A 288,358-nucleotide genomic window follows, 5' to 3' on the forward strand; every position below is an offset into this window, starting at 1 on the left:
CCCTCATCATTCTACAGACAGCATTAACTGATTTGTTTCCACGCACACGCACACTGTCTGCATTAAAGCTGCACTATCTCTGTGTCTATTGTAACATGGCCTTAAATGTCATTATTGTTGCAGTGCCGCGCGAGGCCGACAGGGGGCGTGTTTTCAGTCAGTTTTTCGGTCTATAGAGTCTTTGAAGTTGGACATTTTGCAGCCAAGGCCATAGCTTCACTTTATAAGGGCTGTGCATGAGGCCAGTGAAGACAAGAGAACAGGAGTGAAGGAGAGGGAGGAGAAGAGGAGGAGAGGAGGAGGAGAGGAGGAGGAGGAGGAGGAGAGGAGGAGGGCGGCGCGCGGGCAGAGGGAGGGGGAGCACAGACCCTGGCGGACAGCGGCGCAGAGAGAAAGCTTGGACCGGGGAACAATAGAGAGGAACCAAACCAGCCCCGAAACACCAAACAAACCGAAGAGAGCGGCTGAAAGACGCGCGGAGCGGCCCGGGGGAGCGGCCCGGGGGAGCGGAGGAGGGCTGGACACGGACCAGAGGACACAAACATGTAACGCACACGGACACGAGCGGGACCGGCGCCTTGTTTCTGTCTTTCTTTGTCGGTGGATTGTATCAGAAGCGGAATGAACCCTGCAGAAGCGGCCGAGGAGGCGCCCAGCAGCGACCCAGACACTGATGCCTTCTACAAAACAGGTACAGGACATGCACACACTGACCGCACACTGACCACACACTGACCACACACTGACCACACCGTCTCTGTGCGGGCAGAGGGCAGATTGTGCGGGGAGAGGGCAGATTTTGCGCTGTGGATGTGCGCTCTGCTCGTGTGCAGTGACAGTGAGCTCCACAAAAGAAAGAATGGAGAAAGAATGGAGTCATGGAGGATCTGCCTGGAGATCAGTAAATGTGTTCAAGATGCTCATGACGCGGCGCACCGGGTTTGTGTGTGTGCTGGTCAGGTGTGTTCTAGTTAGGTGTGTTCTAGTCAGGTGTGTTCTAGTTAGGTGTGTTCTGGTTAGGTGTGTTCTAGTTAGTGTGTTCTGGTTAGGTGTGTTTTGGTCAGGTGTGTTCTAGTCAGGTGTATTCTAGTTAGGTGTGTTCTAGTTAGGTGTGTTCTAGTTAGGTGTGTTCTAGTTAGGTGTGTTCTAGTTAGGTGTGTTCTAGTCAGGTTTGTTCTAGTTAATGTGTTCTAGTCAGGTTTGCCCTGGTCAGGTGTGTTCTAGTCAGGTGTGTTCTAGTCAGGTGTGTTCTAGTCAGGTGTGTTCTAGTCAGGTGTGTTCTAGTCAGCTGTGTTTTTGTCAGGTGTGTTCTTAAGTGTGTTCTAGTTAAATGTGTTCTAGTCAGGTGTGTTCTAGTCAGGTGTGTTTTTGTCAGGTGTGTTCTTAAGTGTGTTCTTAAGTGTGTTCTGGTTAGGTGTGTTCTGGTTAGGTGTGTTCTAGTCAGGTGTGTTTTAGTTAGTGTGTTCTTGTTAGGTGTGTTCTGGTTAGGTGTGTTCTGGATAGGTGTGTTCTAGTCAGGTGTGTTCTAGTCAGGTGTGTTCTGGATAGGTGTGTTCTAGTTAGTGTGTTCTAGTTAGGTGTGTTCTAGTCAGGTGTGTTCTAGTCAGGTGTTTTCTAGTCAGGTGTGTTCTAGTTAGGTGTGTTCTGGTTAGGTGTGTTCTAGTTAAGTGTGTTCTGGTGAGGTGTGTTCTAGTTAGTGTGTTCTGGTTAGGTGTGTTCTAGTTAGGTGTGTTCTTAAGTGTGTTCTGGTTAGGTGTGTTCTGGTTAGGTGTGTTCTGGTTAGGTGTGCTCTAGTTAGGTGTGTTCTAGTTAGTGTGTTCTGGTTAGGTGTGTTCTAGTTAGTGTGTTCTGGTTAGGTGTGTTCTGGTTAGGTGTGTTATGGTTAGGTGTGTTATGGTTAGGTGTATTCTAGTTAGGTGTATTCTAGTTAGGTGTGTTCTAGTTAGTGTGTTCTGGTTAGGTGTATTCTAGTTAGGTGTGTTCTAGTTAGGTGTGTTCTAGTTAGTGTGTTCTTAAGTGTGTTCTAGTTAGTGTGTTCTAGTTAGTGTGTTTTAGTCAGGTGTGTTCTAGTTAGGTGTGTTTTAGTTAGTGTGTTCTGGTTAGGTGTGTTCTAGTTAGGTGTGTTTTAGTTAGTGTGTTCTAGTTAGTGTGTTCTGGTTAGGTGTATTCTAGTTAGGTGTGTTCTAGTTAGTGTGTTCTTAAGTGTGTTCTAGTTAGTGTGTTTTAGTCAGGTGTGTTCTAGTCAGGTGTGTTCTAGTCAGGTGTGTTTTAGTTAGTGTGTTCTGGTTAGGTGTGTTCTGGTTAGGTGTGTTCTGGTTAGGTGTGTTCTAGTTAGGTGTGTTCTAGTTAGTGTGTTCTGGTTAGGTGTGTTCTGGTTAGTGTGTTCTTAAGTGTGTTCTAGTTAGTGTGTTTTAGTCAGGTGTGTTCTAGTTAGGTGTGTTCTAGTTAGTGTGTTTTAGTCAGGTGTGTTCTAGTTAGGTGTGTTTTAGTTAGTGTGTTCTAGTTAGTGTGTTCTGGTTAGGTGTGTTCTGGTTAGGTGTGTTTTAGTTAGTGTGTTCTAGTTAGTGTGTTCTGGTTAGGTGTGTTCTGGTTAGGTGTGTTCTGGTTAGGTGTGTTTTAGTCAGGTGTGTTTTAGTCAGGTGTGTTCTAGTTAGGTGTGTTCTAGTCAGTTGTGTTTTAGTCAGGTGTGTTCTAGTTAGGTGTGTTCTGGTTAGGTGTGTTCTGGTTAGGTGTGTTCTGGTTAGGTGTGTTCTAGTTAGGTGTGTTCTTAAGTGTGTTCTAGTTAGGTGTGTTTTTGTCAGGTGTGTTTTAGTTAGTGTGTTCTTAAGTGTGTTCTAGTCAGGTGTGTTCTAGTTAGTGTGTTCTAGTTAGGTGTGTTCTGGTTAGGTGTGTTTTAGCCAGGTGTGTTCTAGTTAGTGTGTTTTAGTCAGGTGTGTTCTAGTTAGTGTGTTCTGGTTAGGTGTGTTTTAGCCAAGTGTGTTCTAGTTAGTGTGTTTTAGTCAGGTGTGTTCTAGTTAGGTGTGTTCTGGTTAGGTGTGTTTTAGTCAGGTGTGTTCTAGTTGGTGTGTTTTAGTCAGGTGTGTTCTAGTTAGTGTGTTCTAGTTATGTGTGTTCTAGTTAGTGTGTTCTTAAGTGTGTTCTAGTCAGGTGTGTTCTAGTCAGGTGTGTTCTAGTCAGGTGTGTTCTAGTTAGGTGTGTTTTAGTCAGGTGTGTTCTAGTTAGTGTGTTTTAGTCAGGTGTGTTCTAGTTAGTGTGTTCTAGTTAGTGTGTTCTAGTTAGGTGTGTTCTAGTCAGGTGTGTTCTAGTAGGTGTGTTCTAGTAGGTGTGTTCTAGTTAGTGTGTTCTAGTTAGTGTGTTTTAGTCAGGTGTGTTCTAGTTAGTGTGTTCTAGTTAGGTGTGCTCTAGTTAGGTGTGTTTTAGTCAGGTGTGTTCTTAAGTGTGTTCTAGTTAGTGTGTTTTAGTCAGGTGTGTTCTAGTTAGTGTGTTCTAGTTAGGTGTGTTTTAGTCAGGTGTGTTCTTAAGTGTGTTCTAGTTAGTGTGTTTTAGTCAGGTGTGTTCTAGTTAGTGTGTTCTAGTTAGGTGTGCTCTTAAGTGTGTTCTCGTTAGGTAAAGTGTTCAAATTACTCTGACATGATGTGTTTCTGCTGCACACCGTGTGCGTTTAACGAGTGTGAGTGGGCGTTTAAATGCTCGAGTGGGCGTTTAAACGCTCCTTTATGAGTTTAAGAAGTGACACAAATAAAAGTGGTAATGGGGCTGGAAGTGTCTCCACCGCAGAATCCCCAAAACTACAGACGGATTTCTTTTGTTTCACTAATTAAGCCAATTAACACTCAGAGCGTAAAACACATGGATCCTTATGTCCCCACTTCACATGGGACTACTTCTGTTTCAGCCACACCGCGTTTATCGTGAGTAATTCATCATTTCACATCTCAGAACGGCCGGTTCAATTCAGTTTAATTTTTAAAGCACATTTAACTTCAGCCGTCAACAAAGTCAACAAAGTCAACAAAAATAAATACACAGTTAACTTAGACTATCGTGCGGTTTATGAGGGAAAAGTATCATTTTGGACTCAGCATTTATCGTGTTTCTTTTTCTTTGCTCTACTTGGACATTTTTGATTGTTTTGTGTCTATATGATCAAATTTAAGCCGTAAAAGTTTTTAAAAATAACTTGTCTGACTCAAACTAACGACTAAAGTGTTTCGTTCTGCTGTTTATTTCTTGCAGCTCATGATTTTGAAGAATATTGTAGATTTATAATAGTTTTTGTGGTTGGGTTTTTGGGAGTTTCAATATTATCGTGTATTGTCTGTATTTACTTCAGAACTTCAAATATGTTGTACACAGGAAAAGAACAATAAAGCTGGTCTCGTGTTAAATGCCAGGGCGGAGAGGTGTGTTTTCAGTCTGATCTAAAACTGTTAAAGACGGAGAAGGTCTGACAGGTAAAAAGAGGCTGAAACGACCTTCATTTGCACAAAAATACAAACATGATCTGTGGCTGTTTTCTTTCTGAGGGATGAGGCCAAACAGAAACACGTCACTAAAGTTTAAGCTCCATCATAAATTCTTTAATGACAGTGAAAAGCTGTTGTTTTTACATCGAGAGTGACAGAGAGTGACGCTCTGAGTGTGAACAGAACACACCCATGTCCCATCTGTGTGTCTCTGTGTCAGTTTGGTCAAGTTGATGAAGCCCCATCGCTCCATCGGTCCTGAAGCTCCATCAGTCCTGAAGCTCCATCAGTCCTGAAGCTCCATCAGTCCTGAAGCTCCATCAGTCCTGAAGCTCCATCAGTCCTGAAGCTCCATCAGTCCTGAAGCTGCGTGGGCCTCATTTTTAATATGGCCCCAACACTGTCACGATAAAACATTGTCCCTTTGTCATCTCCATAGAAACAAGAAGCTCTAACACGGCAACGAGAAGCGTCGAAGTACAACACCATTCAACTTTTATGATACGATCTAGATTCAGATGTTCTGGGCTCCAAAAGCCTCTGTCCAGGTCCACACTCACCTGCTCCATCTCCACCCACACTGTGGTCATCACACCATGTCTGACCTGTTTGATTTAAAATACTCCCCAAACATCTGTAACACCTGTGGGATTATTCACACTCTTTAATCCTTTAATCACACTGAATGTTTTAAATACAGTTTTCTTTACATTTTCAGGAGTGTTTGAGGTTTTAGAAAACATGCGTCTGCAGAGGGGAGTTTATCGTCTGCAGAGGGGAGTTTATCGTCTGCAGAGGGGAGTTTATCGTCTGCAGAGGGGAGTTTATCGTCTGCAGAGGGGAGTTTATCGTCTGCAGAGGGGAGTTTATCGTCTGCAGAGGGGAGTTTATCCTCGTCTTTACTCAGGCGTCTGCAGAGGGGACTTTATCGTCTGCAGGGGGGAGTTTATCGTCTGCAGGGGGGAGTTTATCGTCTGCAGGGGGGAGTTTATCGTCTGCAGGGGGGAGTTTATCGTCTGCAGGGGGGAGTTTATCGTCTGCAGGGGGGAGTTTATCGTCTGCAGGGGGGAGTTTATCGTCTGCAGAGGGGAGTTTATCGTCTGCAGGGGGGAGTTTATCGTCTGCAGGGGGGAGTTTATCGTCTGCAGAGGGGAGTTTATCGTCTGCAGAGGGGAGTTTATCGTCTGCAGAGGGGAGTTTATCGTCTGCAGGGGGGAGTTTATCGTCTGCAGAGGGGAGTTTATCATCTGCAGAGGGGAGTTTATCCTCGTCTTTACTCAGGCGTCTGCAGAGGGGACTTTATCGTCTGCAGGGGGGAGTTTATCGTCTGCAGGGGGGAGTTTATCGTCTGCAGGGGGGAGTTTATCGTCTGCAGAGGGGAGTTTATCGTCTGCAGGGGGGAGTTTATCGTCTGCAGGGGGGAGTTTATCGTCTGCAGGGGGGAGTTTATCATCTGCAGGGGGGAGTTTATCGTCTGCAGAGGGGAGTTTATCGTCTGCAGGGGGGAGTTTATCGTCTGCAGGGGGGAGTTTATCGTCTGCAGGGGGGAGTTTATCGTCTGCAGAGGGGAGTTTATCGTCTGCAGAGGGGAGTTTATCGTCTGCAGAGGGGAGTTTATCGTCTGCAGGGGGGAGTTTATCGTCTGCAGAGGGGAGTTTATCCTCGTCTTTACTCAGGCGTCTGCAGAGGGGAGTTTGTCTGCAGGGGGGAGTTTATCGTCTGCAGGGGGGAGTTTATCGTCTGCAGGGGGGAGTTTATCGTCTGCAGGGGGGAGTTTATCGTCTGCAGGGGGGAGTTTATCGTCTGCAGGGGGGAGTTTATCATCTGCAGGGGGGAGTTTATCGTCTGCAGAGGGGAGTTTATCCTCGTCTTTACTCAGGCGTCTGCAGAGGGGAGTTTGTCTGCAGGGGGGAGTTTATCGTCTGCAGGGGGGAGTTTATCGTCTGCAGGGGGGAGTTTATCGTCTGCAGGGGGGAGTTTATCGTCTGCAGGGGGGAGTTTATCGTCTGCAGGGGGGAGTTTATCGTCTGCAGAGGGGAGTTTATCGTCTGCAGGGGGGAGTTTATCGTCTGCAGGGGGGAGTTTATCGTCTGCAGGGGGGAGTTTATCATCTGCAGGGGGGAGTTTATCGTCTGCAGAGGGGAGTTTATCCGCGTCTTTACTCAGGCGTCTGCAGAGGGGAGTTTGATGAATGCAAACGATTACACGCACAACTTGGCCTCAGATGTTGTGTCTTTGCAGTGATTTCTCTTTTGATGAAACGGAGCTCTGAGCTGATCTGACAGTCCCACAGAAATAGTCGGCCAAGTGCCAGCGTTTTAATTAACAACATCCAGACTCCACAGGGCAGAGCGCAGACACTCGTTTGCAACAAGTTAATCTACAGGGTTTTTCAAAAATGACCATGAACTAAACCAGGTCTGCCTGTTTGCCAACAATAATCTACAATAATCTACAGTTTGATTCTGTCTGTTGACCACAGTAGAAATAACTGGACTGAAACACACAAGTTAAAGTTAAAAAGCTTCTCTAAAGTCCTGATCTCCTCAAACGCACAGATTCTTTACTCTGTTTTCAGTTGGGAAAGGTCAAACAGCGATGGGCCGCTCGAGGTGACCCCACGCTCGGATCAATAAATCCATCTACAACATACCGATCACTGCCCCCTTGTGGTTAGCCGAAGAAAAGACCTTTAACAGACCTGTCACTACAGAGGGAGTCACTTAAAGCTGCACTGTGTAACTTTTCTGGTGGGGGACCTGCCTCTTGTTTTATTGCTTTGCTTGTGATTTTCTCTTTCGCATCATTAAACCAAACATGTATCAAAACTGTGTGAGGGGGGTCACCTGTGCCCAGATCTGACCTGTCACTTGGCCTGGTGGAATGGCCTTCTTGTCTCCATGGAGATAGATGTGTTTAATGCCATAGTGAGGTGACGTAGTGCTGCTTTATCTGTGCGTGCTGTGGTATTGGGTCTGTCTGTCGTGTTTCCTCTGAGTCTAATATGGACACGATGTGGCTGATCCTCCAGACCATGGACCATAATCCTCTCTCAACATCTACAGACGGGTTTATGGTTTTATGGGTCAAAGGATGGGTTAAAGGATGGGTCAAAGGATGGGTCAAATGGTAGGAAAGTATAACCTCCACTAACTTCCACATGGCGTCAAAGTCTTCCTATAAAGACCTTGAAAGTGACACGTGGCCCCTGATTCTGAGGGGTCTGACTAATGTAAAGTGACTTGGAGCCAGAGTCGATGGAGCCGGATGTGCGTCCATGATCACTTCCTGTTTAGAACACAGCAGCAGCAGGTTCCCTATGTCCATTTATAAATATATGTCGAGTCCATGCAGTTCCTCTGGGCAGCTGAACCTGATCCTTTGCCCCATTTCCTCTGTAGGGGCTCGACTTGGAGGATGACCCCTGTGGTTTTAGGACACAGCTGTAAACAGACTCATGTTGTATTGTAATAAAATAAATGTTTATAGTAGAAATACGACAGAATGAGCTCGTGTGTTGAAAAGGTGCTGCTGAAACCTTTGCTACAAACCTGTATGTGTGATCCATCAGGGCTTTGTGGCTCCATCGTGAGCTCCACGAGGGAGACGATGCAGTTTGGTCCGTATCATACCCATGTTTTGGCAGAAGTGATAATGACGTAGCTCTGGGTGTAACGGTAATATGTAAACTTCTGTTCAACGCTTTATTTTATGGTGTAAGTTGAGACAAGGAGAATAAAACATCCCCATAACCTTAACCCAACCTACAGTAAATTATAACCCTGTTTCTAAAAATCATCAACAGTATATTTGGGAAAAGTCACGTCCTGGACTCATCTTTGGGTCTTTCTGTCATTTCTTTGCTGTAGCTCAGACTTTTAATGATGCTGTATTTTAAAAAATGGTTCATTAGAATTATCCTGTTTTATTTGAATTGTTTCAGTGACTTAAAGTAGCTTCAATACTATCGTTTATCGTGATTATATAAGGAAGTGACTAAGGCCTGTGGAAATGCTCTTACTTTCACTACACAGCCCTGAGTTCTACCGTTTTTTTTCTTCTATTTGATTTCACCAAAAGTGTCGCCGATCGCGATCACTCAGGACTTTTTTCTGGCCACAATTTTATTACTTTCTGCAGTTTCCTTAGATCTGTCGTTCACTTCTTCAACAGTTTGTCCCGTTGACAGATTTAAACTTCGTCTTTTGCTCTGGACGACCTGGACATTGCACCAGTTGGGATTAAATAACTTGTTGCAGAAATGACCCAACAGGAGGCTCGTATTTTGCGTAGTTAAATCCAGGTGTCGACTTTTTTTTTGTCCAGGCCGTGCTTTTATCGCTCTTGTGTGTTCTCATGACAGGTCGACTTCACCCTTTGACCTTTTGTGTGAAAATGCTAATGGGGTCAACAGGATGAAAATGCTCCAGGTCTTACACAGAACGTAGGTCTCTGTAAATCTGCACAATCATCATGAAAAGGTCGTCAGACGCTTTAACCACCTGCCACAGGCGCCATGGCAACAGGTAATGAACAGACCCACATAATGGAGCTTTTCACACGGTGAAAGTGACAATTTGAGTTCATCAGAAAACCTCTTTTTATTCAAACCTGATTCAAGAGCTTTGAGCGTTTTGTAATTGTTTAGCTTCTCGTTTTATACTTAAATCGTGTTTGTAGTGATTCATGTTTGTGTAATCTTTATTCTCCGGCGTCCAAGATCATCGCTCAGACGACCCCCGTTTTCTCCAGTCCACACATAGCGCCCCCTGTGATGTAATTCATTCTCTCATTAGATTTTCACTTGGACACTGCTCAATCTGTGTATCACCGTTTGACCGTTTGAGGTCCAGAGGGAGGTCCAGAGGGAGGTCCAGAGGGAGGTCCAGAGGGAGGTCCAGAGGGAGGTCCAGAGGGAGGTCCAGAGGGAGGTCCAGGACAGGTCCAGGACAGGTCCAGAGGGAGGTCCAGAGGGAGGTCCAGAGGGAGGTCCAGAGGGAGGTCCAGAGGGAGGTCCAGGACAGGTCCAGGACAGGTCCAGAGGGAGGTCCAGAGGGAGGTCCATGACGTTTATGGTGACATAACGTAAAGGGGCAGGTGGGAATCAGTGCTGCAGTTTTCAACTAGAAGAATCAACACTGCAATTTAAAACATTCAAAATATAACAGATAAAAGTAAAATGTTTTTATAGAAAGAACTATTTTTATTTATTTACAATAGGAAGAGGTCGGCCTGTCACCAGAACACTTTCTGAAGTTTGATATATCGCTGAAGTAAACACAGACGATAATCGATAAAACTGACATGATACAGTGATTATCGATACAGTGATTATCGATACAGTGATTATCGATACAGTGATTATCGATACAGTGATTATAGATACAGTGATTATAGATACAGTGATTATCGATACAGTGATTATAGATACAGTGATTATCGATACAGTGATTATCGATACAGTGATTATAGATACAGTGATTATCGATACAGTGATTATAGATACAGTGATTATCGATACAGTGATTATCGATACAGTGATTATCGATACAATGATGATCGATACAGTGATTATAGTGACTGGTTGGTTTAAATACAAACAGATGCAGCTGTAAAAAGAAACATAAATGAGTCAAACGTCTCAAACCCAGTGACAGGAAAAAGCTCTTCTGCTCGATGCTATGCTAATCAGCCGGTTATAAATAGGATATTCTAAATTATCGGCGGAAACAGGAAGTAACGCACATTGAGACCTCCACTCCGCAATCAGAGCCAGTGTCTGAGAGGCAGCTGACGCCGCCCGTCTGTCTGTACTGCAGCTATACAGACACGGCTCTGTCTATAGCGCCGCCGTTGCCGTGCTACCGTTGCTTTCAGACGTACTAATAAAACCTATTAGACGTCGTTTTGAGGGATGGTGTGTAGGAACAGGTGAGACGCAGCTGGGGACGCTGGAAATGGCACAAAACCACACAGATAAACAGAGTCTGCTGGTCTATTCGTAGGAGATGTTTACGAGATCTGCTCCAAAACCTCAATGCCATTAGAAGAAGAGCGGCTCGGAAAGTGGAAAGTGTCTGAACTTGTAATTAGACCAAATTCTGCAGCTAATCTGCTAAAAGCTTCAGGACTAATGTGTGAAAGCACATGGATTTATATAAAACGGATTTATATAAAAAGAAAAAGCCCAAACTTCCACTGCTGAACAGATACTCTGGGAGACGTCCGACTGTGACGTCTGTGGGGTTATCAGCTGCTTTTCCTGAACATTCTACAACAATAATGTGAACGCACTCCAGGCTGTTACTTAAAAACACAGAAGGATTAAAGTTATAATTTAGTAAATATCACTATTTGCCTCAGAGCCGAAGAAGTTCTTGCACTTTGCATCATGGAAAAATGGAGGGATCTCGTCACGCCGTTACAAACGCCAAACTCTGAGTGTAAAAGTGTAAAAGTGTAAAAGTACTATTGTTCCTGTTAGATCAGACTTCTGATGTCGGAGCGATGAAGACGAACTGGAGACTGGACCAACGGTTTGAGCGAAGAGTGACGTGGAAAAAGTTTTTTTAGTGTAATCACATAAAAAAGGCAGTTTTACTAAAATACGAGGTTTGTTTTGAAACCACAGACTGTGTAAAGAAGAGACTGAGTGAGACGTCACCACAGCTTCAGCTCCAAATGAAGCTCATCGATCCCAGAGCAGGTGTAGAGGCGAATCTGGAGCTGTTACATATGACTGTGAGTATCATAGCAACCAAAGAGCCAATCAGGAGTGAGGCTGTTGAAGGTTCTTCCCACCCAAACCATTGGTTTAGCAGGGGGCGGGCGCTTAGCAACACTGTCAAACAAACCTGTTGCTAACGCTAGCGGGGAAAGAAGGACCTGATGTGTCTGTTATTAATGTTCATATCTTGAGTGTACCTGACAGTCCACTCGGCTCGACACTCGGCTCTGGTTTTGCCGAATGTCTCTTCCTAAATAAAACCTCGGACAGAAAATCTTGTGTGCATCATTTTCTGCTTTGAAGCTAATTTTAGCAACAACAAAAAAAAAAAAGATCTGTAAGACCTGCTCTTACAGATTGTTTATCAATCAATACTATGATCAATAAACAGTTAATCCATAAAACCCGGTCACTGTCCCTGTGTTACGTTCAGTGAAGTGTGAGTCTGTTTCACCAAGACTCAGGAGAAATGAGACCACATCCCCCCTGCTCCACGTGGATCCACAGACTGTTTACATAAACGGACGTAGCTAACCTGCTAGCCACTGCGCTACAAACAGGAAGTGATGTAAAAACTGTCCCCTCTCTCTGTCTCTGCTGCTTCAGACTCATTCTGGTCTTAAATGTTCGTATTAACCCTCTACATGATCCTGGGGTTTTTATTTCACTATTGTGTCTGTAAATCAAGATATGAACATTAATAACAGACAAATCAGGTCCTTCTTCAACATCCTCGCTCCTGATTGGCTCTTTGGTTGCTATGATACACGTCACACTCAGTCACTTCTTTTTCTGTGGCGTCTCTAGTGGAAGTTCAAATGGCCTCTGTTCCAACACTAAATATTCGAGGGAAAAACATTCAAATCTTTGGGGTGAAATGAGTTGAATCTCGTAAACGGCGACATAGACGTGAAGCTCGTGGACGCAGCTGACGACATCTGTGGTCACTTGTGTCGAGGTCGATCGAGGTAAAAACAGAAGAGCCGCCAAAAGAACGTCCAGGCCGAGTCTCTCCACACTGTTCAGAAAGATTAGATTATAATCAGATCATGGTGAATATTACAGCACATTTGAGTGATTTCAGTTCAACCTGGAGCGTCACTTTCAGATCAGTTTCTTCTGAGATGGTGATGATCAGGGATGTGTTTTATGATTTTAAACTAAAGCCACATAAAAAACAAACTGACCCAAGTCCTTCTGTGTGGACCTGTGTCAAAGGTCACGACATCGACTCGTGCAGGTCACACAGATGGAACAGTAAATTTAGGCTCAATATTTAATCTGGGGACTTTTCTTTGCAAAAATGGGGAGTTTTTTTTTTTTTTTGTTGAAATATGATCAGATCTGAACTTCAGAGGTATGAATAAGTCTGTTTAGTCCTGGTTTAGTCCTGGTTTATTCCTGGTTTGGTCCAGGTTTAGTCCTGGTTTAGTCCTGGTATAGACCTGGTTTAATCCTGGTTTAGTCCTGGTTTAGTCCTGGTTTGGTCCAGGTTTAGTCCTGGTTTAGTCCTGGTATAGACCTGGTTTAGTCCTGGTTTAGTCCAGGTTTGGTCCAGGTTTAGTCCTGGTTTAGTCCTGGTTTAGTCCTGGTTTAGTCCAGGTTTAGTCCTGGTTTAGTCCTGGTTTAGTCCTGCTTTAGTCCTGGTTTAGTCCAGGTTTGGTCCAAGTTTAGTCCTGGTTTAGTCCTGGTTTAGTCCTGGTTTAGTCCTGGTTTAGTCCTGGTTTGGTCCTGGTTTAGTCCTGGTTTGGTCCTGGTTTAGTCCTGGTTTAGTCCTGGTTTATTCCTGGTTTGGTCCAGGTTTAGTCCTGGTTTAGTCCTGGTATAGACCTGGTTTAGTCCTGGTTTGGTCCAGGTTTAGTCCTGGTATAGACCTGGTTTAGTCCAGGTTTAGTCCTGGTTTAGTCCTGGTTTAGTCCTGGTTTAGTCCAGATTTGGTCCAGGTTTAGTCCTGGTTTAGTCCAGATTTGGTCCTGGTTTAGTCCAGGTTTGGTCCAGGTTTAGTCCAGGTTTGGTCCTGGTTTAGTCCTGGTTTGTTTCTCTGGGATTCTCCTGCTTACCTCGGTCGGTTTCTTAAAGTAGTTTCAGTTTTGAGGAGGGTTGAATAAATAACTACGACTGGTTTTAGACACAAACTCAGGACGTCCCACCAGCTGCAGCCCACGTGCCCAGAATGACCCCCTCACCACAGGTTGAGAAACACTGAAGCTTTTTTTCTTGTGAGGGGCTGTAGGGAGAATGAACCTGGACTTTGTCTAAACTCTGGATCCAAATATGAGACAAAACACAAGGCACCAGTGAAGATCAGACTGAAGCGACGTCACCACAGCTTCAGCTCCAGGTGAAGCTCATCGACCTGGAGCAGGTACAGGGACGATGTGGAGCGTGTATCTGGAATTCTGACCACGAGTATCATAGCAACCAAAGAGCCAATCAGATGAAGGTAACACTGAGATATCAAAGACAGAAGGACCTGATTTGTCTGTTATTAATGTTCAGATCTTGATTTACAGACACAATAGTGAAATAAAAACCCCAGGATCATGTAGAGGGTTAATACGAACATTTAAGAGCAAAAAGGCGAGTCTGACACCCAGAATCAGAGGTTTTAAAGCTCTGCCCTGTGACCTCTTCTCTGTATAAATGTGTGTGATTCTGAGGACCTTTAATCCGCTCGTTCAAACACAGACCTGCTCCAGACTCTGGGATTAAGCGAGTCCACCCAGTACCACGGCTGGATTTACTATTGTGAGTGAATCCTCCTCCACACGAGCGTCTAATCACACGAGTAACACCCAAAGTCTAAAGATTAGGATTTGTAGATGATACTGATCCTCCTCTGGTCATGTGACCTCATGAATATTTGAATATGAGCCTCACCTGTGGAGAGAGATTTGATTTTCAGTCGTCTGAGTTAAAGGCAGTGTTTTAACTTTAAGACGGTGTCATGTGGTCAACGCTGGAGTAAATGTGCTGAATCCTCCAGAATATAACAGCTTTAAAGGATTTTCAAATTGTAAAAATGTGTTTTTCGTTACACATTGTGAGTGTGGAAGAGCCTATAGGGCGACGGTGGCTCAGTTGGTAGAGTGTTTGCCGTCGACATAAACTGTATAAAATGGACTTTTGTCAGTTTGAATTTAGTTGAGATTTCAGCACTGGATTCATTCGGATTATTTTAAGTGTTTGAGTTTGTATAAAGTCTCTCCTGAGTCTTTAGCCCTGATCAGAGTCTGCTCTGTGCGGACTAGGGGCAGGACGATACACGCTAATGTCGTTAATCGCGGTACAAAAGGTCTGTAATTAATTGTTCGTGGCATTTTTTAATAATCGTGACCATTGCACTCAATTATAATCATCTTTACGGCACCAGATGTTTAGATTAAAACAGTCGTGTTTGTCCACAAGGGGGCGCTCTGTCATAGCAGTGACACTTGTTATCTGTCTGTTCTGATTTGTGGATGGTTCTTCACCTCAGTCACGTCGTGGCTCGTGGATCCCAGTGACTCCACACATTTATATCCTCCATTCAAGAAGGTGAAGTCTGATGTGTGGAATTATTATGGATTTGAAAAATAAGACCAACAAGATGAGCCACCGAACTGCAGAGCCTGAAGGAGAAAAGATACGGCTCCGAGGACAAACACGAGCGACTCACGCACATTTACGACACACATCCTGCACCTTTTGACAAACTTGAGCTGAAAATATCAGTAACACCACGAGAAATAAACTAGTGAATGTAGTTTGTGTTAGTTTGGATTTGTATGGATCTGTGTTTGTGTCTTTGCTATCACTAGGTTAGCACTAGCAGAACAGCATTTTGCACAGCTGAGTGCACAGATTATTCACAGGTTTTACAACAATAATGAATGAATCTGAACCTATAACCTCCAAGGACCTGGTGTCACATGTGAGGACGTTAAACTGCCTCAGTTTAATATTTATTGTGATATCGCTGATCTTGATTATTTTGGTCACAATAATCGTGAGTCTAAATGTTAAAATCGTCCCATCTCTACACTGATGACATATGTTAAAGCCGTGACCGCACACACCGACTGTGATGTTTACTTTACTTATCGTTTCTGCTCTGTAACTCGCCTCAGTCCACTCAGAGCGCCCCCTAGTGTTATCTGGTAATATCATGTTATTAAAAGCTTAGATACGGTGCAGACGCCCGTTTCTGTCCAGTCCTGTATCTTGCTGCAGCTGGACCGGCCTCAAACCCGCGGGGCTGTGCGGCTTCAGCGTCTCAGATTAAATGATTCATAATTGTTAATAGTTTAAGTGCAGCCGCTTCAGATGTGGAGCCGGTGAGTCGTTTTTGTTCCAGTCCAGTTTGTGTTTTTGGTTAGTGTTGTGGGAGTTTGGGGACACATTCGGAGACGCTGGAGACTTGAGTGCGCTGTGGTGAAGAGAGACGGGAAGTGGCATCTGCTGAAGCCACATTTACTGGGAAATACATTTGTAACATTAGAGGCGTCTGTTGTTCTAATCTAGCTCCAGTTTTCATGTTCATTACGGCGCGTTTAGCCTCTTCATTACGGCTCATAACTGTAACGAGGTGCCGGATTCTTCCATAGAAACAGGTAAACGATGAAGCCGTGATGTTGTGCGTCCTGTTTCCTGAGACTAAAGCTGATGGAGTTTGGATCTGCGGCACGTTTAAGATTCAGATTTTGTGTAGTAAACTAAAAATAGGTCAGATGTGTGGAGTTTGTTCCACGACATTGTTCTGAGTGTGACCCAGCAGCACCAGTCCACTCCCCGTGTGTGACCTACATAGCTGCTGCCTTCTGCCAGGTGTGCTTTGCATTCTGGGATATGAGCAGAATACAGAGCAGTCGACGAGTCGGGTTGAATGCAGACGATGCAGCACTTCAGAAAATCTGCAGTTTTGGGCATTTTGGGACAGAGGTTTGGAGCAAATGAACAAACTCTCCCAACGATCGAAACTTTCAGAGCCAAACATGAACATTCCACACATTGCACAGTTCCATTATTGCACGTTCCATTCATTGCACACTCCATGTTTTCAGTCAGTTTTTACACATTTTACACACACCCCCTTCATATTTGTACATGCAAATATGTGTCTGTAGAAAAGTTAAACTCACATAGCAGTAGCTAAATCTGGTGCAAATCATCTTTTCCTTGTAAGATTAATGAATTTGTACATGGTCCCTGTCAAATAAAGAATAAAGAAAGAAAGACATTTCCACTGTAGATGAAGCGTGTTTTCATTTGAGCTTCAAAAGAACTGTACGGGACATTCTCTCAGGGTTACCAGAAGACTATTCCACAGTTTTCCATCTTGGACAGACAAAACATTCTGACCAAACTCACATTTAAACTTTTAAACTTTTAAACTTTTAAAGCTCAGTATTCTGTATATACTTATGTAATGGTCTTAGTTTGTGTTATTGTGTATTTTAGTGTTGAGAGATCAGCCTGGTGGGTCCACAAACGCATGTGTCACGCCCGTGTGTGTATATGTGTGTGTGTGTGTGTATATGTGTGTCTGTGTGTGTGTGCAGACTCCTGAACACAGCACACACTTTTATGACTCTCCATCACATTGTCCTGTTCCTTTAGCTCAGACCTGAGTCACTGTGAGGAGCAGCTCCATGAGTGTTATTGATGAGTGTGTGTGTGTGTGTGTGTGTATATATGTAGGGGGGGGTGTGTGTGTGTGAGTGAGAGCGCCCCTCCTCACACACACACACACACATACACAAAGACACGCACAATAAGGCGCTGCTGGAGGATAGAGACAGGGATTCCCTCTGCACACACACATGCACACCCCCACGCGCGCACCCCCACACGCACACACCCCCACGCGCGCACCCCCACACGCACACACACACACACACACTCACACTCCCCCGCCTTTGTGCTGCGTTGCCAGATGGGAGAGTAGAAGAAGAAAATGTGTTGGATGTGGAGGTGACAGTGAGAAACACAGAGGCTTAAGTGGATTAGAGCTCATTACTCTCCAGGGGACAGAGCGAGGCCTCAGGAGGGACACAACACACACAACGCACAACACACACAACACACATGAACACACACATGAACACACACAACGCACAACACACACACAACGCACAACACACACAAAGTACACAAAGAATAAGACCTCTGCCAAGGCACTAGTCTGAGGGATTTACTGCCCAGACACTAGTGATGATAAATAAATGGAATATCGTGGAAATATCGTCGTCAAAAGTCCCACAATAAGATCATTTTAAATCTCGACATGTCACTACAGAGAAATACTGTGATAAACCATAATATTAAAACGACTTTAAGACACTGACACAACAATATAACACACTGAACGATTAATCGATAAAGTGATTTATGAGACAGTATTGATTATCGAGATCTGCGTGTCACTCCGACCACACGTGTCGTTGCACTCCGACCACACGTATCGTTACACTCCCACCACACAACCCCTTCAAATAGTTGACCTTCTGTTCAGGTTCATGATGTTTTTGTTGAGCCATTGACCCTAAATATCTCAAATATAATGAATCCGTTTGTTCGTGAGGCGAGTGTCATGATAATAAAACTTGTGATGATAAAATGTTTTTTACTGAGTGATCCTCATAACACGGGTCTGTTCTGATCCTGTCGTGTTTTTGTGCGTCGTATTTCATGTTTGTCTCTATAATGTTGTAGAGAAAGGCGTTTGCTTCACTTCCTGTCTCGTCTCCCTCCTTAAAAGCCTCTTCGTCTTGAGACTCTGGGTTCTCTGGCGTTCGTTTGGACTGTAATGGATCACTCAGGCCTTTCGCCGCCGCCGTCTGCGAGGGCGGGGCGTGGTCACAGCTGATTCGATGATGGAGCGTGATGTCATGACGTCCCCAGAGCAGGTGTCTGACTGAGGCTTTTATTCTGATTGATGAGAAAAGGAGCAGTGGAGGTTTATTTCATTTACATACTGCCTGTTTTAGCCACGATGACACTTAAAGAAGTTTAATTTATGGATGAAGAAAATGTAGACGATAAACGATAAACGATAATCTGGACACTGACAAAAACATTCTACATGTGTAACACGGTTTAAAACACAAACTGCACTAAACAAACAGCAGAAAGACTTTAGTTTGTGTCCATAATGAGTCACATTAATCATAAATCATCTGAACACCTGAAAGTCCCCACAAGTGCAAAGAGAAAGTCCCCACAAGTGCAAAGAGAAAGTCCCCACAAAACACTGACCCCAAAAATGATTGTTCCCTCTGTCCCTGAAAAGTCGATGACTGGATTACATTTACACAAATAATCATTTAAAAACAAACCTTTTTAGGCTTTTACCATCAGGACCTGTAACACGACACCTGTTCACACGATGATGTAATCTCTCTCTCTCCAAAACAACTCGGTTTAAAATAAATCCTGTTTGTTTTCTACATACTTTTTACTGTAGTTACAGGAGAGATCGTGGCTCAGTTGGTAGAGCGTTTGTGCACTGATCTGAAGGTTGGAGGTTGTGTGTGAATGTGTGAGTGGGTCCTTGATGTGAAGACGTTTGAGCCTTAAAGGTGTAAGTGAGTTACAGTCGTCCTTTGCTGCATTTCACTTCACCTTTTGCTGTTTCATTGATTTTTTTTTTGTTCAATTTTACATGTTTATTTTTACACTGTATGAACGTGCATTGTGTCATGCGTCCTGATTGGCTGTTGGACTGTAGACCATTGTGTCGTGCGTCCTGATTGGCTGTTGGACTGTAGACCATTGTGTCGTGCGTCCTGATTGGCTGTTGGACTGTAGACCATTGTGTTCTGCGTCCTGATTGGCTGTTGGACTGTAGACCATTGTGTCGTGCGTCCTGATTGGCTGTTGGACTGTAGACCATTGTGTTCTGCGTCCTGATTGGCTGTTGGACTGTAGACCATTGTGTCGTGCGTCCTGATTGGCTGTTGGACTGTAGACCATTGTGTTCTGTGTCCTGATTGGCTAAGGGACTGTAGACCATTGTGTCGTGCGTCCTGATTGGCTGTTGGACTGTAGACCACTGTCTTCTGCGTCCTGATTGGCCGTGCCTGTGTGAGAAAAGTGTTTAAAGTATGAGGGGTTTTACAGCCAAAAAACATAGAGAACAATTGTAAAAAAAAATAAAGCTGATACTTCAGATTTTACTTATTGCGGGTTATTTTTAGAACATGACCCGTGAGATAAACCAGGGACCAGTGTAATTCATTTCTGTCGTGCCGTTAAAGCTCTAGTCCTTCATAATAAAAGTCTCACAGCCGTTTCCTGAACAGACTTAGAGATTATACGTTATAGTGTTCTGCTAAAACGAGACTAAAATGATCTGTTTACCCCGTCGTCCAGTCACATGGACACTTCTCTGTGGGTGAAGGACCCGGCGCTCCCCACTCTGCTAATGGACCCTCCTCAGAGATCAGCAGCGCTTGACCCGGGTAATTACTCAGCTCCCATCACTGGTGTTTGTGGAGCCGGAGACAAAGATGGCTCCCCTCGGCCCGCGGAGCTGTCAGCTGCAGATAAGGAGTTCTGAGCTGCACTGGGAGCTGCTGCTGTGGTATTGATTCTCTTGTCTCGCCCTTAAAGCCCAAACCGTTTCCGATCGATTCCGTTTCTATGCGCCCGCGTTTCGCTGCCTTTTGTAGATCATTTATTATGTGGAATGAACCTGACAAATCAGATCATGAAGCTACGATCAAGGCTCTTGTTTTGGTTTTGGCTTTTTCAATTTGCCTTAGTAATGTTCCGTGTTGGTTTCTCCGTAGACGGTGATAAACGCTGCGTCTGATTGCTCTGTGCACTTTTCTTGTTAGCGAAGCCTTCAGACTTGTACAACAATAAACAGCGAGTTTCCAGCTGTTCCTCTCAAAGCCTTTAACGCTCCATCGCTCGGCCAATTATGTTACAGCAGATGTTCTACTTGAGAAGAACTTTGAATTTGAGGAACTTTGAGGCTTTTGTTTCTACATATTTTGCTTTTTTTGGTGTAATTCTGCATCTAGATTCTAGTTTTCCAGATTAGAAAGAACATGTCATTGATATTATGAAGCAGTAGGTCTGAAAAAGCGTTTTAGAAACCACAGACTGAGTGATTCTGACGTCACCCACAGGCTCCAAATGAAGCTCATCGAGGCTACAGCAGTTACACCGGTGAATCTGGAGCAGTTTGGTATTTGAAATTCTGACCACAACCAAAGAACCAATCAGGAGAGAGGCTGTTGAAGGTAACGCCCCTTAGCAACGCTGTCAATCAAACCTGTTGCTAACGCTAACAGGAGCGACCTCGGGGAAAGAAGGACCTGATTTGTCTGTTATTTATGTTCAAATCTTGATTTACAGACACAATAGTGAAATAAAAACCCCAGGATCATGTAGAGGGTTAATACGAACATTTAAGACCAAAATGAGTCTGAAGCAGCAGAGACAGAGAAAGGACAGAGAGAGGACAGAGAGGACAGAGAGGACAGAGGAGAGGACAGAGGAGAGGACAGAGGAGAGGACAGAGGAGAGGACAGAGGAGAGGACAGAGGAGAGGACAGAGGAGAGGACAGAGGAGAGGACAGAGAGAGGACAGAGGGGACAGAGAGAGGACTGTGGGGTGTGGGGACTCACGCAAAAACATTATTTACTTTTTAATATTTAGTTGCATTTTTCTATGATTAGTATATGGTATATTTTGTTGAGGGGACCTTCAGATGCAGTAGTTTTTGCTCAAATTCTTGTGAAGAGAACTGTTTGGGACGCGGCGGCGGCGGCGGCTAGCAGATTAGCCACGTCCATTTATATAAACAGTCTATGTGTTTAATGCAGTTTAAGACTAGACTGAAACCCTCTTCTCCCTGGTATTTAACACAGTACAGGTGTTTGTTCTGCTCCTGTGTGTGCTGTTATCTGTTTTGTGACTGATGTGAAGCACTTTGCTCAGATGGAGTCGTTTTAAATGTGCTACAGAAAAAAGACTTGAACTTGACTCGACACTGAAGAGTTTTTGTTGGACTTATAAAACTAACGAAGGCGTTTGGAGGACCTGAACATAATGAGCGCTCACGCAAACAGACACATGACCAAACCCACATATGAGGACGTGTTTTCAGTGTGTGATCCATGGACAGTGAGGACGTCCTGTGATGTCTGAGGGGTCGATGTTTGACCTTTTGGAGTTCATTTTGTGGATTGATCTGAACACAGCTCTTCTGATTTGCACAGTTAACACGTCTCCAAAATACTCTTTAGTTCAAATGCGCCGCTCTAATCCCACTTTGTCCAGGCCTTTTTCAGTGTTTTCCCACATTTCTGATAAATCCAGTGCAAAACGCCCACTAGTACCCAAATATTTATATAACTTTCATGTACTTTATTCTTACAAAATGAGTGTTTTGGTGACGTTGAAGCCTCTATGCCCTTACATGTGTGTTCTCCTGTTGTCCGGGGGATAGTAAACATTATAGACAGAGTCAACAAGGAGCTTCTGTTTGAGGAAGAAACGGGTCAAATTATGTCCAGTCAAAGCCCCGTGTGTCTGTGCAGTCAGGTGCTTTTCAAACTCATCCTGTACCTTATGTCACGGGTTAAACTCGGCGGGGGGAGTGACGACATTGAACTCTGCAGTAATTTTATTCTGGAGAAATGGTTTAAGTGACACTTTATTTCAAACTGTATTTTAATCCTGTGTAAACATTCTAAAAAAGCTGTGTGTTCTTTTATGTAAAGGTAAAAGGTACGTACAGTATTAAGACGTATAAAAACACATCAGTTGTTTTCATCCAGATGCCCTCCCTGAGCTCAGTCTGGCCCGTCCGGCTCACGGCCCCGTCTTTATTGTCTTGTTTGACTTTTGTTGAGGGTAAATCCCTGAATTCTCCCCGATGTCAGAGGCTCACAGAGATCGCAGCAGACTCCAGATTTATGGCACATTTCCTCCTGAACGTTCAGCAGATCTGGAGGATTTAGAGAGAATTCATCACAAATGCTGTTTTTATTAAGGAGCGTATCAGTCTCACGTTTGTCTTAAAGTCATAAAACAACGTGAAATAAAACAATAAAAGTCTTTAAAGTGACACACAGCTGCAGTCGTGGTTCACACAGACACACTGATGTTTGCAGATTATTTCATATTTTAAACATTATCACAGGATTAAATCCACATTTTATCTCCAGAGACATGATGTGGGTTTAAACCTGCAGAGTGACAAAGGAAACACACTATCTGTACTTTACTCAAGTACATTTTACAGTGTGTACTTTTTACTTTTACTTGAGCACATTTGAGAGCAGTATTTGTACTTTTACTTCACTACATTTTTGAACTGGACTGAAAAGTAAAAGTATTTTTCTGATTGTGTGAGACCTGCTGAAAAGGCTGAGGTTTATTTTTTACACGTTCATAGTTTAAACAAAAATACACAGATAAAAACAGAAAAACAAAATTCTGCTCAAATGTTTGTCTAAAGTAGTGCCTCTAGTTAGCATTGGCCCTAGAGATGTGGATGTGTGTGTGCGTGTGTCTGTAGTGTGTGTGTGTGTGTGTGTGTCTGGGGTGTGTGTGGGGGTGTGTCTGGTGTGCGTGTGTGTGTCTGTAGTGTGTGTGTGTCTCTATAGTGTGTGTGTGTGTGTGTGTATGCGGGTGTGTGTGTGTGTGGACATACAGTACAGTCTTTATTTTTCTCATTTCCACTGCAGATTTTAATTGGATGATTTTTTTTTTAAGCCTGTGATTTTGGTGCAGATGTTTTGGTAGATTTAGTAAATAAATGCTGAAAATGCTCCGGATCATTCAGGAGCTCAAACTCCTGCTCCACATGGAGGTGGAGGCTCAAGGAGGGACCTGGGAGCTGTCGGGGGCTTCATGGCCCCGGTAGGGTCCAGAGGGACGGGTCAAAACCAGAGCGATTCAAAAGCCTTTCACGAGGAATAACAAGGTCAAATACGTCTCCTGGACCAGCACTGGGGCCCCACCTGGAGTCAACAGTTCAACAGCAAACGCCTGGTGGCCACGCCTGTCCCCACAGGGCCCGGTTCAGGCAGGCCCTGGAGGAGGACTATCGGACGGCCTCAAAGAGATTCTGGCAAACCGTCCGACGCCTCAGGAGGGGGAAGCAGTGCTTCACCAACACTGTTTACAGAGCGGGTGGAGCTGCTGACTTCGACTGGGGATGTTGTCGGGCGGTGGAAGGAATACTTTGAGGATCTCCTCAATCCCACTGTCACGTCTTCCGAGGAGGAAGCAGAAACTGGGGACCCAGAGGCGGACTCGCCCATCACCCTGGCTGAAGTCACTGAGGTGGTTAAAGCTCCTCGGTGGCTCCAGGGATGGACGAGATCCGTCCCGAGTACCTCAAGTCTCTGGATGTTGTGGGTCTTGGCTGACACGTCTCTGCAACATCGCGTGGCGGTCGGGGACAGTACCTGTGGAATGGCAGACCGGGGTGGTCCCTCTGTATAAGAAGGGGGACCGGAGGGTGTGTTCCAATTACAGGGGAATCACACTCCTCAGCCTTCCCGGTAAGGTCTATTCCACACACACACACACTCCTCACACACTCTTACACACACATTCCAGGCGTGACCGCTCGCTGCTCGTCTCACTTTTTCACACACACACTCCTTACACACTCCTCACACACTCTTACACACACATTCCAGGCGTGACCGCTCACTGCTCGTCTCACTTTTTCACACACACACTCCTCACACACTCTTACACACACATTCCAGGCGTGACCGCTCGCTGCTCGTCTCACTTTTTCACACACACACTCCTCACACATTCCTCACACACTCTTACACACACATTCCAGGCGTGACCGCTCACTGCTCGTCTCACTTTTTCACACACACACTCCTCACACACTCCTCACACACTCTTACACACACATTCCAGGCGTGACCGCTCGCTGCTCGTCTCACTTTTTCACACACACACTCCTCACACATTCCTCACACACTCTTACACACACATTCCAGGCGTGACCGCTCACTGCTCGTCTCACTTTTTCACACACACACTCCTCACACACTCCTCACACACTCTTACACACACATTCCACGCGTGACCGCTCGCTGCTCGTCTCACTTTTTCACACACACACTCTTACACACTCTTACACACACATTCCACGCGTGACCGCTCGCTGCTCGTCTCACTTTTTCACACACACACTCCTCACACACTCCTCACACACTCTTACACACACATTCCAGGCGTGACCGCTCACTGCTCGTCTCACTTTTTCACACACACACTCCTTACACACTCTTACACACACATTCCAGGCGTGACCGCTCGCTGCTCGTCTCACTTTTTCACACACACACTCCTTACACACTCTTACACACACATTCCAGGCGTGACCGCTCACTGCTCGTCTCACTTTTTCACACACACACACCTCACACACTCTTACACACACATTCCAGGCGTGACCGCTCGCTGCTCGTCTCACTTTTTCACACACACACACCTCACACACTCTTACACACACATTCCAGGCGTGACCGCTCGCTGCTCGTCTCACTTTTTCACACACACACTCCTTACACACTCTTACACACACATTCCAGGCGTGACCGCTCGCTGCTCGTCTCACTTTTTCACACACACACTCCTTACACACTCTTACACACACATTCCAGGCGTGACCGCTCGCTGCTCGTCTCACTTTTTCACACACACACTCCTCACACACTCCTCACACACTCTTACACACACATTCCAGGCGTGACCGCTCACTGCTCGTCTCACTTTTTCACACACACACACCTCACACACTCTTACACACACATTCCAGGCGTGACCGCTCGCTGCTCGTCTCACTTTTTCACACACACACTCCTTACACACTCTTACACACACATTCCAGGCGTGACCGCTCGCTGCTCGTCTCACTTTTTCACACACACACTCCTTACACACTCTTACACACACATTCCAGGCGTGACCGCTCGCTGCTCGTCTCACTTTTTCCTCTGTGCAGCTGCCGTCTGGAGACTGAAAGTTGATCCAGTCTCACTCAGAGCGTTTTATCTGATAGCTCCACACGTGTTCCATGTTTGAACATTTGCTTCCTCTGCTCTGTCTTTTCTTGAGCGAGGCAGCTCCAGCGTCCTCGTGACCTTTGACCCGGCGCCTGGTCATGTTCAAGTGTGAGAGGGGGACTCGCTGGGGAAATTAGGTCAAGGATTTGTGCTTCAGAGCTGAGAGATAGAAGCGCTTTATGATCCAAAGACCACACAGTTCCTCTGTTTATCGTCACATATGAACATCGTCTTTGGCCGTGTCGACCGTCCACAATCCACTTTACAGATGTAGTTTGTAAAAAAGACGTTTATCGAGCGTTTCCTTGGCGCGGATATGGACTGTAAAAGGTTGTAGGTGTTTTTGAGCCGTATTTCAAAGTGAAAACAGTATTCCAGTGCAGTCCAGGTCATAATTCTTCCTGTAGTTACGGCTCTGGGTTCTGTCGTGTTGTGGAGTCGCCGTTTGAGACACTTTCAAAATGTACGAGGCTGAAAAAGGCAGAAATGACACTTTAAACATTAGTTTGAGAACAGTGTTGTGTAGTTGTTTTAGTCGTTCTTTTGCCAGTTGCTGTTGCGTTAAACACATCTGGTGCTTTTATCTGAACTGTTCTTCCTCCATGTGCACAAGTTTAACTGAACCAACTGAGGACGCACCGATATCACACTGGGATCTGGGACCTGATATCGGCGCAGATACTGAAATATACTCAAATATGGGTTCAGTCGATATCCGGGTCGATGTTTCACTGGTCGTAGTCGGTCCTGAAAGTCTCATAATGTTTGAACTTTTATTAATACAAAGTTGTTCTATTGTTACTTTATTAACATTTAGATCAGTTATGTCTTTTTTTATTTTGTTTTAAAGAAATAAATGTTATCAGTCTCTGGTATCATCAGATAGTTAAAGCTAAAATATTGGATCGGGGCTGAAAAAGCTGCACACTTCCATGTTTCGAATTCGACCGTGAGTATCATAGCAACCAAAGAGCCAATCAGGAGCGAGGCTGTTGAAGGTAACGCCTCTTCCCACCCGCACCGCTGTTTAGCACCTGTCAATCAAACCTGTTGCTAACGCTAGCAGAAGTGACCTCGGGGAAAGAAGGACCTGATTTGTCTGTTATTAATGTTCATATGTTGCGTTACTTTAAGTGCGCCCATGATCACTTCCTGTTTGTAACGCGGCGCTAGCAGGTTAGCTTTGTCCATTTCTATAAACATCTACAGTTATTGACCCTGTGGGACACTTTGGACTCTATTTGCTTAGAGTTAATCACATTTTTTTCCTTTTCCCTGTAACGACTGAACACGATTTTGTGTCATTAAACAAATAAAAACATATTTTAATACTGAACACAAACACAGACCTGTTGTCCAAACCCTGTGCGTTTGGCTGAACCTCAGACCGTTCCTCGTTCACGCCCCTGAATCTGTTTGGTGTGGGCTTGTTCCTCGGAGCCGGTCCCGTGCCAGCGTGCCCCCGCGTGCCCGCTCTGCTGAGTCAGCGTCCTCCAGATGGCATCTCTCCACGCGGCTGGAACGCCACGAGGATGATGTCAGCACCCTAAAATGAAGCCGCGATGTGATTGGCTGGTGTTGAATGATGATGTCAACGGGTGATGGATGGACTCTGTTTGGCTGCTCAGGGTCAGTGTGTGTGTGTGTGAGTGAGTGTGTATATATATATATGTGTGTGTGTGTGTGAGGCCTTGACGTTCCACAGGAGGAAAAGCTCATTGTTCCGCTGGACCTTGGGGTTTTTTGTTAGTTTCTCTGTGACGCTGGACTCTGGTCTGACTCTGGTCTGACTCTGGTCTGACTCTGGTCTGACTCTGGTCTGACTCTGGTCTGACTCTGGTCTGACTCTGGTCTGACTCTGGTCTCACCTGGAGCAGTCCTGGGACTCATTGCTCATCGGCCAGGGGCTTTTGGGTCGTTCTGTCTCGATATATGTAAACGTCTCCGTTATGAGGTCGCGTCGCTCTAGAGCCGTCAGAATAATGACAGAGTAAACAGATAATGATTGATATTAATATTCCTGATTGGCTGTTGGACTGTAGACCATTGTGTCGTGCGTCCTGATTGGCTGTTGGACTGTAGACCATTGTGTCGTGCGTCCTGATTGGCTGTTGGACTGTAGACCATTGTGTCGTGCGTCCTGATTGGCTGTTGGACTGTAGACCATTGTGTCGTGCGTCCTGATTGGCTGTTGGACTGTAGACCATTGTGTCGTGCGTCCTGATTGGCTGTTGGACTGTAGACCATTGTGTCGTGCGTCCTGATTGGCTGTTGGACTGTAGACCATTGTGTCGTGCGTCCTGATTGGCTGTTGGACTGTAGACCATTGTGTCGTGCGTCCTGATTGGCTGTTGGACTGTAGACCATTGTGTCGTGCGTCCTGATTGGCTGTTGGACTGTAGACCATTGTTTGTTAGTGGATGAAACTATGGGACTTTAACAGTGTTGGTTCATATTTGTCTATGGTGAATCCTTCAGCGCTCGTTTATATGGAGCATTTTTATTTGTGTGAAAATCGAGCTGAAATGTGAGGATCAGGATGACGATACTCTGCCGTAAACCAGAACGTTTAGAAAGTCTGGACCTGAGACTGAAGCAGAGCGCTGACTCAAAAACACTGAACGAGTGATTATTTTGACCTGTCAAATGTCCATAGTTTCATTCGTATGTTTCATTCATGCACTTTTATACTTTTATACTGTTTTGGAGACGGAGTGAGTGTCTGTGAGCATCTCGAGTCTGACGTCGGCTCTTAACGTTACAAGCTCCACTTTAGTGTGAGAGGAGGAGCAGAGTGATGGATGTGGTTTGCTCTGCAGGGAAACCGAAGCAGGGGCCATTAAACTCTTTGAAATCAGAAGCATGTTTCCTCCGGAGCGTTCCAGGAGCTGCTTGAAAACAGAGTGACGTTCCCTCGTACCCGCGCGCTCCCTGATCCTGGAGCTGGACTTGACGCTCTGGACCTGAGCTCTGGGCTCAGCTGATCCAGTTTGATCCAGAAGTTTTGAGTGAAGCCACATAATAGTTTGACGGTGGAAGTTCAGTGTTTTGAGTCTCAAACCCTTTTCAAATGTGTCTGTAATGTTAGTTTTATGAAGTTTTCTTATTGTTCTTATCGTTTCCTCTTTTATTCCTCTGAGGTTTTAAATCGAGATCGTGTTTGTTTTAGAAACTTAAACCTCTGTGTCATTTGCTCGTTTCCTGGAGCAGCTGAGTCTGACGGAGGCTGTTCTTGTTTCTTCGTTTCGTTCGTGTTGGGCTCAGGTCACAGCAGCTGTTTGACCACATCACCTGCTGCTTTGTGTCTGAATGGAACAGACTGACCACACGGCACACGCATCAAGAAGACTGACCTCCACACACGGCACACGTGTGAAGAAGACTGACCTCCACACACTGCACACGCGTGAAGAACACTGACCTCCACACACTGCACACGCATGAAGAAGACTGACCTCCACACACGGCACACGCGTGAAGAAGACTGACCTCCACACACGGCACAAGTGTGAAGCTAAACATGAAGCTAAAACTACACATGAAGTCGCACATGCAGAGGCTGTTGAAGGTAACGCCTCTTTCCGCCCACACCACTGGTTTAACAGGGAGCGAGCGCTTAGCAACGCTGTCAATCAAACCTGTTGCTAACACTAGTGGAGGCAAACTCAGGGGAAGAAGGACCTGATTCATCTGTTATTAATGTTCATATCTGGATAAATCTTCACACTGTAGTGAAATAAGTGCAGGGTCCAGCGTCTCCCTCATGTTTTGGTTTTGGCCGTAGCTTTTCTTATCAGTAAAAAGGCCACAGCAGCCTCACTCCAGCCGTGATTTTATACAGCTGTACTGGGTCTGCTGACCCCGCTGACGTCTTCTGACCCCGCTGACGTCTTCTGACCCCGCTGACGTCTTCTGACCCCGCTGACGTCTTCTGACCCCGCTGACGTCTGCTGACGTCCGTTGGCGTCTGCTCTTCCTCAGTGTCACCTTCACTAACTTATGGCCAGTGTTTTTTAAAGCTGAACTTATTGCTTTGGCTGTAAAGTTCCACAGTATATCATTAAATGTGAGTCTTGTCGCGATGCCAACAGCTTCTTCTCAAATGCAGTTATTTGCACTTTGATCCAGCACTTTAATATTTTAGCTTTAATCTCTGTATCGTGTTTATGTCAGAGTCGTCTGGTTTGTCTGTTTGTTTATGGGTTTAATGTTTTTAAAGTCTCATGCTGCACTTTAAGCGCCGTACACATGTTTGCTAACGTGTTTGCTAACGTGTTTGCTAACATGTTTGCTAACATGTTTGCTAACCCAACCCATCCTTAAATTGGTTCAGTTACAGATGTTTGCTCACAGTGACAGTGTGTCTTTCTCAGGTCTTTTTTGAGCAGTGATCTGCTTGACTTCAGAGATCAGTTTAATGCCATACTTCAGGACATTCCAGGCAAAAGCAGGTGGCAGACCACACAGCGTAAAAGTTACTTAATAACCTTTAAACATGGACAGAACTTAAACATGGAGGCATTTCAACGACAGGTTTTATTGGTCCAACACATTTGGAATCTCTTCACAAACAGATACATGAAAATGTGCAACTCTTCACACGTCCAGTGGGGGGCGGCGCGGAGGAGGAAGTGGTAACGGTCACTTGGCGGCAGGTTTTGGCTCTTATGGACTCACTGCTGACTTCAACTTACTTCTTTGTCAGAAGAAAAGGCAGCTGTAAAATCAATCTCACACAATCATGCACGCACCACATGCGTACATGATTTAAACACACTACACGCTAGCACACCACACGCTAGCACACCACACGCTAACACACACCACGCTAGCTCACCACACGCTAGCACACCACACGCTAACACACCACACACTAACACACCACACGCTAACACACACCCCGCTACCACAACACACACTAACACACATCACACTAACACACCACACGCTACCACACCACACGCTAGCACACCACACGCTAACACACCACACGCTAACACACCACATGCTAACACACCTCAATAATAATAATGCATTTTATTTATAACTTTACATTTGAAAACAAATCTTAAAGTTCTTGAAAAGTCTGTGTCCAGATTTATTTGCTCATATTTAAATATTACACTGCGGCTTCTTCAGGCATAAAAAGGTCCATTATGTAACTTTTCTGGTGGTCCATGTGCTTGTGTCCATGTAGATTCCATCCTCTGACCGACATCGAGAGCCAAGTTACAAATATTTGTATTACTTTGAAATATCCTGAAAAACGTGTCTTCTTACTGTGAGCGGTTCTGCCTCTCCACAGATCTGACTTCACCTGTTTGTCTCCTTGGAGATGGACACGGCTCAATGCCATACTGTGTAACATTCAGTATTTAGCATATCGCTTGTACAAAAGTTTCCATCGAGTGTATCATATTGTATCATAATTGTACATCCTGGTCTCACTGTTCCAGAGCTGGTCGTCTGGTTTGAGCGCCCCCTGGAGACACACTTTAGAATGAAAACATGTGGGTCTGCTCAACGCGCTAAACCAACAACTCATTTGAGCCACATTTTGCTCCATTTGTCGTAGATCAAACTTGACAGTGGCTCGTTCTGTCTTTTTATGTTTGACGTTAGAACACAAAAGGACATGCTCGATCGGTTAAGTCTGGTCTGGAGGATTCCTGACATTTATCTCAAACTCGATGTGGACGTGTCCTGGAGGTTCTGATCATCACACGAGTCGCAGGTTTGTCTGGAGACGCGTTGTGTTTTTGCGTGTAAATGGATCCAGAGGAGGAGCGTTTGGTGCAGTGGCTCGTTCATGGTTATTAGCCGTTTATTGTGTTTGGGTCTAAAACGCCGCTGCAGTAACTCGCCGCTGTTTCTGTAGTTGCCTGGAGACTCCTTTTCTTTCGCCTCCATTAGCAACTGTTTCCTTTGTGTTTCCTCTTCATTTATTCGAGTTACACCAGAAGAAGAAACTCATTTCCCCACAATTAAACTTACAAGAAAAAGTAAAGAAAACGAGTTTGTGGTGAGTTTACGCTGTAGTGTTCAAACCATAGACTGTTTTTATAAATGGACGTAGCTAACCTGCTACGCCGCGTTCCAGAAAACTGTGTCCTCTCTCTGTGTCCCCTCTGTCCTCTCTCTGTCCTCTCTGTCCTCTCTCTGTATCCCCTCTGTCCTCTCTGTCCTCTCTCTGTCTCTGCTGCTTCAGACTCATTCTGGTCTTAAATGTTCGTATTAACCCTCTACATGATCCTGGGGTTTTTATTTCACTATTGTGTCTGTAAATCAAGATCTGAACATTAATAACAGACAAATCAGGTCCTTCTTTCCTCGAAGTCGCTCCTGTTAGCGTTAGCAACAGGTTTGATTGACAGCGTTGCTAAACCAGCAGTGCGGGCAGGAACAGGCGTTACATTCAACACCCTCGCTCTGGATTGGCTCTTTGGTTGCTATGATACTAGAGCAGATTTAAACCACAAAAACTATTATAAATCTACAATATTGTTCAAACTCATGAGCTGCAAGAAATAAGCAGCAGAATGAAACACTTTAGTCGTAAGTTTGAGTCTGGAATGAGTCAGACAAGTTATTTATTCAGACTGTTACATCTTAAATGTCCCAGTAAAGCAAAGAAAAAAGTAACATGATGAATATTGACCACAAAAAATATATATAGTTTGATCTTTCAGAGACAAATCAGGACCTGCTTTCCTCGAGGTCGCTCCTGCTAGCGTTAGCAACAGGTTTAACTGACCGCTAAACCAGCGGTGCAGGCGGAAAGGGGCGTTACCCTCAACAGCCTCACTCCTGATTGGCTCTTTGGTTGCTATGATATTAATAACATGAATATGAAACTTGGCTTCAGATTAGCCGCTATAACGGTTAGCCTCAGTAAGCTTCATTTGGAGCTGAAGCTGTGGTGACGTCTCACTCACTCAGTCACAAACCCAAAGAAACACAGAGACTTTCTCCCTGACGTGGACCTGAGTGTGAAGTTTATGTCCCCGTGTTGTTTGGTCTGGTGCGTTTCACAGTCGCGCTGCCGTTTCGCTGCCGTTTCGCTGCCGTTTCGCTGCTGTTCTGCTTCTGTTCTGCTTCTGTTTTGCTGCTGTAGAGTCTGAGGGTGATGGGAGGAACACATGCTGCCGGGTCAAAAGCTGTGCCCTGTAAAAGTGAGCGTCGGTGATAAGCACAGCTGTGGATGAGACCAGAGTTTAAAACAGGAAAACCAGCTCCAGTGTTTAAGACGTTTGAGTGAAACTGGAGATTTGAGGGTTGGCGTTTGCTCAAAGTCGTTCTGGTTTATGGAACGAGCTTATAAAGTCATTGTGGTGAATAATTAGGATGTTCAGATGTTTGTTTAAGGTGACGACTTTGGACCAAACTGTGAAAAATCAGGTCCAGAAACTTTTAACAGTTCTGTCATTTTATGTTTTATTATTAGTTAATTGATGTGTTTTCCAGTGTAATAATAGAATATAAGTATTAAACCTGTCAGGCCGCGCAGCGATAACAGAATATTGTGTAATGTTTGAGCTCTGATCTTAAAATGGCGGGAGATGCGTCCGCTCCACAGACTCGACCACTGAGGCTCCATGTGTGAAGTTTACAGCTTGGCCCTCCTCAGGTTTTTAAGGGGAATATTTTTAAACGTGTTAAATTCATGTGATGGACTATGCAGAAGTCTGAAAGTCTGAAAGTGTGACCTTCAGCATCCTCGCTCCTGATTGGCTCTTTGGTTGCTATGATACTTGAGCAGATTTAAACCACAGAAACTTCCATAAATCTACAATATCGTTAAAAAAAACAGTAAATAAACAGCAGAATGAAACACTTCAGTCGTTAGTTCGGTCTGTAATGAGTCAGACAAGTTATTTATTCAAACTTTTAAAGCTTAAATCTGATCAAATAGACACAAAATAATCAAAAATGTCCCAGTCGAGCAAACTAATATTGTCCACATAAACCTATAGTTCCATCTTCAATAAACTAAACAATGGGTCAGTATAAGATTTAGTGAAAAGATCATGTTTAGTTTTTTTGTTTTTTTTGGTATATCACTTCAGCATTTTCAAAACATAATTAAAAAATCCTCCATTAACAAAGATTTATGCAAAAACAAAAACATAAAAACGTGTTCTCCCTTAAAAAGCGTCGGACCGCAGCTCTTCAGGTTTGTCTTCCTGTTACACCGGGCCTGTTTTGTCCGTTAGCTCTCTGCGTAGCGCCTTTACTGCTAATAAGAATTTACAGGCTCCAAAACGAGCGTGAAGGTGCTCTAGCCGCCCGTGTAAGTGAAATCGTATAACATTTGGTTTTACAGCAGTCAAAATAAGTACCTTGGCTCATGTGCGGGTTCCTAAACATTAAACCACATATGGACTACACGTACCGCTGCATTCTGGGAAACCGAGCGCTCTGACTGACAGTTTCCTGCGTTGGCTGTAATGACGACGCTCTTTTCAGCCGACGTTAATGGACAAATCTCTCCCAAACTTCTTCACACTTCTGTCAGAGCAAAGACACAAGATGATGACTTTGGCAGCAGACGACTCCCTTCAATTCTTACAACTCCCACAACAACAAATCGGCCGTTTTCTATGCAAAGAAACACATTTCCAGACAGATATTTAATCCCCGAACTGTTCAGAAACGGCCCGGTCTCCTTCTCCTGTTCCATCTCGGCCTCACAATACTCTCATTTATAAAACATATAAATATATCGCTGTGGGGTGTTGATTTCTCTCAGATTGAGCTGTTGAAGTGGACGGTGTTCACAGCAGGAGCTAAGGTCAGTTTAGTGCCTTTGTTGAGGCCTGTGGGACGTTTGAGTGACACAGGGTCACTGCATCAGACGTGTCCCGGGATGGCCCTGGACCGCCGCGGACGACCGCCGCGGACGACCGCCGCGGACGACCGCCGCGGACGACCGCCGCGGACGACCGCCGCGGACGACCGCCGCGGACGACCGCCGCGGACGACCGCCGCTCTGTCCAGAAGAGTTTTAAATGAGTTTGGAAATGAGGAAACAGCTGATTTAAATGAGACGTTTTACAGTTTCAATCTTTGGCACAAGCAACAATGAAAGATAAAGAAACTTAAAATAACTTGAAGATCTATTTTTACTTCAAAATGTGTCGAAAAGAACACAGTCTGTTAGCATACTGTTAGTTAGCACACTGTCGTTAGCACACAATCTGTTAGCACACTGTCGTTAGCACACAATCTGTTAGCACACTGTTAGTTAGCACACTGTTAATTAGCACAGTGTTGTTAGCACACTGTCATTAGCACAGTGTTGTTAGCACACTGTCGTTAGCACACTGTTAGTTAGCACACTGCCGTTAGCACACTGTCATTAGCACACTGCCATTAGCACACTGTTAGATAGCACTGTCATTAGCACATTGTTAGCACTCTGTCATTAGCACACTGCCGTTAGCACTCTGTCGTTAGCACACTGTCATTAGTACACTGTTAGCACACTGTCATTAGCACAGTGTTGTTAGCACACTGTCATTAGCACACTGCCGTTAGCACACTGTCGTTAGCACTCTGTCATTAGCACACTGCCGTTAGCACTCTGTCGTTAGCACACTGTCATTAGTACACTGTTAGCACACTGTCATTAGCACAGTGTTGTTAGCACACTGTCATTAGCACACTGCCGTTAGCACACTGTCGTTAGCACTCTGTCATTAGCACACTGCCGTTAGCACACTGTCGTTAGCACACTGTCATTAGTACACTGTTAGCACACTGTCGTTAGCACACTGTCATTAGTACACTGTTAGCACACTGCCGTTAGCACATTGTTAGTTAGCACACTGTCGTTAGCTTTATGACTCTCATTGTATCTGTAGAACACGTCCAGTCGTCTGGAGCGTCTGTCTAAACCGTTTGTCGTTCAGTTCTGTTTATTCTAATCGTTGGATGTTAGAGATATATTTGTATATTTGTATATATTTGTATATTTGTATATATTTGTTTTGCAGTGTGGTTTACTGAAACACTTTTATTGAAGTATTTGTTGCGAGCTTCGAAAGTCAAAATGAAATCTGGAGACAATCTGGACCGCAGCGTTTGGCAGAGCGATTCCTCTGAGTCATTTCTGTCTGAGCTGAGCCAAGAGCAAAGTAAAAGAGCTCGGTATATTCTCCTGTCGGGGATGTGCTGCTCTTCATCAGACTGTTCACGTCCGACTGTTCACGTCCGTCTGTTCACGTCAGACTGTTCACGTCCATCTGTTCACGTCCGACTGTTTACCTCTGATTGTTCATCACAGATATAGGTCGTGTCGTACGATCAGATCGTTTTGCATCATTTACTTGTCCAGTGAAACGTTCTTGGTTCTTTTTCGTTCTTTGTGCAGCTCATGATTCTCAGATGTTTTTTTTTTACATGTTTGACTTTTTTATTTCTTGTAGATATGTGTATTTGTATATTTTTATTTTTACAACATGACTTCACTTTACTATTACAGTTTCTCCTTTGTTTTTTATTTATTTATTTCATAAATATTGACCTGTCTAAATGTCGTTTGCAGACGGAGCTTTCACCTTTAGTGTCATGTATTTTTATGGGTCAGTTGTTGCATGAATATGAAACGCACAGTTTATTCTGCTGTAGATTCTTGTTGACGTTGCATTTTGCCTGTGGGGCGTCTTGTTGTTGTGGACGCTCACACGGCGGGAGACGGGCCGTTGGGCCGTTGGGCCGTTGGGCCGTTGGGCCGTTGGGCGTCTGGTTCATGAATATTGGTGAGATGGAGATTTGGAACAGAAGGACAGCAGCAGATGAACTGCAGGAGGGGGCAAACTGTGGCTTTAGTTTAAAGGGATTTCATCACATAAATGTACCGATTTATGACGTTTATGCCCAGCTCAAATATTATTTTTGTACATTTCTTCAAAACATGATCCTAAATGTTTCCAAAAGTCACATTTCTCCGGTCGAATGGTCTGATAATGAAACACTCCTGAAACAAACTGTTCTGTGTTTTTCCAGGTTCTCTCCGGACCGAAACCCTAAAGGCGTCTGATGTTCTGCCCATCCTGAAGGAAAAAGTGGCCTTTGTCTCAGGTGAGTGCATTTGGTCAGAGGTTTTAATGGGGTCAGGAGGTCAGGGGTCAAATGTGGTCAGGAGGACAGGTCCCATTCAAAGAGACCACAGTGGGACAGACTCTGGGTCTGTAGTACAAACACTGACCTCAAACACCTGAAGTAGAGTTTGGGCCCTTTGTGTGAGACTAAACGCGCTCGTTCACAGGTTTATTTTTAGAGTTTATATTTAGAGTTTTGTCTTTTTGCTCGTGGGAAAGTTATCGTCAGAAAAAAGTTAGTTTGTCCTTGGAATAAAGTGACCTGAGAAAACTACAATCTACTGCAACTACTACATCTACTGTACCTCCAGAGACGAGGATTTTACGACGACTTCCCCAAAATGAAGAGTCTTTGTTAAGATGTCCATCAGCAAAGACAAATAAAAGGCGCATTGTGTAACTTTTCTGTTGTCTGCTGTTTCCTCCTCAAACACTGACCTGAGTAATGTTTGACCTTTTGAAACTCTTTATTATTATTTGTAAAATGCTCTGTTCCACCTTGTGATGTCATCAAGTGGTACTTTTCAAGTGAACAGCTCCTTTTACCTTTAGTTCAGTCGAGATAAGTCGAGGACTAAAATGATCCAAATGATTCTAGTGAAGGTGTGTGGAGTTTAAAAACACACTGGAGCACTTCCTGTATCACCACATGATGACATCACAAGGTGGAACAGAGTGTTTTCATTTTGAGAGAAGAACTCAGCCTAAATCTGCAGGTTTGTGTGTTAAACATGTGAATGAAACAAAACAACTCTAGGTCTGTGTGTGACGAGATAACGACACTAGGCCAAGTTACAAGTCAGATCTGTGGAGAGGCGACCCCACTCTGAATAAATGCAAGATAGATACATTTAATGCCACACTGTGGAACATTCAGGGCATGGCTCTAAAATACACAGAGACAATCAGGTGACAAACTCTCCTCTTTTATGTCTCTCTCATAAAAGTAAGTTCTTAGACTTGAACTGTGCGCCTTCTGGTTGTAGAATAAACACATGCGTTTGCCTCACAGCTTCATGTACTTCTCTTTTAAAGTATTTCATGTACATTTGAACAGATCCATGACCCTGGACGTTCAAACATCTGGACAAAGCCCCGTGTCTCCGGTTTACACAGCTCAGCATCTTGTACTTCCATTTTCATAAAGTGCCACTGCAAAAGAGATTAGTGCAGTGTAAAGGGCCACCCCGAGGAGCCCCGAGGAGACCCCGAGGAGCCCAGAGGAGCCCCGAGGAGCCCTGAGGAGGCCCGAGGAGCCCGAGCCCCGAGGAGCCCCGAGGAGACCCCGAGGAGCCCAGAGGAGCCCCGAGGAGACCCGAGGAGACCCCGAGGAGCCCCGAGGAGCCCGAGCCCAGAGGAGCCCGAGCCCCAAGGAGCCCGAGCCCCGAGGAGGCCCGAGGAGCCCGAGCCCCGAGGAGCCCCAAGGAGGCCCGAGGAGCCCGAGCCCCGAGGAGCCCGAGCCCCGAGGAGCCCCGAGGAGCCCCGAGGAGCCCCGAGGAGCCGGAGCCCCGAGGAGCCGGAGCCCCGAGGAGCCGGAGCCCCGAGGAGGCCCGAGGAGCCCGAGCCCCGAGGAGCCCGAGCCCCGAGGAGCCCCGAGGAGCCCCGAGGAGCCCCGAGGAGCCGGAGCCCCGAGGAGCCGGAGCCCCGAGGAGGCCCGAGGAGCCCGAGCCCCGAGGAGCCCCGAGGAGCCCCGAGGAGGCCTGAGGAGCCCCGAGGAGCCCGAGCCCCGAGTTCCAAACCAGGTCTAGATGAGAAATCACTGCGACGCCATTGGTCGATTTATCAAAGGAAGAAAAATCTGATGGACAAACGTCCCAGAGCTGAACTGGGATCAGTGTTTACGTCTGTGCTCAGTTTAAAACTGTGTGTCCTCCATGATCAGAATCTTTAACATGTCACGTGTTTTTGTCTTTTTAGGCTTAAATATATTTAAAAAATCTTATATAAAATAGATCTGCTCTGTCTTTTATTCACAACTGAAGATAAATAAGTACTCGCGCCGAGCTTTGAGTGAATGTGTGTGTGTGTGTGTTTGCGTGTGTGGGGTGTGTGTGTGTGTGTATATGTGTGAATGTGTGTGTATAAACTGTGCTCTTTTACTGTTGTTATTTGTGTACGTACATTTGTGTATTTCTGTTCTGAGCTCAAACTAAACACACTGTGTCCAGGTGGTCGGGATAAAAGAGGTGGACCAATCCTGACGTTTCCTGCCAGAAGTAACCACGACCGAATAAAACACGACGACCTGAGGCGTCTGGTCACCTACCTGTCCACTGTGCCCAGGTACACGCCGCAGTCATATGACGCACGTACATTAACCCCTTGTACACGCCGCAGTCACATGACGCACGTACATTAACCCCTTGTACACGCCGCAGTCACATGACGCACATATATTAACCCCTCGTGTGTCTGATGACCACACTCTTTGTGAATGACACTCGTGCGGGCGCGGAGCGTGTGGAGTGCTGCAGGGCTGTCCACATGGTGAAATCAAACGCCTCGTTCTGCTCCGGCGCCGCAGCAGAGGGGCGCAGCGTTTCATTAGCATCAGCATGAAAGGTGCAGTGTGTGCAGTGGACAGCGGCGAGTCTGTTTACGTCAGTGTTAAAAGCCTCTGTCCGCCGCCTCACACTGATGGATCGGTGTGAGACGCTGTGAGGACGCTCCACACCAGCTCCACAAAACATTTTATTTCACTCTGAAATCCTAACAAACTGCAATCTGTGAAATAAAAGTGGTTTAAAGCGATGCCTCAGAATCACTTTTTCATCAGTGCTTTGTTGCATGGAGCCAGTAGGGGGCGCTGTGTCAAGCTCAGAGTGGCACTGTTCATTTTAAACATGTTTAAATCAGTGAAACGTGGACTCGCATATCGGCCGTTTCATGATTCAGTTACATGTTTGTGTTTATTGTCCTTTAAGACGTCACTAAAGCTGCTGACAGGGCACACTTGACTGTGATTGGACAGATCCACGTGTCACTCAAACCTCAGCAGACGATGAGAAACAGAAGTGAAACAAGTTTGTGTTTGAGCAAACACATTAAACAGAAAAACACTGAATCACAGAAGGAACAAAAACATCAGAGGATCAGAGCAGAAAGTGTAAGCCTGAACCCCTCATCCTCACACTCACCCTCATCCTCACCCTCATCCTTACACTCACCCTCATCCTCACCCTCATCCTCATACTCATCCTCACACTCATCCTCACTCATCCTCACACTCACCCTCATCCTCACCCTCATCCTCACCCTCACACTCACCCTCATCCTTACACTCACCCTCATCCTCACACTCATCCTCACACTCATCCTCACACTCATCCTCACACTCACCCTCATCCTCACACTCACCCTCATCCTCACACTCACCCTCATCCTCACACTCACCCTCATCCTCACACTCCTCCTCACACTCACCCTCCTCCTCACCCTCATCCTCACACTCACCCTCATCCTCACACTCATCCTCACACTCACCCTTACCCTCACCTTCGCCCTCACACTCATCCTCACCCTCATCCTCACACTCACCCTCATCCTCACACTCACCCTCGCCCTCACCCTCATCCTCGCCCTCATCCTCACACTCGCCCTCACCCTCATCCTCGCCCTCACTCTCATTCTCACCCTCCTCCTCACACTCACCCTCATCCTCACACTTACCCTCACACTCACCCTCCTCCTCACACTCATCCTCACCCTCACCCTTACACTCACCCTCACCCTCACACTCACCCTCATCCTCACCCTCATCCTCACACTCATCCTCACACTCATCCTCACACTCACCCTCATCCTCACCCTCATCCTCACACTCACCCTCATCCTCACCCTCATCCTCACACTCACCCTCATCCTCACACTCACCCTCATCCTCACACTCCTCCTCACACTCACCCTCCTCCTCACCCTCATCCTCACACTCACCCTCATCCTCACACTCACCCTCATCCTCACACTCACCCTCACCCTCATCCTCACACTCCTCCTCACACTCACCCTCACCCTCATCCTCACACTCACCCTCATCCTCACACTCATCCTCACACTCACCCTTACCCTCACCTTCGCCCTCACACTCATCCTCACCCTCATCCTCACACTCACCCTCATCCTCACACTCACCCTCGCCCTCACCCTCATCCTCACACTCGCCCTCACCCTCATCCTCGCCCTCACTCTCATTCTCACCCTCCTCCTCACACTCACCCTCATCCTCACACTTACCCTCACACTCACCCTCCTCCTCACACTCATCCTCACCCTCACCCTTACACTCACCCTCACCCTCACACTCACCCTCATCCTCACCCTCATCCTCACCCTCATCCTCACACTCATCCTCACACTCACACTCACCCTCATCCTCACCCTCATCCTCACACTCACCCTCATCCTCACCCTCATCCTCACACTCACCCTCATCCTCACACTCACCCTCATCCTCACACTCCTCCTCACACTCACCCTCCTCCTCACCCTCATCCTCACACTCACCCTCATCCTCACACTCACCCTCATCCTCACACTCACCCTCACCCTCATCCTCACACTCCTCCTCACACTCACCCTCCTCCTCACCCTCATCCTCACACTCACCCTCATCCTCACACTCACCCTTACCCTCACCTTCGCCCTCACACTCATCCTCACCCTCATCCTCACACTCACCCTCATCCTCACACTCACCCTCGCCCTCACCCTCATCCTCGCCCTCATCCTCACACTCGCCCTCACCCTCATCCTCGCCCTCACTCTCATTCTCACCCTCCTCCTCACACTCACCCTCATCCTCACACTTACCCTCACACTCACCCTCCTCCTCACACTCATCCTCACCCTCACCCTTACACTCACCCTCACCCTCACACTCACCCTCATCCTCACCCTCATCCTCACCCTCATCCTCACACTCATCCTCACACTCACCCTCATCCTCACCCTCATCCTCACACTCACCCTCATCCTCACCCTCATCCTCACACTCACCCTCATCCTCACACTCACCCTCATCCTCACACTCCTCCTCACACTCACCCTCCTCCTCACCCTCATCCTCACACTCACCCTCATCCTCACACTCACCCTCATCCTCACACTCACCCTCACCCTCATCCTCACACTCCTCCTCACACTCACCCTCCTCCTCACCCTCATCCTCACACTCACCCTCATCCTCACCCTCATCCTCACCCTCACCTTCGCCCTCACACTCATCCTCACCCTCATCCTCACACTCACCCTCGCCCTCACCCTCATCCTCGCCCTCATCCTCACACTCGCCCTCACCCTCATCCTCGCCCTCACTCTCATTCTCACCCTCCTCCTCACACTCACCCTCATCCTCACACTTACCCTCACACTCACCCTCCTCCTCACACTCATCCTCACCCTCACCCTTACACTCACCCTCACCCTCGCCCTCACCCTCACACTCACCCTCACACTCACCCTCATCCTCACCCTCATCCTCACCCTCATCCTCACCCTCATCCTCACACTCATCCTCACACTCATCCTCACCCTCATCCTCACACTCACCCTCATCCTCACCCTCATCCTCATCCTCACACTCATCCTCACCCTTACACTCATCCTCACACTCACCCTCGCCCTCATCCTCACCCTCACACTCACCCTCGCCCTCATCCTTGCCCTCGCCCTCAGCCTCACCCTCACCCTCGCCCTCACCCTCGCCCTCACCCTCACCCTCGCCCTCGCCCTCACCCTGAGCGTCCTAAACACATCCTGAGTCTCTGAAAGTCTCACATTGTTTCCTTTTCATTTTTAAATGCTCGTCTTCACACACAGACTCTTTATAGATTTACCTGAGTCTCAGTCTGATGAAGGAACCAGGCCCAAAATCAGGTCCATTATCCAGACGGCCTCGGTCCTGCTCCGGTGCCTCCCGCTAATCGAACTGCTGTTTCCATGGAGACGTTTGCTCTTCCCAGCGGCAGGTTATAATGAGTGTGCCAATGTTCCGTTTATATTAATAGAATCCGGGAGGGTGCAGGTAATTACAGAGCGTTTTTCTGCTCTGGGATCAGCTGCAGCTGGACACGCGGCCTCTCCAAAGGCCTTTGTGTCGTTTCGTTATCTTTATGCCCTGGTGCATCATGGGAGCTGGTGGGGGACATGTTCCAGTGGGAGGTTTGTGCAGCTGTGCCAACAGCAGGCGGCATTTCAACTCATTTGATTTCAGTTCAGTCGAATCGTGTCTTCAGTGACTTTAATCAGTTTTGTTACAAAAAGAGAAAAATCATTATGATCATTGAGGCCTACAGTTAATCCAGGATCAATACAGTGATGTACACGACATTATGACCATAAAGAGGATTTATCTGAGTACAACATACAACTTAAACAAAGGTGTTCTGTTACTTTTTGATAAAGTTCAAACATTCTGAGTCTTTCTGGGCCGATTATGAGCAGTAAATACATTTGTATGTAAATAAATATATATGTCCAGTACATAGATGTACATGTCCAAAGAGGGTATCTGCTGCACTGATATTTGGAGCTGGAGTATCTTGGCGCGTCCGTACGTACGTTATACTCTGTTTCTGTGGTGTTTTGCAGTGAGGACGTGTGTAAACGTGGCTTCACTGTGATCATCGACATGCGCGGCTCTAAGTGGGAGCTGATCAAGCCTCTGCTGAAGACGCTGCAGGAGGCGTTTCCTGCAGAGATCTGCGTCGCCCTCATCATCAAACCTGACACCTTCTGGCAGAAGCAGAAGACCAACTTTGGGAGCGCCAAGTTCTCTTTTGAGGTTTGTGGCCTTTAGTAATAGTTCTGATTTTAAATAAATACATAAAAATAATAATTAAATTAAATAAACTAGCTCTGGAGACAGCTGGAGTAATGATTAGTGTTACCTTGAGTCTAAATCACCTAAATCATAAACATGACGTCTTCAAACAGAATCCTGTATTTAGACCTGGCTCAATATTTAAATGTGAAAATAAAAGTCTTTATAATCTCAGGAGTTACTTATTCAGCCCCAAACAGCTCAAATCTGACCACAAACTACAACAAAAATAATCTGACCACAAACTACGAAAAAAATAATCTGACCGTAAACTACGACAAAAATAATCTGACCGCAAACTACGACAAAAATAATCTGACCGCAAACTACGACAAAAATAATCTGACCGCAAACTACGACAAAAATAATATGACCACAAACTACGACAAAAATAATGACCACAAACTACGACAAAATAATCTGACCACAAACAAACTACGACAAAAATAATCGGACCGCAAACTACGACAAAAATAATCGGACCGCAAACTACGACAAAAATAATCGGACCGCAAACTACGACAAAAATAATCCGACCGCAAACTACGACAAAATAATCCGACCGCAAACTACGACAAAAATAATCTGACCGCAAACTACGACAAAATAATCCGACCGCAAACTACGACAAAATAATCCGACCGCAAACTACGACAAAAATAATCTGACCGCAAACTACGACAAAAATAATCTGACCGCAAACTACGACAAAAATAATCTGACCGCAAACTACGACAAAAATAATCTGACCGCAAACTACGACAAAAATAAAAGAGAGAAGCTCCACATGATGAGTATTTTTGTTCCAGTATCTCAGTATTGAGATTAAGGTGATCACCTGAGTCACATTTTCATATTCAACTTGTGTGTGTTTCATGAAGCTGATGTTTGTTTCATGAAGCTGATGTTTGTTTCATGAAGCTGATGGTTTGTTTCATGAAGCTGATGGTTTGTTTCATGAAGCTGATGGTTTGTTTCATGAAGCTGATGGTTTGTTTCATGAAGCTGATGGTTTGTTTCATGAAGCTGATGTTTGTTTCATGAAGCTGATGTTTGTTTCAGTTGTGTTTTTCCGTGTTTGGACTCTGTAAATAGCACACACATGTTTAAATGTCCCGTGTTTCCGTCCCTCAGACCAGTCTGGTGTCCGTGGAGGGTTTGGCTAAATTGGTCGACCCGTCTCAGCTGACCGACGACTTCGAAGGTTCTCTGGACTATAACCACGACGAGTGGATCGACCTCAGGCTGTCTCTAGAAGAGTTTATGTCCAACGCAGTTCATCTTCTGTCACGCCTCGAGGATCTGCAGGTGAGGAGCTGTGAGGAGCCACGAGGAGCCGCGAGGAGCCACAAGGAGCCGTTTAACCTGTATGTGGACTAACCTAACTCTGTATTTCAGGAGCTTCAGTCAAAGAAGGAGTTTCCATCAGATGTGGAGGGATCTCGACGGCTCATAGAAGAACACACACAACTCAAGAAGAAGGTGAGATGCTTCAGCTTTAAATAAAGAGTCCTGTGTTTCTCAAACTGTGGCACTCGTACCACTGGAGGCACACAGCCTGTCCCATTTTAGACCTCATTTAGTCCCATTTTAGACCTTGTTTAGTCCCATTTTAGACCTCGTTTAGTCCTTTTAGACCTTGTTTAGTCCTTTTTAGACCTCGTTTAGTCCTTTTAGACCTTGTTTAGTCCTTTTTAGACCTCGTTTAGTCCTTTTTAGACCTCGTTTAGTCTTTTAGACCTTGTTTAGTCCCATTTTAGACCTCGTTTAGTCCTTTTTAGACCTCATTTAGTCCCTTTTTAGACCTTATTCAGTCCCATTTTAGACCTCATTTAGTCCCATTTTAGACCTTGTTTAGTCCCATTTTAGACCTCGTTTAGTCCTTTTAGACCTTGTTTAGTCCCATTTTAGACCTCGTTTAGTCCTTTTAGACCTTGTTTAGTCCTTTTTAGACCTCGTTTAGTCCTTTTTAGACCTCGTTTAGTCTTTTAGACCTTGTTTAGTCCCATTTTAGACCTCGTTTAGTCCTTTTTAGACCTCATTTAGTCCCTTTTTAGACCTCATTTAGTCCCATTTTAGACCTTGTTTAGTCCCATTTTAGACCTCGTTTAGTCCTTTTAGACCTTGTTTAGTCCTTTTTAGACCTCGTTTAGTCCTTTTTAGACCTCGTTTAGTCTTTTAGACCTTGTTTAGTCCCATTTTAGACCTCGTTTAGTCCTTTTAGACCTTGTTTAGTCCTTTTTAGACCTCGTTTAGTCCTTTTTAGACCTCGTTTAGTCTTTTAGACCTTGTTTAGTCCCATTTTAGACCTCGTTTAGTCCTTTTTAGACCTCATTTAGTCCCTTTTTAGACCTCATTTAGTCCCATTTTAGACCTTGTTTAGTCCCATTTTAGACCTCGTTTAGTCCTTTTAGACCTTGTTTAGTCCCATTTTAGACCTCGTTTAGTCCTTTTTAGACCTCATTTAGTCCCTTTTTAGACCTTATTCAGTCCCATTTTAGACCTCATTTAGTCCCATTTTAGACCTTGTTTAGTCCCATTTTAGACCTCGTTTAGTCCTTTTAGACCTTGTTTAGTCCCATTTTAGACCTCGTTTAGTCCTTTTAGACCTCGTTTAGTCTTTTAGACCTTGTTTAGTCCCATTTTAGACCTCGTTTAGTCCTTTTTAGACCTCATTCAGTCTCTTTTTAGACCTCGTTTAGTCCTTTTAGACCTTGTTTAGTCCTTTTTAGACCTCGTTTAGTCCTTTTTAGGCCTCGTTTAGTCTTTTAGACCTTGTTTAGTCCCATTTTAGACCTCGTTTAGTCCTTTTTAGACCTCATTTAGTCCCTTTTTAGACCTCATTTAGTCCCATTTTAGACCTTGTTTAGTCCCATTTTAGACCTCGTTTAGTCCTTTTAGACCTTGTTTAGTCCTTTTTAGACCTCGTTTAGTCCTTTTTAGTCCTCATTTAGTCCCTTTTTAGACCTTATTCAGTCTCTTTTTAGACCTCGTTTAGTCCTTTTAGACCTTGTTTAGTCCTTTTTAGACCTCGTTTAGTCCTTTTTAGACCTCATTTAGTCCCTTTTTAGACCTTATTTTTCAGTCTCTTTTTAGACCTTTAGTCCTTTTAGACCTTGTTTAGTCCCATTTTAGACCTCGTTTAGTCCTTTTAGACCTTGTTTAGTCCCCTTTTAGACCTTGTTTAGTCCCATTTTAGACCTTGTTTAGTCCTTTTAGACCTCGTTTAGTCTCATTTTAGACCTCGTTTTAGACCTTGTTTAGTCCTTTTAGACCTCGTTTAGTCCTTTTAGACCTCATATAGTCCTTTTAGACCTTGTTTAGTCCTTTTAGACCTCGTTTAGTCTCATTTTAGACCTCGTTTTAGACCTCGTTTAGTCCTTTTAGACCTCGTTTAGTCTCATTTTAGACCTCGTTTTAGACCTCGTTTAGTCCTTTTAGACCTCGTTTAGTCTCTTTTTAGACCTCATTTAGTCCTTTTAGACCTCGTTTAGTCCTTTTAGACCTCGTTTAGTCTCATTTTAGACCTTGTTTAGTCCTTTGTTGTGGGGCGTTTGAGAAGCACTGACTCATCATGTCACTCATGTGACTCATGTCACAATCATGTCTCGTCTATTTATCTACAGACATTCTGAGGTTTTATATGCGACATCTTAGATTCAAACATTAAAAGTGTCCTCCACACTCAGGTCAGTCCCATGTCCAGGTTTGACCGGTGTTTTGTTTTCGTTCAGGTGCTGAAGGCTCCAGTGGAGGAGCTGGACCGTGAAGGCCAGAGACTACTGCAGTGCATTCGATCCAGTGATGGGTTCTCAGGGAGAAACTGTATCTCTGGCTCTGCTGACTTCCAGAGTCTGGTTCCTAAGGTCATTACACTAAAATAAAATAAATGTTACGCCTTCACATAGAGCAGGAAATGAACTGAAAATCCAAACTTAGAGCTGTTTAATTAGTCGGGAGCCGCAGATTGGCACCTGGCACCAGGCTCTTTTTGGGTGTATTTTAATGGGATTCCCACTGAGTCTGGATAATCTTCATGGTTAAGTTTATAGAGAAACCAGGCACCAAAATGTGACGATGAAAAGGTGAACGATGGGAACGTCTGGTGCAAGACTCGATAAACTCACATTCTGTAGAAGAACACATTGAATATAAGAACATTTTGAGTGCCACGGTTAGCTCAGTGCTGCTGTTAGCTCAGCGCTGCTGTTAGCTCAGTGCTGCTGTTAGCTCAGCGCTGCAGTTAGCTCAGTGCTGCTGTTAGCTCAGTGCTGCTGTTAGCTCAGTGTGGTTACACCATATGTAGCCCTTGACATTTAGCGTTAGCTTACATATTAGCACATGTAGTGAGCAGTCCAGTTGTTGTTCACCTTGCTCTGGCCCACAGCATGTTAGCGTCGCTCATTAGCACTAATGAGAAGCACTCTCTGCATGTTAGCTTGTCAGCGCCTCCGTGGGGTGCAGTCGTCCTCAAGAGCCGCACATTACACTGCGGCAAAACATCTCTACGACGCAGAGCCAACGGCAGAGGATTTAAATAATCCTGAAATAAATAAAAACCTTTTTATTAGAGCAGCACCAGTCCAGCTTTTTCGGTCCGATACAAACTCTGATACTTCAAGTATCTGCTGATCCTCAATATCGAACGGTCCAAAGACTGTAAAGGAAATTAATGCTGTTTTAACAAAAATAGAATAAAAACTGATCCAAATGTAACATGGAGCTGATATTTACAGAACAACTGTGTAAATAAACGTTCAAACATTATGAGACTTTCTGGACCAGTTTGTGCTGTTAGTTTGAACACACATTATGACGTTGTAAATGGTTGTCGTTGTGTTCTCAGGTGCTGTTTGAACACACATTATGACGTTGTAAATGGTTGTCGTTGTGTTCTCAGGTGGCCAGTCTCCTCGATAAGCTCCACTCGACGAGGCAGCACCTTCACCAAATGTGGCACGGCCGTAAACTGAAGCTGGACCAGTGCTTCCAGCTCCGCCTCTTTGAACAAGACGCAGAGAAGGTGAGTGTGGAGAGAGCGCTCCACGTGACCCGCACAGATCGAGAGAAGCACATGGCGGCGGCCTGTTGTGATGGCATTATAAAGTCCGATGATTGTTTTCAATTATTCAGATGCCCTGTAGCTCTGAGCTTCACCGTGAGAGAGAAGCGGAGTCTGCTGAGATCACGTTGGCCGTTTTATAACTGTAATAAATACAAGACATCTGCAGCTCGTGTTTGTGTTTCGCAGCTGATTATTGTTTATCTGGCAACGTGGGGCCTGAAATGATCATCACACACAAATATACACAAAACACACACAAAACACACACAAAACACACGCTGCGATAAGTCGCAAGAGACTTCAGATTTATCTCTGCAGCAAAACACATGAACCCTATAAATATCTAAACATGAAGAAACAAAATACATGAAGAAAACATGAAGAAACAAAATACATGAAGAACAAAACATGAAGAACAAAACATGAACAAAACATGAAGAACAAAACATGAAGAAAAAAAACATGAACAAAACATGAAGAAAAAAACATGAAGAAAAAAAACATGAAGAACAAAACATGAAGAAACAAAAACATGAAGAACAAAACATGAAGAACAAAACATGAACAAAACATGAAGAACAAAACATGAAGAAAAAAAACATGAAGAACAAAACATGAAGAAACAAAAACATGAAGAACAAAACATGAACAAAACATGAACAAAACATGACAAACTAAACATGTGAACAACAAAATATGAAGACCAAACACGAACAAAACATATGAAGAAACAAAATATATAAACTACAAAACATATAAAGAACAAAACATATGAAGTACAAAACAAACAACCATGATCACTTCCTGTTTATAGCGAGGCGGTAGCAGGTTAGCTATGTGCATTTATATAAAGTCAGTTTAATGCAATACTGTGGAACATTCAGGCAGTGTAATAACTTACTAATAAGTTCATTATGTAAACAAATGACATTAATAATGATTATAATCAAGTAAATCATTGTGAATTGTTGAGGAGTAAATATAAATGTATTTTTTAAAGTTTGGTCTGATTTTCTGTGGATCAGATGAGTTCTTGGCAGTGACGGTGCCTCTTTTGTATAAACAGAAAAACCGTAAACGTTTTGGCCGAGGGAAAAACACAAAACTGAAGTGATCTGCTGTGGTTGTGAGTAAATGTTTGAATTCCTTTCACAGTTATCACATCAGCATCTAAAAAAGCACAGAGCATGTGGCTTCATCCTGGTTTGAATTAAAATACTACAGCGACTCTGCAGAGCATGTGACCGGATTCTGTTTACTGTTTTATCTAAAGAAAAAACTAACTGAAAACATGTTCTTCATAAAATCAAGTTTGCCAATAGTCGCGCTGCTGTCGACCTTATTATTATTTCAGTTTAAAAATCCACATGGAGCTCTAAATATTTACAGGAGTGTAATCTGAAGAGTTCATGAGACGGCGTCACGGCGGGAAACGCTGAGTGTGCAGATGATGTAACAGTGGAATAGTCACAGGCCAAACTAATGATGAGCTTTGACAATGTTTAAGTTTAATTTCTCATATAAATGTTTTACTCTCGTCACATTCACATGATCTGAGCCTCATGGGACACGCCTGTGTTCTACTGCGGCGTTTTTCTGCAGCGCTGAGTCGAAGATCAGGTTCTTCCTCAGTAACATAGACTTTATATGTAAATGGACAGAGCTAACCCGCTAGCGCCGCCGAGCTCCAAAGCTCCATGTTGTGTTGTTAACTGTCATGTTTTGAAGGTGAGTTTAAAGACGTTCTGCTTGGTTCTGTTTCAGATGTTTGACTGGATCAGCCACAATAAGGAGGTGTTTCTCCAGAGTCACACAGAGATCGGTCGTGGTTATCAGCACGCCGTGGAGCTGCAAACACAACACAACCACTTCGCAATGAACTCCATGGTAACGACAATCTGTGTCTCTGGTTTAATCAGCCGCCATTTTGTGTCTATTGATCAAGTAAATGAGCTGATTAACATGAGAAAGTTAAGAATATAGACTTGTATATAGAGCAGAATATTAAAACAGCACATTTACAAACTCTGAACGGCAGATGAAACAGAAACAATAACTTTACATCATTTGATTTGAACATGAATCATTTTTGTGTCTGTCTTCTGTTTGTGCAAATACAATATTCACTCATTTCTGTGTCGTAGAACGCTTACGTAAACATCAACAGGATCATGTCAGTGGCCAGTCGTTTGGCCGAGGCCGGTCACTACGCCTCCGCTCAGATCAAACAGATCTCAGGTCAGCTGGACCAGGACTGGAAGAGCTTCGCCGCTGCTCTGGACGAGCGCTGCACCATCCTCGCCATGTCCTCCGTCTTTCACCAAAAGGCCGAGCAGGTCAGAATGCTTTTTTAATCCTTTCATCACCATGAGACTGATCTGACCTGGTCTGAATGTCTCCACACCTTTACCCCTGTGCCATTCTGACTCTCTGATCATTAGTTAATTCTGTTCATAAATAATGAGCATAATCGGTATTTAAAATGGGTCATTTGAAACCAGATTTGTTCCTCCTCATCAAACAGCGCTGGACGCTGGGGTACAGTCCACTGGGGTACGATCCACTGGGGTACGGTCCCCTGGGGTACAGTCCACTGGGGTACGGTCCCCTGGGGTACGGTCCACTGGGCGTACGGTCCACTGGGGTACGGTCCCCTGGGGTACAGTCCACTGGGGTACGGTCCCCTGGGGTACGGTCCACTGGGGTACGGTCCACTGGGGTACGGTCCCCTGGGGTACAGTCCACTGGGGTACGGTCCCCTGGGGTACGGTCCACTGGGGTATAGTCCACTGGGGTACGGTCCACTGGGGTACAGTCCACTGGGGTACAGTCCACTGCGAGCTGCAGATGCTGGACATTTTAGTCTGTAATTTTATTTGATCAAGCGGCTCCACTTCTTGGACGGTTGACATGGAAACAGATGGAGTCGGTTTGATTCCTGCTGAGCTCTCGACATTAACCACACGTGTAAAGAGCCAGAGAACAACATGAGAATTATTCATGTTTAATGTTTGGTTGTTTTTAGAATCATAAAGTGCATCATTTCTCTGTTTATCTTCCATTTCTTCAGTTCCTGTCTGAGGTTGAAGCCTGGTGCAAAGTCTGCAGTGAAGGAGGTCTGCCCTCGGAGATGCAGGAGCTGGAAGTCGCCATCCACCGGCACCAAAGCCTCTATGAGCAGGTCACCCAGGCCTACACCGAGGTACTCCATATATCACACGTGTATGAGTACAGAGTGATGTAAACACTAACTGTAGTCTCCAGATATACACCACATGTGTGAGAATGGGATGAGCTAAACCCGATAAGTCTCCATGAATCAAACATTCTTTGGCTCTAAATGTTTACATTAATCTCATGGCTCCAGGTCGTTCACTTTCACACTCGCGGCTTTGGGGCTCAATAGTAGCATCACTTTCTGATGTGAAAAATTCCATCACTTTTGTTTATGATGAGAACAGAACTTTGTGAACAGAGATATTACCCAGGACAATGATCTGCAGACGGGTAAACGGCAAATTCTCCCAGAGTATTCTGAGTCTGTTCAAGAGGACACACTACAGGAACATTTTTTTCCCGTTTTTTTGGTCAGTTTGGTCTCTTAGCAACAAGCTTTCATGAGGAAACAACTAAATGATCCTCTCTGCACTGAAGCATGTTTTAATACTTAATTTGATGACGCTGCCTCCGTAGAGTTCTATGGGACAGTGTGACTTCAGAGTTTTCTCTGAATGTATTTCCCCCATAGAGACATAAGGACCAGCCGTTAAGGAGCACAAACACCAAACAGTCTGACAGTTGATAAGATGTATATTTCCCTACATTAGTGTGAATAAACTACAGCAGACATTACACATTTATCCTTAAACTCCAGGGATCTAAAACACTGATCTGAAACAAAACTATTTTACATTTACAGTATTTCTGCTGTTTGGTTCCTGTGTCAGTGTCTTAAATTAGTTTGACTTTTATCGTCACTTTGTTTTAATATTTGCAGATGTGTGGCAGGTGCAGTAAACACAGGAGCAGCACGTTTTCATTCTCGTCTGTTTCATACTGAAACATATGGAAATGTCTCAGTTTGAGGCTGAGTTTGGCAGTGAAATGCTTTTAAATGTGCTCTGGATTTGAAATGGTGTCGTTATGTGGTGAGAATATTTTACAGAATCCAGTCCTTGAGCCTTTTCCTCTCTGTATTTTAGTGTTTAAGACAATGATATGTTCAGATCACTGTATTGAACAGACGTATGTGATGTGGGGCGAGGTTTGCAAACACAGCGTCCTCGTTTGGGTGTTTTCCTGTTTTAACCTGTTTATTTATGTAGGTGAGTCAGGACGGCAAAGCTCTGCTGGACGTGCTCCAAAGGCCCCTGAGTCCCGGCAACTCCGAGTCGCTAACGGCAACGGCAAATTACTCCAAAGCGGTGAGACGAACTCTTTATCCCAAATAAAAAAGGTATTTAGAGAAACACAAGATTAGGCTTAAAGAGGGGTATTTATGTCTATGGTGTATTAAAGAGGGGTATTTATGTGTATGGGGTATTAAAGAGGGGGTATTTATGTGTATGGGGTATTAAAGAGGGGTATTTATGTGTATGGGGTATTAAAGAGGGGTATTTATGTCTATGGTGTATTAAAGAGGGGTATTTATGTGTATGGGGTATTAAAGAGGGGGTATTTATGTCTATGGGGTATTAAAGAGGAGGTATTTACTTCTATGGGGTATTAAAGAGGAGGTATTTATGTCTATGGGGTATTAAAGAGGGGGTATTTACTTCTACGGGTATTAAAGAGGAGGTATTTACTTCTACGGGGTATTAAAGAGGGGGTATTTACTTCTACGGGTATTAAAGAGGAGGTATTTACTTCTACGGGGTATTAAAGAGGAGGTATTTACTTCTATGGGGTATTAAAGAGGGGGTATTTACTTCTATGGGGTATTAAAGAGGAGGTATTTACTTCTACGGGTATTAAAGAGGGGGTATTTACTTCTACGGGTATTAAAGAGGAGGTATTTACTTCTACGGGGTATTAAAGAGGAGGTATTTACTTCTATGGGGTATTAAAGAGGGGGTATTTATGTCTATGGGGTATTAAAGAGGAGGTATTTATGTCTATGGGGTATTAAAGAGGGGGTATTTATGTCTATGGGGTATTAAAGAGGAGGTATTTACTTCTACGGGGTATTAAAGAGGGGGTATTTACTTCTACGGGTATTAAAGAGGAGGTATTTACTTCTACGGGGTATTAAAGAGGGGGTATTTACTTCTACGGGTATTAAAGAGGAGGTATTTACTTCTACGGGGTATTAAAGAGGAGGTATTTACTTCTATGGGGTATTAAAGAGGGGGTATTTACTTCTATGGGGTATTAAAGAGGAGGTATTTACTTCTATGGGGTATTAAAGAGGAGGTATTCTACGGGTATTAAAGAGGAGGTATTTACTTCTATGGGGTATTAAAGAGGAGGTATTTACTTCTATGGGGTATTAAAGAGGAGGTATTTACTTCTATGGGGTATTAAAGAGGAGGTATTTACTTCTATGGGGTATTAAAGAGGAGGTATTCTACGGGTATTAAAGAGGAGGTATTTACTTCTATGGGGTATTAAAGAGGAGGTATTTACTTCTATGGGGTATTAAAGAGGAGGTATTTACTTCTATGGGGTATTAAAGAGGAGGTATTTACTTCTATGGGGTATTAAAGAGGAGGTATTTACTTCTATGGGGTATTAAAGAGGAGGTATTTACTTCTACGGGTATTAAAGAGGGGGTATTTACTTCTACGGGTATTAAAGAGGAGGTATTTACTTCTATGGGGTATTAAAGAGGGGGTATTTACTTCTACGGGTATTAAAGAGGAGGTATTTACTTCTATGGGGTATTAAAGAGGAGGTATTTACTTCTACGGGTATTAAAGAGGAGGTATTTACTTCTATGGGGTATTAAAGAGGAGGTATTTACTTCTACGGGTATTAAAGAAGGGATATTTACTTCTATGGGTTTCTTTGTTTTTGACGAGGAAACAGCGTTACAACATGTTATAATATTTTATTTTTATTTTAATGGATTCTGAGACTTTGGACTGCTCACTAGCGCCTCACAGTGGTCACGTGATGCTGCAGATTTAAACAGGTTTTAGGGCTGTCTTCCTGTGCTTGTTTAAAATTGTGAATCGCTATGGTAACGGTCCTCATTTGTCATGGTTCAGGATTAGAGCAGAGTTTGACGTTTCCCCGACGTGTCCCTCTGCAGGTTCACTGTATCCTGGACGTGGTTCATGAGGTACTCCATCATCAGCGACGTCTGGAGAACATCTGGCAACACCGCAAAGTACGACTGCACCAGAGACTTCAGCTGTGTGTGTTTCAGCAGGACGTCCAACAGGTACTCACCACTGTTTAGGTACTCACCTCTGTTTAGACTGTTTAGACCAGAGCACGCTCCCCCTGGTGGACGGGGGTGGACGCACAGATCAGTGTGTTATTGTTTTAGTTGTGGAGATCCTTGTGTTTTTGTCTTTAAAAAGTCAAACAGATTCGGGCCCTATCGGGTCAGTCGTCGTTTTCCCACAAGTCTCAGATTCTCTGTAAACCACAGCAGAGCGTGTAATCTTTTACACAAGCGTGTAATCAAGTCAGGAGACAACTATGTGCGATAAACAAGGAAAATCAGATGTTTGTTCTGAAAACAAAAGGGTAAAGTGTAAGACTTTACGCCATCATTCTGAAGTTATTTTTTGGAGAATTTACAGCATTTTCTGAAGCGTGTCACATTTACTTTGATAGAAGTATAAGTATAAACCTGTAGAGTAACTAAACAGGTTGGTAAATGAAAAGGCTGACCACTGACCAACGTGCCAACTCTGATGTAGTATTATCTGTAGTATTGTATTGTTGTAGTATTGTGTTTTAGTAGTATTGTTTTGTAGTAGTATTGTTTTGTAGTAGTATTGTATTGTAGTAGTATTGTGTTGTTGTAGTATTGTTTTGTAGTAGTATTGTATTGTAGTAGTATTGTGTTGTTGTAGTATTGTTTTGTAGTAGTATTGTATTGTAGTAGTATTGTTTTGTAGTAGTATTGTATTGTAGTAGTATTGTGTTGTTGTAGTATTGTTTTGTAGTAGTATTGTATTGTTATAGTAGTTTTGTATTGTTGTAGTAGTTTTGTATTGTAGTAGTATTGTGTTGTAGGAGTATTGTGTTTTTGTAGTATTGTATTGTAGTAGTATTGTGTTGTAGTAGTATTGTATTGTAGTAGTATTGTATTGTAGTAGTATTGTGTTTTTGTAGTATTGTTTTGTAGTAGTATTGTATTGTTGTAGTATTGTGTTGTTGTAGTATTGTTTTGTAGTAGTATTGTATTGTAGTAGTATTGTATTGTAGTAGTATTGTGTTGTTGTAGTATTGTTTTGTAGTAGTATTGTACTGTAGTAGTATTGTATTGTTGTAGTATTGTTTTGTAGTAGTATTGTAGTGTAGTAGTATTGTATTGTAGTAGTATTGTGTTGTTGTAGTATTGTTTTGTAGTAGTATTGTATTGTAGTAGTATTGTATTGTTGTAGTATTGTTTTGTAGTAGTATTGTAGTGTAGTAGTATTGTATTGTTGTAGTAGTATTGTGTTGTTGTAGTATTGTTTTGTAGTAGTATTGTATTGTAGTAGTATTGTGTTGTTGTAGTATTGTTTTGTAGTAGTATTGTATTGTTGTAGTATTGTGTTGTTGTAGTATTGTTTTGTAGTAGTATTGTATTGTTGTAGTATTGTATTGTAGTAGTATTGTGTTGTTGTAGTATTGTGTTGTTGTAGTATTGTTTTGTAGTAGTATTGTATTGTAGTAGTATTGTATTGTAGTAGTATTGTGTTGTTGTAGTATTGTTTTGTAGTAGTATTGTATTGTAGTAGTATTGTGTTGTTGTAGTATTGTTTTGTAGTAGTATTGTATTGTAGTAGTATTGTGTTGTTGTAGTATTGTTTTGTAGTAGTATTGTATTGTAGTAGTATTGTGTTGTTGTAGTATTGTTTTGTAGTAGTATTGTATTGTTATAGTAGTTTTGTATTGTTGTAGTAGTTTTGTATTGTAGTAGTATTGTGTTGTAGGAGTATTGTGTTTTTGTAGTATTGTATTGTAGTAGTATTGTGTTGTAGTAGTATTGTATTGTAGTAGTATTGTATTGTAGTAGTATTGTATTGTAGTAGTATTGTGTTTTTGTAGTATTGTTTTGTAGTAGTATTGTATTGTTGTAGTATTGTGTTGTTGTAGTATTGTTTTGTAGTAGTATTGTATTGTAGTAGTATTGTATTGTAGTAGTATTGTGTTGTTGTAGTATTGTTTTGTAGTAGTATTGTACTGTAGTAGTATTGTATTGTTGTAGTATTGTTTTGTAGTAGTATTGTAGTGTAGTAGTATTGTATTGTAGTAGTATTGTGTTGTTGTAGTATTGTTTTGTAGTAGTATTGTATTGTAGTAGTATTGTATTGTTGTAGTATTGTTTTGTAGTAGTATTGTAGTGTAGTAGTATTGTATTGTTGTAGTAGTATTGTGTTGTTGTAGTATTGTTTTGTAGTAGTATTGTATTGTAGTAGTATTGTGTTGTTGTAGTATTGTTTTGTAGTAGTATTGTATTGTTGTAGTATTGTGTTGTTGTAGTATTGTTTTGTAGTAGTATTGTATTGTTGTAGTATTGTTTTGTAGTAGTATTGTATTGTAGTAGTATTGTGTTGTAGTATTTTGTAGTAGTATTGTACTGTAGTAGTATTGTATTGTAGTAGTATTGTGTTGTTGTAGTATTTTGTAGTAGTATTGTACTGTAGTTTTGTATTGTTGTAGTAGTTTTGTATTGTTGTAGTAGTTTTGTATTGTTGTAGTAGTTTTGTATTGTTGTAGTAATTTTGTATTGTTGTAGTATTGTATTGTTGTAGTATTGTATTGTTGTAGTAGTTTTGTATTGTTGTAGTAGTTTTGTATTGTTGCAGTAGTTTTGTATTGTTGTAGTAGTTTTGTATTGTTGTAGTAGTTTTGTATTGTTGTAGTAGTTTTGTATTGTAGTTTTGTATTGTTGTTGTAGTATTGTATTGTTGTAGTAGTTTTGTATTGTTGTAGTTTTGTATTGTTGTAGTAGTTTTGTATTGCTGTAGTAATTTTGTATTGTTGCAGTAGTTTTGTATTGTTGCAGTAGTTTTGTATTGTTGTAGTTTTGTATTGTTGTAGTAGTTTTGTATTGTTGTAGTATTGTATTGTTGTAGTATTGTATTGTTGTAGTAGTTTTGTATTGTTGTAGTAGTTTTGTATTGTTGCAGTAGTTTTGTATTGTTGCAGTAGTTTTGTATTGTTGTAGTAGTTTTGTATTGTTGCAGTAGTTTTGTATTGTTGCAGTAGTTTTGTATTGTTGTAGTAGTTTTGTATTGTTGTAGTAGTATTGTATTGTTGCAGTAGTTTTGTATTGTTGCAGTAGTTTTGTATTGTTGTAGTAGTTTTGTATTGTTGCAGTAGTTTTGTATTGTTGTAGTAGTATTGTATTGTTGCAGTAGTTTTGTATTGTTGTAGTAGTTTTGTATTGTTGTAGTAGTTTTGTATTGTTGTAGTAGTTTTGTATTGTTGTAGTAGTTTTGTATTGTTGTAGTAGTATTGTATTGTTGTAGTAGTTTTGTATTGTTGTAGTATTGTATTGTTGTAGTATTGTATTGTTGTAGTAGTTTTGTATTGTTGTAGTAGTTTTGTATTGTTGTAGTAGTTTTGTATTGTTGCAGTAGTTTTGTATTGTTGCAGTAGTATTGTATTGTTGCAGTAGTTTTGTATTGTTGTAGTAGTTTTGTATTGTTGTAGTAGTTTTGTATTGTTGTAGTAGTTTTGTATTGTTGTAGTAGTTTTGTATTGTTGTAGTAGTATTGTATTGTTGTAGTAGTTTTGTATTGTTGTAGTATTGTATTGTTGTAGTATTGTATTGTTGTAGTAGTTTTGTATTGTTGTAGTAGTTTTGTATTGTTGTAGTTTTGTATTGTAGTAGTTTTGTATTGTTGTAGTAGTTTTGTATTGTTGTAGTAGTTTTGTATTGTTGTAGTAGTTTTGTATTGTTGTAGTAGTTTTGTATTGTTGTAGTAGTATTGTATTGTTGTAGTAGTTTTGTATTGTTGTAGTATTGTATTGTTGTAGTAGTTTTGTATTGTTGTAGTAGTATTGTATTGTTGTAGTAGTTTTGTATTGTTGTAGTATTGTATTGTTGTAGTATTGTATTGTTGTAGTAGTTTTGTATTGTTGCAGTAGTTTTGTATTGTTGCAGTAGTATTGTATTGTTGCAGTAGTTTTGTATTGTTGTAGTAGTTTTGTATTGTTGTAGTAGTTTTGTATTGTTGTAGTAGTTTTGTATTGTTGTAGTAGTTTTGTATTGTTGTAGTAGTATTGTATTGTTGTAGTAGTTTTGTATTGTTGTAGTATTGTATTGTTGTAGTATTGTATTGTTGTAGTAGTTTTGTATTGTTGTAGTAGTTTTGTATTGTTGTAGTTTTGTATTGTAGTAGTTTTGTATTGTTGTAGTATTGTATTGTACTTTTTTTTCCTTTTACACAAATGAAATAGTTTTGAAGGCGTCAGTCCAGATTCCTGAAAGTCCAACTGAAGATGTAATATTTCAGTTATATTTTATTATTTTATGAAAGTTATTTTTAGCGTCAGTGAAGCAGAGAGCAGTGTTCTGTTATTACACTTGTCTTAATGTGATTGTGAGACTGTGAGTAATGCAGCAGAGTGAAATGTGACGCTCTGGTGTCCTGGAAACACACACTGGAAACACACACTGGAAACACACACTGGAAACACACACAAAACACACTGGGGACACACTGGAAACACACTGGGGACACACACTGGAAACACACTTGAAACACACTGGGGACACACTGGAAACACACTGGGGACACACACTGGAAACACACACTGGGGACACACACTGGGGACACAGTTGAACTGTGTGTTATTCTTTCATATGCTGCAGGTCAGAGGGTTGGGGTTTGGTCGTGGGTTTCAGGGTGGTAATTCCTTCCTGTTGTGAAAGATTTTGTGAGGACCTTTCCCCATTCCAAAGATATGATATTTTGATTTTAATTGCTTAATTGATATGGTGACAGAGGGTTGTTGCCATAGAGACAAAGACCAAAATTGGTTCTTTTTTATGGGTTGCTGGAGCCCATAAAAAGGAACCAATTTTGGTCTTTGTCTCTGCTGTGACTCAGCCTTGACACACGGTTATGATCAGTGTCCCATTTCCAAAAAATTAAATATAAAAACTCTCTTGTGACTCATTGGAGTTTTAGTGAAATCTTTGCATGTTCGGACTCGGCCGTAAAGTTTATATCTGTGTAGACCCTCAATTGTCCAGGTCTGATCCATAGCAAACGACGAAGTCGTGTGGTTAGCCCCTCCCCTCAGATAGATTTAAGGCAGTGGCACCAGCATTCTGACTAGAACTGAAGAAGTGGCTTGGATGAGCAGCCAAACGTCTTCACTCCTACAAGATTTGTCCAGTTGACAGATTTAACTTCGTTTGTCTACAAGTTCATAGTTTGAATTGACAGTAATAAAACTGTCTCATGGCTGCTGCTGCTGCACAAGCCCAAACAAACCCTGTTCTGAAGTCCTCTCAGTTCAATTTAATTCAGTTTATATTTGTCAAGCCCAAAATCAAAACAGCAGTCGCCTCTTGGGGTTGAACATGAGAATTAATTTAACCAGCAGAAAGTTAGAAATCAACAAAGAAAGAGAAACAGACAAGCAAATTAATCAACAGAAAACGAGCAAATAGAGAACTGTCCCAGAACATCCTGTCCTTAGACCATCCTTCAAAAAAAAAGGTTATGTGTTCTGAAGTCCTCTCCTGTGTTCTGAAGTCCTCTTGTCTGTTCTGAAGTCCTCACCTGTGTTCTGAAGTCCTCACCTGTGTTCTGAAGTCCTCACCTGTGTTCTGAAGTCCTCACCTGTGTTCTGAAGTCCTCACCTGTGTTCTGAAGTCCTCTCCTGTGTTCTGAAGTCCTCTCCTGTGTTCAGAAGTCCTCACCTGTGTTCTGAAGTCCTCACCTGTGTTCTGAAGTCCTCACCTGTGTTCTGAAGTCCTCACCTGTGTTCTGAAATCCTCTCCTGTGTTCTGAAGTCCTCTCCTGTGTTCAGAAGTCCTCTCCTGTGTTCAGAAGTCCTCACCTGTGTTCTGAAGTCCTCACCTGTGTTCTGAAGTCCTCACCTGTGTTCTGAAGTCCTCACCTGTGTTCTGAAGTCCTCTCCTGTGTTCTGAAGTCCTCTCCTGTGTTCTGAAGTCCTCTCCTGTGTTCTGAAGTCCTCTCCTGTGTTCTGAAGTCCTCTCCTGTGTTCTGAAGTCCTCACCTGTGTTCCGAAGTCCTCACCTGTGTTCCGAAGTCCTCACCTGTGTTCCGAAGTCCTCACCTGTGTTCCGAAGTCCTCACCTGTGTTCCGAAGTCCTCACCTGTGTTCCGAAGTCCTCACCTGTGTTCCGAAGTCCTCACCTGTGTTCCGAAGTCCTCTCCTGTGTTCCGAAGTCCTCTCCTGTGTTCCGAAGTCCTCTCCTGTGTTCTGAAGTCCTCTTGTCTGTTCTGAAGTCCTCTTGTCTGTTCTGAAGTCCTCACCTGTGTTCTGAAGTCCTCACCTGTGTTCTGAAGTCCTCACCTGTGTTCTGAAGTCCTCTCCTGTGTTCTGAAGTCCTCTCCTGTGTTCTGAAGTCCTCTCCTGTGTTCTGAAGTCCTCTCCTGTGTTCTGAAGTCCTCTCCTGTGTTCTGAAGTCCTCTCCTGTGTTCTGAAGTCCTCTCCTGTGTTCTGAAGTCCTCTTGTCTGTTCTGAAGTCCTCTCCTGTGTTCTGAAGTCCTCACCTGTGTTCTGAAGTCCTCACCTGTGTTCTGAAGTCCTCTCCTGTGTTTTGAAGTCCTCTCCTGTGTTCTGAAGTCCTCACCTGTGTTCTGAAGTCCTCACCTGTGTTCTGAAGTCCTCACCTGTGTTCTGAAGTCCTCTCCTGTGTTCTGAAGTCCTCTCCTGTGTTCTGAAGTCCTCTTGTCTGTTCTGAAGTCCTCTCCTGTGTTCTGAAGTCCTCTTGTCTGTTCTGAAGTCCTCTCCTGTGTTCTGAAGTCCTCTCCTGTGTTCCGAAGTCCTCACCTGTGTTCCGAAGTCCTCTCCTGTGTTCCGAAGTCCTCACCTGTGTTCCGAAGTCCTCACCTGTGTTCCGAAGTCCTCACCTGTGTTCCGAAGTCCTCACCTGTGTTCCGAAGTCCTCACCTGTGTTCCGAAGTCCTCACCTGTGTTCCGAAGTCCTCACCTGTGTTCCGAAGTCCTCACCTGTGTTCCGAAGTCCTCTCCTGTGTTCCGAAGTCCTCTCCTGTGTTCTGAAGTCCTCTTGTCTGTTCTGAAGTCCTCTTGTCTGTTCTGAAGTCCTCTTGTCTGTTCTGAAGTCCTCTTGTCTGTTCTGAAGTCCTCTCCTGTGTTCTGAAGTCCTCTCCTGTGTTCTGAAGTCCTCTCCTGTGTTCTGAAGTCCTCTCCTGTGTTCTGAAGTCCTCTTGTCTGTTCTGAAGTCCTCTCCTGTGTTCTGAAGTCCTCACCTGTGTTCTGAAGTCCTCACCTGTGTTCTGAAGTCCTCACCTGTGTTCTGAAGTCCTCTCCTGTGTTCTGAAGTCCTCTCCTGTGTTCTGAAGTCCTCACCTGTGTTCTGAAGTCCTCACCTGTGTTCTGAAGTCCTCACCTGTGTTCTGAAGTCCTCTCCTGTGTTCTGAAGTCCTCTTGTCTGTTCTGAAGTCCTCTCCTGTGTTCTGAAGTCCTCTTGTCTGTTCTGAAGTCCTCTCCTGTGTTCTGAAGTCCTCTCCTGTGTTCTGAAGTCCTCTCCTGTGTTCTGAAGTCCTCTTGTCTGTTCTGAAGTCCTCTCCTGTGTTCTGAAGTCCTCACCTGTGTTCTGAAGTCCTCACCTGTGTTCTGAAGTCCTCACCTGTGTTCTGAAGTCCTCACCTGTGTTCTGAAGTCCTCACCTGTGTTCTGAAGTCCTCTCCTGTGTTCTGAAGTCCTCTTGTCTGTTCTGAAGTCCTCTCCTGTGTTCTGAAGTCCTATCCTGTGTTCTGAAGTCCTCTTGTCTGTTCTGAAGTCCTCACCTGTGTTCTGAAGTCCTCACCTGTGTTCTGAAGTCCTCTCCTGTGTTCTGAAGTCCTCTCCTGTGTTCTGAAGTCCTCTCCCGTGTTCTGAAGTCCTCTTGTCTGTTCTGAAGTCCTCTCCTGTGTTCTGAAGTCCTATCCTGTGTTCTGAAGTCCTATCCTGTGTTCTGAAGTCCTCTTGTCTGTTCTGAAGTCCTCACCTGTGTTCTGAAGTCCTCTCCTGTGTTCTGAAGTCCTCTCCTGTGTTCTGAAGTCCTCACCTGTGTTCTGAAGTTCTCCTTTTTAGTCAGGAGTCTCCCAGCAGCACAGAACTCACTTTGTAACGGTCCATTGTAATTCAAATCTGTTTGGATGTTTTGTGTAAAGATGTTCCAGAGGACGACAAATCTTCAGATGAATATATAAGTCTGAGCGTCATGAAAACATTTATATGAGCCCCACGAGGGAGAGAGGGAGAAAGATGGAGAGAAGGAGGGAGAGAAGGAGAAAGAGAAGGAGAGCGTGAAACAACTGCAAACACAGGGAATAAGAATCATATCAGTAGGTTATAAATTCATCTGAAAAGAGCTTTGCCAAGTGCAGTCGTCACGCATCAGTTTGTATGAGACTCCTGAGACACCTGAGCCGCTCGTACGCTGAAGGTTAAGAGACGTAGAGTGAAAGTGAGAATAACGATCAGGAGAGAGAGCTCGAAGTCCATAAATCAGAGCAAACAAGACTGTTCCAGGCACAGGCAGCGCTTTAAACGACCCCAGAGGAGAGACGGCCCGGCTCGGACGGGAGCGTTTTAGCTGTGGCGTTTTCTTTGGCAGATGGTCCAGCGGCAGTCATGCTACAGGCCGCCCTAACCTCACGATGACCTCATGCTGACCTCACGCTGACCTCGCGCTGACCTCGCGCTGACCTCTCTGCTCACTCCGTAGCAACAGCAGCTTTGACTTCACAGCTCTGAGGTCATAGATTACAACACGTTTAAAGACAGAAGATTTTTACTTAAAGCCCAAACGTCTGGACAGGAGTTACTGGAGCTTTTAAGAACATGCACAGCTCTGAGGAACTATTAGTGACATAATTTAGACTAAATGCTTCAGACCAAATCAGCCCGAGGTTAAATTCAGTGGGCTTCATGATTCACGATTCAGCCAAAACATGAAAACAGATTTGAATCACAGACGAGCCACAGCATTATGACGTCTGATGATGATGACTGTGGTCAGTGGGACAGGTCCATCAGCTGCTGAGGCTGATGAAGGTTTCACAGTGACTTTTGTCCATCGTGGTCCTTGTGGATGTAAAAAGGTTCCCTTTTTTGCCTGAAATGTTCCATGATATAGCATTAAACTTGTCCATTAGATTTTATTGTAGTATTTATAGTTATATTGCTGAATAATAGTTCTTTTGAGTGTGCGCGCCTCTCCACAGACCTGATCCCTATAAGGAACCAAGGGCTGGGTTGGTCACTTCTTTTGGGGGCTCAGGTTCTCCTCATGTTCTCCTCATGTTCTCCTCATGTTGTTCTTATGTTCTCCGCATGTTCCTTATGGAGATAATAAACTCCATACAAACTGCAGTTGTCACTTATCAAGCCCAGTGTGTGGTTTAGGTTCAGTTTAGACTTTAGGTTCAGTTTAAACAGGTTTGAAAGTGTAACGTGTGTATTAAATGTGTAATAAATGTGTAATAAATGTGTGATCAACAAAAGGCTTAGACTTTGTCCTGGACTCTTCACGTCTTCAGTTTCTCTGACGTTTAATATCGTCTTAATCTTCTGAGCAGCTGTGACCTCATTTATCAGGCCTGATCATGAAGGTTTCATCTGCCCCATTTTTAATTCATCAGGAGAGAATTTTGTACATCTGTGTGGAACTGTCAGGAGCAGAGGACACAGGACACGGGCAGAGGACAGGAGCAGAAGATAGAAGCAGAGGACAGTAGCAGACGACAGGCGTGTGTGAGCTGTCAGGGGCAGAGGACAGAGGACAGGAGCAGAGGACAGAGGACAGGAGCAGAGGACAGGGGCAGAGGACAGGAGCAGAGGACAGAGGACAGGAGCAGAGGACACGGGCAGAGGACACGGGCAGAAGATAGAAGCAGAGGACAGGAGCAGAAGATAGAAGCAGAGGACAGGGGCAGAGGACAGGGGCAGAGGACAGGGGCAGAGGACAGGGGCAGAGGACAGGAGCAGACGACAGGAGCAGACGACAGGAGCAGACGACAGGCGTGTGTGAGCTGTCAGGGGCAGAGCACATGGACAGAGGACAGGTGCCTAGGACAGGGGCAAAGGGCAGAGGACGGGCGTGTGAAGTGACAGGTGCAGAGGACAGGTGAGGAGGACAGGTGCAGAGGACAGGGGCGTGGACGTGGGTGCTCATCAGTCTCTTTTCTTGTTCAGGTGATGGACTGGATCGAAAACCACGGGGAGGCCTTCCTCAGCAAACACACTGGCGTCGGCAAATCCCTCCACCGAGCGCGCGCCCTGCAGAAGAGACACGACGACTTTGAAGATGTGGCTCAGGTGAGTCACTGATCGTAGACGCGGGCGAGTCCATGATCGTAGACGCGGGCGAGTCTCTGATCGTAGACGCGGGCGAGTCTCTGATCGTAGACGCGGGCGAGTCACTGATCGTAGACGCGGGCGAGTCCATGATCGTAGACGCGGGCGAGTCCATGATCGTAGACGCGGGCGAGTCTCTGATCGTAGACGCGGGCACACAGTGAGTCCTGATCATAGACACAGGTAATTCTAGATGTAGGCGAGTCCCTGATCATAGATGCCTTGAGTCTTGATCGTAGACACGGGGGAATCCCAGATCGTAGATGCGGGTGATCGTAGATGCGGGTGATCGTAGATGCGGGTGATCGTAGATGCGGGTGCGTCCCTGATCGTAGATACGGACATGCAGTGAGTCCATGATCGTCTCAACTTCAAACTAATTTTCCCTGGACTAAATATGTCTTTGTAATTGAAGCAGTGGGAGGCTGAGGCCCAGTTCAGTGTGAACATCTAATTTTAGTGTCTCTGTTTTTTATTTAAATAAAGTTAATTTGTACAGTATTGTGTCAGCTGTGCAGCTAACAAACAGTACAAGAGGCAAACTGTTTAACATTTGGTTTCTGTCATTTTTACAAAATTGTTTTAGAAACGTCTGCTGTTTCATGAATTATTGTGTTGAGTCGAAAACAAAACGTTCTTCCAAACATGAAAATTGAAATTACTGTTGTATCTGTGACGCTGTGCCGGCCTCAAACACATCTGTTTGTAATCATCTTTGATTAATCCCAAATTTTCAAAGCGATCCCCCTGCCCGGTAGTGGCCGTCTCATTGGCTGAGGTCTGCCTCTGCATAACCATATATGGGCATAAGTCTTTCCTCATCTGCAGAAGATGTTATCTTTCCCACAAGCATCGACTTATTTGATATACCTTTTATAAAACTAAACCCTGAGTGAAACAAGATGATTTATGAGCAAAGATCTGAAAGCTCAAAACAACAGCCCGTGCATTCTCCACATGGAATGTGAAAGAATGTTCTTGTTTTGATATAATTTCTATTCAGGATTATTACTAGAACCTGTAAAAAGCTCCACAGAAACCACTATTATCACTTTTGTCACCAGGGTCCAGTGAGCAGAGCTCCACACAGTATCTACAGGCAGTAACTAGTGATAATCTCTGGTGGTTTTAATCTTATCTTCCTCCTAATCCTTTAAACCAACTGTAAATCTGCTCTGTGTAGTTTGTATTCTTGTATAAAATGATATAATTTTATACATGAATATAAACACAATATTCCTCTGTCACAAAAATCTGCCCAAAGAGGCAACGTCACACTGTAGAGATGTACACACTACAGTCTATGGTCCGTGCACATGTACACTCTACAGTCTATGTGCACATGTACACTCTACAGTCTATGGCCCGTGCACATGTACACTCTACAGTCTGTGGTCCGTGCACATGTACACTCTACAGTCTGTGGTCCGTGCACATGTACACTCTACAGTCTATGGTCTGTGCACATGTACACTCTACAGTCTGTGGTCCGTGCACATGTACACTCTACAGTCTGTGGTCCGTGCACATGTACACTCTACAGTCTGTGGTCCGTGCACATGTACACTCTACAGTCTGTGGTCCGTGCACATGTACACTCTACAGTCTGTGGTCCGTGCACATGTACACACTACAGTCTATGGTCTGTGCACATGTACACTCTACAGTCTGTGGTCCGTGCACATGTACACACTACAGTCTATGGTCTGTGCACACTCTGCAGTCTGTGGCCCGTGCACATGTACACTCTACAGTCTATGGTCTGTGCACACTCTGCAGTCTGTGGCCCGTGCACATGTACACTCTACAGTCTATGGTCTGTGCACACTCTACAGTCTGTGGCCTGTGCACATGTACACCCTACAGTCTATGGCCTGTGCACATGTACACTCTACAGTCTGTGGTCCGTGCACATGTACACTCTACAGTCTATGGCCTGTGCACATGTACCCTCTACAGTCTATGGCCCGTGCACATGTACACTCTACAGTCTATGGTCTGTGCACACTCTGCAGTCTGTGGCCCGTGCACATGTACACTCTACAGTCTATGGTCTGTGCACACTCTACAGTCTGTGGCCTGTGCACATGTACACCCTACAGTCTATGGCCTGTGCACATGTACACTCTACAGTCTGTGGTCCGTGCACATGTACACTCTACAGTCTATGGCCTGTGCACATGTACACTCTACAGTCTATGGTCCGTGCACATGTACACTCTACAGTCTATGTGCACATGTACACTCTACAGTCTGTGGTCCGTGCACATGTACACTCTACAGTTTATGTGCACATGTACACTCTACAGTCTATGTGCACATGTACACTCTACAGTCTATGTGCACATGTACACTCTACAGTCTATGTGCACATGTACACTCTACAGTCTGTGGTCCGTGCACATGTACACTCTACAGTTTATGTGCACATGTACACTCTACAGTCTATGGCCCGTGCACATGTACACACTACAGTCTATGGTCTGTGCACACTCTACAGTCTGTGGCCCGTGCACATGTACACTCTACAGTCTATGGTCTGTGCACACTCTACAGTCTATGGTCCGTGCACACTCTACAGTCTGTGGCCCGTGCACATGTACACTCTACAGTCTATGGTCTGTGCACACTCTACAGTCTGTGACCCGTGCACATGTACACTCTACAGTCTATGGTCTGTGCACACTCTACAGTCTGTGGCCTGTGCACATGTACACTCTACAGTCTATGGCCTGTGCACATGTACACTCTACAGTCTGTGGTCCGTGCACATGTACACTCTACAGTCTATGGCCTGTGCACATGTACACTCTACAGTCTGTGGCCCGTGCACATGTACCCTCTACAGTCTGTGGTCCGTGCACATGTACACTCTACAGTCTGTGGTCCGTGCACATGTACACTCTACAGTCTATGTGCACATGTACACTCTACAGTCTATGGTCCGTGCACATGTACCCTCTACAGTCTATGGCCCATGCACATGTACACTCTACAGTCTATGGCCTGTGCACATGTACACTCTACAGTCTATGTGCACATGTACACTCTACAGTCTATGGTCCGTGCACATGTACACTCTACAGTCTATGGTCCGTGCACATGTACACTCTACAGTCTATGGCCCGTGCACATGTACACTCTACAGTCTATGGTCTGTGCACACTCTACAGTCTGTGGCCTGTGCACATGTACACTCTACAGTCTATGGTCTGTGCACATGTACACTCTACAGTCTATGGCCCGTGCACATGTACACTCTACAGTCTATGGCCCGTGCACATGTACACTCTACAGTCTATGGTCCGTGCACGTGTACACTCTACAGTCTATGGTTTGTGCACACTCTACAGTCTGTGGCCCGTGCACATGTACACTCTACAGTCTATGGTCTGTGCACACTCTACAGTCTGTGGCCTGTGCACATGTACACTCTACAGTCTATGGTCTGTGCACATGTACACTCTACAGTCTATGGCCCGTGCACATGTACACTCTACAGTCTATGGCCCGTGCACATGTACACTTTACAGTCTATGGTCCGTGCACATGTACACTCTACAGTCTATGGCCCGTGCACATGTACACTCTACAGTCTATGGTCCGTGCACGTGTACACTCTACAGTCTATGGTTTGTGCACACTCTACAGTCTGTGGCCCGTGCACATGTACACTCTACAGTCTATGGTCTGTGCACACTCTACAGTCTGTGGCCTGTGCACATGTACACTCTACAGTCTATGGTCTGTGCACATGTACACTCTACAGTCTATGGCCCGTGCACATGTACACTCTACAGTCTATGGTCTGTGCACACTCTACAGTCTGTGGCCTGTGCACATGTACACTCTACAGTCTATGGTCTGTGCACATGTACACTCTACAGTCTATGGCCTGTGCACATGTACACTCTACAGTCTATGGCCCGTGCACATGTACACTCTACAGTCTATGGCCCGTGCACATGTACACTCTACAGTCTATGGCCCGTGCACATGTACACTCTACAGTCTATGGTTTGTGCACACTCTACAGTCTGTGGCCCGTGCACATGTACACTCTACAGTCTATGGTCCGTGCACATGTACACTCTACAGTCTATGGCCTGTGCACATGTACACTCTACAGTCTATGGCCCGTGCACATGTACCCTCTACAGTCTGTGGCCCGTGCACATGTACCCTCTACAGTCTGTGGTCCGTGCACATGTACACTCTACAGTCTATGGCCTGTGCACATGTACACTCTACAGTCTATGGTCCGTGCACATGTACACTCTACAGTCTATGGTCCGTGCACATGTACACTCTACAGTCTATGTGCACATGTACATTCTACAGTCTATGGCCCGTGCACATGTACCCTCTACAGTCTATGGCCCATGCACATGTACACTTTACAGTCTATGGCCTGTGCACATGTACACTCTACAGTCTATGTGCACATGTACACTCTACAGTCTATGGTCCGTGCACATGTACACTCTACAGTCTATGGTCCGTGCACATGTACACTCTACAGTCTATGGCCCGTGCACATGTACACTCTACAGTCTATGGTCTGTGCACACTCTACAGTCTGTGGCCTGTGCACATGTACACTCTACAGTCTATGGTCTGTGCACATGTACACTCTACAGTCTATGGCCCGTGCACATGTACACTCTACAGTCTATGGTCCGTGCACGTGTACACTCTACAGTCTATGGTTTGTGCACACTCTACAGTCTGTGGCCCGTGCACATGTACACTCTACAGTCTATGGTCTGTGCACACTCTACAGTCTGTGGCCTGTGCACATGTACACTCTACAGTCTATGGTCTGTGCACATGTACACTCTACAGTCTATGGCCCGTGCACATGTACACTCTACAGTCTATGGCCCGTGCACATGTACACTCTACAGTCTATGGTCCGTGCACATGTACACTCTACAGTCTATGGCCCGTGCACATGTACACTCTACAGTCTATGGTCTGTGCACACTCTACAGTCTGTGGCCTGTGCACATGTACACTCTACAGTCTATGGTCTGTGCACATGTACACTCTACAGTCTATGGCCCGTGCACATGTACACTCTACAGTCTATGGCCCGTGCACATGTACACTCTACAGTCTATGGCCCGTGCACATGTACACTCTACAGTCTATGGCCCGTGCACATGTACACTCTACAGTCTATGGTCTGTGCACATGTACACTCTACAGTCTATGGCCCGTGCACATGTACACTCTACAGTCTATGGCCCGTGCACATGTACACTCTACAGTCTATGGCCCGTGCACATGTACACTCTACAGTCTGTGGTCTGTGCACACTCTACAGTCTATGGCCTGTGCACATGTACACTCTACAGTCTATGTGCACATGTACACTCTACAGTCTATGGCCCGTGCACATGTACACTCTACAGTCTATGTGCACATGTACACTCTACAGTCTATGGTCCGTGCACATGTACACTCTACAGTCTATGGCCTGTGCACATGTACACTCTACAGTCTATAGCCCGTGCACATGTACACTCTACAGTCTATGGTCTGTGCACATGTACACTCTACAGTCTATGTGCACATGTACACTCTACAGTCTATGGCCCGTGCACATGTACACTCTACAGTCTGTGGTCTGTGCACATGTACACTCTACAGTCTATGGCCCGTGCACATGTACACTCTACAGTCTGTGGTCTGTGCACATGTACACTCTACAGTCTATGGTCTGTGCACATGTACACTCTACAGTCTATGGCCTGTGCACATGTACACTCTGCAGTCTGTGGCCTGTGCACATGTACACTCTACAGTCTATAGCCCGTGCACATGTACACACTACAGTCTATGGCCTGTGCACATGTACACTCTACAGTCTATGGTCTGTGCACATGTACACTCTACAGTCTATGGCCCGTGCACATGTACACTCTACAGTCTGTGGCCTGTGCACATGTACACTCTACAGTCTATAGCCCGTGCACATGTACACACTACAGTCTATGGCCTGTGCACATGTACACTCTACAGTCTATGGTCCGTGCACATGTACCCTCTACAGTCTATGGCCCATGCACATGTACACTCTACAGTCTATGGCCTGTGCACATGTACACTCTACAGTCTATGTGCACATGTACACTCTACAGTCTATGGTCTGTGCACATGTACACTCTACAGTCTATAGCCCGTGCACATGTACACTCTACAGTCTATGGTCTGTGCACATATACACTCTACAGTCTATAGCCCGTGCACATGTACACTCTACAGTCTATGTGCACATGTACACTCTACAGTCTATGGCCTGTGCACATGTACACTCTACAGTCTATGGTCTGTGCACATGTACACTCTACAGTCTATGGTCTGTGCACATGCACACTCTACAGTCTATGGCCTGTGCACATGTACACTCTACAGTCTATGGTCTGTGCACATGTACACTCTACAGTCTATGGTCTGTGCACACTCTACAGTCTGTGGTCTGTGCACATGTACACTCTACAGTCTATGGTCTGTGCACATGTACACTCTACAGTCTGTGGCCTGTGCACATGTACACTCTACAGTCTATGGTCTGTGCACATGTACACTCTACAGTCTGTGGCCTGTGCACATGTACACTCTACAGTCTATGGTCTGTGCACATGTACACTCTACAGTCTATGGTCTGTGCACATGTACACTCTACAGTCTGTGGCCTGTGCACATGTACACTCTACAGTCTGTGGTCTGTGCACATGTACACTCTACAGTCTATGGTCTGTGCACATGTGTATATATTTTTGTGTATATTCCACGTGTGTAGCTGTGATTGTCGTGTGATTGTGGTGTTTTCTTGTAGAACACGTACACAAACGCAGACAAACTGCTGGAGGCGGCGGAGCAGCTCGCTCAGACCGGAGAGTGTGACCCTGAGGAGATCTATAAGGCGGCACGACACCTCGAAGTCCGAATCCAGGACTTTGTCCGAAGAGTCGAGCACCGGAAACTCCTGCTCGATATGTCTGTGTCGTTCCACACACACACCAAAGAGGTGAGACGCACACAACACACACACACACCAAAGAGGTGAGACGCACACAACACACACACACACCAAAGTGGTGAGACGCACACAACACACACACACACACACACCAAAGAGGTGAGACGCACACAACACACACACACACCAAAGAGGTGAGACACACACTACACACACACCAAAGAGGTGAGACGCACACAACACACACACCAAAGAGGTGAGACGCACACAACACACACACCAAAGAGGTGAGACGCACACAACACACACACCAAAGAGGTGAGACGCACACAACATACACACACCAAAGAGGTGAGACGCACACAACACACACACCAAAGAGGTGAGACGCACACAACACACACACACCAAAGAGGTGAGACGCACACAACACACACACACCAAAGAGGTGAGACGCACACAACCCAATAGTGTGTTAATAGTGTGTTTTCTTTGTTTATTTGTTGTTTAATAGTGTGTTTTGTTTGTTTGTTTATTTGTTTGTTGTTTAATAGTGTGTTTTGTTTGTTTGTTTGTTTATTTGTTTGTTGTTTAATAGTGTGTTTTCTTTCTGTGCAGTTGTGGTCGTGGATGGAGGAGCTACAGAAGCAGCTCTTGGACGATGTGACCTGTGACTCTGTCGACTCGGTTCAGACTCTGATCCAACAGTTTCAGCAGCAGCAGACGGCCACGCTGGAGGCCACGCTCAATGTCATCAAAGAGGGGGAGGAGCTAATACAGCAGCTCAGGTAATGTCATCATCAAAGAGGGGGAGGAGCTAATACAGCAGCTCAGGTAATGTCATCATCAAAGAGGGGGAGGAGCTCAGGTGACATGGTCCAGATGATCAGATCTTTAATTCTGTTCTCTGTGGGACACAGGCTCCTTCAGGTGGTGCTCGTTTTCCTCTGAGTTTAGACTCAGGTTAATCCACATTTTGTCTCCGTTGGGTTGGCCCAGGTTTGGAGCAAGTAAAACAATTATGTAATCACATTTAACTGAACTTTAGACCTGGAATCATCCTGTTTTAAACCTGCTTTAGAACCTAAGAACCGCTTAGAAACTGTTTCAGATCCACTGGTCTATATTGTTTTAAGTGAAGTACAGTACAGTCTTAGACTCCTCTGTCTGATCAAACACCTCTGCAGGAGTGGGACCTGGTGTTATATCTCCCTCTGTGTCTTTCTGCACAGAGACGCCGCCATGTCCACCAACAAAACACCGCACTGCAGTTCCATTGCACACATCCAGGGGGTGCTGCAGCAGCTGGACGAGGCCCAGGGTCAGATGGAGGAGCTCTTCCACGAGCGCAAAATCAAACTGGACATCTTCCTACAACTGCGCATCTTTGAGCAGTACACTATAGAGGTGAGGACACTATAGAGGTGAGGACACTATAGAGGTGAGGACACTATAGAGGTGAGGACACTGTAGAGGTGAGGACACTGTAGACGTGAGGACACTGTAGACGTGAGGACACTGTAGACGTGAGGACACTAGACGTGAGGACGCTGTAGAGGTGAGGACGCTGTAGAGGTGAGGACGCTGTAGAGGTGAGGACGCTGTAGACGTGAGGACACTGTAGAGGTGAGGACACTGTAGAGGTGAGGACACTGTAGAGATGAGGACACTGTAGAGATGAGGACACTGTAGAGGTGAGGACACTGTAGAGGTGAGGACACTGTAGACGTGAGGACGCTGTAGAGGTGAGGACGCTGTAGAGGTGAGGACACTGTAGAGGTGAGGACACTGTAGAGGTGAGGACACTGTAGACGTGAGGACACTGTAGAGGTGAGGACACTGTAGAGGTGAGGACACTGTAGAGGTGAGCAGTGCACTGTAGAGGTGAGGACACTGTAGAGGTGAGGACACTGTAGAGGTGAGGACACTGTAGAGGTGAGGACACTGTAGACGTGAGGACACTGTAGAGATGAGGACACTGTAGACGTGAGGACACTGTAGAGGTGAGGACACTGTAGACGTGAGGACACTGTAGAGGTGAGGACACTGTAGACGTGAGGACACTGTAGAGGTGAGGACACTGTAGAGATGAGGACACTGTAGAGATGAGGACACTGTAGAGGTGAGGACACTGTAGACGTGAGGACGCTGTAGACGTGAGGACGCTGTAGAGGTGAGGACGCTGTAGAGGTGAGGACACTGTAGAGGTGAGGACACTGTAGACGTGAGGACACTGTAGAGGTGAGGACACTGTAGAGGTGAGGACACTGTAGACGTGAGGACACTGTAGAGGTGAGGACACTGTAGAGGTGAGGACACTGTAGAGGTGAGGACACTGTAGACGTGAGGACACTGTAGAGGTGAGGACACTGTAGACGTGAGGACACTGTAGAGGTGAGGACACTGTAGACGTGAGGACGTTGTAGAGGTGAGGACACTGTAGACGTGAGGACACTGTAGACGTGAGGACGTTGTAAACACAGAGCTTCATTCCGCTGAAGTTTACATCAGTGATGATCCTGAGAACTTTTCTGTCCGAGGTTTTACGTCCGTCGTCTGTAACGTCACATATTCAGATAAAAACATCACAGAAGTTACATTCAGAAAAAGTGAAAAAGGGCCTGGTCAAAAACATGACCGGTCAGACGTTTGGACTCACCCTCAGACATGTGTGTGAGAGTGCTTGTGTGTCCATGTGTCTGTGTGTTTCTGTGTGTGTGTGTATCTCTGTGTGTGTATCTCTGTGTGTGTGTGTATCTCTGAGTGTGTGTTGATCAGCTCTATATAAAAATGTGACCTTTGACCATTTTTCAGGTGACTTCGGAGCTGGACGCCTGGAACGAGGACCTGTCACGGCAGCTGAGTGACGGGGGTCGCTCCGGGGGGGGCAGTGGGAGCAGCAGTGGGGGGAGCAGCGCCTCCTCTGGCAGCTCGGAGGACATCGCTCTGGCCGAACAGAGGCTCAAACGACACGCGGAAAGAAAGACCGCGATGAACAACATGACGTACGAAGTGATGCAACAAGGCCAGGACCTGCACCAGTACATCATGGAGGTCCAGGCTTCAGGTGAAACACACGCCCTGCACATGTGATGTCATCGGCGTGTAATCATGGGGGTATTTTTAAGGCAAATCCAGCCAAACAAATGAACTGAAAAATATAACCTGGAGAAAGTAGATGTTTTCAGTGTTTTCCACAGACTGAGGCCCTCTAGGCTGTGGTTAGTCTGCCCCCTGCTGTGGAACTTCAGTATTGCTACAGTAGAAGTAAATGTTAAAATCTTGAAGGAAATTTATGTTTTATTCTCAGTGTTATTTTAATTGAAAACTTAAAAGCCGTTTACTTTTGTGCCTTTTTATGACAATGGCACAAGGACAAAGTTTCTGCACTCAAATGTCAGAGCAGCAGGAGAGTTTGACCTCTGATCTGAAGCTTGGCTTTTCGAATCCCGAGTTGGGGGTGTGATTCCAGCTCCCACAGATGAATGCTGTTGTTGTGTCCTTGAGCAAGACACTTCACCCCCTCGCCCCCAGTGTCTGTGTGCACTGGTGTGTGAATGTGTGAGTGATGTAAAGCGCTGTATAAACATGTGACCACTGACCATATAAACTTTGACCTCCACATCAGACAACATCACTGTACTATGTGTTTATCATCTCTTTGTTTTTTTCATTTATCATCTTGTTTCACGAGGGATGAAACATGTTTTTGTTTCAGGGATTGAGCTGACTGCAGAGAAGGACATGGACTTGGCTGCTCAGGTGCAGGAGCTGCTGGAGTTTCTTCATGAGAAACAGCAGGAGGTGGATCTCAGCGCTCAACACAGTCACACGAGGCTGGAGCAGAGCTTACAACTGCGCCACCTACAGGCCGAAGTCAAACAGGTACATTTGGAATTTGTATGTGCTGTTTAAAAAGCCCGTGAGTGAGGAAGAGGACATTAAACTCAGGGCATCGCATGATCTGGTTTTGAACCAGGAACCGGCTCCTTTCTAAAACTGATCAGTGACACATCTCGGCTGGACGTCAGTAGAAACAAAGAAAGTGGATTTTGGGGAGTCTCTCATGGAAGAATGTCAACACCCGCTCTGCTGACCTGGTCCTGCAGGTGTGGTCCTGCCAGTCTGGTTCTGCCTGTCTGGTTCTGATGGGGCAAATATGTGTTCTGCCTCTTTTTTAAGAAGCAGCTGTGAATATAAAAGTGCTGAGAGCTGAAACAGGAAGCAGACTCCAGCTTGAGATGGAGAAAACTAAATTATTAATGAGACCAACAGGGCCGCGCAGCCACACAGAATCAGAGCTTCAACCTTATGTTTTAGTCCAAATGCTGTTTGTTTTTTGTTTTTTGGACGTGGCAGTTCAACCATAGGGTTCATTATTACAGCATAACATTCTGTATTATTTAAATATTAAAATATTAACATAATCATTAAATTAATCTTTAAAGAAATCTTTAAAGACTGTTAATCGTTTTCCAGTATGACGTTGTTCTTTTACTCTGGCTCATTCGAGGTTTAGTCCAAGTTAAGTCCTAGTTTGGCTCTTCTGGTCTTTTTATTTATACAGTTTTATTTCTAGTCCTGGGCCTGGCCTGCAGATGATGGTGTTTGACTCTCTGTTCTCACTCTCTGGTCTCACTCTCTGGTCTCACTCTCTGGTCTCACTCTCTGGTCTCACTCTCTGGTCTCACTCTCTGGTCTCACTCTCTGTTTTCTCTCTCTGGTCTCTCTCTCTGGTCTCACTCTCTGTTCTCTCTCTCTGGTCTCTCTCTCTGGTCTCACTCTCTGGTCTCTGTCTCTGTTCTAACTCTCTGGTCTCACTCTCTTGTCTCACTCTCTGGTCTCACTCTCTGTTTTCTCTCTCTGGTCTCTCTCTCTGGTCTCACTCTCTGGTCTCTCTCTCTGGTCTCACTCTCTGGTCTCTCTCTCTGGTCTCTCTCTCTGGTCTCTCTGGTCTCACTCTCTGGTCTCTCTCTCTCTGGTCTCACTCTCTGGTCTCACTCTCTGGTCTCACTCTCACTTTCTTGTATGTTCCGTTGGATTAGGTGCTGGGCTGGATCCGTAATGGGGAGTCCATGCTGAATGCCAGTATGGTGAACGCCAGCTCGTTGTCTGAGGCGGAGCAGCTGCAGCGGGAGCACGAGCAGTTCCAGATGGCCATAGAGGTACATAAGGCCCAGTCCTGCTCCAAACACACTCCATTAATGATTTGAGTCTGAATAGCAGCAGATGGGTGTCGCACACGTCGCACTCTAGAGCACGTCCGTAATTATATCTCATTGTTTTGAGTTTGAAAAGATGCAGATGTAGCGTCATCTCTGTGGGTCACACACAGTCTGCACAAAAGTGGACTGTTTCGTTTTATGATCCTGTAAAAATCTGTAAACAACAAACTGGAAAACAAGATCCAAACCAGAACAAACTGGAAAACAGGATCCAGAGACAGTTGGTCTTTTAAATGTTCAGTGTGTGTAATCACTCGAGTAAATCTGATCAGTCATATTCTACCACACACACGCTTGGACCCAGCTCTGGTCACGGCTCTGGTCCCGGCTCTGGCTCTGGTCCCGGTCCCGGCTCTGGTCCCGGGTCTGGTCCTGGTCCTGGCTCTGGTCCTGGCTCTGGTCCTGGTCCCGGCTCTGGTCCCGGCTCTGGTCCCGACTCTGGTCCCGACTCTGGTTCCGGCTCTGGTCCCGGCTCCGGCCCTGCTCCCGGGTCTTGTCCTGACTCTGGTCCCGGTCCCGGCTCTGGTCCCAGCTCTGGTCCCGGCTCTGGTCCCGGGTCTGGTCCTGGTCCTGGCTCTGGTCCCGGTCCCGGCTCTGGTCCTGGCTCTGGCTCTGGCTCTGGTCCCGGTCCCGGCTCTGGTCCCGGCTCTGGTCCCGGCTCTGGCTCTGGTCCCGGCTCTGGTCCTGGCTCTGGTCCCGGCTCTGGTTCCGGCTCTGGTTCTGGTCCAGTTCACCTTGGCCTGAGTCCAGTCGAGTCGAATCGTGTCCAGCTAAGTCCAGTCGTGTGTCCTGTCTCAGACTCTTCAGACTTTAGCTCTGGACAAACATGAGTCTATTTATCCGACTGGCTCCACGTCACTGAGTTTTATCTGAAACAGTGAAACAAACTCTGACCCAAAAAGTGAAGAAATAAAGAAGTGAAACAGAATAAATAACCCCTGATGACCTGCACTTTAATTACAGTTTCACATAATAATAATAATAATAATAATAATAAAAATTATTATTATTATTATTATTTGTATAATCATTCATGTTCACTGTATTTGTCTGATTAAATGTGATGTTCATGCCATTTGTTTTTATGTTCTCATTTCTCCCTCAGTCTTTGTTTCACGCCAATTCTCTTCAAAAGACTCATCAAAGTGCCCTGCAGGTCCAGCAGAAAGCAGAGGTAAAGAACCTGCAGTGTGTTCTGTTGTGTGTTCTTTAGTGTTCTGTCGTGTGTTCTGTCGTGTGTTCTGTAGTGTGTTCTGTAGTTTGTTCTATAGTGTTCTGCGGCTCACCTTTTGTTGTTTTGTTGTGTGTTTTGTAGTCTGTTCTTTAGTGTTCTGCCGTGTGTTCTGTCGTGTTCTGCGGCTCACCTTTTTGTTGTTTTGTTGTCTGTTCTGTAGTCTGTTCTGCAGTGTGTTCTGTTGTGTGTTCTTTAGTGTTCTGTCGTGTGTTCTGTCGTGTTCTGTGGCTCACCTTTTTGTTGTTTTGTTGTCTGTTCTGTAGTCTGTTCTGCTGTGTTCAGTTGTCTGTTCTTTAGTGTTCTGTCATGTGTTCTGTAGTCTGTTCTGCTGTGTTCAGTTGTCTGTTCTTTAGTGTTCTGTTGTCTATTCTCTTGTGTGTTTTGTTGTCTGTTCTGTAGTCTGTTCTGCTGTGTTCTGTTGTCTGTTCTTTAGTGTTCTGTCATGTGTTCTATAGTGTTCTGCGGCTCACCTTTTCTTGTCCTGCAGATGATGCTCCAGGCCGGACACTACGATCCCGAGGGCATCAGAAACTGTGCAGAGAAAGTGGCGGTGCACTGGCAGCAGCTGATGCTGAAGATGGAGGACCGCCTCAAACTGGTCAATGCGTCTGTGGCGTTTTACAAGACGTCAGAGCAGGTTTGTCACGTTTAATGAGGACCCCTGACACCGAGGACGCCTTTGTGGTTCATTTTGGCCTGTCCACATGAAACAAAAACTGGTACAATGCTCAGACATAATAATAATAATAATAATAATAATAATAATAATCCACACAAGCAAAAAATACATGTAGTTCTACTTCAGTTTTCTTCACAAGAATCTGAGCAAAAACTACTGCATCTGACAGGTCCCCTCAACAAAATATACCATATACTAATCATAGAAAAATGCAACTAAATATTAAAAAGTAAATAATGTTTTTGCGTGAGTCTTGGTCACTTCTTTACAGTCTATGATCTTCACTCTTTTTTCCAAATTTACAGAAATACACTTTTCTTCTGCTCTAATATCCTGTAGAGTAACACAGGTTTCTGTCAAATTAAATTATAGCATAACTGAAGACTGTGATTCAACCTGTGAGCGTCTGACTCGTCTGTGTTCAGGTTTGCAGTGTGCTCGAAAGTTTGGAACAGGAATATCGTCGTGATGAGGACTGGTGTGCCACTCACGAGAAGATTGGAGCTACAGCAGAGACGGACCATCTCCTCCCCCTGATCAGCAAACACCTGGAGCAGAAAGAGGCGTTTCTCAAGGTGAGGTCACACCAGAGCACTCTGAAGAACACATCAGAGCACTCTGAAGAACACACCAGAACACTCTGAAGAACACACTGAAGAACACACCAGAACACTCTGAAGAACACACCAGAGCACTCTGAAGAACACACCAGAACACTCTGAAGAACACACGAGAACACTCTGAAGAACACACCAGAGCACTCTGAAGAACACATCAGAACAATCTGAAGAACACACTGAAGAACACACCAGAACACTCTGAAGAACACACCAGAGCACTCTGAAGAACACACCAGAACACTCTGAAGAACACACCAGAGCACACATCAGAACACATCAGAACACACTGAAAAACACACCAGAACACTCTGAAGAACACACCAGAACACTCTGAAGAACACACCAGAATACTCTGAAGAACACACCAGAACACACTGAAGAACACACCAGAACACTCTGAAGAACACACCAGAACACTATGAAGAATACACCAGAGCACTCTGAAGAACACACCAGAGCACTATGAAGAACACACCAGAGCACTCTGAAGAACACACCAGAGCACTCTGAAGAACACACCAGAACACTCTGAAGAACACACCAGAACACTCTGAAGAACACACCAGAACACATCAGAACACTCTGAAGAACACACCAGAACACTCTGAAGAACACACGAGAACACTCTGAAGAACACACGAGAACACTCTGAAGAACACACGAGAACACTCTGAAGAACACACCAGAATACTCTGAAGAACACACCAGAACACTCTGAAGAACACACCAGAACACTCTGAAGAACACACCAGAACACTCTGAAGAACACACCAGAACACTCTGAAGAACACACCAGAACACTCTGAAGAACACACCAGAGCACTCTGAAGAACACACCAGAGCACTCTGAAGAACACACCAGAGCACTCTGAAGAACACACCAGAGCACTCTGAAGAACACACCAGAGCACTCTGAAGAACACACCAGAATACTCTGAAGAACACACCAGAACACTATGAAGAACACACCAGAACACTATGAAGAACACACCAGAACACTATGAAGAACACACCAGAGCACTCTGAAGAACACACCAGAACACTCTGAAGAACACACCAGAACACTCTGAAGAACACACCAGAACACTCTGAAGAACACACCAGAACACACGAGAACACTCTGAAGAACACACCAGAGCACTCTGAAGAACACACCAGAGCACTCTGAAGAACACATCAGAACACTCCGAAGAACACACCAGAGCACTCTGAAGAACACACCAGAACACTATGAAGAACACACCAGAACACTATGAAGAACACACCAGAGCACTCTGAAGAACACACGAGAGCACTCTGAAGAACACACGAGAACACGCTGAAGAACACACGAGAACACACTGAAGAACACACCAGAACACTCTGAAGAACACACCAGAGCACTCTGAAGAACACACCAGAGCACTCTGAAGTGCATTAAAATGTAAAAACAACAACAACAAAAATTCTATATACAAAACAACACACAATAAAAACATTCATTAGCTGAAGGCAAACGTGAACAGATGAGTCTTTAGCTTTGACTTTAAACAGAGACAAAGTAGTGACTGAGCCTAACTCCAGGGGCAAAGAGTTCCAAAGTCTGGGACCAGCCACAGAAAATGAACGGTCACCCCACTGTTTCCTTTTGGCTCTGGGGACGTCCAGCAGGTGTTGACCTGCCGACCCCAGAGCTCTGTTGGGCGTATGAGCCGTTAACAGCTCGCAAAGATATGAAGGTGCAATACCATGAAGAGCTTTAAAAACAAACATTAAAAGTTTAAAATCAATCCTGAAACGTACTGAAAAACACACCAGAACACTCTGAAGAACACACCAGAACACTCTGAAGAACACACCAGAACACTCTGAAGAACACACCAGAACACATCAGAACACTCTGAAGAACACACCAGAACACTCTGAAGAACACACGAGAACACTCTGAAGAACACACGAGAACACTCTGAAGAACACACGAGAACACTCTGAAGAACACACCAGAATACTCTGAAGAACACACCAGAACACTCTGAAGAACACACCAGAGCACTCTGAAGAACACACCAGAGCACTCTGAAGAACACACCAGAGCACTCTGAAGAACACACCAGAGCACTCTGAAGAACACACCAGAGCACTCTGAAGAACACACCAGAATACTCTGAAGAACACACCAGAACACTATGAAGAACACACCAGAACACTATGAAGAACACACCAGAACACTATGAAGAACACACCAGAGCACTCTGAAGAACACACCAGAACACTCTGAAGAACACACCAGAACACTCTGAAGAACACACCAGAACACACGAGAACACTCTGAAGAACACACCAGAGCACTCTGAAGAACACACCAGAGCACTCTGAAGAACACATCAGAACACTCCGAAGAACACACCAGAGCACTCTGAAGAACACACCAGAACACTATGAAGAACACACCAGAGCACTCTGAAGAACACACGAGAGCACTCTGAAGAACACACGAGAACACGCTGAAGAACACACGAGAACACACTGAAGAACACACCAGAACACTCTGAAGAACACACCAGAGCACTCTGAAGAACACACCAGAGCACTCTGAAGTGCATTAAAATGTAAAAACAACAACAACAAAAATTCTATATACAAAACAACACACAATAAAAACATTCATTAGCTGAAGGCAAACGTGAACAGATGAGTCTTTAGCTTTGGCTTTAAACAGAGACAAAGTAGTGACTGAGCCTAACTCCAGGGGCAAAGAGTTCCAAAGTCTGGGACCAGCCACAGAAAATGAACGGTCACCCCACTGTTTCCTTTTGGCTCTGGGGACGTCCAGCAGGTGTTGACCTGCCGACCCCAGAGCTCTGTTGGGCGTATGAGCCGTTAACAGCTCGCAAAGATATGAAGGTGCAATACCATGAAGAGCTTTAAAAACAAACATTAAAAGTTTAAAATCAATCCTGAAACGTACTGAAAAACACACCAGAACACTCTGAAGATGGACCTGTGACCTCTGACCTCTGTGACCTCTGTGACCTGTGCGTTCTGTGTGTTCCAGGCGTGCACTCTGGCTCGGAGGAATGCGGAGGTGTTTCTGAAGTACATCCACAGGAACAATGTGAGCATGTCTGGAGCTGCGAGCCACGCCCGAGGGCCCGAGCAGCAGGTCAAAGGTGAGACGAGAACACAACACTTACTCTGTATAAGTACACATGAGTCACACACAGGACTCACCTGTTCTCCCAGTGTGCACCTGGGCTTTAATGTCCTCTCTGCAGAGTGGAAGTAACGGACTACATGTACTCAGAATACTCACTGAGTTACTTTCATTTGGAGGTATTCAGACACACCTTCATAAAGTCAAAGGAAGTTGATCACTCGGTTTAGACTCAAATTGCACAGAATCTGTGAGAAAAATATAAAACTCTGCTCTTTATGTGAGAGTTTAACTTCTCCAACTCGTGACATGAAACAAACATAAAGCTGTTTTTAATCCTACGTCCAATCCCCGCTCCACCAGAACATACTGTGTCCTTGGGCAAGACACTTATGCCAAAGTGTGTGTGTGTGTCTGTGTGCGTCTGTGTGTCTCTGTGTGTGTGCCTGAGTTCTGATGTGTGCAGAGCCCATTGCAGAAAAGCCTTAATGTGTTTAACCCTTTAAGGACTGAGCACACTATAGACCAGTATAACCAGTCCCTGTCAAATAAATATATAAATAAATAAAATAAATAAACTCGCCTAGACTTTTATTATTTTTTTAGCCATAAAAATCATGTTAAAGGAAGTAAAGGATGTTTACTGATTTTTTTCACACTACTTCTATTACATATCCACCCTTATTTTTTCTTTGACACATCAAATAAGTGACTGGGAAAATCCATGCAGCATCTTCTCTCTGATTCGTCGCCTTTGAGGAACGACGGAGGCAGATTATCATAATGACAGTAACATATTTAAAGAGCCTCGTGTCTCTGCTTTGAGACGCCCTTTGAATTTACATGAAGCACAAGTGATTGTGGATTTACGGCGATGGAAAGTCCACAACTGTGAGAGCATCTGACGCTACAGGGTTAATGTATATACATTAATCCTAATAATGTTATAAAGTGATTAACACCGTTTGAATGACTGCAGTACACAGTACACAGTATACACAGAGTACACAGTACACACAGTATACACACAGTACACACAGTACACACAGTATACACACAGTACACACAGTACACACAGAGTACACAGTACACACAGTGTACACACAGTACACACAGTGTACACACAGTACACACAGTATACACACAGTACACACAGTACACAGTACACACAGAGTACACAGTACACACAGTATACACACAGTACACACAGTATACACACAGTACACACAGTATACACACAGTACACAGTACACACAGTACACAGTACACACAGAGTACACAGTACACACAGAGTACACACAGTACACACAGTATACACATAGTACACACAGTACACAGTACACACAGAGTACACAGTACACACAGTATACACACAGTACACACAGTACACAGTATACACAGAGTACACAGTACACACAGTATACACACAGTACACACAGTATACACACAGTACACACAGTACACACAGTACACACAGTACACAGAGTACACAGTACACACAGTACACACACAGTACACACAGTATACACACAGTACACACAGTACACACAGAGTACACAGTACACACAGTATACACACAGTACACACAGTACAGAGTACACAGTACACACAGTATACACACAGTACACACAGAGTACACAGTACACACAGTATACACACAGTACACACAGTACACAGTACACACAGAGTACACAGTACACACAGTATACACACAGTACACACAGAGTACACAGTACACACAGAGTACACAGTACACACAGAGTACACAGTACACACAGTATACACACAGTACACACAGTACACAGTACACACAGAGTACACAGTACACACAGTATACACACAGTACACACAGAGTACACAGTACACACAGAGTACACAGTACACACAGTATACACACAGTACACACAGTATACACACAGTACACACAGAGTACACAGTACACACAGTATACACACAGTACACACAGAACAGATGTAGTTTTTAAGGATACTACACTTTTCGTTGACTCTTTTTGACTAAATCGCTCAGATTCTGTGACATATTTAACGTCCCTTTGTTGTTTTTTTCAGCCATTTTGAATGAGCTGCTGCAGAGAGAAAACAGAGTCCTTCACTTCTGGACTCTGAAGAAACGACGACTGGACCAGTGCCAACAGTTTGTGATGTTTGAACGCAGCGCCAAACAGGTGAGCGTGTGCCGCAGGTGAGCGTGTGCCACAGGTGAGCGTGTGCCGCAGGTGAGCGTGTGCCCGTGTGCCGCAGGTGAGCGTGTGCCGCAGCTGAACGTGTGCCGCAGGTGAACGTGTGCCGCAGGTGAGCGTGTGCCGCAGGTGAGCGTGTGCCCGTGTGCCACAGGTGAACGTGTGCCGCAGGTGAGCGTGTGGCCGTGTGCCGCAGGTGAGCGTGTGCCCGTGTGCCACAGGTGAACGTGTGCCCGTGTGCCACAGGTGAGCGTGTGCCCCAGGTGAGCGTGTGCCCGTGTGCCGCAGGTGAGCGTGTGCCCCAGGTGAGCGTGTGCCCGTGTGCCGCAGGTGAGCGTGTGCCACAGGTGAGCGTGTGCCCGTGTGCCACAGGTGAGCGTGTGCCACAGGTGAGCGTGTGCCCGTGTGCCGCAGGTGAGCGTGTGCCGCAGGTGAGCGTGTGCCCGTGTGCCACAGGTGAGCGTGTGCCGCAGGTGAGCGTGTGCCCGTGTGCCGCAGGTGAGCGTGTGCCGCAGGTGAGCGTGTGCCCGTGTGCCACAGGTGAGCGTGTGCCGCAGGTGAGCGTGTGGCCGTGTGCCGCAGGTGAGTGTGTGCCGCAGGTGAGCGTGTGCCGCAGGTGAGCGTGTGCCGCAGGTGAGCGTGTGCCCGTGTGCCACAGGTGAGCGTGTGCCCGTGTGCCGCAGGTGAGCGTGTGCCGCAGGTGAACGTGTGCCGCAGGTGAGCGTGTGCCCGTGTGCCACAGGTGAACGTGTGCCGCAGGTGAGCGTGTGGCCGTGTGCCGCAGGTGAGCGTGTGCCGAAGGTGAGCGTGTGCCGAAGGTGAGCGTGTGCCGAAGGTGAGCGTGTGCCGCAGGTGAGCGTGTGCCGCAGGTGAGCGTGTGCCGCAGGTGAGCGTGTGCCGCAGGTGAGCGTGTGCCGCAGGTGAGCGTGTGCCGTGTACATATTTTGGCTTTGCAGACCATGAGGAAAAGGGCGTTGCTATTGGAAACCATGTTGTTTGTGCAGGCTCTGGACTGGATTCAGGAAACAGGTGAAGTTTACCTGGCCTCACATACGTCACCTGGAGACAGCAGTGAAGAAACACAGCAGCTCCTCAGTGACTATCAGCACTTCAGACTGTCTGCCAAGGTACAGAGTCTTAGAATGAAAGACGCTGATGCAGATCGACTCAAGTCAGACGTTTATGATGATGTTTCTCATCAGTTTTGTTTTCATTTATAAAATTAAAGACATTTTACATTTTGGCATTTCACAGCCAAACAATTTGACCCTGTGCCCAGTTTTACTGAACACAGATTTCACTGAATGAAACCATCATGATTAAAGGAGCATTCACATCTGTCAAAATGAAGTAAGACTAGAATGTGACCAGATCCACACAGGACCATGTCCAGGACTGTCCACTGTCCTCTGCCCAACATAAGATGAGGACAGATGGAGTTAAGATGTATCTAATGTAAAGATTATTCATATTTAAAATCTAATTTACATCCCCCCAAATAAACAAACACAAAGACAGTTGGGGGCGACAGTGGCTCAGTTGGTAGAGCATTTATCCACTGATCTGAACCAATGATATTTACGTCGACTCCTGCTCTCGATGTAAACATCCTTGGTTGGTGGTGCTGTTAACATTGTGTCCTTGGGCAAGTGTGTATGAATGTGTGTGTGTGTGCGTGTGTGTGTGTGTGAGAACACACTCACTGATGTAAAATACTTTGAGCCTTAAAAGCATTTTATAAAAATGTGACAATTTACCAAAAAGAGGAGAAAATAATATTTAGTGTGTTTGTTATTTCAGCAAACCAAAGAGAAGGTGAAGCTGCTGATCCAGTTGGCAGATAACTTAGTGGAGAAGGGCCACGCTCATGTGTCCGAGCTGAAGAGGTGGGTCAGCACCGTGGACCGCCGCTACCGCGATTTCTCCGTGAGAATGGCCAAGTATCAGGAGAGCCTTGAGCGGAGTCTGGGGGTCAGCTCAGAGGTACGACCAAAGAAGAGTTATGGGATCAGACGTTAAATGACAGACAAGGCGGAGCTAGGACTTACGGAGTGTTGTTGTATTTTCTTTGACAGGACACTAAAGACTTGGAGCTGGACATCATTCCTGCTAGCCTCACGGACAACGCTGAGGTCAAACTCCGCGACCCCAACCACGAGGTCAACGAGGAGAAGAGGAAGTCGGCCAGAAAAAAAGAGTAAAGCCCAGGGTTTTGTTTGATTTAAGTGTAGACTGTTTATATAAATGGACATAGCTAACCTGCTAGCCGCCGCGTTCAAACAGGAAGTGATCATGGACGCACTTCCGGCTCTGTCAACTCCGGTCTTAAATGTCAAGAGTCTGGGTGTCATCCTCGGCTTTCCTTTCACTCACACATCAATAATGTCGCCCGGTCTGCATATTTCCACTTACATAATATCTCTGGTCTTGGCTCCTCCCTCTCTCCTCACTCCACTGCCGTTCTTGTCCACAGCCTTGTAACTTCCCACATTGATTATTGTAACTCCACAATAAATCCCTCCAGAAACTGCAGCTCGTTCAGACTCTGCAGCCCGGGTCATAACACGGACCCCCACTGTCCCCCCACTGTCCCCCCACTGTCCACCCACTGTCCACCCACTGTCCACCCACTGTCCACCCACTGTCCACCCACTGTCCACCACATCAGCCCCGTCCTACAACAACTGCACTGGCTCCCCACAAAACAGAGAATTCACTTCAAAATGACCACCTTCAAAGCAACACACAACCTTCATACACATGTGACCTCCTCCACACTGCTGCTCCTGCCTCTCCGCTCCTCCTCCTCTCTCCAGCTCACTGTCCCCTCTGCTCCTCCTCCTCTCTCCAGCTCACTGTCCCCTCTGCTCCTCCTCCTCTCTCCAGCTCACTGTCCCCTCTGCTCCTCCTCCTCTCTCCAGCTCACTGTCCCCTCTGCTCCTCCTCCTCTCTCCAGCTCACTGTCCCCTCTGCTCCTCCTCCTCTCTCCAGCTCACTGTCCCCTCTGCTCCTCCTCCTCTCTCCAGCTCACTGTCCCCTCTGCTCCTCCTCCTCTCTCCAGCTCACTGTCCCCTCTGCTCCTCCTCCTCTCTCCAGCTCACTGTCCCCTCTGCTCCTCCTCCTCTCTCCAGCTCACTGTCCCCTCTGCTCCTCCTCCTCTCTCCAGCTCACTGTCCCCTCTGCTCCTCCTCCTCTCTCCAGCTCACTGTCCCCTCTGCTCCTCCTCCTCTCTCCAGCTCACTGTCCCCTCTGCTCCTCCTCCTCCTCTCTCCAGCTCACTGTCCCCTCTGCTCCTCAGCTCTGGATCTCTCTCCTCCTGATCTCCTTAGACTCTTCACTCTTCAAATCCAGACTCAAACTCCCCTGTTCAGTCTGTCCTGTCTCTTGTAAAAATCACACGTCTTTTATCAATCAGTTTTTTGTCATGTTTTATTGTATTTGTATGTTTTTATCTCATTTTATCTTGTTCAGTCCTTGGGTGTTTTGAAAGGCGCTTATGAATAAAATGCATTAAACATGTTTTTTTATCCTTCACTGTTTCAGGTTCATCATGGCGGAGCTGCTGCAGACGGAGAAGTCCTACGTCAAAGACCTTCAGGACTGCTTGGAGGTAACTGCTCTTGTGAGTTTTGTGATCTTCACTCATGCTCATGTGTGTGGTGTCCTTCACAGACGTATCTGTGGGAGATGACCAGCGGAGTCGAGGAAATCCCTCCAGGCATCGCCAACAAGGACCACATTATATTTGGAAACATGCAGCAGATCTACGACTTCCACAGCAAGTGAGACGAATGCAACGCCATCTGTCACCAAGACGACTCAGTGAACTTTGACCTCCTCTGTTGACTGTGTCCACTGTAGTACTCGGTGAACTTTGACCTCGTCTGTTGACCTTGTCCACTGTAGTACTCGGTGAACTTTGACCTCGTCGGTTGACTGTCCACTGTAGTACTCGGTGAACTTTGACCTCGTCTGTTGACCTTGTCCACTGTAGTACTCGGTGAACTTTGACCTCGTCTGTTGACTGTGTCCACTGTAGTACTCGGTGAACTTTGACCTCGTCTGTTGACCTTGTCCACTGTAGTACTCGGTGAACTTTGACCTCGTCGGTTGACTGTCCACTGTAGTACTCGGTGAACTTTGACCTCGTCTGTTGACCTTGTCCACTGTAGTACTCGGTGAACTTTGACCTCGTCTGTTGACTGTGTCCACTGTAGTACTCGGTGAACTTTGACCTCGTCTGTTGACCGTGTCCACTGTAGTACTCGGTGAACTTTCACCTCGTCGGTTGACTGTCCACTGTAGTACTCGGTGAACTTTGACCTCGTCTGTTGACCTTGTCCACTGTAGTACTCGGTGAACTTTGACCTGGTCTGTTGACCGTGTCCGCTGTAGTACTCGGTGAACTTTGACCTGGTCTGTTGACCATGTCCACTGTAGTACTCGGCGAACTTTGACCTCGTCGGTTGACCATGTCCACTGTAGTACTCGGCGAACTTTGACCTCGTCGGTTGACCATGTCCACTGTAGTACTCGGTGAACTTTGACCTCGTCGGTTGACTGTGTCCACTGTAGTACTCGGCGAACTTTGACCTCGTCGGTTGACTGTGTCCACTGTAGTACTCGGCGAACTTTGACCTCGTCGGTTGACTGTGTCCACTGTAGTACTCGGTGAACTTTGACCTCGTCTGTTGACCGTGTCCACTGTAGTACTCGGTGAACTTTGACCTCGTCTGTTGACCGTGTCCACTGTAGTACTCGGTGAACTTTGACCTGGTCTGTTGACCATGTCCACTGTAGTACTCGGTGAACTTTGACCTCGTCGGTTGACCGTGTCCACTGTAGTACTCGGCGAACTTTGACCTCGTCTGTTGACCGTGTCCACTGTAGTACTCGGTGAACTTTGACCTCGTCTGTTGACTGTGTCCACTGTAGTACTCGGCGAACTTTGACCTCATCTGTTGACTGTGTCCACTGTAGTACTCGGCGAACTTTGACCTCGTCTGTTGACCGTGTCCACTGTAGTACTCGGTGAACTTTGACCTGGTCTGTTGACCATGTCCACTGTAGTACTCGGCGAACTTTGACCTCGTCTGTTGACTATGTCCACTGTAGTACTCGGTGAACTTTGACCTCGTCTGTTGACTGTGTCCACTGTAGTACTCGGTGAACTTTGACCTCGTCTGTTGACTGTGTCCACTGTAGTACTCGGCGAACTTTGACCTCGTCTGTTGACCATGTCCACTGTAGTACTCGGTGAACTTTGACCTCGTCGGTTGACCATGTCCACTGTAGTACTCTTGGGGCTATGACAGATATTACGAGTTTGATTGAACTTTAAATATTTGGATGTGTCAGATTGTTCCACAGTGTGAAGCTTGTGTTTGTGTTTTAGTATTTTCCTGAAGGAGCTGGTAAACTATGAACAGCTCCCAGAGGACGTGGGCCACTGCTTTGTGACCTGGGTAAGACGCTCATCATATTTGACAAATCAAAATAGTGCCCCTAGAGGTGAGGCTGGTGCACACATGCAGGCCAAACCATAAGGAGTTCAGTCCATCCTCTTTCTCACATTTCCTCTGCACTCTGTTCTCTATTAAAGTCTCTATAATAACTCTATTTTTATTTGTATCGTCACCATCTTGTTAAATTCTTTACAGGCTGATAAATTTCACATATATGTTGATTACTGTAAGAACAAACCAGACTCCAGTCAGCTGGTACTGGAGCACGCTGGCACCTTTTTTGATGTAAGTAGTGACTTTTGTGTAATGTCAGTGAGTGGTCAGTAGATGGAGCTGTTTATCTTTGCTTGTCTCTAAACCCTGAGTATTCTGTCTCTATTCTCTGAGCAGGAGATTCAGCAGAGACGTGGACTGGCTAACTCCATTAACTCCTACCTCATCAAACCAGTCCAAAGAATCACCAAGTACCAACTGCTGCTGAAGGAGCTGCTGTCGTGTTGTGAAGAGGGCAAAGGAGAGATCAAAGATGGTCTGGAGGTGATGCTGGGCGTGCCCAAGAGAGCCAACGATGCCATGCATCTGGCAATGCTGGAGGGTGAGTCCTGCACTGGCATCAGCTCTCAGGTGGACAGCAGAGAGACCTGTGTGTCCTCCTGAGGACAGACGGACCTGTGTGTCCTCCTGAGGACAGAGAGACCTGTGTGTCCTCCTGAGGACAGACAGACCTGTGTGTCCTCCTGAGGACAGACAGGCCTGTGTGTCCTCCTGAGGACTGACAGACCTGTGTGTTCTCCTGAGGACTGACAGACCTGTGTGTTCTCCTGAGGACAGACAGACCTGTGTGTCCTCCTGAGGACAGACAGACCTGTGTGTCCTCCTGAGGACAGACAGACCTGTGTGTCCTCCTGAGGACTGGCAGACCTGTGTGTTCTCCTGAGGACAGACAGACCTGTGTGTGTTCTCCTGAGGACAGACAGACCTGTGTGTGTTCTCCTGAGGACAGACAGACCTGTGTGTTCTCTTGAGGACAGAGAGGCCTGTGTGTTCTCCTGAGGACAGACAGACCTGTGTGTTCTCCTGAGGACAGACAGACCTGTGTGTTCTCTTGAGGACAGACAGACCTGTGTGTTCTCCTGAGGACAGACAGACCTGTGTGTGTTCTCCTGAGGACAGACATACCTGTGTGTGTTCTCCTGAGGACAGACAGACCTGTGTGTTCTCTTGAGGACAGAGAGGCCTGTGTGTTCTCCTGAGGACAGACAGAGACCTGTGTGTTCTCCTGAGGACAGACAGACCTGTGTGTGTTCTCCTGAGGACAGACAGACCTGTGTGTTCTCTTGAGGACAGAGAGGCCTGTGTGTTCTCCTCAGGGTTTAATGACAGTGATGACCTGTGTGTTCTTGTTAGGGTTCGAGGACAGTGTGGAGGCTCAGGGGGAGCTCATCCTTCAGGACAGTTTCCAGGTTTGGGATCCTCGCTCTCTGATCAGGAAGGGGCGAGATCGACATCTGTTTCTCTTTGAGTTTTCTCTGGTCTTCAGTAAAGAGATCAAGGACACAGCTGGACGCACCAAGTACCAGTACAAAAACAGACTGCTGGTGCGTCTGGTGCTTCAGTAAATATGTGTATAATATAATGTAATATTATGAATGTTATTAACCTTTACCTTCACGCTCTGTGTCTCCTTAGACTTCAGAGTTGGGGATAACTGAACACATTGAAGGGGACCCGTGTAAATTTGCTCTGTGGTCAGGAAGAACCCCGTCCTCTGATAACAAAACTGTGCTAAAGGTATGTTTCTATGAAGCAGGATCAAATGTTCACATTTCTAGAGATATGCAATAATGTATTTATGTGTCTGCAGGCCTCTACTATCGAAGCAAAGCAAGAGTGGATCAAGAACATCAGAGAGGTGATCCAGGAGAGGATGACCCTGAAGGGGGCGCTGAAGGAGCCTCTGCACCTGCCCAAAGCCCCAGCTCTGAGCAAACCCAGGAACAAGAGGTGACATTGTACTTTTTATAAATAGTTATAAAAAGTTTTCCTGCTCTCTTTAAAGTTAGAGTTTTCCAGCCTGTACATGGACCACAGTGAGTTCAAACTGTTCTCCATATGTTTGCGTTTGCTCTTTGATAACACGTGTGTCTGTGTGTCCAGGGAGGGACTGGAGGACGGGGACAGCCAAGGGGACGGCAGCAGTCAGCCGGACACCATCTCCATCGCCTCCAGGACGTCCCAAAACACAGTGGACAGTGACAAGGTAAAGCCGGGCACGCCCCCTCCGGGCACGCCCCCTCCGGGCATCCCCCTCCGGGCACGCCCCCTCCGGGCACGCCCCCTCCGGGCACGCCCCCTCCGGGCACGCCCCCTCCGCTCCAGCAGGGGTCAGGTGACCTCTGTGAGCCTGATGTGCTGATGAGCTGCAGCTGGGTGGGTGCTACAGGGTTTCCTCTGCAGGTTCAATGATCAGGGGCAGGGCCTTTCTACACTGTGTAAACCCCCTCACATGGAGCAGAGGCTTTTCTCTTTACATTTCTCATCAAACTACAGCGTCACCATAGAAAAAAGCCGAGATGAAAACCTTGTTGACGTTGTGCGCTGGTGTATGTCGAGACCCGTCCTACAGGAGCGCCAGTCACATCCAAGTAAGAGCGCGTTATTTCTGCTTTAGATTAAATGAAGAGGAATCGTGTTTACTTTTGTTTGTTAGCTTGTGGATGTGGGGCAGTTGATTTCTGATTTTTAATTCATGAATTCAAATCCTGTTTTGTTCTTTTTAAAAGCGTAGTTTGTGCATGATCAGTACTTCAGAGTGACGTCTCCAGTTCCTCCACCTCTTCAACACGACTGACCCTGTTCTGTTTTCAGTCACAGTTTGGAGCAGTGGAGTTTTGCTTTTCCTGGTCGAGCTTTTACATGTTATGAGTTTGAGCCGGTGTTGTGTCTAAGTGTGAGAAATCCTCCACACACTTGTGTCTGTGCCAGTCCAGTTTTACACAGTGTGGCCTTTTTCCTGCCCACACGCCCACACTGCCCAGTCTGCAAATGTCACCCAAGGAAACTCCGCCCCGCTGCAAATCAACAGGGCGAATTTGTCCATGTTGTAGTTTTGAAAGCTCCTAAAAACAAAATGACCGCCGTTAACGTTGTTTGGCCCGTGTTGTTGACCCGTGTTGTTGACCCGTGTTGTTGACCCGTGTTGTTGACCCGTGTTGTTGACCCGTGTTGTGGGCGTGGGGCAAACTCTGAGATTATTTCTGTTCACATTTTTAATGATGTCTGTATCGTGACGGTCAGTCCCGGTCCTCCTCGTGGTCAGATGAGTGTCTGTGTCGTGACGGTCAGTATTGATTGATGGATGTCGCCCTCACATTGATCTCGTTGGTTTGTTGTCTCCTCGTCTGTCACACGGCTCAGTGTCCACGCCCCTTTAATGCGCCTCATAACATTCCCTTTAATAGCGGTGCTGCAGACTCAGATGTTCCGCTGGTCTGTGGAGGTTTAGTGGAAAAGCTGCTGTTTTGGTGGTTTCTGGAGACATAAGTGTGAAGAGAACCTGCCTGGAGTGAAGCACTGGGTCTAGATGCACTAAGGCTGAAACAGATGAAGCCCTGAAGCAAATGTGATATATCCCTGAAGTACAGACGATAAACAATAACAATGAAACTAAACCATAAAGAAGAATAATGCACAAAAAGTGTCAAATGTACATCCAGTTCAATTTATTTTTGTCCTCCTCCAATTAAATACATACACACATGCACATATACACACGTATAGACACACATGTACACACACATACACACACACGCACACCCCCACACACGTACACCCCCACATACACACACACGTATACACACGTATAGACACACACGCACATATACACACACACATATACACACGTATAGACACACACGCACATATACACACACACATATACACACGTATAGACACACACGCACATATACACACACATGTACACACACACACGCACATATACACACATATAGACACACATGTACACACACACACATACACACGTATAGACACACACGCACATATGCACATGTACACACACACACGCACATATACACACGTATAGACACACATGTACACACACATACACACACATATACACACGTATAGACACACATGTACACACACACACGCACATACACACACACGTACACACCCACATACACACACGTATACACACGTATAGACACACACGCACATATACACACACACGTATAGACACACACGCACATGTACACACACACGCACATATACACACACATGTACACACGCACATATACACACGTATAGACACACATGTACACACACATACACACACACACATATACACACGTATAGACACACACGCACATATGCACATGTACACACACACACGCACACACCCACACGTATAGACACACATGTACATGCACACACACACACACACACCCCTACACACGTATAGACACACACACACATATGCACATATACACACACACATATGCACATATACACACACACATATGCACATATACACACACACATATGCACATATACACACACACATATGCACATATACACACACACATATGCACATACACACACACATATGCACATACACACACACATATACACACGTATAGACACACACACACATATACACACACATGTACACACACACGCACATATACACACACATGTACACACACACGCACATATACACACACATGTACACACACACGCACATATACACACACATGTACACACACACGCACATATACACACACATGTACACACACGCACATATACACACGTATAGACGCACATGTACACACACACGCACATATACACACGTATAGACACACACGCACATATGCACATATACACACATGTACACTCACCTGAAGGATTATTATGAACACCAGACTAATACGGTGTTTGACCTTTCACCTTCAGAACTGCCTTAATTCTACGTGGCTTTGATTCAAGGAGCTGATTCTTTACAAATGTTGGCCCATATTGAGGAGCATCTTGCAGTTGGAGATTTGTGGGATGCACATCCAGGGCTGAAGCTCCCGTTCCACCACATCCCAAAGATGCTCTATGGGGTTGAGATCTGGTGACTGTGGGGCCAGTGTAGTTCAGTGAACTCATCGTCATGTTCAAGAAACTAATTTGAAATGATTGGAGCTTTATGACATGGAGCTTTATCCTGCTGGACGTAGAGGAGGAGGACGGTACATGGTGGTCATGAAGGGATGGACATGGTCAGAAACAATGTTCAGGTCGCCCGTGGCATTTAAACGATGCCCAGTTGGCACTAAGGGACCTAAAGTGTGCCAAGAAAACATCCCCCACACCATTACACCACCACCACCACCTGCACAGTGGAACAAGGCATGATGGATCCATGTTCTCATTCTGTTTACGCCAAATTCTGACTCTACCATTTGAATGTCTCAACAGAAATCGAGAATCATCAGACCAGGCAACATTTTTCCAGTCTTCAACTGTCCAATTTTGTTGAGCTTGTGCAAATTGTAGCCTCTTTTTCCTATTTGTAGTGGAGATGAGTGGTATCTGGTGGGGTCTTCTGCTGTTGTAGCCCATCCGCCTCAAGGTTGTGCGTGTTGTGGCTTCACAAATGCTTTGCTGCATTCCTCAGTTGTAACGAGTGGTTATTTCGGTCAACGTTGCTCTTCTATCAGCTTGAATCACTCGGCCCATTCTCCTCTGACCTCCTCGCTCAGGACTGACACATACTGGATGTTTTTTCTCTTTTCACTCCATTCTTTGTAAACCCTAGACATGGTTGTGTGTGAAAATCCCAGTAACTGAGCAGATTGTGAAATACTCAGACCGGCCCGTCTGGCACCAACAGCCAGGCCACGCTCAAAATGTCTTAAATCACCTTTCTGTCCCATTCTGACATTCAGTTTGGAGTTTGGAGATTCACCAGGACCACACCCCTAAATGAAGCAACTGCCCTGTGATTGGTTGATTAAATAATTACATTAAGGAGAAATTGAACAGGTCCTAATAATCCTTTAGGTGAGTGTGTACACACACACATACACGTATACACACACGTATACACGTATACACACGCATATACACGTATACACACGCATATACACGTATACACACGCATATACACGTATACACACACGTATACACGTATACACACACGTATACACGTATACACACACATATACACGTATACACACACACATACACGTATACACACGCATATACACGTATACACACGCATATACACGTATACACACGCATATACACGTATACACACGCGTATACACGTATACACACACGTATACACGTATACACACACGTATACACGTATACACACACGTATACACGTATACACACACGTATACACGTATACACACACGTATACACACGTATACACACACGTATACACACGTATACATACACACGCACATATACACATATACACACGCATGCATACATATACACACACATACATATACACGCACACACATAAACACCCCTACATACACACATACATATACACACATACATACACACCCCTACACACATATACATATACATGCACACACACACATATGCACACACACACACACACACACCCACCCCCACACACACCCCTACATGCACACACACACATATACACACACACCCCTATATATACATATACACGCACACACACACCCCCACACACATATACACACACACACATATATATATACACACACACACCCCGTCCTGACTCAGTGCGGTGGTTGTGGTCCAGTTGTTTTGTACAGACAGATTCCAGTGGGTGACAAGTTGGCGGACATTTTGACTCCACCACATTAGTGGAGTTTTTTTAGTGGAGTTTTTTTTAGACCTTGTGCCAATGCAGAGAAAAGATGTTTTTACTGTGACAGACGCCATAAAATTTGGGAGTGTTTGTGTCGTGTTTGTGTCGTGTTTGTGTCGTGTTTGTGTCGTGTTTGTGTCGTGTTTGTGTCGTGTTTGTGTCGTGTTTGTGTCGTGTTTGTGTCGTGTTTGTGTCGTGTTTGTGTCGTGTTTGTGTCTGGATGTAAAGTTTTCTAAACGACTGCAGACAGAAGCAGACGGGACGAGCTTCAGCTCGATGTGTGTGTGCTGAGTGAAGCAGACGGGAGTGGCACTCACACACTCTGTGTGCAGCACACACACACACTCTGTGTGCAGCACACACACACACACACACACACTGTGTACGACACAAACTATTCTCATAAACAGACCCGTCAACAGAAACATGGGGCCCGGGGCAAGAGGCCTCACATGGGCCCCCTCTGATATAAATGAAGGGGAAGAGAGTTCAGGTCTGGGCCCCTACGACCCCGAGGCCCGGGACAACAGACCCCGAGGCCCGGGACAACAGACCCCGAGGCCCGGGACAACAGACCCCGAGGCCCGGGACAACAGACCCCGAGGCCCGGGACAACAGACCCCGAGGCCCGGGACAACAGACCCCGAGGCCCGGGACAACAGACCCCGAGGCCCGGGTCTGTTGTCCAGGTACACATGTATCTGTACTTGAGCCCATTTTAGTGTGTACTTTTTACTTTTACTTGAGCACATTTGAGAGCAGTATTTGTACTTTCACTCCTACATTTTTTAACTGGACTGAAAAGTAAAAGTATTTTTCTGATTGTGTGAGACCTGCTGAAAAGGCTGAGGTTTATTTTTAACACGTTTATAGTTTAAACAAAACAAAAATATACAAATAAAAACTGAAAAAAAATATTTGTTTCTGTTGAACAAAATTCAACTAAAATCTTTATGAAATACTTTTACTTTTTACTCTACAGTACATTTTTAAACAGATATTTAAATACTTTTACTTAAGTAGAATTTTTTATGTGGTAGTTTTTCTTGAGTAACATCATGAAGTAGTTCTTCCTCCACAGCTGATTGGACTCGTGCCTTATACACACACACACACACACCCCACACACACCACACACACCACACACACACACACACACACCACACACTACACACTAACTACTAAACACACTGTACCCATGCAACACAAAACTGAGGCTGTTTGTTCAGAGAGTGGAGAGAGTGAGGGCGTGTGTGTGTGTGCCTGTGTGTGTCTGTGTGTGCTCGTGTGTGCCTGTGTGTGCTTGTGTGTGCCTGTGTGTGCCTGTGTGTGCGTGCGTGTGTGCGTGTGTGTGACTGGCGCACACACCAGGGAGTTGTCAGTCGGAGGCAGAGACTGAGAGGGACACTGAGGATCAGACGACATGTCCAAGTGGATGAACTTTAAACTGTTCAAAGAGAGCAGCCGTGTGAGTACTCAGCATTAGCCACCAAGCTAACGCCTGCACTAGTAGTAGTAGTAGTAGTAGTATTTGCAGTAGTAGTGTTGACAGGGTGCTGACTTTAACTGTCTGCCTTTGTACCTTTGCTCTTTGCTTGTTTTGCTGAAGCGGTGCACGGCTCCTGGAGCAGTTTCCTTTTTATCTACAAGTTAAAGTACAAAATGCTGTGGCTTCTGATTGGACGAAAGTTGAGTCTTGATACTGAGAAACGTGTCGTGTGCCGTTCAGTGCGGCTCTGAATGCACGTCCTTGTTTCTTTGTTAACTTCGCTTCTATGAAACTTGATTAAAGTGTAACTCGGGCAGTGGTTTGAGCTGGTTCCATTTCGCAAAAGTGGTTTTGTTTATACAAGTGTTTAAGTGTTTGGACCGGCAGTTTTATTTCAGACTCTGTCCTCGTATATTTCAGTTTTAGTTTCAAAAACTTTGTCTTCGCCTGGTTCCATTTCTTCAGTCACTGACTCAGACGCAGCTCGTTTGTTTTGTGTTGACGTTCACTCAGCTCCTGTTAAGCTGCAGGAAGATTAATGGTTAAACAGTGAGAGAGACAGGCAGACAGAGAGAGAGACAGAAAGAGGGGGAGAGAGAGAGACAGAGGGAGAGAGAGAGAGACAGAGGGAGAGAGAGAGAGACAGAGGGAGAGAGAGAGAGAGTGAGAGAGAGAGAGAGAGTGAGAGAGAGAGAGAGTGAGAGAGAGAGAGAGAGTGAGAGAGAGAGAGAGAGTGAGAGAGAGAGAGAGAGTGAGAGAGAGAGAGAGAGTGAGAGAGAGAGAGAGAGTGAGAGAGAGAGAGAGAGTGAGAGAGAGAGAGAGAGTGAGAGAGAGAGAGAGAGTGAGAGAGAGAGAGAGAGTGAGAGAGAGAGAGAGAGTGAGAGAGAGAGAGAGAGTGAGAGAGAGAGAGAGAGTGAGAGAGAGAGAGAGAGTGAGAGAGAGAGAGAGAGTGAGAGAGAGAGAGAGAGTGAGAGAGAGAGAGAGAGTGAGAGAGAGAGAGAGAGAGAGAGGGGGAGAGAGGCAGACAGAGAGGGAGAGAGACAGAGAAAAATAGAGAGGGAGAGAGACAGAGAGAAAAACACAGAGGCAGACAGAGAGAGAGACAGAAAAACAGACAGAGAGAGAGACAGAAAAACAGACAGAGAGAGAGACAGAAAAACAGACAGAGAGAGAGACAGAGAAAAACAGAGGGAGAGAGACAGAGAGAAAAACAGAGGCAGACAGAGAGAAAAACAGAGGCAGACAGAGAGAAAAACAGAGAGGCAGACGGAGAGAAAAACAGAGAGGCAGACGGAGAGAAAAACAGAGAGGCAGACGGAGAGAAAAACAGAGGCAGACGGAGAGAAAAACAGAGAGGCAGACGGACGGAGAGAAAAACAGAGAGGCAGACGGACGGAGAGAAAAACAGAGAGGCAGACAGACAGAGAGAAAAACAGAGAGGCAGACAGACAGAGAGAAAAACAGAGAGGCAGACAGACAGAGAGAAAAACAGAGAGGCAGACAGAGAGAAAAACAGAGAGGCAGACAGAGAGAAAAACAGAGAGGCAGACAGACAGAGAGAAAAACAGAGAGGCAGACAGACAGAGAGAAAAACAGAGAGGCAGACAGACAGAGAGAAAAACAGAGAGGCAGACAGACAGAGAGAAAAACAGAGAGGCAGACAGACAGAGAGAAAAACAGAGAGACAGAGGCAGACAGAGAGAAAAACAGAGAGGCAGACAGACAGAGAGAAAAACAGAGAGACAGAGGCAGACAGAGAGAGAGAGAGAGAGGGAGAGAGACAGAGACAGAAAAACGGATAGAGAGGCAGACAGAGAGAGAAGGAGAGAGACAGAAAAACAGAGAGAAAAACAGACAGAGAGAGACAGAGAAAAACAGAGATGGAGAGACAGACAGAGAGAGAGGCAGACAGAGAGAGAGACAGAGAGAGAGAGAAAAACAGAGAGACAGACACGGGGCTACGTTTGGTTTGGGGTTGAAATCGAGACATTATTTGGAAATGTTTTGTGAGAAAATGTAAAACTAGGCCCCTCACCTCTCCAAATACTGACAGAACTGCCATCGACTCAGGAGTCTCGCTCTGTGCGGAGTCTCGCTCTGTGCGGAGTCTCGCTCTGTGCGGAGTCTCGCTCTGTGCCGGGTCTCGCTCTGTGCCGGGTCTCGCTCTGTGCCGGGTCTCGCTCTGTGCCGGGTCTCGCTCTGTGCCGGGTCTGTGCCGGGTCTGTGCCGAGTCGGTGCCGAGTCGGTGCCGAGTCTCGCTCTGCGGACTGTGTCGAGTCTCGCTCTGCGGACTGTGTCGAGTCTCGCTCTGCGGGACGGTGCCGAGTCTCGCTCTGCGGACTGTGTCGAGTCTGTCGAGGAGAAGATGAGATGCGGTTATGTAAAGCTACATATGTTCCTCACTACTCTTATTCCATTATTCAGGAGTGTTTTGATTTTGTGTCAAAAATGTTTATTTTTATTTTTTTCTGGATCAAAACTGGTCAGTGTTCGTTCGTGAAGTTTGTACGAGCTCCACATTTAAATGCACAAAGACGTTTTAACTGTAAAGACTCAGAACATCATGTGACACAGTTTTATTAAACCACAGCAAATGAATCTGAAATACACCATTTAAACACAGAGAGAGACACGGGGACAGGGGGGGACAGAGAGAGACACGGGGACAGGGGGGGACAGAGAGAGACACGGGGACGGGGGGGACAGAGAGAGACACGGGGACAGGGGGGGACATAATGTCTTACACTTGTAATTAGCTTTGTCAAAGCCTCTACACTAGAGTCATGATTCATTCATTTCACTTGGTGATGGTCAGATACTATTGTAGCCACAGCTGCCCTGGGGCAGACTGACGGAAGTGAGGCTGCCAATCTGCACCATCGGCCCCTCCGACCACCACCTATCGTTCGAGCACACACCACTTTCATACTACAATGTAGGTGAAGTGTCTTGCCTAAGGACACAACGACAGAACTTGGTCCGAGCGGGACTCGATCCTCTGACCTTCGGGTTGGGACAAACACTCAACCACTGAGCCACTGTCGCCCCCTGTCAACATGGGAGAGACGGGGAGACAGAGAGACACAGGGACACAGGGACAGGGGGAGACAGAGGGAGACAGAGACAGAGGGACAGGGGGAGACAGAGGGAGACAGAGACACAGGGACAGGGGGAGACAGAGGGAGACAGAGACACAGGGACAGGGGGAGATGGAGGGAGAGACAGAGGGACAGGGGGAGACAGAGGGAGACAGAGACACAGGGACAGGGGGAGATGGAGGGAGAGACAGGGGGAGACAGAGACATGGGAGAGACGGGGGGAGACGGGGGGAGACAGAGAGGCGGGGGGAGACAGAGAGGCGGGGGGAGACAGAGGCGGGGGGAGACAGGGAGACAGAGAGGCGGGGGGAGACAGGGAGACAGAGAGGCGGGGGGAGACAGGGAGACAGAGAGGCGGGGGGAGACAGAGAGGCGGGGGGAGACAGGGAGACAGAGAGGCGGGGGGAGACAGAGAGGCGGGGGGAGACAGGGAGACGGGGAGATGGGAAAACAGGGACATGCAGAGAGATATGGAGGCGGAGAGACAAAGACAAGAAGACACAGAGAAACAGGCACAGAGACACACACTGTAGCACTGTCACAAAATAATTTAGTAAAATTTACAAAAGTACGTATGTCGATATCGATACCGCAGACCCTGATATCGATACTGTGTCTAGTTCACTATATGGATCTTTTTGCTCAGTCCTTCTGGCTGAACGCTCCACGTTCAGGCCGGAGCCGCCGGAGCCGCACTGTGACCTAGAGGCTGCTTATATGAGCCGTAACAATTGCATATTTTCCATCGACGCTGAAGATAATTTCATTCATCACTAGAGTCATATGACGGGAGGAAATCATCATTCACTGAGCTCTCAGCTGATATGAAACTTTTAAAAAGTATTTTCAGTAAAAATAATGGGCCGATTCTGGAGTGTTTCAGATTTTTACCGGTGTGACTTTGTGTTGTACTTGTGTGTTTCACATATATATTTTTATGGTTAAACGTTTTGTTTTATCTACAGTGATCAGTGGCTCATTTCATTTGAGGTTCACTTGGTTCTTATGCAGCTTTGAAGCAAAATTCGAGATAAAAAATCCAGTGTTTTTAGGTCTAAACTCACACGTCCCACACAGTTAAGTTTTTTTTTTCTCAGTGTCGTCTGTGAAGTTGGTGTAAAAGGAGTTTGTCTAAAATGTTTTGTCTAAAAACTCTGTCCGATCAGATTCAGTAGAACAGCAGCGGCTCGAGTCACATGGGCCCCGCAGGTGAATGTGTAGAAAACAAACGTCTCCCATGGCGTCCACCCAGACGGAGGTCAAAGGTTGGATCTTTGAATCTGAGTTTTAGGATGTGCATCAGACACACCTGCAGGGGGCGGAGTTTGAGTTCCTTGGTGCTCCCTAAGTACTCCCCCAGTACTCCCTCAGTACTACTCCAGTACTACTCCCTTAGTTCTCCCTTAGTACTTCTCTTTGTGTGTGTGCGTGTATATTTGTGTGTTTGTGTTTGTGCGTTCTATGGTCATATGACCGGAGCAGACCACAGGACTGACCCGTGAGTTTTCTGAGGAGCAGCTCTCGCTCATAAAACTCAAACGTGATTTTCCCAAGAATGTTTCTGTAGCTGTTTTAGGAACAATTCAGCGCAACCTCATCTGGAAACGAACTTCAAACCCTCCTCATGGTCAAACCCTCCTCTGGTCAAACCCTCCTCATGGTCAAACCCTCCTCATGGTCAAACCCTCCTCTGGTCAAACCCTCCTCATGGTCAAACCCTCCTCATGGTCAAACCCTCCTCATGTTCAAACCCTCCTCATGTTCAAACCCTCCTCATGGTCAAACCCTCCTCATGGTCAAACCCTCCTCTGGTCAAACCCTCCTCATGGTCAAACCCTCCTCTGGTCAAACCCTCCTCTGGTCAGACCCTCCTCATGGTCAAACCCTCCTCTGGTCAAACCCTCCTCTGGTCAGACCCTCCTCTGGTCAAAAACTCCTCATGTTCAGACTTTGGTGTGCCGTGGCTCAGGTTCACGTTGAACTTTGACCTCACACTTTCTCTGTAGAACAGACATACTTTAGTTTGGCTTCACGTTGTTTGTGGCGTCTCTTTCTCTTTGATACAAAATGGACTTCAGAGCTTTAATCTTGTTTTTGTTGTTTCCTCACCGTTCACTCTTTGAAGGTGCATCTGGAGTGATTCATGTTTCAGTTTAATCTTCATCACTTATTTTCAAGTTTTCATTTTTGTGACTCCAGTCCACACGACACGAGCACGATAGGCCTGAGATACACACAAATGCACATAACCAACAATACTAAGAGTGTGTGTGTGTCTGTGTGTACATCTGTAGGGGTGTGTGTATGCGTGTGTATATGAGTGTGTGTCTGTGTGTACATCTGTATGTGTGTGTGTATATGAGTGTGTGTCTGTGTGTACATCTGTATATGTGTGTGTATGCGTGTGTGTACATCTGTATATGTGTGTGTATATGAGTGTGTGTCTGTGTGTACATCTGTATATGTGTGTGTATGTGTGCGTGTGTGTAGTTGTGGGTTTTCAGTCTAGTTTTAAACTGTTAAACACTGAGAGGATCTGACAGACAGAGGGCGCTGTTCCATGGTCTGGGCTCTGTCTCTGGTCTTGAGGCTTTGGGCACAGCAGCAGGAGCTGGTCAGCTGACCTCTGACCTCTGGGTGGAGTATAGGACTGCAGTGACTCCCTCAGATAAAGAGGACACATAGAGACTGGACACATACAGACTGGACACATAGAGACAGACTGGACATAGTGACCACATTAAAACACAATCAAGAACATTTTGAGTGGACCTCATGAAACAGGAGCCAGAGCTGCACAGACCTGATGTGTCTCATGTCTTAGTGTTTGACATTCAGTGTCCTGGACATTCAGTGTCCTGGACATTCAGTGACGCTGTGGGGACCCCTGGTCCAGCCCCACAAACTATTACAATAATCCAGACGTCGCATTACAAACACATGGATTAAAAGTGTGTGGAGGACCTCACACTGTCAGGCCCAAGAGGACAGAGGAGACAGTCCTGCTCTGACTGTAGGACAGTCTCAGGGATGTGACCACAGAGACTGACTGTGGTCACATCCACTGTTCCCTGCGCGCCGCACGTGCACAATTGCGCACTGCTGACACGGTCTCCGCGCACAGAAAATCTGTGCTGCGCACCAAAAAAATCAAACCAGAATTGAAAATAAAATACACAATAAAATACAAAATAAAACACAACAATTCATTCTGCGCTATTTTTCAGTGTGAGTCAGTGAGTGTGACCGGGGACGAGCTGCTCCAGACAATTATGTGATTCACATACGGATCTGCGGTTTATCCACGCCATTGACAGGCTCCTCATGCGCCGCTGCCAGAGTTTTAGCCGATGTGACCGATGTGGGGTGAAAACTCGTTAATGATGCTAAGTGTTTAACCCCTTAACGCTCCGACGGCCCGCCCTCGGGTGCACTGTTACGCACTGTTTTGTGGCAGTTTTGCGTTTTAAACATGACGAAACGGATAAAACAAAGGACGTACACGACCGAGGACACTGTGGATGTTTGTACAAGTTAAACTAGAGGCATCTGGACCCGGAGCGGTTCATGGAACTGAGTGAAGATCTCATGATGGACTCGGGAGCAGAGGACCTGATGTGCTGATGGACTGGATGTCCCTGGTCGGTAAGCAGCGTGGATTATTCTGCTATTGACTTAAGTGTGGGTCAAACATATCATGTGTAATCATTAGCATTAGCTAATGCCAATCTGTGCCCCCCCGACCACCACCAATCATCACGCACACACCACTTGGGTGAAGTGTCTTGCCTAAGGACACAATGACAGAAGTTGGTCCGAGCAGGACTCGATCCTCCAACTTCTAATCACTGAGCCACTGTAGCAGAATGAGTGTCTCACTGTACAATCATGGACAGTGTGTTCTTAGTTTCCAGTGTGTGTTTGTTTACATTTTGAAGTGTGTGTGTTTGTTCACTGTTTGCAGTGTGTGGTTTGTAAATATATATTTATTTTGACCCATACCACTCGTTTTGAATATATTTTATATACAAATACACATTATATATTGTGTTTTGATATATAAATGTACAGTAGTGTGTGTGTTGGTCGTTGACTGTCACTAGTTTATTGTTGTAAAAATCAAATGATCGTGTCATAAACTGAAAAAGAGTCTGGACTGTGTCCCAGACACAGTAGGACAATCTCACTCAGTCACAGCAAAAGCTTCACACAATGGATTATACTTATATATACTTATATACTTATACTTATACTCATGATACAAGTCAGAGCTTTATCATAAAAATGTTACGTGTGTTTTGAACATTGGAGTTTACAGTTGTCTTGGTTTGGTTGAAGTTCATGTTTTGCCATAGTTAAAATTAAATATTTATACTTCCAATAGCATTAACACACTACACAGGTCATGAGCAAGACTTTTGTCATTATCATTGTTTAAGTGGCTAAAGCACTTAATTAAAAATCTTATAACAGAAATGTAAATGTGGTAATTTGATTCTTTTAATAAACCATTTAACTTGGATGGATGTGATGCAGCATGACCACAGCGCGCACGTCTGATGACCACAGTGCGCACGTCTGATGACCACAGCGCGCACGTCTGATGACCACAGCGCGCACGTCTGATGACCACAGTGGTCCATGGGACCAGGGAGTTTGTGTGTTTGCTCAGACTCGTGAAAAATTAGAGGGAACATTGTAGGACAGTCTCAGGGACGTGACCAGAGACTGACTGTGGACACATCCCTGAGACTGTCCTGCTCTGACTGTGGACACATCCCTGAGACTGTCCTGCTCTGACTGTGGACACATCCCTGAGACTGTCCTGCTCTGACTGTGGACACACATATATTTGAATCTCATCTTGAAAACATTGAAATGCTACGTTGTGCTTTCTAAAGTGGTCCTAATGTAGACCCCTGGGGCACACCGTACTATAAGACACACACGAGCAGTACTGTCCCAGACTCACAGAAACACTCCAGTGTGACAGGATTGAAACCAACAGAGTGCAGTACCCTTAATGGCCACATGTGTCTCCAGGACAGAAGGATGATAAGCAGCAGATTAATCGAACGGCAAAAGAACGGCAGATTTCCTGGTCATTGAAAACTTTTGAAAGAGCTGTTTCAGTTCTGTGCTCGGAGTTAAAACCAGACTGAAAATTTTCACCAGTTTTGTTCAAAGGAGGATTTCTTTGTCATTAATTTGACTTAAGTCTGATCATTACTGTACAGTTCATCCTGGATCTGTTTGTTCAGTTTCTTTCCTCTCGAGTCTCTGCGTTTGTTCTTACACCCCTGAACACCCCTGAACACCCCTGAACACCCCTGAACACCCCTGAACACCCCTGAACACCCCTGAACACCCCTGAACACCCCTGAACACCCCTGAACACCCCTGAACACCCCTGAACACCCCTGAACACCCCTGAACACGCCTGAACACGCCTGAACACCCCTGAACACCCCTGAACACCCCTGAACACCCCTGAACACCCCTGAACACCCCTGAACACCCCTGAACACCCCTGAACACGCCTGAACACGCCTGAACACCCCAGTTTTAACTTCAGCTTTGTTTGCAGTGCAAATCTCAGAATGATCTTGGGACTGGTCCCTTGTTTCAGAGGGAGGCCTTATGTGTATATATGTGTGTGTGTGTGTGTGTGTGTGTGTGTGTGTGTGTGTGTGTGTGTGTGTATCTGTGTATGGGTAGGGGTGTGTGTGTGTGTGTATATGTGTATATATATATATATATATATATATATATATATATATATATATATATATATATATATATACACACACATGTGTGTGAGCGGTGGACCATGCGTCAGGTATAAAGTCACCTGGACGGTGCAGAAACAGGGTCTTTGTTGTGTGTGTAAATGTGTGTGTGCATGTATATGTGTGTATATATTTGTGTATGTGTGTATATACTTGTGCGTGTGCGAGCGGTCGACCATCTGTCAGGTATAAAGTCACCTGGACTGTGCAGAAACAGGGTCTTTGTTGCTAGGCGACCTTCAGCCGGTCTAAAAGTGTCTGCTTACGCACACTGACATTTTCCAAGAAGACGACTGGAAACACGGCTTTAAACGAGAGTTATTTTAGGAACTTTACTGTTTACACAACTTTGAGGTTTACACTTAAATTATAACATTGTTGTGGGCAACTTTAGCCCTTATAAAACTGTCGGAGTAAAGCTGCTCTACAGTAAACGCTGCTTTGACTGGAAAAGAGGAGAGGAGTTAGACAGGTGCGTTCTGTCAGACAGACAGACAGACAGGTGCGTTCTGTCAGACAGACAGACAGGTGCGTTCTGTCAGACAGACAGACAGGTGCGTTCTGTCAGACAGGTGCGTTCTGTGAGACAGACAGGTGCGTTCTGTCAGACAGGTGCGTTCTGTGAGACAGACAGGTGCGTTCTGTCAGACAGGTGCGTTCTGTGAGACAGACAGGTGCGTCCTGTCAGACAGGTGTGTGTGTTTTGACAATAAACAGGTTTCAGGAACCTTTGTGTTTTCTGTTCACATCTTGTGACCTCTGTGACCTCTGTGACCTCTGACCTCTGTCTACACATTTTTAAATGTTTTAATATTTGTGTTTTTAAAGGGGCAGTGTCCAGTTTAAAGTCTGAACATGACGTTAAAGACGTGTTTTAAATCAGGGTCCAGACTCTGGACACAGTGTCGCCCTCGTGTGGCTGTTTTAAAAATGACAAATACTACTCCTCCTGCTCCTTCTCCTCTTGCTGCTCCTCCTGCTCCTCCTCCTCCTGTTCCTCCTCCTCCTTCCTTCAGTGTTTCTGTAGTAACACATTTGAACATGGCAGTGTAAAATGATTTTAAATGCTGTGTGTTGCAGCTCTCTGGAGGCTGTGAGTTGACAGTGGTTCTTCAGGACTTTACGGCCGGATGCAGCTCAGAGATGTCTGTGAGCACAGGTAGGTCCACCTCCTCCCTCTCACCTGTCCTCCCTCTCACCTGTCCTCCCTCTCACCTGTCCTCCCTCTCACCTGTCCTCCCTCTCACCTGTCCTCCCTCTCACCTGTCACCTGTCCTCCCTCTCACCTGTCCTCCCTCTCACCTGTCCTCCCTCTCACCTGTCCTCCCTCTCACCTGTCCTCCCTCTCACCTGTCCTCCCTCTCACCTGTCCTCCCTCTCACCTGTCCTCCCTCTCACCTGTCACCTGTCCTCCCTCTCACCTGTCCTCCCTCTCACCTGTCCTCCCTCTCACCTGTCACCTGTCCTCCCTCTCACCTGTCCTCCCTCACCTGTCCTCCCTCTCACCTGTCACCTGTCCTCCCTCTCACCTGTCCTCCCTCTCACCTGTCCTCCCTCACCTGTCCTCCCTCTCACCTGTCACCTGTCCTCCCTCTCACCTGTCACCTGTCCTCCCTCTCACCTGTCCTCCCTCTCACCTGTCACCTGTCCTCCCTCTCACCTGTCCTCTCTCACCTGTCCTCCCTCACCTGTCCTCCCTCTCACTTGTCCTCCCTCTCACCTGTCCTCCCTCTCACCTGTCCTCCCTCTCACCTGTCCTCCCTCTCACCTGTCCTCCCTCTCACCTGTCCTCCCTCTCACCTGTCACCTGTCCTCCCTCTCACCTGTCCTCCCTCTCACCTGTCACCTGTCCTCCCTCTCACCTGTCCTCCCTCTCACTTGTCCCCCCTCTCACTTGTCCTCCCTCTCACCTGTGCATGTTCACTGTATTAACCCCGTGTGTGCAGGTCAGACCGTGGAGCTGTTGGAGCGTCCCAGTGAGCGTCCAGGCTGGTGTTTGGTCAGGACGACGGAGCGCAGCCCGCCTCAGGAGGGACTGGTGCCGAGCTCCGCCCTCTGCGTGTCGCACTCGCGCTCCAGCGTGGAGATGGACTGCTTCTTCTCAGGGAAAGGTACGGCTCACTCCTGACAAGAGGCGTTTGGTCCAGAGCCAAGGTCGACTGTGTTTTCCACCTGTAGTGACCTCTGCTGGTGAGGTGTCGTCATTACAACGGAGTTTTACCTTTGTTCAGACTTATGCACACTGACACATACAGTCTCACACACACACACACGCTCACACACACACATATGCACACACACACGCTCACACACACACATATGCACACTCACACACACACATATGCACACTCACACGCTCACACACACACATATGCACACTCACACGCTCACACACACACATATGCACACTCACATGCTCACACACACACATATGCACACTCACATGCTCACACACACACATATGCACACTCACATGCTCACACACACACATATGCACACTCACATGCTCACACACACACACATGCACCCCCACATGCTCACACACACACACATGCACACTCTCACATGCTCACACACACACACATGCACACTCACACATGCACACACACACATGCACACTCACACCCTCACATGCTCACACTCACATGCACACTCACATGCTCACACACACACATATGCGTGGTTCAGTGTTGACTGAATGCCTCATGTCCCTGAGTCACGTTCTTTTTAACAGGTTGGCAGCAGCAAATAAAATTATAGAAAATGAAAAGTAAAAGAAAAAATCAAATCTGTCACTGGACAAAAATGTTTGAGTGAAGACGTTTGTCTGCTCGTCCAAGTCTCTTCAGTTCTGGTCAGATTCCTGCTGGACACTGCTTTATATCTGTGTGAAGGAGGAGCTAACGACGCTGAAGCCGACGACACTGAAGCCGACGACACTGAAGCTAACGACACTGAAGCTAACACACCTGTTTCTTTAGTTTCTGTTTGAAGCTTCGGTCTAATGAGCTACACTCAGTGTGAGCTGTGCCTGAGACAGACTCAGCAGAATCGGTCAGGCTCCTGAGTGATTATGATACAAGTGTCCAGCAGTGATCTGACCAGATCAGTGTCCAGCAGTGATCTGACCAGAACTGAAGAAACGTCTTGGATGAGCAGCCGTCTTCACTCTAAAAGCTTTTTTCAGCTTTGAATTTCTTTTACAATGGATCAGACTTGGATGACTGAGGGACACATAGGGGGAGCTAAAGTATTGTTTATTTTTTATGACACTTCTGATCCTTTTCATGAAGGAATACATTCTGAAAACATATACAAAATATAAAGTGCTTTAAATTGTCATATTAATGTACAAATTGAACCTTTTTATCAGCCCTCACTGCTTTGAGTTGAAATATCTTACATTTTCTTACATTTATTTATTGGGCATGAGTCCATGAGGAAAACCCTGCTCCCTCCACACGCACACGGATTAGACCTGAGACTGCTGCTGTGTGTGGGTGGAGCTGCTCCCTGTGTGGGTGGAGCTGCTCCCTGTGGGGGTGGAGCTGCTCCCTGTGTGGGTGGAGCTGCTCCCTGTGGGGGTGGAGCTGCTCCCTGTGGGGGTGGAGCTGCTCCCTGTGGGGGTGGAGCTGCTTCCTGTGGGGGTGGAGCTGCTCCCTGTGGGTGGAGCCACAGACTCTGCTGTACATCAGCTCATTTGTTTGCTGTGACTCTGTGTTTGTCAGATGCAAATTCTGCCTGAGCTTCACATGAGGCTGGAGCCTTTAGACTTTAAACAGAATAAAGATAAAAAGACCCAGATGGGCCTAAATACATAATAAATACACAATGATTAAAGATAATAAATACATACATGCCGGGTTTGCAGGCGGTTTGCAGCCGAGTGTGAAGCGGCAAGGATGAGAATCAGTTCCTCCAAATCCGAGGCCATGGTTCTCGACCGGAAAAAGGTGGTTTGCTCTCTCCGGGTGGGTGGTGAGTCTCTGCCTCAAGAGGAGGAGTTCAAGTATCTCGGGGTCTTGTTCACGAGTGAGGGAAGGATGGAGCGGGAGATTGACAGTCGGATCGGTGCAGTGATGCGGTCGCTGTATCGGTCCGTTGTGGTGAAGAAGGAGCTGAGTCCAAAGGCAAAGCTCTCGATTTACCTCAATCTACGTTCCTGCCCTCACCTATGGTCATGAGCTTTGGGTAATGACCGAAAGGACAAGGTCGCGGATACAAGCGGCTGAAATGGGCTTCCTCCGCAGAGTGGCCGGGCGCACCCTTAGGGATAGGGTGAGGAGCTCGGTCACACGGGAGGAGCTCGGAGTAGAGCCGCTGCTCCTACACGTCGAGAGGACCCAGTTGAGGTGGCATCTATTCCGGATGCCTCCTGGACGCCTCCCTAGGGAGGTGTTCTGGGCACATCCCACCGGGAGGAGGCCCCGGGGAAGACCCAGGACACGGTGGAGGGACTATGTCTCTCAGCTGGCCTGGGAACGGCTCTAGATTCTCCCTGAAGAGCTGGAGGAAGTGTGTGTGGAGAGGGAAGTTTGGGCTTCTTTGCTGAAACTGCTGCCTCCGCGACCCGGCCCTGTATAAAGCGGAAGAAAATGGATGGATGGACTAAATACATAATTATTAAAGATAATAAATACATAATTAACTCCCAGCTGGGTGTTTACACCAAACAGCCTCATTTTAATGTGACGTGAACGTGAACAACAAGAACAACGTGAACAACGTGAACGACAAGAAAAATGAGAACAAGAGCAGCGTGAACAACAAGAAGAACAAGAACAACGTGAACAATAAGAACAACGTGACCTGGGTTCATCTTCACTTGAGCCATTTGAGCTTCTTTAAGTGTTTGAATCCTTCACTGCAGCTTCTCCTGAGGGAGCCACAGACCTCAGCTCAGAGGGTCCAGGTCCTTGTCTTCTTGCTCCTCGTCTCCACGTCTCCTCGTCTCCTCGTCTCCTCGTCTCCTTGCTCCTCGTCTCCTCGTCTCCACGACTCCTCGCTCCTCGTCTCCACATCTCCTTGCTCCTCGTGTCCTCGGCTCCTCGTCTCCTCGCTCCTCGTCTCCATGTCTCCTTGCTCCATGTCTCCTCGTCTCCACGTCTCCTCGCTCCTCCTCTCCACGTCTCCTCGCTCCTCCTCTCCACGTCTCCTCGCTCCTCGTCTCCACGACTCCTCGCTCCTCGTCTCCACATCTCCTTGCTCCTCGTCTCCTCGTCTCGGCTCAGAGGGTCCTACACTGGACTGAGCTGCGTGTGACACAGGCGTCTTCTGGACCTGTTTTTACAGCTCTTCTTAAAACGCTCTGATTCACTTTGACCTTTGACCTTGATTTGTTTACTTGATTCTGGTTGTTGGATAAACATTTATGAACCAAAACGGAGGAACCAAGAAACATAAAGTTTTCCATTTGTGAAGATTGTGTTCACCTTCAGTCTTGTATCTCAGCAGTGATCTGGATTCACTTTTATTTTGTATGAACTTTTTTTTTTTTTTTTTTAGCTCTAAACACATTTATCGTTAATTTAACCCTGACATTTAAAATACAACACAATATTTGAACTCCATTTTGTATCTGGAGTTTTCTGAGCCGCCCCACATCGTCCTCGTCTCCCTCCTCTGCGTCTTGTGACTGTGAAAGTAGGTCTTCAGTATCTCTGCTGTCTGTTCAGTGTGTACATGTATACAGATATATACATATATGGAGTATATATATATATATATATATATATATATATCTCGTTTAAACGTTCCGTCACTAAAGCTTTGGTCTGAAGTTGTGCGATGGTGCAGTTTGTGTGAAAAGACCTTGGTAACAGTCTTGTTGTTCAGTTTGGTGTCATGTCTGGATAAATGGGACACTGCAGGAACGACAGGATAATCCGGATAATTTATATTTATAATTATCTGAATGACATTGGCCCAAATGGAGCTAACTGCAAATATGAATTATACTACACAATGTTTTTACTGTTTAGTGACAAATGTTTTCTAAGAACAACTACAAACTCATGACAGAATTCTTAAGATTTGAGATAATTTTGAGATAATGAGCTGAAGACCATAATCTAAACCACAAACGGAAAAAGGAACAAACACTGTCGGTGTCTGCAGAGGCGCACTACTTTAACACACTCTGTAAATAAATATTACCCTTGAGTCTGATTTTAATCCATTTGATTAAACTCTGAGGGCATCCTGACATATGACGATGATCATAACTGTGATGAACGATACAACAGTGAGGAGTCAAATGGCTGACAGTTTGAATGTGTTTTGCAGATTTAGTGATTGTAGTTTTAATATTCTGGAAGTGTTGATTCCATGTTTGAAAAGAGCATCATGGAGGTGGGTCCTTTCAGTATCATCCCATTCTGTCAGCAGTCCCTCTCTTTCTCTCCCTCTCCTCCTTCTCTCCTTTCTTCCCTCCTTCCCTCCTCCTCTCCTCTCCTTTCTTCCCTGCTCCTCTCCTCTCCTTTCTTCCCTCCTTCTCTCCTTTCTTCCCTCCTCCTCTCCTCTCACTCTGGGTCTGTGTTCTAGTTGGGACCCAGTTTCTGTTCAGGATCAGTGAACTTGTTTGTCTGAGAAAGTCAGAGCAGAGTACGAGGCTCCTCCCCCTCTGTCCTCTGTCCCTTCTGCACCACTCCTCTCTCTACACTCTGCTCTCACTCTGTTCCACTCAATCGATCATTTGTGTGGAACTGGAGCTTGTGTGCGTCCACATTTTTGTGTTTTGAGGAGTTTGTGTTGGAAATGGAGGTAAATGAGCTGTGTTTCTAAGACTGGACGAGATGAAGGGAAGTTGGCGTTGCAGAGACTGGATCCTGTCGCGCTGCTGCTGCTACAACAGCTCAGGTGGGACAAAAACTATAAGATCTGTGAGTGTTCTGATCTGTAGCTTGGGTTCTTTCTTTATTCTATATTTGTCAGGGACCATGTACAAATTCATTAATCTAACAAAAGATGAATTGTACCAGATTTAGCTGCTGCTCCTTTCCCTCTGCAGGCGACACACATTAAACACACACATTTTATTAGTTACATTATAAGACATGTTCATCATTCTGTGTGGCTCTGCTGTTTAAAGGCTTCAGTTGTGTGTCCTGTTGTGTAGCTCGTGTTGTGTGTGGTTCTTCTGTTTAAAGGCTTGTGTGCACACTTCAGTGACAGTCTGCAGGACGAGGGAAGTGCTGTAACTTGTTTATTTGTTTACAACGTTCAGTAGAAAGTGTTTAAAATGGAACAATGAACCGTGGCTGTAGAAGTCACACACACGAAGGACGCACACTTTGGATCTTTGTGTAAAGTCACACACACGGAGGACGCACACTTTGGATCTTTGTGTAAAGTCACACACACGGAGGACGCACACTTTGGATCTTTGTGTAAAGTCACACACACGGAGGACGCACACTTTGGATCTTTGTGTAAAGTCACACACACGGAGGACGCACACTTTGGATCTTTGTGTAAAATCCGATTCGTTTGGCTCATTCTTGTGGCGTTTGTGCAGTGAGCTGCTGTTTGTGTGTCTCTGTCTGTGTGTGTGTGTCTCTGTGTGGGTGTGTGTGTGTGTGTGTGTCTGTGTGTCTCTCTGTGTATGTGTGTGTCTGTGTGTATTTGTGTGTCTCTGTGTCTGTGTATGTGTATGTGTGGCTGTGTGTGACTGTGTATGTCTGTGTGTTTGTGTCTCTGTCTGTGTGTCTCTGTGTATGGGTGTGTGTGTGTGTATGTGTGTTTCTGTGTCTCTGTCTGTGTCTGTCTCTGCGTGTGTATGTGTGTATCTCTGTGTGCGTCTCTCTGTCTCTGTATGTGTGGCTGTGTGTGACTCTGTGTATTTATCTGTGTGTATGTCGGGGTGGGTTTGTGTGTGTATGTGTGTGTGTCTCTGTCTGTGTGTCGGTGTGTGTGTGTGTCTCTGTGTATGTGTGTTTCTGTGTCTCTGTCTGTCTGTGTGTGTATGTGTGTTTCTCTGTGTGCGTCTCTCTGTCTGTATGTGTGGCTGTGTGTGTCTCTGTATTTATCTGTGTGTGTATGTCTGTGTGTGTTTGTGTCTGTGTGTGTGTGTTTCTGTGTCTCTGTGTCTGTCTCTCCGTGTGTATGTGTGTATCTCTGTGTGCGTCTCTCTGTGTTTATCTGTGTGTGTATGTCTGCGTGGGTTGGTGTATGTGTGTATCTCTGTGTGCGTCTCTCTGTGTCTCTGTATGTGTGGCTGTGTGTGACTCTGTGTGTTTATCTGTGTGTGTATGTCTGCGTGGGTTGGTGTGTGTGTGTGTCTCTGTGTGTATGTGTGTTTCTCTGTCTCTGTCTGTCTGTGTGTGTATGTGTGTTTCTCTGTGTCTCTGTCTCTGTGTGTCTGTGTGTATGTGTGTGTGTTACTGGGTGTGTATTGGACACATGACTAACACTCTGAACATGTAGGTGTGACACAACTCAACACAACTCACAATAAAAGTCCAACCCTCCAAACTCTGCTGTTTATTATTAAACCTGTGTTTACTTTTGTTCATTTATTAAATTTGACCCATTTTAAATTAAAAGTGTAAAAAATAAAATTCAGTTTTACTTTGGTGAGAAAATAAAACCAGAGTCTGGACCTGAGCTCAGACCTGCGCCGTGTCACGGAGTACCACGATTTCTCTCAAAATCTACCACTGAACGACGCACAGAGTAACTAAAGGACGCGCAGAGTAACTAAAGGACGCGCAGAGTAACTGAACGACGCGCAGAGTAACTAAAGGACGCGCAGAGTAACTAAAGGACGCGCAGAGTAACTAAAGGACGCGCAGAGTAACTAAAGGACGCGCAGAGTAACTAAAGGACGCGCAGAGTAACTAAAGGACGCGCAGAGTAACTAAAGGACGCGCAGAGTAACTGAACGACGCGCAGAGTAACTGAACGACGCGCAGAGTAACTGAACGACGCGCAGAGTAACTGAACGACGCGCAGAGTAACTGAACGACGCGCAGAGTAACTGAACGACGCGCAGAGTAACTGAACGACGCGCAGAGTAACTGAACGACGCGCAGAGTAACTGAACGACGCGCAGAGTAACTGAACGACGCGCAGAGTAACTGAACGACGCGCAGAGTAACTGAACGACGCGCAGAGTAACTGAACGACGCGCAGAGTAACTGAACGACGCGCAGAGTAACTGAACGACGCGCAGAGTAACTGAACGACGCGCAGAGTAACTGAAGGACGCGCAGAGTAAGCGACGTACAGAGTAACCAAACGACGCGCAGAGTAACCAAACGACGCGCAGAGTAACTAAACAGACTAACTAATGTAAAGGTATTTTGAAGTAGTAGTTGTGTTCTATGATTGGCTGATGTGTTCTGTCTCCATTGTCTCTTTACTGTTATTACTGTTGTTACTGTTATTGTTTTTCTGTTGTTGTTACTGTTGTTCCTGTTGTTGTTTCTGTTATTACTGTTGTTGTTACTGTTGTTGTTTCTGTTATTACTGTTGTTACTGTTGTTGTTTCTGTTATTACTGTTGCTGTTGTTTTTACTGTTGTTTTTACTGTTGTTACTGTTGTTTCTGTTATTACTGTTGCTGTTACTGTTGTTGTTTTTACTGTTGCTGTTGTTTTTGTTGTTACTGTTGTTGCTGTTATTGGTACTGTTACTTTTGTTTTTGCAGTTTCTGTTGTTGTTACTGTTTCTGTTGTTGCTGTTTCTGTTGTTTTTGCTGTTTCTGTTGTTGTTGTTGTTGTTACTGTTGTTTTTGCTGTTTCTGTTGTTACTGTTGTTGTTTTTGCTGTTTCTGTTGTTACTGTTGTTGTTTTTGCTGTTTCTGTTTTTGCTGTTTCTGTTACTGTTGTTTCTGTTACTGTTTTTTGCTGTTTCTGTTGTTACTGTTGTTGTTTTTTGCTGTTTCTGTTGTTGTTGCTGTTGTTTTTGCTGTTTCTGTTGTTTCTGTTACTGTTTTTTGCTGTTTCTGTTGTTACTGTTGTTGTTTTTTGCTGTTTCTGTTGTTGTTGCTGTTGTTTTTTGCTGTTTCTGTTGTTACTGTTGTTGTTTTTTGCTGTTTCTGTTGTTGTTTCTGTTGTTACTGTTGTTGTTTTTTGCTGTTTCTGTTGTTGTTACTGTTGTTGTTACTGTTGTTGTTTTTTGCTGTTTCTGTTGTTACTGTTGTTGTTTTTTGCTGTTTCTGTTGTTGTTACTGTTGTTGTTTTTTGCTGTTTCTGTTGTTACTGTTGTTTTTGCTGTTTCTGTTTTTGCTGTTTCTGTTACTGTTGTTTCTGTTACTGTTTTTTGCTGTTTCTGTTGTTACTGTTGTTGTTTTTTGCTGTTTCTGTTGTTGTTGCTGTTGTTTTTTGCTGTTTCTGTTGTTGTTACTGTTGTTGTTTTTTGCTGTTTCTGTTGTTGTTTCTGTTGTTACTGTTGTTGTTTTTTGCTGTTTCTGTTGTTGTTACTGTTGTTGTTACTGTTGTTGTTTTTTGCTGTTTCTGTTGTTACTGTTGTTGTTTTTTGCTGTTTCTGTTGTTGTTACTGTTGTTGTTTTTTGCTGTTTCTGTTGTTACTGTTGCTGTTTCTGTTGTTGTTACTGTTGTTGTTTTTTGCTGTTTCTGTTGTTGTTGCTGTTTCTGTTGTTGTTGCTGTTGTTGTTTTTGCTGTTTCTGTTGTTCTTGCTGTTTCTGTTGTTACTGTTGTTGTTTTTGTTTGTACTGTTGTTGCTGTTCCTGCGTCTGTGTCACTTTTACATGTGGAATTTGTATGTGAAGTTGTAAAAATAGACTCTGACCCTTCGGTGTCGTTAATGTTCTTTCAGGAGAAACAGTTAGCGTTTTCAGTTGTTCATTTGCATGTGGGTGGACTGGTCCGACTGGTATTTAAATCTCACCTGATACCAACAGTTTCACAAAAGTTTGAATCATTTTGTATTTGCACTTTTCCATTTTCCATTAGTTTGAACAGTCCAACACTGTTTTCTTTACACTTTTCTTACATAATGTTTGAGTAAATAAACTTTGAATCATTAACCTGATAGTTTGTCTGAGTCTTTATGTTTTGTTTAAATTTAAGCAGAACATTGAGACTCACATTTCTTTAACAACAGAAGCTAACAGAGCTGGTCGTGATGCAATGATCAAACTGGTTTATCAGATTCTTTTGTTTATTTAAGGGTTGACAGGTCAGGACCTGAGTCAAACTGAGTCTTACGTTCATCGTGGCCCTGACGCTCAAACGCTCTCAGAATACTCTGTGAATGTTTCAGACGTCTGCAGAGTGTTTGTCTGTGGGGAGAGTAAAGTGATTCTGTGTCTCTTTAGACGATGGACAGGAAACTGCTCTGACCCGGTGCCAGCTCTTATAATGGAGGGAACCCTTAGTCCAATCTCTCTCATTAGCCCTGATGCCCTGGAACGACCCAGACTCAACTGTATAGAGACTGTTCTACCTTAAGGGGGCGCTAGTTGGAGTTGTTGTTTTGCCGTGAATGTTCCACACACGGCATAGTCTTAGTGTTAGTCCTCTCCATCATGACAAACGGGTAACTGCACCAAAATGATTTTCAGATAAAAAGTGCATCTGGTTCAGTGACAGGTGCATGAGCAGCTGTAAACAGGATAAATATACGACTAAGAGGCTTTTTCTAATGTCACTGTCCAGAAACACTGAGGTTTGGTTCTGTTTCCATCTGCGACACGTTCAGTGAGTGTGAGTTTGTAAAGTTTTAAAGACTCAGGAGTCAGAGTCAGAGCAGAATGTGACCGTCCCAGATTAATGTCAGGACGATAATACACAAAGAGAACGGAGCAGAGCCGTGGACGATTAGAGATTAGACTGAGTTTGAACTGAGGTAATGATCTACTAAAACACATGAGTGTGCTCACTGTTAATGTAAATGAATCTACTTAATATAAATGTATTTATTAGTACAAATGTATTTATTAATACAAATGTATGTTATATGTACTTATTAATATAAGTTTACTTATTTTTTATATAAATGTACACATTGTTAAAACAAATGTACTTATTTTTAATACAAATGTGCTTACTACTTAGTAATATAAATGTTCTGTGGTCATGTTGATGCATATTCAGGATCATGTTGATGGCGTGTCCAGGGTCACAGTGATGACGTGTTGATGGCGTGTCCAGGGTCACAGTGATGACGTGTTGATGGCGTGTCCAGGGTCACATGATGATGTGTTGATAGCATGTTCAGAGTCACAATGGCGTGTTCAGAGTCACAATGGCGTGTTGATGGCGTGTTCATGATCATGTTAATGCATGTTTGGGATCATGGTAGTTGGGGTATGTTCAGGGTCATGTTGATGCCATGTTCAGTGTCATGGTGTGCCATGTAGATGGTGTGTTCAGTGTCATGGTGTGTTGTGTAGATGGTGTGTTCAGGGTCATGGTGTGTTGTGTAGATGGTGTGTTCAGGGTCATGGTGTGTTGTGTAGATGGTGTGTTCAGGGTCATGGTGTGTTGTGTAGATGGTGTGTTCAGGGTCATGGTGTGTTGTGTAGATGGTGTGTTCAGGGTCATGGTGTGTTGTGTAGATGGTGTGTTCAGGGTCATGGTGTGTTGTGTAGATGGTGTGTTCAGGGTCATGGTATGGCGTGTAGGTGGCATGTTCAGGGTCATGGTGTGCCATGTAGATGGTGTGTTCAGGGTCATGGTGTGCCATGTAGATGGTGTGTTCAGGGTCATGGTGTGGTGTGTAGATGGCGTGTTCAGGGTCAGGTTGTCCTGTGCTGTCCTCGCAGATCCTCATGTTGTTGAATTTCTATAAGTCTCTGTGCGTGTTAGACCAAACATATCCTTGAACACCTTCCTCAGTGTCTTAGACTCCTCTTCCTCAGTGTCTTGGACTCCTCTTCCTCAGTGTCTTGGACTCCTCTTCCTCAGTGTCTTAGACTCCTCTTCCTCAGTGTCTTAGACTCCTCTTCCTCAGTGTCTTAGACTCCTCTTCCTCTCAAACCTGTTGTATTTTTGTGATGTTTATCCCTTTAACCTTTGAGCATATGTGGTACATTATTTCCTTATATTTGTGGAGCTGAACAAAGTGGGCAGTGTGTGTGTCGGTGTGTGTTGAATGCTCGTTGTTTCTTGTGTGTTGGTGTGTCGTTGAATGCTCGTTGTGTTTCTTGTGTGTCGGTGTGTGTTGAATGCTCGTTGTTTCTTGTGTGTCGGTGTGTGTTGAATGCTCGTTGTGTGTCGTGTGTGTCGGTGTGTGTTGAATGCTCGTTGTGTGTCATGTGTGTCGGTGTGTGGTGAATGCTCGTTGTTTCTTGCGTGTCGTGTGTGTCGGTGAATGCTCGTTGTGTGTCGTGTGTGTCGGTGTGTTGAATGCTCGTTGTTTCTTGTGTGTCGTGTGTGTCGGTGTAGTGCATACTCGTCACTTGAGTGTGTGATTAAAGATACTGAGTGATGTGGACTTGAACAGTGCACACTCTATCTTCAGAACAACAAAAGCTCCTTGTTGGGTCTCACCTGACTTCAGCGTCCTCAGACTGAAACTGGATTATAAAACACAGACTTATGTTACACATTAGACTTTCTCCAGCGCTTTCACAAAGAGTTGACATAACAGTAAAACTTCATGGTCTTTGCAGTGTATTTACAAAAGCTGTTTCATATTTTGAGTGTTCCTGTACAACTAAAATATGTATTTATTAATTATGTATTTATTTATCGTGGGCTTCCTCCTCAGTGTTTAACAGAGACCACTCTGAAACCCACCTCTTCTCTCTGGTACTTAACACTACACAGCACATACAGGTGTTTTATTGTTCTTTTATTGTGTTATCTTATGTTTGTTTTTTGACTTTTATATGAAGCTCTTTGGTTCATCTGAAGTTATAAATTGTGATACAGAAATAAACTTGAATTGAGCTGAATCTTAAGATAAGATTGGAATGTGCAATAGTTTTGTTGATTTGTAGCAATAATGAAAAACAAACCTCAGACGTAGAGGTACTTCCTGTTGTAATAGTAATAATAATAATACATTTTATTTGTATTGCACTTTACATTTCAGAGAAATCTCAGAGTGCTAATAGTGCTGACTGTGGCATCTCTTTTTTAAAGGGAAAAGATTCAGTATTTTTAAAGAATCGGCTCCAAACTCTCAGTTTTTATCGATTATCTATTGTATTGTATATATATTTTATATCAACAGGTTTACATTTTAATCAGTGCACATCATGTCACCCTCCCCGTATCAACAGGCCACATGTAACTGCCATGTGCACCTGCACTTTAGAGTTAAAGGTGTACTGTGCACCTGTACTTTAGAGTTAAAGGTGTACTGTGCACCTGTACTTAGAGTTAAAGGTGTACTGTGCACCTGTACTTTAGAGTTAAAGGTGTACTGTGCACCTGTACTTTAGAGTTAAAGGTGTACTGTGCACCTGTACTTTAGAGTTAAAGGTGTACTGTGCACCTGCACTTTAGAGTTAAAGGTGTACTGTGCACCTGTACTTTAGAGTTAAAGGTGTACTGTGCACCTGTACTTTAGAGTTAAAGGTGTACTGTGCACCTGTACTTAGAGTTAAAGGTGTACTGTGCACCTGTACTTTAGAGTTAAAGGTGTACTGTGCACCTGCACTTTAGAGTTAAAGGTGTACTGTGCACCTGCACTTTAGAGTTAAAGGTGTACTGTGCACCTGTACTTTAGAGTTAAAGGTGTACTGTGCACCTGTACTTTAGAGTTAAAGGTGTACTGTGCACCTGTACTTTAGAGTTAAAGGTGTACTGTGCACCTGTACTTTAGAGTTAAAGGTGTACTGTGCACCTGTACTTTAGAGTTAAAGGTGTACTGTGCACCTGTACTTAGAGTTAAAGGTGTACTGTGCACCTGCACTTTAGAGTTAAAGGTGTACTGTGCACCTGTACTTTAGAGTTAAAGGTGTACTGTGCACCTGTACTTTAGAGTTAAAGGTGTACTGTGCACCTGTACTTTAGAGTTAAAGGTGTACTGTGCACCTGTACTTTAGAGTTAAAGGTGTACTGTGCACCTGTACTTTAGAGTTAAAGGTGTACTGTGCACCTGTACTTTAGAGTTAAAGGTGTACTGTGCACCTGTACTTAGAGTTAAAGGTGTACTGTGCACCTGTACTTTAGAGTTAAATGTGTACTGTGCACCTGTACTTTAGAGTTAAAGGTGTACTGTGCACCTGTACTTTAGAGTTAAAGGTGTACTGTGCACCTGTACTTTAGAGTTAAAGGTGTACTGTGCACCTGTACTTAGAGTTAAAGGTGTACTGTGCACCTGTACTTTAGAGTTAAAGGTGTACTGTGCACCTGCACTTTAGAGTTAAAGGTGTACTGTGCACCTGCACTTTAGAGTTAAAGGTGTACTGTGCACCTGTACTTTAGAGTTAAAGGTGTACTGTGCACCTGTACTTTAGAGTTAAAGGTGTACTGTGCACCTGTACTTAGAGTTAAAGGTGTACTGTGCACCTGTACTTTAGAGTTAAAGGTGTACTGTGCACCTGCACTTTAGAGTTAAAGGTGTACTGTGCACCTGTACTTTAGAGTTAAAGGTGTACTGTGCACCTGTACTTAGAGTTAAAGGTGTACTGTGCACCTGTACTTAGAGTTAAAGGTGTACTGTGCACCTGTACTTAGAGTTAAAGGTGTACTGTGCACCTGTACTTTAGAGTTAAAGGTGTACTGTGTAAAAGTATTTCCTCTGATGTCACTGCTCCTTCTTCATGAGATGATGAGGTCACGTTGCAGCACCTCAAGGGGAGGACCTCCGAGCACCTGTCCCTCTCTGTAACCTTTGACCCCCTCACATATGAGGTCCATCTCTGTAACCTTTGACCTTTCGGCCTCACTGTTCATATGAGGACATTAGTTTCCTCAGAGTTGCACATGAGGCCAAACTCGCTGACCTCACAGATCACGTGAAACACTTTTTATACACATTTCACTCATTTCCACATCTGTTTGCTTTGACGCTGACCACTCATAAAAAATGTCTGACCAAAGACGTTTGGCCGATTACACGTTTGGTGTTTGTCGAGGCGTCATGTTTTTCAAATGGTTCGTCATGTTCTCATGATCACTGTTCTTCTGACTCCTCATATTTGTCATATTGTGTTTGAATTCTGTGTCATGAGACTGAAAAAGTTTGAAACCCAGCCCGTCCTTGGCTTGTGGTCAGGACTTATCTGTGCAGCTGATAAGAGCCACAGAACAAAAGTCACATGGTCCAAAGTGAATGACCTCGCATTTCATTTCAAAAACTATTATTCTGATGCTCAGAACCAAAACAGGACAAAAGCATTTACATTGTTGTCAGTGTGAAGCTGATTCGACTGGAGGTCTGCTGCCATTTTGTTTTTGCATTTGTGTCTTTTGTAATAATTGAAAAGGACGTCTTGAATGCAGCAGATGGGAGTAACCTTTCATCTTCTCTCCAGATAATGAGTTCTTTTATGGGAGACCATCTTGGCTCTTAAGATCAGTGATGACACATTAACTTACATTTGAGAGGCCTAATTATCACAGTCTGGACCTTCATAGTAATAAAAACATATTGAGAAAAGGGTTGTGGTGCACCCCTGCAGAGCCATTTGAACTTTGACCTTTGATTCCTCATCTAAAACACAAATTTAAAGCCACAGACGCCACGATGTGTAGCTCCCAGGTTCATCTGAGCGCAGCTGATGCACCACATGCCAACTCATGACTCCTGTTTGTCCTTTCACACACTAGGGCTGTTCAGATAAGACACACACTGATCTGTCAACAGAGGCAAATAATCATAAGAGAATAATACATTTCATTTTATTTTAAGCGCCTTTTTTAAACACCCAAAGACACTGTACAGTACAAGTTAAAAACAAAAAGCACAGACCGGTTGAACATATGAACACGCCCTTTGTATTGGACCAGTGGAATAAATATCTGCTGTTTGGCTTTTCAGGGTTTTATTTTTGTGCAGATTCACATTGTCCAGACTCAAGATAAAAAACAAACGTAAAGATTCCCATTAAAATAATTCTTAAATTACAAAAGTGTAAATGTTATAGTTTATGTAAAACACTGCAGTTTGATGAATAAAGGTGGATGGCGTGGTGGATGGCAGACGTTTCTTTGTGATTGTCGTGGGTTTGAGCTTCGGATTCAAACTGTAAATGTCAAGTGAGCGCTGAGGATAGTTGCATTAAAATGCCAATGTTGTTGTTCTATGACATGTAATAACTGAATATTTTTTCATATTAAAACCAGAAGAATAAAAAAAAACTTATTTGGTATTTACATTTCATCTTTCAGAAAACTATCCATCCGATGGGAAGTCAGAGTCTGTGGCCAACCTGCAGCCTCAGCCCTCCCTCAGCTCCCTGCACTCGGGTCTGCACTCGGGTCTACACTCCAGCAGCTCTCCGGCCGGACCGGGGCCCAAGCGCTCAGGAAACACTCTGAAGAAATGGCTGAGTCCAGTACGACGCCTCAGCAGCAGCTCTGTGAAGAAACTGCCCAACAACAAACAGAAGAAGACGGGTGAGGACTAACCCTAACACGGAGGACCATATTTTTCCGTCTGCTGCGTCACCCTAATGCACACTTTATGTTCTAGGCGCAGGCATCGGTAATGAGGGCTTCGAGCACAGACAGAATATCACTCTGCAGGATGACATCATCGATGAGGTAAGCAGACGCACTCGAGATGAATGAGAGCTTTCAAAAAATCAGCCTCAGGGAAAAAGGCCGTGTTTTCTTTGTTCAAAGCTTGAAGTAGTTAGAAGCAACTACTCAGAAAATCAAGGCTTCGATGATTTTCAAAACTTGTTAATGTTCAAATTTTTAAATGTATTTTTACGATCGAGAGCGAATTGACTCAGCATTAGCATACTTTTTACTCAGCCGTTATCAGTGAATCATTTGAAGTCTGATGACAGTTACGACCGAGGTAACACTGGGTTAATGATCATATGTTCAGCTAAAACACAGCTGAAGAATTCATTTACACATAGGACAAGTTCAAGAACATTACGCTCGCGTCATCGCTCGTTAGTGATTCAATCCGAAGTTTGTGTTGAGTTACTTTATTACATGAATTTAGACCCGTTTCATTCTGTGTATTATGGGTGAAAGTGGCTCAGTTGGTAGTGTTTGTCCATTGATCTAAAGGTTGCTGGTTCCTGCTCTCAGTATGAAAAAAACATCACCGGTTGCGCGGTCAGATCCATTGAGGCACATGTCGGCCGTGCGATTCCAGCTCCCACAGATAAATGCTCCATAGTGGACGTTTATGCTCGATTTGGGGGATAACTATAATTTATTTTTTCCTTTATACAAATGATTATTATTAACTTGTTCAACTCTTTCTAGTTGGAGTAATTCCTTCATGGTTGTGTCTTCTCTGTAGATGGCCAATAAGGAGGTCCATTTGTCGAAGTCGGGGATGCAGAGCGGAGGAGAGGAGGAACAGGATGAGGAGACGGCGACCCCACTGCCTCCACCCATGGAGATCATCAAAGATCCTTCTGCCCCAGACGACAAGGTAAGACAGGGCAAAACCTCCAGAACAATTCCTTCTACTAATATCTCCGTACAAGTCTGTCTCTTTCCCTTGCTACTAATCTTGTTTGTTTCGTTCCTTTTGGGTCTAACTGTCCCCTGTCTCAAACCTTCTCCTCTGCTCCACCTGTGCTCTCAGTCCTCCACCCTGCTCACCTCCATGCAGCCCTCCTCTGAGGTCCCCAGTGCTGCTGAACTCGTTAGCGCCATAGAAAAACTGGTTAAAACCAAAATGGTGAGTTCAGGTGTATTCACAGTTGGCCGTCCATTTTCAAAGGAGTTTTGTTTTTAAGACCATCACCTGTAAATAGTTCAAAGTTCACATACACTATATAAAAAGACACGTGCGCTTTTTTCCCCTCTCTGTCTGACATGAAAATCAGACTAAACCCTTCTTGTTTTAGGTCAATTAAGATTAACTAAATTATTATTATTATTTTTATTTTTTATTTTTTTTATGACTTTCCTCAAAGTCAGAAGTATACATACAGTTTTAAACTATTTGGGTAAACCCTGGCTTTGGAATCTTGTGATAAGTTTATTGAGAACATTTTGAGTTGATTAGAGAGACACCTGAGAACACCATCCAAACTGTGAAACACGGGGGTGTCTGCATCATGTCGTGGGGCTGTTTTGCTGCAGGAGGGACTGGTGCACTTCACAAAACAGATGCATCAGGAGGAAAGAACATGTGGAAAAACTGAAGCAACATCTCAACACATCAGCAGGAAGTTAAAGCTCGGAACAAATGGGTCTTCAAATGGACAATGACCTGAAGCATATGGCCAAACTGGTGACAAAGAGGCTTAAGGATAACAAAGAGGCTTAAGGATAACAAAGCCAATACTTTGGAGAGTCCACCATAAAGCCCTGAAAAAAATATTCATTATTCTGGCATTTAGCAAATAGAAATAATCATAATAATAATAAAACTTTAGTCCGATTTCATGTGAGACAGTGAGAAAAAATCACATATGTATGCATGTAAACTTCTGGTACTTCTGTTATTGAATTCACTAAGCAAGATTTTTGTTATTTAAATGTAATTCTCATGAATGTACACCTGATTATTATAATCCGTATCCAAACACATCCGTCTGTCCACAGCCCCTGGAGTCGGGATCATACCCAGCTTTCCCATCCCTGTCACCTCCAGAACAGACCACACCGGTCCAGCCTCGAAACCCTGAGCTGGAGCAGAGGGCCAAGGCCATGAGGGGGCGAATGTGAGCACAAACATGTTCAGAACACTGCGTTCTGCTTTGGGTTTCTAACAGTCTCTCTCATTCACACAGGTTTGTCTTGAATGAGCTGATTCAAACAGAAAAGGACTATGTCAAAGACCTTGGAACTGTAGTGGAGGTAATTCAGTGTCTGCACACCTGTCCCAAAGCCCGAAACGCAAAACAAAACCAAAAGACCTGTTATTAAACCTGATCATACTGTCCAAAATAAACATTTGCTAGCATAGCCGCCAGTACAAAGTGGATGTAGTGTTCCATTGCTGAGTTGGTACCAGTATTTCAAAAATAACTTCTTAGACGAGTGTTTGTCGTCAGTCTTAAACATAATGCCTTTTTCCTTGCGCCGCAGGGCTTCATGAAGAGGATAAAGGACAAAGGCGTCCCTGAAAACATGGAAGGAAAAGACAAGATTGTTTTTGGAAACATTCAACAAATCTATGAGTGGCACAGAGAGTAAGTCCTACCCCCAAGTCTGACTGCAAGAAACAAAGACGATTGTTGGCTGTTGGGTGAAAAGTCAGGTCAGATGTTGGGTCAGATGTTTGGTCAGATGTTGGGTAAAATGTTTGGTCAGATGTTTGGTCAGATGTATGGTCAGATGTTGGGTCAGATGTTTGGTCAGATGTTGGGTAAAATGTTTGGTCAGATGTTTGGTCAGATGTTGGGTCAGATGTTTGGTCAGATGTTTGGTCAGATGTTGCATCAGATGTTTGGTCAGATGTTTCTTTAAATGTTGGGTCAGATGTTGGGTTAGATGTTTCGTCAGATGTTGCGTCAGATGTTTCTTTAAATGTTGGGTCAGATGTTTCTTTAAATGTTGGGTCAGATGTTGGGTTAGATGTTTCGTCAGATGTTGCGTCAGATGTTTCTTTAAATGTTGGGTCAGATGTTTCTTTAAATGTTGGGTCAAATGCTAACCAGTATTTGTTTTTGTAGCTATTTTGTGGGGGAGTTGGAGAAATGTCTGGACGACCACGATCACCTCGCTGAGCTGTTTATCAAACACGTGAGCGTTTTGTGAATCTCAAATGGCGCCGAGTTTTACATAATAATGTTTATCGTGCTTTTTGTTTCCAGGAGAGACGACTTTACATGTACGTCGTCTACTGTCAGAATAAACCCAAGTCAGAGTACATCGTAGCAGAATATGATTCATATTTTGAAGTGAGTTAAGACTCTTCTAAAGTCTAATATTCTCTGGAGTCATGTTTGTTCATCATTGTGTTTGTCTTTAGGGAATCCAGCAGGACATCCAGTCGAGGCTGAGCATCAGTGATTTTCTCATTAAACCCATCCAAAGAATCACTAAATATCAGCTGCTGTTAAAGGTATGCTCTGGTCACCTATGTCCAGTTACCCATGTCACCCATGTCCAGTTACCCATGTCACCCATGTCCAGTTACCCATGTCACCCATGTCCAGTTACCCATTTTACCCATGTCCAGTTACCCATTTTACCCATGTCCAGTTACCCATTTTACCCATGTCCAGTTACCCATGTCACCCATGTCCAGTTACCCATGTTACTCATGTCCAGTTACCCATTTTACCCATGTCCAGTTACCCATGTTACTCATGTCCAGTTACCCATTTTACCCATGTCCAGTTACCCATGTTACTCATGTCCAGTTACCCATGTTACTCATGTCCAGTTACCCATGTTACCCATGTCCAGTTACCCATGTCACCCATGTTACCCATGTCCAGTTACCCATGTTATCCATGTTACCCATGTCACCCATGTCCAGTTACCCATGTCACCCATGTCCAGTTACCCATTTTACCCATGTCCAGTTACCCATTTTACCCATGTCCAGTTACCCATGTCACCCATGTCCAGTTACCCATGTTACTCATGTCCAGTTACCCATTTTACCCATGTCCAGTTACCCATGTTACTCATGTCCAGTTACCCATGTTACTCATGTCCAGTTACCCATTTTACCCATGTCCAGTTACCCATGTTACTCATGTCCAGTTACCCATGTTACTCATGTCCAGTTACCCATGTTACTCATGTCCAGTTACCCATGTTACCCATGTCCAGTTACCCATGTTACCCATGTCCAGTTACCCATGTCCAGTTACCCATGTCCAGTTACCCATGTTACCCATGTTACCCATGTTACCCATGTTACCCATGTCACCCATGTTACCCATGTCCAGTGAGCGGTGCAGGCTGTTTCTGGTCTAAAACACTCATTTCCTTGCAGGACTTTCTGAAGTACAGCTTAAAGGCTGGGATGGACTGTGAACAGATAGAGGTAAAATGTGACTGTTTTCTGTCCCTTTGTCAGTTTTTTTCTTTTTTTCTGACGTCTAATTCTCTGCAGAAAGCCGTGGACATAATGTCCCAGGTTCCTAAACTTTGCAATGACATGATGAATCTGGGGCGACTTCAGGGTTATGAGGTAAAACTGGTGAATTTAAAATAAAATAGAACAAAAAACAGTAGTTTGTTAATAAGTCCTGTCTCCTTTCAGGGCAAACTGACCAATCAGGGCAAACTACTGCAGCAGGAGACCTTCTTTGTGACGGAGCAGGACTCTGGGGTTTTGTCCCGCTCCAAAGAACGCCGCGTTTTTCTCTTTGAGCAGATCGTCATCTTCAGTGAGCTGCTCCGTAAAGGCTCGTCCACACCAGGATACCTCTTCAAAAAGAGCATAACGGTACATTCCAGTCCTGTTCATGATGGGTGCAGAGGTCAGACAGTGACGGGCCTCATGGAAGCACCTGCTCTGTGTTAAATGGACTTTTTGCTCCTCAGGTGTCGTATCTGGGTTTGGAGGAGAGTGTGGATAACGACCCCTGTAAGTTTGTGCTGTTGTGTCGACGCACGTCAGAGCGTTTCACTCTTCAAGCGGCCAACGTTGAAATCAAACAGATCTGGGTCCAGCACATAAAGGAGCGCTTGGAATATCGAAGCAACTTGTTAGATGGTAAATGTGTAAATATATATTTATGTATGTTTGTATAAAATGTAGTCTGTAGGTCAGAGAAGAGCATCTTTATCAGTGTCTGTCACAAACATAGGGTCATATAAAGGCACTGTGGGATTAAAGCACTTTATTAATAAGATTGTTTCCAAAATGCAGCAGAAATCTTTGCAATCTCTTTTTTTATACAGATTGATATCAGTCTGGTCCTCATGCCTTCTGCTGCGTCTCAAGCCCGGTCTAATGTGATCGTCCAATCAGATCAGCTTTTTCAGTGACGCTCATTAAAATAAAGGAGCTCATTGGTCACCTGTGATTTACAAATAAAATGACATTTTTCTCACCTCAGATTCACAGAGTTTAGGCTTAACTCTTTGATTCTGCAGAAATCCACCATGTTTTTCAGCCATGATATTTTTTCCTTTATTATTTCTGACCATGCCTGTCCCTGATTGGCTAATGGTCCCATCAGTCACGCCTATCTGAAAACGAGATTCACCGGAGACCAGACTCACATGTTTTGTGTTGGACTGTGTGTTCTGGATCCAGGCAGCAGACGTCAGGACTAACCACAGACAAAGAGCTCGGAGTTTAGAATCTACACATTGATAACTATTCTGTGTGTTTCACTGCAGCTCTACAGTTTCCCCAAATGCACCAGAACGACAAGAGCTCCTCACTGAACAGACAGCGCTCCACCTCCAGCAGCCAGCAGGGGGCCCACAGCCGCCCCTCGTCTGCAGTGGGCCTCAGCGAGAAGGACGTGGACAGGGGCAAGAGCCAGATCAAAGTGTCTACCTCCAACGGGGGCTCGTGTTTCAATCCCAGGGTAAGACGAGAGAGGCTTTTGGAGATGTTTGTGTTCTAGAAACTGTGAGGCTAACGTCACTTTGCCCTTAAAACAAGGGTAAGATCTGGGCCACTGCAGATAACTGCTGGAGCAGTTTTATATATATACTTTTTCTTAACTTTTTGACCTACTTCAGCTCAGCTGTTTTGGCAGTTCCACTTTTTGCCTTCTGCTCTACAACATCAAAATGAATGCAGTCTGTCAAGAGTTCAGCTCAAATAAAAATGCTGAACCAAACAAAGACGCGTTTCTGCAACGATAATGTGAAATATTCTTGGCTTAGTTTAGGTTTGGTGTTGTAAAGATTTAAACTATGTTAATTATTGTCCTTGCTGTGAGGGATTCAGTCTTAACCTGTCGTCTTGAACGGCAGGTTAAACTGGATTTTAAACACTTATATAACACAAAGGAATGTGCCTGTTGGCTGATGCCAGCACATATAGATACTTGGTTCAGATTCTAACTGCCCCTGTTGTCTCCTCTTTGGTCTCACCCTGATGTTCCTCAGGTTGGACCTGATGGACTCAGCAGGACTGTGGTCCAGCTCTCTGAATGCTCCTAACTTTGTCCACTCGTCTCTCCATCCTCTCCCCACGTTTTCCTCCTTGTGTTCTCTCTCTTCCCTCTTCCCCGTTCCACCTTCTCCGCTCTCAGGACAGCGATGGCGGCTGTAATGGCTTCTCGTCCACCATGTTGGTCACTCAGGACTATTCTGCTCTCAAGGAGAATGAGATCAATGTGACTCAAGGAGAGGTCGTCCAAATCCTGGCTACTAACCAGCAGAACATGTACCTGGTTTACCGTCCGGCCAACAGCCAGTCCCCGGCGGCAGAGGGCTGGGTCCCAGGTCATGTGCTCGGCCCGGTCACCAAACCCCTCAGAGACTCTTCTTCGGCCTGTTCCTTCTCCGCAGCCGTGGCCGACGCAAACAATATCAAGTAAGTCCCGCCCACCTCCACCAGCACTTCTGATTGGTTTTGAGCGCTCAGACTGGACAAACTGAGAGTGCTCAGATCCATTTTTAAAGACTATCCCAAAACCCTTATTTATGAACTGGACCTCACAGGGGACGTTTTGTTTTTATGTTTTTGATTTGTTTGAGGTACAAACCCTGTCGATCTGCTGCACAGACAGCGTCATTACTGAGCCAACACTTTGGATCCCCAGTAACACAAACACTGAGCTCTAGGTAAAAATATAAAAGTAAACCAGAAAACTCCAGTGTGGAGCTAAAACCGGACGTTTCAGTTTCTAACACCTGCCTTTTCTTCTTTTGTATTTGATTCCTTTTGAATGTTTTTTTGTAAAATGCTCTGTGCATCTGGGGCGTTGGCGTGGACACTTACACAGGTTTATGTTTGTTCTGTTACTTTTATTTTCCCTCTCGATGTTTGTTTTGTTTATATTCCTTCTCGATGTTGTTTTGTTTATATTTGAACAGTTTGTACAGTTTTGACTGAAGCTCTAGAACATTCCTGTTTAAAAGTCCATTTGCACTATTTAAGAAAAATATGAATGAAGTAAATCTGTGCAATATGTTTGATTCAAGCACAGAGGGTTTCCTGCTTAGCTAACCCGCTGTGTTACAATCGGAGGGTTAGCTAACCCGCTGTGTTTGAATCGGAGGGTTAGCTAACCCGCTGTTACAATCGGAGGGTTAGCTAGCCCGCTGTGTTAGAATCGGAGGGTTAGCTAGCCCGCTGCGTTAGAATCGGAGGGTTAGCTAGCCCGCCGCGTTTGAATCGGAGGGTTAGCTAGCCCGCCGCGTTTGAATCGGAGGGTTAGCTAGCCCGCCGCGTTTGAATCGGAGGGTTAGCTAGCCCGCCGCGTTTGAATCGGAGGGTTAGCTAGCCCGCCGCGTTTGAATCGGAGGGTTAGCTAGCCCGCCGCGTTTGAATCAGAGGGTTAGCTAGCCCACCGCGTTTGAATCAGAGGGTTAGCTAGCCCGCTGCGTTTGATTCAAGCTCAGAGGGTTTCCTGGTTAGCTAACCCGCTGTGCTGTTTCTAGTCTAATTTTAAATGTTAAATATGTAACATAAACCTTTTGGAGCATGGCTTTAGCAAAGCAACGTGAAGCTTCAGTCGTTCTGGGTTTGTAGTTTTAATATTTGTAAATAAACTACAGCAGTAAACATGAACGTGCTGTGTGCTAATTTACCTTAAATGTATTTGAATGGATTTTATCACAGTAGCAGTGACTTGCACTAATCTTTATATTTGGATACAGCCGTTTGCTCTATGCCCTTTATGTATTTTTATTATCTCTGTTAAACTTTGAGTTTGTTTAAGTTGTACTAACACTTCAGACTCCGTATGAACCTAAAACGTTTTATTGGTTTGATCAAACTGATGAAGAGACTCAGAGCCTGTGATGTTTGTGTGTTTTATTTGTGCGTTTGTCTCTCTCCTGTTTAAAAAGCACGGTTTAGGAAATCTTCAGTATCATTACTATTACATCTAAGTAAAAATGTCATTTTAGATGCACCGTACAGTTATATTTTAAATGTAAATGAATACATAAAGGCTATTATTATTATTCCATAATTACCCAGAGTGCATTGTGCTCTGCAGTCAGCTCTGCTCCTCAGTCTCTCATTGGTCAGTTGATGTTTGCTGTTCCTGTACTGCACAGAAAGTCATTATCGTGGAACACACTGCGCGCCAGGAAGCGCGCCGAAGCCAAAGATGTTCCTCTGGGGGTCAGAGGTCAAGAGAATGGGCTTGTCCGTAAGCCCAAAGAAACCACGCCCCCCTCGTCATTGGGGTCTCCCGGCGCCAAGGCCAAGGGCAAAGTGAGTAGAGTAGGTGGAGGACGTGTGGCCGCGCCCGGCTTCAGGCTGGGTTTATTTTTGTGTGCTAGTGGTTCTCAACCTGCAGCCAACTCATTTGGAACTGACACCAAAGCACATTCACAAACAGGTCTGAAGATCCACTGTCACTGCACTCTGAACACAGTCTCAATATTAAAGGGTTGAGAACCTGTTTTTGTTCCCTTGAGTCGTTTTTATTTTCACTAACGCTTTGATTTTGTGATGAAATGCTGATGTCCTTGGTTTATTTGTAGTGCATGGAAAGACACTAACCTGAAGTTAAACATTCAGCTGGTCAGTTGCTCGTTTCACATTCTTCGACCTCGTTGCTTTTGTTGGTTTTTGCTTCCCTCCTTTTTTTTCTTTTCATCACTTTCTTTCATACTCTTCATATTCTCCTCCGCTCCTCTGTCCATTTCCACCCTCCTCCTCCAGGATGTCCACACGTCCGACGAGTCCGACTGTGAAGATGACCTTGACCCGAAAACTGGGATGGAGGTAGGACCCGTTCCAAAATGTGACACCGTTTTCCCAGTTCAAGTTGGACTGAACAAACCTCGTGCTTATCTTTGTGTTTTTTTAGCTTCTTAACCCCAACTTCATTCAGGAAGGTGAGCGTGTGTTTGCTGTCACTTTATAAAGCAAGTTATTAAAAGGTACTGACTCAGACGTGTCCGCAGTGGCCCCTGAGTTCCTGGTGCCTTTGTCCGATGTGGTGTGTGCGTTTGGAGAGACTGTGGTCCTCTGCTGTAAAGTGTGTGGGCGTCCCAAACCCACCATCGCCCTGAAGGGCCCTGACCAGAGTCCAGTCACCAGCAACAGCCGCTTCTCCATTGAAATCAGGTGAGGAACATGTTTCCACCCACAAACCCTGGAGTTTAATGATACTTTTAAATGTATTTAATATCTATACGGTATATATTTGCTTTGTTCAGGGACACGGGGGACATCCTGTTAAAAGTGTGTAACCTGATGCCTCAAGACACGGGTATTTACACCTGTGTCGCCGTCAACGATCACGGCTCCGCCTCCTCCTCGGCTTCTATCAAAGTTCAAGGTATAATATATAAAGTGTTAACATGATGTGTAGAATAAACTGTGGTAATATTTATACTGCTGTTGAAGGTATCCCCGCAGCCCCGGGCAGACCCACGGCACAAGAGGCGAGCAGCACCTCCGTCATGGTGCACTGGCCTCCACCAGCTTCATCCGCCCAAAGCGCCGTGAGCAGCTACAGTGTGGAGTATCGTCAAGAGGGTACGTGTTTCATGTTTATTCATTACTTTGTTTGGCGTGATCATAGACTCTTTATATAAATGGACATAGCTAACCTGCTAGCCGCCACGTTCGAAACAGGAAGTGATCATGGGCGCACTTCCGGCTCCCTGGACTCAAAACTGTCCCCCCTCTGTATCTGCTGCTGTGAGCCTCGTCATTTTGGTTTTAAAATGTTCGTATTAACCCTCTACATGATCCCGGTGGTTTTATTTTGCTTTTTTTCTCAGTGAATCATGATATGCACATTGATAACAGACAAAGCCTTTCCCTGAGGTTTCACCCACTAGTGTTAGCAACAGGTTTGGACGGCATTGCTAAGCGCCCGCTCCAGGTTAAACCAGCGGGACGGGGTGTTACCTTCAACAGCCTCGCTCCTGATTGGCTCTTTGGTTGCTATGATACTCGTGGTCTCTGTACCTGCTGGAGCCTCGATGAGCTTCATTTGGATCTGAAGCTGTGGTGACGTCACACTCACTCAGTCACTTTTTTACAGTTTGTGGGCGGGTGCTTTTAGTTTTGCATCAGTCAAGGGTAGAATGGATCGAAAAGTTAAAAAAGGTGAAAAGTTGAAGAACGTGGAGATCTGTCTGTGTTTAAACATTTAAGAAAATAACATAAGTTCTTTTCATTAGAACAAAACTCCAGTGTGTCTAAGCACGTGCACTTTATGGACCCTTTTGTTCCTCTCCTTCAGACTCGTTTCTGTGGCAGCAGGTGTCCAGCAGTCGAGAGGAGTGTGTCCAGATCCACACTCTGATCCCGGGGGGACATTACCAGTTCAGAGTGCGTGCCTCAAACCGCTGGGGAGTCGGACCTCCATCTGAGCCGTCCAACATGATCACGTTACCCAGCGGCAGTAAGACTTTTATTTTGAAACTTTTATTCATCCTTAAACTGATTTTGTATTTTATTTATTTGCCCTAAATAAATGTTTCAGATGCTGGTTACGATGGAGCCACAGTTCAATGGAAAGAGAATTTTGAGACGTCTTTTTCAGAACTCTTAGAAATTGGCAGGTAAATTACACTGATTGAACATATTTGAGATGACAAACTATTATAATGTTTTTGTTTTTAGGGGAAGGTTTTCTGTGGTCAGAAAATGTCTGAACAAATCTACTAAGAAGGAGGTAAACAGCTGATCATGAGCTAAGCCTATTTTAAATACTTAAACGTTTATTTGAGTCTTTTTCCCAGGTCGCCGTTAAGTTCGTCAGTAAGAAGATGCTGAAAAAAGAGCAGGTAGCTCATGAAGCAGACATCCTGCGTCAGGTACAGAGTCAACAGGTGGTGGCGCTGTTGGATGCATATGAATCCCCCACATTTCTCATGCTGGTTTTGGAGTTGTAAGTCAAATTTAACTGTTAATTTATTTATATTTGTCTATTCACTTTTTGATCTCTCATCTAAAATAAAATACACTTATATATTTTATATATTTAGACTGGAGGACGGGCGTTTGTTGGACTATCTGGTGGCTCACGATGAGCTGATGGAGGAGAAGGTTGCGTTCTTCATCAAAGAAACACTGGAGGCTCTGCAGCACCTTCACACCTGCAGAGTGGCCCACCTCGACTTAAAGGTGAGCTCCACTTATCTCCACACAGAGTTAAGACTTTATACTAATCTGAATAATCCAGTTTAATTGGATGTCTTTGTGGGCTTTTGTTTGTGTAGTATAGTCTTCTCTAACAGTTTATGATGAATGATCTGTTAATCATCTCGCTCTCCTCTGGCCTTTAGCCTGAGAACATCATGGTGGACTTGCGCTCCCAGACTCCAGGTGTTAAGCTCGTAGACTTCGGTGATGCCGTGCAGCTGACCGCTCACCGGCGCTACGTTCACCTGCTGCTGGGGAATCCAGAGTTCGCTGCCCCAGAACTGATCCGAGGGACCCCGGTCTCTGTGTCCACTGATGTGTGGAGTGTGGGGGTCCTAGCCTACGTCCTGCTCAGCGGAGTCTCCCCTTTCCTGGACGAATCTCCAGAGGAAACCTGCGTCAACATCTGCCGCCTGGACTTCTGCTTCCCCGATGAGTACTTCCAGGGCGTGAGTCAAGCTGCAAAGGATTTTGTTACATCTGTGATCCAACAGGATCCCAGAAAGAGGCCCAGTGCCACGTCCTGTTTGCAGCACCCATGGGTGGGCCGAGGGGGGGTCCACGGTGGAGATTATTCGAAGACTCCTCTGGATACAACGCGCTTGTCCACTTTTATAGACCGAAGGAAGCAACTGCACGATGTCAGACCTGTCACCAATATTAAGGGTCTGGTCAGCAGCAGTATGGGCAACACACTGTGAAGGTCCAAACTTCTGAAGACATTTGTATTTCATTTATCTTAAATTATGTTTTCATATGTATCAGTTAAAAGAACTGGACAGTTCATGAGCCATCGTTTGAAACTGCTGACGTTAAAACTATGACTCTTTTACAAACGTGAACCTGTTCTTTCTGGAAGTTGAGGCTGTGCCTTGACAGTTGAAACTGTAATCCCCATCACTTTTATTTAGTCCAGTCAAACTCATGCCCCAGGACCATTAGATGTACATATATAAAGCTTGAATCTATAGGTAAAGCCATAGCAATGTTTCCTTAGATGCCTTTTGAAAATCTTGTATTTTCTGTGTTTCGTCGCATCTTGAAAACTAAAAAACACTGGATGTATTTAGCTGATAGAATGTTTACTGAACTGTGCTGGACTCACCCCTGAGATCAAAGTGGACTCACCCCTGAGATCAAACTGGACCCACCCCTGAGATCAAACTGGACCCACCCCTGAGATCAAACTGGACTCACCCCTGAGATCAAACTGGACCCACCCCTGAGATCAAACTGGACCCACCCCTGAGATCAAACTGGACCCACCCCTGAGATCAAAGTGGACTCACCCCTGAGATCAAACTGGACTCACCCCTGAGATCAAACTGGATTCACCCCTGAGATCAAACTGGACTCACCCCTGAGATCAAACTGGATTCACCCCTGAGATCAAACTGAACTCACCCCTGAGATCAAACTGGACAAACGAGAGAGCGCTGGAGAGATGCAAAAGAAGAAACAAGAACATGTTTGTTGTTTACAGTGCTTTGTACAATAGTCATTGTCATGTACAGTCGTCTAATCAGAAGGCCTGCGTGTGAACTCACCAGGAAAGTTTAGAAATCAGTTTCAAAAATAATGTTCTTGTTTGGAGCCAACACCTCCCCTACGGACTCATATGTGGACTTGAATGAAGATTCGTATGTGGACTTGTGGGGACTTGTGTACAGACTCGTATGTGGACTTGTGGGGACTTGTGTACGGACTAGTATGTGGACTTGTGGGGACTTGTGTACGGACTCGTATGTGGACTTGTATCAAGAGTCGTATTTGGACTCTTATGTGGACTTGTGGGGACTCGCATGCGGACTCGATTGTGGATTCTTGTGGGGACTTGTATTTGGACTTGTGTGGGGATTCGTATGTGGACTTGTGGGGACTACTGCAGTCTTATGGTGACTTGTATTTGGACTTGTGTGGGAACTTGTATTTGGTTTTGTGGGGACTCGCATGTGGACTTGTGGGGACTTGTATTGGACTTGTGTGGGAACTTGTATGTGGATTTGTGGGGACTCATATGTGGACTTGTGGGGACATGTAGGCAGACTCGTGTGTGGACATATGACGACTAGTGTGTGTGGACCCGTGGGGACTCATAGACGGACTCGCATGGACTTATGAGGACTCATGTGTGGACTTAAATGAGGACTTGTGGGGACTTGTGTGTGTGTACTTGTATGGGGACTTGTGTGGACTCTTATGGGGAATTGTGAGAACTCGTACGGGGACTTGTGAGGACTCATATGGGGACTTGTGGGGACTCGTAGGCGGACTTGTGTGTGTGGACTCATGGGGACTTGTGTGTGTGGACTCATGGGGACTTGTGTGTGTGTGCTAGTGTGGGGACTCGTATGGGCACTTGTGGGGACTCGTATGGGGACTTGTGGGGACTCGTATGCAGACTTTGTCTCGCTGGTACGTTAGTGGCTCCATTCATTCAGATGATGTAACTTTCACTGGGGAAGACACAAACATGCCTCTGTCTCACATGTTTTTACTGATGAATGCCTTTTGTAGTTTGTAGAATGAGTTTCCATCCAAAGTGCTGACTGCTCAGTACTTCTCACAGATCGACTCTTAGGCTGTTTTTGTGCTGCTTCAGACTGACATTTTGTGATGTACAATAGAAAGCATTTATGGAACTTGTGGCTTTGAAATGGACAATATTGAGCAAATCTCAAGAAGAACTGGATCTAAAGTCTAAAGTCTGGTTTAAATAACAGGGTGAAATCACTGCATGAATGAGTCAAAACTCTCAATATGCTAATCCATTTGTGTCCTTTATTATGTTAACCCCTCTGGAGATTAATCATGCAAGTTATGAAGTCTATTTTATGACAAAAATGCCAGACCTGGAGTGAGTTTTGGCTCCTAAAAGTTGCCTGCAAATATGTGAACTTAAAGACTACTACATAGAAAAGAGCAGTTATCAGACCTGACTGTCACAGCTGTCCTGTCCAGTCCATTCAAAAACTTGGACAAATGTGAAGCATAAATGCATTTTACAGTATTAAAGTGTTGAATTTCAAACACATGTTGTCATTGCATACTTTATTGTCTTATTCTGTTTCTGCTGTTCACGGGGCTCAGGACCTGCCTGTTTTTGTGGAGTCTCCACAATAACACTGTTTCATGCCCCTCAAAGATGTGATTCTCATAAACCCTTTAACACACTCAAACAACACTATTTTAAATGTAATTGTTTAGTTCCTTTTAATCTTTTATAGTTGAGCCCTGCTTCCATCACATTTCTGGGATGTGTGTACAGTATTTCAGAAATGTGGCCTGTCCAGAGTTTTTAGAAATAAAAGAGTCAAACAAAAGGCCTCAGGATGAATGTGGAAACGCTGATGCATCATTTTAACTCAAAGCTCAACATCTGTGTGGGTCAAAGGTCATGGGTCACTCACTGTTCTTATAACCAAATAGTTCTGGGCCAAATTTAAAGAATGCAGCTTTACAGAAGCACGTGACTAATTTAGAAACACACTGCAGTTTGACCCTGATCCTGCGGGAATGTGGATGGCTCAGGTTTTTAACAGAAGAGAGAAAAGAGAGCGGGATGGAGAGAAAAGAGAGCAGGATGGAGAGAAAAGAGAGGGATGGAGAGGCTGGTGTCGAGGTAAGTGCAGTTCCATTCTAAACTTTTTCAAAATAAACCTCAAACTGAACCAAATAACTGCCACTGCTCGACTGGACTTTGTCTTAGATTATCCAGGCCACACCACGGACTGTATATATATATATATATATATATATATATATATATATATAAAATCATAGACTGTGTGTATATATATCATACTGTATGTTTATAAGACATTTCCATTCAGAAGATCATATTTGGTTAAATGGTTAATTGCCGTCATTCTGACTGTAAAACCCTCGCTCGTTGGGCCACTCAGTTGTTGTAATTGTAGGTTAATTATTCATAAATTATTCAAATTGTCCGTGTGTCATTTAAACGTTGTCCCTGAGTGCAGGCTCCCCTCCCCTCACGGCAGGGCATCTGGAGTAAAGCGCGTCTGCTGCTGCCGTACGTCTGGCCCCGGGGCTCGGTGTGTCTGCAGAGCCTGGTGCTGCTGTGTGTGGGGCTGCTGTTGACCGAGCGCCTGGTGAACGTCCTGGTCCCCGTGTTCTCCAAACACATCAGTGAGTTTGAGCTGGAAACACTGCCCCGTGTTCAACACTAGATGGTGCTGTTCTCAAACGTTTGGAACTAAACTGAGCCCAAGTAGAAGGGTCTGGCTATAGACCTCCACCCAGCACACACACCTCCACCCAGAGGACCCAGCACACACACCTCCACCCAGAGGACCCAGCACACACACCTCCACCCAGAAGACCCAGCACACACACCTACACCCAGCACACACACCTCCACCCAGAAGACCCAGCACACACACCTCCACCCAGAGGACCCGACAACCAGACCTCCACCCAGAGGGTCCAACACACAGACCTCCACAGACCTCCAGAGAAACGGTCTGTGGAGATCAACTTATATACACGTCCCAGAGGATGTGTAAATAAGTTGTTTTTAAAGTAAATGCATGAAAAATGGTGAGAGCCTAGTGGATGGAGGTGCATCCTGGTGGAGGTTTGTGTGCTGGGTCCTCTGGGTGGAGGTCTGTGTGCTGGGTCCTTTGGGTGGAGGTCTGGGGGCTGGTGTTATAGATGGATGTTTAATGTGCTTTGTGCAAAGTAAAAGTAAATGTGATTCAAGTCATTGTTACACAAAGTGCTTCACATAAAACAGAACAGTGAAACAAAAACAGTGTAACTCTATGTAAAAGAGTTGATGCTCCACCCACTCGGTCGAAGCATAAACCACAGACTGTATGTGGGTCTAACCTGACGTAGCCCTTTGACAGAAGTCACAGTTCTTTAGTATTTGTTCTGCTGTTGGAGTGACATGAAAGTACAGGCCAGAGGAGTGAGGCCAAGTGCGTCTTTGGAGGGAGACACGGTGAAGAGTGTGTGTGTGTGGGGTGTGTGTGTGTGTGTGTGTGCTGTTTTCTATGGATGCTCACCTCTCCTGCCAGTCATGCTTAACGGGCATTAGTGGCCTATTGGTGGAGTTAACACAGCTCTACAACGAGCGTTTTGTCTCAGGGTCCGAGCCCCGCCCCCAAAACGCCTTTAGCCAAGTGTGTGCAGCTCCATTTTAATCTCACACTTCAAAAGGTTTGAAAATGCCACATTATGTTCACACTTTGTTTTAACAGCTGATAAGTGTTTGTCCATCACATTGCTCTGCACAAAATATTTGCATTTTTTATTTAAAAAAATAAATTTCTTTTGTAATTTCAGTAAATGATTTGTCTGTTGGAAGTAACTGGACTTCGCTTGTTCCTTCTGTGTGCATCTACACACTGCTAAAGTTTCTACAGGGAGGTGGCGCTGGTGAGTAATCACTCAAAACAAAAATATAATTTCAAAAATAAAAATGAAATTGATCTAAAACTCCTCGTTATCAGGTACATCTGGTTTTATTAGTAATCTGCGTCAGTTTTTGTGGATCAAAGTGCAGCAGTTCACCAGCAGAGGCGTCCAGGTACCAGCCCCAGAGTCTGAGGTGCACCTCGAGCCTCCTTAAACCCACTCCTCTCCTTAAACCCACTCCTCTCCTCTCCAGGTGGGCTTGTTTTCACACCTGCACGCTCTGTCTCTTCGGTGGCATCTGGATCGCAAAACCGGAGATGTTTTGAGGAGCATTGACCGGGGCACATCATCCATTAACAACCTGCTGAGGTGCGCCCGAGGCCGGAGAGAAGAAGAACCGTCCAGCCTCAGGAGCTAATGTTTGTTTTTGTCTTTAGCTACATCCTGTTCAGCATCCTCCCCACCATCTGTGACATCATCATCGCCATTGTTTACTTCAGCTCTTATTTCAGCCTCTGGTTCGGCCTCATAGTTCTGACCTGCATGGCTCTTTATCTCAGTATGTCAAAGGGTTTGTGTTTCCACACTGATCCATCTGAAACACACACACATGCACACACACAGATGCGCATGCACACACGCGCACACACACAGATGCACACACACACAGATGCGCATGCACACACGCGCACACACACAGATGCGCATGCACACACGCGCACACATACAGATGCACACACACACAGATGCGCATGCACACACGCGCACACACACAGATGCGCATGCACACACGCGCACACACACAGATGCACACACAGACAGATGCGCATGCACACACATGCACACACATGCCCCTATATATATATATATATATATATATATATATATATATATATATATATATATATATATATATATATATATCGGCCCCTATACCTGCTCCGGCCTCGATGAGCTTCATCTGGAACCTGCGGCTAGTCCATGTTTTTATACATATTTACCTTATGGGGACCTCACGTTTGTCCCCATGAGGTAATAAATACATTTGGAACATGAAGAGACTGATTACGTAGAAGGAACACAAAGTCCCTGTAAGTCGTGTATCTGTCTCATTGGTTTAGAGTTTAGCATTACTTCATTATGTCAAAATGAAAGGTTATTTCTAATAAACTCTTTTCTGCAGCTTCTGTGTGTCAAAGACAAAGTTTAAATCTGTCACTGCACAAACTGTTGTAGGAGTGAAGACGTTTCACTCCTCATCCAAGCTGCTTCTTCAGTTCAGTTCTTCACTTTCAGAACTGAAGAAGCGTCTTGAATGAGCAGCCAAACATCTTCACTCCTACAACAGTTTGTCCAGTGACAGATTTAAACTTTTTGTGCAGTGTGTACAGTCGTCATCACAGAGTGGAGAACCAAATACAGGAGGGAGATGAACGATCAGGACAACAAGGCCAAAACTCGAGCTGTGGACTCTCTGCTCAACTTTGAGACGGTAACATTTTAAAAGAACCAATAGACGATTTTACAGATTTTAAAGTCGGTTTAAATCCACAGGTCAAATATTTCAGTGCGGAAAAGTATGAGGTGCACTGTTTTGAAAAGGCTGTTCATAGATTCCAAGTGAGATTTTTTATTGTCGTATATTTTTGAACATAATCTTCTTTCCATGTTTGTGGTAAATTCTGGGTGTTTTTTGCAGCAGTGTGAGTGGAAGAGCTCGGCGTCTTTGGCTTTATTAAACCAAACCCAGAATGTGATCATAGGCTCCGGTCTGCTGGCCGGGTCACTGCTGTGCGCTCACCTCGTCTCAGAACGACAGTTTCAGGTAATATTTAGGATTATATTTATCATATTTTATCAAATATTTATTTTTAACTTTTATCTCTAAAGGTGGGAGACTTTGTTTTATTTGGGACGTATATTATCCAGCTCTATACTCCACTCAACTGGTTTGGGACTTACTACAGGTACACGCCATTTTATATGGTTTATATACAGGTACATGCCAGTTTATATAGTTTATATACAGGTGCACGCCAGTTTATATAGTTTATATACAGGTACACGCCAGTTTATATAGTTTATATACAGGTACACGCCATTTTATATAGTTTATATACAGGTACACGCCATTTTATATAGTTTAAATACAGGTACATGCCAGTTTATATAGTTTATATACAGGTACATGCCAGTTTATATAGTTTATATACAGGTACACGCCATTTTATATAGTTTATATACAGGTACACGCCAGTTTATATAGTTTATATACAGGTACACGCCAGTTTATATAGTTTATATACAGGTACACGCCAGTGTATAGCGTTTATATGCAGGTACACGCCAGTTTATATAGTTTATATACAGGTACACGCCAGTTTATATAGTTTATATACAGGTACACGCCATTTTATATAGTTTAAATACAGGTACATGCCAGTTTATATAGTTTATATACAGGTACATGCCAGTTTATATAGTTTAAATACAGGTACATGCCAGTTTATATAGTTTATATACAGGTACATGCCAGTTTATATAGTTTAAATACAGGTACATGCCAGTTTATATAGTTTATATACAGGTACACACCAGTTTATATAGTTTATATACAGGTACATGCCAGTTTATATAGTTTAAATACAGGTACATGCCAGTTTATATAGTTTATATACAGGTACACGCCAGTTTATATAGTTTAAATACAGGTACATGCCAGTTTATATAGTTTATATACAGGTACATGCCAGTTTATATAGTTTATATACAGGTACATGCCAGTTTATATAGTTTATATACAGGTACATGCCAGTTTATATAGTTTATATACAGGTACATGCCAGTTTATATAGTTTATATACAGGTACATGCCAGTTTATATAGTTTATATACAGGTACACGCCAGTTTATATAGTTTATATACAGGTACACGCCATTTTATATAGTTTATATACAGGTACACGCCATTTTATATAGTTTAAATACAGGTACATGCCAGTTTATATAGTTTATATACAGGTACATGCCAGTTTATATAGTTTATATACAGGTACACGCCATTTTATATAGTTTATATACAGGTACACGCCAGTTTATATAGTTTATATACAGGTACACGCCAGTTTATATAGTTTATATACAGGTACACGCCAGTGTATAGCGTTTATATGCAGGTACACGCCAGTTTATATAGTTTATATACAGGTACACGCCAGTTTATATAGTTTATATACAGGTACACGCCATTTTATATAGTTTAAATACAGGTACATGCCAGTTTATATAGTTTATATACAGGTACATGCCAGTTTATATAGTTTAAATACAGGTACATGCCAGTTTATATAGTTTATATACAGGTACACGCCAGTTTATATAGTTTATATACAGGTACATGCCAGTTTATATAGTTTAAATACAGGTACATGCCAGTTTATATAGTTTATATACAGGTACACGCCAGTTTATATAGTTTAAATACAGGTACATGCCAGTTTATATAGTTTATATACAGGTACATGCCAGTTTATATAGTTTATATACAGGTACATGCCAGTTTATATAGTTTATATACAGGTACATGCCAGTTTATATAGTTTATATACAGGTACATGCCAGTTTATATAGTTTATATACAGGTACATGCCAGTTTATATAGTTTAAATACAGGTACACGCCAGTTTATATAGTTTAAATACAGGTACACGCCAGTTTATATAGTTTAAATACAGGTACATGCCAGTTTATATAGTTTATATACAGGTACATGCCAGTTTATATAGTTTATATACAGGTACATGCCAGTTTATATAGTTTATATACAGGTACACGCCAGTTTATATAGTTTATATACAGGTACACGCCAGTTTATATAGTTTAAATACAGGTACATGCCAGTTTATATAGTTTATATACAGGTACATGCCAGTTTATATAGTTTAAATACAGGTACATGCCAGTTTATATAGTTTATATACAGGTACACGCCAGTTTATATAGTTTATATACAGGTACACGCCATTTTATATAGTTTAAATACAGGTACATGCCAGTTTATATAGTTTATATACAGGTACATGCCAGTTTATATAGTTTAAATACAGGTACATGCCAGTTTATATAGTTTATATACAGGTACATGCCAGTTTATATAGTTTATATACAGGTACATGCCAGTTTTAGGAGTAAAACAAACTGATTATGAAAGACACTATTTCTCTGTTTTCTCGTACAGACTGATTCAAAGTGCATTTGTTGACATGGAGAATATGCTGGATCTGCTGACGGAGCAGGTGGAGGTTTGTGATCTTTTATATTGATGCAGGTGGAGCAGTGTGGAGGTCTTTAGTCCTGGTTCAGTCCTGGTTCAGTCCTGGTTTAGTCCTGGTTCAGTCCTGATTTAGTCCTGATTTAGTCCTGGTTCAGTCCTGGTTCAGTCCTTGTTCAGTCCTTGTTCAGTCCTGATTTAGTCCTGGTTCAGTCCTGGTTCAGTCCTTGTTCAGTCCTTGTTCAGTCCTGGTTTAGTCCTGGTTCAGTCCTGGTTTAGTCCTGGTTCAGTCCTGGTTCAGTCCTGGTTCAGTCTGGTTTAGTCCTGGTTTAGACCTGGTTCAGTCTGGTTTAGTCCTGGTTTAGACCTGGTTCAGTCTGGTTTAGTCCTGGTTTAGACCTGGTTCAGTCTGGTTTAATCCTGGTTTAGACCTGGTTCAGTCTGGTTTAGTCCTGGTTTAGACCTGGTTCAGTCTGGTTTAGTCCTGGTTTAGACCTGGTTCAGTCTGGTTTAGTCCTGGTTTAGACCTGGTTCAGTCTGGTTTAATCCTGGTTTAGACCTGGTTCAGTCTGGTTTAGTCCTGGTTTAGACCTGGTTCAGTCTGGTTTAGTCCTGGTTTAGACCTGGTTCAGTCTGGTTTAGTCCTGGTTTAGACCTGGTTCAGTCTGGTTTAATCCTGGTTTAGACCTGGTTCAGTCTGGTTTAGTCCTGGTTTAGACCTGGTTCAGTCTGGTTTAGTCCTGGTTTAGACCTGGTTCAGTCTGGTTTAGTCCTGGTTTAGACCTGGTTCAGTCTGGTTTAGTCCTGGTTTAGACCTGGTTCAGTCTGGTTTAGTCCTGGTTTAGACCTGGTTCAGTCTGGTTTAGTCCTGGTTTAGACCTGGTTCAGTCTGGTTTAATCCTGGTTTAGACCTGGTTCAGTCTGGTTTAGTCCTGGTTTAGACCTGGTTCAGTCTGGTTTAGTCCTGGTTTAGACCTGGTTCAGTCTGGTTTAGTCCTGGTTTAGACCTGGTTCAGTCTGGTTTAATCCTGGTTTAGACCTGGTTCAGTCTGGTTTAGTCCTGGTTTAGACCTGGTTCAGTCTGGTTTAGTCCTGGTTTAGTCCTGGTTTAGACCTGGTTCAGTCTGGTTTAGTCCTGGTTTAGACCTGGTTCAGTCTGGTTTAGTCCTGGTTTAGACCTGGTTCAGTCTGGTTTAATCCTGGTTTAGACCTGGTTCAGTCTGGTTTAGTCCTGGTTTAGACCTGGTTCAGTCTGGTTTAGTCCTGGTTTAGACCTGGTTCAGTCTGGTTTAGTCCTGGTTTAGACCTGGTTCAGTCTGGTTTAATCCTGGTTTAGACCTGGTTCAGTCTGGTTTAGTCCTGGTTTAGACCTGGTTCAGTCTGGTTTAGTCCTGGTTTAGTCCTGGTTTAGACCTGGTTCAGTCTGGTTTAGTCCTGGTTTAGACCTGGTTCAGTCTGGTTTAGTCCTGGTTTAGACCTGGTTCAGTCTGGTTTAATCCTGGTTTAGACCTGGTTCAGTCTGGTTTAGTCCTGGTTTAGACCTGGTTCAGTCTGGTTTAGTCCTGGTTTAGACCTGGTTCAGTCTGGTTTAATCCTGGTTTAGACCTGGTTCAGTCTGGTTTAGTCCTGGTTTAGACCTGGTTCAGTCTGGTTTAGTCCTGGTTTAGACCTGGTTCAGTCTGGTTCAGTCCTGGTTTAGACCTGGTTCAGTCTGGTTTAGTCCTGGTTTAGACCTGGTTCAGTCTGGTTTAGTCCTGGTTTAGATCTCTGTTCCTGCCCTCACTTATGGTCATGAGCTCTTGGTAATGACTGAGAGGACAATATGGCAGATCCCAGTGGTCAGAATGAGTTTTCTCCACAGGGTGGCCAGGTGCTCCTTTAGAGATAGGGGGAGGAGCTCAGTCACATGGGAGGAGCTCAGATTAGAGCCACTGCTCCTCCACGTGGAGAGGAGCAGCTGAGGTGGCTCGGGCTTCTGGAACAGAGGCCCCGGGGAAGACCCAGGAGGGACTGTGTCTCTGGGCTGGGAACACCTTGAGGTCCCGTTGAAGGAGCTGGAGGAAGTGTCTGAGGTGAGGGACGTCTGTGAGTCTTACACTGCTGCGACTCGGCCCTGGATTGTGATGTGTTTAGTTGAACTGATACTAAAACCAAAGAGCTGAAACTTTTAAAAAAGTTTTAAAATCACATTAAAATATTCAGCAGCAGGAGTGAGTTTGTTCAGTCACTTTGTCACTTTGTCAGGTCAAGTCCAACACGCAGTCATGGCTCAACGGATTATGAGGTCAACAAGTGTTTGTGTGGTTGTGTCGGTGTGTGTGCGTGTTTGTGCATGTGTGTCAGTGCATGTGTGTTTTGGTGGGAAAAAGGCCTCCTCCGGCTGCCTCACTAAAGTCCTCTACAGTCACAGACCCTTGATATGGTAAACAGGCGCATGAATGTGGACAAAGGCATTAGGGCACCTTAAAAACACAGCACCCGTTTTTCTTTGGCTTGGGAAGAAGCAGATAGAGATGGAGAAGGAGGGTGGAGAGAGAGGGACAGAGGGAGGGAGGGTGAAGAGATGGGGAGGACGGAGAGGGAGATGGAGGGTCAAGGGAAAGATAATGGTAAATGTGGAGGTTCAATAAATATTGCACTAAAACTATTTTAAATCAGTTTCTTATGCTTCTGTTGGAGTTGCTCAGCTTCAGGTGGAGAATGTTTCTGTCACTCACTGTGGAGCACTGTAGGCATCAACATAAAAACAGGAGGGTAGCAGACCCGTCACCTTTAATGGTCTCTATCGTCTCTATTGTGTGCTGATGTGAAAGAACAAAAACACAGAGATTCATATCCAAATACACAGGTGTTGTTTTATAATCCCTCTCACTTGTAGGTCCAGGACGTGGCTGAAGCTCAGGATCTGAAGCTCACTTCAGGACGAGTGGAGTTTGACCAAGTCTGTTTCAGTTACGTCCCAGGGTAAAATCCAGGCCTATGTTTCTAAAGAAGTAACACATTCTGCTAAACTCTATGTCCAAATATACATTTAAAATGTTTCCTGTATAAATCACATATTTTCTTTGTCTTTAGGCAGGAAGTTTTAAAAGAAGTGACTTTTGCAGTTGAACCTGGACAGACAGTGGCTCTGGTATGTTTCGTGTGCCTGTTAGCATGTTAGCACATTAGCATACAGGACTGTGCTAGTCTCCAGTGATTTTTATAAAGATGTATTTAGTTTAGCGCATCTGTGCAGGTCGGGCCTTCAGGATCAGGGAAGAGCTCCATACTCCGTCTGCTGTGTAGACTGTATGATCTTCAGAGCGGCTGTATTCGTATCGATAATCAAGACATTTCCAAGGTACAACCTGCTGTTCTTATGTCATGATGTCACCTCAGCTGTTCTTACAGAGCCCGAGATACTTAAACTCCTCCACTTGAGGCAAGGACTTTCCACCACCCGGACAGGGCAAGCCACTTTTTTCCGGTCGAGAACCATGGCCTCGGATTTGGAGGAGCTGATTCTCATCCCAGCCGCTTCACACTCGGCTGCAAACCGCCCCAGTGCTGCAGGTCCTGGCTCGAAGAAGCATCAGGACAACATCATCTGCAAACAGCAGAGATGAAATACTGTGGTTCCCAAACCAGACCCCCTCCAGACCCTGAACCTGACCCCCTCTGGCCCCTGACTGCGCCTAGAAATTCTATCCATAAATACAATGAACAAAACCGGTGACAAAGGGCAGCCCTGAGTCCAACATGCACCGGGAACAGGTTTGACTTACTGCAATGAACACAGCTCCTGCTCTGGTCATACAGGGACTGGACAGCCCTTAACAAAAGGCTCCGGATCCCATACTCCCAGAGCACCCCCCCAAAGGACACCATGAGGGACACGGTCGAATGCCTTCTCCAAAGCCACAACTGGTTGAGCAAACTCCTATGAACCCTCGAGGACCCGATGGAGAGTATTGAGCTGGTCCGGTGTTCCACGACCAGGACGAAATCCACACTGCTCCTCCTGAATCTGAGGTTTGACTATTAGTTACCTTTCCGGTACCCTGGAATAGACCTTATCAGGAAGGCTACAGGATTCTCCTGTAATTGGAACACCCCCTCAGGTGCCCCTTCTTAAACAGAGGGACCACCGCTGCGGTCTGTCAGTCCAGAGATACTGTCCCCAACCGCCATGTGCTGTTGCAGAGACCCACAACATCCAGAGACTTAAGCTACTCAGGATGGATCTCATCCACCCCCGGAGTCTTGCCACCAAGGAGCTTGCCAGCCACCTCAGTGACTTCAGCCAGGGTGATGGACGAGTCTGCCTATGAGTCCGCAGTCTCTGCTTCCTCCTCGGAAGACGTGACGGTGGGATTGAGGAGATCCTCAAAGTATTCTCTTCACCATCCAACAACATCCCCAGTCGAGGGGAGCATTTTTCCACCCGCACTGTAAACAGTGTTGGTGAAGCACTGCTTCTCCCTCCTGAGGCATCAGATGGTTTGCCAGAATCTCTTTGAGGCCGTCCGATAGTCCTCTTCCATGACCTCCCTGAACTCCTCCCAACCCCAGGTTTTTGCCTCTGCAACAGCACGAGCTGTGGCACGCTTGCCCACCGGTACTCGTCAGCTGCCTCAGTCCCACAAGCCAACAAGGCTCAATAGGACTCCTTCTTCAACCCAACACCGCACCGCAGACCTTACGACCACAGCTACGAGCAGCCACGTTGACAATAAAGCTGGAGAACATGGCCCATTCGGAATCTCCCCCAGGATCAGGGAGAAGTTCTCCCTGGGGTGGGAGTTGAAACCCCCCCCCCCGATAGTGGGCTCTGTCAGACGTTCCGAACAGACCCTCATGATACGCTTGGATCTGCCAGGTCTGTCTGGCTTCCTCCTCCACCAGCAGATCCAAACTCATCACCAGGTGGTGATTGGTTGACAGCTCTGCCCCTCTCTTCACCCGAGTGTCAAAGACACGCAGTCGGAGGTCAGATGACAACAAAGTCGATCATAGACCTCTGACCTTGAGTCAGCACCTCAGGCTCATCAAATAGTTTCGGTCCTGATCTCTGTAGAACAGGGCAGAGCAAAGAGGTGATAAAAATCTAATTATGATCTTTTAAAAAATGTATTATTTCATATTAATCTCATCATATTATGATTCATTTCTCTACTTAAGGCTCTGCTCAAACACACTTTTTACCCTTGTGTCCTATTCACTTTGTTAAGGCTGAATTTTCAGACTTTCAAGTAGATTACTTTATAACGACAATAGGAGAAACTCCGAGTGTCTGTGAATCTCTAAGAGCATGGAGATCCTATGGGTCTGCAGAGAGGGTCTGGTGCCGCTCCTGGGTCTGGTCAGTACGACTGGACATCTGCTTACGGCTTAGACGTGGTCAGTGACGGAAGATGACCAGCTTTGTGTTTGCTGAAACAGTTTTCATTCATATGAACTGGCCCCAGTCCAGTGATTTATTTTGCAGTGTCATCATCTTTTTTACATTTGCGTTGGTTTTTGTGGTCAGCGCCGCTTCCTGCTTCTTCTCTCTCACATTTACTTCCACTTTCTCTATCTGAATGTTCAAAGTCTTAGCAGGTCTTAGTGTGTCAGCTCTGGTCATGCTGTGAATAAATCATAGTAAAAGGTTTGTGAATAATGTAACAGAGGGCCCAGACACCAGATGTGTGTCTCTGTCCATCTCGTAGTATTAACAGCTCCAGTGCACACCTGTGAGACGCTGACAGAGGAGAGGGAGTTCCCGCAAAGACACAAACTCTATAATTATAACAGCAGGAGAATGAACACACATGTACACGTTTTGGTTTATTAGATCCATTCTGTGAGTCATTCTGATCTTTTTGAACTGGGATGTGGTAAAATAAATAAATATATAAAGAGAGGGGACATTAATGATCTGTGACTGTCCCAGCATCTTGATTCAATCTAAGAGTAATGGACTGGAAGTAGGTTTTTAAATGTTTATATGTTTTATATTTAAATGTTTTATATTTGAAATGTTAAAGGTACATTATGTAACTTTCTAGTGGAGGGTTCAGTTTTCAGTTTTATTGTTTTCAAACATCTCTCACGTTCATTCAGTTATAGACCTTTGTATTGCTTTAAAAATACATTGAAAAATATCACATCCAACCGATAGTCGAACCTCAGATTCAGGAGGAGCAGTGTGGTTTTCGTCCTGATCGTGGAACACTGGACCAGCTCTATACTCTCCATCGGGTCCTCGAGGGCTCATGGGAGTTTGCCACAGTCCACATGTGTTTTGTGGATCTGGAGAAGGCATTCGACCGTGTCCCTCGTGGTGTCCTTTGGGGGGTGCTCTGGGAGTATGGGGTCCGGGGCTCTTTGCTAAGGGCTGTCCGGTCCCTGTATGACCGGAGCAGGAGCTGTGTTCATTGCCGGCAGTAAGTCAGACCTGTTCCCGGTGCATGTTGGACTCCGCCAGGGCTGCCCTTTGTCACCGGTTCTGTTCATTATATTTATGGACAGAATTTCTAGGTGCAGCCAGGGGCCGGAGGGGGCCTGGTTTGGAAACCACAGGATTTCATCTCTGCTGTTTGCGGATGATGTTGTCCTGATGCTTTTTCAAGCCAGGACCTGCAACAGGCATGGGGCGGTTTGCAGCTGGAAGTGGCTGGGATGAGAATCAGCTCCTCCAAATCCAAAGCCATGGTTCTCAACCGGAAAAAGGTGGTTTGCTTCAGGTGGAGGAGTTCAAGTATCTCGGGGTCTTGTTCACGAGTGAGGGACGGATGGAGCGTGAGATTGACAGTTGGATTGGTGCAGCGTCTGCAGTGATGCGGTCGCTGTATCAGACCGTTGTGGTAAAGAAGGAGAAGGCAAAGCTTTTGATTTACCGGTCAGTCTACGTTCCTGCCCTCACCTACGGTCATGAGCTTTGGGTAATGACCGAAAGGACGAGATTGTGGATACAAGTGGCCGAAATGAGTTTCCTCCGCAGAGTGGCTGGGCGCACCCTTAGAGATAGGGTGAGGAGCTCAGTCACACGGGAGGAGCTTGAAGTAGAGCCGCTGCTCCTCCACGTCGAGAGGAGCTAGTTGAGGTGGCTCGGGCATCTATTCCGGATCCCTCCTGGACGCCTCCCTAGGGAGGTGTTCCGGGCATGTCCCACCCGGGGAAAACCCAGGACACGCTGGAGGGATTGTGTCTCTCGGCTGGCCTCAGGATCCTTGCGGAAGAGCTGCAGAAAGTGTGTGTGGAGAGGGAAGTCTGGGCCCACCTGTTGAATCTGCTGCCTCCGCGACCTGGCTCTGGATAAAGCAGAAGAAAATGGATGGATGGATGGAACCTCACATTAGCGCAAGTGGGGTCACCTCACAGATCTGAGCTGTTACTTGCCCTGGTGGTGTCTCTTGCTTGTTGCAGTGGAAACAGAAAAGGTTAATACCGCACTGTGTAGCATTCCAGACAAGGCAATAACCACTCCAAGGAGACGATCAAGTGGCGGACGCTTTTTCCCAGAGCAGTTCCATGGAGTGGCGTTAGACTGGAAAGTGGACTAATGGAATGTGACGTCACCACACGTCACGTCTGCCTCCACGTGAAGCTCATCGAGGCTAGAGGAGTTATAGTGGCTAATGGGGTGCAGAGTTCCATATTAGGAATTCTGACCTTGAGTATCAGAGCTAAATACCAGGATCATGTAGAGCGGGTTAATACGAACAAACAGATTTTAAGACCAAAATGATGAGTCTGACAGCAGCAGTTACAGAGAGAGGGGGCACAGTTTTTCAATAGAAAGTGAACTGGAGCCAGAGTCAATGGAGCTGAAAGCGTGCTCATGATCACGTCCTATATGGAACGTAGCAGCTAGCAGGTTAGCTATGTCCATTTATTTATACACTTGACATAAGGCTCATGCTCAGATCAATAGTGTGTTTAATACCAGTTTGATTCAATATCAAAGGTTTTACTCCATCACAAACTGTTATTAAAGGAATCATCAGCTCGTTTGTGATGAGTGGAACAGCGGGGATGCGCTCGCACTCATCAAACTCAAATCTCTCCAGTTATTTCTTTGTTCTTAATTTGACGCTTCCATTTTGAGACGATAATTAGGTGTAAGGCTGATCTTTTCATGTGAAACACCAAAGCTCTTTTCCTAGAACCCATTTTTCTAATTGACTGCAAGATTTTTATTTGGTTAGAGCATGTTTGTCGTCATATGGAGACCACATGGATTAAGCTCAGACGAGTCGGATGCTACGCTCACGTCTGAGTCATTGGCTTTTCAGGAAACATTATTTTAATGTAATGTTGTTACCGCCGTTATGGTTTTTACTACAGTGAGCCATGTGAATTCACCAGCAGCGCCTCCTCAGTTTATTCATTGTGCCAGCCCTAAGCTGTGATAAAAACAGGACGGCCATATCGTCTAAAGCAGTGCTTCTCAAATGGGGGCAGCTGTGAAGTTCTATTTTAGACTAGATTTATCCCCAGTTCAGACCATAGACTGTATTTAAATGGACATAGCTAACCTGCTCGCTGCCACGTTCCAGACAGGAAGTGATCATGGACGCACTTCCAGCTCCATCGTGTTAGATTGGTCTTTGGTTGCTATGATACTCGAGGTCGGAGGGCCGCTATACCTGCTCTAGCCTCGATGAGCTTCACTTGGAGCCGGACGCTGCCTTTGTCCACTTCTTTAAACAGTCTATGGTTCAGACCGAGAACAGTCCTATTTTTGACCTGGTAGAACTTGGAAGGCCAAATATTTCCTTAGGTTGTACTTTGTGTAAAAAGTTTGAGAACCGCTGGGGAATTAAAACAAAAATGAGAAGAAGAATATTATTATTATTATTATGTTATTTACATGGACCAGCCAAAAACTCAAAACTAATCACAATGTTCCCTGACAATAAGACCGGATCATATTGAGCAATTTGTCCAGAGAATTCAGAAACTGTTTTTTGAAGTAAAAGACAGCTGCTCTAAAGTTATTAAAGAACATTTCCTCTAATAAGTGTTCCAAGTCTTAAATACAAGGCATTTTGAACTTTAATCTTGGCTTTTTCTCCTTTAAAATCAAAAGCACATGCAGTTTTAAACCAAATAAGTACTAAAATGAAGTAGGGGCCTGTGAATCATTGTTGGTTAGAAAAACAAATGAAACTTAGACAGTATTTTGTGAATGAGAAGGAAAGTTTAACAATCTAATGTGTTTTACGATGGGGCCGTGTATTTCTCCGGGTTAAGGTGGTTTGTGGGAGTTGCGAGGTCAGGAGACAGTCACATATAGAAGTGACCCAGGACACCATGCATTATACACGACAATATGAATAAGGCTATGCAACATTGATGCACATGTGTGAACTTATGTGTGAACACATCCAGTCTCAAAGCTGGGGTCAGATAAAGCTTAAAGCCAAATATTAAAAATGAAAGTATATTTTTCTGTGGATTGGTTGAGGTCTGTTTACATTTTGTCTTGTGTTTAGGTTTTGCAGTCCTCTCTGAGAGGGTGTGTTGGAGTGGTTCCTCAGGACACAGTGCTTTTCAATGACACCATCGGAAACAACATCAGGTTTAGCCGGATCACGGCGAGCCAGCAGGAAGTGGAGCTGGCGGCCGCAGCGGCGGACATTCACTCCCGGATACTGGAGCTGCCTCAGGGTCAGGCCGTGTTCACTCTGGTCTCTGTGGGACCTGAGTCATGTCTATAATGTTGGTTTTGATCATGAATCATTGGTAGGTTATGACACAGAGGTGGGAGAGCGCGGCTTGAAGCTCAGCGGAGGTGAGAAGCAGAGAGTGGCCATCGCTCGGACAGTCCTCAAGCAGCCGCAGATCATCCTGCTGGACGAGGTTAGACTTTGGGCGAGGGGCCGAGTCTGTGAGTAACATGATGTTCACTATGGTGTTTATTTAAAGCTCCACCGTGTGTTTCTCTCCATGAAGATAGAGTTGCCATAGAAACACGTATACATAGTGAAAGGCCATTCTGAGGTTTACCAGGACTCCATGAAAACAGATGGTGGAACACTTTAAAACACTTTAAGTTTGCTTTATATATATACATACACATATACATATACATATATATGTATATGTATATGTGTATGTGTATGTGTATGTATATGTATATATATATATATATATATATATATACACATGTGCCTGTATTATATTTATTTAAATTTTCTAGGCCACCTCCTCCTTGGACACTCAAACAGAGAGAAACATCCAGGCTTCTTTGGCCAAGATCTGCACCAACAGGACGACGATAGTCGTGGCACACAGGTGACTTTACTACATGTAAAATACTAACCATCGTTTAGTCTGATGGAGCAGACTTCAAAAACATAAGAGTGACAGATGAAAAGAGGAACAGGATCATGGTAAAAGAGTGATAGATAAAAGGAGGAGCAGGCTCTTGGGAAAAGAAAAACAGGATTAAAATGGACACAAAGAGAGGGTTTGAATGATAAGCTGATTGAAAAGTACGAGACAAAGTGTGGTGACAAGTGAACAAAAGGAAACACAGCCCTGTTTTTTCATGGGCTCTGACACTCACTGGTGTTAAAACTCCAAGAACAAAGACTTTATCCTCTCAGCCTCAGACACAGGTCAAGACCCGCTTAGTTTCCAAAACAGACCTAAAACCCAGCGTTTTTAGGTGTTACTTTAGAAAATGAAAACTCTATTGAAGCTTATTCAGTCATTCATTTTCATTTAATTAATAATTTATTTGAAGCAGATTAATCAACGCACATGTCCAGTTCACTTAATGCAAATTTCACATATTTTTTCTTATTTAATCTTGAAAAGGAGAAAGAAGAAAACTGCGCAGAGCCGTAACTAATACACTGTCGTTTAACACAGAGCAGATGCTCAAGGTTTAACGTCTACTCTGGGTTTAACATCTACTCTGGGTTTAACGTCTACTCTGGGTTTAACATCTACACTGGGTTTAACGTCTACACTGGGTTTAGTGTCTACACTGGGTTTAGCGTCTACACTGGGTTTAACGTCTACACCGGGTTTAACGTCTACAGTGAATGAGGTTTAACAAAGGCCCTGTTCAGGACCTGGAGATCTTATAGTTCACATACTTCATCTACATGTGTGTATACATGTACTTATACTTCATGTACAGGTACTTATACTTCATATACTTCTCATACACATACATATTGTGTGAACACCCAGTCGACACAAAACCATCTAAAATCGTTCACTTCTTGTTCCTTTTTTATTTTCGTACATAATATTTGGAGGTTTACCTCGGCAACAGCTCAGGTCTGTGGAGAGTCAAACCAGGTTTAACTGGGACCTCACAGTAAATGGAAAATGTCCCACAGCTGCAGTCGACATGGCGACAGGGAAAAGCCTGAATGAGTGCAGGTGACGTCAGCGGTCCCTAGAGGGAGCTACTGCTACCTGTGACCCAGGTTTTTCATCAAATATTGAAGGTGAACATCCAAAGATAGTTTTTATAAGTGGTGCTCTGCAGGAGCTTAAAGAGGCTTTCAGCTCCGGGACAACCAGGACGCTCAGCTTCATGCCTGTTATGAATGCGACTTATATTTAGCAAAAACAAAATAAATAATAATAATAATAATAATAACAAAACTTGCATCTCACTGTAGATGAGAATGACTAACAGAATCTCATCAAAGTTATAAACTGAAGAAGCTCTGTGTAAAGTTCTCTTAAAGCCTCATGTGGGCGTGGCTCATTGGACCAGGATCAAACGCCCGAAGTCTCTGTTGACTCATATCTTAAAGCCGAGGTCTCCAAGTTTTTTTGAGAAACATGTTATTTCAGGAATGTGCATTGCAAAACACTATAAAAAATAAAATCATAACATGTTCTTGTTTGATGTGTTTGTCTGTTCAGCCCTGGTCTGGCCTTCCTCACTTGGAGTATAGAGCTGTTTAGATCGCAAAGTGTGGCTTTAATCAGGCTCTCATCATAAATACTGACTTTAATAATTCACAGACGGGTTCATGCAGAGTTCTCCAGCCCAGAGCGACCTTCTCCTCTGGACATGCATGTGTGAAACTGCAGCCCGTGGGACAACCCTGTCTTTACCTTCATTTGACAGTTAGATTCTTGCAACATACAAACTGGTTTATTTCCTTCTTTCTTATTTATAATTGTGTTCTAGAGAAAGAGCCAAACAAACCTGACAGTGAAAAGCTTAAAATAAACTTGAATTGTGTTGAATAAAGAGATAAAATATAAACAGTCATTTCACAGTAGTTGAACGTGATCATTTATATGAATGACTTCTAATCATTAACATAAAAGATCAGGTTCAGCACTGGTCTAATGTATCACCTGTGCTGTACAATGTGATTTCAGCTGAAACTCATGACTAATAATGAAAATCTTTTGCAGGTTGTCCACTATTGTAGAAGCAGACCAGATCCTAGTGCTTCACTCTGGCCAAATAATTGAAAGAGGAAGGTAAAAGAATTTGTTTGCATTGATTTAATATAATATAACAATGCCAGTTTGCAAATGGAACATTCTCAACCAGAGCACCAATATTAGAGCTCGAGATTGGATTTGTAAGCAATCTATCCCACTAAAGATGACTGAATGCAAATGGATATTAATGTAAATACAATATATATATATACACACATGGACAAAATTGTTGGTACCCGTTGGTTAATGAAAGAAAAACTCACAATGGTCACAGAAATAACTTGAATCTGATAAAAGTAATAAATTCTATGAAATTTAACCAATGAAAGTCAGACATTGCTTTTTAACCATGCTTCAGCAGAATTATTTAAAAAACTAAAATCACGGAACAGGCCTGGACAAAAATGATGGTGCCCTTAACTTAATTGTTTTGTTGCACAACCTTTTGAGGCAATCACTGCGGTCATACGATTCCTGTAACTGTCAATGAGACTTCTGCACCTCTTTGGCCCACTCCTCATGAGCAAACTGCTCCAGTTGTCTCAGGTCTGAAGGCCTTTTCCAGACGGCATGTTTCAGCTCCTTCCAAAGATGCTCAATAGGATTTAGCTCAGGGCTCATAGAAGGCCACTTTAGAATAGTCCAGTGTTTTCCTCTTGTCCATTCTTGGGTGTTTTTATCTGTGTGTTTTGGGTCATTGTCCTGTTGCAAGACCCATGACCTGTGACTGAGACCAAGCTTTCTGACAATGGTCAGCACATTTCTCTCTAGAATCCCTTGATAGTCTTTAGATTTCATTGCACCCTGCACAGATTCAAGAACCTGTGCCAAATACAGCAAAGCCCCAGAACATAACAGAGCCTCCTCCATGTTTTACAGTAGGGACAGTGTTCTTTTCTTGATATGCTTCATTTTTCTGTCTGAACATAGAGCTGATGTGCCTTAGCAAACATTCAATTTTTGCCTCACCTCTCCATAAGACATTCTCCCAGAAGCTTTGTGGTTTGTCAACATGTAGTTTGGCAAATTTCAATCTGGCCTTTTTATGATTTGTTTTCAACAATGGTGTCCTCCTTGGTCGTCTCCCATTAACTCCACTTTGGCTCAAATAATGACGGATGGTGCGATGTGACACTGATGTTCCTTGAGCTTGAAGTTCACCTTTAATCTCTTAACAAGTTTTTCTGGGCTCTTTTGTTACCATTTGTACTATCCGTCCCTTTGATTTGTCATCAATTTTCTTCCTGCGGCCAAATCCAGGGAGGTTGGCTACAGTCCCATGGATCTTAATTTACTGAACAAAATGTGCAAGATGGTCTTATAACCTTTAACATGCTTGTCTATAATTTTCTTTCTAATCAAATTTCATAGAATTTTTATTGATTATTACTTTTGGCAGATTCAAGTTATTTGTGTGACCATTGTGAGTTTTTCTTTCATTAACCGAAGAGTACCAAGACTATATATATATATATATATATATATATATATATATATATATATATATATATAAAAAATACATATGGGCCTCCTCTCAGGCTCTACATGTGTGCCCAGCATGCCACGCACACACATACACAAACACACGCCCACACATGTACATGTGTTCAACAGTCTCGCTCCTGATTGGCTCTTTGGTTTTTTATAAAAGTCTCAGTCAAACAGCTCCACATTGGCCCTTACAACGCCGTGTGCCTCCATAAGCTTCATCGAAACCGAATGCTGTGATGTCACACTCACTCTGTCACACTCACTCTGTCACACTCACTCTGTCACACTCACTCTGTCACACTCACTCTGTCACACTCAGTCTGTCACACTCACTCAGTCACACTCACTCTGTCACACTCAGTCTGTTACATTCACTCAGTCACACTCACTCTATCACACTTTTTCACACTCACTCACACTCAGTCTTTCACAGTCACTCACTCTCACTGGGGCGACAGTAGCTCAGAGTGTTTATCCACTGGTCCGAAGGTTGGCGGTTCAAATCCCGCTCTCGACATAAACATCATTGGATCCACTGATCCATAGGTTGGCGGTGCGATTCTAGCTCACACAGAGGAATGCTGTCGTTGTGTCCTTGGGCAAGACACTTAACCCACCTCGCCCTCAGTGTCTGCGTACACTGGTGTGTGAGTGGTTCCTTGTTGTGAAGCATTTTGAGCACCCTGAAGGTGGAAAAGCGCTATAGAAAAATGTGACCAATACTCACTCAGTCTGTCACATTCACTCACTCACACTCAGTCTTTTACACTCCCTCTATCACACTCTGTCACACTCACCCTCACACTCACTCACACTCAGTTTGTGACATTCACTCTCAGTCTGTCACACTCACTGTCACATTCACTCTGTCACACTCAGACTGTCACACTCACTCACACTCAGTCTGTCACATTCAGTCTTTCACACTCACTCACCCAGTCACACTCACTCTGTCACACTCAGTCTGTTACACTCCCTCTATCACACTCTGTCACACTCACCCTGTCACACTCACTAACACTCAGTCTGTCACATTCACTCAGTCACACTCAGTCACACTCACTCACACACAGTCTGTCACACTCAGTCTGTCATACTCATTCTGTCACACTCAGTCTGTCACACTCACTGTGTCACACTCAGTCTGTCACACTCACTGTGTCACACTCACTCAGTCACATTCACTCAGTCACACTCAGTCTGTCACACTCACTGTGTCACACTCACTCAGTCACATTCACTCAGTCACACTCACTCAGTCACACTCAGTCTGTCACACTCACTGTGTCACACTCACTCAGTCACACTCAGTCTGTCACACTCACTGTGTCACACTCACTCAGTCACATTCACTCTGTCACACACAGTCTGTCACACTCAGTTTGTCACACAGTCTGTCTCACTCACTGTGTCACACTCACTCAGTCACATTCACTCTGTCACACACAGTCTGTCACACTCAGTTTGTCACACAGTCTGTCTCACTCGTCTATCACATTCACTCTGTCACACTCAGTCTGTCATACTCAGTCTATCACACTCACTCTGTCACACTCAGTCTGTCACACTCAGTCTGTCACACTCAGTCTGTCAGACTCACTGTGTCACACTCACTCAGTCACATTCACTCTGTCACACACAGTCTGTCACACTCAGTTTATCACACTCACTCTGTCATACTCAGTCTGTCACACTCAGTCTGTCACACATACTCTGTCACACTCACTCACTGTCACGCTCACTTTCAGTCTGTCACACTCACTTTCAGTCTGCCACACTCACTGTCACATTCAATCTGTCACATTCACTCAGTCACACTCATCTGTCACACTCACTGTTACATTCACTCTGTCACACACAGTCTATCACACTCAGTTTGTCATAGTCATTCTGTCACAGTCTGTCACACTCAGTCTGTCACACACAGTCTGTCACACTCAGTTTATCACACTCACTCTGTCATACTCAGTCTGTCACACTCAGTCTGTCACACATACTCTGTCACACTCACTCACTGTCACGCTCACTTTCAGTCTGTCACACTCACTTTCAGTCTGCCACACTCACTGTCACATTCAATCTGTCACATTCACTCAGTCACACTCATCTGTCACACTCACTGTTACATTCACTCTGTCACACACAGTCTATCACACTCAGTTTGTCATAGTCATTCTGTCACAGTCTGTCACACTCAGTCTGTCACACTCAGTCTGTCACACTCAGTCTGTCACAGTCTGTCACTCTCAGTCTGTCACACTCAGTCTGTCATACTCAGTCTCTCACACTCACTCAGTCACACTCACTCAGTCTGTCACACTCACTCTGTCACACTCAGTCTGTCACACATACTCTGTCACACTCACTTTCAGTCTGTCACACTCACTCACACTCACTCCGTCACACTCACAGTCACATTCACTCTGTCACACTCAGTCTGTCACATTCACTCAGTCACACTCACTCTATCACACTCACTCAAACTCAGTCTGTCACGCTCAGTCTTTCACACTCACTCACTCAGTCACACTCACTCTATCACACTTAGTCTGTCACACTCACTCAGTCACACTCAATGAGTCACACTCACTCAGTCACACTCAGTCTGTCATACTCAGTCTGTCACACTCAGTCTGTCACACTCACTCTGTCACATTCAGTCTGTCACACTCACTCACACTCAATCTGTCACACTCACACTCACTCTGTCACACTCACTGTCACACTCACTCTGTCACACACAGTCTGTCACACACAGTCTGTCACACTCAGTCTGTCACACTCACTCTGTCACTCACTTAGTCACACTCACTCACTGTCACACTCACATTCAGTCTGCCACACTCACTCACACTCAGTCTGTCACACTCACTCTGTCACTCTCACACTCTGTCACACTCACACTCAGTCTGTCACGCTCACTCTGTCACTCACACTCACTATTCTTCTTTATCCGTCTGTGGACATAACACAGAATGTGTTTTTTAATGTTCACAAATGAAGAAAAGTGCATAAATATTTGACACCAAAAGTGAAACTGATGTGTTTCTGTTTTACACAGACATGAAGAGCTGCTGACCACGAGAGGTCTGTACGCCGCGATGTGGACCCAACAACACACGACTCCACACTGACCACGAGAGGCCCGTACGCCGCGATGTGGACCCAACAACACACGACTCCACACTGACCACGAGACGCCCGTACGCCGCGATGTGGACCCAACAACACACGACTCCACACTGACCACGAGAGGTCTGTACGCCGCGATGTGGACCCAACAACACACGACTCCACACTGACCACGAGAGGCCCGTACGCCGCGATGTGGACCCAACAACACACGACTCCACACTGACCACGAGAGGTCTGTACGCCGCGATGTGGACCGAACAACACACGACTCCACACTGACCACGAGACGCCCGTACGCCGCGATGTGGACCCAACAACACACGACTCCACACTGACCACGAGACGCCCGTACGCCGCGATGTGGACCCAACAACACACGACTCCACACTGATCACGAGACGCCCGTACGCCGCGATGTGGACCCAACAACACACGACTCCACACTGACCACGAGACGCCCGTACGCCGCGATGTGGACCAAACAACACAACAACAGACGACTCCACACTGACCACGAGACGCCCGTACGCCGCGATGTGGACCCAACAACACACGACTCCACACTGACCACGAGACGCCCGTACGCCGCAATGTGGACCAAACAACACAACAACACAAGACTCCACACTGACCACGAGACGCCCATACGCCGCAATGTGGACCAAACAACACAACAACACACGACTCCACACTGACCACGAGACGCCCGTACGCCGCGATGTGGACCAAACAACACACGACTCCACACTGACCACGAGACGCCCGTACGCCACGATGTGGACCCAACAACACACGACTCCACACTGACCACGAGACGCCGTACGCCGCGATGTGGACCAAACAACACAACAACAGACGACTCCACACTGACCAAGAGACGCCCATACGCCGCGATGTGGACCAAACAACAGACGACTCCACACTGACCACGAGACGCCCATACGCCGCGATGTGGACCCAACAACACACGACTCCACACTGACCACGAGACGCCCGTACGCCGCGATGTGGACCAAACAACAGACGACTCCACACTGACCACGAGACGCCCATACGCCGCGATGTGGACCCAACAACACACGACTCCACACTGACCACGAGACGCCCGTACGTCGCAATGTGGACCAAACAACACAACAACACACGACTCCACACTGACCACGAGACGCCCGTACGCCGCGATGTGGACCAAACAACACACGACTCCACACTGACCACGAGACGCCCGTACGCCGCGATGTGGACCAAACAACACACGACTCCACACTGACCACGAGACGCCCGTACGCCGCGATGTGGACCCAACAACACACGACTCCACACTGACCACGAGACGCCCGTACGCCGCGATGTGGACCCAACAACAGACGACTCCACACTGACCACGAGACGCCCGTACGCCGCGATGTGGACCAAACAACACACGACTCCACAATGACCACGAGACGCCCGTACGCCGCGATGTGGACCAAACAACACACGACTCCACACTGACCACGAGACGCCTGTACGCCGCGATGTGGACTAAACAACACATGACTCCACACTGACCACGAGACGCCCGTACGCCACGATGTAGACCAAACAACACACGACTCCACACTGACCACGAGACGCCCGTACGCCGCAATGTGGACCAAACAACACAAGACTCCACACTGACCACGAGACGCCCATACGCCGCGATGTGGACCAAACAACACACGACTCCACACTGACCACGAGACGCCCGTACGCCGCAATGTGGACCAAACAACACAACAACAGACGACTCCACACTGACCACGAGACGCCCATACGCCGCGATGTGGACCAAACAACACACGACTCCACAATGACCACGAGACGCCCGTACGCCGCGATGTGGACTAAACAACACAACAACACACGACTCCACACTGACCACGAGACGCCCGTACGCCGCGATGTGGACCCAACAACACACGACTCCACACTGACCACGAGACGCCCGTACGCCGCAATGTGGACCCAACAACACAACAACAGACGACTCCACACTGACCACGAGACGCCCGTACGCCACGATGTGGACCAAACAACACACGACTCCACACTGACCACGAGACGCCCGTACGCCGCGATGTGGACCCAACAACACACGACTCCACACTGACCACGAGACGCCCGTACGCCGCGATGTGGACCCAACAACACACGACTCCACACTGACCACGAGACGCCCGTACGCCGCGATGTGGACCCAACAACACACGACTCCACACTGACCACGAGACGCCGGTACGCCGCGATGTGGACCCAACAACACACGACTCCACACTGACCACGAGACGCCCGTACGCCGCGATGTGAACCCAACAACACACGACTCCACACTGACCACGAGACGCCCGTACGCCGCGATGTGGACCCAACAACACACGACTCCACACTGACCACGAGACGCCCGTACGCCGCGATGTGGACCAAACAACACAACAACAGACGACTCCACACTGACCACGAGACGCTCATACGCCGCGATGTGGACCCAACAACACACGACTCCACAATGACCACGAGACGCCCGTACGCCGCGATGTGGACCCAACAACACACGACTCCACACTGACCACGAGACGCCCGTACGCCGCGATGTGGACCAAACAACACAAGACTCCACACTGACCACGAGACGCCCGTACGCCGCGATGTGGACCAAACAACACAAGACTCCACACTGACCACGAGACGCCCGTACGCCGCGATGTGGACCCAACAACACACGACTCCACACTGACCACGAGACGCCCGTACGCCGCAATGTGGACCAAACAACACAACAACAGACGACTCCACACTGACCACGAGACGCCCGTACGCCGCGATGTGGACCAAACAACACACGACTCCACACTGACCACGAGACGCCCGTACGCCACGATGTGGACTAAACAACACAACAACAGACGACTCCACACACACACTCAAAGTATGCACCTGTACATACACACACTCACTCTAGGCCTGCCAATAACTTTGTGAAAGCCTTTTCATATGTCATTGCCTCATCATATGAAAGCTGGAGTACTTTGGGGCTCAGTATTTATGGTGTGTACTTTTTGCAGTAGTGGGAGGTTTGAGCCGTTTTTCTGCAGTGATGAGATTTGAGCTGTAGGGGGCAGAATGCTTCACTTCTATGGATAATTATTCATTCATTTTTCCATTTGTTTGTTGTTAATGAGACTGTCTATTTAAATAATGTTCGCTGGATTCTCCTGTTTTGTGTCAGTGGCATAAAGTATTTTCAATATTATCGTTTATCGCGATATTTCTCTTTATCGATATATGGAGCTTCAAATTGTATGATCGAGACAGGCCTAGATTCACCCTCTCAATCCATTCCGTTTCTTTTAATTTTTACTGCGTTCTATATTTTATAAACACACAGAGGACCGCAAATATGTGCAGATATATGGAAGTATGCAGTAAAGGAAATAGTTAAATAACTCTACTAAATATTTCTCGACAAAGCAAAAGTGATTTAAACATAAAATAGTATTTAACTTTTTTTCTTTACTACCTATTCCACATATCTTTATATGTCTGATGATTGTGTGGATAAAATGAGACTGTTCTTTATGGCCCAGTGTTTATGATTGTGAAAGTGAACAGTGTGTGTGTGATAAGTGCATTAAAGTGAACAGTGCGAGTGTGATAAGTGCATTAAAGTGAACAGTGTGAGTGTAGTAAGTGCATTAAAGTGAACAGTGTGAGTGTGATAAGTGCATTAAAGTGAACAGTGTGAGTGTGATAAGTGCATTAAAGTGAACAGTGTGAGTGTGATAAGTGCATTAAAGTGAACAGTGCGAGTGTGATAAGTGCATTAAAGTGAACAGTGCGAGTGTGATAAGTGCATTAAAGTGAACAGTGCGAGTGTGATAAGTGCATTAAAGTGAACAGTGCGAGTGTGATAAGTGCATTAAAGTGAACAGTGCGAGTGTGGTCAGTGCATTAAAGTGAACAGTGTGAGTGTGATAAGTGCATTAAAGTGAACAGTGTGAGTGTGATAAGTGCATTAAAGTGAACAGTGTGAGTGTGATAAGTGCATTAAAGTGAACAGTGTGAGTGTGATAAGTGCATTAAAGTGAACAGTGTGAGTGTGTGGTCAGTGCTTTGAGGCAATGGTCAGATCCCGCTCCGCAGCAGGTTTCTTTACACCTGGAGTCTGGCTGATTGAGGTTCTGTTGTTGTGGTGAAAACATCCTGGACGAGCTCAAAGTGCCTAGGGTAAAGGTCAGTGTTTTGTGTAAGACGATATGAGGACCCCAAGGTCAAAGACCCTGAGGCTGGAGACGCTTCGATGGATTTTCAGATAAACACATTTTAAGAAGATAATAATCGATGAGCACCGTAAAGGTTACACTTCACAATTCAAGACAAAATCAACTTTAAATGTTTTATAAAAGTACTTTTATTTACTAGATGCTCATGCATACAACACACTCATGTGTAATTATATATATATATATATATATATATATATATATATATATATATATATATATATATATATATATATATATATATATATATATATATATATATATATATATATATATATATATATATATATATATATATATATACACTTACATACATACATATGTACAGTTACAAAACAGTGAGTCATACACAGCTCCACACCAGAACACACTTTTCTATTTAAACAACATTAATAATACATATACATACACACGCACACACATACACACTCACACACACACTCTCTGTGTCCCGCAGAGTGTGCCCACTCTGTTGTAGCATATCTCTAATACTGTGTGTTCAAGCCTTGATATTTACATAAACTTGTATGAAGTTTTTAATTGTGACCTCGCTCATTTTTGTCGATATCCTTTTTTATGACTCCAGGACTGGTTTGAGGTGCACTCCTGATTCACACATTATCATCCCTGTGTACCCTCTCTACTTGATTCTCCGTAGTTTCTGATGCCACAGAGCAGTGGGTAGGTTTTGACAGCCCTGGTACTCCCTCCGCAGCTCACTGTCTGTTAGAGGAGGCGTGACATTACAAGGTGCTCCAGCCAGCGTCACATTCAGAAGACTTGCCCAAGGCTCCAGCAGATGAGACGCCCCAGCTCCCTGAGAAAAGAAGAAGATGAGGCACCAAGAGGCTTTTGAGTAAACAATAAATATATACAGTGCATCCGGAAAGTATTCACAGCGCTTCATTTTTTCCACATTTTGTCATGTTACGGCCTCATTCCAAATTGTATTAAATTCGTCTCTTACCTCATAATTCTACAAACAACACCCCATTATGACAATGTGGAAAACTTTTTTTTTTTTTTTTTGACATTTTTTGAATTTATTAAAAATAGAAAACTAAGAAATCACATTTATATAAGTATTCACAGCCTTTACCATGAAGCTCAAACTTGAGCTCAGGTGCATCCTTTCTCCTCATCCTTGAGATGTTTCTACAGCTTAATTGGAGTTCACCTGTGGTAAATTCAGTTGATTGGACATGATTTGGAAAGGCACACACCTGTCTATATAAGGTCCCACAGCTGATTGTGCATGTCAGAGCACAAACACCAAGCATGAAGTCAAAGGAATTGTCTGTAGACCTGCGAGACAGGATTGTCTTGAGGCACATCTGGGGAAGAATACAGAAAAATTTCTGCTGCTTTGAAGGTCCCAATGAGCACAGTGGCCTCCATTATTCGTAAATGGAAGACGTTTAGAACCACCAGGACTCTTCCTAGAGCTGGCCGGCCATCTAAACTGAGCGATCGGGGGAGAAGGGCCTTAGTCAGGGAGGTGACCAAGAACCAGATGGTCACTCTGTCAGAGCTCCAGCATTCCTCTGTGGAGAGAGGAGAGCCTTCCAGAAGGACAACCATCTCTACAACAATCCACCAATCAGGCCTGTATGGAGTGGAGTGGCCAGACAAAAGCCACTCCTTAGTAAAAGGAACATGGCAGCCCGTCTGGAATTTGCCAAAAGGCACTTGAAGGACTCTCAGAGCATAAGAAACAAAATTCTCTGGTCTGATGAGACAACGATTGAACTCTTTGGTGTGAATGCCAGGCGTCATGTTTGGAGGAAACCAGGCACAGCTCATCACCAGGCCAATACCATCCCTACAGTGAAGCATGGTGGTGGCAGCATCCTGCTATGGGCATGTTTTTCAGCAGCAGGAACTGGCAGACTAGTCAGCATAGAAGGGAAAAATGAATGCAGCAATATACAGAGATATCCTGGATGAAAACCTGCTCCAGAGCACTCTTGACCTCAGACTGGGGCGAAGGTTCATTTTTCAGCAGGACAATGACCCGGAGCACACAGCCAAGATCTCAAAGGATTGGCTTCGGAACCACTCTGTGAATGTCCAGGAGTGGCCCAGCCAGAGTCCAGACTTGAATCCGATTGAACATCTCTGGAGAGACCTGAAAATGCCTGTGCACAGACGTCTCCCATCAAACCTGATGGAGCTTGAGAATTACTGCAAAGAAGAATGGGCAAAACCGCCTAAAGATAGGTGTGCTAAGCTTGTGGCATCATATTGAAAAAGACTTGAGGCTGTGATTGCTGCCAAAGGTGGATCAACAAAGTATTAAGCAAAGGCTGTGAATACTTATGTAAATATGATTTCTTAGATTTCTATTTTTTATAAATTAAAAAAATGTCAAAAAAAAAAAACTTTTTCCACATTGTCATAATGGGGTATTGTGTGTAGAATTTTGAGATAAGAGATGAATTTAATACAATTTGGAATGAGGCTGTAACATGACAAAATGTGGAATATATATATATATATATACCTTTCCTAAATGGTCCAGGAGACACGTGGGAGGGCTGATGTGTGCCCAGCTATTCTGTTGCCAGTCCAGGATGCCCCTGTGGTACTTGGACTGTTTGGACGGGTTCTGGATCAGAACCACGTTTGTGTGTTTTTGGGATCCTTTCAGCCGTTTGTACAATACTCCACTGTAGCTTTGGTCCACAAAGAGCAGAACCCGGGCTGCCCTGCATCCAGCCAGGTCAGACAAGAGCTCGTTCACTGAGTATCTCTCCTTTAAGTCCGCCTGCAGATCACGCATATGTTAGGAACACAGAAAAAGGTGTTTTTACGGTTTTAAAATAAAAAGATAAAAGCCAAATATGTGTATTTATTTAAGGATAATTGAAAACTATGCTGATATAAATTAAAGTGTAAATGGTATGTCAGAATAAATCCTTAAGTATATAGTGGGGCCAAAAAGTATTCAGCCACCAATTGTGCAAATTCTCCCACTTAAAAAGATGAGGCCTGTAATTTTCATCATAGTTTCACTTCAACTATGAGACAGAATGGGGGGAAAGAATCCAGGAAATCACATTGGAGGATTTAGGAATTTGCAAACTATGGTGGAAAATAAGTATTTGGTCAATAACAAAAGTTCCTCTCAATACTTTGTTCTATACCCGTTGTTGGCAATGACAGGTCAAACATTTTCTGTAAGTCTCCACAAGGTTTTCACACACTGTTGCTGTAGTTTGGCCCATTCCTCCTGCAGATCTCCTCTAGAGCAGTGATGTTTTGGGGCAACACGGACTTTCAACTACCTCCAAAGATTTTCTATGGGGTTGAGATCTGGAGACTGGGCCACTCCAGGACCTTGAAATGCTTCTTACGACACCACTCCTTCGCTGCCCGGGCGGTGTGTTTGGATCATTGTCACGCTGAAAGATCCAGCCACGTTTCATCTTCAATGTCCTCGCTGATGGAAGGAGGTTTTCTCTCAAAATCTCATGATACATGGCCCCGTTCATTCTTTCCCTTACATAGATCAGTCGTCCTGGTCCCTTTGCAGAAAAACAGCCCCAAAGCATGATGTTTCCACCCCTGTGATGTTTCCACCCTCATGATTCACAGTAGGTCTGATGTTCTTTGGATGCAACTCTGCATTCTTTCTCCTCCAAACACGACAAGTTGAGTTTTGGCCAAAACGTTCTATTTTGGTTTGATCTGACCCTGTGACATTATCCGAATCCTCTTCTGGATCATCCAAATGCTTCTGTCAAACTTCAGACGGGCCTGGACATGTCCTGTCTTAATCAGGGGACACGTCTGGCACTGCAGGATTTGAGTCCCTGGTGGTGTAGTGTGTTACTGATGGTCCCTTTGTTACTTTGGTCCCAGCTCTCTGCAGGTCACTCACTCAGTCGCCCTATGTGGTTCTGGGGTTTTTGCTCTTTGTTCTTGTGTCATTTTGACCCCACGGGGTCAGATCTTGGTGGAGCCCCAGGTCTTGGTCTTGTTCCATTTTGTAATAATTGCTCCACAGTTGATTTCTTCACACAAGCTCTTACCTGTTGCAGATTGAGTGTTCGGGGCCTGGTGTCTACAGTTTTGTTTGTGGTTCCTTTGCTCTTTGGTCTTGTCCATAGTGGAGTTTGGAGTCTGACTGTTTGAGGTTGTGGACAGGTGTCTTTTATACTGATAACGAGTTCAAATGGGTGCCATTAATACAGGGAACGAGTGGAGGACAGAGGAGCCTCTTAAAGAAGAAGTAACAGGTCTGTGGGAGACACAAATCTTGCTTGTTTGTAGGGACCAAATACTTATTTTACTGAGCAATTTGCCAATTAATTCATAAAAAGTCCTCCAATGTGATTTCCTGGATTCTTTCCCTCATTCCGTCATTCATTCTGAAACTATGATAAAAAGATGAGAGAGGCCTGTAATTTTCAAGTGGGAGAACTTGCACAATTGGTGGCTGAAGAAATACTTTTTTACCCCACTGTATTTACACTCACAATGCCATTAAGGTTGGCGTCCCAGAGCAGCATGGTGCCGTCAGTGCGTGTGGGCGAGTTCAGGTACAGCACCAGAGTGTCTGCACAGTGCTGCTTTCGACAGATGTACGACACATGATTACGAATCGCTGTCTTCTCTGTAGCAGGATACACACCCTCCAACTCCTCTGTGGGAACATGGAAACATTATGGAAAGAAAGCTCATGTGTAAGGGTTGTGCCGAGCGTCAGTACCGAGGACCTGTCCGCCGTTGGCAAAGAAGGTCCTGATGTGATTTTTATGAAAACCGTTGTTTCGAAGCATCTGGTAAAACTCCTGAAGGTTTTGTACATGGCGCAGGAAAGTCATCTGCTGTTGCCATCCACCTGCACAAACATATACAGTAGAACTATTTTAACCAGAATAATACGAGAGAACGCAGTTTATTTACATCATTACAGGATCCAGGACCCACACACACAAGCCCTACACACGAGCCCTACACACAGGACCTGCACACACAAGCCCTGCACACAGGACCCGCACACATGAGCTCTCCACAGACGAAAACCACACTGCTCCTCTTGAATCCGAGGTTCATCTATCGGCTGGATTCTCCTCTCCAGTCCCTGCAACAGACCTTACCAGGAAGGCTGGGGAGTGTGATTCTCCTGTTATTGGAGCACACCCTCCGGTAACCCTTCTTACACAGAGGAACCACCACCCGGTCTGCCAGTCCAGAGGCACTGTCCCCGACCGCCATGCGATGTTGCAGAGATGTGTCCGTCAAGACAGCCCACAACATCCAGAGACTTAAGATACTTAGGACAGTTTGTCCGACGTGTCAGGAGGGGTGGCCGACACAACAGTGAGAGACCTGTCCCCGACCCGAAGGCCCAAGGATATGACCCTCTTGTTCACCGGGCTGAACTGTAACACGTGGCGACTGAGCCATGGAGCAATAAGCCCACACCAGCTCACCACTGCTCCCTGTGGGGAATGCCAGAGAAATGAAGAGTCCAGCCCCTCTCAAGGAGTTGAGTTCCAGAGCCCAAGTTGTGCGTGAAGATGCGGCCGACTATATCTAGTCAGTAGTTCTCAACCTCACGCACAAACTCAGGCTCCTTTCCCCCCAGTGAGGTGACATTCAATGTGCCCAGAGCCTGTCTCCATGTCCGGAGATCTGGTCGTTGAGGCCCCCGCCTTCGATTGCCGCCCAGATTCCACTGCACCCGCCCCTCACGGATCCTCCCGCAGGTGGTGGGTCCACGAGAGGATGGCCCCACGTTGCTCCCTCGGGCTGAGCCCGACCGGGCCCAGTGGGGAAAGGCCCGGCCACCAGGTGCTCGCTGACGAGCACCCACCAAAGGCCTGGCTCCAGTGTGGGGCCTCGGTAACGGTCCGGGCGACGTAGCTGACCTTGCTCTTTTACTCAACATAAAGGGCCTGTCTGTCATGGGTGACCCTACCAGGTGCATGAAGCCCCCCACAGCATAGCTCCCAGGATCTTTCGGGCTCAAACCCCTCCACCACGTTAAGGTTCAAGGAGAATATAAATGACAAGCTTTAGTCCCACCTGACAGGAGCACAGCGTGGTCACAGGTCTGGTACAGTCGGCAGGACAGGTGCATGGCCAGAGGCTGCTGATGGCACCTGCGAGTGTTTTTGTTGAGTTCACAGCTGGAGACGGGTAAACTGGGCGAGCTCAAGGGCGGCGACAGGGGGCATGGTGCAAACTCGGCGTTATCTGAGTCAATGAAATTAGAAGAAAGTTTGAAGTACACTTAAACTGTATACATGTAAATTATGTGTAAAGGGATTTAAAATATAACAAAAATTCAAGTCATTCTTAATTTAATCCGAACATGAGGTCATCTGTGTTAATGTGTTGTTGTGTGGAGAGTAGAGGTTAAATACATTCACATACAATAGAACAAAAAAGTGTGTTTATGAAAATGGATGAGAAATGCAGAAGAGAAAATGAGGTTAAAGTAATGGGCTGGAGCTTTGAGACCTGGAGGTGGTGTTTAAAGCTTTGGTGTAACTACATGGAAAAACTGAGCCCTCGTAAACAGCTTCGATTACAAGCCTCAGGCGGACAGCAGATACTGAGGAAGTGGGCGGCTTTGGCAAAACATGAGAATAATCTGACTTTATGAAGCGCCAATAAAGTTATTATGTTTTTACAACCAAACGTGGCTAACGCTATGCTAATGTGATGCTAATGCTATGCTATGATCCCATATGTGGCTAATGCTATGATCCATATGGTGAGGTTAAAGGGCTGCATTACTGGCCTGCTCATTTGATTCAGAAATTAAAGGAACAAGAAGAAGCCAGATGCTGCTGAAAGGGGAATGGGTTGGCTTATGTTTATTTGTTTGTGGGTCCAATTTGAAACATGGGACAATGAGAATGAGTCAAAAGCAGCTACGCAATTTGGAATTTGAGAAACTTGTGTCCTTAAGAGCATGTTTGGTCTTACCCACACATTTCAGCCTCTGGGTGCGGTTGCTGTCCCCCATGCTGACCACTAGTGGGAGGAAGTGGACCTCACAGAGCCCTCCTCCGGTCCGCTCCACCGTCCGACTGGAGCTGGTGACCAGGCCGGCCCGAAGACGCCGCTTTAGCTGGTTCTGACACTGACCTTTCAAAGCCAATGTGAGACACTCCTCTCCTAAAAACAAACCAGAATACAGCTTTACGTCTCATGTGTTTGTGTGTAGAAATACGTGTGTTTGTGTGTAGAAATACATATGTGTGTATAAATATGTATGTGTATAAATATGTGTGTTTGTGTGTATAAATATGTGTGTTTGTGTGTATAAATATGTGTGTTTGTGTGTATAAATATGTGTGTTTGTGTGTATAAATATGTGTGTTTGTGTGTATAAATATGTGTGTTTGTGTGTATAAATATGTATGTGTGTATAAATATGTGTTTGTGTGTATAAATATGTGTGTTTGTGTGTATAAATATGTGTGTTTGTGTGTATAAATATGTGTGTTTGTGTGTATAAATATGTGTGTTTGTGTGTATAAATATGTGTGTTTGTGTGTATAAATATGTATGTGTGTATAAATATGTGTTTGTGTGTATAAATATGTGTGTTTGTGTGTATAAATATGTGTGTTTGTGTGTATAAATATGTGTGTTTGTGTGTATAAATATGTGTGTTTGTGTGTATAAATATGTGTGTTTGTGTGTATAAATATGTATGTGTGTATAAATATGTGTTTGTGTGTATAAATATGTGTGTTTGTGTGTATAAATATGTGTGTTTGTGTGTATAAATATGTGTGTTTGTGTGTATAAATATGTGTGTTTGTGTGTATAAATATGTGTGTTCGTGTGTATAAATATGTGTGTTCGTGTGTATAAATATGTGTGTTTGTGTGTATAAATATGTATGTGTATAAATATGTGTGTTTGTGTGTATAAATATGTATGTGTGTATAAATATGTGTTTGTGTGTATAAATATGTGTGTTTGTGTGTATAAATATGTGTGTTTGTGTGTATAAATATGTGTGTATAAATATGTGTGTTTGTGTGTATAAATATGTGTGTTTGTGTGTATAAATATGTGTTTATGTGTATAAATATGTGTGTTCGTGTGTATAAATATGTGTGTTTGTGTGTATAAATATGTGTGTTCGTGTGTATAAATATGTGTGTTTGTGTGTATAAATATGTGTGTTTGTGTGTATAAATATGTGTTTATGTGTATAAATATGTGTGTTCGTGTGTATAAATATGTATGTGTATAAATACATGTCTTTAAGGGTCTTGTTGCTCATCTCTGTTCTGGTTCTTAAAATATCCAAAGTTCAGACTTGGTTGTGTGAGGGTCCCACAGCGGGGCCCCAGGAGCCCCCTCATTAAGACCTGTTATATGTCGGGTTAAAGCGTTTAAGATCTTCATTTTAATGCCATAAATGTTTAAATGTTTAAAACGTCCTTGAGCGGCTCATTTTCCTCGGTTTGTGTGGATTTGAGGAGCAGGTGTGTCTGGGGTCAGAAGCAGAAAGAGGAAGTGAGATCAGACTCCTCATTCCACAGATATAAATGGAACTTTAACAGGTCAGCACTTTTACTTTTTGGTTCCTTTACTGCAGATAAAGCCGAGGCATTCAGGATTTGGGTCAACGAAACAAAGTTTAAAATGTTTGACCATCTGAGTAAGATAGTCCAGACGGCATTATTTCTTCTGCCAGGGAACATCTTTTCTTATTTATAATGAAAGTTCAGGACAGTTTCACTTTAAATGTGGCTGAATCAATATTTTGGAAAGAATAACAATTTTCTTTAGCAATGAGCAGTGCTTTTCATAATAGTTTTTTCTAAGTGTTTTTGTAGCTTTTTTTTTTTTTTTTTTTTTTTTTTCATTTTAGCATTTTAATTGTCCTTATTTTACAAACTGGGCCCAGTTTGTGCTTATATTAATATTATGCATATGTGTATACAGTGGGGCAAAAAAGTATTTATTCAGCCACCAACTGTGCAAGTTCTCCCACTAAAAAGATGGGAGAGGCCTGTAATTTTAATTAATTTATTTGCAAATTATGGTGGAAAATAAGTATTTGGTCAATAACAAAAGTTCATCTCATACTTTGTTGTATTCTCTTTGTTGCAGTGACAGGTCGTTTTCTGTCTCCAGAGGTTTTCTGCTGTAGTTTGGTCCATTCCTCCTGCAGATCTCCTCTAGAGCAGTGATGTTTTGGGGCTTCCCTCCAAAGATTTTCTATGGGGTTGAGATCTGGAGACTGGGCCACTCCAGGACCTTGAAATGCTTCTTACGACACCACTCCTTCGTTGCCCGGGCGATGTGTTTGGATCATTGTCACGCTGAAAGATCCAGCCACGTTTCATCTTCAATGTCCTCGCTGATGGAAGGAGGTTTTCTCTCAAAATCTCATGATACATGGCCCCGTTCATTCTTTCCCTTACATAGATCAGTCGTCCTGGTCCCTTTGCAGAAAAACAGCCCCAAAGCATGATGTTTCCACCCCCAAACACGACAAGGTGAGTTTTGACCACAATGTTGTATTTTGGTTTGATCTGACTATATAACATTCTCCCAATCCTCTTCTGGATCATCCAAATGCTTCTGTCAAACTTCAGACGGGCCTGGACATGTCCTGTCTTAATCAGGGGACACGTCTGGCACTGCAGGATTTGAGTCCCTGGTGGTGTAGTGTGTTACTGATGGTCCCTTTGTTCCTTTGGTCCCAGCTCTCTGCAGGTCATTCACTCGGTCGTGTGGTTCTGGGGTTTTTGCTTTGTTCTTGTGTCATTTTGACCCCACGGGGTCAGATCTTGGTGGAGCCCCAGGTCTTGGTCTTGTCTTCCATTTTGTAATACTTGCTCCACAGTTGATTTGTTGACTCCAGCTCTTACCTGTTGCAGATTGAGTGTTCGGGGCCTGGTGTCTACAGTTTTGTTTGTGGTTCCTTTGCTCTTTGGTCTTGTCCATAGTGGAGTTTGAGTCTGACTGTTTGAGGTTGTGGACATGTGTCTTTTATACTGAGGACGAGTTCAAACAGGGGCCATTAATACAGAGAACGAGTGGAGGACAGAGGAGCCTCTTAAAGAAGAAGGTACAGGTCTGAGACACAAATCTTGTTTGTTTGTAGGAGACAAATACTTATTTTATTGAGGAATTTACCAATTAATTCATTAAAAATCCTACAGTGTGATTTCCTGGATTCTTTCATTCTGTCTCTCATAGCTGAAGTGAAACTATGATGAAAATTACAGGCCTCTCTCGTCTTTTTAAGTGGGAGAACTTGTACAATCGGTGCTGAATAAATACTTTTTTGCCCTATTGTAAATATATTTATATATACATGTAATATGAACTCTGCTGTGGACTCACCCAGGTAAATGCCGTCCATGTGGGAGCACCTCTTCTTCGTCACGTTCATGTCCACATAGAACAGGACCACTGCGTGTCCAAAATCCTCCCCTGGACTTGGGTCCAGGACCAGCACGGCGTCGTGGGCCGTGGTCAGGGTCTGTCCTGACCTCCGCACACTGTAACTGCCCTGAGCCTTAGACCCCAGAGAAGCCGAGGTGTCTGGGAGAACGGCCACCACCTTCTCCCAGTATCCTGGCAACAAAATGAAAATGCAGTACTTCATGAAAAGTCTCCACAAAGTCCTGACGTTTTATACAGTTTGAGTTCATTATAAATCCAAATCTATAAAATCTACTTTTAATTCAAAACCACATGAGCTCACTGATTTTTATAAACTATGATGATTTAGGTCTAGTTATTGTCGTTGTGTCCTTGGGCAAGACACGTCACCTCCAGTGTGTACACAGGTGTGTATGAATGTGTGTGTAGGGGTGTGTGTGTATGTGTGTGTGTGTATGTGTGTGTGGTTCTTGATGTGAAGCGCTTTGATCCTTGATGGTGTTATTAAAAATGTGACATGATTTTATTTTAGTGAATAAAAACTACATCATCAACACAAAAACATAATGTCTCTTTTGAGTTAGTTAAATAAAAATAAAACGTTAATATAAAACATATTAGAATAAAGTGAAACAGACCTGGTCCGGCGTGCGGCTCGGACACATACACGGCCAGAGAGGACAGTGGGAGATGGGACCGCCTCCTGCACTCTGCCTCGGACAGAGACGACGTCCAGAGACATCGGTTCAACTGCAGAGACTGAAGACCGGACCGGACCCAGCGCTCCAGCTGCCCCAGAGCCAAAGACCCCCCTGGGACCACCACCAGGGTCTGGAGAGCGAGCAGGTACAGAGGGGCGGCCAGCACGGTGTGGAAGCCCATGGTGCGGTCAAGAGCGTAGGTCAGTTTGTAATCAGAATATGATGTAATGATTTTATTTCCTCGTCTTTACACCAAGCACAGGGAAAGTTACAGTAATATTTCTGTTTTAGACTGACCACAATTTACAACGACTTTGAGGCAGGACGCAGACCAATCTTTTCACTGAAAAAGTGACTTTGTTTGCTCTTCCACACGTTTTATCCTGTTCTGTGTTTTCCTTGTGTTCAGTCAAAGCTCCGTCACGTCTGATCCATCGTCCTGTGAAAAGGATCAAGTTCCTCCAGAAAACTCAGCTTTGGTGAAGTCCTGCTTCTCTGCTCAGCCTCAGTCTGCTCCGGGTCTCTCTTCTTTAGGCACTTTATCACCTCCCTCCCTCTCTCTCTCCTCCTGAACGATCCCTCCCTCTCTCTCTCTCCTCCGGTCACGTTATCACCTCCTCTCTCTCCTTCCCTCTCTCTCTCCCTCCTTCTGAACAAACCCTCCCTTTCTCTCTTTCTCCTCTGGGTCTCTCTCCTCCGGTCACTTTATCACCTCCTCCTCCCTCCCTCTGTCTCTCCCTCCTCCTGAACAATCCCTTCCTGTCTCTCTCTCTCTCTCTCCTCCTGAACGATCCCTCACTCCCTCACTTCTGCTCCATCTTTCAATGAGAGGAGACTGAGGAATGAGGGAATAGAGAAGAAGAATGAGAGAAAAGATAGACACACAGTGTGAGACATTATGACATAAGGTTAATTATGAAATCATTATTTGTAAAAGTGGAATAAAAATAAAATCTATCAAATAAAAAAGTGTCTTTGTCCAAAAGAAGAAAAGCGTCGATGAGACTGACGGTTTGACCCGCTCAGATCTGTCAGATACTGAACACGTTTGAATTATGTGTAATTGTGAAATACATTTCATAAAATCTCATGAAATAAGTTGAGCCTGTATTTAATAAACGTCTAATTTCTGTAAATGTAGGTCTGTATGTTTTTATTATAAATGTGGTCTTCACCTTCAAGAGCAGGAAGGGCATCAGGGTTAAACTGACTCAAGACATTTTAGGCTCAGAGTGCGCCCTCTAGTGGCAAGTCACCTGGAACTGGTCTCAGATTAAACATTAAACCTTAAACATTAAACATTAAACATTAAACATTAAACCTTAAACCTTAAACATTAAACATTAAACATTAAACTTTAAACTTTAAACTTTAAACTATGGACATCATATTATGAAGATGCATTAATTAGATGTTTATTATGGGCACATTTAAAACTACCTCCGCTGAGCCAGTGCTTCACATTAAGCCTAATAATTATAAAATTATTATAATATTACCTGTTCTTCAAGTCACACGTGATGATAAAACCTCCACAGTTCACGTGTGTTACACCGCGTCACCAGCAGAGGGCGCTAGTGCCCAGGACCTCACTGTGATTTAGAGGAAATCTGACACTGGAGTGAGCCTCTGGGCCACACACGATCTGTGGAGTGATCCTCTGTGGAGTGAGCCTCTGGTCCACACACGATCTGTGGAGTGAGCCTCTGTGGAGTGAGCCTCTGGTCCACACACGATCTGTGGAGTGAGCCTCTGTGGAGTGAGCCTCTGGTCCACACACGATCTGTGGAGTGAGCCTCTGTGGAGTGAGCCTCTGGTCCACACACGATCTGTGGAGTGAGCCTCTGTGGAGTGAGCCTCTGGTCCACACACGATCTGTGGGGCCGTAGACTTTCTGTTTCTGCGCCAAACTGCTGGGATAAAGCGCAAACTGTTGGGATAAAGCGCAAACTGTTGGGATAAAGCGCAAACTGCTGGGATAAAGCGCACGCAAAGACACGCCGCTACAGGGACATGTTATTCCGGGTAAAATCCCGCGAAGAGGAGAGTTTTGAGGAGGGTTTTGGTGTTTTGTGTCGGTGCTGTGGACTCACGCTTAGATGTTGCTAAAGCTAACGGCTAACGGCTAATGTCAGCGGGAAACAGAAACACAGAAGAAGAAACACAGAAGAAGAAACACAGAAGAAGAAACACAGAAACACAGAAGAAGAAACACAGAGGACCAGAGGTAAACACAGAAGAGTAAACTCAGAGGAGAAGCAGAACTCTGTGTCTCTGTGTCCCTGTGTCCCTGTGTCTGTGTCTCTGTCTCTGACAAACTCTCGTGGCTGATCTAAGTGAGTTTGATTTTCATTACACCGGTTTCTCTGAGTAAACAAACGCGCAGTCTCCTGATTTAATGTTGTTTAAATGGCGCTAAAAGCAGATTCAGCCGCCTCATGGTGTGAGACACACACACGGCGTGAGACACACACACGGCGTGAGACACACACACGGCGTGAGACACACACACGGCGTGAGACACACACACGGCGTGAGACACACACACGGCGTGAGACACACACACGGCGTGAGACACACACACGGTTTGATATGTTGCAGCTTTGTTTATGTTCATGATGAAGGGATGAAGGGAAAATAACGTCTTCCAAATCCAAAATAATTCATGAAATGTCTAACTCTGACACAGCTGGATGATGTCCTCGTCTTACTGATGTCCTCGTCTTACTGATGTCCTCGTCTTACTGATGTCCTCGTCTTACTGATGTCCTCGTCTTACTGATGGTCTGGTTCTGTCTGGTTCTGTGTTGCAGATGAAGCCTATGGAGTCAAAAGAAGAATGAACCAATTCTAAAAGTCTGTCCTGTCCTCTTCATGCATGTTTGTCGTCTTCTGAATAAAAAGTATCAGGTCTTTACATGAAGCACTGAACAGTTTGAACCTTTAATTTGACAGATGCAGGACTTGAGCTGCTGAGTCGAGTCATTTGCCGCTATGATCACATTCACTCAAGATAAAGCAAGAACTTTTTCTCAAACTTTACAAATCCAGGAATTTCCAGGATTTCCCAGACACTGTTGGAGCTGACGATCTGCAGCAGAACACTGCGTCGGTCTGGAATAATCGTCTCCTCTGGGCCATTTCATTTATTTAAGTCACTGGTCTGAAGCTGTATCATGCCCACCAACCAGTCCTGCCCTTGGGGAGGGGGCCAGCCTTTGTCCTCCTCTGTTAGTACAAATGCCAAGACTGTTGCAAAAGTGCCTTGTCATCAAACATCTGCTTCTTTCAGGAAACACTCAAAGGCATCTTCAGAACTGGATTGTGGAGACGGGAATAAACCCACTGCCAACAGTCAAATCAGGACTGATCCTGGCGTGTCTCCAGTCCTGCCACAGCTCAATGGGAGTCCAACTAAAACTTCAAATCCCAAAAAGGAAAACCAAGTTACGGTTATGGTTACTATGCAGAAACACCAGAAGCTTCCTGAAAACTGTTTACAAACCTGTAGAGAAGCGGAGGCAAGTGCTGATGCTCCTTTGAAGCTTAGCCATGTCTTATCAGTGGCTCACCGGGATCTTTTCATACGAGGGAAACCAACGCTACAAAGAAGTGATCGACGTTTGGTGAGTGTTAAAATGTGAAGGAAATGTTGTTTTAATCCAGCTGTAAATGAATGTGTCTTATAACCAAATGTTATTTCTATCCCACTGCAGGTTGGGTCTTTAACTTCACTGCCTTCAGGACAACATTTATGCCTTAGCACCTCTAAGCCTCAGCCGTTGTCTGTGACGAACGACTGCTCCATCAACAAAATCCCCAAAGTTGAAGGGAAGTCTTCCAAACAGCACCAGTCACTGATTTCAGGTTCAGCTCTGAGCCTGAACTGTCACGAAAGTCAATCTGCCGATAATATTGGTGATGTGTTCTCAAATAATAATCCCCAAGAGAAGAGCCCAGCTGTGCTCAACCTGCAGTTTTGTCCTTCAAATGACAACACAGCAACTCAACCAGAACCCAACCCTAACCCTCAGAAAGATCAGACCATAGCCCTGGACGTAAACTCAGGTGAGCAGATCAGAAGAGTCATTTGACTGAATCTAATAATGTTTATAATACTATATATAATATGTAATATTGTTGTGGTTCAGTAGGGGTCCTGGTCGGCTCTGTCACAAACCAAATCTCATCCATTCATCTAACCAAATATAGTGAAGCTGCCTCCTCTTCCCCATCGTCTCTGACACCATCGTCTTCATCAGAGGAGTGTGCTGTGGGAGGAGCCCCCCTCAATGAGTGAGTACATACAGTAGATACAGTACATGCAATACATACATGCAGTGCATACATTTTTAATGTTTTTTTTATTTTTATTTTGTTCATGTTAAATGTGTAATATTTGTGCCTCAGTCCTGAAAGTGACATGCAGGTTGATGGGGCTGAAGAGGACCTGCCTGATGAACTTGAAAACGCCTGCAGTGATGATGGTATTTTTATTATTATTTTATCTATTTTTTATTGTGTAGAAATTTGCCCAACTTTGTTTATTAATTTAAGTTTGTTCTTGTATTTTGTAGATGGCTCAGATTGCTCCTCTATCACTGGTGCCTCTTCCACATCATCTCTTGTAATACTTTCAAGGTTTGAACCATTTTTCCTTTCGACCATCAGAACATGATCTCTCATTTAAATATAAAAAATAAACTGAATACGTCTGTTATGACAGTGTAAGACTTATCGCACACAGGAGTAACTTCATCATAATTTTATGTCCTAATCTTAATTTATATCCGGATGCCGGATTCCGGATTACGTTAGGTCACAATAACACATTTTGAAGTTTGATTATATTGAAAATTGTTTTTGCCACTGACACAAAAACCAAAGAGCAGATTTAAGCCAAAAAAAAAAATTGTTAAAAATCATGAATTGCAATAAATAAACATCAGAGTGAAACACTTTAGTTGTCGTTTGCATCTGTAATGAGTCAGACAAGTTATTTATTCAAACTTTTACAAATTAAGTCTGATCATATAGACACAAAATAAACAAATGTCCCAGTAGAGCAAAGAAAAGCTGACAGGTGCTGTGTTGGAGCAGTATGTTCAGGTGCTGTGTTGGAGCAGTATGTTCAGGTGCTGTGTTGGAGCAGTATGTTCAGGTGCTGTGTTGGAGCAGTATGTTCAGGTGCTGTGTTGGAGCAGTATGTTCAGTTGCCGTGTTGGGGCCATACGTTCAGGTGCTGTGTGGGTACAGCACGTTAAGGTGCTGTGTCGGGGCAGTACGTTCAGGTGCTGTGTTGGGGGCAGCACGTTCAGGTGCCTTGTGGGAGCAGCACGTTCAGGTGCCTTGTGGGAGCAGCACGTTCAGGTGCTGTGTTGGTGGCAGTACGTTCAGGTGTTGTGTTGGAGCAATACGTTCAGGTGCCGTGTTGGGAGCAGCACGCTCAGGTGCCGTGTTGGTGGCAGTACGTTCAGGTGCCGTGTTGGTGGCAGTACGTTCAGGTGCTGTGTGGGAGCAGTACGTTCAGGTGCCGTGTTGGTGGCAGTACGTTCAGGTGCTGTGTTGGAGCAGTACGTTCAGGTGCTGTGTTGGTGGCAGTACGTTCAGGTGCTGTGTTGGAGCAGTACGTTCAGGTGCCGTGTTGGAGCAGTACGTTCAGGTGCCGTGTTGGAGCAGTACGTTCAGGTGCCGTGTTGGAGCAGTACGTTCAGGTGCTGTGTTGGAGCAGTACGTTCAGGTGCCGTGTTGGGGGCAGTACGTTCAGGTGCCGTGTTGGGGGCATTACGTTGGGGGCTTTGTGAATGCAGCTGAAAGCGGCAGAGCGTGGTGGAAAAGTCGGATGCTTTGTGTATTGTTCTGTGCATTAACGGCCTGGACAGTAGAAGTCCCCACCAAAGACTGGGAGCTGATTCTCTGCAAAAACAGCCTGAAAAGGGGCTGGGGTCAGGGGTCGTGCTTTTCCCCCGCAGCCCCTCCTCGCTCATTTGTGTCCGGTAAGCACAGTGCATCTGAGGACCCAGAGATGCCGTTTATCTAGTAGTGTTGAAGGGTTTTCTCACAGAGGAGCGACCTGGGATTTGTGCCTATGCCTATCATGTGAGTGGTTAGTCGTGGTCAGTACTTTATTTCATGTTTTCAGTCGTCTTGTCTCGGTCAGTTTCTTCTTGTGAAATATAGCAGAGTGTTTTGTTGCTGTCACAGGTGTGTGATTTAACTGACCCCAAACTCACTGAAGTGTCGTGTTACTGGTTCAGAGTGCAAACGATCATCTGCCCTGACCACAGTCCACTCTTGTTACCAGCTCCACAGCGGACGCCAGCTTCTGTTATTTAGAAGTTGGTGAACTTAACTCTGTGGGCTGCATTAGCTAATGCTGTTTTAAGTGTCTTGTTTATAGTGGAACAGCAGAAGCGGGAGTTCTTGAAATAGTTGAAGTTTCAATTAATTTCAAAGGGAATTGTCTATTAAAAATGATACCCATGATGCTAAACATGCATATTTTAGGTTCACTTTATATCTCTGAAATATCTTTGAAACGTGCCAGTGGTGAGATGGAGAAGTGCACATAAATACTTCAAATGGAACACTGGGTCCTTGATTCTAGCCGTGTTTGTTTTTTAGTGTGGAGGAGCCGATGTTATTGGGGGCTGAAGATGACCGTGAGGAGAAGCCAGCTCTAGTTCTCAGTTTATTCCCCTTTTTTCCACCAACTCTTTACTTCAGCACTGCTAATGAGAAAGGTAATGAAATGCTACGAGAATATTATCATATAATGTGTCTAAGAATATTTACACACTAATACTATCTTTTGTGTCGAGTTAATCTGTTAATCTCTTTTCTGTTTGTTTCTGCAGTGGAGCTGCTGCCCATTGAACAGAGGAGGTTGTTAAAATGGAAGATGAGCACGGTCACACCAAATATTGTCAAAAACACGATTGCTAGATCCCACTTCAAAGTTACCAAAAGTATGTTTTTATTTATTATTTAGTTATTTATTATTAAGTAATGTGGTACATATAATGTTCTGTGATGTAGAGAGCCATGACTGGTTGGGCTGCTGGGGTCATCACATGAAGTCTGTCTGTTTTAAGACCATTGGAGAACACCAGAAGGTAACACTGAGGTTCAACACTCTAAGATTCAACACTGACGTTGAACGCTCTGAGGTTGAACGCTCTGAGGTGTTCAACTCTGAGGTTGAACGCTCTGAGGTGTTCAACTCTGAGGTGTTCAACTCTGAGGTGTTCAACTCTGAGGTGTTCAACTCTGAGGTGTTCAACTCTGAGGTGTTCAACTCTGAGGTGTTCAACTCTGAGGTGTTCAACTCTGAGGTTGAACGCTCCGGGGTGTTCAACCCGCTCCGGGGTTGAACGCTCTGAAGTTTAACACTATGAGGTTCTATATTTGTGGTGTAAATGTAAAAACCTCTTTGTCTTCTGTCACAGCTGAATCACTTCCCAGGGACTTTCCAAATCGGCAGAAAAGATCGACTGTGGAGGAATTTGTCTAAAATGGCGGTTCGCTTCGGAAAACAAGAGTTCAACTTCTTCCCTCGGACTTTTATTCTTCCTCAGGACATTAAACAGCTGCGAAAAGCCTGGGAGGACGGTGGTACCAAGCAAAAATGGATAATCAAACCAGTGTGTGTTTTATAAAGTGTTTCTCAGGATAAATGCATTCATAATAAATGTCACTGTATTTGTTTCCTCCTCAGCCGGCTTCTGCCCGAGGGATGGGCATTCAGGTCATTCACAAGTGGAGTCAGATGCCCCGGAAGAGACCTCTCCTAGTCCAAAAGTAGGTCACATGCACCAGCCAATGAAATGCTGTGTGCTCTTTTAAAGCAGCTCAGTTAATGTTAGACGTGGGTTTAATGGGGCGCGTAGATCTTCTGTCTGGCCTCTTTTGCTTATACATTTGTCTTGTGTGTGTTGTCGTCTGTTAGGTATCTACACAAGCCTTGCCTCATCAGTGGTAACAAATTTGACCTTCGTATCTACGCCTATGTGACCTCCTATGACCCTCTGAGGATTTACATCTTCTCTGATGGGCTTGTTCGATTTGCCAGCTGCAAGTCAGTTCCAGAGTTTTGGTTTTATTAATGTTTTGGTTTGCTTTTTATTACATGATTTAATACATATTTATTTAGGTATTCATCCTCCATGAAGACACTGGGAAACAAGTTCATGCATCTGACGAACTACAGCGTGAACAAGAGGAACTCTGAATATCAGGCCAACAGTGATGACAAGGCGTGCCAGGGACATAAATGGTCTGTCCTTCTGTTCTCCTAAAGGTCAAAGTTCACTTTTAGTTCTTATTTTTACTTGATTCTGATTGGTCACTAGGGCTTTGAAGGCTTTATGGCAGTATCTTGGTGCAAAGGGGATTAACACTACACTGTTATGGGAGAAGATCAAAGATATTGTCATCAAAACTATCATAGTGTAAGTTTTGGATCTGTGAGTAACCACATGAAGCTGAATGTGACAGTGACAGTGCTGTGTGTAGGTCGGAGCCCTACGTGACCAGCCTACTGAAGATGCATCTCAAAACCCCATACAGCTGTCACGAGCTGTTTGGCTTTGACATCATGTTGGATGAAAAACTCAAACCCTGGATCCTGGAAGTCAACATATCACCCAGGTAGGACTACATTAAACACATCACCCAGGTAGGACAGTAATAAACACATCATCCAGGTAGGACTACATTAAAGACATCACTCTGGTAGGACTGTAATAAACACATCACCCAGGTAGAACTACATTTAACACATCACCCAGGTAGGACTACATTTAGCACATCACCCAGGTAGGACTACATTTAACACATCACCCAGGTAGGACTGTAATAAACACATCACCCAGGTAGGGCTACATTAAACACACCACTCTGGTAGGACTGTAATAAACACATCACCCAGGTAGGACTACATTAAACACACCACTTTGGTAGGACTGTAATAAACACATCACCCAGGTAGGACTGTAATAAACACATCACCCAGGTAGGACTGTAATAAACACATCACCCAGGTAGGACTGTAATAAACACATCACCCAGGTAGGACTGTAGTAAACACATCACCCAGGTAGGACTACATTAAAGATATCACTCTGGTAGGACTGTAATAAACACATCACCCAGGTAGGACTACATTTAACACATCACCCAGGTAGGACTGTAATAAACACATCACCCAGGTAGGGCTACATTAAACACACCACTCTGGTGGGACTGTAATAAACATATCACCCAGGTAGGACTGTAATAAACACATCACCCAGGTAGGACTGTAATAAACACATCACCCAGGTAGGACTACATTAAACACATCACTCTGGTAGGACTGTAGTAAACGTAGCGCACTTATTCATTACTTGTCCCTCTGGTCCAGTCTTCATTCCAACAGTGCGCTGGACATCACCATCAAGGGTCAGATGGTCAGAGATCTCCTGAACCTGGCAGGTTTTCATATTCCTCAAAAAGTCGTCTCCGGTGCAAACAGCAGCCCCTCCAGCTCCTCCAGCAGGTGAGAAAATGTGACTACAGAAGTACTTGTGTCTTTTATGGACTTTTGCAGTAAATACTGATATTTTTTTAGTTTGTGTGGAGGCCACAGAGAGAGGAGCAAACCTGATTTATCTGCTGATGAGAAGGTGAAACGGGCCTTTTATCTCACTCAGCGATTTGCTGACCAGGTATGAACCATACCACAGCCCAAACTCGTGCTTGTGTTGTTTTGTGCATAAGTTTGTATGTTCCTTCAGGACTTCTTCTCTACTGTGTTGGATGTGCTGACTCCAGAGGATGTGCGTGTCCTGGCTGAGAGCGAGGACGAGCTGACGCGCAGAGGACAGTTTGAGCGCATATTTCCATCAGCGTCATCTTCTCGATACCTGCGTTTCTTTGAGTGTCCCAGATACCTCAACATTTTACTGGACCAGTGGGAACAGTCGCACTGGAACAACAGGACCAAAGGTTTGCATATATTATTTAAAACACAAATAAGGACATATTATAATGATGACATTCTTTCTTCAGGAATAGATTTGCTGAGGGCGCTGTGTCAGAAGGGAGTGCATCTGGGGACCAGTGACTCTGCTCACATTGTTAGTATAGAAATGGGTGAAGTGCTGACTATCTATGGGTTTGTAAAATCTTCTCCTGTGTTTTAGTGGTCCAAGTGTAGTTACATTTCAAAGATTGAAGCTCAGAAGCAGGACTTTGGCAGTCCTGCACGTTCCAGTCCATCACGCTCCCGGTTTGTGTCTAGTTTATTATTTGAGAACATTATCACTATGATGGTATTATATAAGTATGTACTGATGCTCCTCAGGGTGGTGGTCACACACACTCAGCGTTCTTTTGAGGAGGACGATGGCTCAGACAGTGAAGTCCTGAGTCCTGAGTCCAGTGTGACGAGCAGCGCCTGTGCCAGCCCTCAGCCTGGCCCCGCCCACAGCCTTCAACAGTTCTCTTCACTCTGAGAACCAGTTTGGACGTCGTTTAGGAGCAGACTCAAGCATCAATAGCTTCAAGAGCCAAACAGCTTCAAATGTGTGAACCACATCTATCAATGAGACAGACGTTCATCTCTGGCAGGTGCATCAAATGTAACATAAGGAACAAATCTTGAACTATACTGTTATGGTGCTAAGAAAAGCATTCATACTTGAGCTTCCATTCTGGTGCTTACATAAAGTCTGCCAGGCTAAATATTCACCCATCACACATAAACATATATTTAAAACAACACAACGGTCACTCTTCTAAAGTTAATTTTCATAATAAAATCACATGACACTCTCAGCCACTGTGTTGGAATGCCTACACTGCCCTCTTGTGGCTCAAACTGTTCTTTAGAAAACCTCAAACATACCTTTGTAAAATCTGTTTTCTGCTGTTAGTGGGTATTTCATAAGAGTTTTGTGTGAATTAGAAAGATGATACTTTAGTGACTTCTAAGGATTTCTGCAGTTAAGTGTCTGATTCATTTAACAATATAGATGGTAAAAGCCAAATGTAAAATCTGTCAACTGGATAAAAAGTTGTAGGAGTGAAGATGTTTGGCTGCTCATCCACTTCCTGCCACTTCTTTGGTTCTGAACTGATTTTACTTTTGGCTTTTACTGTGGATTGGACCTGTACGACTGAGGGATTACATAGACAACAATATAGAATATGAAAAAACTTGAATATTTTTTAGTTTAGGCACAAAGCTGAACAGCTGTAGGACTACTGCTACTTGAAAATAAATATGCCTTCATGACATCTTGGGTTTGCTATAAACCTAAAGTTCTCTTGTTTTTGAGCTGTGCGGGTGCAGGAGCTGTGAGTATTGTTGTTTACAGGTGAGATTGTGAGCAGGTAGAGCTGGTAGTGATTAAACCTGTTACATTAGGTTAAATTGAGACATGGGTACACTCTGTTCATGTTTGTATCTGGAGATGCTAAAGCTGTAAAAGTCTGGCCTTTGGTGTGTGAGGCTGCCATTACCCAAATGTAAGTATTAATAATATTGATATATTTTTACTAACATTGTTATATAAAGCCTGTATAAACTGAGGCGTGCCTCTAAATAAAATTTATTTGGGATACAAAGAAAAATCTGGTTTCTGGGTTTTATTTTTTCCTGAAACAGGGGTTTGTTCAGTATGTTAACATTGAATGTATGGCCAGGCTATGATGGCAGCGTAATAGGGAACTATTCAAATCTTTCTCTGAAGCAGTGACTGGAACCTCGTGCTCATGTTATGGGTTCTCTGTCAGTGATTTTGTGGGATTGTAGAGCTCTGTGTGTGTGCTGGTTCTGGTCATGGTCATGCAGAAATACTCACTCTGACTTGGGGGTGTTTGATTTCGTGTATTAAGTGCCTTTAAACTCACTGTAGGTTTTGCAGCTGCGGTCATAACTTAAGGAGGGTGATTCAGCTGCAGCCTCCGGCTAAAAATAGTCCAACATGTAACGGCCTGATGAAACCTGAACGCCGTGCAAACCATAGACTGTATAAAGAAGAATATGTGCATAGAGTATGGGGCAGACACAAACGTCTGATACTGGTCACTTTTCGTCATATGTAAGGAGTTCTTTGGACCTTGTTTTGAGTTCAGTGCTGCCCTTAAATTTCCAAGTTTTATATTTAAATTATGGCATCATTTAAATAGCAAAGGTTTTTCTGGTGAACAGTTAAAACCTAAAGATGTGATGATGCAGAGATGCACAGAACTGTTTGTGTCTCCACCGTTTAAAAAAAACCTGTGGCCCCTCTCTCCTTTATCACACTCTCTCCTTTATCACACTCTCTCCTTTATCACACTCTCCTTCATCACACTCTTTCCTTTATCACACTCTCTCCTTTATCACACTCTCTCCTTTATCACACTCTCTCCTTTATCACACTCTCCTTCATCACACTCTCTCCTTTATCACACTCTCCTTTATCACACTCTCTCCTTTATCACTCTCTCCTTTATCACTCTTTCCTTTATCACTCTCTCCTTTATCACTCTCCTTTATCACTCTCCTTTATCACGCTCTCCTTTATCACTCCTTTATCACTCTCTCCTTTATCACACTCTCTCCTTTATCACACTCTCTCCTTTATCACACTCTCCTTTATCACACTCTCTCCTTTATCACACTCTCTCCTTTATCACTCTTTCCTTTATCACTCTCTCCTTTATCACTCTCCTTTATCACACTCTCCTTTATCACGCTCTCCTTTATCACTCTCTCCTTTATCACACTCTCTCCTTTATCACACTCTCTCCTTTATCACACTCTCCTTTATCATACTCTCTCCTTTATCACAATCTCCTTTATCACACTCTCTCCTTTATCACACTCTCCTTTATCACACTCTCCTTTATCATACTCTCCTTTATCACTCTCTCCTTTATCACACTCTCCCCTTTATCACACTCTCTCCTTTATCACACTCTCCTTTATCACACTCTCCTTTATCACACTCTCTCCTTTAATACACTCTCTCCTTTATCACACTCTCTCCTTTAATACACTCTCTCCTTTATCACACTCTCTCCTTTATCACAATCTCCTTTATCACACTCTCTCCTTTATCACAATCTCCTTTATCACACTCTCTCCTTTATCACAATCTCCTTTATCACACTCTCTCCTTTATCACACTCTCTCCTTTATCACACACTCTCCTTTATCACTCTCTCCTTTATCATACTCTCTCCTTCATTACACTCTCCTTTATCATACTCTCTCCTTTATCACACGCTCTCCTTTATCACACGCTCTCCTTTATCACACTCTCCTTTAATACACTCTCTCCTTTAATACACTCTCTCCTTTATCACACTCTCTCCTTTATCACACTCTCCTTTATTACACTCTCTTCCTTGTCACACTCACACTCTCCTTTATCACACTCTTCTGTATCACACTCTCCTTTATCACACTCTCCTTATCACTCTTCTTTATCATACTCTTTTTTATCACACTCTCCTTTATCACACTCTCTCCTTTATCACACTCTCTTCTTTGTCACACTCTCACACTCTCCTTTATCACTCTCTTCTTTATCACTCTCTTCTTTATCACTCTCTTCTTTATCACGCTCTTCTTTATCACTCTCTTCTTTATCACTCTCTTCTTTATCACACTCTTCTTTATCACACTCTTCTTTATCACACTCTTCTTTATCACTCTCTTCTTTATCACACTCTTCTTTATCACTCTCTTCTTTATCACACTCTTCTTTATCACACTCTCCTTTATCACACTCTCCTTTATCACACTCTCTCCTTTAATACACTCTCTCCTTTATCACACTCTCTCCTTTATCACAATCTCCTTTATCACACTCTCTCCTTTATCACAATCTCCTTTATCACACTCTCTCCTTTATCACAATCTCCTTTATCACACTCTCTCCTTTATCACACTCTCTCCTTTATCACACACTCTCCTTTATCACTCTCTCCTTTATCATACTCTCTCCTTCATTACACTCTCCTTTATCATACTCTCTCCTTTATCACACGCTCTCCTTTATCACACGCTCTCCTTTATCACACTCTCCTTTAATACACTCTCTCCTTTAATACACTCTCTCCTTTATCACACTCTCTCCTTTATCACACTCTCCTTTATTACACTCTCTTCCTTGTCACACTCACACTCTCCTTTATCACACTCTTCTGTATCACACTCTCCTTTATCACACTCTCCTTATCACTCTTCTTTATCATACTCTTCTTTATCACACTCTCCTTTATCACACTCTCTCCTTTATCACACTCTCTTCTTTGTCACACTCTCACACTCTCCTTTATCACTCTCTTCTTTATCACTCTCTTCTTTATCACTCTCTTCTTTATCACGCTCTTCTTTATCACTCTCTTCTTTATCACTCTCTTCTTTATCACACTCTTCTTTATCACACTCTTCTTTATCACTCTCTTCTTTATCACACTCTTCTTTATCACTCTCTTCTTTATCACACTCTTCTTTATCACTGTCTTCTTTATCACACTCTTCTTTATCACACTCTTCTTTATCACACTCTTCTTTATCACTCTTCTTTATCACACCCTTCTTTATCACACTCTTCTTTATCACACTCTTTATCACACTCTTCTTTATCACACTCTTCTTTATCACTCTTCTTTATCACACTCTTCTTTATCACTCTCCTTTATCACTCTTCTTTATCACACTCTTCTTTATCACTCTCTTCTTTATCACTCTCTTCTTTATCACTCTTCTTTATCACACTCTTCTTTATCACACTCTTCTTTATCACTCTTCTTTATCACACTCTTCTTTATCACTCTTCTTTATCACTCTCCTTTATCACTCTTCTTTATCACACTCTTCTTTATCACTCTCTTCTTTATCACTCTCTTCTTTATCACTCTTCTTTATCACTCTCCTTTATCACTCTCCTTTATCACACTCTTCTTTATCACACTCTTCTTTATCACTCTTCTTTATCACACTCTTCTTTATCACTCTTCTTTATCACACTCTTCTTTATCACACTCTTCTTTATCACTCTCTTCTTTATCACACTCTTCTTTATCACTCTCTTCTTTATCACACTCTTCTTTATCACTCTCTTCTTTATCACTCTCTTCTTTATCACACTCTTCTTTATCACACTCTTCTTTATCACACTCTTCTTTATCACTCTCTTCTTTATCACACTCTTCTTTATCACACTCTTCTTTATCACACTCTCCTTTATCACACTCTCCTTTATCACACTCTCTCCTTTAATACACTCTCTCCTTTATCACACTCTCTCCTTTATCACAATCTCCTTTATCACACTCTCTCCTTTATCACAATCTCCTTTATCACACTCTCTCCTTTATCACAATCTCCTTTATCACACTCTCTCCTTTATCACACTCTCTCCTTTATCACACACTCTCCTTTATCACTCTCTCCTTTATCATACTCTCTCCTTCATTACACTCTCCTTTATCATACTCTCTCCTTTATCACACGCTCTCCTTTATCACACGCTCTCCTTTATCACACTCTCCTTTAATACACTCTCTCCTTTAATACACTCTCTCCTTTATCACACTCTCTCCTTTATCACACTCTCCTTTATTACACTCTTCTGTATCACACTCTCCTTTATCACACTCTCCTTATCACTCTTCTTTATCATACTCTTCTTTATCACACTCTCCTTTATCACACTCTCTCCTTTATCACACTCTCTTCTTTGTCACACTCTCACACTCTCCTTTATCACTCTCTTCTTTATCACTCTCTTCTTTATCACTCTCTTCTTTATCACACTCTTCTTTATCACACTCTTCTTTATCACTCTCTTCTTTATCACACTCTTCTTTATCACTCTCTTCTTTATCACACTCTTCTTTATCACTGTCTTCTTTATCACACTCTTCTTTATCACACTCTTCTTTATCACACTCTTCTTTATCACTCTTCTTTATCACACCCTTCTTTATCACACTCTTCTTTATCACACTCTTTATCACACTCTTCTTTATCACACTCTTCTTTATCACTCTTCTTTATCACACTCTTCTTTATCACTCTCCTTTATCACTCTTCTTTATCACACTCTTCTTTATCACTCTCTTCTTTATCACTCTCTTCTTTATCACTCTTCTTTATCACACTCTTCTTTATCACACTCTTCTTTATCACTCTTCTTTATCACACTCTTCTTTATCACTCTTCTTTATCACTCTCCTTTATCACTCTTCTTTATCACACTCTTCTTTATCACTCTCTTCTTTATCACTCTCTTCTTTATCACTCTCTTCTTTATCACTCTTCTTTATCACTCTCCTTTATCACTCTCCTTTATCACACTCTTCTTTATCACACTCTTCTTTATCACTCTTCTTTATCACTCTCTTCTTTATCACTCTCTTCTTTATCACACTCTTCTTTATCACACTCTTCTTTATCACACTCTTCTTTATCACTCTCTTCTTTATCACACTCTTCTTTATCACACTCTTCTTTATCACACTCTTCTTTATCACACTCTTCTTTATCACTCTCTTCTTTATCACACTCTTCTTTATCACTGTCTTCTTTATCACACTCTTCTTTATCACACTCTTCTTTATCACTCTCCTTTATCACACTTTTCTTTATCACTCTTCTTTATCACACTCTTCTTTATCACACTCTTCTTTATCACACTCTTCTTTATCACACTCTTCTTTATCACTCTCCTTTATCACACTTTTCTTTATCACTCTTCTTTATCACACTCTTCTTTATCACACTCTTCTTTATCACTCTCTTCTTTATCACTCTCTTCTTTATCACACTCTTCTTTATCACACTCTTCTTTATCACACTCTTCTTTATCACACTCTTCTTTATCACTCTCTTCTTTATCACACTCTTCTTTATCACACTCTTCTTTATCACACTCTTCTTTATCACTCTCTTCTTTATCACACTCTTCTTTATCACTGTCTTCTTTATCACACTCTTCTTTATCACACTCTTCTTTATCACTCTCCTTTATCACACTTTTCTTTATCACTCTTCTTTATCACACTCTTCTTTATCACACTCTTCTTTATCACACTCTTCTTTATCACACTCTTCTTTATCACACTATTCTCCTGCCTCTCACTGTGTGTATATGTGTGTGTGTGTGGGGTGTGTGTGTGTGTGTGAGAGAGAGAGAGGCACAAAATAGCTCCGTCCTCTCGTCCCTCAGCCTCAGTCCAGATTTAGACCTGGTCTTTTCCACTTTCATGGTTCACTCAGTTTGGCCACAGGAGCTTTTGTCGCTGAACTCTTCTCTCTGCATTATTTTTGGTGTATTTCTTCTTCTGATCATGTCTTGGCCGGGCCTCTTGGGGCTGGGTGGCTCTTTACATAGTTTGGTTTGACAGCTGTCAGTAGGTTGTCCTCTGTCTTTCATCGCTGTCCCGGGCCATGGAGCCTCTGGCCGAGGTAAGTCAGAGTGAGGTGTGTGTGTGACTCATTTTATACTTAGACCAAAGTCCTTTATGTAACAGCGCTATGCTAGGTCCTACGGCTGGTTCTTGTCTGCACAATGTAAACAGTAGCACAGGCTGCCATACCAGAGACGTACGAGAATCTCTAACACGATGATACGCAGAAATAAACACCTCAGCAAATGAGCTAACCCACTACCCTACTGACCAACATGGACACTACGGATGTTTGTTGTTTTGTTTTTCTTTTTTGTATATTTTTGATGAGTTTTAACTTAAGTAAAAGCATGTATGTAGCTTTTAGTAACACTTTACTCTTTCAGATTCCATTATTTGAGTTTGACGATGATGAAGATGAAGAGGAGTCCAGTCTTTCTACAGAGACCAGTGGTATGAACAAGTTATGTGTTTAGCCATGTGTTAAATGTGGAGGAGCTGTTAGAACTGAAGACGTGCCCCGGTAACACGATCCTGAAGTGTTTGTGTTTAGGTAAAAGTCAACATGCCCCTGACACCTTTATTTATATGAACTTCATGAAAAGCCACTGCTGCTACGACGCCATCCCCACCAGCTCCAAACTCGTCATTTTCGACACAACTCTCCAAGTAAGTTCTTTCATCAGTAATCGTTTGCAGGGAGTCAGTGATCGTCTGCAGGAAGTCAGTGATCAGTGATCGTCTGCAGGGAGTCAGTGATCGTCTGCAGGGAGTCAGTGATCAGTGATCGTCTGCAGGGAGTCAGTGATCAGTGATCGTCTGCAGGGAGTCAGTGATCGTCTGCAGGGAGTCAGTGATCAGTGATCGTCTGCAGGGAGCCAGTGATCAGTGATCGTCTGCAGGGAGTCAGTGATCAGTGATCGTCTGCAGGGAGCCAGTGATCAGTGATCATCTGCAGGGAGTCAGTGATCGTCTGCAGGGAGTCAGTGATCGTCTGCAGGGAGTCAGTGATCGTCTGCAGGGAGTCAGTGATCAGTGATCGTCTGCAGGGAGTCAGTGATCAGTGATCATCTGCAGGGAGCCAGTGATCAGTGATCATCTGCAGGGAGTCAGTGATCGTCTGCAGGGAGCCAGTGATCAGTGATCGTCTGCAGGGAGTCGGTGATCGTCTGCAGGGAGTCAGTGATCGTCTGCAGGGAGTCAGTGATCAGTGATCGTCTGCAGGGAGTCAGTGATCAGTGATCGTCTGCAGGGAGTCAGTGATCAGTGATCGTCTGCAGGGAGTCAGTGATCGTCTGCAGGGAGTCAGTGATCAGTGATCGTCTGCAGGGAGCCAGTGATCAGTGATCGTCTGCAGGGAGTCATTCTGTGAAAATCAGTGAAGATCTTTGTGTTTTCAGGTGAAAAAGGCCTTCTTCGCTTTAGTGGCAAATGGTGTTAGAGCAGCACCACTTTGGGACAACAAGCTTCAGTGTTTTGTAGGTAAGGCACTAGACACTGTATACTAGTACTTACTTGTACTTGGTGTGTGCTCGTACGTGGTATGTACTCGTGTACTTGTGCTTGTACTTGTACATGGCGTGTACGTGTGCTTTGCGTGGAGCTAGGGGATAAGTGAAAACACAAATTCTTCAAATATAGGATTACTCAAAGAGCTTCAATGAAGTAGCTGAAACTTGTGTTGATCATATTTCAGGATGATACATAATAACATGACTACATTGGGTAAATGGAAGGATTTGTTTCAGCGTGCTGCTACACCAGTGGGTCTGCGGGGCATCTGACATATACTGGTTAGCTCTCAGTGACTTTAGGCACGTCCTGGTTCAGGTGTTTGAGGATCAGAGCATGAGAGTGGCTGTGGCTCGACCTTTAGCAGTTACACATTTAACTCAAAGTTACAGCCTCAGCTGTGTTTCCTGTGAGTCTCTTTAGGTCCTTCAGAACTCCCACAGACTTTTTATCTTATAAATGATGTGTGTTTCTGTATATGAACCCCTAGAGTCTTATCAGTACTTTACAAACGGTGCTTTTCATGTCTAAAGTTTTAGTTGTCTCCAGTGTACACCGCTGGTTTTGAATGTTTAGGAACATTTATATGAATGACATTTTTCTGATCTTTTATGTGAATTATGTTTTTCTGATCTTACTCAGGCATGTTGACGATCACTGACTTCATCAACATCCTTCATCGCTATTACAAGTCTCCTCTGGTGAGCACATGCATAAACTGTAAAAATACAGTTTATGACATTTTAAACTGTAAAAATACAGTTTATGGCACATTCACAGATGTTTGATGTGATCAATATCAAATTAACTTAACTGGAAAATGACTGTGCAGGTTCAGATCTATGAGCTGGAAGAACATAAAATAGAGACTTGGAGAGGTCAGTGCTAAAATCAAACTCAAATGAGGTTTTCATTCATGTCAAATCATCAAAAGCTGTTTTGTGATTCTTTTCAGAGATCTACCTCAAATATTCTTCTAATAAGCTCATCAGCATCACTCCTGACAGCAGGTAAACGGTGTGATTACACGGCCGATACAAGCTTTACTTATCTGTGCTCTAATGTTTACTCACCACAAACAGACCTGGAGTTGTGTTTTGTTTCATTCACACATGTTTAACACACAAACCTGCAGATTTAGGGTAAGTTCTTCTCTCTGTTCCACCTTGTGATGTCATCATGTGGTAATACTTCAAACACCTTCACTAGAATCATTTGGATCATTTCAGATGCATGACTGACGTTACAGGTTTTGTTCTTGCTGCAACAGGAGGTTTCTGTGCTAATCTCAACTGAATGAAAAGCAAAGCAAAGCATTTTTAGAAAGGACAATAAATGTTTATTTAGTCTTATTATAGCAGTTCCGTTTATGCTACAAACAGCTGTTTAAGATGACCAATGAATGACATCACAAGGTGGAACAGAGCATTTTGAGCTTTGGAGATTTTACAGACTAATAATAGTGTTTCTCAAACATGTGTGAATGAAACAAAACACCAGCCCAGGGCTGTTTTTAATGAGCTAAAACATGTTCCATCATGGCTAAAAGCTCACTGGAGTCAACACTGCGTAATATCAGACTTTAGAGCATTATGTTTAGAATAAGCATTATCTTAAATAAATATCTCAGTGTGCTTACCTTTTGCTTTTGTTGTTTCCTTTGCAGTCTGTTTGAAGCAGTTTATTCACTGTTGAAAAATAAGATTCACCGTTTGCCCATTATTGACCCTGTATCTGGAAATGTCCTTCACATCCTCACTCACAAGAGGATTCTGAAATTTCTTTACATTTTTGTAAGTTGATGAAGAACATGTGTTATTTCTGTTTAATCCCTCAGTTGTCCAGGTCTGATCCACAAGTTGTTGTAGGAGTGAAGACGTTTCACTGAAGAACTGAAGAAATGTCTTGGATGAAACGTCTTCTCTCCTACAACGATTTGTCCAGTGACAGATTTAAACTTCCTCTTTAATAAAGTGTTATTGATATTCTCAAAATTGTTTAATCTGTTCCTTTTCATCAGGGCGACTTGATTCCCAAACCTAGATTTTTGCAAAGACGCATCAGTGAAGTGGGAATCGGGACTTTTAGAGAGATCGCCACTGTGCAGGAATCTGCCACCGTTTACGAAGCACTGACCATTTTTGTAGAAAGAAGAGTGTCGGCTTTACCCGTGGTCAACGAACAAGGTTTGACCTTTCAACCTTTGACATTCACTGAGAAAAGTTCTGCTTTTATGTGTCATACATTTTATGAATCTCTAGGGAAAGTGGTGGCCTTATATTCCAGGTTTGATGTCATTGTAAGTTCATTCATTGTTCATTATTCACTTCTGTTTGTAAGATATATTTTATTATTAATGTTGTATTTCAGAATCTTGCTGCTCAAAAGAATTACAACAACTTAAACATGACGATGCGCGAGGCCCTGTCCTCCAGGACCTGCTGGGTGGAGGGCGTGCTCAAGTGTTACCCCCACGAAACACTCGAGACCATCATGGGGCGAATCGCCAAGGCCGAGGTCAGTCGCTTTAGGGCCCACAGTGTAAACATGACTCACATGTGTGTGTGTAGGTACTATGCAAACATGACTCACGTGTGTGTCGATACAGTGTAAACATGACTCGTGTGTGTAGGTACAGTGTAAACATGACTCTGGTTGTGTGTTTGTAGGTACAGTGCAAACATGACTCGTGTGTGTGTGTGTGTAGGTACAGTGTAAACATGATTCACGTGTGTGTGTGTGTGTAGGTACAGTGCAAACATGACTCACGTGTGTGTAGGTACAGTGTAAACATGACTCACGTGTGTGTGTAGGTACAGTGTAAACATGACTCACATGTGTGTGTCGATAAAGTGTAAACATGACTCACGTGTGTGTGTGTGTGTGTGTGTGTGTGTGTCGGTACAGTGTAAACATGATTCACATGTGTGTGTGTGTGTGTAGGTACAGTGTAAACATGACTCACATGTGTGTGTGTGTGTGTGTGTCGATACAGTGCAAACATGATTCACATGTGTGTGTGTGTGTGTAGGTACAGTGTAAACATGACTCACATGTGTGTGTGTGTGTGTGTGTGTCGATACAGTGCAAACATGACTCACATGTGTGTGTGTAGGTACTATGCAAACATGACTCACGTGTGTGTCGATACAGTGTAAACATGACTCATGTGTGTGTAGGTACAGTGTAAACATGACTCACATGTGTGTGTGTAGGTACAGTGTAAACATGACTCACATGTGTGTGTAGGTACAGTGTAAACATGACTCACATGTGTGTGTGTGTCAGTACAGTGTAAACATGACTCACGTGTGTGTGTCGGTACAGTGTAAACATGACTCACATGTGTGTGTCGATACAGTGTAAATATGACTCACATGTGTGTGTGTGTGTCGATACAGTGTAAACATGACTCTGGTTGTGTGTTTGTAGGTACATTTTAAACATGACTCTGGTTGTGTGTTTGTAGGTACAGTGTAAACATGACTCATGTGTGTGTAGGTACAGTGTAAACATGACTCACATGTGTGTGTGTGTGTGTAGGTACAGTGTAAACATGACTCACATGTGTGTGTGTGTGTGTGTGTCGATACAGTGCAAACATGATTCACATGTGTGTGTGTGTGTGTAGGTACAGTGTAAACATGACTCACATGTGTGTGTGTGTGTGTGTGTGTCGATACAGTGCAAACATGACTCACATGTGTGTGTGTAGGTACTATGCAAACATGACTCACGTGTGTGTCGATACAGTGTAAACATGACTCATGTGTGTGTAGGTACAGTGTAAACATGACTCACATGTGTGTGTGTAGGTACAGTGTAAACATGACTCACATGTGTGTGTAGGTACAGTGTAAACATGACTCACATGTGTGTGTGTGTCAGTACAGTGTAAACATGACTCACGTGTGTGTGTCGGTACAGTGTAAACATGACTCACATGTGTGTGTCGATACAGTGTAAATATGACTCACATGTGTGTGTGTGTGTCGATACAGTGTAAACATGACTCTGGTTGTGTGTTTGTAGGTACATTTTAAACATGACTCTGGTTGCGTGTTTGTAGGTACAGTGTAAACATGACTCTGGTTGTGTGTTTGTAGGTGCAGTGTAAACATGACTCTGGTTGCGTGTTTGTAGGTGCAGTGTAAACATGACTCTGGTTGTGTGTTTTTAGGTACAGTGTAAACATGACTCTGGTTGCGTGTTTTGTAGGTGCAGTGTAAACATGACTCTGGTTGTGTGTTTTTAGGTACAGTGTAAACATGACTCTGGTTGCGTGTTTTGTAGGTACATTTTAAACATGACTCTGGTTGTGTGTTTGTAGGTGCAGTGTAAACATGACTCTGGTTGTGTGTTTGTAGGTACAGTGTAAACATGACTGGTTGTGTGTTTGTAGGTGCAGTGTAAACATGACTCAGACTCTGGTTGTGTGTTTGTAGGTACAGTGTAAACATGACTCTGGTTGTGTGTTTGTAGGTGCAGTGTAAACATGACTCTGGTTGTGTGTTTGTAGGTACAGTGTAAACATGACTGGTTGTGTGTTTGTAGGTGCAGTGTAAACATGACTCAGACTCTGGTTGTGTGTTTGTAGGTACAGTGTAAACATGACTCTGGTTGTGTGTTTGTAGGTACAGTGTAAACATGACTCTGGTTGTGTGTTTGTAGGTGCAGTGTAAACATGACTCAGACTCTGGTTGTGTGTTTGTAGGTACAGTGTAAACATGACTCTGGTTGTGTGTTTGTAGGTGCAGTGTAAACATGACTCTGGTTGTGTGTTTGTAGGTACAGTGTAAACATGACTCTGGTTGTGTGTTTGTAGGTACAGTGTAAACATGACTCTGGTTGTGTGTTTGTAGGTGCAGTGTAAACATGACTCTGGTTGTGTGTTTGTAGGTACAGTGTAAACATGACTCTGGTTGTGTGTTTGTAGGTACAGTGTAAACATGACTCTGGTTGTATGTTTGTAAGTGCAGTGTAAACATGACTCTGGTTGTATGTTTGTAAGTGCAGTGTAAACATGACTCTGGTTGCGTATTTGTAGGTAAATTTTAAACATGACTCTGGTTGCGTGTTTGTAGGTACAGTGTAAACATGACTCTGGTTGTGTGTTTGTAGGTGCAGTGTAAACATGACTATGGTTGCGTGTTTGTAGGTACAGTGTAAACATGACTCTGGTTGTGTGTTTGTAGGTGCAGTGTAAACATGACTCTGGTTGTGTGTTTGTAGGTACATTTTAAACATGACTCTGGTTGTGTGTTTGTAGGTACAGTGTAAACATGACTCTGGTTGTGTGTTTGTCGGTACATTTTAAACATGACTCTGGTTGTGTGTTTGTAGGTACAGTGTAAACATGACTCTGGTTGTGTGTTTGTAGGTGCAGTGTAAACATGACTCTGGTTGTGTGTTTTTAGGTGCAGTGTAAACATGACTCAGACTTTGGTTGTGTGTTTGTAGGTGCAGTGTAAACATGACTCAGACTCTGGTTGTGTGTTTGTAGGTGCAGTGTAAACATGACTCTGGTTGTGTGTTTGTAGGTGCAGTGTAAACATGAATCTGGTTGCGTGTTTTTAGGTGCAGTGTAAACATGACTCTGGTTGTGTGTTTGTAGGTGCAGTGTAAACATGACTCTGGTTGTGTGTTTGTAGGTGCAGTGTAAACATGACTCAGACTTTGGTTGTGTGTTTGTAGGTGCAGTGTAAACATGACTCAGACTCTGGTTGTGTGTTTGTAGGTGCAGTGTAAACATGACTCTGGTTGTGTGTTTGTAGGTGCAGTGTAAACATGAATCTGGTTGCGTGTTTTTAGGTGCAGTGTAAACATGACTCTGGTTGTGTGTTTTTAGGTGCAGTGTAAACATGACTCTGGGTTGTGTGTTTGTAGGTACATTTTAAACATGACTCTGGTTGTGTGTTTGTAGGTACAGTGTAAACATGACTCTGGTTGTGTGTTTGTAGGTGCAGTGTAAACATGACTCAGACTCTGGTTGTGTGTTTGTAGGTACAGTGTAAACATGACTCTGGTTGCGTGTTTGTAGGTACAGTGTAAACATGACTCTGGTTGTGTGTTTGTAGGTGCAATGTAAACATGACTCTGGTTGTGTGTTTGTAGGTGCAGTGTAAACATGACTCAGACTATGGTTGTGTGTTTGTAGGTGCAGTGTAAACATGACTCTGGTTGTGTGTTTGTAGGTACAGTGTAAACATGACTCTGGTTGCGTGTTTTATAGGTACATTTTAAACATGACTCTGGTTGTGTGTTTGTAGGTGCAGTGTAAACATGACTCTGGTTGTGTTTTTGTAGGTGCAGTGTAAACATGACTCAGACTCTGGTTGTGTGTTTGTAGGTACAGTGTAAACATGACTCTGGTTGTGTGTTTGTAGGTGCACTGTAAACATGACTCTGGTTGTGTGTTTGTAGGTACAGTGTAAACATGACTCTGGTTGTGTGTTTGTAGGTGCAGTGTAACATGACTCAGACTCTGGTTGTGTGTTTGTAGGTACAGTGTAAACATGACTCTGGTTGTGTGTTTGTAGGTACAGTGTAAACATGACTCACATGTGTGTGTTTGTAGGTGCAGTGTAAACATGACTCTGGTTGTGTGTTTGTAGGTACAGTGTAAACATGACTCTGGTTGTGTGTTTGTAGGTACAGTGTAAACATGTCTCAGAGTCTGGTTGTGTGTTTGTAGGTACAGTGTAAACATGTCTCAGAGTCTGGTTGTGTGTTTGTAGGTACAGTGTAAACATGACTCTGGTTGTGTGTTTGTAGGTACAGTGTAAACATGACTCTGGTTGTGTGTTTGTAGGTACAGTGTAACATGACTCTGGTTGTGTGTTTGTAGGTGCAGTGTAAACATGACTCTGGTTGTGTGTTTGTAGGTGCAGTGTAAACATGACTCTGGTTGTGTGTTTGTAGGTGCAGTGTAAACATGTCTCAGAGTCTGGTTGTGTGTTTGTAGGTGCAGTGTAAACATGACTCTGGTTGTGTGTTTGTAGGTACAGTGTAAACATGACTCTGGTTGTGTGTTTGTAGGTACAGTGTAAACATGTCTCAGAGTCTGGTTGTGTGTTTGTAGGTACAGTGTAAACATGACTCTGGTTGTGTGTTTGTAGGTACAGTGTAACATGACTCTGGTTGTGTGTTTGTAGGTGCAGTGTAAACATGACTCTGGTTGTGTGTTTGTAGGTACAGTGTAAACATGACTCTGGTTGTGTGTTTGTATGTACAGTGTAAACATGACTCTGGTTGTGTGTTTCAAAGTGCGTTTTGTGTTTGTAGGTGCATCGTTTGGTGTTGGTCGATTGTGACGAGGTGGTTAGGGGCATAGTGTCTTTGTCCGACATCTTACAGGCGCTCATCCTGTCTCCTGCAGGTATTAATGCACTCAAGGCCTAGTGACCTTTGACCTTTTCTTCTCTTCTAGTTTTATTGTATTTTTACTTTGTTCTGGACTTTGAAAACTGTCCTTCACTAGTCACCATTATTATATATTTTTTACATTATTTAAAACTGCACTGTGAAACTTTTCTGGTACATCATCCGATTGTCTCCATGGAAATGTTATTGCTTTGGCTGGAATGTTTCACAGTATGGCATTAAACCTATCTAAGTTTTTGTATTGCTAAAAAATATCTTCAAAACATTTATTCTTATTGTGGGCAGGGTCGCTTTGCCACAGATCTTACCTGTAACTTGGCCTTGTGTTGTTTCCTGCTTGTGTCCATGAAGATTGATAAGTTTAATGCCATACTGTGGAAATTCCATAATGTTTCTGTGGAGAACATCAGGCAGTGAATCAGGCAACGTTTTCAACTTCTTCTGAACCTTTTACCTGAAACACTGAAGGCGAGACACTGCAGGTGAACAGGACACATTTACACTTAGTTATTTATTTGCAGCTTCTGCTGTAGTTCATTTATATAAATGTAAGAAAAAAAAAAAAAAAAAAAAAATTAAAAATAAATAAATAAAATAAAAATAAAAATATATATATATATATATATATATATATATATAGTGTTTCATCATGTGATGTTTTCAAATAGAAAACATCACATGATGTTCTTTTTGTCGTCATATTAGATCATACAAAATACACAGAGGATTTTGGATCTTATTTAGTGTTTAATTTGTTTGAGTAAACTAGATCTGAATTAGATATAAAAAGCTCTTCTGTACGTTTAGTCAAAATCTTATGAAGTGCCAGACTAAAGTTTGTGTGTTTGGTGCTGCTTTAAGGGCTCATCTTTATGCCTGTGTTTAGAGAAAAGAGCCTCTGGAGTCACTGTCCCACAGAACTCTATGGAAGCACATTCATTAAATTAAATATTAAAACATGTTTCAGTGCAGATAGTTTTGTTGTTTCCACATAAATGCTTGTTATTAAGAGACCAAACTGATAAAAAAAAAAAATAGAAAAAATGAGTTTTCTGTGTCTCCTCTTACTTTAATGTTCACCACTGCTTCACTAGTGCATTCTGCAGAAGTAAGTCTACTCAAGCATTATTCTAAGTGTTTATACTTTTAAAGTCCAACACGATCTTTTAAACTCCTCCAGTTCAGACAGAGTTTAAGGCTGCTGCTCCTCGCTCTCTCATGTCCCTCATGTCTCAGGTAGGACAGGTTTGCACATTCTGCCCTACAGCTGCTTCAGCCAGTGTGGCTCTGGTGCATTTACAGCTGAATAAAAAAAACTAGAACTCAGTTTGATAGTTTATAGTTGATCCTTGTTTTTGACAGCACTGATGTAATACTACCAGAGACTGTATATGAATCATGGACAAAAATACAAGACTCATTGGCTCCTCTCATATTTATATACAGTCTTACCTTATGTTTACTTTGCCCTTAATGTTACAGACTATTATTACAAAATAGAACACACAGCATCTTTTAACCTTTATAACTTCATACCGCTTTAAACACGTACAATATGTTCTACTAGAAATACAACATGGGTTTGTATTGCATGTCATTATATCAGATTTGTATTTTCTCATGTAAACTTGTTCAGAGAAAAACTCTAGTTGATAAATATTTTGATTACATTCACTCTTTCTGTGTTGTAGACATAGCCGTGAGATCTCCCTGTCTCCTGTGAAGATGACGAGCAGCACTTATATTCAAGTATTTAATGAGGCTCGACTCATGTTGAGAATTGTCTAATCACACAGAGAGATCCAAACCCAAACTATTAGGGGACATGTGTCTACAGGGATGTGCACAGACGGGCCCAGGTGCTGCTCCAGCCCCTCAGTCTCTCGTGGTCAACATATTTTTAGGTTTAATATTTGCCCAAAAAAGAGAGCAAATGTATAAAAGACCTTTAGACACTGAAATATGGCCTGCTCCCTCCCGCTGTCCTGCCTCTCGCTCATGTCCCGTCTACCACACAGCACCAAATCAACTAAAGGACAGTTTCTAGTCCAGAAACATGCTCAACTTTTAGTCAGTTTTCTTATCCACGATGTTGTGAGCAAAACAGCAGATGCAATAAAACCGCTATGATTTAAAACATGTCTGTGCACGAGAGACACTATCGTCTGGAGCGTGTTTCCAGCTCAGTTTGAGGCTGTGCACAGTGCAGAGGCGGAGCCAGGGAAGGGTGGAGCCAGAGGGGGCGGGGACAGAGGGTGGAGCCAGAGGGGGCGGGGACAGAGGGTGGAGCCGGATGCACGCTTCGGTTACGTCCGATCTCCATGGAAACGGTGCAAAGGGAAGGGCAGGTTTGTCGGCCGCATTCAGTAGGGTGGGTTGAAATGAGACAGCCCTTGTCGCGCCGGAAATTACGTCACTGCCCTTCGAACCGCCCTTCCAATGGTGATTCTAAGGCCAGGTGGGCGAATTGAGACACAGCCACTGTCACAGAAGATAAACATGATCAGTATTTGTTAAGGACAAAGATGCCATAAAAAGGCCTAAGGTCTAAAATAAATGACCTCTGAGTGTCTGAGGAGTCTGGGTAAGACGTTAAAACGATGGACCTCATGACCTCACGGAGGAGGACCTCAGACCTCCCTCACATGGACCTTTTTTAATGATATTCTTATTGGACCCTCAGATGATACAGCCCACAGCCATAAAGAGCCATATGAGCCGTATGCACAAAAAGCCGTATGCACAAAGAGAAATAATATTTTTTTTAAAACATAGATTAATTTTTAAGCGATGGAGAAGTGTGTTTTTGGTCTGTGGACAGTGTCTGTGTAATGACTTTGAATGTTCACTTTTATGTCTTTCATTTTTTTATGTTTTCTAACTTTTGGTACAAATTTTGTTTATAAAGTTTCTAAGTCTGTGGTACATGAAAACACACCTTGTTCTGTACAGAGAGTCGTCTCCACATTTGGGGGGAAATAATTAACTCCACAGTTTACATATTTTTTTACAAAAAGATTTTGCTTAAATGTAAAGACACTGAAGAGATTTGAAAATAAAATGACGATGAAATATTGTGCTTTTCTTTTCTCATTATATGTTTTGTAAAATTGTTTTATACTTCCATATATTCAAGGCCAAAAATGTATTGTTCATATAAAAATCCACACACATGATTTGTCTGTATTTCTGTACTTGTCTTACGTCGCGTTCACTTGTCTTACGTCGCGTTCACTTGTCTTACGTCGCGTTCACTTGTCTTACTTTGTGTTTGTTCTCCAGGCTCGTCTCAGACACACATCTGTTGTTTACCAGAGGAGGGTTTGTTAACTTTTCCTCACTCATATCCTGCTCATGTGATCACAACGATTCCTCTACACAAAGATTTCACACTTTCTATAATAGTTACTGCACATTAAAGTGCCAATCTGTGGCTTTCAGACGATGTCACACCCAGATGTTTTACAGAGCAAAAAACTGTAGTTATAATAAATATCTAAAAGTTAAAACTTATAGTTTCCATCTGTAACAGAACTTTATATCTCCACGTCTGCATAACTTTGTATTTTATCTGAAGAATGTTGATGAGATGTTGTTGTAGAGTTTAGTTTAGTTTTGTTGTTTGTTTTTTTAATTGTTTCTGTACAAATAAGTAATAACATTACAGTTATCAACAAAACTATTATATAAAATTACAAAGGCGTCTACTTAGTGTTTACACAGAAACCTAATAAGCCCTTGTCCTCCTCCTCCTCTTCCTCCTCCTCCTCCTCCTTCTCCTCCTCCTCCTCTTCCTCCTCCTGCTCCTCCTCCTCGTCCAGAAGAAGAGGTGCTGTCATTCAGTCTTCCTTTGAACGAGTGATTGGAGAGTTTGTTTTAGCGTCAGCTGCGATGGATCCGACCTTCAAGTAAGACTTTTTCTACATGTGTTTGTTTCATTTGTTTTGATATTTACCTGTAAAACTTTGCGAGGAAATGCTGTTTCTTCATGTTTCAGAGAAAACTATTAATGTGTCAAACGTGTCAATTAACTTTGACCAAATTATTCTTATTTCACAAATCTGTTTGTCAAAATGATTCTTCAGAGACGATTCCTGAAAGACGAGAGTGAAACGACCGTTTTTCATAATAATTTAAGAGTTTTGAGAAGAAATACAATAATACACTGCACACAAAGAGCGGAGGTGAACAGCTGTAGGTCCACGGGGCGCTCTCCACAGGGCACTCTCGGACAGGGTACTCTCAACAGGACGCTCTCAACAGGGTGCTCTCGGACAGGGTACTCTCAACAAGGCGCTCTCGGCCTGGGCGCTCTCGACAGGACGCTCTCAGACAGTTCCCCCTCCATAGGATACTCTCGACAGGACCCTCTCGGACAGGGTGCTCTCGGACAGGACGCTCTTGACAGGACACTCTCGACAGGACGCTCTCAGACAGTTCCCCCTCCATAGGATACTCTCGGGCAGGGCGCTCTCTGACAGGGCGCTCTCGGACAGGATGTTCTCGACAGGGCGCTCTAGACAGGGCGCTCTCGACAGGGTGCTCTCGACAGGGTGCTCTCGACAGTACGCTCTCGACAGTACGCTCTCGACAGGATGCTCTCGACAGGACGCTCTCAGACAGGACGCTCTCGACAGGGCGCTCTCGACAGGGCGCTCTCGACAGGACGCTCTCGACAGGGCGCTCTCGACAGGGCGCTCTCGACAGGACGCTCTCCACAGGGCGCTCTCGACAGTACGCTCTCGACAGTACGCTCTCGACGGGACGCTCTCGACGGGGCGCTCTCGACAGGGCGCTCTCGACAGGACGCTCTCCACAGGGCGCTCTCGACAGAGCGCTCTCGACACGGTGCTCTCGACAGGGCGCTCTCAACAGGGTGTTCTCGGATGGGGCGTTCTTGGACGGGGCGTTCTCAACAGGGTGCTCTCGACAGGGCGCTCTCAACAGGGTGTTCTCAGATGGGGCGTTCTTGGACGGGGCATTCTCGGACGAGGCATTCTCGGCAGGACACTCTTGGACGGGGAGCTCTTGACGGAGTGCTCTTGGCAGAGCACTCTTGACAGGATGCTCTCGACAGGGCGCTCTCAACAGGGCGATCAGGGTGCTTGATTTTATTCTGATCTTCAACAGGATGGATAACAGAATATTTTTACATTTTTACACATCACTAAGTTGGTGTTTTGAATGAACAGAATAGCCAAGAACCTCTTTGGTCTGAAAAAGAAGAAGAGGAAGTTAAAGAAGAAGAACACATCAGACCTGGTCCTATCAAACCAAGGAGCTCTAGGTAAGATCTGCAAAACAAACACTCTCACTGTCCCTTTACAATAGAGATTAAAGTGTTGTCACACTGCGGTTTAGACTTTCCTTTGTCAAACAGTCACGTGCACATTTGAGGTGAGACGTGGTTATAACTATTATGTAACTGAAGTCGTTACAGACAATGGAGTCACTGGATCTACAAATGTCTGCTCATAAAGATGAGACACATTGTTATATACTTTTAAGAGTTTACTTTAAGTCTACTTTAAGTGACATATACAAATATGACAGTATAATAACATAATAATGGGTCAGTAATATCGGTAAATTCAGTTTGTTTCTCCAGATGCTGAAGCAGAGAGTCAGTCAGATGAAGATCATGAAGAAGAGAACCCCGAGGACCAGTGTTTTGTCCACAGAAGGGAGCGGCCACACTGTAAAAGGCACATTTTCATTTTTTCTCCAAACATTTAGATCACTTTTAATTACTGTAAAATTTAGTGTGACCTGTATCTTGTTTGTTCGTCTCTCTTAAACCTTTGTTTTAAATCTCATCCTCTTTCACATTAACCTCTGAAAAAACCTGCAGTTTTCCAAACGGGAGCAAACCCTCGCCTTAAAGACAGCTAAACTTTAAAAGTTAAACTTGAAAACTAACAGCTCCTAAAGCTGACACTGACAAACGTCTGTTATATTTGTACAGGTCCAAACTAAACACTCACATTCAGGACAGTGAAGGGAAACCGCAGAACTTTCGGGTAAGTTTCCCTCAACATTATATTCAAATTTATTTAGATTGCTTAAAAAAAAAGAGAAGAAGAAACAACTATCTAGCTAGTATTATGCCAAGGAGAAACTGTGTTAAAGTCTGAGAGGATCTGACAGACAGAGGGCGCTGTTCCATGGTCTGGGCTCTATCTCCTCTGTCTTGAGGCTTTGGGCACAGCAGCAGGAGCTGGTCAGCTGACCTCTGACCTCTGGGTGGAGTATAGAGATAAAGAGGACACATAGAGAGTGCAGACTGGACACATAGAGTGCAGACTGGACACATAGACAAACACACAGAGTGCAGACTGGACACATAGAGTGCAGACTGGACACATAGAGTGCAGACTGGACACATAGAGTGCAGACTGGACACATAGAGTGCAGACTGGACACATAGACAAACATACAGAGTGCAGACTGAACACATAGAGTGCAGACTGAACACATAGAGTGCAGACTGGACACATAGAGTGCAGACTGAACACATAGAGTGCAGACTGAACACATAGAGTGCAGACTGGACACATAGAGTGCAGACTGGACACATAGAGTGCAGACTGAACACATAGAGTGCAGACTGGACCCACAGAGTGCAGACTGGACCCACAGAGTGCAGACTGGACCTACAGAGTGCAGACTGGACCTACAGAGTGCAGACTGGACCTACAGAGTGCAGACTGGACCTACAGAGTGCAGACTGGACCCACAGAGTGCAGACTGGACACACAGAGTGCAGACTGGACCTACAGAGTGCAGACTGGACCTACAGAGTGCAGACTGGACCTACAGAGTGCAGACTGGACACACAGAGTGCAGACTGGACACACAGAGTGCAGACTGGACACACAGAGTGCAGACTGGACCCAGAGAGTGCAGACTGGACACATAGAGTGCAGACTGAACACATAGAGTGCAGACTGAACACATAGAGTGCAGACTGGACACATAGAGTGCAGACTGGACACATAGAGTGCAGACTGGACACATAGAGTGCAGACTGGACCCACAGAGTGCAGACTGGACCCACAGAGTGCAGACTGGACCCACAGAGTGCAGACTGGACCCATAGAGTGCAGACTGGACACATAGAGTGCAGACTGAATCCACAGAGTGCAGACTGAATCCACAGAGTGCAGACTGGACACATAGAGTGCAGACTGGACACATAGAGTGCAGACTGGACACATAGAGTGCAGACTGGACCCACAGAGTGCAGACTGGACCCACAGAGTGCAGACTGGACCCACAGAGTGCAGACTGGACCCATAGAGTGCAGACTGGACACATAGAGTGCAGACTGAATCCACAGAGTGCAGACTGAATCCACATAGAGTGCAGACTGGACACATAGAGTGCAGACTGGACACATAGAGTGCAGATTGGACACATAGAGTGCAGACTGGACCCACAGAGTGCAGACTGGACCCAGAGAGTGCAGACTGTACCCAGAGAGTGCAGACTGGACCCAGAGAGTGCAGACTGGACCCAGAGAGTGCAGACTGGACACATAGAGTGCAGACTGGACACATAGAGTGCAGACTGAACACATAGAGTGCAGGCTGGACCCAGAGAGTGCAGGCTGGACCCAGAGAGTGCAGACTGGACACATAGAGTGCAGACTGGACACACAGAGTGCAGACTGGACCCACAGAGTGCAGACTGGACCCACAGAGTGCAGACTGGACACACAGAGTGCAGACTGGACCTACAGAGTGCAGACTGGACCCACAGAGTGCAGACTGGACCCACAGAGTGCAGACTGGACACATAGAGTGCAGATTGGACCCAGAGAGTGCAGACTGGACCCAGAGAGTGCAGACTGGACCCAGAGAGTGCAGACTGGACACATAGAGTGCAGACTGGACCCAGAGAGTGCAGACTGGACACATAGAGTGCAGACTGGACACATAGAGTGCAGACTGAACCCAGAGAGTGCAGACTGGACCCAGAGAGTGCAGACTGAACCCAGAGAGTGCAGACTGAACACATAGAGTGCAGACTGGACACATAGAGTGCAGACTGAATCCACAGAGTGCAGACTGAATCCACATAGAGTGCAGACTGGACACATAGAGTGCAGACTGGACACATAGAGTGCAGACTGGACACATAGAGTGCAGACTGGACACATAGAGTGCAGACTGGACCCACAGAGTGCAGACTGGACACATAGAGTGCAGACTGGACCCAGAGAGTGCAGACTGGACCCAGAGAGTGCAGACTGGACACATAGAGTGCAGACTGGACCCAGAGAGTGCAGACTGGACACATAGAGTGCAGACTGGACACATAGAGTGCAGACTGGACACATAGAGTGCAGACTGGACCCAGAGAGTGCAGACTGAACCCAGAGAGTGCAGACTGGACACATAGAGTGCAGACTGAACACATAGAGTGCAGACTGGACAGATAAAGTGCATACATTTAAACAATCTCTAGGAGCCAAAATGTAGTTTGTCTCCTAGCCACAAGGTGGCGCTATGGACTTTACATGATGGTGGTCAGGATGTTGATTACTGTAAAAATGGATTATGGCTATAGGGGCCAATGAAGATGCTTAAACACAACATTTTGGACTCTTTTGTGGAGACACATGTTGTTTCAATTTTGAACCACGACCTGAAGTCAAACTAAAGTTAAACTAAAGTCAAACTGAGTGCCATTTTCACAGATTTCTATTAACGTCACAGAGGCTCGTCAGCTTCTCGGGGATAACATCGACCCCTGTGTTGTGATAGAAATTGGAGAAGAGAAGAAGCAGACGTCAGTGAAAGAAAGCACCAATGCTCCTTTTTACAATGAGGTATGAATTGTATGTGTGTAAATATATGTGTGTAAATAAGTATTTGAACACCCTGTGATTTTGCAAGTTCTCCCACTTAGAAATCATGGAGGGCTCTGAAATATTCATCTTAGGTGCATGTTCACTGTGAGAGACATAATCTAAAAAAAAAAGCTGGAAATCACATTGTATGATTTTTAAAATAATTTATTTGTATGTTACTGCTGCAAATAAGTATTTGAACACCTGTCTATCAGCTGGAATTCTGACCCTCAAAGACCTGTTAGTCCACCTTTAAAAACTCCACCTCCACTCCACTTATTATCCTAAATTAGAAGCTCCTGTTTGAGGTCGTTAGCTGCATAAAGACACCTGTCCACCCCATACAATCAGTAAGACTCCAACTACTGACATGGACAAGACCAAAGAACTGTCAACATGCACAAGAGACAAAATTGTAGACCTCCACAAGGCTGGAAAGGGCTACGGGACAATTGCCGAAGCTAAACATGACTGTCAATCTCCCTCGGACTGGGGCTCCATGTGAGATCTCACCTCGTGGGGTCTCAGTGATCCTAAGAAAGGAGAGGAATCAACCCAGAACTACACGGGAGGAGCTGGTCAATGACCTGAAAAGAGCTAGGACCGTTTCCAAGGTTACTGTTAGTAATACACTAAGACGTCATGGTTTAAAATCATGGCACGGACGGTTCCCCTGATTAAACCAGCACATGTCCAGGCCCGTCTTAAGTTTGACAATGACCATTTGGATGATCCAGAGGATCATGGGAGAAAGTCATGTGTCATACAATGTGATTTCCAGATTTTTTTTAGATTATGTCTCTCACAGGGACATGGACCTAAGATGAACATTTCAGACCCTCCATGATTTCTAAGTGGGAGAACTTGCAAAATCACAGGGTGTTCAAATACTTATTTGCCTCACTGTATATATATACATACATATGATTTCTGTACCATTACTAACTGTGTTTTCTCACCTCTTAGTGTTTTGTTTTTGATATTTTTGCCCACAAAGAGGTCTTCCTTGATAAAGTCATCAAGCTCTCGGTGAATACAAAAGTTTCTTTGTGATTATATTGTTTTATTTGACATGTTCCCAAAAATGTGATTGTACTTTGTATTTACTTTGTGCTCAGGTGATTCACTCCAAAATGCTGCGTAATTCTTTCATTGGCTCTTTTAAACTGGATGTCTGGACTGTCTACAAACAGCCAGGTAACCTCATTATTTTACCTCTGCCACTTGAATAAAAATGTGAGTGTGTTTTCCTTTTTTTATTCAGGCCATCAGTTTAACAACAAATGGGCACAACTGACTGATCCAAGAGACAAAAACACTGGAGTAAAAGGATTTCTGAAATGTGATATCAGCATTTCAGAAAAAGGAGATACCATAGAACAAGCCAACAAAAGCAGCAGTGCAGAAGAACAGATCGACAAGTACGATGTGTGAATAGCACAAAGGAAGCGGTCAATTATTTTGATTTGTTTGTTGTATTTTTGCTCTAGAAACCTGCTCTTACCTGAAGGATTTCCCTCAGAGCGTCCCTGGGCCCAGTTTTCGGTGAGGATTTATAAAGCCGAAGGTTTGCCTCGAAACAGCTCCACCATCATGGCCAACGTCACCAAGGCCTTAAACCGCGCAACGCTCATAGACCCTTATGTGGAAGTCCGCTTCTTCAAACAAACGGTCAGTCACGTTATTATTTTATTATTATTGTTGTTGTTGTTGTTGTTATTATTATATTCAAATCTGCAGCACGTGCTTGTTTGATTCCAGGGTCGTACATCCACTCAGCGCTCCTCAGCAGATCCTGTTTGGAACGAGCAGATCATCTTCACAGAAATGTTTCCACCTTTGTGTCAGAGAATCAAGATTCAGGTGTGAATGTGGTTTTGAAGGATCATTTTTAGATTCTTTTAATTGTACAATTTGCTTTATTATTATTATTATCATTATTCTTCTTCTTATTATTATTATTATTTTAGGTGTTGGATGAAGGCAGTGTGAATGATGTCGCTCTAGGGACTCATTACTTTGATCTGCGGCGAATCTCCAATGAACAGGATGGAGACCGAGGTAAGAGCAGAGAGCCTTTATATTTTTATACAATATTCATTATTATTATGTTAATGTCATTGTTCCGCTATGTTCATTTCATCTTGAATAACTGAAATACTGTTTTTGACAAACCATAAAAAATATAATTCGTATTTGTAAAAGAGTTTTTGTTGCTCAGGTTTTTTACCAACTTTTGGTCCTGCCTGGATCAACTTGTACGGCTCCACCAGGTCCCAGACACTGGGAGATGACACTGTGGAACTCAACGAGGGCATTGGAGAAGGAGTTTCATTTAGGTGAATAAATAAATATTTATTTATTTATAAATAAAGGCTTAAAACCCCTGGATACCCATCAAAGATGTATAAAGTAAATATCTATAGTCTATGATACGATGGATGTACTTGTTTTAGGGGACGTATCTACATTGAGCTGGTTGTGGAAATCTTATCTGGGGGTTCAGACTCAAAGCAGAGCAGAATCAGAACCATTAAAGACATCAAAAACGAAAAGCCAGGACCAGGAAAAGATGGACCACCCGCAGCCGCCACTGGGGGCAGCACTGAGGAGGGCAAGGCGGAGGTTCTGCCTGTGGAACCTCTTTCTAAGGTACAAATTAACATATTTATTTCAAAATGTAAAACATTGTAGAGCAAATGTGCTAAGTCAGGATTCTTAAAGCTGTGTGTCTTTAGATTGAAGAAAATGAGAACTTTTTTCTTTTTGGAACCTTATTTGAGGCGTCTATGATTGACAGAAAAATTGGAGACAAACCAATCAGCTTTGAGTTCTCTCTGGGTAAGAACGGTCCTGAGTAATAAACTCTTTAATAAAACTGTTTTATTAAAAAGGTTTCATTGGCTCTGTTCATTAGGAAATTATGGCAATGTATTTGATCCAGCGTTGCCTTCACCTGCTGCTGTGCCCAGTCCTGCTCTGAGCCACAGGAGAAAAGCTCTGGACATCCCAGATGGAACAGATCTTCTAAACGTTTCTCCCAGCAGCTCCCAGACCCCTCTCCTCTCCACACAGACCCCTGATTTTTCAAGGTCATCCAAGTCTTCCACTACTCCAGAAAAGCCTCACTTAGTTGAAGGCACCAGGTTCCAGCCCATTTCACACACAAATGAATTATTTAGTATTTTGTTAATCAGTGTGTAACACTGTGTGTATTTCAGGCACTACATGTATCTGCCTCTGGAGAAACAAAAGCCATGCATCAATCTGGTCAGTCAGTGGGAGGGAAGGACCTACAGACTTTATATCTCCAACATGCTGGAGAATATAGCCAACCATTTTGTGAGTGAAGATGACATTATATTGTTTGTCTGGAATTGTCCATTTGGAGTTTGATGATTAATCGACTAGAACCAGGACCAAGTAACTGTCAGTGATGATCTCTTGTCTTTAGGAGGAAAGCCTGGACACTGTTACAGAGTACCACCGGAAGTGTGATCCCAAAGTGATTCCTCAGCTCAGAGTGGTCCTTTTAGAGTTTTGTACAGATGCCAAGTATGTATTTTCCTTGATGTGTATGTCTCCAAAAGGACACAAAATGTGCTCAAAATACACTTTTTGTAATGTTTGTAGAGAATTCATGAGTACAGCCGATGCCATGGTTAAAGCAGAGGTGAAATCAGACTATCTGACACTACTGGACAAGAAGCGCCTCACCATGTGCAAGCAAGAACTGGTAAGATACATTCAGTAAACTGGCTACACAAACGTACGACGGCATCCGGCAGAAACCAAACCAATGTGGTAAAAGATGAGGTTCAAAAGAGTTTGAACCTTTGTGATGAAAAGGCCACAGCTATAACACGACCTGATGTAATTATTCAAAGTGTCTGACGATCTGTGTCTCATTTACAGCAGAGTATGGTGGACGAAGCAACGTCTTTGTCCGTGAGGTTAAGAAAAACTGACTCCATCAAAGACGTCCTGAGGGAAGCCAGAAAACTCACAAAGAAACTGCAGTTCCTTGTAGAAGAGGTACGGATCACTGATCTTCTGACTTGCCTTAAGTCTAACCCTAAACGTGGTCTTGCTTTTGCATTCTGCAGCCGCAGCACACAGTCCCAGATCTGTTCATCTGGTTATTGAGCAATAATAAACGTGTAGCATATGCTCGTGTGAAAGCCAGAGACATCCTGTTCTCCAACAGTGCAGAAACCTGTGGCACAAACTGTGGCAAAATACAAACGCTTTTCCTGAAGGTAATACATCAAGTCTATGGTCAAGCCCTAACTCCTAACCCAAACCTTCTGAAATAAAATGGCTTTGACTTCAGACAATGTGCTGTCCAATGTAATCTAAACGTTGTTATATCACTCATGTGTTGCCCCCTCTAGACCTCATCAAAGAGAGGAATAACCCTGTCTGTTCAGGCTAAGATAGATGTTTACCTTTGGTTTGGGTCCTTCTCTGACGCCTGGAGTATGTTAGACAACCTTCCTCCAGGGTTCACTGCAGCGGAGGCTGCAGACCCAAACAACCCACCTTTGCATCTGCAAGTCACAGGTGAAACCCAAGCAACTCCAAATGGATTTTGTAACGTTTGGATTCCATAGACTTTGACCACTGAACCAAACATGCAATGTTTACAGAATTATCAATATGTGGGTTGGTCCTTAAATCTGCTTTGCTCAAGTTTCAGACTTTAGTCATAAAGAGCCTGATAGTGATGTACAGATAGTGTTGTAACTGTAGTAAACCTTACAAACAGAATTCCCTCCTTTATTTATTGTCTTTGAGTCAGAAGGAAAACAACAAACATGTTTGTGTCTTTAGAGCAGCATAAGTTCCAGCTCAGGTGCCACATGTACCAGGCCAGAGGTTTGATAGCTGCAGACAACAGCGGTTTATCCGACCCCTTTGCTCGAGTCACCTTCATCTCACACAGCCACAACACTAATGTAAGTGTCACCCAAGGAAGAGCGTCTGCGCAGCCACATTTGTGGTTCATGATGTTTCTGTTGTTGCTGCAGATAGTCCAGCAAACTCTCAGTCCTTCATGGGACCAGTGTTTAGAGATGAGCCAGATCCTCTTGGAGGGAGACCTGCAATACATTGAGAACGAGGCACCATGCATAATTATTGAGGTGTACGACGAAGATACGGTGGTACGGACTCAACACATTCAACACTTACATTATAGCTTCTCCAGTGAATAATTATATATAATTATAACAGACCTATTTTCTTTGTTATGTGAGGAAATGTGAAAAGCATTTTGAGCAATGTTAATTCATTTGTTTTATTTCTGTTTATTTGCATGTTTTCAGGGGTCCGGTCATTACCTGTATGAATTTGTATAGAACTGTAAACATTGTGGTATATTACTGTGTGATTTAGGGTAAAGCTGAATACTTGGGGTCTACAGTGGTGGTACCAACCGTCCAACTGGCCTCTGTCGATTACGTACCACCAGCCCTACAGTATTTCCCACTGCACTGTGGAAACCTGGACGGTGGAGACGTGCTGGCGGCTTTTGAACTTTTAGAGGTAACATTCACTGACGTCTCTGAACCTTTGCAGTGTGAATAAGATTAACCGCTGTAACAATATCTGCAGATCCAAGAAGCCAGACCAAGGAACCTTCCTCAGTTAGAAACAAACGAAGCAGGATTCCTTACGGTTCCTCAAAACATCCGACCAGTTCTCAGCACTTACAGGCTGGAGGTGTTGTATTGTACTTTACGCTAATGTGGCACCGAAAACAGTTGTCAGTGTTACTATTTCCATTTAAACTATATTTACTTAAATCTACAAATCAAAGTCCTGAGTTTATTCACTGAAGCATTTTCGTTAGTTTTATATAAATATGTGTCTCCAGGTTTTGTTTTGGGGTCTGAGACAATTGAAAAAAGTTCAGCTGTTGTCAGTGGACCGGCCACAGGTAAACAAACAAACAAACAAACAAACAAACAAACAAACAAACAAACAAACAGTATTTTCATTTGGCACTATATCTATAAAAACCTTTTGTTTCTTCAGGTCTTCATAGAATGTGCTGGAAAATCTCTGCGATCTTCTGTCATTCCAAAGTACAAGTCAAACCCAAATTTTCCAACACAGCTTGATGTCATTGAACTAGTATGAACAAACCCTAAACCCTAAAACCTAACCCCTAAACCTGAACCAGAATTCACAATAAATAGTTAATTACACACAAAAACCACAGTAGCATGAGTTCATTTCTGTTGTAGGAGTTACCAGAGAACGAGCGCATCCATCCCAATTTGACCATCACTGTGGTGGACTGGCGGGCGTTCGGTCGCAGTACACTGGTCGGAAATCACATTATTAGCAATTTAAAAGCCTACACATATGTGCCACCTCCAGTCACTCCTGCAACGAGCGCTCCCACAGCTCCCACGTGTTCAACTATTGTAACTGTACTAGCCTCTGAAGGTGAGAACTTCATTGTTTATGTGAAAATATTTTTAAAGCCACCACTAGATACTGTTAATTTATTGACTTTAGATCAGAGCACACAAGCAGAGGAAAGTCCTTCTTCTGACGCTCCAAGTCCCCATTTGGAAGTTTTAGTAGAAGACTCATCGGTCCATCCATCGTCTAAGCCTGCTGAACCTCAGAAGGAACTGGTCGGTCCTATATGCAAAAAAAATCATACGACTTTAGCTGTTTCTATCAGCCACTTAAAAATGATCATTATTATTATTATTTCTCAGGACCCTAAAGCAAGCCGTCGTTTTCGTTCCACTCGGCAAAGGAGGAGGACGATCGCTGACGAATCCGCAGAGAACGTCATCGACTGGTGGTCCAAATACTACGCCTCTGTTGAAAAACTGGTAGGCTAATGCTACATGTTAGCTTTAGCATATTTACTTTGTAGTTTTTAAAAGAGTTCTCCACTAATCTCTGCTTTACAGGCTAAACAGCACGATGGTACCACCTTTACACCTTTATTTACAAAAAGTAGGTTTCTGTCATTTCTAAGAATAATAATCATTATCGTTCAAGCCTTTCCCAAATATGTCATGTTAGCATCATATAACTTTTTCATTTTTTATATTTTACATGAGACTTGCCATTGACATTCACAGTGGAATATCTGAACAGTTACAAGACAAATCAGATACAATAATAATAATAATAATAATAATAATAGTAATAATAATAATAATAGTAATAATAATAATAATAATAATAATAATAATAATAATAATATGCAGTGTATTTTGAGTGCATCCCAACACACACTATTGTTTATTGCAGCGTCTGCGTACCAGTCATTGCTCAGTGAAGGAATAGAGTCACTTGGTAAGGACTGAGTGGTGCTCAGGTGGACAGAGTGTTGTTGTTGTTAACATCATTTTGGCGTCCTGGGTGTTCATCTTGTCACTGGACTGCATGTTTTGTGTGGATTACTATTCAAATGTTCACAGTGGCCTGTGTTAAGGACCTTTTAAATGACATTCATAATAGTTCCTAATGTGTTTTTGTTAGTTGGTGGTTTTGATGGAGACAAAAAGAAAAACAGAATCAAAGACACTCCAGTTCCATCGCCAATTAACTGCAAACTTGCTACACTTACGGTAATAAAAAAATACACAAACTATTTTTAAAAACATTTATTAAACTCTAATTTTCTCTTTATAGCTTTACACCAAGGAGCTGGAGGCTGAGTTTGCCCAGTTTAACGACTGGGTCGACACATTTGAGTTGTACAGAGGGAAAGCAAACACTGAGGAAGACGAGGAACGCTTTGTTGGTAAATTTAAGGCAAGTGTCAGTATTAAAGATTAGATTAAAGGTCGTTCTTGTCGATAAAGTGTTTTCGTGTTCACAGGGACGATTTTGCCTTTACAAAGTGCCTGATGACGATGACGTCCAGGATAATACAGACTTTTTCAGAGTCAGTCGTGGAATCCCCCAAAACCATTCAGTCCAAGTCCTTATTCGGGTTTACATTGTTTCTGTGAGTTTAGTGTTGCCTTATTACCTTTGTGTTCATGCCCTTTGTAATAAACAGTGTGTACAGTGTACATGCACAGTAAGTTGCAGCACAGTTTATTACACACTGTTTATTACACAGTTTATTACACACTGTTTATTACAGTTTATTACACACTGTTTATTACAGTTTATCACACAGTTTAATACACGTTTATTACACTGTTTATTACAGTTTATTACACACTGTTTATTACACTGTTTATTACACTGTTTATTACACTGTTTATTACACTGTTTATTACAGTTTATTACACACTGTTTATTACAGTTTATTACACACTGTTTATTACACTGTTTATTACACACGTGCTGTTTATGTGTAATAAACCACACCTTAATTAGTGTTAATAAAGCATGATTATAACTTAATAATTAATAATAGGTTTATTAATACTCTCCTAACCCTTAATAAGTCTACAATATTAAACATTAGATAATAAACTCACTCTCTCTGTTTAGGCGACCAATCTGCAGCCCGCCGACCCAGACGGTGGAGCTGACCCTTATATTGTCGTTCGCATTGGGAAAAATGAAATCAAAGATAGAGACAATTACATCCCCAAACAACTCAACCCCATTTTTGGACGGTATTGTCAAAATCATTTGAAGCATTGACTTTAAATGAATAAGTATTTAAATCTTTGCTTGTCCAGGTCTTTTGAGATCCAGGCGAAGTTCCCTCAGGAGTCGCTGCTGTCTGTTCTGATCTATGACTTTGACCTGGTGGGCGGAGACGACCTAATGGGAGAGACCCTGATCGATCTGGAGAACAGGTTTTACAGCCGACACCGGGCCACCTGTGGACTGCCCACTGAGTACAGCGAGTGCGTTCACTCACGTTTCTGCTTTGGGGACCAATTTTATTTATTACATTTTGATACACTAAATATTACAAAAAACACACATTTAGACTATTTCTACAGTTTCAGTAAACATTTTTATAAAACTAGATAGTTACAAAAAGTTACACTTTCTCTCATGTTCTAACGCTGATCCCTCATCAAAAACATGCCTGAGGATTCAGATATCACCCGTCACCCGCGCTCCCACACGATAAATAAATATACAAAAACATGATGCAAAACAATAGACTACAGCTTCACAAACCTGATGTGATGTGCAGTAGTTTCATTAACACTGATTGTAATGTCACAGTATTCTGAAGAGGGAAGGACATTTAAAACGTGTCAAAAACGAAAGTGAAAATGATAAAACATGTTAATATTTTGTTGTAAATTGAGTATTTTCAAAACAATTATGTGTAACCAATTAATACCCCACAGAAGTAAATTCTCCCTCGTTACAACTAAATAGAATGCCCCTTAACGAGCCCCTCAGCAGGACACTGACCATAACATCCATCCATTTTCTTCTGCTTCTTCGGGGCCGGATCGCGGGGGCAGCAGTTGACCATAACACGACTTTTTAATAGTTCAAAGTCTATTATAAATTATTCTATTTCTATCTATTTAAATTATGATCGCCCTAGTTTTCTGTTATATTTTTCCTCTTTTTTGGACAGACAGGGATATAACGCCTGGAGAGACTGCCTCAAACCCTCAGAGATCTTGTCAAAACTGTGCAGAGAAAATGGTTTATCTGGCCCATCGTTTGCACCGGGACGCATCACTATCGGAGAAAAAGTCTTTACTGGAGCCACAGTTTTCATGCACGATGGTAATAAACAAATCATTTTTACGTTTCATTACAGAGTTTAGAATGTATTTTCTAGAGCCTAATGAAGAGTTGTTTTTATTGCACAGAAGAGCCAAAAGAGAGCTATGAAGATCTGTCTCTTAAAGTCCTACATCAGTGGTCAGATATCATGGGCTACAGTTTGGTTCCTGAACACATTGAATCCAGAACGTTGTACAACAAAAGTCGTCCCGGCATGGACCAGGTACAAGGCCCTAGAAGGAGCATCATAAATGTCAAGTCTGCATGAATGTAATGGCGGTAGGGGTTTTAGCTCATGAAACACTTGGGATGAAACTATGCTTCATTTTATTTTGTCTTTAGTTTGTGATAAAACAATAATGATTAAAAAAAAAAAAAATGTATCTAATCTTTTATGCAACACATTTTAGGGCCAGCTAAAGATGTGGGTGGACATGTTCCCCATGGACATGCCCCGTCCTGGACCTTCTGTTGACATCAGCCCCCGAAAACCTAAACCGTGAGTGAATCACCTTTATGAAAACTGCATGAAGTGCTTTTATATGTTAACGTGTTTTTAAATCATGTATTTTAACTGAGCAGGTATGAGCTGAGGGTCATCGTCTGGAACACTGAAGATGTGGTTCTTGAGGACACCAACATCATCACTGGTCAAAGCTCCAGCGACATCTACATAAAAAGGTGAACATGATGATCATATGTTGTATTTCTTACTTTTCTTCTTCTTAACAGATGTATCGATTGTACATTCATCATTATGAATACAATCAAAACGCCATTGTTTTGTATCCACTAACATTCAGAAACTCTTTTTATCAGTTGGTTAAAAGGTTTAGAGAACGACCGACAAGAGACTGACGTCCACTACAACTCACTCACTGGAGAAGGGAATTTCAACTGGCGCTTTGTTTTTCCCTTTAACTATCTCCCTGCTGAGAAGGTACTGAAACAAACAGCTACATAATTATATTGTGTGCCTATGTGTGTATATTTATATGTAATTATATTACTATATATTTACTTGACTGTTTTTTGTTTTTTTTTGTTAAATCAGATGATGGTCGTGCAGCAAAAAGAGCACATTTTTTCTTTGGATAAAGCAGAAAAGAAATTTCCCACTGTTCTGGTTCTTCAGGTTTGGGATTTTGATACACTCTCATCAGATGACTTTATCGGTGAGATGTTTTCCTTTGGTTTTGTTTGGCCTGTGTCTTTGTATTTGGTTACTTTATGAAAGTGTTCTGCCTCAGGGACAGTGGAGTTGGATCTTCACAGTTTCTCTCCTGGAGCAAAGTCATCCAAGACGTGCAAAGGCGACATGTTGACAGCTGCAATGGAGAACATTTCCATCTTTCAGCAGAAGAGGGCCAGAGGATGGTGGCCCTTTTCTAAGTGTGGAGAACTGACAGTAAGTTCTATCATCTACACTAATCAGTCATGACGATCACAGATCTGTCAGTGCTTGGGATCAGTTAGGAACAGCTGAACAATATGGCCACGATGAAATGTAAATGTAGGACCAAACCTGCCTGAGGATCAAGAGTCTCTGACAGGTTTGGTTTCAGTGTAGACTCGGCGCACCTGACTGGGCGACAGGTGCATTGGTGTAGAGGCACTCTGTCTCTGGTTCAGTTTTATGAGTACATTTTTGTCCATCTCACCTTCCTCCCCTCATCCCCAGCGCAGCAGCTAAAACTGAAGCAAAGGCACATTTTCCTGACAGGACGTGTACGTTACTGAACAACTGGGTCAGAGCGTCTCAAAAACTGCATCTTATTTCTAATCTGCAGTGGCCAGTATCAATCCATAAAAGAAAAGAAATGGATCTTATAATGGGTTGATTTTATAATGGAATAGGACAAACTTTAATTGTCCCTTAAGGGACAACATTCCACAACATCAAGGAGTCAATAAAAATTGAGTTGTTTTTTTTAAATTATTGCAACGATAAATAAAAGAACGACTGCAGTTTATTTGTAATGTGTCTGTTAAGCCAAGTGTGCTAATTTATGCTAATCAATATTCTGATTTCAAAAGGGGAAAGTCGAAGCTGAATTCCATCTTTTGACGGCAGAAGAAGCCTCAAAGAACCCAGCCGGTAAAGCTCGCAATGAACCTGACCCTCTGCCCAAACCAAAGTAAGAACGTTTACTTGATTCAAAAATTTGCTATTACAGTAGTCTAGGTCTAGGATACAAGACTATTTGCAAGTTATGTGTCTTTCTGTCATGTAACAAAACTTATCAAATACTGTTTATGTATTGCAATATTTAATATGTTATGAAACTAACTAAACTAACTAATATGAAACTAATTTGAATCATTTTCTGCAGTCGTCCAGATACATCTTTTTCATGGTTTGTCAATCCATTCAAGTGCTTCTTCTACCTGGTGTGGAACCGGTTCAAGAAGTACATCATCCTGGGACTGCTGATCCTGATCACAGCCCTGTTCCTGGCACTTTTGTTCTACACTCTGCCAGGAGCAATCTCTGCAAGGATAGTAGGACACTGATGTTTTATTGTAAATCGTAGACGTTTAATCTGAAAATCCAGAGAATTAAACAGATCTATATGGACAAGAGAATGACCTGCACATTTAATTGAAAAAGCTTTACACAGTGTTAGAAAAAAAAAAGAAAAGAAAAAGTAAAACATGTAAAGATGAGGGTTAGGGTCTCCTCTGTACATTATTCAGTCTGCATAAGAAATATATTTAATGCTACCAGAAGAATGCATTTCGCATGCATGTTAAAATACACAACAATACAAACAAAAACAAACAAAACAAATAATCCCACAGGTCCTTTTAAAAACATTAAAAAGAGGTCCATCTAAAAACATGTCAAAAATCAAAAATATACTGTCAAAACCAGACTTAGACTTATCCTGCGTTTGTGTCCAGTAGATTAGACGACTGTAACGTCCTGATCACTGGACTCTCCAAACAAGCCTTAAGACAGAACAGAACATCCAGAACATCCAGAACATCCAGAACATCCAGAACATCCAGAACATCCAGAACACTCAGAACACTGCTGCTCAGGTCCTGACTAGAACCAGGAAGTATGAGCACATGGGTCTAGAACCAGGAGTCAGGTCTCTGGCTCCTGTGGCTCAGAGACTTTAAAGCATCTCTGCTTGTGAACAAGTCTCTCCATGGACCAGCACCAAAGAACATCTCCCACATGAGCCACAAGAACCATCTCACATGAGGAGGACTTCAGGGACCGGCCTCCTGATGTAGACCTGGTTTAGTCCTGGTTCAGACCTGGTTTAGTCCTAGTTTAGTCCTGGTTCAGTCCTGGTTCAGTTCCGGCCTCCTGCTGGTCCCAGAGTCAGGACTAAACCTGGTGAATCAGTTCTGTTCAGTTAAAACCTGGAACTTTCTTCCTGAAGATGTGAGACAGGCCTCAACTTTGACAATGTTTAAATCCAGGCTCAAACGGTTCTGTTTAGCTGTGTATACGACTGAAAGGGTTTATTCTGTCCCTTTTCTTTAATGTTACTTTTATGATGTTTATTTGTGATTTAATTTGTTGTATTGTGATTTTAATTTCTTTCTTATTCAGTAAAACACTTGAAATTACTTTGTGTACAATTGCCTTGCCAGGTGTGATTATAAATGTTTATCACTAGATTATTAAAGTGATGTTCTGGAAATGTATTCCATTTTTGGGAAGCAAAATACCAAAATCTTTTTTTCCCCCTAATTTAGTTCTAGTGTAGCCAGTTTTTAGATGCAGACAATCAGGAGATCTTGTATTAAAAAAGGTAAAAGTGAGATATTGAGTCTATCGTCGTAGTCCCTTATAGATTTTATAAACACGTCTATACAGTGTTATTCTTCTGACAGTTATGGCCAACCCACTTTTTCATAGAGTGAACAGTGATGGTTTAAACTTCGTTACCTGTTATTAAACAAAGGGCTGTGATGGATTCAAAATATATATTCAAGTTACATTATGTTATCTCACTGTTCATTTTAAAGGTACTGTAATGTTCACTCTTTATTTAGTCATTATATTCAACTATGTAAACTATGTAATCTGCACTAATGTTTGTTCTTGAGTCTTGCAGAAAATGTCTTTTGAAAGTGCAGGATCCCACGGGAAGATGGTCACTGTGAAACCTGAAACAGAAACATCATGGGAGGATGTTTTGTGACCTTCTGGAAATGCAAAAACAGAATATATTTCTCTGTGAATTTCGTCACATGTTTTTACACTGCTTGCAAAGTATATGCCCCCCCCCTTTCAGAGTATGTGTATGTAACTAGGGTTTCCTAACTTTAATAAAAGAGGAGAAAGACGGTCTGGGCCCCCAGAGAGGGTGGTGATTTGTAACTGGGGTTTTTTGCCTCTCCGCTCTTTCTCCTCAATATTGAGACAAAATATTCTCTCTTGTCTTCTCTTCTCTTTTGAACTGTAATATAGGTTGTGAACCTATCAACTTGGTCCTTCGAGCCGGATTCCAATATACCGGAGGACTCCAGCGGATGTCGGAGACCCAGGTGAGACTGTGGCCACAGCATTTGAGACCTTTTCCAGGACTGGCTCTCTTATATCTTTTGGAGTCTAAAGGTTGACGGATACCGAGGAAGAGAGAGATAAGACGAGTGAGTAGGTCTTGCTTTAAAAAACGGTATGACTGGGGGTCTTGCGCGTAGAGAAACCCTAATTATCCTAGGCTCCAATTAGGTACTAAAACCTACTAATACTAATAGTAGTAGTAGTACTAGGGACGGATACGGAGTCCCGTTACCGGGTAAAATAGTGATATTTTACTGGCCGGTACAAAACCGTGGGAAGTAAATAAAAAGCAAGGGTGTGTGAGAGAGAGACGTGTGAGTGGAGATTCTGAACCACTAGGTGACGAATCTCATACCAAAAAGGTTGGGGAAATACGGTGTATTTCTGTGGATGCAGAGGCAAGATCTCTCCGCCTGCTGAGGCTAAAGTGAGAGATACCACACTAATCACTCGTACCAACCTGTTGTTGTATTCCAGCGATAGAGACCTCCCTAGGAGTTAAAAGCTGGACTAAATTTGAGGAAATAAAAATGGGAAATAAAACTACAAAGTTGACACCAAAAGATAGACTAAAGGTAAAAGTCTGAAAAGCCGTGCACGCAAAATATCCTGAAAAATGTACACAGTTAGATTTGTGGGTAACAAAATATAAATTTGAAGGTGAGTTAAAATCTTCTAAAATAATGGAGCTCCAAAATAAAATACAGGAAAAATGCTAAAATAAAGAATATGAGATGTGTAAACAAGGCTACTATCATTTGGAAAGATGGTTGGAATTAGCACAAGCCAGAGAAAAAGGCCAAACACAGGCAAAGCGTAAGCAACAAATTATGCTTAATACAAAGGAGGAAGATGATTTCACCACTGTAATCTGTAATAGCGGCTCAGCCAGAAACACCAGTACAGCAGGCTCAAGCCGAGATAGAGGGAGCAGTAGCGGGAGGGGAGCAGCAAGCGCCCCCGCCTCCGTATCACCCATATCAAGAGGCAACAGAGCTATTACACCAGATGAAAACTACACAAACTAGAAGTGAGGCAAAAGCTAAAGGTGAAAAAATTGAATTTAGTAAAACCATGGGAGCTGACCCTGTGGTCATTACTACTTATGAACAGCCTAATGAAGCATCCAAGCAGGAACAAACTTTCATTATGCCTACTGCCCCCATGAGTACAGAGGAACAGGTCACAAAACCAAAACCAAAATCAAAACACCGGACGACAAAACTTTTCCCCATGATACAGGTTGCAAATCCCAGAGCAGGACAACTAATACAACCTGGTGATGAAAATGGTGGAAGACACCCAAAAACAATTTTAGTGCATAGACCCTGGACAGAGAGTGACATAGATGATGCATTAAAAGGAATTGTTTCAACCATGGAGGATGTAATAGAGTTTTTGGCAGCTATGGACCAATTGAAAAAATCATATAATTTGAATAGACAGGAAGTAGAGAGAGTATACAGAAAGGCTTTGGGACATCACTGGGCATCTGTTAGAGGTGACTGGGATCATTTGGGGGGTACAGATCAAGATAATTTGGAAATACTGTCCCATTTTATATATTTTGAATCCATCAGGCTGACTGAAAGAATCCAATGGGATGCAAGATTTGTTTCTGTAATAAAAAAAAAAAAGATAACCGATTTAAAATTTGGATTTTAGACTGACATCTCTGATTCAGAGAAATACTTTTTAAAGGATAAGTTTAGCCAAAACCCAAGATATTTACAGGTGGTGACTCTTTCTCTCTCAATCAATGTACCATTTAATATATACAGATTTGTAGACTGCACATCACTTAAAACTAAGTATGAATTTTTCAAAAAACATTTATTTGCATTCAAAGATAATTTAAGATTTTTGAGGAAAGTTTGGATTTCATTAAAAGTTGTTGCAGTTTTAAAAGGGTCTGAGCAGAGAGAGCATACAAAACAGCATTATCTGCATATAAATGTATGAGGCGTTCTCTTAAATTGCTGTATTTGTAGTTTAATGGCACTGGAGTGATCACAGCGGATATGTCTGTGCAAGTGGATACCTGAGGCGTAGGTGGCGGTGTCCCGTGAGGATCTAAGAGGAGACGGCAGGTCCTTGTCACTTGATGAATGTTAAATGTATTTGACGGCTCCAATGGCTTCCTCTGATTAGGACATGCATGATGAGGTGAGCGCTTTCCCTTTTGTTTAAGGAGAAGAAGAAGTTGGACCCTTTAGTTTAATTGACACTCCTGTGTATGACGCTGGCCTGATTTTCCCACGGTGTCAAGGAACAGACTTTAGGTTTGAGTCAGTCAGGAGATGGTGTAGAGACAGAGTAGACGGCTGTGGCACATACATCAAGCCAGTGGACAACACCATACTTTTCTCTAGACCAGGGGTCACCAACCTTTTTTAACCTGAGAGCTACTCCATGGGTACTGAGTCATACGAAGGGCTACCAGTTTGATACACTCTTCTTGCCTTTAGTTCTACATTATTAATAATGATAATCATCTATGTGAAGACATAATCACATTCATGATTTCTCACAGTCAACAATGACACCAATGTGGGATTCGGATATCAATATTCAACACTTTAACTTTATTAATCTTAGTACTTGTTAAATTTTCATATGATCACGTACATCACTACATCTCATAGGAAAAAAGTCCCAATTTCAACAATGTTGCACCATGTTTCAAAAATGTTATCAATTATGTAATGTTAAAGAAAAATCTACTTACGTATTTTTAAATAAATCCCTGTTGCTTTGTGTGATTTTTTTTCTCCGGTCTCGTGAAAAAGGCCTGTTGTTTGCCCAAAGCTGCGTTTAGTTCACGTCCCCGCGGGGAGTTGGCGTGGAACTTTTGGGACACGTGGTGAAGTGTCTCTCCACATTGTGCCGCTTTATCGCCACAGTCGCTCCGCAGATGAGACACGCAGATTTCTTTTACAGTCGTAAAATTCGTTGTGCATTGATAATTTTTTTCTGCCATGTTTTTGGGGTCATAAACTGCATTCAGTGCATCTTCACTGCGCGCACGTGCGGAGCACTGATTTTGTCACGCGCACAATACTGACCTTTGAACTGAAATTGTACAAAAGCCGTAATACTGTATGCAGTTATGCGGATTGTTTTGTTTTAATGAATGAAATAAATATATTAAATTGAACTGAGTCGGTCAGAGTTCACCTTAACTTTTCTAAACTTCACATATAATGAACATATTTTTAAGATATTGTCATTTTTAAATATATATAAATGCAACGGTGATTTAAAAAATAGCAACTGAATAAAAATTAATTTTAGATGCAGCTCATTAGTGAGTTGTGCTATTTTTAGACCCGGCCTGCGGGCGACTCATGTGGGGCTTGGGGGCGACCTGGTGCCCGCGGGCACAGTGTTGGTGACCCCTGCTCTAGACCAAAAGAAAAGCATCCACCATCACGACCAGGAAAGGCCAGAGCGATGGTCTAGACGTCCGCCTGCAGTGCAAGGATTTACAAATAATAATATACAAATATTTTTGCATTCAGGCTTAGGAAAGATTCAGTCAGTGGATTTAATGTATGAGCTCATAAAGAGTCAACACTTAATATGTGAAATACAAAAATATATAACACAAAACTATGAAATACAATATTATTCAACTGACAGCAATATTTATATACAGTTATACATTTATAATTATAAATATCTGTGTTCAGCATGCAGTTTAATTTATTTTAACAATATAGCTTGTTTGCATTTAAAAGTTTGGAATAAAAAACAAGTTTATGAAGGATACATGCACATGTGCATACTACATACTATGTTTTAGACATAGGAGAGAGTTTGTTTGGAGAGAATCAGACTGTAAACAGTAAACATCAGATGTGAAAGAAGTGACCTGTAGCGTCATTATTAGTCAATAATGTCTAGACCATTCAGAGGAGTGCTCTGTTGTGGTATGAGGATGGGGGGACATGAAGACGACGATGTCACAGTTTGCTGAGCCATGTTTGAGCTTCCACCGGGACCTTTGGGGAACACTGCAGAGTATGAGGAGTTACTGCAGAAGAAGTTGTTGTGAAGATGAACTGTGTGCTCCTGCAAATCAGACACCGAACCTACGACGACAGCCAAGAGATGAGAACTCACCAGTATAATAGGATTTATGATTGACAACTTGTATTATTATTTTTATCTAATAAACCTCAACATGAAGTGATGATTTCGACTCTCAAATATTTAGTTTCTGGTGTAACAATATAAAACAAGACATTTGAGCTCCATATTTAAACTAAGATTAGCATGGAGACCTTATAAAATATATATGTTTGTTGTCTTACCACAGGCTGCTCCTAGTTGCTGGTTTTGGTTTCCTCCAGGTCCAGGTAATAGTATTTGAGATGTGCCTGCAGCGCCCCCTCGAGCCTGCGAGAGAGCACAACACACTCCTTAGGTTACTGTTAAACACTTTACTGTACATAATTGATGCTGTATCTTTGTGGGAAGTTGTACCTGGTGATTTCAAGTGAGTGAGAAGCTGGTGAGGTCTGTGGCTTTGTGAATAATTGAAAACTTAACAATGTAGTGGATACTGTGCAATTAAGTGATGTATTAATCATGAAATCTGCTCTACGCTCTGCTCCATGTTACAGGGAGTATCTTTACATGTCTGACACTGAATGTTACAGGGAGTACCTTTACACGGGAGGATTAAATAACAATTAGCCTGTGTTAAGCATTGGAGCAGAAACCAACAGCAAACTCCAATTACCAGAAGTGACATCTTTGGGGACATATGGGTTTGTGCAGCTAAATCTTTATTATTTAACCTTAGGTAAAGCAAGGCTTCATCAAACAAAAAAGCACTTAAACCAAACGTGCAGTGTGCACAGCGTACACAGTTTGAAACACTCCACAGTGCCAAATAGTGGCCATGATTAATACTACAAAATGGTAAAATAAACCACATCCAAAATATTTTTCCCACTGTGGAGGGATCCAATGTTTTCAAATTAGTGATAAAATTTCAAAGTTAAATTTGTTTGGATCTGACCTTTGCTTCTTGGAGTTTCTTCTTTGCTCTCCATTTAGCAACCCTTAATCTGGTCTTTTCACGACGCTCCCGCAACTGCGAAACAAATGTGCTAGAAGTTACAACCTGTTATAGTTAAGGTATTGTTGTATAGAGTTGTTGTTGGTATAGTGTTGTAAAGTTTTGTTGGTGGTATAATGTTGTATAGTGTTGGTGTTGTTGTACTAAAGTGTTGTCAAGTGTGAATGTTGATATAATGTTGTAGTAAAGTGTGAATGTTGGTATAATGTTGTTGTAGTAAAGTGTGAATGTTGGTATGATGTTGTAGTAAAGTGTGATTGTTGGTATAATGTTGTAGTAAAGTGTGATTGTTGGTATAATGTTGTAGTAAAGTGTGATTGTTGGTATAATGTTGTAGTAAAGTGTGATTGTTGGTATAATGTTGTAGTAAAGTGTGATTGTTGATATAATGTTGTAGTAAAGTGTGAATGTTGGTATAATGTTGTAGTAAAGTGTGATTGTTGATATAATGTTGTAGTAAAGTGTGAATGTTGGTATAATGTTGTTGTAGTAAAGTGTGATTGTTGATATAATGTTGTTGTAGTAAAGTGTGAATGTTGGTATGATGTTGTAGTAAAGTGTGATTGTTGGTATAATGTTGTAGTAAAGTGTGATTGTTGGTATAATGTTGTAGTAAAGTGTGATTGTTGGTATAATGTTGTAGTAAAGTGTGATTGTTGATATAATGTTGTTGTAGTAAAGTGTGAATGTTGGTATAATGTTGTTGTAGTAAAGTGTGATTGTTGATATAATGTTGTTGTAGTAAAGTGTGATTGTTGGTATAATGTTGTAGTAAAGTGTGATTGTTGGTATAATGTTGTAGTAAAGTGTGATTGTTGGTATAATGTTGTAGTAAAGTGTGATTGTTGATATAATGTTGTTGTAGTAAAGTGTGATTGTTGATATAATGTTGTTGTAGTAAAGTGTGATTGTTGATATAATGTTGTTGTAGTAAAGTGTGATTGTTGATATAATGTTGTTGTAGTAAAGTGTGATTGTTGGTATAATGTTGTTGTAGTAAAGTGTGATTGTTGGTATAATGTTGTTGTAGTAAAGTGTGATTGTTGATATAATGTTGTAGTAAAGTGTGACTGTTGGTATAATGTTGTTGTAGTTTGCTTGCTCATTGCCCCACAGCTCAGCCGCTGCGTGTTGGGGTTCACTCCGGTGAACGAGAGGGTCGCGTCCCTGCGCCTTCGGGTCGGGGACAGGTCTCTCACTGTTGTGTCGGTCTACGGGCCAAACAGTAGTGCAGAGTACCCGGCCTTCTTGGAGTCCCTGGGAGGGGTACTAGACAGTGCACCAACCGGGGACTCCGTTGTTTTCCTGGGGGACTTCAACGCCCATGTGGGTAACGACAGTGACACTTGGAGGGGCGTGATTGGGAGGAACGGCCTCCCCGATCTGAACCCGAGCGGTGTTTTGTTATTGGACTTCTGTGCTAGTCACAGCTTGTCCATAACAAACACCATGTTCGAGCACAAGGGTGTCCATCGGTGCACATGGCACCAGGACACTCTAGGTCGGAGGTCGATGATCGACTTTGTTGTCGTGTCATCTGACCTCCGACCGCGTGTCTTGGACACTTGGGTGAAGAGAGGGGCTGAGCTGTCAACTGATCACCACTTGGTGGTGAGTTGGATCCGCTGGCGGAGGAGGAAGCCGGACAGACCTGGCAGACCCAAGCGCATTGTGAGGGTCTGCTGGGAACGTCTGGCGGAGCCCTCTGTCAGGGGGGTCTTCAACTCCCACCTCCGGGAGAGCTTCTCCCTGATTCCGGGGGAGGTTGGAGACATGGACTCCGAGTGGGCCATGTTCTCCACCTCTATTGTCGATGCGGCTGCTCGTAGCTGTGGTCGTAAGGTCTGTGGTGCTTGTCGCGGCGGCAATCCTCGAACCCGGTGGTGGACACCGGAAGTAAGGGATGCCGTCAAGCTGAAGAAGGAGTCCTATCGAGCCTTGTTGGCTCGTGGGACTCCTGAGGCAGCTGATGAGTACCGGCGGGCCAAGCGTGCCGCGGCTCGGGCAGTCACAGAGGCAAAAACTCTCTGGATGTTGTGGGGCTGTCTTGGCTGACACGTCTCTGCAACATCGCGTGGCGGTCGGGGACAGTACCTGTGGAATGGCAGACCGGGGTGGTGGTCCCTCTGTATAAGAAGGGGGACCGGAGGGTGTGTTCCAATTACAGGGGAATCACACTCCTCAGCCTTCCCGGTAAGGTCTAAGATTCAGGAGGAGCAGTGTGGTTTTTGTCCTGGTCGTGGAACACTGGACCAGCTCTATACTCTTCATCGGGTCCTCGAGGGCTCATGGGAGTATGCCCAACCAGTCCAAATGTGTTTTGTGGATCTGGAGAAGGCATTCGACCGTGTCCCTCGTGGTGTCCTTTGGGGGATGCTCTGGGAGTATGGGGTCCGGGGCTCTTTGCTAAGGGCTGTCCGGTCCCTGTATGACCGGAGCAGGAGCTGTGTTCGCATTGCCGGCAGTAAGTCAGACCTGTTCCCGGTGCATGTTGGACTCCGCCAGGGCTGCCCTTTGTCACCGGTTCTGTTCATTATATTTATGGACAGAATTTCTAGGCGCAGCCAGGGGCCGGAGGGGGTCTGGTTTGGGAACCACAGGATTTCATCTCTGCTGTTTGCGGATGATGTTGTCCTGATGGCTTCTTCGAGCCAGGACCTGCAGCAGGCACTGGGGCGGTTTGCAGCCGAGTGTGAAGCGGCTGGGATGAGAATCAGCTCCTCCAAATCCGAGGCCATGGTTCTCGACTGGAAAAAGGTGGTTTGCTCTCTCCGGGTGGGTGGTGAGTCTCTGCCCCAAGTGGAGGAGTTCAAGTATCTCGGGGTCTTGTTCACGAGTGAGGGAAGGATGGAGCGGGAGATTGACAGGCGGATCGGTGCAGCGTCTGCAGTGATGCGGTCGCTGTATCGGTCCGTTGTGGTAAAGAAGGAGCTGAGCCGGAAGGCGAAGCTCTCGATTTACCGGTCAATCTACGTTCCTACCCTCACCTATGGTCATGAGCTTTGGGTAATGACCGAAAGGACAAGATCGCGGATACAAGCGGCTGAAATGGGTTTCCTCCGCAGAGTGGCCGGGCGCACCCTTAGGGATAGGGTGAGGAGCTCGGTCACACGGGAGGAGCTCGGAGTAGAGCCGCTGCTCCTACACGTTGAGAGGAACCAGTTGAGGTGGCTCGGGCATCTGCTCAGGATGCCTCCTGGACGCCTCCCTAGGGAGGTGTTCTGGGCATGTCCCACCGGGAGGAGGCCCCGGGGAAGACCCAGGACACGCTGGAGGGACTATGTCTCTCGGCTGGCCTGGGAACGCCTTGGGGTCCCACCGGAGGAGCTGGAGGACGTGTCCGGGGTGAGGGAAGTCTGGGAGTCCCTGCTTAGACTGCTGCCCCCGCGACCCGGCCCCGGATAAGCGGAAGAAAATGGATGGATGGATGGATGTTGTTGTAGTAAAGTGTGATTGTTGGTATAATGTTGTAGTAAAGTGTGATTGTTGATATAATGTTGTAGTAAAGTGTGATTGTTGGTATAATGTTGTAGTAAAGTGTGATTGTTGGTATAATGTTGTAGTAAAGTGTGATTGTTGGTATAATGTTGTAGTAAAGTGTGATTGTTGGTATAATGTTGTAGTAAAGTGTGATTGTTGGTATAATGTTGTAGTAAAGTGTGATTGTTGGTATAATGTTGTAGTAAAGTGTGATTGTTGGTATAATGTTGTAGTAAAGTGTGATTGTTGGTATAATGTTGTAGTAAAGTGTGATTGTTGGTATAATGTTGTAGTAAAGTGTGATTGTTGGTATAATGTTGTAGTAAAGTGTGATTGTTGGTATAATGTTGTTAAGTGTGGGTTGTTGATATAATGTTGATGTACAGTGTTGTTAAGTGTGGGTTGTTGATATAATGTTGATGTACAGTGTTGTTGTATAGTGTTGTTGTAAAGTGTGGGTTGTTAGTATAATGTTGATGTACAGTGTTGTTGTTGTATAGTGTTGTTGATATAATGTTGATGTACAGTGTTGTTGTTGTATAGTGTTGTTGATATAATGTTGATGTACAGTGTTGTTGTTGTATAGTGTTGTTGTAAAGTGTGGTTGTTGGTATAATGTTGTCTTACTACTTCAGACAGTTGTGGTTGAGGAAGAGTCTTCTCCAGTTCTCTACATTTCATCCAGCTTCGCCTCTGCTGCTCCTTTCTGTGTTTTTTGTATTCTTCAGGTAAACCAAGGGCTCTTCTAGACCAAGGGTGAGTGAAGGAGCTGAATGAAGACGCTGACACAGAGGACGGCATGGAGGCAGCGAGCTGGGACATTATTGCTGAAAACGTAAGCAGTCCATTATCTATATAGTTTTGCACAGGTTTTTAGCGGTCTCTCTGTATTTACCCAGCCTTGGGATTTGTACGACTGCAGTGGCTTAATCAGCATTTTCAAGAGTGCGATATAAAGTAAAAAGCATACTCACAAATGGTCGATCCAGATGGCGTTCTTGCTGCATTTATCACATTTATCTGTGGTCCTGACCAATCTTCCCCATTTCTCGTAACCTAATAATAATAAAAATTATGTGTTAATCACTAAAAAAATAATTAAATAGAATGAATCATTTTAAAAAGATTAAGTGGAAACAGTTTAATAAATGATAATTATTAAAGTGCATCGTAAACTAAAAACAAATGTAATTTTCTCATCTCACATTTGACTCTGGTGCCAGATCTGGGAGCATGTGGCAATCAAACATGGAGGCCCCATCTTGCTCCTCCTCTGGCTCTTCTTTGATATAAATCACCTCATCATCCTGATGAGGCTCCTGCTTCACCTACATCAATGAGACATTGTTTTATAAATACAGTGGCTTGGCAGAAGATGCTCTGGTCTGATGAGACCAAAATCAAAGTTTTTGGCCTAAAAGCAAAATGCTACATGTGGAGGAAAACTAACACTGCACATCACTCTGAACACACCATCCCCACAGTCAAACACGGTGGTGGCAGCATCATGCTGTGAGGGTGCTTTTCTTCAGCTGGAACAGGGAAGCTGGTCAGAGTTGATGGGAAGATGGATGGAGCTAAACACAGGGCAATCTTGGAAGAAAACATGTTGGAGTCTGCAAAAGACTTGAGACTGGGGTGGAGGTTCACCTTCCAGCAGCACAACAATCCTAAACATAAAGCCAAAGCGACAATGGAATGATTTAAAGGAAAACATATTCATGTGTTAAAATGGCCCAGTCAAAGTCTGGACCTAAATCCAACTGAGAATCTGTAGCAAGATCTGAAAACTGCAGTTCACAAATGCTCTCCATCAAATATGACAGAGCTGACAGAACTGTTTTGCCAGGAAGAATGGGCAAAAATGTCAGTCTGTAGGTGTGAAAAGCTAGTGGAGACACACCCCAAAAAGCAGTTCCACAAAATATTGACTTAGGGGGGCTGAATACTTTTGCATGCTGCACTTTTCAGTTTTGTTTTTTAATCTGGAAATGATGTATAATTACATTTCTACTTCACACTTGCAAAATGCAAATTCAAAAATATTTAAATTTGTGGTTGTGAATTGACAACATCTGAAAAAGTTCCAGGGGTATGAATACTTTTGCAAGCCACTGTATATAAATATAAAATATATATAAAGCACTGACCATGCAGTGTTTTTTTTATTTAACATTACCTGTGGAGGGGAGCAGGGCAGTGTGGAACTATCGGCATGAGCTGAAACTTCAGAGGTGCTTGAGCCTGTTGTCGACTGCTGCTCTGACTCAAATGGGGCCTGGGAGCCTGGTGTGGCCCCTTCTTCAGTGTTTGGCAGAGTGATGGTCCAATCAAGCTTCTGTTCTTCTGAATTATTTACAGCAGAATCTTGATTCAGTGCTGCTTAATAAAACATGGTAGAGATTGTTATTAGTAATTTCTGAAGCTCAAGTAAATATTAAGCAAGTTTTCCTAAATTAAATAGATAAGTAATTTTGTTTTTTGTTTTATTATTAAAATAGCACTAAAACCATTCTAATTCCAGGTATTGTAGTGTGAACAATCATATTAAGCATTAATGATCTTAAAAGGTTTCTCCTATGTTGGACTGGATCTTTCATACCTGTGCTGTTGTCCAGACACTCAGGAGATGTGCTCATTAGAGACAGTATTATCCCTGATGCATTAGAACTGGCTCCGCACACATCTGATGGACAGTGTCCTCGCCCGCTGGTCTGAGGTGGTGTACTTGTGGTTTTGGCTCTGGTCTGCCCAGAGCAGGAGGGGGATGTGTTTGACTGTGAAAACCCAGAAGAAGCTGCTCTTTGTCCTGTGGCCTGTCCTGTGGGCGTATAAAGGTGTGAAAGAGACACATGCTGCTGTAGCTCCTCCTCTACGCCCTGTCGATAATACTTCAGCTTAAGTTCTGTGTAGCGCAGTTTTGCTTTTATGTTGTCATTCTCCTTCTCCTTGAGGACCTTCTCTCGCTGCAGAGTTTCCATGTCTCTCTTCATCACCGCCACTTGGGATTTCAGCTCCTCAAATTTCACACCAACAACTTTGAGCATCTCAGCCAGGACCGTCTCCACTGCTCCATTGACCGCTCGCTCCACCACAGCACCCATCTGTCCCCGAATCAGTGAAACGGCGATGCTCACATCCATTGTGCTACCTCCTGGTTCTGGTCTGAAACAATTTTAGATTTAGGTAGAAAGATGGCAACAGCAGCCACAACTCACTAAAGGCAGTCTCCAAAACAGACCAGTAACCATAGACTGTGTGTAATTTATAAAATGTATATAATTCTCATATATATATATATATATATATACCGGTACACACACTTGTCGGCATAGCAACCAACAGTTAGAAGAACAACAACAAATGGTGTCAACTCTGAACTAAACACAAAATATTAGATCTTTACAGTTTAATAAATATTAATAAAAGCGAACACTGATTCAAGATGAATTTGGTAAGAAGCCAAGACAGCTCTTAGGGTTAGTAATGAGTAAATCAAACTCATTAGATTTTAGTTGTATGTGTGGCTAAAAGAACACGTAATACTCTTGACCTAGACTCGTGTGACACAGGAGTTAAATGTTTGTTTAGAAGAGCACCTTCAAAAACGTGTTTCATTAACGTTATGTATTTTAACAGTCCTGGGTAAATCACTTCTGATTAGATGCTAAAGTTCACTTCTTTGTGCTGCAGTTATGTGCACGGACCACATACTGTATACAGTCTACGGTAATGTCTATAAAACTCAAACTAAACAAAACTAACTGCATGATTCACTCACCACCATCAATCTGTCACATATGGCACAAAAACGGGAAGTAAGTAATAATGTCCCCTAAATGCGTCAATTTAACAATAGCAATGACAATATTACATACTCACCGTGCTACGTGTTGAAGCTAACCAGCATTAGCCTGGTTCAATCAAAGCTCTGTCCTGGTCAAATGCGGCTCTGCCCTGGTCAAATGCAGCTCCTGTGGCGGGTCAAATTGTTTGTAAAGACGTTAAAACACGAACACAAACGCGGCAGTAAAAGCTGTTTTAGTTTGTTTATGTTTGGAGCGAACATTGGTCCGCATTGTTTATGCTAATCCAAACAAACTCAGCGGAGGTGTACTTCCGGGTCACCAGAGAGAATGTACTTCCGGGTCTCCAAAGATTGTCTGTGGAGCTGAACAATGACCACTCTCTCCGGAAGTCAAGTTTCCATTTATTTTCCCCATGGATCTATTAAAATATACGACGGAGTATAAGGGTCACTTAAATAAGATAAATTATGCAGGCGCTACGAGAATAAAGTCGTAGCATTTCGACATCAAAGTGGTAATATTACGAGAATAAAATCGTATTTGTATGAGTATATCGGCTGCTGTGCGTGAATGAGTGACCAGTGCGTTATGAAGAATTTGGAGCATTTTGTTCAGGTATAGCAATTTCTTCAAAATCTCTTCCTCCGACGAAACAAACTCAAGTAGTGTCCCTTCGAAGTATCCATTCGAAGTACTTATATTGATGATAGTGTGGTGAAAAAAAGGACAAAAAAAAAAAAAGTTGTACTGTGTGTTTGCTGCATGTGTGCATCTGGTTGGTTGACAGTTGAGGGGGCGGGGCTCACATGGGCAGATGCGCGTGCACATGTGTGTTTAAAAGCGGGCGCTCTGGCACAGGTGTTGAGAGTCAGGACCAGTTTCACTGCAAATTTGACCTCCATTTACTCATCTTACCATAGTCTGCTGTATCCATCCATGTCTATTTTTCTCTGCTGAGCTGCTGCTAGCTGCGTGTGAGCAAATAAATCACCACAAAACGCATGTCGGATCGCGGAGTATTTATTTGCAATAATCTCCTGGCGCGTCACAAAGCTACGAACCCAGGACCCACTCTGGGGAAGCCGCTATATTGTGTCAACAAAAAAGGCACCTAACATAAAATCCCAAAATGCCCAAGATCCAGGGCATCCCACCCTAATTACCCAGGGATCAAAGGAGCTGCTGTAGCTAAGTGCCACAAAATCCACGCCTTTCATTCACCTGGAGACAGGTAGGCCTGAACCTGTTTGTGGATTGAGGAATCTGTTACGCTTATGATTAATTGTGCGTAATGATGAACATTTATTGAATGAATGTTCACACATTGATGGTTACGCAATTCCTCAGAGAATAATTTGATGTCAATGTCAGGACTTCATGGCATAAAAACGTGGCGTTGGTGTTGTCTGAAAGGCCTAAAGAAAAAAAAATATTAAAAATGACTTGCAAATCCTTTTCAACCTATACTGAACTGAATAAATTACAAAGACATGATATTTAATGTTCAAACTGCTTAACTTTATTGTTTTTATGCAAATATTCACTTATTTTCAATTTGATGTCTGCAACACGTTCCAATAAAGATGTAACAGGGGCATGTTTACCACTGTGTTACATCACTTTTCCTTTTAACAACAGGTGTTTGGGAACTGAGGACACTAATTGGAGCTTTGCAGGAGGAATCCTTTCCCATTCTTGCCAAATGTAAAACTTCAGTTGCTCATCAGTCTGGGGTCTCCATTGTCATATTTTGTGCTTCATAATGTGCCTCACGTTTTCAGTGGGGACCGGTGTGGACTGCAGACTCCTTTTATCTCCAGTCAGGACACCTGTTTCCAATTAACTTGTTCATCTATGGAAGGACAAGATCGCGGATACAAGTGGCCGAAATGGGTTTCCTCCGCAGAGTGGCTGGGTGCACCCTTAGGGATAGGGTGAGGAGCTCAGTCACACGGGAGGAGCTCGGAGTAGAGCCGCTGCTCCTACACGTTGAGAGGAACCAGTTGAGGTGGCTCGGGCATCTGCTCAGGATGCCTCCTGGACGCCTCCCTAGGGAGGAGTTCTGAGCATGTCTTAATGGGAGGAGGCCCCGGGGAAGACCCAGGACACGCTGGAGGGACTATGGCTGTGTCTCAATTCGCCAAATGCACCCTTCAAGGGTCCTTACGAAGTACTCTTCAAAAGTGTAGTTTGAAGGTTCCGGTCGAGAATCTACCCTCCTCAGTATAGCCGCCATCTTGCTGAAGTGGGACAGGCCCACACCACGGACCGCACTTCCACCGCTGTCTTTGAGCGTACGATACGTACATTACGTACGTTATTTTTAATGATTTATTATTTAATAGAAAAAAAGTCAAGATGTCGTCGTCACAGCCGTTTCTTTCTGTTTAGATTGAATATCAATAGGCAAATATAACGTTCGAGGTGATTTTTTTTTACTCAATTGTAGCTACTTCATAACTTAAACAAAATAAACCTTGTGAAAACGTAATAACAGAGACAGAGGTAACAATATAATTTCTACATTCATAGTCTATAAACCAGAGACACTGATTAGTTGTACATATAGTGGGATATTGCAGTTTAATGGTTCGGTATTTTGGCCAGTGGCTACACCACTTTAATAACAGTAGAGGGCACTGTTTCCCTTCTGTGCTGTGCCAGTTCTTTTCATCTGATTATTATAAGGTATTTTCTAGCAGTGCAGCGCTACATCAAGCTAGTGTCTTGATTTACTAACACGAAGGTAAATGACACGTGCCCACGAGGGGGTGCAGACCTATGGAATGTACGGAACTCATGAAGATTTTGTGCACGTCTCAGGACTCTGTTCTGTCCTTTCCTCAGAGTCCGTTGCTTCATTGTTCACATTACCTGTGTGGATCATTAAACTCTTCTGACTTTATGTTTCAGTCTCTTGGTCTTTGACGCTTACAATAGAAACGAACATTCTTACATTATTCTTATTGCAGTAATAATTTTTAATGATAAAAATGTCTCTTATTGTCTAGCAATAACTGCACATTCCTTTATTCCATGTAACTCTCCTCCTTTTTAATCATCAAACACACGGCCTGTACTTATCTTTATTCAGATTTAACAGTTTCATGTTGCTCTGTTGTAGATGAGGTAAACCAGTACGAACATTTGAACGTATATTGCGCAACGGACTCCATTTTCTTCTCTTTTTTGCGTAGGCGCGGTGCATGACGGGATATAGAAGTGCGTGAAGTGTGCACGGATGCAGGCTTCGGTTACGTCTGATCTCCATGGAAACGGTGCAAAGGGAAGGGCAGGTTTGTCGGCCGCATTCAGTAGGGTGGGTTGAAATGGGACAGCCCTTGTCGCGCCGGAAATGACATTACTGCCCTTCGAACCGCCCTTCCAATGGTGATTCTAAGGCCAGGTGGGCGAATTGAGACACAGCCTATGTCTCTCGTCTGGCCTGGGAACGCCTTGGGGTCCCACCGGAGGAGCTGGAGGACATGTCTGGGGTGAGCGAAGTTTGGGAGTCCCTGCTTAGACTGCTGCCCCCGCGACCCGGCCCCGGATAAGCGGAAGAAAATGGATGGATGGATGGATCTGTGGAATGTTCCAAACAGGTGGATTTTAAGCATTCCTCAACTTTCTCATTCTTTTGTTGCCCCTGTCCCAGCTTTATTGGAACGTGTTGGAGGCATCAAATTGAAAATTAGTGAATATTTGCATTAAAAATAACAAAGTTTATCAGTTTGAACATTAAATATCATGTCTTTGTAGTTTATTCAGTTCAATATAGTTTGAAAAGGATTTGAAAATCATTGTATTCTGTGGGTTTTAGGATTGTTTGGTTTGCCTGAGATCAAGTTGTAAGTGATGTGTGATAGGATTCATAGTTTAGTGCTTCGCTCACTGATTCCACAGAAATCTACGATGTTTGTCAGTGCCGTGTAGTTTTCTTTTGGCTTTTTCCCCCCTTCATAAGCAGCCATATTTGTTTTTGTTTTAATAGACAGACCATGCCTGTCCCTGATTGGCTAATCCACTGGTCAATCACGTCCATCTGAACTCAGGAAGATTTACCAATGACCAGACTCATATCTTTGTAAAGTATCGGAGAAGTGTTTATTCTGGATCCCAGGTAAAGCTAATTCTTTTTTTTTTTTCTTGCTGTACATTCCCTCAATTGACACCACAATGAAATGTGAGATCTCTGATTTAGCACAGGATGAAAGAGACTCAAAAGTGTAACAACTCCAAAACACACACGTAACATTTGATTTCCAACATTTTTTTTTATTTTTTATATATGCAATAGATCATAGTTAAAAGGTTTTTTAGCCATTCATTGACACTCATTCCTTACTGATGGACCATAAGGAACATAGACTGGCTTAAGACAGAAGAACCACATAATGACAGCCACAATCCAGATGATTACAGAACTACACAGATGTGATACAGCAGTACATTGATTATTCTTCTGAATGCAGCTTCCCTTTGCTCTTCCTTTATTATTTATGGCATTGGTATCGTAATGAAAGGGGGCGGAGCCGTTTCCTGTCCAAGGTGCAGGCCTTTATTACCATCGATGACTGCACGATCGCTGTTCTCCCCCTTCAGTTGAGCAGCAGGGTTATCACAGCCATTCGGTTTATCTGGCACAGGTATGGGTACGAACTGCTGGTAGGTTTCTGGATGTGGTAAATTGATTGATTAGTAGTAGAAGTAGTAGTAGCAGTCGTACTAATAGTAGTAGTAGTAGTATACTGTAAAAATATTCACCCACAAAAAATAGTGTTCCATCTACAGTGTTTTGAACAGTATGTCAATATAGTAATTACTGTGGCAGGTCTAAGTAGTAGTAGTAGTAGTAAATAGTAAATCTAACCAAACTGAAATAGTAAATAGTACAACATTTGAAAAAGTGCACTTACCACAGACCAGTCCGGCCAAGAAGAGGAATACAAACTATAGATGAAATAAAGACAGATTAATGAGAGAACAGTTGGAGACATAGTTAGATTGTGTCAAATCTCATCAGGGTTAAAAAGATGCAAGTCTGTACCAGTTTGCTCATTTTGCCTGGAGTGAAGTGAAGCGGTGCTCTGGCTCCTTCTGGTCTAGAGTTGGCTGCTCTTTGGCTCCGTAGTGAAGTGAGAGGAGCAGCTTCTTTTATATACATTTGGATAACCAAGGTATTATTATATTATACTATTCAAGGTATTATTTAGGATCAAGAGGAACACCCAACCAACACCAAGCCACCACAAAAGACAAGAGCTGATTAATTACCAAGTACAACAGTTGCCGCCCTGCTAATTCCATAACTCTTACCCAGCAAGCACCATATTAATAAGGGCCAAACAAGTGTCTAAATGACTAAATAATACCTATAATTAGACTGATAAAAGTAAATGACAACACCTTTATTTTGTTAAATGAAGGTTTAAACTGAAGGTTAAAATTCCTTACAGGAACAGTAAGTTATCTCTGCAGTTTGGATGTCATTTTTGGGGTTGATGACATAGGTAGAGGTATTTTGTTTTAGAACTTCCTGTCCTTTCTGTCTCCTTTTGTGCTTTTCTTCACAATGTTTTTCCACAAACTCATGCTTAAATGATGTAAAACTATGATAAAAATATAAATAGAAACGTACTATCCCACCAAACCAGGTCGCAATTTGAAAAAATCTGAATACCTGTCATATGCACTTTAATCATAAACATTGATTCAGCAGCACCTGGCAACTCTCCGGAGGAGGCACGCCACCTGTTTGATTCTATGGAAATAGAAAGTTAAAACCACACTTCGGAACATTCTCCATTAAGATGGATGAGTTTGTTTTTTTTTGTTTGTTTTTTTTAAACTTTATTTTTATTGGGGGTTTTATAAGTATTTTAGAACAACAAAAAAACAAAAAAAAAAAACAAAAAAACAAAAACAAAACAGCAGACCACAAAAACAATACAGAGCATCCAGGAAAAAGTATAGAAACAATGCACAGTTATTCCATTAACATGATCATATAACTAGTTTTTCAATATAACAAGTCCATTTCTCCCAATATCTTTTACATTTGTCAACAGAAAGTCTCAGTGAAAAGGTCAGTCTCTCCATGTCATAGATCTCAGTGACAACTTGAATCCAGTCAGTGAGTGTAGGTTCGTCCTTACACAACCATTTGCGGGTTATGGCCTTCTTCGCTCCACCTAGTAGTATTGACAAAAGATATTTATCGGATCTTAGCATCCCATGTGGAAGTTTACTCAAATAGACTTCAGTGAATCCCCATGTCAAGCCAGGCCCAAATATATCTTGGATTACTCTTATCACCGATGTCCAGTAGTGGGCGATCTTGTCACAGTTCCAAAAAATATGGAAATGTCCAGCTCTGTCATTGCCACAGTCTCTCCAGCATTGTGCTTTGCCTGGGTCATTACAATGTTTGCTCCTAATATAAGGTGTTACAAAAAAACGCACCATATTTTTCCACATAAATTCCCTCCAAAGTCCTGAACTTGAGGTAGTCATAGTAGTTTTACAGATATTTGACCAGTCATCCTCCGATATTTTAACCCCAGCGTCCTTTTCCCATGCCTCCTTAATACATGTAGTGGAAATATTTCTCGCTGCTTGCAAACATTTATAAATTGTGGTTATTTGTTTCTTGGGTGTGTTGCCTTTACAAGCTTCTAGAAAAAATTTCACCAGATCACTTTCTTCTTCAGTAAATTTAATTTCTCTATCAAAATAGTGTCTTAGCTGAAAATATCTAAAGAGGTCATGTTTGTCCAAATTATGCGCGACTGAGAGTTCCATGTAACTTTTCAAAACACCATTGTTTGATATAGTCCAATAACCAGTGATACCCCGCCATGACCACTGTCGAAACCCATTATCTGTCCGTGCCGGTAGAAACTCTGAATCAAAAGCCGGCCAGCGCAGTAATCTGGCATTTCTTTCTATGTTTTTGTTTTTAAGTATTTTATTCCATATATTTATTGGTACTTTTATCCAGACAGGCAACAGGTTTGAGTCTAAGTACTTTTTAAGAAGAGACTGATCACCGAGCATGGACTGAAGAGGCACATCAAAGTATGACTGGTCAGTCTCTTTCCATTTAGCCTCACAGCAAGGATCGCACCAATTTATCAGAACTCGTAGCTGAGCTGCTTTATAGTATCCCTCTAACCATGGTAGGGCTAGTCCACCCTCCTCTCTTCGTAACTGTAATATTTGAAACTTTATTCTTGTTTTTTTATTTCCCCAAATAAAATTTGAGATCATTCTATTCCACTCATTGAACTGCTTGGAGGGTATCTCAACTGACAGTGCCTGGAAAAGGTAAAGAAACCTTGGCAAGAGGTTCATTTTTATTATGTCAATCCTATTATACATATTCATTGGCAACAGGGACCATTGCTGTAAATCCGCTTTAATGTTAGTGGTTAGAGTAGTATAATTTTCTTCAAAGATTAATGATAAATCCTTTGGTATATGTACTCCCAAGTATTTGATGCTTTTATTCTTCCAATTAAAATTTGTCATCTTGCGAATCTCAGGAGAGGGCAAATAATTAAAAGAGATTATTTGGGTTTTCTGTAGATTCAGTTTGTAACCAGAATATGTACCAAAGTCTCGCAACAAGGACAAAAGATTAGGTAAACTGACCTTGGGGTTAGATAATGTTAAAAGGACATCATCTGCGTATAAACAAGCTTTGTTTATGGTGTCTCCTACAGTAAACCCTGAAATATCTGTATGTTCTCTGATAGCCTGAGCCAAAGGCTCAATAAAAAGTGCAAACAGGGTTGCGCTGAGGAGGCATCCCTGACGACAGCCTCTCTCTAAATGTAATGAGTCAGACAAGTCCCCATTGATTTTGATCCTGGCAGATGGGGAATCGTATAAAGATTTTATACATCTAATTATTTTACTGTTAAAACCGAACCTGTTCAGGACCAAATAAAGATATTCCCAACCGACAGAATCAAATGCTTTTTCAGCATCAAGACTAACTGCTATAGATTCTATGTTTTTCATTTTATTAATGAGATGTAAAGCGCGTCTAATATTATCATGAGTCTGTCTATTGCGGACAAATCCAGATTGATCAGTGTCTGTCAATTCTGAAACAATAGCCTCGAGCCGCTGAGCTAGTATCGTGGCAAATATTCGATAATCAATATTTAAAATTGATATTGGACGATAAGAGCTGCATAGAATTCTGTCTTAACCTGGTTTATGGATCACTGAAATCACTGCTCTTTTCCAAGATGGTGGTATCTCCCCGCCCCTTAAAACATGATTAAAGCAAGCCCTAAGTGGCGGAAGTATTAAATGTCGAAAATGTTTATACCACTCAGCTGGATAACCATCTTCTCCGGCCATTTTGTTGGTTTTCAACTTTGAGATGGCTTTACTAATTTCTTCATCTGTTATTTCCCGATTTAACCTCTCGTTTTGTTCAGTTCCTATGGATGGTAAATCAAGTGAAGAAAGAAAATGATTAATAGCTTCAACATTTGCAGAGTGGGGTTGGGTATACAATTGTTCATAATATGCCACAAAGGAATTCTGTATGTCTTTTAGATCATGACATATATTGTCATCAAGAGGGCTCTTCATTTTATGTATAAATCTTTCGGCCTGTTGTTTACGTATCCTCCAAGCAAGAAGTTTCTTAGATTTAGGACCATTTTCATAATAATTTTGCTTTATAAATTTTGACTTCTTTTCTATTTGATCCTCATACAGTTTGTTCAAAATTTGTTTTGTTTCGTTGATCTTTATTAGGATATCATTGTTTTTGTTTTGCATGTGTTCCTTTTCTAAAATCTTCAGTTTGTCAGATACATGTTTCATGTAACTTTCCTTTTGCCTTTTCTTAAAAGAGGACCACATAATCAATTTACCTCTAAGTACGGCCTTTAGCGCATCCCACACTACACTGGGAGAAATATCATTAATACTATTATGATCCATATAATCTTTCAGTTCCTTCTCTACGAAGTCATTGAACTTATCATCTTTTAGGAAACTTGTGTTAAGTCTCCATAGAGTTTCTTTGCGATCATTATCCAAATGGAGGGTCAAGCACACCCCTGCATGGTCAGATACATCTCTGACACCTATTTCGCAATTAACAATTCTATGTCTGTCAGACGTCAACATAAAAAAATAATCTAATCTTGAATATACCTGATGGGAGTGTGAGAAAAAAGTATAACTCTTATCTGATTGATGCAAGTTTCTCCATACATCCATCATTCCTAGTTCCTTAAGCATTTTCTTAACCAATATTGCTTCTGGTTGGGTTTTTTTCATTTTACTGGAGGAATCTATAAAAGGGTTAAGACAGACATTCCAATCCCCTCCACTTATAAGTACACCTGATATTTCTGTTGCAATAAGATCAAAAATCTTCTTAATCGTGCATTCGTCTTTGCCTGGAGGTCTATACACGTTTAACAGAGTCACTTCTTTATTGTCTATATATCCTTTAACTAAGATATAACGTCCTTCCTTGTCACTAACCTGAGATGTGTACTGAAAGTTCACTCTATTTGGTAGTAGGATGGCAACTCCTCTAGAATGACCATTTATAAATGAGGAGTAGTACATATTTTTAAACCCCATTTTGCTTATCTTTTCGTGCTCTGTGGCAGAAAGATGAGTTTCCTGCCAAAATATTATATCATATTTTCCTCTTTTCATTTTAGCAATGACTTTAGCCCTTTTAATGGGGTTATGAAGACCATTTACATTGAGAGTGATAACTGTATACTGTTGTCTACCCGCCATCAAGAGAAAGGTACAAACTAAACATAGAAATTTGTAGATGCTCTGAAAAACACACATGGGTCTGCAAAATAAAAAAACAAGAACATACCAGAACATGGAACATACGTGACCTCCAAAAGTGAAGTATAAGTCCACCTTCAAAGTTGGGAGGGGAATCCCTGGGGAAACAGGGAATCCCTCGCAGTGCTGCCACCCTCCATCTACTATCCATCGTGGTGGCGCAAGGTGGGGAAGCAATTTCCCCGACGGCCAATCAGATATGGTGATTCAGTTAGCGGTGCGCAGGTGTAATATTGCTTGCACTGCTATACCACGCAGAAGCTTGCCTTGAATCACACGGTGCCTCTTTTAAACACCTTCAACTTTTCCTGGATGCTTCTCGTCAGCTCTTCTCTGTTCCAACCCTTTGTTACACGCGCGGATTTCCACGTAGGTCTCCTCTGTCTGGGAGAGGGAGCCGGGTGCGTTGCGTCCTCCGCTTCTGCCTGCAAAAGCCCTCTTTTCTTTAAGTCGTCCGTGGCTTCCTCCACATTGTTATAAACCACGGTGTCATTGCCTCCGTCGTAAAATACGCGGAGTCTGGCTGGGTAAAGAGTTTGGAAGCGATATTCTTTTTCTTTGAGCATTTTCCTGACGGGGTTGTAGGCTTTACGTTTAAGAAGCAGATCACTGGGGTAGTCTTGGTCAAAATATATACGCCTTCCATTAAACTGAATATCCCCTTTGCTCCAAGCAGAGCGGAGAACCTTCTCCTTCATCTTGTATTCCAAAAAACATATTACGATAGATCTGGGGTTAGGGCTCGGCGGCGGTCTGGGCCCCAGAGAACGGTGACAGCGCTGTATGGCTAAAGGAGCGTCAGCGAGGGAGAGCTCAGATTTAAGAAAATCTTCTGTAAACATTTGAATATTGGTCCCCTCCGCCCCCTCAACAATCCCATGAATTCGGATATCATTTCTGCGGGAGCGGGCTTCTAGGTCTGATAGTTGTCTTTGGAGTTCCAGTTGTAGCTGTAGAGTGTGCTCCAGAGCGTCTTTGACGTCAACATTGAACTCCTCCATGTCAGCTACTCTCTGCTCGGCCTCGCCGACTCTCTGTGTGACATGTTTTAAGTCTGCATTAAAACTGTCCATACACTTTCCAATTTCTTCTCTAAAGCCAGCCATTTCAGTCTTTAGCATGTCAAGTCTGTCGTTAAGTTCCTTCTTTATATCATTTTGGACGTTTCTCAGCTCTGCTATAATGTTAGCTTGAATAGCATCCATGGTCACGTTTGCTGTTAGCTTGTTAGCCGCGGCAGCCTTCGCGGATAAAGAGTCCTCTTCGTTTGCAATGTCCTGCAGATTTGCTCTAGTCTTCCTTTTATTGCCCCCTGACATAATACTGACAACTTTTATTTCTAATTATGATACTTTTACCGGGGAAATAGTGGGCCGTCGGGGAGCTAAGAAATTATGCTGCCAATTGCTCCCTCGCCATCCCGGAAGTCAAGATGGATGAGTTTTATACCATATACTGTGGAATATTAATTCAAAGGAACAGCAAATCAGGTTTGTGAAGATGCAAGCACACTCACTCATTCAAAATAAAAATTTAAAGATTGCTGCTCTTAGATTCTGAATGGACATGGCCTTCATCACTTTGGCTGTCTTCATCGCCGCCATTGTCACTACTGCTACTTTCAGTTTCAGCATTCGAGCTTTGTGGTGGTGGGACAGCGACAATTAGCAAATCCTGGTAGGTTTCTGGATGTGGTAAATCAATAAATTAGTAGTAGAAGGAGTAGTAGTTGTTGTATTAGTAATAGTATTAGTGGTAGTACAAGCAGTAGTAGAAGCAGAAGAAGGCGCACCAAAAGTAGTAGTATCGGATGCAGTACTACCAGTAGTAGTATCAGTAACAATAGTAGTAGTAGAAGTAGAAGCCGCAATAGTAGCCATGAAACAGTTGAAACAGTTGGCTGCTCTTTGGCTCCTTGGTGAAATGAGAGAAGCAGCTTCTTTTATCTACATTTGGCTGAACAAGGTATCATTATATTATATAATGCAAGTGTGGCAGTAGGCCTGTGTACCTGCTGGTGTCCTACTGCATCTGACCTGAACCTTTAAGAAGGAGAGTCGTGAAGTATCACAAGCGCCAGATTAAGCCTTAGTATTGCTCTAAATCACCTTTCTTAGAATAGAATAGAATAGAATAGATCTTTATTGTCATTGCAACATGCCACATGTACAACGAGATTTAAAAAGTGTCGAGCAGTTTAAGGTGCTAAGAAAAACAAACCCCCCTCACACATACATCACACACACATACATCCCACCTATTTCACAATCACATACAAATAATAAATATATAAAAAATATACATAGATTTAGTAAGTGCGGGTATGTTTATTTTGTATAGTTATGATTGTAGGATAAAAACTATTCTTCAGCCTATTTGTCCTTGCTCTGATTGATCTATATCTCCGACCCGACGGTAATAGTTCAAACAGAGAGTGTCCGGGGTGTGAGGTATCCCCAGGATGTGCTGGCCCTTTTTAAGACAGTGGAAAGTGTGTAAGTCAGCCAATGACCTGAGAGGGCTGCCAATGGTCTTCTGAGCTGCTTTTATGACCCTCTGGACAGCTTCTTGCTTCTTCTTGGGCATAAAGCTTGGTGATTGTGCGTTGCGTGTTCCATCAGTTAGAATTTTGTGATCCTTTTTTTATTTGCTAAGGTGTACAAACAAACATTTCTGTTTTCGCAGACGTCCGGCACGTGCACAAGGGTCACTCGGGAAAACATCCGGCTCGTGTGTGCGGCGCTTTGTCAAACGCTCCATTAACTTATTTTGTGATCCCAGGCCAAAGGCCTGGCCACCAGGCGCTCGCTGCCAAGCACCCACCCCAGGCCTGGCTCCAGGGTGGGGCCCCGGTAACGCCAGTCCGGGCGACGTAACTGGCCTCGTTGTTTCTCTCTTCATGACCTCAAGAGCTGCTTTTACAATATATCTGTACTGGGACAAGACACATTTTGCTTGAATACATGGAAAAAGTTTTTTTTAACTTAGATAATGTGCCTTGTAATGTCAGCTAAATACCATACAGGTCTTCAGAGTCATTTTTCATAAATAAATAAAACCATTGTGTTACGCTGTTGATGTTGTTGAGTCTAGTGAGATCTGGTTCAGCTCCCCTAAAGGCTCTGCTCTCAGATCTCATTTTCATTTTACATTATAGTTCAGCTTCTTCTATTTTATATTTACATCATCTAAAAAATCATCAATTAAACATAGAAACTGTTTGTTGTGGCAGTCTGCGCATTTATCAGCCTCACAATCTGTGATCTATTCTGTGTCGTCGCACTGGTCTCTAAGTCATGTGCAGATGATCCAGGTGTCGGCAACAGCTGAAGGGTAAAAAAGTCACAGGAACAGGCTCAGTCCCATGGACTACTGCTGAGCACTGCTTTCAGTTTGGACTATTGGTTTGCCTTATCGGTGAACTGGGTAGGCTTAATCGTACCCCGTTACTCCCCGTCAAGCAGCAGTTGTTACGTCAATGATGAGGTTTTGTTTTGGATTTAATTATTTTGTTAACAATTCTGTGGTAAATTATTTTATTGATTTTACTTAAATCATGGTTTATTTTGTTTGGGTAAAACAAGAAAAATAACTGGGCTGATATGAGTATGCATATGACAAATATTATATTATAAATGTAAGCATGATTTGATGATTGAAACAATAATAACAATAATAATCATCATAATCATAACAATAATCATAACAACTCTGACTAAAATAAATACTTATAAATGAAGTGCTTTATATTATGTTGTCGTGAAAATATGGGTAAAGGTATTTGCATTAGCCTATGGGGATTAGTGTGACTCAAAAAAAAAATCACATACTTGACTTGAATTGTATTATTATTGATTGGATGTTAATATTTCTTTGAAGATTTTTCACCTGTTGGAAATGAACAGAGTCAGTGTGAAGCCTTTCGTTTCCAGTGGGAAAGCTGTATGGTTAAAAAGCACTTGACACTGCCAGTAGTGGAACAGTATTCAACATGTAATCAAAATGTACGAATGTTATTCAGAAAGAGATGACTTTTCTTTCCAGACACTTCCTCCAATACTTCTGGTTTTCGTGCAGTTAAAAAAGTCTTCATTTCCAGTTTCTTTGACAACCACACATGTCCTCACATTTTAAGAAGAGTACACTGCCATTGGCCACTATAGCGCCCTTAAAATGCGGGGACTGTTACTGGTTGGAGGCGGGTGCGTGGAAGGACTGTGTACAAGGTGGCGAAGGCCATCATGGCCGCTTGCAGCTTTAAGTTCAGATTTTCATTTATCTGTTGCAGTCTTCTGTATTATTAGAACAAGTGTCCAAACTATTGTTATCAAAAGCCACATAATGAAATGCAGATGACGGGGAGGGCCGATCGAGGGCCATAGATTGGTTGTCAACACAGTCAATAATTCAAATTCAACACAGACTGAGGAACCCAAGCTTCAAATCTACAAGAGACAAGGCCAACGCACACCTGAACGCTTTGTCGCTCTGCAAAAGAGTCTCCTCCGTTATTTTCTATGAGCTTGCGCACACCGGCTCTCTTCACACACCGGGCGCTTGCCGTATACCGGGCGCTCAGCACACACCGGCTCTCTTCACACATCAGGTGCTCAGCACACACCGGCTCTCTTCACACAACAGGTGCTCAGCACACACCGGCTCTCTTCACACACCGGCTCTCTTCACACACCAGGTGCTCAGCACACACCGGCTCTCTTCACACACCGGCTCTCTTCACACACCAGGTGCTCAGCACACACCGGCTCTCTTCACACACCGGCTCTCTTCACACACCAGGTGCTCAGCACACACCGGCTCTCTTCACACACCGGCTCTCTTCACACACCAGGTGCTCAGCACACACCGGCTCTCTTCACACACCGGCTCTCTTCACACACCGACTCTCTTCACACACCAGGTGCTCAGCATACACCGGCTCTCTTCACACACCGGCTCTCTTCACACACCAGGTGCTCAGCACACACCGGCTCTCTTCACACACCGGCTCTCTTCACACACCAGGTGCTCAGCACACACTGGCTCTCTTCACACACCAGGTGCTCAGCACACACCGGCTCTCTTCACACACCGGCTCTCTTCACACACCGGCTCTCTTCACACACCGGCTCTCTTCACACGCCAGGTGCTCAGCACACACCGGCTCTCTTCACACACCAGGTGCTCAGCACATACCGGCTCTCTTCACACACCGGGTGCTCGGCGCACACTGCCTGTGTGCAACAGCTGCAGTAAAGGCAAAGAAAGGCCCTGCTCCTCTTCCCCTTTTCTCCCACTCCTCTCCCGCCACTTGAGAAATCAAACATAGAACAGAGCACACAGCAGGGACAGGAGAAGGTGAGGACAGCACATTAATGATCACAGGTCTGATGTGTTATTAGTCAGTTGTTCACGTGTTTTTAAGTAGACTGTATGAGGTTAAGTCTCTGATGTTGTCACTGCTGAGAGAATGTGATAGGAAAAACACTCCACTTTTCCTCAGAGGAAGTATGCAGTCTGCTGCACTACCCCTAGAGTGAGTCCACAAATTTTTATCCAGTATTTTTATTGTTTGTACAGTGATTCTATGGGTTTTAGGGTTGTTTGGTTTGCCTGAGATCAAGTTGTTAAACAGTAAGTGATGTGTGATAGGATTCATAGTTTAGTGCTTCGCTCACTGATTCCACAGAAATCTACGATGTTTGTCAGTCCCGTGTAGTTTTCTTTTGGCTTTTTCCCCCCTTCATAAGCAGCCATATTTGTTTTTGTTTTAATAGACAGACCATGCCTGTCCCTGATTGGCTAATCCACTGGTCAATCACGTCCATCTGAACTCAGGAAGATTTACCAATGACCAGACTCATATCTTTGTAAAGTATCGGAGAAGTGTTTATTCTGGATCCCAGGTAAAGCTAATTCTTTTTTTTTTTTCTTACTGTACATTCCCTCAATTGACACCACAATGAAATGTGAGATCTCTGATTTAGCACAGGATGAAAGAGACTCAAAAGTGTAACAACTCCAAAACACACACGTAACATTTGATTTCCAACATTTTTTTTTATTTTTTATATATGCAATAGATCATAGTTAAAAGGTTTTTTAGCCATTCATTGACACTCATTCCTTACTGATGGACCATAAGGAACATAGACTGGCTTAAGACAGAAGAACCACATAATGACAGCCACAATCCAGATGATTACAGAACTACACAGATGTGATACAGCAGTACATTGATTATTCTTCTGAATGCAGCTTCCCTTTGCTCTTCCTTTATTATTTATGGCATTGGTATCGTAATGAAAGGGGGCGGAGCCGTTTCCTGTCCAAGGTGCAGGCCTTTATTACCATCGATGACTGCACGATCGCTGTTCTCCCCCTTCAGTTGAGCAGCAGGGTTATCACAGCCATTCGGTTTATCTGGCACAGGTATGGGTACGAACTGCTGGTAGGTTTCTGGATGTGGTAAATTGATTGATTAGTAGTAGAAGTCGTACCAATAGTAGTAGTAGTAGTATACTGTAAAAATATTCACCCACAAAAAATAGTGTTCCATCTACAGTGTTTTGAACAGTATGTCAATATAGTAATTACTGTGGCAGGTCTAAGTAGTAGTAGTAGTAGTAAATAGTAAATCTAACCAAACTGAAATAGTAAATAGTACAACATTTGAAAAAGTGCACTTACCACAGACCAGTCCGGCCAAGAAGAGGAATACAAACTATAGATGAAATAAAGACAGATTAATGAGAAAACAGTTGGAGACATAGTTAGATTGTGTCAAATCTCATCAGGGTTAAAAAGATGCAAGTCTGTACCAGTTTGCTCATTTTGCCTGGAGTGAAGTGAAGCGGTGCTCTGGCTCCTTCTGGTCTAGAGTTGGCTGCTCTTTGGCTCCGTAGTGAAGTGAGAGGAGCAGCTTCTTTTATATACATTTGGATAACCAAGGTATTATTATATTATACTATTCAAGGTATTATTTAGGATCAAGAGGAACACCCAACCAACACCAAGCCACCACAAAAGACAAGAGCTGATTAATTACCAAGTACAACAGTTGCCGCCCTGCTAATTCCATAACTCTTACCCAGCAAGCACCATATTAATAAGGGCCAAACAAGTGTCTAAATGACTAAATAATACCTATAATTAGACTGATAAAAGTAAATGACAACACCTTTATTTTGTTAAATGAAGGTTTAAACTGCCAGAAAAATTCCTTACAGGAACAGTAAGTTATCTCTGCAGTTTGGATGTCATTTTTGGGGTTGATGACATAGGTAGAGGTATTTTGTTTTAGAACTTCCTGTCCTTCCTGTCTCCTTTTGTGCTTTTCTTCACAATGTTTTTCCACAAACTCATGCTTAAATAATGTAAATCTCACCCAGAATCTCAAGTGGGAGCCGACCATCAGCTCCCTCATCAAGAAAGCCCAGCACAAGATGTTCTACCTGCGGCAGCTGAAGAAAGGCAAGTTGCCGGTCCAGATGACGATGCAGATTTGCACGGCCATCATTGAGTCCATCCTCACCTCCATCACTGTGTGGTTCACTGGTTCCAGGGACAGAGACTGCAGCGCATTGTGCCTCTGCTGAGAAGGTGATTGGCTGCAGCCTTCCATCTCTACAGGACCTGTCTCCAGGACTCGGGGGGAGCAGGCCGTAGAGCAGCTGACACTTCTCACCCTGGACATTGACTATTTGAGCCACTTCCCTCTGGCAGGAGGCTACGGTCCATTGGGACCAGAACCTCTCGTCATAAGAACAGTTTCTTCCCCTCTGCAGTTTGTCTCATTAACACTTTATAATATTTGCACAAACTGGACACTTTATAACACCGGTAATTTTAATAAGTCACGTTTGCACTGTTGTTCTGATGCTGCTGTTGTATATATTTTTTCTCCCTCTAAGTACTTTTTTATTTTTTAAGCATATCTTTTAACTTTGTGCATGCCCTTATTTGTATTTGTATTCATTCAGTGTGTTTTATGTTGCACTTTATCACCGAAGCAAGTTCCTATTTTGTGAACTGTGTTCACAGACGATGGCAATAAAATAACCTGTCTCTCCACAACATGGAAGCTCATGTCAGGCATCATCACGGCTAAGATAAGTGACACATGGATCAATACATGAGCACAGCGCAGAAGGGCATCGGCAAAGATACCAGGGGAGCCTAACACCAGCTCCTCGTCGACTGAACAGTTGCCCGAGACTGCAGAACCTGTAAAACCAACCTGTGGACTGCCTTGAAAGCCTATGACTCATTGCCACACACATGGATCACTGAATGGAGCTGTACAACATCAACAGGGCACTAAGAGCCTTCATTGCAAAATCAGTGAGGTTGTGGAAAACCACCCTTGAGGCCAATGGCAAGTCGCTTGCACAAGTGACCATCAAATGTGGCATATACCAAGGAGACGCACTTTCCCCACTGCAGGATCTACAGCACAGACACTGGAATGTCACTCGGGCTTGAGAGGTGTAGGCGGGTGGTGAAATCCAGCACCCTGACACTGTACGCGAGCCGTAAGGAGGGAGGCCGAGGACTAGTGAGTGTGAGAGCCACTGTCCAAGATCCATAAGTACATCAAGGACAAGGCCCCAACAGATGATGTGCTCAGCGAATGTCTCAGACAGTAGAGTGCAGAGGAAGAGGTGCTGGAGGAACCATCATGGGAGGACAAGCCCCTGCACTGATATAAAAAAATCCAACCAATGGCTTGAGAGAGCTGGTCTGAAGGACAGCACAGAGGCACTCATCCTGGCTGCACAGGAGCAGGCCTAGAGCACCTGAGCGATAGAGGCCCAGACAAGACCCCTGAGACAATCCAGCTCATAACTGCAGGGTGTAAGATGCTGCAAGGAAAGCAAACATGGAGCAGCATAACCAAGTGGAGCCATAGTGTACAGAAACATCTGTGCAGAGTACGGACTGGAGACCCTGAGGTCAAGGTGGGAAACACCTCCAAAGGTCGTAGAGAATGAGCCAAGATCCTGTGGGACTTCAGATACAATTCAATTCAATTTCAATTTAATATTTTATTTCATTCATTAAAACAAAACAATCCGCATAACTGCATACAGTATTACGGCTTTTGTACAATTTTGTTAAGCGAATGAAAGGGCACAGAGAGAAGCAAAAGCTTATAATATCTGCCCCTCATCAACTCTGACTCTTATTCACTACATTATACAAAGTCAAACATAAATGTACAGCTACTTTACGAAAAAAACAACAACAACAAAAAAACAAAAACAAAAAAACCACAAAATCATCCTGTCACATATCAGTTATATATTTTCTTAATAATGATAATTTCAAACTTTTCTTAAACATATAAATGGATTTGGATTCTTTAATATTATTTTCTAGGCTGTTCCAAAGACTGACTCCCTTGATTGAAATACATCTTTCCTTTGGTTTTGTTCTGAACACTGGTTTAGAAAATACATCAGTTCCTCTTAATTGATATCTATTTTCTCTCTTTCGAAATCTATTTTGCAACTTCTCTGGTAACACTTTTTGATGAGCTTTGTACATGGTTTTAAGGATGCCATATTCCACCAATTCGTTAAATTTCAACGTTTCTAACTGAATAAAAATTGGATTTGTATGTGCTCTATATCCACTTCCATTGATAACTCTAATAGCACGCTTCTGTAACAGAAAAACTGGTTCAATGTAGGTTTTACAAGCACTTCCCCACACTTCAATGCAATATGTCAAATATGGAACGATCAATGTGTTATACAATAAGAACAATACATCTCTGTTGAGAGACTCTTTCACCTTGTGTAATACGGCTATGGTTTGTGATACTTTTGATCTTACTTGCTCTATGTGGGATTTCCACGTCAGCTGTTCATCAATCATAACTCCTAAAAAACGAAATGTACTTGTTCTTTCTATCTCTAATCCTTGTGTGAATAATCTTACCTCTAAATCTTTTTTTTACAACTAAAGACCATAAACTTAGTTTTGCTAATGTTTATAGATAGCTTGTTAGCATTGAACCATTTTAATATTTTTTGAAACTCATCTTCTACATTTTTTATAACCTTATTTATGTTTTTTCCTGAGTAAAATAATGTGGTATCATCAGCAAACAAGATGCAATTTAGTAATTTTGATACAGACATAAGATCATAAAGGAGAAAAAGTACTGGCCCCAAGACCGAACCTTGGGGTACCCCACACGTTACTTGACGATGTTCTGATTTTATGTTGTTAATTTCCACAAATTGATAATGGTTCGTTAAGTAACTTGTGACCCATTTGTGTGGTACACCTCGTATACCATACTTGTATAACTTTTGTAATAATATTTCATGATCTAGAGTATCAAATGCTTTTTGAAGATCGACAAAGATACTAACTAAATATTGTTTCTTGTCCATGGCATTAGTGATTTCTTCAGCTAGATTCATTAATGCTGTGGCGGTTGAATGATTGGAACGAAATCCATGTTGGTTCTTACTTAATATTTTGTATTTTCCAATAAATTTATTTAATCTGCTAACAAATAGTTTCTCTAAAATTTTTGAGAACTGCGAAAGCAGTGATACAGGTCTATAATTTGAGAAATCATTTTTATTTCCTTTTTTAAAAAGTGGAATGACTCTGGCCACTTTCATGTGATCTGGAAATATTCCTGTGCTGAATGAAAGATTACATATATATGTGAAAGGCTCAATAACAACGTTTATCACTTTCTTGATCAATAACATATTAATATCAGTGTAATCATTAGATTTTTTATTTGGACAATTTTGAACAATTGTCAAGACTTCATTTGCCTGCACACTCTCCAAAAACATACCGTTTACATTATCAGCTATTGCTCCATCATTGTTGCTTTCTTTTGGGATATTATTTGATAAATTTGGGCCAATGTTAGAAAAGTAATGATTAAATTCGTTAACAATTTCTTCTTTCCCAAAAATATTTACATTATTTTTTGTAAAATAGTTTGGAATATTTGAAGTTACCTTACCTTTTTGCAAGACCGTGTTTATTATACCCCATGTATTTTTTATATTGTTTTTGTTCTCATCCAATAATTTGGTGTAGTAATCTTTTTTTCGTCTTCTCATAATTGATACAAGCTTGTTTTTATATTTTTTATACCTAACTTCTGAATCTTTTGTTCTCAATTTGAGAAATCTTCTGTAAAGACAATTTTTCTTCCTACATGCGTTTTTCAATCCGTTTGTCATCCATGGATTAAGAGTGTTTTTCTTATCGTGTGCACATATTTTCGTAATTTTGCAGTTTTTGTCATATAAATTGAGAAACGTTGTCATGAAAGCGTTATAAGCAATATTTAAATTATTTGTATATACATGATTCCAATTTTGTTTTTCAAGGTCTTCTCTGAAGGCCTCCAGAGCCTTACTAGATTTATCTCTTATTAGCATTGCCGTTACATCCTGCGCAAGCTCATCAAAACACAATTTTTCACAGATAATAAATACAGGAAGGTGATCGCTCACATCTGCCATAAAGATACCACTGATAATATCACCATGTATATTTGTGTATATATTGTCTATGATAGTCGCACTATGACCAGTAATACGAGTTGGTTTAGTTATCATCGGGCATAGACCAACTGTTTCCATATAATTCCGAAAGATATTTGTTGCTGCTTGATTTCCCAGGTCTATGTTAAAGTCACCACACAAAATAACTGATTTGTTAACATTCTTAAACATTTCAAGGATCTGATCTGTAAATAAGTCAACACCAGCCCCAGGCGGTCTATACACACAACTAATTAATACGTTTTTCCCATTATCATTAATGATTTCTATGGTAATCAATTCCATCAAGTCACTCCCAGTTATCGTTTTTTGTTCAACCAGTTTACATTTTAGATTTACATCCACATAGAGGGCAACACCTCCTCCTTTTTTATTAACCCTGTTTATATAGAACATGTTATAACCATCAATCTGTACTTTATCAATATGTGTGTCCTTTAACCAACTTTCAGTAATAGCAATTACTTTGAAGGCATGTTTAAAATCACTGAACAGCTCTTTAATTTTATCCAACTTATATTTCAAACTTTGACTATTGAGGTGAATGATGGAAAGCGCTTTATCTGAGACCTTGTCTGTTCTGGTGTTAAACTGTTGAACTGTAAAATAATGACTTTCTCCAGGTGTTAATAACTTATGTGTGACATCAGATTCAATATCATAGATTTTATCTTCCTCATTTGTGTCAATATTAATGTCCATATAACTATTTAATGTGTTTTACGTCCATAACTGTGTGTATCCAACCTTACTTCTCCTTTGGTCCATGTTGACAGACCTTCTCGGCCGTTATCTTCCTCTTTCAATGTCCGTTTTTATACTTCTCAAGTTCTTTCAAGTCCCTGATCATCCTTGCTGCTCCATCGTTGTCTCTTATCCACACATTGCCATTACGTGTCCATGTCCCAGTTATTTTCCTCTGCTTTCTCAACAGTCTTGCTTCCCTCGCGATGCCACCATTTTTCTTTGTATGATGTTCGTTTATAAACACATTTGTGCCCTTTAGTTTCCTAGCCTGTATTAAGACATCGTTTTTCATGTTCCTGCTAATGAACCGTATTACAATAGCAGGTCTTATTTTCTCTGACTTTCTGGGTAGTGTGTGACAAATCGAAATAGCTTCTTTACAGATGTTTATACTCTTACTGTTCAAAAAGTCCACCACCTCTTGCTCCAGCGACAGCAGCTCTCCTCTCGGCGCGTCCTCTGAGGTGTCTGCGTTAGCTGTCGCCCGTGCGTAGGTCCGGTGTCGAGTCTCCAGCCCCGAGATGATCAAGTCCTCCCTCCGTGTGTACTGCTCCAGCTCGTCGACTCGCTGCTCCAAGAAAGTAATCCTTTTATCCTTTACACTCATCATAGTTTTCAGGGTAGCTACTTCATCTACGAGTTTGAGTAGCCGCTCCTGTTGCGATGTTAACTTTGCCAACTCTCCAGACATAAAGTTCAGTGATCGCTTGATCTCCTCCATATCGTCTGTCTTTGGCATGTTCTTGTCTTCTTGTTAAGTGCTTTTCCAACATTAGGCTCCGCGCAGTTTGTGCTAAGGATAGTGCTAGCACCGGTTAGCCCAGATGTGACTAAACATGCAGCTCCATCCTCGTCTCACGATCAATTGTTGCTCCGAAATCCACTGCATCAAAAGGTTTACTGAAATGATCAGTCCAATTCTGTATGTTTACAGAATTGGACTGACAGAATGGACCAACCGGACATTGTGGTGGTGGATAAACAATAGAGCAAAGCTGTTGTGGTGGACATCGCAGAACCAAGTGATGGGAACATCAGGAAAAAGGAAACATGAGAAACTAGAGAAATACCAGGGGCTCAAAGAAGAGCTGGAGAAGGCCTGGAAGGTGAAGGCATCAGTGGTGCCCATGGTCATCGGAGCAACTGGAAACTGGAGGAGTGGCTACAGCAGATCCCAGGAAAAACATCAGACATCAGTCCAGAAAAGTGCAGTACTAGGAACTGTAAAGATACTGTAGAACCCTTAAGCTCCCAGGCCTCTGGTAGAGGACCTGAGCATGGAAAAAGAGGGGATGAGACCAATTTTGAATGTTTTTGTTAAACAAAAACAACAAAAAATAAAATAAAATAAATATTGATAAAAAAAAAAAAAAAAAAAAAATAAAATAAAATAAAATAAAATAAAATAAAATAAAATAAAATAAAATAAAATAAAATAAAATAAAATAAAATAAAATAAAATAAAATAAAATAAAATAAAATAAAATAAAATAAAATAAAATAAATATTGATAACCCCTCCCCGAACCGCCACCTTAACGTGGTGGAGGGGTTTGAGCACCTGAATGATCCTGGGAGCTATGTTGTCGGGGGCTTCATGCCCCTGGTAGGGTCACCCATGGCAAACAGGTCCTGGGAGACGGGTCTGACTAAGAGCGGTTCAGAAGCCCCCCATGGAAAGAAAAAGATCAAGGCCAGTTACGTCGCCCGGACTGGCGTTACCGGGGCCCCACCCTGGAGCCAGGCCTGGGGTGGGTGCTCGGCAGCGAGCGCCTGGTGGCCAGGCCTTTCCCCACGGTGCCCGGTCGGGCCCAGCCCGAAGGAACGACGTGGGGCCGTCCTCCCGTGGACCCACCACCTGCGGGAGGAGCCATGCGGGGCGGGTGCAGAGAGATCCGGGTGGCAGTCGAAGGCGGGGACCTCGACGACCGGATCTCCGGACATGGAGACTAGCTCTGGGGACGTGGAATGTCACATCGCTGGGGGGGAAGGAGCCTGAGCTTGTGCGGGAGGCTGAGCGTTACCGGCTAGATATAGTCGGCCTCACCTCCACGCACAGCTTGGGCTCTGGAACCCAACTTCTTGAGAGGGGTTGGACTCTCCATTTCTCTGGCGTTGCCCGCGGGGAGCGGCGGCGAGCTGGTGTGGACTTGCTCATTGCCCCACAGCTCAGCCGCTGCGTGTTGGGGTTCACTCCGGTGAACGAGAGGGTCGCGTCCCTGCGCCTTTGGGTCGGGGACAGGTCTCTCACTGTTGTGTCGGCCTATGGGCCAAACAGCAGTGCAGAGTACCCGGCCTTCTTGGAGTCCCTGGGAGGGGTACTAGACAGTGCACCAACTGGGGACTCCGTTGTTCTCCTGGGGGACTTCAACGCCCATGTGGGTAACGACAGTGACACTTGGAGGGGTGTGATTGGGAGGAACGGCCTCCTCGATCTGAACCCGAGCGGTGTTTTGTTATTGGACTTCTGTGCTAGTCACAGCTTGTCCATAACAAACACCATGTTCGAGCACAAGGGTGTCCATCGGTGCACGTGGCACCAGGACACTCTAGGTCGGAGGTCGATGATCGACTTTGTTGTCGTGTCATCTGACCTCCGACCGCGTGTCTTGGACACTTGGGTGAAGAGAGGGGCTGAGCTGTCAACTGATCACCACCTGGTGGTGAGTTGGATCCGCTGGCGGAGGAGGAAGCCAGACAGACCTGGCAGGCCCAAGCGCATTGTGAGGGTCTGCTGGGAACGTCTGGTGGAGCCCTCTGTCAGGGGGTCTTCAACTCCCACCTCCGGGAGAGCTTCTCCCTGATCCCGGGGGAGGTTGGAGACATGGACTCCGAGTGGGCCATGTTCTCCACCTCTATTGTCGATGCGGCTGCTCGTAGCTGCGGTCGTAAGGTCTGTGGTGCTTGTCGCGGCGGCAATCCCCGAACCTGGTAGTGGACACCGGAAGTAAGGGATGCCGTCAAGCTGAAGAAGGAGTCCTATTGAGCCTTGTTGGCTCGTGGGACTCCTGAGGCAGTTGATGAGTACCGGCGGGCCAAGCGCGCCGCGGCTCGGGCGGTCACAGAGGCAAAAACTCGGGGTTGGGAGGAGTTCGGGGAGGCCATGGAGGAGGACTATCGGACGGCCTCAAAGAGATTCTGGCAAACCGTCCGACGCCTCAGGAGGGGGAAGCAGTGCTTCACCAACACTGTTTACAGTACGGGGGGAGAACTGCTGACCTCAACTGGGGATGTTGTCGGGCAGTGGAAGGAATACTTTGAGGATCTCCTCAATCCCACTGTCACGTCTTCCGAGGAGGAAGCAGAAACTGGGGACCCAGAGGCGGACTCGTCCATCACCCTGGCTGAAGTCACTGAGGTGGTTGCAAGCTCCTCGGTGGCAAGGCTCCGGGGGTGGACGAGATCCGTCCTGAGTACCTCAAGTCTCTGGATGTTGTGGGGCTGTCTTGGCTGACACGTCTCTGCAGCATCGTGTGGCGGTCGGGGACAGTACCTGTGGAATGGCAGACCGGGGTGGTGGTCCCTCTGTATAAGAAGGGGGACCGGAGGGTGTGTTCCAATTACAGGGGAATCACACTCCTCAGCCTTCCCGGTAAGGTCTATTCCAGGGTACTGGAGAGGAGAATCCGACCGATAGTCGAACCTCGGATTCAGGAGGAGCAGTGTGGTTTTCGTCCTGGTCGTGGAACACTGGACCAGCTCTATACTCTCCATCGGGTCCTCGAGGGCTCATGGGAGTTTGCCCAACCAGTCCACATGTGTTTTGTGGATCTGGAGAAGGCATTCGACCGTGTCCCTCATGGTGTCCTTTGGGGGATACTCTGGGAGTATGGGGTCCGGGGCTCTTTGCTAAGGTCTGTCCGGTCCCTGTATGACCGGAGCAGGAGCTGTGTTCATTGCCGGCAGTAAGTCAGACCTGTTCCCGGTGCATGTTGGACTCCGCCAGGGCTGCCCTTTGTCACCGGTTCTGTTCATTATATTTATGGACAGAATTTCTAGGCGCAGCCAGGGGCCGGAGGGGGTCTGGTTTGGAAACCACAGGATTTCATCTCTGCTGTTTGCAGATGATGTTGTCCTGATGGCTTCTTCGAGCCAGGACCTGCAGCAGGCACTGGGGCGGTTTGCAGCCGAGTGTGAAGCGGCTGGGATGAGAATCAGCTCCTCCAAATCCGAGGCCATGGTTCTCGACCGGAAAAAGGTGGTTTGCTCTCTCCGGGTGGGTGGTGAGTCTCTGCTCCAAGTGGAGGAGTTCAAGTATCTCGGGGTCTTGTTCACGAGTGAGGGAAGGATGGAGCGGGAGATTGACAGGCGGATCGGTGCAGCGTCTGCAGTGATGCGGTCGCTGTATCGGTCCGTTGTGGTAAAGAAGGAGCTGAGCTGGAAGGCGAAGCTCTCGATTTACCGGTCAATCTACGTTCCTACCCTCACCTATGGTCATGAGCTCTGGGTAATGACCGAAAGGACAAGATCGCGGATACAAGCGGCTGAAATGGGCTTCCTCCGCAGAGTGGCCAGGCGCACCCTTAGGGATAGGGTGAGGAGCTCGGTCACACGGGAGGAGCTCGGAGTAGAGCCGCTGCTCCTACACGTTGAGAGGAACCAGCTGAGGTGGCTCGGGCATCTGCTCAGGATGCCTCCTGGACGCCTCCCTAGGGAGGTGTTCTGGGCATGTCCCACCGGGAGGAGGCCTCGGGGAAGACCCAGGACATGCTGGAGGGACTATGTCTCTCGGCTGGCCTGGGAACGCCTTGGGGTCCCACCGGAGGAGCTGGAGGACGTGTCCGGGGTGAGGGAAGTCTGGGAGTCCCTGCTTAGACTGCTGCCCCCGCGACCCGGCCCCGGATAAGCGGAAGAAAATGAATGAATGGATGGAAATATTGATAATTCATAATTGAAATGAGACTGAGAGCAGGTGTAGTCTGGGCACCCCATGTTATTTACAGCACTGGATTAACTGAAATGAAACAGTATAAAGGTAATTGAGCAGAATTAAACCCTTACCGAGAGAAGAGCCCTAGACACCACACACTACACACACAGTGCCAGATGAATATGCATATGCAGTATTTTAATAATGACAATTTGGGATCACAAAATAAGTTAATGGAGCATTTGACAAAGCGCCGCACACACGAGCCAGATGTTGTCCCGAGTGACCCTTGTGCACGTGCCGGACGTCTGCGAAAAAAGAAATGTTTGTTTGTACACATTAGCAAATAAAAAAGGATCACAAAATTCTAATTGATGGAACACGCAACGCACAATCACCAAGCTTTATGCCCAAGAAAGGTGATTTAGAGCAATACTAAGGCTTAATCCGGCGCTTGTGATACTTCACGACCCTCCTTCTTAAAGGTTCAGGTCAGATGCAGTAGGTACACAGGCCTACTGCCACACTTGCATTATATAATATAATGATACCTTGTTCAGCCAAATGTAGATAAAAGAAGCTGCTTCTCTCATTTCACCAAGGAGCCAAAGAGCAGCCAACTGTTTCAACTGTTTCATGGCTACTATTGCGGCTTCTACTTCTACTACTACTATTGTTACTGATACTATGACTATAACTAGTACTACTACTACTATTGCTACTGATATTACTACTGGTAGTACTGCATCTGATACTACTACTTTTGGTGCGCCTTCTTCTGCTTCTACTACTGCTTGTACTACCACTAATACTATTACTAATACAACAACTACTACTCCTTCTACTACTAATTTATTGATTTACCACATCCAGAAACCTACCAGGATTTGCTAATTGTCGCTGTCCCACCACCACAAAGCTCGAATGCTGAAACTGAAAGTAGCAGTAGTGACAATGGCGGCGATGAAGACAGCCAAAGTGATGAAGGCCATGTCCATTCAGAATCTAAGAGCAGCAATCTTTAAATTTTTATTTTGAATGAGTGAGTGTGCTTGCATCTTCACAAACCTGATTTGCTGTTCCTTTGAATTAATATTCCACAGTATATGGTATAAAACTCATCCATCTTAATGGAGAATGTTCCGAAGTGTGGTTTTAACTTTCTATTTCTATAGAATCAAACAGGTGGCGTGCCTCCTCCGGAGAGTTGCCAGGTGCTGCTGAATCAATGTTTATGATTAAAGTGCATATGACAGGTATTCAGATTTTTTCAAATTGCGACCTGGTTTGGTGGGATAGTACGTTTCTATTTATATTTTTATCATAGTTTTACATCATTTAAGCATGAGTTTGTGGAAAAACATTGTGAAGAAAAGCACAAAAGGAGACAGGAAGGACAGGAAGTTCTAAAACAAAATACCTCTACCTATGTCATCAACCCCAAAAATGACATCCAAACTGCAGAGATAACTTACTGTTCCTGTAAGGAATTTTTCTGGCAGTTTAAACCTTCATTTAACAAAATAAAGGTGTTGTCATTTACTTTTATCAGTCTAATTATAGGTATTATTTAGTCATTTAGACACTTGTTTGGCCCTTATTAATATGGTGCTTGCTGGGTAAGAGTTATGGAATTAGCAGGGCGGCAACTGTTGTACTTGGTAATTAATCAGCTCTTGTCTTTTGTGGTGGCTTGGTGTTGGTTGGGTGTTCCTCTTGATCCTAAATAATACCTTGAATAGTATAATATAATAATACCTTGGTTATCCAAATGTATATAAAAGAAGCTGCTCCTCTCACTTCACTACGGAGCCAAAGAGCAGCCAACTCTAGACCAGAAGGAGCCAGAGCACCGCTTCACTTCACTCCAGGCAAAATGAGCAAACTGGTACAGACTTGCATCTTTTTAACCCTGATGAGATTTGACACAATCTAACTATGTCTCCAACTGTTCTCTCATTAATCTGTCTTTATTTCATCTATAGTTTGTATTCCTCTTCTTGGCCGGACTGGTCTGTGGTAAGTGCACTTTTTCAAATGTTGTACTATTTACTATTTCAGTTTGGTTAGATTTACTATTTACTACTACTACTACTACTTAGACCTGCCACAGTAATTACTATATTGACATACTGTTCAAAACACTGTAGATGGAACACTATTTTTTGTGGGTGAATATTTTTACAGTATACTACTACTACTACTATTGGTACGACTGCTACTACTACTTCTACTACTAATCAATCAATTTACCACATCCAGAAACCTACCAGCAGTTCGTACCCATACCTGTGCCAGATAAACCGAATGGCTGTGATAACCCTGCTGCTCAACTGAAGGGGGAGAACAGCGATCGTGCAGTCATCGATGGTAATAAAGGCCTGCACCTTGGACAGGAAACGGCTCCGCCCCCTTTCATTACGATACCAATGCCATAAATAATAAAGGAAGAGCAAAGGGAAGCTGCATTCAGAAGAATAATCAATGTACTGCTGTATCACATCTGTGTAGTTCTGTAATCATCTGGATTGTGGCTGTCATTATGTGGTTCTTCTGTCTTAAGCCAGTCTATGTTCCTTATGGTCCATCAGTAAGGAATGAGTGTCAATGAATGGCTAAAAAACCTTTTAACTATGATCTATTGCATATATAAAAAATAAAAAAAAATGTTGGAAATCAAATGTTACGTGTGTGTTTTGGAGTTGTTACACTTTTGAGTCTCTTTCATCCTGTGCTAAATCAGAGATCTCACATTTCATTGTGGTGTCAATTGAGGGAATGTACAGTAAGAAAAAAAAAAAAGAATTAGCTTTACCTGGGATCCAGAATAAACACTTCTCCGATACTTTACAAAGATATGAGTCTGGTCATTGGTAAATCTTCCTGAGTTCAGATGGACGTGATTGACCAGTGGATTAGCCAATCAGGGACAGGCATGGTCTGTCTATTAAAACAAAAACAAATATGGCTGCTTATGAAGGGGGGAAAAAGCCAAAAGAAAACTACACGGGACTGACAAACATCGTAGATTTCTGTGGAATCAGTGAGCGAAGCACTAAACTATGAATCCTATCACACATCACTTACTGTTTAACAACTTGATCTCAGGCAAACCAAACAACCCTAAAACCCATAGAATCACTGTACAAACAATAAAAATACTGGATAAAAATTTGTGGACTCACTCTAGGGGTAGTGCAGCAGACTGCATACTTCCTCTGAGGAAAAGTGTTTTTCCTATCACATTCTCTCAGCAGTGACAACATCAGAGACTTAACCTCATACAGTCTACTTAAAAACACGTGAACAACTGACTAATAACACATCAGACCTGTGATCATTAATGTGCTGTCCTCACCTTCTCCTGTCCCTGCTGTGTGCTCTGTTCTATGTTTGATTTCTCAAGTGGCGGGAGAGGAGTGGGAGAAAAGGGGAAGAGGAGCAGGGCCTTTCTTTGCCTTTACTGCAGCTGTTGCACACAGGCAGTGTGCGCCGAGCACCCGGTGTGTGAAGAGAGCCGGTATGTGCTGAGCACCTGGTGTGTGAAGAGAGCCGGTGTGTGAAGAGAGCCGGTGTGTGCTGAGCACCTGGTGTGTGAAGAGAGCCGGTGTGTGCTGAGCACCTGATGTGTGAAGAGAGCCGGTGTGTGCTGAGCACCTGATGTGTGAAGAGAGCCGGTGTGTGCTGAGCGCCCGGTATACGGCAAGCGCCCGGTGTGTGAAGAGAGCCGGTGTGCGCAAGCTCATAGAAAATAACGGAGGAGACTCTTTTGCAGAGCGGCAAAGCGTTCAGGTGTGCGTTGGCCTTGTCTCTTGTAGATTTGAAGCCTGGGTTCCTCAGTCTGTGTTGAATTTGAATTATTGACTGTGTTGACAACCAATCTATGGCCCTCGATCGGCCCTCCCCGTCATCTGCATTTCATTATGTGGCTTTTGATAACAATAGTTTGGACACTTGTTCTAATAATACAGAAGACTGCAACAGATAAATGAAAATCTGAACTTAAAGCTGCAAGCGGCCATGATGGCCTTCGCCACCTTGTACACAGTCCTTCCACGCACCCGCCTCCAACCAGTAACAGTCCCCGCATTTTAAGGGCGCTATAGTGGCCAATGGCAGTGTACTCTTCTTAAAATGTGAGGACATGTGTGGTTGTCAAAGAAACTGGAAATGAAGACTTTTTTAACTGCACGAAAACCAGAAGTATTGGAGGAAGTGTCTGGAAAGAAAAGTCATCTCTTTCTGATTAACATTCGTACATTTTGATTACATGTTGAATACTGTTCCACTACTGGCAGACAGTGTCAAGTGCTTTTTAACCATACAGCTTTCCCACTGGAAACGAAAGGCTTCACACTGACTCTGTTCATTTCCAACAGGTGAAACATCTTCAAAGAAATATGAACATCCAATCAATAATAATACAATTCAAGTCAAGTATGTGATTTTTTTTGAGTCACACTAATTCAATTCAATTCATATATTTTTGTAACGCCCAAAATCACAACAACAGTTGTCTCGAAGGGCGTTCATGTTTTGGTTGATGGGGGAAACCGGAGTACCTGGAGGAAACCCATCCAGACACGGGGAGAAACATGAAAAACTCCACACAGAAAGGCCTGGGCAACCCGGGGATCGAACCAAACCCTCTTGCTGTGAGGCATGAGTGTTGCCACTCAGCCACCGTGCTGCCTACACACAAAAACAAAACAACAGGAAAAATCAGACAAAACAAGAAAAATCGGCCAGGCGAGGAGGAGGAAGACCAGGCGAGGAGGAGGAAGACCAGGCGAGGAGGAGGAGAGCTGGGCGAGGAGGAGGGCCAGGCGGGGAGGAGGAGAGGGTCCAGCTGTCATCGAGGCATCTGAAAGAGATACACTCCACAGGGGGAGTGGGACAGGGGACAACATGTGAATAGCATTGCTGATGAGAAAATAGGACAAAGCAGAGGATAGTGCTCAGGTTGCCATACTTCCCCCAGCTAGTTATCTCCTACTGCAACCTGTCTTATCCCGAGTTTTAATGTCCCTAACTCCCTCACTATGTAACCTGGTCTATACCGAAGAGGAAGGTTTTAAGCCTGGTCTTAAATACAGAGACTGTGGGGGCCTGTTTAACATCAGCAGGGAGTTGATTCCATAGCACAGGAGCTTGGTAACTGAATGCTCTCCCTCTGTACTTTTGGACACTCTAGGAACCACTAATAGTCCTGCATTCTGAGAGCGGAGTGCTCTGTTTGGCTGGTACGGGACAATAGCATCTTGCAGATAGGATGGGGCCATACCGTTTAGGGCTTTGTATGTCAGGAGGACGACTTTGAATTTGATTCTAAGCTCGACAGGAAGCCAGTGCAGATATTTTAGTACAGGACTGATGTGGTCTCTTCTTTTAGTTCCTGTTAGGACTCTGGCTGCTGCATTTTGGACCAACTGGAGGCTCCTTATAGTACTTTATAGTACTTTATAGTACTTTATAGTACTTTATAGTACTTTATAGTACTTTATAGTACTTTATAGTACTTTTGGGGCAGGCGGCGAGCAGGGAATTACAGTAATCAAGTCTGGAAGTAACAAATGCATGGATGAGTTTTTCAGCATCGTTTTTAGGTAAAATATTTCCAATTTTAGTTATATTTCGCAGGTGAAAGTATACGGTTTTACAAGCTAGGTTTATATGGGCTGTGAATGAGAGATTTTGACCACATAGGACTCCAAGATTTTTTACAGTAAGGCTAGAAGCTATACTCACATTGTCGAGTGAGATTATCTGGTCCAACAGAAAATCTCTTTGACCTTTGGGACCAACGACAATGACCTCTGTTTTTTCAGGATTTAAGAGCAATTCAAAGGTCAGAGTAGTTCAAGGTCATCCAGGTTTTGATGTCCTTCACACAGGCACTGAGTTTATCTATTTGATCAGTCTGATTTGGTTTCATTGATAAGTACAGCTGAGTGTCATCAGCGTAGCAGTGAAAATTAATGCCATGTTTTCTGATAATGTTCCCCAATGGCAACATATACAGAGTAAATAGGATTGGACCAAGCACAGATCCTTGTGGAACACCACAGGCTACTTTAGAACAGGGAGAGATGCTCTGGTTTATACTAACAAACTGGTACCTATCTGATAGATAGGATTTAAACCATTTGAGTGCGGTCCCTCTGATTCCAATGTCACATTCTAACCTCTGCAGTAGAATGTTGTGATCAATGGTGTCAAACGCTGCACTAAGGTCCAGTAGGACCAGGACTGAAGCCAGCCCGTTATCAGCAGCTAGTAGTAAGTCATTTGTTACTTTAAGCAGTGCAGTCTCTATGCTGTGGTGAGCTCTGAATCCAGATTGAAATTTTTCAAATATATTATTGTCCTGCAGGTGGCGGCAGAGCTGTTTCACCACCACTCGTTCTAGAATTTTTGAGAGGAAGGGAAGATTAGAGATAGGTCTGGTGGTGAGTTGGATCCGCTGGCGGAGGAGGAAGCCGGACAGACCTGGCAGGCCCAAGCGCATCGTGAGGGTCTGCTGGGAACGTCTGGTGGAGCCCTCTGTCAGAGGGGTTTTCAACTCCCACCTCCGGGAGAGTTTCTCCCTGATCCCGGGGGAGGCTGGGGACATGGACTCTGAGTGGGCCATGTTCTCCATCTCTATTGTCGATGCGGCTACTCGTAGTTGTGGTCGTAAGGTCTGCGGTGCTTGTTGCGGTGGCAATCCCCGAACCCGGTGGTGGACACCAGAAGTAAGGGATGCCGTCAAGCTGAAGAAGGAGTCCTATCGAGCCTTGTTGTCTCACCTCAATTCCACTGTCATGTCTTCCGAGGAGGAAGCAGAAACTGGGGACCTGAAGGCGGACTCGTCCATCACCCTGGCTGAAGTCACTGAGGTGGTTGGCAAGCTCCTCGGTGGCAAGGCTCCAGGGGTGGACGAGATCCGTCCTGAGTACCTCAAGTCTCTGGATGTTGTGGGGCTGTCTTGGCTGACACGTCTCTGCAACATCGTGTGGTGGTCGGGGACAGTACCTGTGGAATGGCAGACCGGGGTGGTGGTCCCTCTGTATAAGAAGGGAGACCGGAGGGTGTGTTCCAATTACAGGGGAATCACACTCCTCAGCCTTCCCGGTAAGGTCTATTCCAGGGTACTGGAGAGGAGAATCCGACCGATAGTCGAACCTCGGATTCAGGAGGAGCAGTGTGGTTTTCGTCCTGGTCGTGGAACACTGGACCAGCTCTATACTCTCCATCGAGTCCTTGAGGGTTCATGGGAGTTTGCCCAACCAGTTTGCTGTGCGTGGAGGTGAGGCCGACTATATCTAGCCAGTAGCGCTCAACCACCCGCACAAGCTCCTTCCCCCCCAGTGAGGTGACATTCCATGTCCCCAGAGCTAGTCTCCATGTCCAGAGATCCGGTCGTCGAGGTCCCCTCCTTCGACTGCCGCCCAGATCTCTCTGCACCCGCCCCTCATGGCTCCTCCCACAGGTGGTGGGTCCACGGGAGGACGGCCCCACATCGTTCCTTCGGGCTGCGCCCGGCTGGGCCCCGTGGGGAAAGGCCCAACCACCAGGCGCTCGGCGGCACCCCAGGCTTGGCTCCAGGGTGGGGCCCCGGTAACGCCAGTCTGGACGACGTAACTGGCCTTGTTGTTTCTCTCTTATTAGAATATTTTATTTTAATTATTTTAATTTTTCCTCCTGCTCCTGTCAGCAGCTCTTCACATGAGACACATCATTCCAAGAGGCACAATTGTTGTTTCTCATTTTGTTTTTACATTCAGGACAAATGTTACTGTTTTCAGGGTCTCAATAAATAGGTTTTGCAAATCATTATTCAAATGTTTTATCAAAATGATTAAAATGTCCACATATGAGGACTTTTGATTTACATAATTTTTTCTCAGAAACTACATAATGTAAAAAGATAATTCTTTGTATTTACACTCATCTGGTCCCAGTCAGCCCAAATAACAAAGAGAAATTGATAAAGCATGTCATGCAAGAGCTTGGGTCTCAGGAGGTTAAAATTATGAATAAACTCGGGATCTCTAGGACCCCCATCACGGTCCTTCTCCATTTACTTTTTTTTTTTTCATGAAGAGACTTGCAGGGTCTCCTGGACCCCCACTGCTCCACACTAGGTTCAGAGTATGCTGCTCAGGGTGCTGGTGACCCTTTGGGGGCCCACAAGGGTTTTAAATATGTTTGATCTGGAGGTCTCTGTGGTGGTGATGTGCTTGCCCTACCATGAAAATGAGAATTTGGCTTGGATTGGATTAGTCATTGAGAATGGCTGTGCTTGTGACCAAGCCGTGACAGTGGTGGCACTGGAGAGGCTGCGTGCACGAGGAACCGGCCCCAGCGTGGTGAAAGTTGCATTCACATCTACGAAGGAAAAGGTGGCAATGCTCTGGGGAAAATCAAATTAAAAATCTAACATCACGTTTAGGAGGGTGTACATCCAAACTGCGAAACTGCACACGGATCGTGTCATGGAGGAAAACTTTAAGGTGCTTCTGCAAGACCTTCCAAATGGAAAGGATTACTACGTGTTGCGTAATGGAAAACTTCTCCGATGCGGAGCACCTGATGCTGTCCCTCCACTGCACCTGACGATGCGTGGGGCTGTAAGATTTGACTCATCTTGTTTGTCATCAGTGCACTGGAATGTAAACAGTACAAATGCAAACAGTAAACTCAGAGCTCTATTTTACAGACTTTAAATTCTGATATTATAACGCACTTGGTTGCTGAAGGTGCTGTCGAGCTAAGTTCGGAAACAACAGAAAAAGACAGACATATATTAATATAATTTAAAATCAGCGTGCTGGATAAGTCAGTGGATGGCATAATAGGAGTGCTGATACACAAAGTACAGGTTTGCGGTATTTTTCTACTATTTATCTCCAGAAGGATCTATCAGAAGGAAAGACTGTGAGGCATATTTTGCTTTTTGACTCTAACCAAAGGCCTGGAAGTGGATATTTTTTTACATCTGTGGCGATTTTAATAGTCATATTGGAAATAAAGAGGACTTTATAGGCGACATAGACAATGTTCCACCTCGAGTGGTGTTAGATCTTGTTTGTAACAGTCATGATGATTAATTTCTTGATTATCTGAGATATTCACAATGTTGTGTTTTGAACAGCAGGCTTGATGTAAATTATGATAATTTTACTTCTGTTTCAGTTGCAGGTAAAGCTATAGTGGATTACATAGTGACACCACATGACTGCTTGGAGTCTTGTCTTTGTTTTAAAGTGATTGCTGCCACAGATCTCATGAACCAAAATGCAGCAGTATGTCTTCCCCTTATTGGAGATAACAGATGAAATAACACAAGAAAATAGCCCTGTTAATTTGCCCAAAGGGAGATTAGGACTGTTCCCTACAACTTTCTTGCATCTACTAATTGTCAAATGACATTATTTGAGTTAATGGACAAATTAGAAAGGTGCAAAAATGTGAAAGACGATGTAAATAAATGGTACAGTGAGTTCTGTGAATTTTTAATGAAGGAATTTAATTTCCCAGAATAAAAAAACTTTCCCACCATCCTAATGGTAACTCCTGGTTATTCTACAATGCCCATCTTCAGAGGTTATGGGATGCACGTAAATGTGCAGAGAAAGTTTTCCTTAATTGTAAAGACTCTAAAAATAAACTGGATTTGAGGGGACATGTATAAGCAGCACTAAGCACTAAAGCAAGCACTAAAAATAGATCATTTACAGGCAAGTAACCCACAACAATTTTGGAAAATGGTAAATCAATTGGCGACTCAAAAAGTTAAGAAAATTTCAATGGAAATTATTTTAGGTAATGGTGAGGTGGAGCTAAGCAAAGAGAACGTGATAAAAAAAATAGGAAGATGATTTTTTAAAGTTTTACGCTGAGGGACTGTCTTCATCTGATTTTGATTTAATTTTTGTAGAGATTTCAGTTAAAATAAAAGAGAATTTAGAGACAATTATAAGGCAAGAAAGTTATCCATCAAATCTGCTCCTAAACTCCAATATTACCTTGGAGGAAGTAAGCAACACTCCGAATAAGACAAAACTAAGGAAGGCCATGGGACTAGAAGAAATTCCAAATGAAGTGTTAAAGTTCCCACATCTTTAGAATGTCCATTTGTGTTTATTTAAGCTTCTATCTATAATTCAAATCTATTGTCATATCCATTTCTAAGTCGGCAAAAGATGACCCCAGAGTGCCTCTTAATTATAGGAGAATCAGCTTTTTAAGTACAGTTTATAAAAACTATTCCAGTATCCTAAATGCCAGATTCACACAGTTTCTTGAAAACACAGATTTGTTGGTGGATGAACAAAACAGATTTAGAAAACACAGACCTTGATCATATTTACACAGTTTCAACTCTAGTGAGAACTTGACTGTCTGAAAATAAGTAAATTTTTGTTTGTTTTATAATAATAATAATAAGAAAGCATTTGACTGGGTCAACAGGGATTTCTTCCCTGTACGCAGACTTTATCGGATGTGTTCAAGTGAATGATCTACAGACTGAGTGGTTCCCTGTACAACAAGGGGATATTTTGTCCCCAAGCCTGTTCTCGCTCTTCATAAATGACTTGGCTCTTAAAATCAAACAGCTGGATATTGGTATACATATGGACAGTGCTGTTGTAGGCATTTTGCTCTATACTGATGATGTTGCACTCCTGGCTGAAACAGAAGAGGACCTACCGTCAATGTTAAACATATTACAACAGTGGTGCTGTAGGTGGAGACTTGTTATAAATCAAGCTAAAACCCAAATAATGCACTTCAGAAAAAAGCAGCTCCTCAATTTAAAAAGGTCCTTACATTTGGAAATGTAAATCTTGAATATGTCCCTCAGTACAAATATCTGGGATTCACATTTGATGAATTTATGAGTTTTGACAGTGGGGTAAAAATCCTTGCTGCTTCAGCCGAGCTCTAGGTTCTGTGATTTACAAAGTTAAAATGTGTAAAGATCTTGGTTATGAAACATATTCTAAGTTGTATGAGGCCTGTGTATCTCCTGTTAGAAACTATGCTGCTGGTGTGGGGGGGGCTAGACAAAGTTCAGCCTTGGATTCTGTGGAAAACAGAGCCATCCGCTGTTTCCTGGGAGTGCACAAGTTTCTCCCAGTTTTGGCAGCTCAGGGTGATATGGACTAGTCCCTGCACTCAAAAAAATGAATTGTGGCTGTTGTTACTTTTACTAAAGTGTATTTTGTAGTTTTTATTTAAACACTTTGATTTTTCACATATTTTTGACATGCTTGTGTAAATATTATGAAATACATTCAATATTTGGCATTACTCAAGGCTATATGCAAGGGATTACTCAACACTCTTAAGTAAAATGTTTGAGTTATGTCCTTCTGGGATTCCGTATTTGATTTGATTTTTTTGCCCGCTCAAATGTGAGCACACACGCATGCGCTAATTTCACCTGCCCTGATCAACGAGACCTGACCATCTTTGGAGTTTTCTCTCAAATTTATTGGTAAATAAAACTTTATCAACTTTGATATACTTTATATTGTTATTTATCCGGACATTTCGGCTGTACATAATATTCATGATTCGTCACGAGCATGTATTGAACGCTAAATTGAGGGAATAGTTTGGTTAGCATACTTTTTGCACTACAGACTGGGGCTGCTGCACGTGCTACACTGGCGTGGGGGAGAATGGGAAGAATGTATGAGCGCGGGGCGGACCGGTCGGTCGGTGGGGGTGTGTGTGTGTGTGTGTGTGTACTTGTTTTTTGACACATATGGGGACATGCGCCTGTTTGCACACAGACATGTGGGGACCCATAACCCTATGGGGACCTCAGTTGAGGTCCCCACAGGCACAATGCATTTAATAGGCTGGAAACAGCCTAAAGATGATCAGGAACTGTTTTTCTCAGAAGACCCCAGAGGGCCCAAAACCTGATTTAGTGTGAGTGCATGCAAAACTAGTGGACACACTCAGGTACTGCAGCCCCCATAAGGCACCCTGTTCTGGTTGTGTGTATCCCCAAGTCCCCACTCGGCAGCGACTCCTAATGGATGCTGTTGGTACTACAGTTGCATTCTATTTATATTGTATTTATATTGTTTTTTTTCTTAGTTTTTTCAATAACTAGATTTATAAATGATGAAAAATATATTTTTAAATGTTTTGAATTGTTTATTTATTATTTATATTTATATATGATATTTTATTGTAAATGCAAATGCAAGAAAGTACTTTGCAACTTGAACACTTGTGTCACCACAAACATTAGACCTGCATCTACAAATTTAAACATTTTTCATTTAATTGACTTTAAACTTCGACATGAATATACTGAAGTAACTTTACCATTATTTATTCTGTTCATTTGCTGCACTGTTCATAACTTAGCCATATTATTATTGCATACAATAAATATACGTAGGCCACTTTATTGTTATTTATACTAACTATGTTGATTGTTGCACTGAATCCATCATAGTAACTTATTGTATATAAGAGGGTGGGGTATAATGAGCTCCATTCACTCAGAAGCTGAATGACGCAAAATGATGCAGACTGTGCAGCTATTATAGAGACAGCAGGTTAAGACCTTTATGTGTGGTGTAAGTGCACAAACATATGTTTAAAAGTAAGCATTGGTATTGCAGAGCTAGTACTAACCTAATCTAAAAGTCAAAATTAAATTAAATTAAGATATGCCTTTATTAGTCCCACAGTGGAGAAATTCCAAAAGGACATTATTATACTGTAGAACGTATGCGTCAAAAAAGACAACCAAGACAAACAGAAAATATGTAATTATTAAAACAGTAAGTTTTTGAGTTAGTGTTAATCTGCAAACATCACAGACTATGAAAGAACAGGTTTGTTTTAGTGACTTGTAATACGTGTGTTAGCAAAAAATGAACTTTGGGCTTAGAAGATCGGGTTCAGCTCAGAGGAAAAGGAGACAGTACTCAATGATGAGGAAAACTGCAGCAGGATGTGGTGCCAATATAGCATATATTGTGACAAAAGTATGAAACCCCAATATTTACAATATTTACAAAGTGCACTGTTTAAGTTGACATTTTTGGCTTAAAAGAGTCCACAGTTCAACCATAGTCCGCTGTAAAAATCCATGTCACGCTACAGACTTGAAGGTATTTTTTGAAGCTAGTTGGTAACATTCCTCGAGACGAGACCGCAGATCTTTGAGGTACTGGGTGTGTGTGGTTGAGGTCTTCTCCCGGACAGGCAGACCAAATGCCAGATCTACGGGTAGACGGGTTGATCTTCCGAAGAGAAGTTCATAGAGTGGGAATCCTGTGACCTCATTGCGTGTACAATTGTACGCATGTACAAGGGGTTTCACATATTCTCGCCATTTACTTTTCTGCTTGTGCTCAAGGGTGCCCAACATGTTTAACAAGGTCCGGTTAAATTGCTCCACTGGGTTACCTCGTGGATGATAAGCAGTAGTATGAGTTTATCTTCATCCCAGTCACCATGCAGAACGCTTTGATCAACTTGGACTTGAAGTTTGGTCCTTGATCTGTGTGTAGGCGCTCAGGGATACTGAAGTTGAAAATGAAATCATTCATCAAGGATGTGGCCACAGTCTTCGCCTTTTGGTTTGGAGTAAGGATAGCGAACGCAAACTTCGTAAAATGGTCTGTGAGTGGCAGAATGTCTTTTGTGTTGCTGCTGTCAGGTTCTAGCGAAAGGAAGTCCATGCACAGTAGCTCCAGGGGTCGAGATGTTTTGATGTTGACCAAAGGGGCAGCATGCTCTGGCATGGCCTTTCGCCTCACACACCGATCACAGGTGTGGATCTTCTTTTCCACGTCAGAGGACATCCTTGGCCAGAAGAACCGCTGGCGTACCAAGTCCAGAGTTCTCTCTATCCCCATGTGGCCCATATCGTCGTGAAGACTAGTGAGTATCAAAGGCCACAACTCAGAAGGCAAAACGAGCTGAAAAGTAGTGTGTCTGTCTTCTTGTCGTCTTCTGTAGAGGATTCCATCTCTTAACTCCAGTTTGTTCAGTTCTCTCAAGAGCAGACGGAGTTCTGGAAGCTCATGTCTGATGGCAGGGACCACTTTCTTGCCTATCCTATCACCAGCTGATGGACTACTTCACGGATAGCAGGGTCTGCAAATTGCTGCTCTCTCAGATCAAATAGAAATAGAGAGAGTGCTGGAAGGACTGGGAGTCCATGCTTGTCTTCGGAGCAATAGCTTTCTGGAAGGCCATTGACATGGATGGAGAGAGATTCAGCAAGAGTGATGGAGACTGGGGCAGAACTTTTAGCCAGGGAGTTCTCACAGATGGCATTGACAATGTCGCCCGAGAGCTCCTCTGCATCATCCGCCACACGCTCTTTCAAGAACTGCTGGATGAGACCATGTTCTTTGGCAGAGAGCTCATCTTCTGGACGTGACAAATGTGGGCGTCTGGTTAGGGCATCAGCGTCGTAGTTCTGTCGACCGGCACGATATTGGAGCTTAAAGGAGTAGGTTGAGAGAGTGGCTAGCCACCTCTGGCTAGTGGCATCTAACTTTGCCGAGGTGAGTATGTATGTCAGTGGGTTACTGTCAGTTACTACAGTAAAGTTGGCTCCATATAAGTAATCATGAAACTCGTCAGTCACACTCCACTTCAACGCCAAGAACTCTAGCTTATGGGCCGGATACCGTGACTCACTGGTGGACAATCCTCGGCTGGCATAGGCAATGACACGTAATCGTCCCTCCTGTTCTTGATACAAGGCTCCGTGACCCGTGGTGCTGGCATCAGTGTGCAGAATGTATGGCTGCTTGGGGTTGGCAAATCCAAGAACAAGGGATGTTGTTAATTTGTCAATCAACTGTTCAAATGCCCTTTGACATTCTGGCGTCCATCTGTTGCCAAAAGACTGGTTAGTATCAAAGTATTGTACTTGCGTCTTCTTTACTTTGTGAGCTGGTGGGTACCCTCTAGTGAGATTGTTTAGTGGTTTGGTGAGAGACGAATAGTCTTTTATGAAGCGTCGATAGTAGCCAGAGAAACCTAGAAAAAATCTCAACTCCTTGAGATTTGTCGGAACTGGCCAGGATTTTAATGCCTCAATTTTCTCTTGGTCTGTCTCCACCCCGTGCTCTGACACCACATGGCCAAGATACTTCACTGATGTCTGGCAAAACTGACATTTCTCCGGCAAGAGTTTCAGTCTGTACTCCTTCAAGTGACCAAGAACATGCAGCAATCTCTTTTCATGCTCCTCCAATGTATCAGAGAAAATGATTATATCATCCAGAAAAACAAGTGCCTCCTTCAGGTGTACACCCTTGAATTCCCAAAACCCTAATGGGGTGACGAATGCAGTTTTTTCCTTGTCCTCTTCTCTCATGGCTATTTGATAATATCCGGATTTCAAGTCCAAAACAGTGAACCATTTAGAACCCATCAAGACTGAGAAGGATTCTTCCAGATTAGGGAGAGCATAGGCGTCCTTCACTGTCTGCAGATTGAGCTTCCTGTAATCTACGCACAGACGGACATCGCCATTTTTCTTTCGAACAACAAGGATTGGAGAAGAGAAAGGCGACTGAGATTCTCGGATCACACCAGTTCCAAGAAGGTCACGGAGGTGCTGGCGAACTGCTTCAATGTCCTGTGAGTGGATGGGTCGAGCTCGGTGTTTGAAGGGGGTTTCATCATGCAATTTGATGTGGTGCTGGACTTTGTCGGTGCAGCCAAAGTCTAAATTGTGCTGTGAGAATACCTCAGGCATACAGTTCAGTTTGGATGTGATGCGCTCTCTTCATTCTACTGGCAAGGGAGAATTTCCAAAGGTGAATTTGATGGAGGATTCTTTGGGGGCAGCAGAATGAGTGTCTACTTGTTGGGATAGAATGCTGGCAGGCTCCCCGATATGGCCAATCATTGTTTGAGGGAGAATCAGCATGTTTTGCTCAGACTCATTTTTAACTATAACTGGGACTTTGTAAGGAGCATGACTCATGAGATGAGATGAGACGGCTTTGAATGCATAACCCACCAGGTAAAGGTGGTGCTCAACAAGCACATACTGTGCAGCAGAGGGGGTCTTGAGATCAACAGACCAAACCACTGGAGTATATGTGAAAAACACCAGAGCCTAGCTAGAAAACATTACCATGTGTAGAAGTGTTTGGTGTAGATCATGGGTCTCTAACCTTTTGTCCTGGAGAGGTACTTTTGCAAAGTAAATGATAGTGAGCTTCTACTTTTAGTGACGAAAACGAATTAAGCCAATGAAATGTACAGTAGCCTAAAGGTCGGAACACACGAGCGGATTTAAAAATTTTGTAATTGTAAAACATGTTAAAATATGGGCCATCCTAATTATATTTGTCTCAGTCACATGAAGGACAGAGACACCACACACTTGTGACTCGGGATAGAGTTAGACTTAGACAAACTTTATTGATCCAAAAGGGAAATGATTTGGATACAGTCACTCACTCATCACAATATAATATAATAACAGAGAGTAACAAAAATAGATGGTGTAGCAAAAAGAGCAAGAGACAGGTGTCAAATGAGACATAATTATACAAATAAATGTATATGTACAAGTCAAAATAAAATAGAAAAATAAGTAATAAACTATAAAATCACAACTATAAACAAGAGACAAGAATGACAGTGCAAATACTATGCTGACTGACAGGGCAGGTTCCATTACTTAAGATTGAGTTGTTGTACAGTTGTATCGAGTATTATCTGTTACATAAAGGTGAGCTGTTGTACAGTTGTAGGGAGTATTATAGTATGAATGTAGTCCTGTATCTCACTGTTTGAGCAGAGATTAGATTTCTAAAGTGTGTATATTCTCTTGTGTTTGTTTTCATTCTGACTCTTCATTTCACATGTGAAACTTGCTCCTCTGCTGGACAAATCTGAGACACAAATGTGTGGTGTCTCTGTCCTTCATGTGACTGTAAGACTAATAATCAGCACAAACTCTCCTTATGTCTGTAGCTGCACTGTTTTTTTCTTAACATATTAAAAATCCCAGAAGATTTTAAATTCTCTGGTGTGTCTTAAGAACACTTTACATTTATTATTGCTAAAAAATTGACATTTAATGGTACAGTATATTTTCATTGGTATGGATAAATGTGTTACCGGCTAGATATAGTCGGCCTCACCTCCATGCACAGCTTGGGCTCTGGAACCCAACTTCTTGAGAGGGGTTGGACTCTCCATTTCTGTGGCGTTGCCCGCAGGGAGCGGCGGTGAGCTGGTGTGGGCTTGCTCATTGCCCCACAGCTCAGCCGCTGCGTGTTGGGGTTCACTCCGGTGAACGAGAGGGTCGCGTCCCTGCGCCTTCGGGTCGGGGACAGGTCTCTCACTGTTGTGTCGGCCTATGGGCCAAGCAGCAGTGCGGAGTACCCGGCCTTCTTGGAGTCCCTGGGAGGGGTACTAGACAGTGCACCAACCGGGGACTCCGTTGTTCTCCTGGGGGACTTCAACGCCCATGTGGGTAATGACAGTGACACTTGGAGGGGCGTGATTGGGAGGAACCCGAGCGGTGTTTTGTTATTGGAGTTCTGTGCTAGTCACAGTTTGTCCATAACAAACACCATGTTCGAGCACAAGGGTGTCCATCGGTGCACGTGGCACCAGGACACTCTAGGTCGGAGGTCGATGATCGACTTTGTTGTCGTGTCATCTGACCTCCGACCGCGTGTCTTGGACACTCGGGTGAAGAGAGGGGCTGAGCTGTCAACTGATCACCACCTGGTGGTAAGTTGGATCCGCTGGCGGAGGAGGAAGCCGGACAGACCTGGCAGGCCCAAGCGCATTGTGAGGGTCTGTTGGGAAGGTCTGGCGGGTCTTCAACTCACACCTCCGGGAGAGCTTCTCCCTGATCCCGGGGGAGGTTGGAGACATAGACTCCGAGTGGGCCATGTTCTCCACCTCTACTGTCGATGCGGCTGCTCGTAACTGTGGTCGTAAGGTCTGTGGTGCTTGTCGCGGCGGCAATCCCCGAACCCGGTGGTGGACACCGGAAGTAAGGGATGACGTCAAGCTGAAGAAGGAGTCCTATCGAACCTTGTTGGCTCATGGGACTCCAGAGGCAGCCGATGAGTACCAGCGGGCCAAGCGTGCCGCGGCTCGGCCAGTCACAGAGGCAAAAACCTGGGGTTGGGAGGAGTTTGGGGAGGCCATGGAGAAGGACTATCGGACGGCCTCAAAGAGATTCTGGCAAACCATCCGACGCCTCAGGAGGGGGAAGCAGTGCTTCACCAACACTGTTTACAGTGCGGTTGGAGCGCTGCTGACCTCGACTGGGGATGTTGTCGGGCGGTGGAAGGAATACTTTGAGGATCTCCTCAATCCCACTGTCACGTCTTCCGAGGAGGAAGCAGAAACTGGGGACCCAGAGGCGGACTTATCCATCACCCTGGCTGAAGTCACTGAGGTGGTTGGCAAGCTCTTCGGTGGCAAGGCTCCGGGGATGGACGAGATCCGTCCTGAGTACATCAAGTCTCTGGATGTTGTGGGGCTGTCTTGGCTGACACGTCTTTGCAACATCGCATGGCGGTCGGGGACAGTACCTGTGGAATGGCAGACCAGGGTGGTGGTCCTTCTGTATAAGAAGGGGGACCGGAGGGTGTGTTCCAATTACAGGGGAATCACACTCCTCAGCCTTCCCGGTAAGGTCTATTCCAGGGTACTGGAGAGGAGAATCCGACCGATAGTCGAACCTCGGATTCAGGAGGAGCAGTGTGGTTTTCGTTCTGGTCGTGGAACACTGGACCAGCTCTATACTCTTCATCGGGTCCTCGAGGGCTCATGGGAGTATGCTCAAAGAGTCCACATGTGTTTTGTGGATCTGGAGAAGGCATTCGACCGTGTCCCTCGTGGTGTCCTTTGGGGGGTGCTCTGGGAGTATGGGGTCCGGGGCTCTTTGCTAAGGGCTGTCCGGTCCCTGTATGACCGGAGCAGGAGCTGTGCTCGCATTGCCGGCAGTAAGTCAGACCTGTTCCCGGTGCATGTTGGACTCCGCCAGGGCTGCCCTTTGTCACCGGGTCTGTTCATTATATTTATGGACAGAATTTCTAGGTGCAGCCAGGGGCCGGAGGGGGTCTGCTTCGGGAACCACAGGATTTCATCTCTGCTGTTTGCAGATGATGTTGTCCTGATGGCTTCTTCGAGTCAGGACCTGCAACAGGCACTGGGGCGGTATGCAGCCGAGTGTGAAGCGGCTGGGATGAGAATCAGCTCCTCCAAATCCGAGGCCATGGTTCTCGACCGGAAAAAGGTGGCACCCTCTCCGGGTGGGTGGTGAGTCTCTGCCCCAAGTGGAGGAGTTCAAGTATCTCGGGGTCTTGTTCACGAGTGAGGGAAGGATGGAGCGGGAGATTGACAGGCGGATCGGTGCAGCGTCTGCAGTGATGCGGTCGCTGTATCGGTCCGTTGTGGTGAAGAAGGAGCTGAGCCCAAAGGCGAAGCTCTCGATTTATCAGTCAATCTACGTTCCTACCCTCACCTATGGTCATGAGCTCTGGGTAATGACCGAAAGGACAAGGTCGCGGATACAAGCGACTGAAATGGGCTTCCTGCGCAGAGCTCGGTCACATGGGAAGAGCTCAGAGTAGAGCCGCTGCTCCTATACGTGGAGAGGAACCAGCTGAGGTGGCTCGGGCATCTGATCAGGATGCCTCCTGGACGCCTCCCTAGGGAGGTGTTCTGGGCATGCCCCATCGGGAGGAGGTCCCGGGGAAGACCCAGGACACGCTGGAGGGACTATGTCTCTCGGCTGGCCTGGGAACGCCTTGGGGTCCCACCGGAGGAGCTGGAGGACGTGTACGGGGTGAGGGAAGTCTGGGAGTCCCTGCTTAGACTGCTGCCCCCGCTACCCGGCCCCGGATAAGCGGAAGAAAATGGATGGATGGATAAATGTATGTTGGAACCTAATATTGGATTTCAGATTCTTTTGGGGAGCTACACTGAAGGTACTGGTAAGCTACAGGTTGAAGATCTCTGGTGTAGATTGTTAGCATTAGCCATTAGCATACATGTTATTACTCATCAAGATCAACCAATATACAACAATTTGTCTGCACTGTTAGCACACACACAAAACATTTTTTATTTGATGCTATAATCAAATTGATAGTTGTTCCAATTCCCAGGCTATAGATGTTCTAAACGTACAACTCCTAGAAGGGTCTATGTTCTCCACAGTTTAGCTTCCTGCTTCTGAAGAGTGCACACGCAAACCTTGCTTGCTCCTGCTGCTTCCTCCTTACTTTGCTTTTTTAATTATTTTACCTCTTTCAGTGCTGGAGATTTGTTTAGTTATGATTTTCTTTGAAGTAAATCAAGACTTTTAAACCATTTTTACATTTTTATATATAATGTGGGGAAGCTGGCCCGAAGTGATCAAATAGGAGGCAAACTCAAAAGAAGTCCCGTTACACAAAATTTATTGTCAGCATAGTGGTCCCCCGTGAACACAAAAAATAATACATATTTACAAAAAATAACGGTGCTCAACGAAAACTAAGCAACAGAACTTAAAAAACTAAGAAAAAAGCCATGTGTGCCCTGGCTACACTGATGTCTCTCGTCTGTCTAATTAGCCCCGCTCAAATACTCCCCCCTG

At 43.9% G+C, this 288,358-nt stretch overlaps 7 protein-coding genes and 3 long non-coding RNA genes across 23 annotated transcripts; 6 read left to right on the forward strand and 4 right to left on the reverse strand.

The window, feature by feature from the left end:
• Positions 1 to 450: 450 nt before the first annotated feature.
• Positions 451 to 139,941, forward strand: kalrna (kalirin RhoGEF kinase a). Of its 5 annotated transcripts, XM_033986554.2 has the most exons (67): positions 451 to 691; positions 36,241 to 36,315; positions 38,504 to 38,618; positions 42,924 to 43,116; positions 44,290 to 44,463; positions 44,554 to 44,637; positions 46,890 to 47,021; positions 48,056 to 48,178; positions 49,985 to 50,107; positions 50,365 to 50,556; positions 51,291 to 51,422; positions 52,546 to 52,644; positions 54,474 to 54,605; positions 64,739 to 64,861; positions 71,745 to 71,936; positions 72,507 to 72,676; positions 73,121 to 73,295; positions 74,703 to 74,955; positions 75,607 to 75,773; positions 76,934 to 77,053; positions 78,219 to 78,287; positions 78,835 to 78,984; positions 79,452 to 79,601; positions 82,681 to 82,795; positions 84,849 to 84,964; positions 85,984 to 86,106; positions 86,780 to 86,962; positions 87,055 to 87,176; positions 88,523 to 88,589; positions 88,652 to 88,761; positions 90,375 to 90,444; positions 90,640 to 90,729; positions 90,835 to 91,039; positions 91,852 to 92,042; positions 92,134 to 92,235; positions 92,309 to 92,448; positions 92,602 to 92,704; positions 108,778 to 108,856; positions 109,644 to 109,808; positions 124,950 to 125,177; positions 125,254 to 125,324; positions 126,046 to 126,180; positions 126,337 to 126,432; positions 127,305 to 127,423; positions 127,493 to 127,559; positions 127,791 to 127,894; positions 128,378 to 128,447; positions 128,519 to 128,605; positions 128,677 to 128,769; positions 129,655 to 129,705; positions 129,775 to 129,852; positions 129,925 to 130,110; positions 130,209 to 130,380; positions 131,013 to 131,206; positions 131,882 to 132,165; positions 133,860 to 134,019; positions 134,473 to 134,535; positions 134,621 to 134,648; positions 134,718 to 134,880; positions 134,973 to 135,094; positions 135,163 to 135,294; positions 136,010 to 136,171; positions 136,253 to 136,331; positions 136,393 to 136,444; positions 136,512 to 136,660; positions 136,758 to 136,896; positions 137,058 to 139,941. In XM_033986554.2, exons 1-67 carry the CDS (start codon positions 622 to 624, stop codon positions 137,613 to 137,615), a joined length of 9,036 nt encoding a protein of 3,011 aa, XP_033842445.1. In that variant the 5' UTR covers positions 451 to 621; the 3' UTR covers positions 137,616 to 139,941. The 5 variants fall into 5 exon arrangements, with proteins under 5 accessions (XP_033842445.1, XP_055086846.1, XP_055086847.1 ...); XM_055230869.1 differs by lacking the exons at positions 451 to 691; positions 36,241 to 36,315; positions 38,504 to 38,618; ... (33 more) ...; positions 92,602 to 92,704; positions 126,337 to 126,432 and adding an exon at positions 98,711 to 98,789 and having other exon boundaries at positions 137,058 to 139,851; XM_055230870.1 differs by lacking the exons at positions 451 to 691; positions 36,241 to 36,315; positions 38,504 to 38,618; ... (35 more) ...; positions 109,644 to 109,808; positions 126,337 to 126,432 and adding an exon at positions 114,408 to 114,555 and having other exon boundaries at positions 137,058 to 139,851.
• abcb6b (ATP-binding cassette, sub-family B (MDR/TAP), member 6b) lies at positions 139,228 to 163,596 on the forward strand. Its single transcript, XM_033986555.1, has 19 exons — positions 139,228 to 139,329; positions 140,898 to 141,066; positions 142,228 to 142,320; positions 142,395 to 142,471; positions 142,553 to 142,668; positions 142,737 to 142,858; positions 143,682 to 143,791; positions 143,854 to 143,919; positions 143,999 to 144,124; positions 144,190 to 144,266; positions 146,537 to 146,600; positions 149,448 to 149,533; positions 149,645 to 149,702; positions 149,808 to 149,912; positions 156,034 to 156,208; positions 156,288 to 156,400; positions 156,741 to 156,835; positions 158,939 to 159,007; positions 163,524 to 163,596. The coding sequence occupies exons 1-19, from the start codon at positions 139,228 to 139,230 to the stop codon at positions 163,594 to 163,596; spliced, it is 1,896 nt and encodes a 631-aa protein (XP_033842446.1).
• Positions 163,597 to 168,528: 4,932 nt separating this feature from the next.
• si:ch211-67e16.11 (uncharacterized) lies at positions 168,529 to 179,163 on the reverse strand. Its single transcript, XM_033986556.1, has 8 exons — positions 178,920 to 179,163; positions 178,240 to 178,473; positions 174,847 to 175,038; positions 173,938 to 174,108; positions 172,616 to 172,747; positions 172,383 to 172,549; positions 170,405 to 170,668; positions 168,529 to 168,718 (listed from the first exon to the last, which is right to left on the reverse strand). The coding sequence occupies exons 1-8, from the start codon at positions 179,161 to 179,163 to the stop codon at positions 168,542 to 168,544; spliced, it is 1,581 nt and encodes a 526-aa protein (XP_033842447.1). The 3' UTR covers positions 168,529 to 168,541.
• A 1,650-nt stretch (positions 179,164 to 180,813) lies between these two features.
• ttll4 (tubulin tyrosine ligase-like family, member 4) lies at positions 180,814 to 190,598 on the forward strand. 4 transcript variants are annotated; one of them, XM_055230653.1, is made up of 21 exons: positions 180,814 to 181,318; positions 181,796 to 182,608; positions 182,699 to 183,050; positions 183,134 to 183,278; positions 183,393 to 183,469; positions 183,560 to 183,623; positions 185,607 to 185,725; positions 185,840 to 185,950; positions 186,021 to 186,097; positions 186,431 to 186,625; positions 186,700 to 186,782; positions 186,931 to 187,059; positions 187,135 to 187,257; positions 187,334 to 187,432; positions 187,497 to 187,631; positions 188,386 to 188,520; positions 188,593 to 188,689; positions 188,759 to 188,969; positions 189,033 to 189,100; positions 189,167 to 189,252; positions 189,328 to 190,598. In XM_055230653.1, exons 2-21 carry the CDS (start codon positions 182,159 to 182,161, stop codon positions 189,476 to 189,478), a joined length of 2,907 nt encoding a protein of 968 aa, XP_055086628.1. In that variant the 5' UTR covers positions 180,814 to 181,318; positions 181,796 to 182,158; the 3' UTR covers positions 189,479 to 190,598. The 4 variants fall into 4 exon arrangements, with proteins under 4 accessions (XP_055086628.1, XP_055086629.1, XP_055086630.1 ...); XM_055230654.1 differs by having other exon boundaries at positions 180,821 to 181,318; positions 183,137 to 183,278; XM_055230655.1 differs by having other exon boundaries at positions 180,829 to 181,209; positions 183,137 to 183,278.
• A 5,731-nt stretch (positions 190,599 to 196,329) lies between these two features.
• Positions 196,330 to 207,396, forward strand: prkag3b (protein kinase, AMP-activated, gamma 3b non-catalytic subunit). Of its 4 annotated transcripts, none has more exons than XM_033986959.2 (13): positions 196,330 to 196,434; positions 196,763 to 196,829; positions 196,930 to 197,045; positions 197,777 to 197,858; positions 198,531 to 198,589; positions 198,721 to 198,766; positions 198,844 to 198,898; positions 199,555 to 199,681; positions 199,909 to 200,074; positions 200,150 to 200,187; positions 200,259 to 200,405; positions 205,173 to 205,266; positions 206,963 to 207,396. In XM_033986959.2, the coding sequence occupies exons 1-13, from the start codon at positions 196,417 to 196,419 to the stop codon at positions 206,992 to 206,994; spliced, it is 1,047 nt and encodes a 348-aa protein (XP_033842850.2). In that variant the 5' UTR covers positions 196,330 to 196,416; the 3' UTR covers positions 206,995 to 207,396. The 4 variants fall into 4 exon arrangements, with proteins under 4 accessions (XP_033842850.2, XP_055086427.1, XP_055086428.1 ...); XM_055230452.1 differs by having other exon boundaries at positions 196,917 to 197,045; positions 206,963 to 207,390; XM_055230453.1 differs by lacking the exon at positions 196,330 to 196,434 and adding an exon at positions 196,589 to 196,666 and having other exon boundaries at positions 196,917 to 197,045; positions 206,963 to 207,390.
• Positions 207,397 to 209,111: 1,715 nt separating this feature from the next.
• On the forward strand, positions 209,112 to 227,290 carry fer1l6 (fer-1 like family member 6). The gene is made up of 45 exons (XM_033986557.2): positions 209,112 to 209,179; positions 210,464 to 210,558; positions 210,880 to 210,976; positions 211,237 to 211,291; positions 213,973 to 214,104; positions 215,092 to 215,154; positions 215,244 to 215,322; positions 215,390 to 215,546; positions 215,616 to 215,796; positions 215,887 to 215,988; positions 216,096 to 216,186; positions 216,347 to 216,464; positions 216,582 to 216,777; positions 216,864 to 216,966; positions 217,043 to 217,271; positions 217,347 to 217,467; positions 217,580 to 217,680; positions 217,759 to 217,861; positions 218,041 to 218,160; positions 218,232 to 218,384; positions 218,520 to 218,688; positions 218,959 to 219,083; positions 219,156 to 219,290; positions 219,523 to 219,672; positions 219,742 to 219,849; positions 220,004 to 220,066; positions 220,165 to 220,263; positions 220,377 to 220,581; positions 220,654 to 220,775; positions 220,863 to 220,982; positions 221,064 to 221,109; positions 221,641 to 221,729; positions 221,794 to 221,916; positions 221,984 to 222,112; positions 222,610 to 222,737; positions 222,804 to 222,974; positions 223,673 to 223,827; positions 223,914 to 224,050; positions 224,238 to 224,326; positions 224,410 to 224,508; positions 224,647 to 224,767; positions 224,882 to 225,002; positions 225,078 to 225,235; positions 225,865 to 225,965; positions 226,161 to 227,290. The coding sequence occupies exons 1-45, from the start codon at positions 209,163 to 209,165 to the stop codon at positions 226,339 to 226,341; spliced, it is 5,457 nt and encodes a 1,818-aa protein (XP_033842448.1). The 5' UTR covers positions 209,112 to 209,162; the 3' UTR covers positions 226,342 to 227,290.
• Positions 227,291 to 231,883: 4,593 nt separating this feature from the next.
• Positions 231,884 to 241,067, reverse strand: si:ch211-67e16.4 (uncharacterized). Of its 4 annotated transcripts, none has more exons than XM_033986941.2 (9): positions 240,810 to 241,067; positions 239,530 to 240,092; positions 239,107 to 239,306; positions 238,133 to 238,255; positions 237,902 to 237,983; positions 237,555 to 237,754; positions 233,388 to 233,462; positions 232,675 to 232,759; positions 231,884 to 232,452 (listed from the first exon to the last, which is right to left on the reverse strand). In XM_033986941.2, the coding sequence occupies exons 2-9, from the start codon at positions 240,068 to 240,070 to the stop codon at positions 232,247 to 232,249; spliced, it is 1,512 nt and encodes a 503-aa protein (XP_033842832.1). In that variant the 5' UTR covers positions 240,071 to 240,092; positions 240,810 to 241,067; the 3' UTR covers positions 231,884 to 232,246. The 4 variants fall into 4 exon arrangements, with proteins under 4 accessions (XP_033842832.1, XP_055086486.1, XP_055086487.1 ...); XM_055230511.1 differs by having other exon boundaries at positions 231,991 to 232,452; positions 239,107 to 239,309; positions 240,810 to 241,023; XM_055230512.1 differs by having other exon boundaries at positions 232,058 to 232,452; positions 239,107 to 239,309; positions 239,530 to 240,087; positions 240,810 to 241,023.
• A 3,936-nt stretch (positions 241,068 to 245,003) lies between these two features.
• LOC129457294 (uncharacterized) lies at positions 245,004 to 245,891 on the reverse strand. Its single transcript, XR_008649180.1, has 3 exons — positions 245,784 to 245,891; positions 245,653 to 245,686; positions 245,004 to 245,409 (listed from the first exon to the last, which is right to left on the reverse strand). It is a non-coding gene; the product is annotated as an uncharacterized LOC129457294 (long non-coding RNA).
• Positions 245,892 to 256,632: 10,741 nt separating this feature from the next.
• LOC129457296 (uncharacterized) lies at positions 256,633 to 257,508 on the reverse strand. The gene is made up of 3 exons (XR_008649181.1): positions 257,401 to 257,508; positions 257,270 to 257,303; positions 256,633 to 257,038 (listed from the first exon to the last, which is right to left on the reverse strand). It is a non-coding gene; the product is annotated as an uncharacterized LOC129457296 (long non-coding RNA).
• Positions 257,509 to 269,527: 12,019 nt separating this feature from the next.
• On the forward strand, positions 269,528 to 270,415 carry LOC129457297 (uncharacterized). Its single transcript, XR_008649182.1, has 3 exons — positions 269,528 to 269,635; positions 269,733 to 269,766; positions 270,010 to 270,415. It is a non-coding gene; the product is annotated as an uncharacterized LOC129457297 (long non-coding RNA).
• The last annotated feature ends 17,943 nt before the right edge of the window (positions 270,416 to 288,358 follow it).

This window comes from Periophthalmus magnuspinnatus, chromosome 21, assembly GCF_009829125.3.
Source record: "Periophthalmus magnuspinnatus isolate fPerMag1 chromosome 21, fPerMag1.2.pri, whole genome shotgun sequence".
Classification (NCBI taxonomy): domain Eukaryota; kingdom Metazoa; phylum Chordata; class Actinopteri; order Gobiiformes; family Gobiidae; genus Periophthalmus; species Periophthalmus magnuspinnatus.

Excerpts from the sequence above, each read along its gene's own strand:
- kalrna (XM_033986554.2), top strand. The coding sequence starts at position 622 with ATGAACCCTGCAGAAGCGGCCGAGGAGGCGCCCAGCAGCGACCCAGAC. Across the intron at positions 38,619-42,923 it reads TACCTGTCCACTGTGCCCAG|TGAGGACGTGTGTAAACGTG; the intron begins GTACACGCCGCA and ends GGTGTTTTGCAG. Across the intron at positions 78,985-79,451 it reads TTTACAAGACGTCAGAGCAG|GTTTGCAGTGTGCTCGAAAG; the intron begins GTTTGTCACGTT and ends GTCTGTGTTCAG.
- abcb6b (XM_033986555.1), top strand. The coding sequence starts at position 139,228 with ATGGGGACTTGTGTGTGTGTGCTAGTGTGGGGACTCGTATGGGCACTT. Across the intron at positions 144,267-146,536 it reads TGGTTTGGGACTTACTACAG|ACTGATTCAAAGTGCATTTG; the intron begins GTACACGCCATT and ends TTTCTCGTACAG. Across the intron at positions 159,008-163,523 it reads CAAATAATTGAAAGAGGAAG|ACATGAAGAGCTGCTGACCA; the intron begins GTAAAAGAATTT and ends TGTTTTACACAG.
- si:ch211-67e16.11 (XM_033986556.1), bottom strand. The coding sequence starts at position 179,163 with ATGGGCTTCCACACCGTGCTGGCCGCCCCTCTGTACCTGCTCGCTCTC. Across the intron at positions 172,550-172,615 it reads CAACGGCGGACAGGTCCTCG|AGGAGTTGGAGGGTGTGTAT; the intron begins GTACTGACGCTC and ends ATGTTCCCACAG. Across the intron at positions 168,719-170,404 it reads TCCTGGACCATTTAGGAAAG|GGAGCTGGGGCGTCTCATCT; the intron begins GTATATATATAT and ends TTCTTTTCTCAG.
- ttll4 (XM_055230653.1), top strand. The coding sequence starts at position 182,159 with ATGCCCACCAACCAGTCCTGCCCTTGGGGAGGGGGCCAGCCTTTGTCC. Across the intron at positions 183,279-183,392 it reads GGAGGAGCCCCCCTCAATGA|TCCTGAAAGTGACATGCAGG; the intron begins GTGAGTACATAC and ends TTTGTGCCTCAG. Across the intron at positions 187,433-187,496 it reads GTCATCAAAACTATCATAGT|GTCGGAGCCCTACGTGACCA; the intron begins GTAAGTTTTGGA and ends TGCTGTGTGTAG.
- prkag3b (XM_033986959.2), top strand. Across the intron at positions 200,075-200,149 it reads ACCCGTGGTCAACGAACAAG|GGAAAGTGGTGGCCTTATAT; the intron begins GTTTGACCTTTC and ends ATGAATCTCTAG. Across the intron at positions 200,188-200,258 it reads ATTCCAGGTTTGATGTCATT|AATCTTGCTGCTCAAAAGAA; the intron begins GTAAGTTCATTC and ends GTTGTATTTCAG.
- fer1l6 (XM_033986557.2), top strand. Across the intron at positions 211,292-213,972 it reads GGAAACCGCAGAACTTTCGG|ATTTCTATTAACGTCACAGA; the intron begins GTAAGTTTCCCT and ends CCATTTTCACAG. Across the intron at positions 221,730-221,793 it reads GCAAACTTGCTACACTTACG|CTTTACACCAAGGAGCTGGA; the intron begins GTAATAAAAAAA and ends TTCTCTTTATAG.
- si:ch211-67e16.4 (XM_055230511.1), bottom strand. The coding sequence starts at position 240,070 with ATGGATGTGAGCATCGCCGTTTCACTGATTCGGGGACAGATGGGTGCT. Across the intron at positions 239,310-239,529 it reads GTGTCTGGACAACAGCACAG|CAGCACTGAATCAAGATTCT; the intron begins GTATGAAAGATC and ends TGTTTTATTAAG. Across the intron at positions 237,984-238,132 it reads ATCTGGCACCAGAGTCAAAT|GTTACGAGAAATGGGGAAGA; the intron begins GTGAGATGAGAA and ends TATTATTATTAG.